At 38.0% G+C, this 267,003-nt stretch overlaps 2 protein-coding genes across 5 annotated transcripts; both read right to left on the reverse strand.

Moving 5' to 3' along the window:
- Nucleotides 1–8,324: 8,324 nt before the first annotated feature.
- On the reverse strand, nucleotides 8,325–181,477 carry LOC145984561 (putative protein FAM10A4). 4 transcript variants are annotated; one of them, XR_014441355.1, is made up of 10 exons: nucleotides 181,445–181,477; nucleotides 164,743–164,855; nucleotides 144,315–144,420; nucleotides 139,305–139,427; nucleotides 119,992–120,133; nucleotides 100,733–100,840; nucleotides 32,912–33,036; nucleotides 22,716–22,766; nucleotides 14,254–14,338; nucleotides 8,325–9,520 (listed from the first exon to the last, which is right to left on the reverse strand). XR_014441355.1 is itself a non-coding variant. In XM_083118212.1 (9 exons), exons 3-8 carry the CDS (start codon nucleotides 144,415–144,417, stop codon nucleotides 22,723–22,725), a joined length of 645 nt encoding a protein of 214 aa, XP_082974338.1. In that variant the 5' UTR covers nucleotides 144,418–144,420; nucleotides 164,743–164,855; nucleotides 181,445–181,477; the 3' UTR covers nucleotides 8,325–9,520; nucleotides 22,716–22,722. The 4 variants fall into 4 exon arrangements, 3 of the variants coding, with proteins under 3 accessions (XP_082974338.1, XP_082974340.1, XP_082974339.1); XM_083118212.1 differs by lacking the exon at nucleotides 14,254–14,338; XM_083118213.1 differs by lacking the exon at nucleotides 8,325–9,520 and having other exon boundaries at nucleotides 14,098–14,338.
- A 30,185-nt stretch (nucleotides 181,478–211,662) lies between these two features.
- Nucleotides 211,663–212,763, reverse strand: LOC145983746 (zinc finger MYM-type protein 1-like). Its single transcript, XM_083116795.1, has one exon. It carries the CDS (start codon nucleotides 212,761–212,763, stop codon nucleotides 211,663–211,665), a length of 1,101 nt encoding a protein of 366 aa, XP_082972921.1.
- Nucleotides 212,764–267,003: the final 54,240 nt, after the last annotated feature.

Consider the following 267,003-nt stretch of genomic DNA (forward strand, 5'->3'; position numbering starts at 1 on the left):
ACTCCCCCACGATTGGTTGATTTGGTGTTTTAAGTACACTTTATGCACAGAAACAAAACACACTTTTTTGTAGTTTCTTCAATAATATTCATTTGACTTTTTGAGTTCTGAGATACATTTTTCATTCCAAATTATTTCATTATTCACTGCAGAGTACAACACATAGGACAAATGCGCACTCATCACAGGTTCGAATCCTGGCCTGGATTTTTCATGAGGTCCCTTCATCAATTTCATCATGTCATCACTCATCCTCATTTTCGCGATAACCGAATGTGGTAGCAAAGCTAAGTAAAATAAACCAAACCAACAACAATATGAAGACTCGTTCTCTTGCCCAAATAAATGCATCCGTTTTTATGACTGTTAGAGGCCAAGAGTAGTATATTTAAATAAGACACTACTAAAATGAGAGTGAGAGAGAGCCCGAGCACATATTTGTAATTTAATTATTATATATTCCATACTTGAAAAAAAGAAAGAAAGCATACAGTGGCATCTCGTGGCCTCAAATTTGGCCGGGGCTTATTTTTTAAAGAATTTAAAATATAATGACAATTCACATGAGTTACAAAAAATAGGTATTTTTTTCTTCTAGACTACAAAACTGGACTTACCTTTTTGAAATAATTTAATATGTAATGACAAATTACATGAATTACAAAAAAAACGGGTATTTATCTTCTTCTAAACTACAAAACTGGACTTATTTTTTTAAAGAATTTAAAATATAATGACAATCCACATGATTACAAAAGAAACAGGTATTGTTGTGAAACATACCTTTCTACGAACGTTGACTCCTGTTCTTCTGCTCAGCAAATTTTGTTATTACGTTTTCGTTGAAGCCCTCTATGTTTGAAATGTATTCTATCTCTATTGTAAGCAAGTGCCAAGGCATTTGGTCTGTCTTGTCCCATTGCATTTCTTAAGCAGGTTTTAATATGCTTCAATGTGCTGAAACATCGTTCAGATTCAGCTGTTGCCACTGGAGTTATTAAAACTATGTTTGTCATTTTTACTGTTTCTGAAAAGGTATCCTCTAAATAATTTTAAATAATAATTGAATGCAATCTACTGATAGAGTTTATGTTTTTCAACTCTTCACTACAATAAAGAACACCAAGTTCCCTCTTTAGTTTTCCCTCTTCTATGAAGGGATAATAAATCTGGGAAGATGCCTCCGTTTAAAGATTGTTCTCTTTCATTATGTCCTTGTAGAGCAAGTTCATGTCGACCACAGAATTTTAAGCAATCGATAATTCTATTTAATATATGCCTATTTTTCCAGACAAATTCATTGTGTCTTGTAATTGACAGCCTATGTCCTTCATCAATTTGTGTTCGAACATCAACCCTGCCAAACTCACTCAAACATAGCGAATGAAGCCACCAAAACACTACAGAACAACACGCGAGATTGAACGCGACGCATCGGAACTAGCCCCGAATCAGCACTCAAATCCATTGCACTCTCCCCTCCTCTCTCTGCTAGCATGTGACCTTCACTGTAGCGTAGGTGGGTGTAGGCCACGCCTTCCTTTGCGACGTGCCTCGGAAAACGATAATTGACATCAATGCCGCTAGGAGCGCTGTCGTATCCATTGCAACAGACGATGAATTTAGGTGGGTAAAAATCGCCTTTTAAAAGACTGTGTGATAGTTATGCGTTATGGTGATTGATAATTACGTGAATACGTCCGTTTTTCTTTAGGGGCTAAGCCCCGGAAGCCCCAAGGAACGAGATGCCACTGAAAGCATAACATTATTGTCTGCACATAACACGTTCCCATTTCATAAATAATAAAACTACATCTTGTACAACGTGTAAAAGGTTGTGTAAATACAGAGAACATAAGTACTGCAGAAAATTTTACCCTGAGTTCTTTAGAGGATTTACAAAAAATCTATGAGAAAACAATCCCCTATCAGCCCTATAGGAGATAGACTGGGTGACCCGAAATCCTGGGCTTTCAACCATTGCAGCGGGGGGCGAGGGGTAAAGGGAGTTAGAAATAAAAATCTTCCTTTTCCTTCAGGCAGCTGTTTCTACTTGGAAACTGGTCAGGCGGAAGAAGAGCGAGCTAGGGACGAGAAGCGCGTGGAAAAGAAAGTGTTGCATATGAACTGTGGCATATTGTGATTTGAATATAATTCGAAATGTGAGATTGATTGATCTATCTCTGCTAGACTAGCTACTCCTCAGTGCACGTCACTGCTTGAAATGTCTTTCTAACATATATGTAGAATTGGCACTCATTAACATGTGAAAGTTTCAAAAGAAAACATTACTCGAAAAAACACAAATACACTATTTTCTTCTTTAATGCTTTCATCTTTTCATCAATTTCTTCAATTTCCTTTGCAGATCTCTTGAGGATTTTAGCTTTCTTTGTACTCAGTTCTTTCAGTTCTGCCATACTTCTTTTCCTCTCTTCTAAATGAGTCTTCTGAGTTTCTGTTGTATCATGCTTCCTTCTACTTTTCATTTGCATTCCTTGCTGCATGGATTAAAGATTTTGTTATAGGGACTTTTTCAACCCCTCCATAACTTACAATTGCATCATGTATACATCGTTGGGCAATAAGTGAGTCCTCACCAAGATTATCCACAATGCATTGCTTATTTACAGAGAAACCACGCTCAACAGAAGCATTTCCATGTGAAACATTAAAATCTTCTGGAAAAACAGTATAAAGGCACTGTTGTTAGTCTTCAAGAACTGTCATCCACATCTGATCCAGCCGATCAACAGCAATGTCAAAATTTTTCATTTTTACAATCACACTGTCAGTACTACATAAGTCAGTATAGAACAGTTTTATATAATCTGCAGCAGGACCAGAAAAATGGCACTTTTGAACTAGGACTTGTAATGCCACATTTACTTGGCATTCACCTACTTTTCCATCCAAAACAGATGCTGAAGAGAGACATGTTGCACCATATGTGAGCCTATATTTCAATGGTGATCTCATACATATCTTCTTACACAAACATTGTAATATTTTCAGACAATCTTCATGAAAATGTAACACCTGAACGTCAGATAGTTTCACAGATCTAAATGCTGCTCGGGTGTGCAAATCCAATGTAAACTTCTTTAGCAGAACACACACATTCTGGATCAGTTAGATTTAGTTTCAAAAGATCTTTAGAACTTACTTTCAAGCAGAATGGACTTCTTTATAAACCTGGACATAAGGGATTTCAGTAGCTTGAGCAAATGTTCATAAAAGAAAGGCATCATTGGTGAATCAGACTGAAACCTGACAAGAAAGGGTTCTATATCAGCTGCAATAGTCTGAAAGGAAGCTAGCCTGACTGGTAACAAGAGGATTGCTCACTTGTGACTTAATAGTTTTAAAGCTTTCACACCTTGGTTGTTCCTTGGTACCAGAAACTCTGTCAGCAAAGGTTTTCAGAAATGGTAAAAGGTACTGTGCTTTTTCCACCACACTTCCATTGTTTAACCACCGAATTGGACAAAACGTTTTTGGAAAAACTTTTAATCCTGTACTTCTTGTGAAATCTGCTCTCTGAGCTGGAACATTTTTAAATAAATTGTACACTGCTCTTAAGAGTACCACTATGTTCCAACCAGAACTCTGGAAATATGCTTTGAAAGCATCATGAAGAACATGAAGTCTGCAGCTTTCTATTTCCAGCAGTGTTGTACTTTCTGGCTCATTAATAGTTATGTTTTCCTTGAAAAAGGTAAGACATTTCCAGTTAACTGCTGGTCCATCCATGGATATTTGCACCATGTTTTTCAAATTGATACCTTTTACACCTTCTTGAAATGGCAGGAGCAAGTCACTACCTTTGGTATGCCCAGAAACAAAAATACACATTTTTTCAGAAAAATAGTAAATTTCCCTGACTTTTCCAGAAAAATAAAATTCCCTGACTTTTCCAGGTTTTCCAGACTGGTAGACACCCTAACAGGGAAACAAAAAATGTGTTTGAGAATTGTGCGATAAGTGAGACCTCACCTTTTATTTCATCCTAATGACTGAAGTGATGCAAAACCATTAGGAAATATGTATATGTCTAGCATTTAAAAAGGGTGACTTAGATCAAAATTCAATATTTGGAGAATATGTGGTAGTCGATTTGACATAATAATGAAACATTCTTACGGAAAAATATTAATTTGAGAAGTTATAAATCTAACAGTTATACAACCTCAGGGCCCCTGCGACTAACAAATTAAAATGTCTCCATGCATAGTGAAATTTAATTGCAGTTGACACCCCTGAGTGTGGTGCTCGCGTATTACGTGACTCCTAGAACCTGGGTAAAGAGAAAAACCTGGCAGGTCTCGAGGCCTGTGGAATCTTGCTCAGGCAAGCTTGCTTACGCAATCGTCCAACATCTGGCCAGACGTGCATGTTGCATATTATTTTAGGCATGCCTCCTTGTGGATGGGTTTCCTCTGGGTGAGCGCCAGAACAGCTTTATGTGGGAACAAGGCTGGAAAAATTCCGACCTTAGATAGCAAACTGAAATGCCTCACTTGATATCTGTTCCAAGGAAAAATGTGTGGAGTAATAAAGCATAAAACAATGAAGAAATGTGCCATGGAAGAGGGAACAGGCTGTTCCCTCCTACTCTTCGGCCCTTTTAGCTATTTAAATTATCTATATTAACATAATAAGAACATTTCTTTCTCCCAAAATCAACGTTTCCAAAAGTAACTTTGAAGAAAATCTTCACCGTGGCTGGACCTTTGTTTACTTGACCTACCCTCTACTGCCTGACGCCGAGTACTAGGTCATTGAAATATGACCGGAACTGATTATTTTTAACAAATCCTTTATTGTCAAATATTTATTTCCACATGTCACCCTTCAAAGTACTCCCCTCCAGAGTCCATACATTTTTCCAATGTTCTGGAAGCATCTTAATGCCCTTTTCATAAAAGATTTTCGGTTGGCTGCGTATCCACTAGCGAACACTGCCGATGACGGTGTCGTTATCTACAAACCACATGCCTTCCAAGTCTGATTTAAGCCTTCCAAACAGATAGAAATCACTTGGGGCCAAATCAGGACTGTATGGCAGGTGTGGCAGAAGGTCCTGTTTCAATTTGCTGAGAGTTTCATAGTTGTTTTGGCTGTATGAGGCCGTGCATTGTCTTGAAGGAAGGTTACCTGCTTTCCACCTCTTTTCTGCTTGGATCGAATCTTTTCCTTCACTTATGTTGTCAGGAGTTCTGAGTAATAAGCTGCAGTGACTGTTCTGGCATCTGTAAGAAAGTCTACATGGATAACCCCCTGGCAGTCCTAATAAAAATTTTCCATCACTTTTCCTACCGAACGGGTCCTCTGTGTTTTCTTGGGTCTGGGTGATGGATGTTCACGGCGGACGATCATGCGGTTCATTCTCCACGTGCTCTCTTCCCTCTCTGAAGTACTTACACCACTCAAACACATGGGTTCATGAGAGACAATCTTCCTCATACTGTTGTTTGAGAGTCTGCAAAATTTCAGATGGCTGGATGTTTTCTCCAATGAGAAATTTGAGCAGAATGCGTTATTCCATGCCGCAGCATCTTCCGTTCACTCATCACTCTAGCAACACTCAGACATGACTGAGCAGGTTCTAACCTGTGTGGGAGGGAGAGTGGGGGTTGTGGCTCTATTCTCCAAAGGATGCACAACTGCTGTACATGGCAGGTTGTTTGAAAAAAAAAAAAAATCAGTCCTGGTCATATTTGAATGACCTAGTATTTCTGACCACGTGTGAAGGCAAATGATCCCCAAAGGTCCCACAGAAGCTGAACGTCCAATTTCAATTTTGAGTGGGTCCACAGTCTTGTCAATCAAATTATCCAGGTCCCAAAATTTTTGTTCCTTGTTGATTGCGTGCTTAACGTAGCTTTTCCACTTATCAGATGTCACTAGCTGTAATCCCTCATGAAATAACGACTCCACTTCATTCAACTTGAAATGTTTGTTGTTGGAAGCAACGTAACGCTTTACCTCACTCCACACTAATTCAATGGGATTGAATTTGAAGTGATATGGAGGCAACCTAAGAACCGAATGTCCTGCTTCTCTAGCTGCTCGGTCCATTCTTATATTCAAGGTACATTCCTCTCTCACTATCCACAACATGAAGGAGTTCAGCTTTAATCATGCAATCTGTCCATGCAAACTTGTGTTGGTTTTGCTCGGTTTGCTCGCGAGACTTCTGCAAAAGCCACTGCTGGATATCACCTTTCGCCATGCATTGGTCGGCACATTCTCGAGGCGAACAGAATGGTAGGGAGCATTATCCATAACAATGATGATGTTTGACTAATTTCGGTAAAATACTCGCGAACCACTCCTCGAAACGTTGTCCATCCATTTCCTGGTGACAGTCGCAGACACCTTTCTTGGCACAAAACAACAAACAACCGCCATCCACAAAACCTTCGTCGCTTCCGATGTGAACGACAATGAGCCTCCCCCCTTTCCCTGATGGCTGCTTTGATCCAACACTGAGTCCATGAAGGAAAGCCTGTTGGTGAGAAACCACTGTTGTGTCTTCCCAAGTTTTGTTTACAGTATGTTCAGCATTAACCCACATTTCGTCCAAATAATAAATGGCTCTGTTTTCTTGGTGGTATTGCTTTATTGAATGCATATATTGGTGTCGCCAGACAACAATGTCATCTTGTTCAATCAGAGCTGAAAATCGCTTTCTTTTTGTAAACATGAAACCCAGGTCATTTTAAAAATAGCACTCTCGCAAACACCTGTTATACACGAAGTTTTTTCAACACTTGCACACACAGACTCACCCGGACAAGCATGCCACAAATATGAATAAACATTTAAAACAATTTGCTTTGCCTGACTATTCAAAAGGTTTCCCTTTCCGGTGCGCTTTGAAATAAGCTGGTGAAACAACCGAACTGCTAGCAGAGGATGCCATGTTTCTCTACTCAGCACTGAAGCAGACAAATATACAAACGCGGCTAGGCTGGGCTCGTTGCCAACACCTCAGTATTAACAGGTTCGATTTTTTAATAAATTAAATTTAAAACCCTAATATACTTCTTGAATCTCAACAAATATTGATATCAGAAATAATATTTCTCTCACAAAAACACACTTCTGGAATGTCCTAACCTAATGAAACTCTTCTCTAACGACTGACTTTCTCCGAAGGCATGCAGTGACAAACAAAAGTTGCAGGGTTGCAATGCTGATAATATGTCACTGTAAAGTAAGCATGACAAGGAGTTTAGTTCATTGAACTTTTGAGAAAAGACAGCAAACCAACACCTAATATAACTGAATTAAAAACTAAAACAAAATCCTACACAAGGTATTTTGAAATGAGTTACAACTCTGTAAAATGAATTTTCCTGATCTACTGTATTATATTTAGAGTTCAGACACCCATGGGGGGTTGGGGGGGGGGGGAGGATGTTCAGGTGACCTGTTCCCCTGCCTGATTTATTACCACACACCACTGAAATGTGCTAATGTTCCATACAGAAAGAAGTATGTTGAAGAGGTCTCAAAATGGCATACGAATCTCCACTAAACACCCAGGAAAATGTTTAACATAAACACACAAAATTCTTATATGTTCACATAACCACAGTTGCTAATTATTAAAGATCTTACAAATCTTACTTACATGTGGCTTACAAGGTCCATGTTAAAGCCAATGTTTTGAATCCGTCGCCAGATCCTTCTTCAGGGCTTTCCAATAAAATCACATTAAAAAGTAAAAAGGTTAAAAAAAAAGGATGTGCTGCCAATCCACAATGTTCCAATTTAACCTTTTTACCTTTCTCTCCATTTGATGCATCATTTACAGAAATCACAGAAAATTTGGTGTTTAAAGTCCACTTTATGCACAGTAAGGCTAATCGGGACTGGACCTACAGTTTAAAGTGGGATCCAAACCACTATGTGCCTCCACCGGGTATCGAACCCGGGACCCCTTGATTACAAGGTGATGAAGAAACCACTGCGCTATCGGGGAGGCTCCAGAAATCGCAGAAAAGATATACATTTCATATTTCATAACTACCTTGATGTAAGAAATGCACATTCATTTTTCTCAGTTTGATTTTCAATATCTACCGTCTTTCACTCACAACCAAATATTTCATTTATCAAGAGTGCATTTATTGCCTTAGCACAGCAGGTTGTATAACTAGACAATGAATTGTATCATTTTGACTGCTTACATACCATACATTCATATGTTGAAACATCTTGTTTCTGGAAATGTTAATAGGGTATTGGAGTAAATAAGGAATTAAATATATTATAACAATTAAAATTTACTTCACTTTAATAAAAATGCAAACACTCTGTATAAAAGTACAACATTTTTCATGACTATAAAAAGTGAAATGTAATATCAAAAACTTTAAACTTTATAAACTTTAAAAATTAAGCATAATCTGCAATTTTCCCCAATGAAAAATGCCATTATAATACAAATAATTAATACAAAAAGAATGACAACTGTATAGTTTGTACTCATGGGCCCCACTTGAGATTCGCCATTTTTGGCTTTCTTGTCAAACTATTCTGGAATGATTTGAAATGAATTCTCCATGATAATAATTTGGATATGAAATTGTGCAGGAACTTTACAAATACAATCATCAATAGGTCTGTCTCCTCCCAGACTTTCTGACAAAATTTTACTGTCCACGAGAATTTTCTTCACTTAAAAAAAAAATGCAAACACTTGGTATAAAAGTACAACATTTTTCATGACTATAAAATGTGAAATGTAATATCAAAAACTTTAAACTTTATAAAATAATTACTTTAAAAATTAAGCATAATCTGCTATTTTCCCCAATGAAAAAATGCCATTATAATACAAATAATTAATACAAAAAGCATGACAACTGTACAGTTTGTACTTATGGCTCCACTTGAGATGAATTAGCTGCCATGATGATAATTCGAATATGAAATTGTGCAGGAACTTTACAAATACAATCATCAAAACTCCTGTCTCCTCACAGACTTTCTGACAAAATTTTACTGTCCGTGAGAATTTACTTCACTTTTAAAAAAAATGCAAGCACTTGTTATAAAATTACATTTTCCATGACTATAAAATGTAAAAATGTAGTATCAAAAACTTTAAAACTTTATAAAATAATTATCACTATGTTTAAAAATTAAGCATAATCTGCTTTTTTCCCCCAATGAAAAAATGCCATTATAATACAAATAATTAATACAAAAAGCATTACAACTGTACAGTTTGTACTCATGGCCCCACTTGAGATGAATTAGCTGCCATGATGATAATTCGAATATGAAATTGTGCAGGAACATTACAAATACAATCGAAAGGTCTGTCTCCTCACAGATTTTCTGACAACATTTTACTGTCAATGAGATTAAACACATTAAAAATAATAATAATTATTATTATCACTGACTATATCACAATTGTTAAATTACTGTTTCATCATCCCTTTCATTGTGTGGGTTCAAAAATCGAACTCTGGGACCAACCTACAGCATTCTTGTAGCCCTAAAAAGAAATAAGCAAATAACAAGCTTTAATGAACTTTCAATAAGTGTTCTAGCCACTACATCCCTTAAAACCTTCCACAAAACAGGCAAGAAGCAAACATCCCCTACACACATATATATATATACACAGGTGGTGGACATTGAAACGGAAACACCAGTGATTATGGAACACACCGCTGAAGGGCTCACCTGAGCCACCTGTTGGTCATGCACAGCATAGCAGGCATGCAATCATGTAGGCATGTGCCTGCCAGTCACATCGTCACAGTAGTAGCTCGACTGCATGTCCAATATTCGGTTTCGGAGACATATCAGAGCTCCAAAGAGGGCATATTGTTGGTGCTCCTCTGACTGATGGATCAGTATATTTGTAGGGTATCAAGAGCCACAGTATCAAGGGCCATGACAGCATACCAGAATTAAGAATGAACCACATCCAGGAGTAAGTATCGAGGGAAGCAGAAGCTGTCTGACAGGGATGCCAGGGTATTGAAGAGGATTGTGTCCAAGATGCATTACACCACTGCTGCAAAAGTCATCGCAGAATTGAATACACACTGTTTCTACCAAAAGCATCAGTTGAGAACTTCATAGGCCTAACATTCTTGGCAGGGTTGTAATATACCAAAACCTTTGGTCATTAGCACAAATGCCAAAAACTGTTTGACTGGTGCCAGCATGCAAATCATGGATGTTAGATGACCTGAAACATGTCATGTTCTCAGATGAGTCCACCTTCACTGTTGTTCCGACATCTGGAAGAGTTTACATGTGAAAAAGTCCATCCAAAGCATACCAACCAGACTGTTTGGTGCCCAGAGTCAAACATGGGGGTGGATCTATGAAGGTGAGGGGTGCAATATCATGGCAGTCTTTGGGACCACTGATCATTCTAGAGGGACATGTCACTGCCAAGGACTGTAGGGTCATTCTGGAGGACCATCTGCACCCTATGGTGCAAATATTGTTCCTGGATGGTGGTGCAGTATTCCAGAATGATAATGAATCGATACACACTGCTAAACAGATCATAGAGTGGTTTGATGAGCATGAACATGAGGTTAAACATCTGCCATCGCCTGCCCAATTTTCAAACATGAACATTGAGTCCTTATGGGGTCTCTTGGATGACTGTGTGTGGCGACGTTTCCCTCCACCAACATGTCGTGAACTCATTGGTGTGCTTCAGGAGGAATTGCTGAAAATCCCTCTCACCACTGTACAGGTTGGTCCTTTCACGTGTTGCTGCTGTAACACCATACTAGTAAAGATTAAGTGTTCAGTGTTAGCATTCCAGGTGTTGCAGTTTCAAAGTCCAATGTCCAAAGGAGGGCCAAAAGGGCTAAATAATAAGCAAACAAGGAAACCCTCACCACCCGCTTCAGTTTCCACCTTTTCTTCTTAAACTGATGATGCAGCCTATGTCTGCGAAAATTTTGACATTCTATACTGTCTGGTGTGTATATATATTCTGTGCTTCTACTCTACAGTGAACATGTGGTAAAGCCACGCAATATCGAAACATCTTATTTGTGATAAGTGCTTACTGTCTCCTACCTAATATATATTTGCCCTTCTTGCAATTTTTCTTATTCTATGGTCCTCAACCCAAAACTCTGACCTCACTTTTGGCACTCACACCAACAGCCACAACACCACCTTTAACAACTGTTTCCATGCAGCTATAATCCAACTATTAACCCAATGCACTGGCACCTCCTGCTGCAGGTGGTGGGAAAGGACCTACATATCAGGCATGCTCACCATTAAAGTAGTTTTCACATTCAGAAGACACAACGGAGAAACCGCACAGTGTTGCCAATACAGCGAGCGCTAGCTTATGTCACCAGGAAATGATGAGCTTCCTTCACAATGAAGGTGTTACATATTTTGTATATATAATGATAATTATATGTAATTATTAATATTAAACTGTGAACATTACAGTTACCCTTTTCCCTACGATACATTGCGATCACTACACATGCGAGTGTAATGCACGAAATAAAGACACATTGTCTATAACAATGACACTTCAGAAATCACTTAAAAAAGTAAAAATCACCGAGTGCTCACACAACTGAAAACATTTTTTCCAGAGAGGAAAGAAGTCGAAACAGACCAAAGCAGATCTCTCACTCAAGTAAGGGGAACCTGGCACATGGGTTAGATTCAAGTTGCAACCCAAACAAATAAATGAGTTATGGCACACTTGAACTGATAAGACATCAATGACTCAAGCAAGGCATGTCATATTTCTAACTTGAAGCCCCATATTTTGTCACGTGTTGGAAAGCCTTTCAAAGGTTAATATGGTGTCTATGAATTTATGTGTACGTTGGAAACTGAAAGGTGATCTTCATTTCAGTATTAATGTCGACAGTAATGTAAACAAAAACAACGTTTATTTGCGACAGCACTAATGTTGCTCACAACAGCAGCATTGGAAATAATTGTCAATTATTAAATTTAAGTAATTGCAATTATATTATAACAAACTGCATGAAGTTAATATTTTACTGAATGGAAATAAAATAACTCGAAAACTTGGTGGTGATTAGCCAGAATGCTGCAGTGAGTCAGCTCAAGATGGCCAGACAGCATCTCCTTAGTTCACGCGCAGTTCGGGTTAAAAAGAAACTCCAAATGCATGGAAGTAATATTTCTTGGAACCTTTGAATGGTTAAAAAATATAATTTCATTATTTTCTCCACAACTTTGTCACTGGAAGTTTTTACTTGGAATTACAGAACAAAAAATGGCCAGCGACGACATTTTCTACTGCACGAATATAAAAAATCTCCACATACTTTATTTGAATATTTTTTAATGCGAATATGCTTTGAAGTATTGATAAATTCTGAACGCCACCATCACCTATGACAATTAAAAAACAGTGTCAATTTTTTTCATAATGAATGCTTTTTACGGCATGTTTCAACGTTAGGAATAAAAACAATGTAAAAATTTTGTTTTCACAGAAAATTTGCGTTTTTAATTTATCTAAAAATATGTAAGCAAGTTACCAGTTTTTTGTGTTCACCATCGTATTCTCTACAAAATTTCCTGCAAAACTGCAGGCAACGATTTTACTTAAGCTAAATTTGTAAATCCAGAAATTTCACAACAGCGCGCTCATATTTTCCCATAAGAAAAGCATTGTCCATAAGAGCCCATTGTGTTTTCTGAACGTGAAAACGTATATAGACACACAATAATCATTTTTCCCTTCCTTTCTGAACTTCACCCACCCATCATCAACCATGCAGTTAACACTGGTAAAACTACCTTCTCATCAACACCTGTGATCTATCACACCTTTTTCCCGGCTACACTGCACCAACACCATCTTCAGTATTCTGTGCTTCTACTCTATGGTAAACATGCAGTAAAGCTGTGTAACTTCTCATTTGTGGTAAGTCTTTACTGTCTCCTACCTCATATATTTTTGTCTGCATAATATATACACACACGATAATGCAAGGCCACATACGGCAGCTTGTGTATTGGACCTACTGCGCAGCATGCTGTGGATAATGCGGGAGATTATTTTGAAGGTTTGTCATAATCAGACAAGTTTTTGTAACTTGTACATTAATACATGTGTATGTCACAGGGTTGCTTGGGTTTTCTTTTATGATTCCTACCAACAAAATATCCATAATGGATACTCTTTCAGTTGTATATAACAAATTTTTAATACATCCTTCGGTTGTCAAATTATTACTGGGTTGCCATGACTTACTCCCCAACCCTCATATATACACAAAACCTTTTTTGCACTGCAGTTGCCTGGATACAAACATTTATTAAGGAGGTTCTCAAAGACATTTGGAATTTCATATTGGATCAGTAGAAAATCAGTTATCGGCCCATAGAGATGCTATAAATAGTATTTTTTCCAAATACATTGAGATATATAGGGGTCTTTCTGTATTTAATATTTGTGATACCAAGGAAGAAGCGAAAAGCAGCTTGTTATGTCATTTGCTATACAATGGATAGGTTTTACAATGCTGAGGATTATAATATCAAGTTATTTGATACTTGTTCAAAGATTAATCAAAAGAAGCCAATGTTATGTTACATCTTGTAACAACATGAGAAGGAAAAATATACCTATCTATTCAACTTAAGGGAGATTTCACACTGAAGGTATAAGTGACGTGCAACATGTGTTGCTTGTTGCTTGCATATTGCTTGGACTGGGCCGTTTCCTCAATACCATGCATCGTGTCACCTGTTGGTTGTTTGTGCATGCACAGTGAATGCTTCACCCCAAAGAGCTGTATTTAAATTCTAGAAGATAGCCCAACACAGTGGTCTTGCATTTTTGATTTGTGTAAATGATTTTAATCAAAATTTTCCCGCTTTTGTTTGTGATTTGATGAATAATTTTTCATGTTTTTATTTGAAAATTTTAAAGGCCCCTACTCATAGTTAGATATCTTAAAAATAGAATATGAAACAAAGATGAAGAAATAAGAAGAAAAACTGAAAAGCTAATTTGATGAAAATATTAATTTTAGAAAATAAAATAATATAAGGTAAAAAGCAACAGAAACTGTCCCTTCACCCACAATGTATTAGATGAAAATAGTCACCAAATTCAAGATTTAAAAAAAACAACAACTTTGAGATCTCAACTAGTAACTTGTGCAGGTAATAGAAATAGCTTAAGCAGGCAACAAAAGAAAATGAAAATTCAATTTGCAGATTCACTGCTCCTACCACAAACTGACAACATTTATCATAATGTCTCAGTTACAAACAGATTAAAAAACTTCTGTCCTCATTTCCATCTTGAAGACAGAATCTGAAAGAGACAAAAGAAAGAAGAAAAATTCAAGACAGGTCTCACCCAGTAATATATAAAATGAAGGGCTCGAGAGTACATGGTAAGTAACATTTTGGCCATTATTGAATTACAAAGGAAAGAGAGCCATTCTTAAATTTTCACGTGTTATTACCATGTCATACAATTTGCATTGGACTAATTGAAACCTTCTGAAATTGGTAAACACAACTTAAAAACAATTTATCTACAGTACAGCTTCTGACAACCTTTCTGCTTAAGAAACTCAATAATGATCAAAATGTCACTTCCATGTTTTATTCCCAAGCCCTTCAAATATGACTATGGGGAAATCCCATCTCATGTCATACACATACCCTTTTGCCTTTTCCTTTTATGGATAGGCACATACGTGAGTATTTGTAAACTTGTAAGTTTCAATCATTCCTGCCAATTTCCTCCGGAGATGAAATAAAGGGATAAATGGAATACCTCAATGTTTTCAAGTTGTCTGCAGTTTCTGTTTAAAATGTTGGGAGTCTACGTAGTACCCCTTTCCCTCTAATTTGTCTGAAGGTTCCTTGTTTGTAGGGTATCATGCCTCAGGTAGGAGTCAAACCCAGGACCCCGGGCATCATAAATTAATAAGCTAATCATGTCATAAAAGGGATCCGCTGAAGCGTTGGAAAAGAGCTTCTTAAAAGCAAATCATGCCAGCGACCGCCGCCAGTAGAGTTGTAAAACTTCGCTGACACTGCACTAGACCGGACAAATATGAAATATAGTAAATCAGCATTATCCACAGAAATCACGGTTGGTGAGGGACACACTCGAGTCAACAGATTTAACGACTGAATGTTCAAATTCCAAATAAATAGCTTGAGATAATATTTCTTGCCCAGTTGTTATTCGAAATCTATTGCGAGAACAGTTCTTGTCTTCCCCAGTTATGGGCTGAGTAAAATTGTTACGTAAAGTGTTACCACAGGGAGCGGATGCTGACGAAGTTTTATTTCAGGACAGTGTCATGTCATCACTCGTAATAACAGGATCTACAGATTCTATGAGATCTTCAAGCTACAGGAAATCAGAGGTAACAAACATTCCTTTATTCCCCCATTCATACATTCTCATAACCCTGCCAGACCAGTTAACCATCGAAGTTTTAAACTAAAGTTTAAGTGTTGTTCTTATTTTGCAGGGGCAAGCCCCCCTTTACTTGGTTACATGTTTACGTTGTTTCTTTATGTGTACCTCTCGCTGCTAATCCCCCTAGCCCCAGGCTCTCACATAGCCTGAGGTTTGATCCCCTAAATCTCCTTAGAGAGATTAGACAGTAGTAATGAGAGTACAGTTAATTTATCTTTACCACCAAAGATAGTTTTGCTTCAATAATAAACAAACCAAAAGAATTGTCAATGATTATTTTGAAAGGAAATGTGTTACTTAAATCTTCAGAAGGATTTGTCTACTTATTTACAATTAACAATTTTCCTTTAAATTTTCCACCCTCTAGTTATCTCTAGTTGATTTTAATTTAGGTCCTTCTACAGGGTGGCTACAGAGAAGCAGAAATGATATTCCTTGACTTTTCCAGGTTTTCCAGGACAAAATCTAAATTTTTCCCTGACAATTATAAACTAAACTCACGTTCTTGCAAATAGAAATAAGAATGTTATACAGATCCAGGTATATTAAGTACCTATATTAGCTTCCACGAAATTAACTTCATTTCTCTATGATTTGCATTCAAACTGCAAAATAGTGAATTTTGAAATTTATTACTATCCACAAACGAGAGAGGAATTATGGGATTTTTCATATGCAGCCAGTTTTTCAAAAAAATATTTGATTATTTTTAAAGTTACGACTAAATGAGATTAGAGTGAAGTGAATGATACAAAAATAAATTTTGTAATTTTCAATCTCTTTAGCCTTTCTTGTTATTATATGTTGATATTTCCACTGAGGTTTGGAACCCTCTGCTTGCAAGAACCATGAGTGCAGACTCATTTTTCAATGCACAAACCTACTTCTCTTTTCTATGTAAAGCAAACAACTTAACCCTTGCACACAAGTGAAACAACTGAATCATACAAAACAAACAAACTCCTCCAGTACAAACATTCACAGTATATCCAAGTGAAATACCGTGAAACTGCCAACATGCACTTATACCATTATTACTGGTGAAAAGGGTATATATGTTTTAAACGCAAACAATTTATGGAAGGGGAATCTACTGCATTGTAAAGGTACCTAATTTTGCTAATCAAATATTAAAAGAGGAACATGATGTTGATAACAGCTTCAGAAAGTTTATGTACGAGGGGTATCCAGGAGAAAAGTTCCAATGGCACCTGTACACGGCGCTAGTGGTCGGAGTGCAACACCCATATGAAGGCAGGAAGAAGTGTCATGTGGCTGTATTCTGGTGCAGTAAAACACAGCCATTTTAGGACAGTTCTAGGTTAAAGGTGGCAGTTCTCATACAATCTCCCACTTACTGTGAGGTACGTGTGGTAATCAGATTTTTGCACACTCAGAATCTGGCATAGAGCCACCAGATATCATGAGCGATAGTATGATCAGACGATGAAGGGCAATCCAATGTGCATGACCCCATACAGCTGAGTACATGCAGGCTCTCTTACATTATTTCAAGTGAGAGATCTTGGACCACTCCCTGTACAGCCCTGGCCTTGCATGTACCCACTTTAATCTTTTTGTTCAGCTGAAGAGATTTCTGGCAGGACAAGGTTTTGACAGCTACACTGCAGTACAGATAGTTCCAGTCTTCCCTATCAGACACATATGCCATGAGCACACAAAATTTATTGTCATGCTACGACCAATGCCAGAACAACAGTGGTGATTATGCCGAAAATTAGATTGGGAGTAACTAACTAATGCTTTTAATTATTACTGATATTCTTGTTTTATTTATGCCTAATCGGTAGGGACCTTGATCTTTTGTTATTTTTCTTCCAAATTGGTGTTGTGTTATTCTTTTCTTATTTTATTTATTTTTACTATTCAGTGTTATTTTCCCCAAAATTCACATTTTCATTTTAGCGCATTTTGTGGCAAATATACCTAAAATTATACCTTCATGGTGTTTTTATACTACTGCTTTATATTGTAGGTCACAATATACGCCTGTTGAGAGTTTGCTACATTGAAGTTATTTTCCATACAAAAAAAAGGTAAAGTGCTCCCCTGTGCATAGCACCATGCCATGAAGGCATATAGGAGGTGTGGGGGTAACGCCCCACACTTTCTTGATCCGGTCGTGATTGGGGGTGATGTGATCAGCATCATGCCCCTGACCACCTTTACCCCCTAGGGTTTCCCCCAGGTAGAGCTCGCGCATTCGAAAGTTCTCTGGCATATGGATGAAAGCTGGTCAACGAGCTTCAGCAAAGGTTCGAGCTGGCGCGAGGTAGGGGAGGGGAGAGGGGAAAAGCATGAGTCAGAATATTGTTGTCGTGGGCGGCCAGGCAGAAACAAGTTGGAAATCTGTTGTTTGTCTTCACGCGGGTGCTGTTAATTTCACATTCGTTTGTTTGTTCGTTTCAAGGGAAACATGCCTCCCATTCATTCTAAGGTTTTCCGCAGGACGATTCGTGGGCAAACATGGGAAGTTGTGGCAAACGTGCTGCAATTCATTCAAAGGGAAACTGATGAAAATGGATGTACCATTCCACTAAAGAAAGTATATGAACGTGTTTCTGCTGCTACTGGTGTGTCTTTGAAAATTATAAAATATGTAAAAAAAGAAATGGAAAAGGTGGAAGAAGGCACATCAATCAGTTATGATACACCGTGCAGAAATCAGAACCGACCGCGACGGTGCACAAATTTGGATGAATTTGATCTCTGTGTAGTGCGAAGAACAATTAATGAATTTTATATTCAGGAAAAGAGAATTCCTACCTTGAAATCCGTGTTGCTGAAATTGCGCCAAGATATTGGATATGAAGGTCAATCATCTAGCTTAAGAAAAATATTTAAAAAACTGGGGGTTTCGCTGGAAATATGTTCAAAGCAACAGACGGATGCTCATTGAAAGAAGTGACATACGCAATACACGTATAGCTTACTTGAGAGCCATTACCAGATTTCGTCGGGAAGGGCGACCGATAATATACAGTGATGAAACGTACATACATAGTTCGCACGCAAATCCCAAAGCATGGTGCGATGATAGTGTAAAAGGTATGAAAGTGCCTATTTCAAACGGACAGCGTCTCATTATCGTACATGCCGGCAGTGAAAAAGGTTTCATTCCCAACGCGTTGTTGATTTTTAAATTGAATCAAGCAACCGGAGATTACCACAGAGAAATGAATTCTGAGAATTACATTCGCTGGGTTAAAGAAATGCTCCTACCCACTTTGCCACCTACCTCTGTTTTAGTAATATATAATGCTTCTTACCACAATGTTCAGTACGAGAAATGCCCATCCTCAAATAGTAGGAAGCAAGACATGCAAAACTGGTTGTTACAAAACAATATTCCCTTCAGTGATGGTATGTATAAAACTGAACTCTACGAACTCAAAGTTGCATAAGTTGCAAAGCCAAAAAGTTCATTTTAGATCAAATTCTAGCTGAATATGGTCACACGGTCCTACGTTTACCACCTTATCATCCAGATTTGAACAGCATTGAGAAGATATGGGGCAACGTAAAACAGTGGGTTGGACAACACAATGTCACTTTCAAATTAATTGATGTGTGGGAGCTGTGTAATAGAAGATTTTCGGAGATTGGGGAGAAAGAATGGAGTGATGTCTGCTGTCATGTGCAAGATGTTGAACAATACTATATCAAAACTGAAGGTTTGTTGGAGCCTGAAATAAAGCACCTCACTATCAGGGTTAACAGCAACAGCAGCAGTAGTGACAGTGAAATATGTAGTGATAGTTCCAGTGACTCGAAAGCAGAAGATTCCTCCATAAGCGACATCGAAAGATTGGATTAAAGAGCCGCAATGTCGCCATCACACATCTGTTCCAGTTCCAGCACGTAAGTTTCCACCTTTTACTAATTACTTATTCTCGTTAGGATATTCATTTTCGCATATGTCTCATACTGGATTACAAATGATTTGTTATCTTTAAATGCACTGCTGTATTACTAGTATTCTACTTTGTCCCTCTCCAACTCTCGCTGTTACAAGCATTCTAGCAGAACAGCTGATGATCGTAGGCTCATGTGCCGAGGCACTTGGTGCTGATTGGCTCTGACATTTGCGCCCACTCACTTCCCCTCTCCCAGTAACCTCCATGCGGAGTGTTAGACTCGAAACGACGCTGCGCATTAGAAACGCCAGAGAACTTCCGAACTTGCGCGAGCTCTACCCATGTTATTGGATGCTGGATGGGCGCCGGGCTCACTTCCAATGTTAGAAAAGCTCCCAGATTTGAACCGGCCGGGGATCGAACCCGGGACCTTTAGCATGGTAGTCAGATGCGTTACCGACTGACACACCGCGGCGAATCGGTACAAATTATTAAATTTTCCATACCCCTTTCCTAATTTTAAAGTAAGTATTTTAGATAAGGGAATTTTCCCCATATATACTGATGGCTGCAAAATGGCCATAAGTGGCAACGCACCCAAAAATTGGCATTATCTTTTTTTGACTTTTTAATGTTATGTTTCCCAAAATTCAAGTTTTTATTTTAGAACATTTTTCTGCCAAATCTACCAAAACTCATATTTCCATTGTGCTTTTAAACTACTGTTTTAAATTGTAGGTCAAGTGGTGTAAGTATTTTCATAACAGTTTGATATGTTGGAACCGATTTTTGTGGAAGTTATTTTCCATTATTTTTTGCTCGACAAATGCCAATGTTATGACTCCCCTGTGGCGGTAGGTGAGCATTCGATCTCCACCAAAATTGCACTACTTAGCTTGGTGATCCAAAATACTTCTCGTGTAACAAATACTGATGTTGCGGCTTCTGTGGATTGTTCTGATAGAAGTTGAGAAAATGTTGGGAAATATTTGATTGAACGTGGCAGTCGGAATTATTCCACGTAACAACATGCATTATAGTTTTCTCTTGGATAAAATGTTGGAAAACTTGTGTGTTTTAGATACCAAATATGGCACATTTTGTTTCTTTAAGCCTAAAAAAGACAAGAATGTTGGATTTTGAGGCATTTTTCATTGTTGAAGCACATTTTTAAAATTCGTGAAAAATGCCAACAATTCACATTTTAGTATGCCAAATTCTTGTTATTTTAAATGGGTAAAAAATGTGTCCACACATCACTGCACGTTCATAAACACTACCTTGCAGCAACTGACATTTTTTTACTATTATTGTGTTTGTGAAAAATCAAGGTCCCTACTAATTGGAACTTACTTTCTGGATGCCCCTCATATAAATCAGTAGAAGAAAAGTGATAATTTAGCAGATCTGGTCGAGAAAAGTCAATTACTGAAGAAAGTGATATGTTTTTAGGATTGAATGATTCGAGTAATTACGATATTAAAATATTTACGTATTTATTTTTATAATTTTATTTCATAACATTGGACATTCCACAAGTTAAACAGGACCAAAACGAGTGTTGCAGAAAAGATGAGGTTGGGAGCATCATGCACTTGTCAAATTTATATGACGTTTACCAACGCAGATTTCCATTTTACTATTTTGTGATATTATTCAAAATCCCAATTTGTTGGATTCTTCTTAACATGGAATTGCAGTTCCATGTCATTGGAAACTAGCAGTTCCATGTCATTGGAAACTAATGTTAACCTGTGCGAAACCAGTATTACGCCTGGATGATGAAAGAAAACCTTCATATGCATTTCTAAATTGAACAAGATTAAGTGAGCCAGGAGAGTGAAAAAATCCAGCATCATATTTTCAGTGGTGCAGCAGACTAAGGCTCCATTTTTGTTGGATATTGGATCCGACAAACGTTGCAAACGACAAAAAATGTCATACTGGAACATCCAAGAAACATCGGATTCATGAGAATGCAATGCATGTGATTCTTGTCGGATATTGCAGAATGACAAGTATCAAACTGCTACGTTCAACAAAAATTGCATGCATATAAGGAGCCGAAAATTTTGTTCAATGAAATGTTGTACCACACCAGACAAACTCGGATGTACGGCTCTCCTACAAGGCTCTGTTTGTGCATGGAATTTTTGTCGCACGTTGTAGTGAACATTTTGTCGAAGTTAGCATTAGTCGGACGGCGATATCCAACAAAAATTGTATGCATCAATGGAGCATAAATGTTCATCTTACAAATGTTGTACCATGACATTCAACAAATTACAGGGTTGCATAGCACCCTTTTTGTTTTCATGTTCCTTCAGAATGTCCAACAAAATGCCATATTACGATGTCCAACACATATCAGACAGTGCCACAGTGGTAATGCCCCTCTCCCCCTCCCCTCCATCTGTTGGCTGTTCTGTCCCCTTACTACTTCCATACAGACAAGAAAAAATATAATTCAATGCATTTTCCACATAATATTTAGAGGCTTATAAAATTTTTCTGCCCTTCCGGAAATTACTCTCTCTCTGTCCCCACCTCCCATCACTGGCACTGGCACTGTGGTTGTGTTGTGCATAAAAGGGGCCTAAAAGTTGAGGCTGATATTTAGGAACAAGATTTCCTGTTCCCATGCAGCACTACATAACGCATCTTTCAAAGCAAATGCCTGGCACATTCACTCCATCGAATAAAATTTTTAAAAAACATCAATAAGGGCAAAATTCCCTGACTTTTTTTGACCTCTTAAATTGACTTTTCCAGGTTTGTCACCACCCTGTTCTATTAAAAAGAAATTAGGTGATAAGGAACAAAGACAGGTTAAAAAGACCATTTGATTGAATGTGGTATAAATGGTAAAGACTGCCCACACTTTAACACTATGGCATGCCTGCCTAGGCAACATTTGACCATCTTGGCTGTCTGGCAATTGTATATTATTTCTCAGGAATTTCTGACCCTTGGACCACATGCTGTCTTGCTGTAATATGTACAGATGTTTATTGGGAGACGAGGAAATTTACCAAGCCCCTGGACAAAACATTTTCCTCTATTATACCTTTCCCTACTACAAGGGAAGAAAAAGTCATTACTTTAAAATACCCCAAACCCACAGACCCATTTCAAAGGCTCTCTATCTCTTGTTAAAGTTTGATTTTGGTGGACAAGACAACACTCCATCATGGCTTGACTCTGTTCCTCCTGTGGAATACAATTTTACAAGCAGGTAAACAGAGGGAAATTTTACAACAATAAACACATGCTTAATATGAAAAAAAAAAATAATAATAAAAAAAATCTAAATGAAGTATCTACAATCCTAAAACCATCAAAACTTCAACACATTCTACATCATTACTTACATCTAAATCATTTGTCTTTCCTGGGAAACTCTCCAATAAATTGAACCTCGTCTGTAAAGAAGAGAGGATTAACTTGTGAGTAGTAGGGAACCATGGTGTACAGTACATGTTGAAAGTACAGAAAATATAACACCTATGATATTTATTTGAAACATTCATAGATCATACTGGTAAAATATTAAAAACTTGGGTCAAACCAAATACAGGTGCTATTATTGATCTAATTTTTTTCTCCATGTGAAATGAATCCAAAAATACTCTTGCTAAGATATACGCACTGGGTTATCTGGGAAGTTCTTAGGGTTTTTGACATGGGCATATGTAAGCACCCATCTGTGGAAACAAACAGTAGAAAAGAGAAATGAAATATTGGTGGCACTGAAAAGCAGACATTTGATTCCATCGGTAAGTGATGTTCAGTTGAGTGAAGCCGAAACTGTGCTTCTGTGTCATGTGTTAAACATGAATGGTCCAAAGTTGCATTTTAGACACAGTATGTTATTCCTTTACAAAAAGGGGTGAAAACGTTGCAGACATACATGCAGATTTTGTGACATACAGGGTGCTGAAATAGTTCAAGAGACTTCTCTTGAGCTCTTTTCCTCATATTATTTATGTGTTTTATTTTAATGTTCTGATCAATGTTTTCTTTAATTCCTTGTTTAGTTTTTTAGACTAGAAAGTGTGTTCACATTCAATTCCTCACCGATGAAAAAAAAAGGCAGTTGGAAAAAAGCACTTTCTTTGCTTCAGCTGGTTACTCGTGATGGTCTTCAAGAAGTTATTTTTACTGATGATATGATTTTCACAGTGGAGCATGTGCACAGATATCAAAACCACAGTCAATTACGGAAGAAAGGCCAGAAGAATTCAGTTGATGAAAAAGCTGTTGCTTGTCATCATTTGCCTTTGTCTGTGATGATTTGGGGCAGCATTCGTGTGATGGGAAAAATGCCCTTGGTGTTCATCAATCAGAATGTCAAAATTAATACTGCTAGCTATCAGCAAATCATTCTCTGTGATGTTTTGGAACTGTGGAGAGAAGAGCACTATGGTGAAGATGGATTCACACTTCAGCAAGACTGGGCTCCAGTGCATTCAGCTTGGTCAACAATTGCAATGTGTGAAGAGCTGTTTCATGTTTCTTGGGGAAAGTGTGTTTGGCCTTCAAATTCGGCAAATTTGAATGACATGGATTACTCCATGTGGCTGAATTTGGAGAAGATTTCTTGTGTTCCATACAAATCAGTGGATGCACCAAAAATAGCTTTACGATGTGCATGGGATGAATTTACTGCTGAAGAGTGTGCAAACTTCACAAATGTGTTTAGGTGAAAGGAAGCAACTTTGATCACTTATTGTAATTTTATTTTCTGTTGTTCTTATTACTAGTGCAATAAAAGTTTTTGAAAAGTTAGTGATTTAGACTTACACAGCAGCTTTATGCTGTTATAATATTTTCAAAGTAGTCTCTGAACTTCATTTGCTACCCTGTATATGGCGACAGTTTGAAGCAGGGACCTGTAACGTAACCCCTTGTAACGCTGCCAAGTTACGAATGGAACTATCGATATGCGTTGCATTGGCGTTCCACACAGTACCGGACAGATTGGACCTACCTACAACCTGGGTAAATTAGGCGTACCGTTACTCAATGACCCATTCACTTCAGGTACTGAGTGGAACAGGTCTCGGATGGAACGGGTACGAAATGGAACCACAAGTTGCTAACCGGTACTGAAGCACTATGACCAGCGCTTGTTATTAAAATACCGGTACGTGGATAGAAATGGATGAAGCGGGTAACATTTGTAACAGGAACTTACAGTACGTATCATAACAGTTTACTGTCAATCAAAATTCCACAGCAGCAAATGGAATACCGATAAATATACACTTCTTTGTTTAAAAATTATTATAATAACTTTAGAAAAAAGTAATTTGTGATCTTTCTGGATATTATTTAAGCGAAAAATATGTATAAATACTATCTAGTTTATCTTTCATTAATTTGTTAATAATGGTATCAGCTATGCAAAAATTTCGAAGACCGTCACTCTGGCAAACTATTAACAATAGAAAGAATTAGTTTTAACAAGCTCATGTATAATATACTAATTACAACGACCTGCGCAGAAGGTCGATATTCGTCATTCAGGCAACCTGTTACTAGGAGGCATGTGCAGTAGGCCCCATTACTTTTAAAATAGGTAGAGAAGTGAAATTGAGTTTGACGGTATGCTAATTAGAGCACGGCAAATCAACATGATTGTGGAAAACCGGAAGTTGATGGACGCCATATTGAAAAATGTTACATCTTAAGATAGAGAAGTGAAACTCGGTTCAACGGTAGCTCATGCTAATTAGAGTATAGCAAATTGACATGATTGTGGAAAACCGGAAGTTGATGGACGCCATATTGAAAAATGTTACTTTTTAAGATAGAGAAGTGAAATTCGATTTGGTGGTAGATCTTGCTAATTAGTGCATGTTAAATCAACATGATTGTGGAAACCTGAAGTTGATGGACGCCATATTGAAAAATGTTACTTCTTAAGAAAGAGACGTGAAATTCGGTTTGACGGTAGCATATGTGAATTCGTGTATGGCAAATCAACATGATTGTGGAAAACCGGAAGTTCATCGACGCCATATTGAAAAACGTTACTTCTTAAGATATACGAGTGAAATTCGGTTTGGTGGTAGATCTTGCTAATTAGTGCATGTTAAATCAACATGATTCTGGAAAACCGGAAGTTGATGGACGCCATATTGAAAAATGCTATTTCTTAAGATATACGAGTGAAATTCGGTTTAATGGTAACTTATTTTAATTAGGGCATGGCAAATAAACATGATTGTGGAGAACCGGAAGTTGGTGGACGCCATATTGAAAAATGTTATTTCTTAAGACAGAGGAGTGAAATTTGGTTTGATGGTAGCTTATGGCAATTAGAGCATGACAAATGAACATGATTCTGGAAAACCTGAGTTTGATGGAATTCATATTTAATTTGTAATAAATAAAAACTAAATTGACACAAAAAAGTATTTCTTTTTCAACATGGCGTCTATCAACTTCCAGTTTTACAGACAGCACATGCATTGTCCATGTTCGAATTAGCAAGCGCAATAATCTAATCGAATTTAACTTCTTCATCTTAATAAAATGCATTTTTAATTATGCTGTCCATCGACTTTCGGTTTTATAATATCATATAAATTGACCATGTTCTAATTAACATAAGCAACCACCTAAGGAAAGAGGAATATTAAAGTAAATTTTTCCGTTAACGTCCGGTTTTCCCTAATCATGTTGATTTCCAATGTAGTAATACCCATAATATCATAAAACTGAATTTCAGTCCTCTATCTCAAGAAATAACATTTTTAAATATGACATCCATCAACCTCAGGTTTTCCAGAATCATGTTGATTTGCCATGCTCTAATTCCCATAAGATACCATCAAGCCGAATTTAACTGTTCTATCTTAAGAATTAACGTATTTCAATATGGCGACCATCAACTCCCGTTTTTCAAGAATCATATTATTTGTCATGCTCTAAATCCCATAAGCTACCATCAAACCGAATTTCACTCCCTTATATTAAGGAATTACATTTTTTAATATGACGTCAATCTTCCGATTTTCCATAACCATGTTGATTTGTAATGCTCTAATTCCCATAAGCTACATTAAACCGATTAAACTGAATCTCACTGCTCCATCTAAAGAAGTAACATTTTTCAATATGGCGTTCATCAATTTCCGTTTTTCCAAAACCATATTGATTTGTTATGGTCTAATTCCCATAAGGTACATTAAACCGAATCTCGCTGCTCTATCTAAAGAAGTAACATTTTTCAATATGGCGTCCATCAACTTCCGGTTTTCCACAATCATGTTGATTTGCCATACACGAATTACCATATGCTACCGTCAAACCGAATTTCACGTCTCTTTCTTAAGAAGTAACATTTTTCAATATGGCGTCCATCAACTTCCGGTTTTCCACAATCATGTTGATTTAACATGCACTAATTAGCAAGATGTACCACCAAACCGAATTTCACTTCTCTATCTTAAGAAGTAACATTTTTCAATATGGCGTCCATCAACTTCCGGTTTTCCACAATCATGTTAGATTTAACATGCACTAATTAGCAAGATCTACCATCAAACCGAATTTCACTTCTCTTTCTTAAGAAGTAACATTTTTCAATATGGCGTCCATCAACTTCCGGTTTTCCACAATCATGTTGATTTAACATGCACTAATTAGCAAGATCTACCACCAAATCGAATTTCACTTCTCTATCTTAAGAAGTAACATTTTTCAATATGGCGTCCATCAACTTCCGGTTTTCCACAATCATGTCAATTTGCCATACTCTAATTAGCATGAGCTACCGTCAAACCGAATTTCACTTTTCTATCTTAAGAAGTAACATTTTTCAATATGGCGTCCATCAACTTCCGGTTTTCCACAATCATGTTGATTTAACATGCAATAATTAGCAAGATCTACCATCAAACCGAATTTCACTTCTCTACCTTAAGAAGTGACATTTTTCAATATGGCGTGTAATTTCCAGTTTTACCAAAATCATATTGATTGGCAAGCCAGGTCAACCCGAATTTAAGATCTGTAATGTAGATGGTAACATTTCTCAATATGGCGTACATTAACTTTCCCTTTTTTCCACATGTATTAGTTGGTAATATTCTAATTACATAAACTATCATCATGTCGAACTTTCAATATCTTGCTTGAAAAGATTTTTTTTAATATGTTCACCTTGCACCCTAACATTACGTGTATTGGTTATATAAAAGTAACATTATTAATAACAAATCTCACGATTCCATATTTATTTTTATGTATACAATTTATATTTTATTGCCTACAACCTCCATTAATATTAGTTCTTATCGATTTTTCAAGAATTCAACAATGAAAGTTCTAAAATGAAGAGTTACGTGACATATATTTTCTGATCCATTCAATACCCATTTGATTTGTTGAAAATAGGTTTTGTTACAATTGTACCCGATCCTAAAGTTTCAGGTATACCCATCATGAATTTGTACCGGTATGATTCTAAGGAGAGGTACGTACCGTAACGGAACCGGCATTTAGATAAGGAACAAGTTCCATGCTTTCTGGTATGGGTATTTTAACGTTCCACTCTGTGTACCCAAAGCTGTCGTCCCCGAAGCACTCTCGGGTATGAACGGAACGGTATAGCAGAAGCGTTACATTTCGCCTTACCAAGAGGTTCTGGTATTTTCCTTGGAACGGTCCACGGCACTTGGGCTGGTACGTGGTACCCGGTACGGAAATAACACGGAACGGTGACAAATACCAATGAATTGCGTTACGTTACAGGTCCCTGGTTTGAAGATGGTTTGCCCGATTCAAAGTAGAAAAATTCAACCTGTAAGATGAGGTTCATGTTGGGTGTCTGCCAACAGTGGACAGTGACCAAATTGAGTCTGACCCCAAGATCGTCAACCACAGAAATAGCAGAGGTGCTGAACACACCTAAAACCACAGTTTACGAACATTGGGTGAAACTTGGATAAACTTCTTGCTACAATATTTGGGTCCTGCACAAACTGTTGGGAGAAAAACTGGTTTTCTTCTTATTCCACTTGTGACATGTGTCTGAAATGGGAAAAAATTCCTTTTCTGAAATGAACGGTGACTGATGATGAAAACTGGATAGTGTATAACAATATTGTGCAAAGCAGGCGAACCACCAAACAAACCCCAAAGCCAAACATTCATTCACAGATCATGCTCTGTATCAGGTATTGAAGGGTATTCTGTGCTCTGAGATGCTTCCACAAAATAGGACAATCAATTCATATGTGTACTGCAGCCTTGGAGAAATTGCAAACCACCCAGCAGAAGAGTTCAGAGCCAAGGAAAACGAAGGGTGTTGTGTTCAACCAAGAGAGCACAAGACTGCATATGTCTTTGATCACATGTAGAAAATAGAACTTGTTAGGCTGGGACGTCTTGCCCCACCATATACACTGGACATGCATTTGTTCCAGTCATTACAGAACTTTTTGAATGGAAAATCATTGTTACTCCAAATGCTGTGAAACAGCATGTCGATGACTTCTTTGGGTGCAAGCCAGCTCAGTTCTATGCGGACAGTATTTTGATGTTGACAGAATGATGGACGAAGGTTATCCTTCTGGCACTCATATTTTCTCTCTCTATCTCTCTCTCACACACACACACACGCACACACGTGTATAATGTTGACAGTTGTTGACGGTGGTGTTATGGCTGTTGGTGTGGATGGCAACTGTGAAATCTGAGTTTTGGGTGGAGGAGTGATGGTTATTGATCCTAAGGTTCATGAGGGTGGAGGTTTCGCCAAGGTAGAAGTTGCCCAAGATTTGGCAGATGAGGGTGTAAATAAGGTTGGATGAGTGGCAGGTGCCCTTGGGGTGAAGAGTGAACTCACCTGCCGCAGTGGGAGAGGTGATAAGTATGGGGCAGGTCTTGCACCTGGGTTTATTGCACATGCAAGCTGGCAGGGGTGGTGTGGAAGGGACAGGAGTGTTTTGGACCAAGATGTTCTTCAGGTTAGGGGGGTGATGGAAGACGACCCTTAGTTTATCCCGAAAGATGTTCCTGGTGTCAGGATCAATGTGCAGGATGGGAAGGAGGGAGTGGTGGGTATGTCTGATTTTCGTAATATGGGGGTGGTATTGGGTGATCAGAGCTGGAGGGTTAGTTTTGTGGTTTTGGGTTGTTTGGTACGGTTGTGGGAGGCGGCTCCTGTGATTTGTTTGTTGATGAGGGTAGAGGGGTAGCCACGGTTGGCTAGGGCTTGGTGTAGGTGTAGGTTGTAGTTTTGGCAGGATGAGGGGGATGAGTTGAGGCGTTGGCCTCCAAGGGCCAAGCAGAATGGTATGGCTTTTTTTGGTATGGTGGGGGTGAGAGCTGGATTAGTGGAGATACTGGAGGTGGTTGGTCAGTTTGAAGTGTATGGATGTTTCCAAGTGGTCTCCAACGATGTGGATATCCACATCTAGGAAAGTCCCTTGGTCTTGGGAGTGGAACCAGGTGAATTTGAGGGTGGTGTAGTCGTTCAGTTGGTTTAGGAATGTGGTGAGGGAGTCCAGAGGAGGGAGATGTCATCAATAAATCTCAACCAGAGGAGTGGTTTCAGTTGTTGGGAGTCAAGGAATTCCTGTTCCAGGCTCCCCATGAACAGGTTGGCATAAGAGGGAGCCATATGGGTGACCATAGCTGTGCCACGTATCTGTAGGTAATCCTGGTCTCTGAAGCAGAAGTTGTTGCAGGTAAGTACCAGGTTGGCTAATTGTATCAGGAAGTAGGTGCTGGGGTTGTGGGGTTTGGGTTGGCTGTTGAGGAATGATTCCGTGGCACGGAGGGCATGGGGGATGTTGGTGTAGAGGGAGGTGAAATCAACTGTGGTGAGGACGGTGTTTGGTGGTAGAGGTGGTAAATTATGGATGATGTCCAGGAAGTGGTTGGTGTCGCAGAGGTAGGAGGGCAAGGCTTGAATGAAGGGTTGGACTGTGCTGTTGCCATTCACAACCTATCACAATATTCCCTTCAATGACTGCTTCCAGGTGGCGATCATCCACTTCTTGCCCAAATCCACGAACACCTCAGTACACAAAAGATGGGCGAAGGCCTACATATCAGCCATGAGTGCAACCACATTCCCTGGCCTGAACAAGGCCACCCAGTAATGTCCCCCCACACCCACCGCCAGCAACACCCTTTACCTCCCCCTACACCTTTCACCATTCACAGTTTTCGACAGCCTGGGAAAGGAAAAACATGCTTTCTTGTGTGCGAAGCTGTCTACTTTTTTCTTTCTGAACCTGGCAACACTGAAGGCCACGCTATCGCACTGCTATGTAGCTCACTTCACAAAAAACAAAAAACGCACGCACGGGCTATCGACCACGTGAGTTGTTCCTGAGAGAATCTTTTCATCATTCATCATTCGTCTTACATCACAATATGTATTTGTCTTCTTTTCTTCAACAAAAACCCTCAGAAGTTTCTAGACAATCCAATACCTGGTCAAACATTAAAATTAGCATGGGCACCATTGGCTAATTTCTACCACTAACTATTTGTCTGCTAGTTGAAAGGAAATATCAACTATTAATCAAACAAGAAAATATGTTGACTACCGTTTCAAGTAATGTTAGTTGTTTCAAGAGACATTCACTGTAATGTAAAATCATTGGTACGAGGGCGGATTGAAAAGTTCGTGGCCTGAGTAGGAAGAAAGCTTTTAATTTTAAGTTTCATACATTAGTTGCATAGCTATATCCTTTGGTACTCACTGTGTAAAATTTCATTTCATTTCATTGCTCTATTGTTTCAGGTGAAGACTTTTAGTGGGCAGAAGTGACGGAAATTTGTGACATAGAGAAAATAGAGCATCGCACTGTCATTAAGTACCTGCAAAAAAAGGGCTTAACACAACAGCAAATTCATACGGACATGGTAGAGACACTTGGAGACTCCGCGCCCTCGTATTCCATGGTGAAAAAGTGGGTGGCTGAATTTAAGCATGGAAGAAACAGCATTGAAGTTGACCCCCGCAATGGCAGGCCTGCAACGTCGACCACAACAGAAAATGTCAATAAAATTTGTGACCTGATTTTGAGTGACCGCAGAATCAAAATCCGTGAGATAGCTGAGACTGTGGGTATTTCCTATGAGTGAGCACAAAACATTATTGTGAACGATTTAGGGTTTTCTAAGATGTCTGCGAGATGGGTACCCAAGTTGCTTTCAGTTGAACACAAACACATTCGACTCACCCTTTCCCGTGATTGTTTGGAACTGTTTGAAAGTGATCCGGAGGAGTTTATTGGCAGAGCTGTGACTATGGACGAGACATGGGTGCACCATCATACACCGGAATCAAAACAACAATCAAAGCAATGGGAACGACAAGGATCTCCTACCCCAAAGAAAGCCAAACAGGTTTTGTCGGCAACAAGGTTATGGCATCAATATTCTGGGATGCTAGGGGCATTATCTTAATCGATTTCTTAGAAAAAGGAAAGACTATCAATTCTGAATACTACTGCACCCTGCTTCGACGTTTACGCGAGGAAATTAAAGTTAAGAGGCCAGGAATGCTGCAAAGAAAGGTGTTGTTTCACCAGGATAATGCGCGCGTTCACACGTCCCTTGCATCCATGGCAGAAATTCATTCCTGTGGGTTCGAACTGTTGCCGCACCCATCCTATTCGCCTGATCTGGCCCCCTCGGACTTTTACCTGTTTGGAAACCTGAAAAAGTTTTTGGGGGGGTCAGCGATTTTCTTTGGATGAAGAGGTGAAAAGTGCTGTACTGCGGTATTTTGCAGACCTTGAGGAATCATATTTTAAAATTGATATAGCAGCGTTACCGGAGAGGTGGCGTAAATGTATCTCCCTCGAGGGGGATTACGTGGAAAAATAAAACATAACTTATCCAAATATCTTCTCATTTTCTAGGTCAGGCCACAAACTTTTCAATCCACCCTCGTATTATCATTGTTCCACATTTTTTAAAACCACTTACTGGCTATAGTTGTGTGGTGGATCTTTCCAAGAAGATATTAGGATGACCTGGTATAGTGAATAATGAAGTAATAATAAATAAGAAGTAATGATGTGGAGATTGGGAGAGGGCCTACATATCTGTCATGAGTGCAACCACAGTCTACAGTGACCCAAAATTGTGAGCCATTGTGAGCCAATCAGGGATCTAATTGAAATGAAGTTTTGGTCTACAAAGTTGCATCACAATGGTGATGGGCTTCATGCAATGAGCTGTGTGTCTGAATGGAAAGCTGCTGGACAGGATTCGGTTCCCAGAGTTTCAGTTTATTTATGTCCACTTTATGCTTAGATAGGAATAGTGGGACTGGACCTACAGTTTAAAGTGGACTGTGAAATTCTACACCACCAGTGATCAAACTTGGGACCCCTTGAATACAAGGTGACTTTACCACTATTCCATCAGGGTGGCCTTTGGTCCCCAGTGGTCTATCACACCACAGAGTGTGGTTTAGTTTTAGTAAAGTAAATGTACAGCACAATTCAGTCAGAGAACATGTTTATTTATCAAGCAAGTGCTACGACAAATCAATGAAGGCTATATAGTTAGTTCTAAGTGTACAAACCTGACGAGTCATCATCCTCTTCTTTATCATCCACTTGGTATTCTGCTCCTGCCGTTTTTGCCTTGTCCTTCTTTTGCCCACTAACACCTGCTGCTCCCTCGGCTTTCTTCATTTGTTCAGATTTCCTGGAAGTAAAAGATGCATATGAAGTAATTAACACTAGGAGGATGGTGATTTCCAAGCTACCGATTAGGACTGACCTGTCAATTTGAAGGGTACATTTTCTGTTTAATATTCTCCACTGCTGTTGTTCTTGTCATAAAACAGCTTCTGCGTTTCATTATTTGTTAAATTTTTGCAGCATAATAACAATTTCTTACAAATTCTTCCTCATACAGTGGATAATAGAGGGGCACATAAGGAACAAATAGTCAGGTCAGAAGGATTACATAATTCATATTTACTTAAATCATAGATTACAATCACTAAGCTTTAATTAATAAAAACTACCACAAGAATTAAAGCATCGAACACAAGTATGGTATGACTGTCCAGTACAAGGTCCACATACATATTGCCTGCAGTTCATGCAGGTCTCAGTGCTTGTTCTTCCCTTTACAGCCTCCTATCTGGCAAGTCTTGAGGGTATCACTGCTCAGGAGTGCACTGATTGGTACGGAAGGGATCTGTTTTCTTTTCGCTACATAAGGTGCAGCAAATTATTCTGCCAATATGAAAATAAAATCTCAGAGAAATTTTCTAGGTCGTCACCTCTTTGAATAAGATAAGGGAGTTGATGACTGTGATATCCAGAATATTGAAAAACACGTACATCAGCCATCTTGTGCATCAAACAACTTCACTGTATAGAGGCACGCCATTTGGTCTGAACTAATATTCAATTTGATGGATTCATTAATTGAAGGGCTCGGATGTAAAACATGGTAAGTGACATTTTGGTCATTTCTGAGTTCATTATAATTGCAAAGATGAGGATGGGTGATGAAATTTATGAAGGGACACTTACAAATAACACCCAAGATTCAAACCTGGGACCCCTGGCATTGTAGCATGTTGTGCTAACCACTACGCCAAGGAGGCCAGCACATTAAATTTGAAAATATGTCTGTTAGACGAGCAACAATGAGCAATAATGAACAAATGTTCACTTGCACATTTAATACGCTATGGTTTACAGATGCGAGTCTAAAAAATTGTACCCGTCAAAATGACGGACGATAGTACTTACAGTAGTAACCCTTTGTAGTATCCTTTGGATGTGGAATAAAAGATTATTTTTTTCTAGAAGTGCAGAGTACAAATATTTAGCAAAACTTGCAGAACATGGAAGCTGTGGACTAAAATTAACATTGTCTATATTGTATTGTAAAAACGTCACCCGTCAAAATGACAGGATCTGTCCTACTAGTGTTAAGTGAGTAATCATATTGATATTAGGAATATGATTAGCAACAGAGAAACCCAGAATTTATAGTTTCCAGCATTATAAGTTTTTTTGCCACAGTTTTCTAGAAGAAATAAAAGTGAAGGTTCAGTGTAATGGACAGAGATTAATAATCAGCTTATAAGGGCATTCTGGTATAAAGTCAAATAGTGTATAACTTTATAAGAACAAACTGTTTATGTACCCTAGCCCTTCTCCTTTTTTATCACAAACTATATGCCACAATCAACTGTCTATTTACCCGCTTTGTGATGTCGGCTTAGAATTAACCTATAGTCACCGGATAGTCTTTCTATCAGCTGTAAACCAGTTGAGGATGGATGGGAAAATGCTTTCCTAGCACCATGTGGCAGCAATTAATGCACCATTTCTTAAAAAATACACATGATATTTCAGTTCTGTTATTTTGTGGTCATTTGTGTACACATGGAGGTATGACACTCAAACTACAAAACAATATATATGCATAGGATTGCAGCATGTCGGAGTATCACACGCAAACTCTCTTTGCGTGTTGGAACAAACTATTCTAAACATTTTTTTAAAGAAGAAAAACTTTCAATTTCACATTAAATTATAATGAAAAACAAGTACACAAATTGCATTTTTGAATGGCAGAAAATGAATGATAAATACATTCCAAATATTATTCATTTTGTACATATAACATGTATAACTTTCATGTAAAACAAATGTTTTACATATATTCAAAATTGAGTGATGTAAAATAAGAAGATACATGCACCAACACTAAATTGTGTACATATTCAAAGTTTCTTTAAAAAAAAACACACACACACACACACACACACACACACACACACACACACACACACACACACACACACACACACACACACACACACACACACACACACACACACACACACACACACACACACACACACACACACACACACACACACACACACACACACACACACACACACACACACACACACACACACACACACACACACACACACACACACACACACACACACACACACACACACACACACACACACACACACACACACACACACACACACACACACACACACACACACACACACACACACACACACACACACACACACACACACACACACACACACACACACACACACACACACACACACACACACCCCCCCCTGTTTTCCCACCCTCCATTAAGAGGAAGCTGGACTTTTCACGCCAAAGCGAGGAAGTTTTAAAAGTGCTCTGATTGGACTGAGATTTTTATACGTAATAGAGGTACTCCCGAGGATAGCGGGAATCTGGGTGTGGCTGCTATACACTCCATGGAAGTTGAGATATTGACAATGAATGGGCGGACAAGCACAGCACCCCCAAGAGAGGAAGGTGCAAACTTAAGAGTATTGCGAGGAATCGTTATTCTTTTGTTATTTCTTAGGTCACACACTGCGTTGACGAAACGTTATGTAAGAGGAAGCCACAAGCACCAAACCCCGAAGCGAGGAACCAACTAAACACAATAGTGTCCGTAAAACGTGAATAGAGAGGAACTACGTGTCACGTTATGATGAGTGACGGGTGATTCGAAGCGCGAGCTGGTGTTTGACGTTCCTAACTCGGCCCCCATTGGCTGCGCTACCTGTCAGCAATCTGCCGTCGATCACGCGGCAACCCAAGCACCGCCCTCCATACCAAATCATATGGGAATAAATGTTGCAACAATGTGCGAGAGCGTCTCCGCGCCAAAAGGGGTGGAACAAGCTGGTTTCGGATGGCTTAGTAACGGTGCAAGCGGTACGACAGGCGAGGAACGTACGTACGGTGGCCATTTTCTACCTCGCGCAATTAGTCGACGTAAGGTGAAAGGACATAAATGGGGAGATAGACTAAATTGTGGTAGAATGAAAAATTATTCTTATAAAAAGAATATATTTGAATTTTCATCACATGGAATTGTTACTTGTTTGGGTTAGTTCTTAACACCGCTTTATGCACAGAAAAGCTAATCGGGACTGGACCTACAGTTTAAAGTGGAAACCAAACCACCGTGCAATGTGCATCTACTACCACCATTGCATGGCATCAGATAATATTATTTCGATGGATATTGTGATGCGTTGGAGGCTGATCGCTGTTAGTATTGTCAGTTGGGATGTCTAGATAAAACTGTTTTTTCTTAACTTCCATTAGAACGCCGTTAAGTCATGTTGATATTTACTTATATTTATTTATTTAACATAAAATATGTGTACCATCACTTTTGAACTAGAAGATGGTCGGCCCCCGTTGCGGAGTGGTTAGCACATCGCGCTGCAACGCCAGGGGTCCCGGGTTCGAATCCTGGCTTGGGCATGAACGTTTGTGATGTCTATTCATCAATTTCATCATATCATCACTCATCCCCATCTTCGCAAATTAGCCAAAAGTGGCACAAGAAGCGAAGTAAAATAAATTTTGCTTTCTAGTGTCCTTTCGGGAGGCACTCGCTTCACTTTCACCGGCAAATGTTCCACACGTAGGACGCTGCTCCTCAATCCTCGATACTCAGTGGTGGCGATTGGGTTCCAAAACTAGGGGTCAAGGTACCAAATCTGGGTGGGGGGGGGGGCAAAGACAGTATATTTCCCTTTGTAGATAAGATTTAGCATAGTGTGAGGGCAAAAGTGGCGAGAAGTGGAGGCAAATGCCCCCCCTCGCCTCCTTCCTAATCGTAACCAAATAGCCCTTTCACAAAACAACATCGAAAACTAAATCAACCGCAAACGTACGGTCGCGGACACTTGTCGGTTGTAATGATTTAATTGAAAGTCAATGGTATTGTTATAATCCAGAAGTGTCCCTGACTGTACAACGTTCAAAGTGTCAACTTAACAGCTTAGAACAAGCGAGGCAACCCTAGAGGGCCAGGGGTGTGGAGGAGGCAAGGGGAAACTCCGAAAGCGAGTGACCTTGACTGGAGTATACTTGGCGTCAGTATTGCCAATAACTTGAACGTAAAAGTCGTGAAAAGTCCTTAGAAAATCCGCTAGAATGTCGCTAAATGAAATGTACTTCTAAAAAATAGCAAAAAGGTGGAAAAAATCGAGTACTTGCCTATAAAAGCAACATTTCCTCGTTACTTTCCTCTTCTTCTGAACACTGCACTTCACACTGATTACCGATGTCAGATACTAAATCATCGAGAAAATGCACTGCAAGAACGTTGTTTATTATTTCTGTGCACTTGGTTTTATGCAGGCGAATGCATGGTGCACTGCAGCTGTCAGTCACCAAACCTTTTCATACATAATTAGGACAAGTGATTCACGGTTAGCAAAGAACAGTGTTCGGCAATGAATAAAGCTAAAATAGCTTCAGCACTAGAAGTATTTAAATTTTCCGGTTTGAACTGTTTTTCTTGTGTTTTGCAGAACAGAAATAACCAGATCTGACTTTATGTTTCTGTGTTTCGAAAGTTTTTTTTTCAGATCGGTAGTTTGGGCATACAGATAGTTCTACTTTGCAGTACTTACAATACGCTTTCGCCGTGTCACTATCGACAGGGGTTAACCATTTGTAGTTTTCCCACTCCTTCCGATAATGTTTCTTGTATTGCGGTTTTCCCCACACTGGACACTGCCCTGCCCTGGGCTGACCTGCGCACAAACACGCACGAACTTTATAATTTACACTAGCACTTCCTTTGTCACCACACACTACCCAAAAAACTCCAATCTGAACCCACGCACGACGCGACCGCGAAGTCAAACGTTCTGTTTTACAATAAGGCAGCCGCAATGGCGCCAGGAGGAGTGTCTGATAACAATGAGCTGTGAACAGTGATGTTTACAAACATCACAAACCATACTGGAAAAGGGGGTACGCTTTGCTTCAGTTTCTCTTTGTGCATCAGAAGTGAATTACGAGGGTATTTCCTTATTTAATAACTATAAAACGGACATTTTTAAGCATTTAGACGTACCTACTTACGCAGATATTTTGTGAATTCTCCAAATTAGTCGCTAAAGAGCACACGAAGTAGCCAGAAAAGTCGCTCGTCACTTTTTCACGTCTTTTGTCGCCAGCTAGCCAGATCCGCCAGATTTAGCGACTTCTCGCTAGAGTTGAAAACACTGCTTGGCGTCAGCTTTAGTAAAGTGTAATATCATTAATTTAGAATTCATGAATACCTTAAAAAATTAATTGTTCAAAGAATGATGAAGTAACTTTCTTTGTAAACAAGAATTACACTTGCAGGCTGTATTATCGATGTATATAAATGTCTGAATTATTGACAATCCATTTGTATTTTGCATGAAAAGTGTTCACAATTTAGATCCCCTGCTGTCAAAAACTCTTCGCCATAAATCGGCACGACAAAAATGTTAATTAAATGAATTTCACTGTTTTAATGCGACGTAATATCCAGAAAAGAATATTCCCTCTTGTTTCTCTGCACTTGATTTTTATTTCACTAGCTTTGTTGCTGCTTAGGCTATATCAGAGAAGAAGCCTCATGATTTTTTTTTTTTTTTTCAGAATAATACACGAGCTTAATAAATTCCGTGGCGTAACAGTTCTGCACATGGTCTACAAAGATGTCAACGGAAAGTTTAAAGGAAGCGTCAAGAATGATAAATAGAAAAAAAATCGACTTTGGTAGTTTTTGTTCCTTTTGTGCGGTCCTGGAAGACAATATGTGTAGTCATAGTTAAAGCCCGCTTATTCCTCTTTCGGTGGAGCCCTATTTCAAATCCGTGGGTTTAGCTGCTTGCACGTAACATTCATTCCAGTGATAACTTGCACTTCTCCAGCATTCAAAGTTTACCACCGCCTGGAATTTCAGGATGCGGAAAGGGCTATTGATATGTTGTTTTGACATCAAATAGAACAGATGTGCAAATTTTCAGATTCACACAATTTTTGCAAGATTAAAACCTAAATTGACGGTCTGTAAGTTTAAATGGAAAGTTAGTCTCTTTGGCTGCCCCAGTCGTTACAAAGCTATCAAGGCGCGAAAGAAGAATCCCTTTTAATTTTATTTTTTATTTTGTGCGAGACATGAGAGTGTATAGTTGTGTTTGTCCCATTGTACACTCGTAAATGCATTCTCATCGTCACCGCAAGAGATAAAAAACAACGAAAATAACTGAAGAAAAAGAGAGTGAGTGTCGAGAAGTTTCGACCTATACAATCGTTGAGGACGCGGTGCAACCTAAAAAGACCAATACTGTTAATTGTGTGCATTACCTTGTTTTTGCTGATCGCTGATTAAATTGTTTTTTTGCATACTTGTAAAATATGCATTGCACATTGAAAACACTTGTTTTGTAAATATAAAACCAATCCAACGCAGGCTTAGGGTTGTCCGACCTGTCATGATATGCTGGAACTGCTGTTGTCGTCGTGAAGAGATTCCTTCCTAGAGTTTTCTCACTAGCCACTGGATTAACTGTGATCCTATATATTTTATACCCTGAGTCCCTTACCGTTGGAAAGAAGTATGCACACAAAAATTACAAAGCAATTCGAACTTTCAGGATTCGTGATATTGTTTATTTCCCTTCGCTCTTGTGCCACTTTTGGCTAATCGCGAAGATGAGGATGAGTGGCGATACAATGAAATTGATGAAGGAACACTCCTCACACACCCATGACGAGGCCGCGGGATTCGAACGCCGAGACCCCTGGCGACGTAGCGTGCTGTGCTAACCATCCACCACGAAGGCCAGCCTTTCAGGATTCGTCCATTACAGTGCGGCGAGGGGGTTTAAGCTTTCACGTTTAAACGTACGTTCCTGTCGCCAGGAAAGAGATGAGCAGGCAAGCAATGTTCGTTTTTTTTCACCCATCCTACTGGTATAAATCATGGTTGCAGTTTAGTGTTGCTATGCGAAGGTAAACTTCCCTCAGGGCAGGAGAATTGAGACAAAATTTTAGGCGAAAAGCAGTGGCGGCGCCAGGGGTGCGTGAGTGAGTGCTTGCGCGCCCTTTAATTTTCTTCCGCATCCCTTCAGCACACCCTACGTTCAACTGAAAACATTAATATGTAATATTATGTCATGTCATATTGAGGGCCGAATGATAGGTTATTATTGTATGCAACAGGCAAGCACTGAAAGAGGTACCAATACTTTTCTGTACTTGCGGCAGCCTCTGTAAAGATCAGCGGCCGTTTTTCTTCTTTCGTCAGCATTGTCGTTATCAATTTTTTCTTCTTTTGTTTCTTCAAGTGGTCTGTTCGTGGTTTTTGATAATTGGCTATAGATTACTGTGAGTTATGTTTTTTTCTTTCTTGCATTGTTCATAAACGATTTGTTTTCCGTCTACTTGTTCTTCCTTACACTGGAGCAAAAAATTCAGGTACTTTTAAGACATCACCTCATCAGGTCGTGCTCTGGAAATTATTTAATGCGAGTTGTAACATGAAGGTTACTGTTCTTCTTAATACGTTCTATATATTTGTTCCACGTTTAATGTCCAGTAAACGTACCATTTCAAACTTTTTCCAAGACTGTTAGGAAGATGCCCAATGTTCACGAAGAAATTTTACAGTTCGTTGTTGGGGATAGTGCGGCAGAAGGGATTTTAAAGATGACACAGTTCCTGTACTCTTCGCGTTTTGTCTTGTGGCAGACGGTGCCTTCATTGGTTACATTGAGAAGGTTCAAAAATTGTCTTTTTAAGGGCAGGATGGTTTTATTTTGTATTTCACTACATAGTTCAATAAGACTGCAACGTGTATCTGAATGTTTACACTGCATGGAATGACCACTTTCTTGTAATACATATCGCACCCCCTAACTTCCTTTCCGCAACCCCTCAGCACCCGTAGATGAATAATTCTGGCGCCGCTGTTGGTGAAAAGAGATCGAAACTGCAGAGATATTTGAAGATACAGTCGTTGCATATTAAAATCAAGCTGGATGGAGGCATGAATTATCCGTTTTTCATAATTACATATTTCAAACTTCTTACTTGGTAAAACCGTATTTTCTTGATAAAGTTTTGTGATCGTGTTTTAGTTTTTCCTTGGATTAATGGAAATTTTTCATAATGCAAAGGAAAAATTATACTTTCCACTTTTTGCAACAGTTGTTTGTTTTCTAAGTAACAATTTACGGAGTTCCGTGATTAATAATGGAACAATGAAATCTGAGTGCTCGTGTTCCCATTATCGCGGTTGTCAGCTGAAAATGAGTTTGAGTTTTTGTTTTGAGTCCACTTTATGCACAGAAAGTCTAATCAGGTCTAGTCTTACAGTTTAAAGTGGTATCCGAAACACCATGTATCGAACTCAGAACCCCTTGATTACAAGGCGATGACATTACCACTGCGCCATCGGGGAGAGGTCTTGGCTTAAAAATCGAAAGATTCCTTGGAAAAGAAAACATTCTCTCTTTCAAGTTTTCATGTTCATGCCTATGTGCGAAATTTAACTGTAAGTACAGAGAAGTTCCCAATGTTTCCTTTTCTCTCTCCAAGCTACTCGTGAAGAAAAATATAAAAACCATTAACGTAAATAGTCATTTACAATTTTGAGCAAGCCTTTACATGACAAATTGCATGATATGCTTACAAAATTTCGAGGTTGTTTAAATCAGTTTGATTTAAATTGTGTGATTGACAAAAATCAGTGTTCTTTTAAAATAAAATAAATATACAATAATGCACATAAGTAATTTGTGAATATCAGAATAACTTTTGGTGAAGATACATCAATTTCTTGATAATTCAATAGTTTTTACTTGGCTTCGGTGTATAAAGTGGGCTTAAAATCAAACTTAAACAAAGAAACAATATCGAAGGAAAATTAAGTGAACAAATTATATGTACTCATGGAGTGAAACTCGTAAGAGTTATGAATGCAGCAGTAGCCCCCCCCCTTCCCAACAGATGAATAAAATCAGCTTAAATGTGAACTCCTTGGCGTCGCAAGGCCTTTTTACGTGACACGTCCTCTCGTTAATTAATTAACCGCCATATTAATGCTAAACTTCGTCACACCTTTTGCACTACTCAAATACTCTGGATTTTGAGATATTGAATGAAATGAAAGACGCAAACATATGCACCGCACTACAGTGACAATGATTTATGGATTACTGACAAAGTATATCGGCAGGCTTCCTTTGTAACTAAATTTCTCGGAGACATTAGCTGCCACACAACAATCGTAACATAACCTCCCACCTTTAGTGTTATTGGAGAGTTTGGCTGGTTGTTTCCATCGCGGCTTCTCACCTTTCATCAAAACCTTGCCGCCTGAAAGTCTCCCTCCCTTCTTTTATCTGCTCAAGCTACAGCCAGGGCATTTGAAGCGGTGTTTGTTTTTCGTTACGAGTACTTCGTCTGTGGGCTGCATAGAAGTGCGCAGACACTCTGATTAGGGGGAGGGGGCAAAAGCCTTGATGAAAATCCAGTCGGGAAATTAAAACCTCATTCCATATCAAAGGCGCATACCCAGATTTTTTTAGGGCGGGGGAGATCCTAAAATGTGGAACAAAGAGAAGGGCCGAAAATGCAGTTGGATTAGTTGAGTTAAATTACTTTACGTCACTTTTCTGTCACTTTTGGCTAATCGTGACGATGCGGATGAGTGATGATATGATGAAATTGATGAAAAACACTTACAAAGAACACCCATGTCCAGACCGAGATTCCAACCTGGCGTCAGAGCGTGATACGCTAGCCACTCTGCCACGGTTGTAGGCGAAATGCTGTTGGAGTATTAGATGTCACCATCAATGCTATGGTGGTATTGCAAGGAGATATATAATTGTAGAGTTGAAATTATGGTCCAAAGTAACGAGAAAAATAAACAATAAACCTGGCAATAAACAGCACAGTCGCTCACATACAAAGTCTGTCACACAGCGTACAACTGAGTGATTATTTTTGCACTCAATTCTCAGAAGTATTCTAATAGTACTTTCCTCCGCAAATTGTGTTTTCAATTTTCCATTAATTTTCTTACACCAGCACCATTGAACAACCATGATAATTCTAGGTTTAGATAATAATATATTTATAAATTAAATGATGCGCATTAGCAATGATTCTTCTAGTAAAAAAATGTCTATTTCTGAGTTAACCAATAGAACATTTTTGCATTTTCGCAGCACCATTGCAGTTAAAATGAAAGTCGGGACACTGATGGAGACGACTGGCAGAATCTGAACAAAATTCCCGACCCTTCTTTAACTAAACCTTTCACTACGCACACGTTTGCAAATTAAAGGCTCATATTTTTACATATATATTTACAAATATTGGATAACGTAAACACTGATCGTCCAAGATTAGAATGAACTTTTGCCGTCTTAGGAGAATATCTTATACTACAACGTTAGTCTTCTTACAGTTGGTAGAAGTTTCAAACGCCTCCAATGTCACTGACACAATCCTGTGCGACAAAATGTTGCTTAACATAAGGCAACAACAGATAATTTAAGCTGTTTAAACGGGTATCTGATATTGCACCATCTTAGAGAACACCCATTCACACGAACAACTTTGTCACAGGAAAAACAAAGTATCTTCAGCAGTGGCGGTCATGGACGTCCGCAGGGAGGAGCAAGGTAATTTTTCCAGCGGGGGGGGGGGCAAAGGAGGCATATATTTCCCCAAAATAGTGATACCCCTCAAAAACACTGCTTCAGTCTGAAACATAGGCGCCGACTCCATGGGGCTTGGGGGGGCTCGAGCCCCCCAATGTTAAAGATGTGGGGCAGAGCCCTCCAAATAATTTTGCTTAAGAGGATCTAATGTATTATTTTGCTTCTCTTGTAAAGTTTACTCTGAATTGTGCCACATGAACTGAACTTTAAATACACATTTGAAATGTTATAGACCATCAACTTGGGGGGGGGGGCTGAGACCGCAAAATCATCAACTTTGAGGGGGCTATGACCAGAGACAGCAAAACACATGACTTATTACTATATACTAAGTATGTAATTATGAGTATTGTTAATTTTTTTTACTAAAAAGAGTTTCAAAAGACGATATGCATGAACTAGGGTAGTTCGGGCTACAAATGGCTCTCACATGACATTCAGAACGAGATCATTGATATATTAGAGAGATCTGTTTTGCGCTCCGTGGTAGCAGATATTAAAAGTCGGGAATATTTTGCTATTATGGTTGACGAAACTTGTGCCATATACATCCGTGGACAATTAATATTCTGCATTCGAACTGTGAATAAAAATTTTGACATTTATTAGAAATTCATGGGCTTTTATGAGATTCCGAACAATGAAGCCAAAACTTAAAAAAGGGAGAGCGAGTCATTCATTAATTTATTTCAGTGATCAGAGCCCCCTCCAATAAGTTTGACAAGTCGGCGCCCCTGGTCTGAAATTATCATGTTCCTTCAATGCCCTAATAATAATTAACAAAAATTAGTGTGTCTGAATGAAATTGTGTGAAATACATATAATTTAAGGTGGACAGAATTTTAGAAAAAAATGTACATGTCGCATTTGACGTAGTATCAGAATCATTCAACCACCTAAGTATGAGGGAGTGCTAAAAACAAGAAATTTTCTGGAATGTTAATGACAATAAATTTGTTAGAGTATAAAGTGGGAAAGTCCAATTACATAGTAAATAATGTATCCCCTACGTAATTGCTTGGAACTCTCATTGACATGAAGATATTTCATTTTTCTTTAGTGGTATAATATTGTCGATAATATTCCTCTACACTAAATTTCTAATCGGCAGTATTAAGGGACAACTGCCCCCTTGCCCACGCCTATGGTGGGCTGTACTCTTGAGATTTGTTTTACAAATTTATACAACACGTAACTACGGCCAGGGCCTTTATTGTTATAACATATTTTTCATTTGGCATCGAATCGAATACTTATCTACACTTAACTGATGAAAATCAGCCGAAATAGACAAACTTGACATGGCATATTTTAACATATTTTACCAATTTCGTTTCTATACAACGTATTTCTTCAATGTTCTCATAATAAGACATATTTTTGTATAATTTCGTAATTGTCTTGCACATAATCGGTTATTTTATAATAGTGATGGGTCATGGCAGTTCCATTTCGGGAAGCAGTTCACCGGAGCTCGCTCACCGAAAGGAAGCGTTCACCGGAAGTCATTCAAAGGAACTACGAAGCCACGGAGCATGCTCTCGGACGAGGCAGTTCCTTTTAGATAGGCAGTTCACTGGAACTTGCTCGTTGAAGGAGTCGTTCACAGCCATACCAACACAGCTCGAAGTTGATTTCGTTGGCGGAGGAGGGGATGTGGGAGACTGCTTCTGGAGTGGGTGAAAAGAATTAGAGGGGAGGAATCCGTCTTCGTGCACATATTAAACAGCTATAGGAAACAATGTATCGACTGACCGACCGAGGTTCGGGAGCTGCTTTCAGGGTGGGGGTGAATGAAAATACATTTTAATGGATAATTGAACTTTAGCAGACAAAAAGTCCTCATCGGAAAGGAAAAGTTGGACAAGTTCTCTTCCTTTCCAAAAATGAATTCCTACCCCTTGTTGTCGCAGTGCATTACAGCGCCTGGTGATAGATTAGGAAAAATAATTGTAAATATTTTAAACATGGACGTCCGCTGTATTTTCTCCAGGGAAGGGCAAACAATGTATTTTTCCAAGGTGTCAAACGAGGCATATTTTCTTCCAAAATAGTATAATCTCCTAAAAAAAGAGTTCAGTTTGAAGTTAGCATGAACCTGTAACGCCCTTCTAATAATTAACAAATTGAGATTGAAATGAAATTATACGTATGTGTAAAATGTACAAATTGTAGGTTGAAATTTATTTTCTAGGGTGGCCGTCGCCCCTCCCCACCATTTCAGACTTTCATGCAATTAAATGAATACACGGTCAAACAAACACCCGTAAGAGAATGGAAGAGAGGACGCTAAATCTTTGACTACGAAGAATGCATTCGTATTTTTCAAGCTCTCTCCGCCTCCCGGCCCCACTTTTACTTTGAGAAAATGGAAGAGCACGGAAACGGAACATTTGATATGATGATCTTATATCTATCAAGTTCCTTGCAATGCGACTTGCGAAAACATGCCACAAAAAGGATTAAAGGTGAATTAGTTGCCCATCCCTCCCTCATTGTTGAGCTTCTGCAGCATTACTGTAAACAGAGTTGAAACGCATAGCTACGCGGAAAACCGCCACTATCAACAATCAGCAACAAAAGAATGGACCTCGCTCTCTCTCTCTCTCTCTCAGGTTCGTAGGAGTGAGTCATCCAATAGGAGCGTTGGCAACATACAAGCAAAGCTCACGACTTCTGAGGAACTACCACGGGTCATGGCAGTTCCTTTTCGGGAAGCACTTCACCGGAGCTCGCTCACTCAAGCAGCCATTCAAAGGAACGAAGGACCAACTCCTCCCGATGTTGGTTTCGTGCAGCTGAAGTGAAGGGGGTGGGGAAGGACTTTCTGGAGTTAGCTTGAGTGAAAAGGATTAGGGGAGAGGGAACTGCGCTTACTACTACTCGACTTCCCACAAGAAAACCAGAGAACATACACGCAAAGCTCACGACTCCTGGAACAAGGAACGGTTCGTTCACGAACGACCCATCACTATTTTATAATTTATTCTTCGTACCTTTAACGCAACGGATAGTTTATATTATCGATGGCAGTATAATTAAATTAAGGACAAAGAAATTAAAAGAAGATGCCGTCTTTTCTTACCAACTAATGCAGAACAATAATATCCCCCCCGATTTTTTTTATCCCGCAACAGTTGATAGCTGTGCGAACATTATTGAGGAAAGAATGTACTCTGTCATTGTTGTGCATGCACAAGACTCACAGTAAACAAGTGTCAACTGTTCTCGTTTGTTTACCTTTTTCGCTTCTCACAATAATCAGTCAAAAGCAAAAATAGCATTCTGTACATTACAGCCCCTACTCTATCGGCAATCGAGTACAGGATAGGGTTACCAGACGTCCGGTTTTTCCCGGACATGTCCTACATTCTAGCCTTATGTCCGGCGTCCGGGAGGAATTTGAAAAATATCATAAATGTACTACATTTTGAGCATCACATAATATTAATTAGGAATATACGTAAGAGTAAAATTAAACAAGTTACAAGTCTATGGACTGCGCTTTCCTACTCAATAGTGGGGGCCTCCCCGATGGCGCAGTGGTACCGTCGTTGCCTTGTAATCAAGGGGTCCCGGGTTCGATACCCGGTGGAGGCACATAGTGGTTCGGATCCCACTTTAAACTGTAGGTCCAGTCCCGATTATCCTTACTGTGCACAAAGTGGACTTAAAACACCAAATCAAATCCTTACTCAATAGTGAAATTTATTTTGATTCAGTCATTGCCCAAAAAGAAAAAAAGTTTGTCCTGCTATTAAACAAACGGGAAAACGGAAACAATTAATGAATAAAGTTTTGGGACCACTTTCTGATAACGTCACTGTTCATTGCCTGAGCAGAATTTCTTGCCTTAGGGTTTATACTGATGGAACAAGGTGTTGCCCATTCTTATTCAATATTCAATATAATTTGATTGTAAAGCAGGGGTATAGAGAACAAAGTTATTCAGGGTGTCTGCCAAAGTCATGGAAGTCAAGAAATAGTAAAGAAATCAACAAGCAGGTCAAGAAGTCAATAAAAAGGCAATAAATTATTCTTGTGGTCAAGAATTCTTGCTATTATGACTGATTGATTGATTTGGTTTATTTTACTTCACTTTTTTCTGTCCCTTTGACTAATCGCGAAGATGAAGATGAATGATGGTAAGATGAAGGGAGAGTCACACACATATAGGGAAAACCGACACAAGCCCCACATGAGATTATACTGGCTGAGAGGGTGAGAGTCCAGATGCCAAAGCCTCGCTTGTCTGCCAAACACAGTTCAGGATGCATTAATACGAGAAAGCAGATCTAATTCTCTTCTTAAATTCAACTTCAGATTTTATCTTAACTTGCCCTTTAGTAGGGGTTTTCATTAAATAAATAGTTATTTTCTTAATTACTAATTTCCAACTTTACCTAAGTAGGGGTCGAATAAATAAATGTTAAGAAAACGGTAAAAAGGTCTAGAAAAGTCCAGAAGAATTCTGGATGTGCTATTTTGGTAAACTACCCAAGATTAAACTTCTGGAACTATTTTAAATTAAGGTAATTGCTGAATATTTCTTTGCCATTACAGGTTATAATTCAAATGTTGAGGGAGTACTTTCATTACCATCAGCATAACAGACTCACGAGAGAAATTATTTTTCATAAAGTCTGGAAAATGTATGTCATAATTTCAAAGAATTTGACTGTCCACTCTAACATAAATATAGTTTGACTATACCTGAAATTTTGATAAAAATTGTCTTCTCTGAGAAGTACCACTTAAATCATGTAGTAACAGGTGCATTAATTAGTATGATTGCAAGGTTTGAAATTTTGCACTTAAAAATTCATGAAGAATTCATTTCTTTAAAACTGAAAAGTGTCATTTTTCAACTACTTTCTGACGTATAGAAATATATATATTATTTATTGAGAATGTTTTGTGTCCTACATTTTGACTTAATGTCCTACATTTTGGGACAGCATGTCCTACATTTCCCTTACAGCGATCTGGTAACCCTAGTACAGGAGTTTCAAGATATCTTGTCGTTCGAGCCAGTGTGTATACTCTGTCCCTCCTTAGAATAATTGCAGTGAACCTCACGACATTTCCTATATTTTCCCACCACATTCTTCGGTTAAAGGAATTCTGTCTATTTAATACCCCACCTTAATCCATCTTCCCCGAATAATGAGAAATTTGAAAGTACTGTTGTGCATATATTTAGTTTTACAGGGAATATTTCTGCATTTTCTGACATTTTACATTTTTTATGACATATTTCTAATTTCGTGTGACATATTTTTCAACTTTTATGACATAATAACACACATATTTTACAGTTTTATAGGACATAAAGTCCTGGGCCCTACACATAATACATGCCCTAAGCTCTTGTTCTCCCTTATTTGCATGATGACGATATGACCACGAACAGTGTTAATAATATAGAACATTGACAAGTATCAAACTGAAAATCTAACGGATGATTATGAGCAGTAATTAAGTTGTGAGAATTCTTTAAGGGTATGCTGTAATTATGAAAATTTTTGTTTTGTTAAATGCTGGGACTTTATTTCTAAAATATAATAACAATAAGAGACAAATTGCTGAATGGTCTTCAGCTCCACAGTTGGCGCCACTGAGATAAATCGTACCTGGGCAATTCCGTTGAAGATTTTTCACCTATTTCATGTTCTTATGTACGTGGAACACTCCAGTACAAAACGAATTTTCATACACGTACGTTCAAAGGAAATAAAATCAGCTACTCAAAATTCATGGTAATGTAGTAAAAAGTCCTGGAAAATATAAAAACTTTTTTTTTCATCTATCATTTCATATCATATTTAACGGGTAGTTACTTCAAAGACACTGGGGTCACCTATCCAGAGGTAGCTTCTCTCACAGACCCCTTACAAAAGCACTGCACGGATCAATGCTCTTCATCTTCTCATTTACATATTATTTCCAATCCCATCTACAAGAAAGCATGCTTTTAATCTTCTAGTGTCAGTAGAGTGCCAAAGCAGGTGTTGGTTGGGCCATACCCCTCATCCCTTTGCCACAGCATTCCTTTAAAGTGAAGGCATCAGAATCCCTTATGAAAATCCTTGACATACCACTGTATGGGGTACAGAAAAATTTGGACAAGCAAACCCGTGAATTGCTTTAAAGAAAATTGGGGGGGGGGGGGGGGGTTATCGAGATACATGTACATCCGATTCCAAAGTGAAGTTATTTATATTCAGACAGAAACACGTATATTGCTGGGTGGTTTATGGTTGATTGTTGTAATTTGTATTCTTCTGAGTTGCTATTTTCCCTTTTTTAGTTTAATAGCGATGATTGGATGGAATTTATGATGAGGCATGCCGGAATTAGTACTAGACTCCTGTGTAATAGGTCGTGAGTTGATTACTGAAAATACTTCTCCACCAGAAGCGGTAAATCTACTATTGGAAAAGTTGACGTGTCTTCATAAAAATAAATTCGCAGTACCATTTATATGCGATTTGCATGTTATGAAACGAGTGAATTATGGAAAAATAATGATTGCGTATTTAAATCATAGCTTAATCTTATGTACCCGTGGTGGATCTATCGGGAGTGTGTTACGCTGCCACGCGGCGAACACGGATTTGATTTGCAAGGTGGGCGATCTCCACGTCAATATTTGAGTCCGCTATATGCTCAAATAGGTTATTCGAGATGGGGTTACAGTTTAAAGTGCTATCCCAATCACTGTGTGCCTCTATGGAGAATCGAGACGTATTTGTTCTGCTTGCAAGTTGTTTTCTTGCAATTGTTAACCCGGCAGGACGCACGCTGTGTAATTTTAATTGTTTTAAAGCTTGTACTTAGTAATAACTTTATTGATTAATTTAATTTTATTAATTTCGAACATTTGAATGGAATCACACAATTGACAAAAACGAGAAAAAAATAACATGTTGAAACACCAAACTGAAACGTGTGAGCACGCGTTGGGTTAAATTTGTCCAGGCAGTTTCTAAGATCCTGCTAACTAACGAACTAAATCAATGGGCCATATTATCGGTTACGTCACTGGCAGACTGCTGAACTTCGCACACTTTTTCTCCTTATGATATACGATTTGAGCTAGATCGCAAGGCAGGGCCGGCTTTAGGGCGATGCAAACGGTGCCACCGCATCAAGGCGCTGTAGCTGTGGTGGCGCGTCAGTTAAGATTAATTTGATTGTTGTGTTGCCTCTGCACTAAAACCACCCTTTCTGATATATTTCGCGATATGACGGAATACTTCCTAATTTCGCATGTCATATTTGTAAGAGACAGATGCAAGGGGCTGATGGGATTACAGCATCCCCAAATCCATGAACGAAAAATAAAAATGTGTGAAATGTTTGAGAGATCATTTTTTTTTTCTTTTTGCTCACTACACTCGCAATACAAATGTTTTGAAAAGGGTCATACCAAGTTTATACTTAGGCCTATTACTTTAAAAATATTGGTGCAAGTAGTATCGGAACGCGCCAAGGCCTGTTTTCTCCATGGGTGGTCTTTTATTTGCACGTACTTATAACTAATTTGCACGTACTTAGAACTAATTTGCGCGTACTTAGAATTCATTTGCAAGTACTTAGAATACTTTACATTTATTTATTTGCATGTTTATAACTTTTTATGAATATATAATTATTTATTTTATGAAAAATATGTATATAGAAGGTAATTAGAGGTACTAAACGCTATGCATATGTTTTTATATTCATTACTGCAAAGTATGTAATGTATAAAATGTTAATATTAATGTTTATAGTATTGAAAATAAGTTTTCTATGGTTTATGAACCGCTATGAACGGTGGTAATGGCTGTAGGTACAGGTCCAATTACGATTGGGGACGGTCCCGGTACTCGAACCCGCGATATGTAATATTATTAATTAGTACTATGTAATAATGTATGTTATTATGAAACACGGTGGTGCAACACGCTAGACAGAAGACGGTGAACTCCGCGCTCCGCGCTGAGGGTAGACGAGAAAGGAATCTCGACTCCGCTCTGATGCCAGACAGAGAGAATGAATTAATATTCCACGCAGGTAGACGAGAAAGGAATTTGGGGGAAGAGCGGTCAAGGTCAAATGACGTCAGAACGCTAGGACAAAGGAAGAACTTGATTGACCAATCAGAGAACGCGTCGGTAGATTTTCAGAACCGGTTTTTTTTCCCAAGGTTAACTAGTACGCAAGAACAGGGGAAAGCTATGCAATACTATAGGGCAGGGGAGGGATTGAACCAGACAACAAAGGATGTCTGGAAATAAGCAGCAAGGGTCAAATCTCTGAAGCTATGCGGTTTCCGCCGCCAATTAATATTCCGCTCAGGTTTGCCTCCAAGGCACAGGACGCTTTAGCGCAGGTTTTTTTTTATCTGTACTATGAAGAAGGGAGAGCTATTAGGGACGGGGCCTACAGTTTTCACCATTTGCTTTTATCACGGGTAACGAACCTAGGACCCTTTGATTATTGATTTAGGTAGTAAATGTATGTTACTGTGTGCTATTTAACTTAATTTTGAGTTTATTTTTTACCAAACTTTGACTTTATGTCAAACATTTTCACAGCTTATCCTTATTTTTACCAAAATAACACTATTTGTACTATTCAGGCAACACTTTTATTAAATTTTGGACTCACAAAGACATTTTTTTCTACGTTTAACTTATTATTTTACAACTTTATATTAATTTTTTACCAAAATAACACTATTTGTACTAATCAGCAACATTTTTTATTAAATTTTGGACTCACAAAGACATTTTTTCAACTTTTAACTTATTATTTTACAACTTTAAGTTAATTTTTTACCAAAATAACACTATTTGTACTATTCAAGCAACATTTTTTATTAAATTTTGGACTCACAAAGACATTTTTTTCTACGTTTAACTTATTATTTTACAACTTTATATTAATTTTTTACCAAAATAACACTATTTGTACTATTCAAGCAACATTTTTTATTAAATTTTGGACTCACAAAGACATTTTTTCTACGTTTAACTTATTATTTTACAACTTTATATTAATTTTTTACCAAAATAACACTATTTGTACTAATCAGGCAACATTTTTTATTAAATTTTGGACTCACAAAGAGATTTTTTCAACTTTTAATTCATTATTTACAAGTTTATGCCTATTTTTTACTCAAATAACACAATTCTATCTGTTCAGGAAAGACTTTTAGTTACATTTTCGACACACAAAGTGTGTGTTCTCAACTTCTATCTGTTTATTTCACAAGTTTAGGCTTATTATTACCAAAATAACACAATTCAATCTGTTCAGGAAAGACTTTTAGTTATATTTTCGACACACATAGTGTGTGATCTCAATTTCTATCTGTTTATTTCACAAGTTTAGGCTTATTATTACCAAAATAATACAATTCAATCTGTTCAGGAAAGACTTTTAGTCGCATTTTCGACACACAGAGTGTGTGATCTCAACTTCTATCTGTTTATTTCACAAGTTTAGGCTTATTATTACCAAAATAATACAATTCAATCTGTTCAGGAAAGACTTTTAGTCGCATTTTCGACACAGAGTGTGTGTTCTCAACTTCTATCTGTTTATTTCACAAGTTTAGGCTTATTATTACTCAAATAACACTATTTACACTATTCAGGAAAGACTTTTAGTTACATTTTCGGCACACAAAGTGTGTGTTCTCAACTTTTATTTGTTTATTTCTCAAGTTTAGCCTAATATTTACTCAAATAGCACGATTTGATCGTGTCTTTTATTACATTTTGGACTCTCAAAGACACACACACACACAGAGAGAGAGAGAGAGAGAGAGAGAGAGAGATTTTTTCCAAGTTTACAGGATTATTCTCTAGTTTACTCAAATAACACAATTTAGATGTGTTTTGAATTATATTTTGGATGCAAAAGTATGTTTTGACAAGTTCTACCCTCTTATTTTACAAGTTTAGGCTTATTATTACTCAAATAACAAAATTTAATCCAGTCAGGAAGGATTTGTTATTATATTTTGGATGCACAAAGAGAGGTTTTCAACTTTTTATTGATTTTTTGCAGGGTATGTATTAATTTTTATTTATTTTGTTTTGTATCATATATACATTTACAAATTTTTAACTTAGAGTTTAGTATTTATTTATTTTTTTCAAAAACACTAAAAAAGTACTTTTAGCTAAAATGTAAGCCACAGAATATATTATTATTATTATTATTATTATTATTATTAGGGTTTACTGATTTCCACTATGCTATTTTTGGTTCTGTATTTCTATATGTATTTATTTAGGGCAGGTTACGCCTGCCACGTAGGAAAGTTTGTTTATTTTAGAGTTTGCTGAGTATTTTGTTACTGCTATACTAGGTAAAAGTTTTCTAAATATACCAGATAGAGCTCTATATACTTTTGTTTTTGCTATTTTGGAGATGATGCGATCAGCACCACTCTCCATCTGCTTTTTATTTTATGTACCCAATATTATTTTGAGGCTTAGTGAATTCTAGAGCCTATTTATGCAGGAGAGAGGACTTGAAAATTTTGATCTCAGACAACCCACAACTATTTGTCAGAGTATTTTAAAGGATATTTTATACTTATTATGTGCCACTAGAATATCAAAGCTTGCTTAATTTTTATGTCTGTAACGCATTTATTGTATTTCTAACTAAGGCTTACTGGATAAAGTACACGAAATGTTTAACATTTCAACTATTTGCTTTTATACGAGGGCAATTTTTTAGTGTAACGAAAATTATGATGTGTCTATGAGGTCTGAAACCCCTTTACCGAGGGTCCATATTTGGACGCTTACTAATATTGTTTTTTTCCCCTTACATATAACAATTTAACAATATAATTACAATACGAAGTTAACAGACGGCTTAGGGGCCTAGGTCCACTTTCCAAACTTTTTTCTATGCTAGAAGAATAATTTAGCCTTATAACCTTTTTCAAGGTATTTTTTAAGTATTACTGGATTTTTTGGGTGCATCAACATTTGGGTTATTTTCATTTGGCTTATTATACGAGGCTACAATCACTATTTGAACACTGAAATTCTCTGATTGAAACTAAAAGCTTAGGCTGTAACTAGGGACTTAGTATGTATATCGACAATTTATAGGAAACACGAACCTTACAAAGGATTGTAGGTGACGTAGGACCATACGCCAGAGCTTTGTTAATCTGCAAGAAGCACTTGCAGCTAATATTACAAGGAAATGAGGTTGATTTTTACTGTTTCACGAGAATGCTATCTTTTATACACCCAATATTTGCTTTTTCAAGTAACTACATGTACCAGAAGCACTTACAGGCCAACTCTAACTAGACTTCGACTTATTCTATATCAGGTGCTAAATTTATAAAGAACTATGATTGTGTATATTTCTGAGGAAGTAGGCAAAAGCAGATTACCAGATTAAAGTATCTGAAAAACAGATTTTTCTGTGTAAGTATATTTTTATTGACTGGATTATTTAACAGATCAAACAGGAAGACTGCAAAATTCATTAAATGTAGTTCTATCGTATAGGTGGTTTCAGAGATATAAAAAGAACAAATATAAGATTTCGCTTTTTTTTGCTTCTGAGGCTAATCGCGACGCTAAGGGTAAATGGCGAGGAAATGTAACGGAGGAGAAACACTCCCAAAAGTTATGGGCTGCATGTAAGTTAATACCACAGAGATATTACAGTAGGTGTAGGTTCTACCACCAGAACTTTTCTATTATAATAATACTGGTTATGCTGTACTGTTAGCTAAAGATGCTGATATTTGAGAAACTTAAAAGCTTATTTGCAAAATTTTAGATAAATGATAATCTGTTAGACCGTAAACATATTTTATATCTATTCTGCAAAAGATCCGATGACAAAATTTAAAAATTGTAATCGCCCAGACAGGGACTCGAACCCTGGACAGATAGGTTAAAAGCCTAACGCTATACCAACTAAGCTACCTGCATTTTTAAAAAGTTAGTTATGTTAAGAAATATATTGAAACACCTGAGAACACTTTTGGTCTGGTTCGACAGAGAAGGAGACAACATTTCCAAATTTTTACAGACTAGGTGTATTTTTCCACTATAGAGGCCTTCACTATATGTAATTCGAAACGCTAAAGTTCAGCTAGCTTCCAAAATCCAAAATTGAGGTAAAAATTGTGTTTGACGAGATTAACAAGTTACAATTATATCCAGTTACGGACAAATAAAGCTAAAACTCTCAGATTTACTGTACTAGCCAAGTTTTAGTAACATTTTCTTCACTTTAGTACTAATACCAAAGAAATAGGTATATTTTATTTATAATTTGACAAAATGTACTAGTATTTAATTCACAAAGTTAGGTAAAAAAACAGTATTTTAAAAAAATATTGTTACTGCCTTCAAATTTTATGTTATTTAGCCACTAACAACTGGTTTACACTGTTTGACATCCTTTAAATAGGAAAAGAAGGAATTATTTGTTTATTATTTTTACTACTTTATATTTATTTAAGAAAACAATACTACGGTTTAACTTAATTTTAACAAATTGTTACTAATTTACATATCAAAGTTATGTTATTTAGAGTGTATCAAGGCGTATAAAGTTAATATTTGTACTTATCAGTTCAACTAACAATTATATTTTACACACAAAAGATGATGTTTACAGTTAAATTACTTGAATCAGAGAATAATATTTTACAGTAATTGATTCATTCAGCACTAGTCAGTACTTTTATGCTTCAGAAAGTTTTTTTAATTTTCTATTACGCATGCTATTTTGTGCTATTCTTAAAATGTATTTCTAAGGCAAACTGGTTTAATTTTCTGCTTATAATGCAAAGTTGACATAGTTTTCGCACAATGCATTGTACATTTGTTATATTCTCTACTTACAATTCAAATATTATGCTTATTTAATGTATAACTAACTAACTCTCTAGCCTTCTTAAACCCGAAGGTTCATGGCTGCAGCAACACATACCTTTCATCTGTCCCTGTTCTGAGCAAGATCTATATACTCCTTTCCTTCCCTACCAATTTCCTTTTGGTCCATCTCTACATTATCCCTCCATCTTTGTTTTGGTCTTTCTATTGGTCTTTTACCATCAGGTTTCCCAACAAGAATCCTGTATACTCTTTTTTACTCTCCCATTTGTACCACAGGATGTACACACCTAAGTCTTCTTGATTTAATCATTCTAATAATATCTGGACATGAATACAAATTATGTACTTCCAAATTATGTAACCTTCTCCACTCATCTGTCTCCTCATCTGTTTTAGGTCCAAATATTTTCCTAAGGATTTTATTTTCAAATAGTCTCATGTTATGTTCCTTTTTCAATCTAAGGGACCAAGTTTATTTACTGTATTTAACTTTTATTTTTTGTAATTAACAAAAATTAAAAGCTTATACTGTAGTTATTATATCTTTTTCTATCAGCTTATTTTGAAATTAATATTATTAGGTATAGTCTTTGATTTATAACTATATTGCTTTTTTTATCAATTTATCTAAGAGTACACGCAGACAAACACATGTGTACACACTTTTATGTAAATAGATATGCCTTTTTTCAATATTTTAGTATGAAGATTGCACTTTAGCTATTTAAGCAAGGGTAGGAAAGGTAGGATTTCTGAGAATTTGTTGCAGGATTTTGTTGTCCAAGTATAGATGAGAACTGAGCTGGGAGACTGTTTCGAACCTTTTCATGAGAGTTTGCATGTGAACTGTATGCAAATTGAGCACTATTGACTGTGCATGCTTCTAAGTTTTGCTGTTATTTTACATCAAGTCTGTGAGACTGTAGTCAGTTTTCCCATTTCAAGTAGTTTTTATTGATTGTATTTGTATATGTTTTGGGGACTTAGCAGTCTTATGTTATGAGGCAGTTTGTTGTAGAATATTTTTACATGATTGTTTTGAGATATTGAGTGTCTGCTGTTTTACTTGTAATTATTTTTCTTCTTGTGTTGTGTATTAGACTATATTTTGTCCAAGTTCGTAGTATTTAGAATAATTGTTATTGACTTGTAGATGTAGGGAGTAATAATCCTTTGCAAGATGCCCTATACTTTAGTCTGAACATTATTCTTAGTGTTCACTTTTGAAGCCTTAGTATTCTGGTAGTATTATTAATGTAGAGGTAAATTAGGCTGAAATGTAGGCATTTTTCTGATAAATTATACTCACTTAGTTGTTTCAGCAGGTAGAAGTTGCATGATGGTTTACTGCTGATGATGTTAATTTGCTCTTCTTATGTACTACGTATGATGTAGCTTACTTGAGTAATTGGAATTTTCTACTGAAAAAGGATTGCTTGTCTATTTTATTCCTATGTTGTTGAGTTTGTCCATAAGCAAGCCATGTTTTTACTCTATCCTATGCCTTGGAAGAATCTAGATATATTGTGTTTGCAGTTTTATGTTTCTCTAGCTTTCAGCTATGTAGTTTTTTAAACTGTGCTATGGGTGTGACTACTGATTTCTTTTTCTGGATGCCATGTTGGTTTCTGTGTATTCCTCTTGCTGCTTGAATTTGACTTAGGTTGTTTGTTTTTTTCTTAGATCTTTATTTGTTTATTTGTTCAGTATTTTTTATTTTTTAATATTCTTTTACATAAAAAATTCAAAGTACATTGTTAAAGTCAAAATGTGTTAAAATTCAATTTTTCAAAGTTGAAGTTTTAAAAATACAATTTTCTAAAATTAAAAGTTATAATAGTATATTTTTGTTAGTAGAAGTTTTTATACTAGGGCGAATTATTTTGTTGTTAATGTAAAATTTGTTAGTTAATGTAAAATTAAAGTAATTAAAATCAATTTTTCAAATTTAAAGTTTTAAAAATACAATTTTCTAAAATTAAAAGTTATAATAGTACATTTTTGTTAGTAGACGTTTTTATACTAGAGTAAATTCTTTTGTTGTTAAAGTAAAATATATTAGTTAATGTAAAATTAAAGTAATTAAAATTCAAAAAAATAAAAAATACTGAACAAATAAACAAATAAAGATCTAAGAAAAAAACATACAACTTAAGTCAAATTCAAGCAGCAAGAGGAATACACAGAAACCAACATGGCATCCAGAAAAAGAAATCAGTAGTCACACCCATAGCACAGTTTAAAAAACTACATAGCTGAAAGCTTAGAGAAACATAAAACTGCAAACACAATATATCTAGATTCTTCCAAGGCATAGGATAGAGTAAAAACATGGCTTGCTTATGGACAAACTCAACAACATAGGAATAAAATAGACAAGCAATCCTTTTTCAGTAGAAAATTCCAATTACTCAAGTAAGCTACATCATACGTAGTACATAAGAAGAGCAAATTAACATCATCAGCAGTAAACCATCATGCAACTTCTACCTGCTGAAACAACTAAGTGAGTATAATTTATCAGAAAAATGCCTACATTTCAGCCTAATTTACCTCTACATTAATAATACTACCAGAATACTAAGGCTTCAAAAGTGAACACTAAGAATAATGTTCAGACTAAAGTATAGGGCATCTTGCAAAGGATTATTACTCCCTACATCTACAAGTCAATAACAATTATTCTAAATACTACGAACTTGGACAAAATATAGTCTAATACACAACACAAGAAGAAAAATAATTACAAGTAAAACAGCAGACACTCAATATCTCAAAACAATCATGTAAAAATATTCTACAACAAACTGCCTCATAACATAAGACTGCTAAGTCCCCAAAACATATACAAATACAATCAATAAAAACTACTTGAAATGGGAAAACTGACTACAGTCTCACAGACTTGATGTAAAATAACAGCAAAACTTAGAAGCATGCACAGTCAATAGTGCTCAATTTGCATACAGTTCACATGCAAACTCTCATGAAAAGGTTCGAAACAGTCTCCCAGCTCAGTTCTCATCTATACTTGGACAACAAAATCCTGCAACAAATTCTCAGAAATCCTACCTTTCCTACCCTTGCTTAAATAGCTAAAGTGCAATCTTCATACTAAAATATTGAAAAAAGGCATATCTATTTACATAAAAGTGTGTACACATGTGTTTGTCTGCGTGTACTCTTAGATAAATTGATAAAAAAAGCAATATAGTTATAAATCAAAGACTATACCTAATAATATTAATTTCAAAATAAGCTGATAGAAAAAGATATAATAACTACAGTATAAGCTTTTAATTTTTGTTAATTACAAAAAATAAAAGTTAAATACAGTAAATAAACTTGGTCCCTTAGATTGAAAAAGGAACATAACATGAGACTATTTGAAAATAAAATCCTTAGGAAAATATTTGGACCTAAAACAGATGAGGAGACAGATGAGTGGAGAAGGTTACATAATTTGGAAGTACATAATTTGTATTCATGTCCAGATATTATTAGAATGATTAAATCAAGAAGACTTAGGTGTGTACATCCTGTGGTACAAATGGGAGAGTAAAAAAGAGTATACAGGATTCTTGTTGGGAAACCTGATGGTAAAAGACCAATAGAAAGACCAAAACAAAGATGGAGGGATAATGTAGAGATGGACCAAAAGGAAATTGGTAGGGAAGGAAAGGAGTATATAGATCTTGCTCAGAACAGGGACAGATGAAAGGTATGTGTTGCTGCAGCCATGAACCTTCGGGTTTAAGAAGGCTAGAGAGTTAGTTAGTTATACATTAAATAAGCATAATATTTGAATTGTAAGTAGAGAATATAACAAATGTACAATGCATTGTGCGAAAACTATGTCAACTTTGCATTATAAGCAGAAAATTAAACCAGTTTGCCTTAGAAATACATTTTAAGAATAGCACAAAATAGCATGCGTAATAGAAAATTAAAAAAACTTTCTGAAGCATAAAAGTACTGACTAGTGCTGAATGAATCAATTACTGTAAAATATTATTCTCTGATTCAAGTAATTTAACTGTAAACATCATCTTTTGTGTGTAAAATATAATTGTTAGTTGAACTGATAAGAACAAATATTAACTTTATACGCCTTGATACACTCTAAATAACATAACTTTGATATGTAAATTAGTAACAATTTGTTAAAATTAAGTTAAACCGTAGTATTGTTTTCTTAAATAAATATAAAGTAGTAAAAATAATAAACAAATAATTCCTTCTTTTCCTATTTAAAGGATGTCAAACAGTGTAAACCAGTTGTTAGTGGCTAAATAACATAAAATTTGAAGGCAGTAACAATATTTTTTTAAAATACTGTTTTTTTACCTAACTTTGTGAATTAAATACTAGTACATTTTGTCAAATTATAAATAAAATATACCTATTTCTTTGGTATTAGTACTAAAGTGAAGAAAATGTTACTAAAACTTGGCTAGTACAGTAAATCTGAGAGTTTTAGCTTTATTTGTCCGTAACTGGATATAATTGTAACTTGTTAATCTCGTCAAACACAATTTTTACCTCAATTTTGGATTTTGGAAGCTAGCTGAACTTTAGCGTTTCGAATTACATATAGTGAAGGCCTCTATAGTGGAAAAATACACCTAGTCTGTAAAAATTTGGAAATGTTGTCTCCTTCTCTGTCGAACCAGACCAAAAGTGTTCTCAGGTGTTTCAATATATTTCTTAACATAACTAACTTTTTAAAAATGCAGGTAGCTTAGTTGGTATAGCGTTAGGCTTTTAACCTATCTGTCCAGGGTTCGAGTCCCTGTCTGGGCGATTACAATTTTTAAATTTTGTCATCGGATCTTTTGCAGAATAGATATAAAATATGTTTACAGTCTAACAGATTATCATTTATCTAAAATTTTGCAAATAAGCTTTTAAGTTTCTCAAATATCAGCATCTTTAGCTAACAGTACAGCATAACCAGTATTATTATAATAGAAAAGTTCTGGTGGTAGAACCTACACCTACTGTAATATCTCTGTGGTATTAACTTACATGCAGCCCATAACTTTTGGGAGTGTTTCTCCTCCGTTACATTTCCTCGCCATTTACCCTTAGCGTCGCGATTAGCCTCAGAAGCAAAAAAAGCGAAATCTTATATTTGTTCTTTTTATATCTCTGAAACCACCTATACGATAGAACTACATTTAATGAATTTTGCAGTCTTCCTGTTTGATCTGTTAAATAATCCAGTCAATAAAAATATACTTACACAGAAAAATCTGTTTTTCAGATACTTTAATCTGGTAATCTGCTTTTGCCTACTTCCTCAGAAATATACACAATCATAGTTCTTTATAAATTTAGCACCTGATATAGAATAAGTCGAAGTCTAGTTAGAGTTGGCCTGTAAGTGCTTCTGGTACATGTAGTTACTTGAAAAAGCAAATATTGGGTGTATAAAAGATAGCATTCTCGTGAAACAGTAAAAATCAACCTCATTTCCTTGTAATATTAGCTGCAAGTGCTTCTTGCAGATTAACAAAGCTCTGGCGTATGGTCCTACGTCACCTACAATCCTTTGTAAGGTTCGTGTTTCCTATAAATTGTCGATATACATACTAAGTCCCTAGTTACAGCCTAAGCTTTTAGTTTCAATCAGAGAATTTCAGTGTTCAAATAGTGATTGTAGCCTCGTATAATAAGCCAAATGAAAATAACCCAAATGTTGATGCACCCAAAAAATCCAGTAATACTTAAAAAATACCTTGAAAAAGGTTATAAGGCTAAATTATTCTTCTAGCATAGAAAAAAGTTTGGAAAGTGGACCTAGGCCCCTAAGCCGTCTGTTAACTTCGTATTGTAATTATATTGTTAAATTGTTATATGTAAGGGGAAAAAAACAATATTAGTAAGCGTCCAAATATGGACCCTCGGTAAAGGGGTTTCAGACCTCATAGACACATCATAATTTTCGTTACACTAAAAAATTGCCCTCGTATAAAAGCAAATAGTTGAAATGTTAAACATTTCGTGTACTTTATCCAGTAAGCCTTAGTTAGAAATACAATAAATGCGTTACAGACATAAAAATTAAGCAAGCTTTGATATTCTAGTGGCACATAATAAGTATAAAATATCCTCTAAAATACTCTGACAAATAGTTGTGGGTTGTCTGAGATCAAAATTTTCAAGTCCTCTCTCCTGCATAAATAGGCTCTAGAATTCACTAAGCCTCAAAATAATATTGGGTACATAAAATAAAAAGCAGATGGAGAGTGGTGCTGATCGCATCATCTCCAAAATAGCAAAAACAAAAGTATATAGAGCTCTATCTGGTATATTTAGAAAACTTTTACCTAGTATAGCAGTAACAAAATACTCAGCAAACTCTAAAATAAACAAACTTTCCTACGTGGCAGGCGTAACCTGCCCTAAATAAATACATATAGAAATACAGAACCAAAAATAGCATAGTGGAAATCAGTAAACCCTAATAATAATAATAATAATAATAATAATATATTCTGTGGCTTACATTTTAGCTAAAAGTACTTTTTTAGTGTTTTTGAAAAAAATAAATAAATACTAAACTCTAAGTTAAAAATTTGTAAATGTATATATGATACAAAACAAAATAAATAAAAATTAATACATACCCTGCAAAAAATCAATAAAAAGTTGAAAACCTCTCTTTGTGCATCCAAAATATAATAACAAATCCTTCCTGACTGGATTAAATTTTGTTATTTGAGTAATAATAAGCCTAAACTTGTAAAATAAGAGGGTAGAACTTGTCAAAACATACTTTTGCATCCAAAATATAATTCAAAACACATCTAAATTGTGTTATTTGAGTAAACTAGAGAATAATCCTGTAAACTTGGAAAAAATCTCTCTCTCTCTCTCTCTCTCTCTGTGTGTGTGTGTGTCTTTGAGAGTCCAAAATGTAATAAAAGACACGATCAAATCGTGCTATTTGAGTAAATATTAGGCTAAACTTGAGAAATAAACAAATAAAAGTTGAGAACACACACTTTGTGTGCCGAAAATGTAACTAAAAGTCTTTCCTGAATAGTATAAATAGTGTTATTTGAGTAATAATAAGCCTAAACTTGTGAAATAAACAGATAGAAGTTGAGAACACACACTCTGTGTCGAAAATGCGACTAAAAGTCTTTCCTGAACAGATTGAATTGTATTATTTTGGTAATAATAAGCCTAAACTTGTGAAATAAACAGATAGAAGTTGAGATCACACACTCTGTGTGTCGAAAATGCGACTAAAAGTCTTTCCTGAACAGATTGAATTGTATTATTTTGGTAATAATAAGCCTAAACTTGTGAAATAAACAGATAGAAATTGAGATCACACACTATGTGTGTCGAAAATATAACTAAAAGTCTTTCCTGAACAGATTGAATTGTGTTATTTTGGTAATAATAAGCCTAAACTTGTGAAATAAACAGATAGAAGTTGAGAACACACACTTTGTGTGTCGAAAATGTAACTAAAAGTCTTTCCTGAACAGATAGAATTGTGTTATTTGAGTAAAAAATAGGCATAAACTTGTAAATAATGAATTAAAAGTTGAAAAAATCTCTTTGTGAGTCCAAAATTTAATAAAAAATGTTGCCTGATTAGTACAAATAGTGTTATTTTGGTAAAAAATTAATATAAAGTTGTAAAATAATAAGTTAAACGTAGAAAAAATGTCTTTGTGAGTCCAAAATTTAATAAAAAATGTTGCTTGAATAGTACAAATAGTGTTATTTTGGTAAAAAATTAATATAAAGTTGTAAAATAATAAGTTAAACGTAGAAAAAAAGTCTTTGTGAGTCCAAAATTTAATAAAAAATGTTGCTTGAATAGTACAAATAGTGTTATTTTGGTAAAAAATTAACTTAAAGTTGTAAAATAATAAGTTAAAAGTTGAAAAAATGTCTTTGTGAGTCCAAAATTTAATAAAAAATGTTGCTGATTAGTACAAATAGTGTTATTTTGGTAAAAAATTAATATAAAGTTGTAAAATAATAAGTTAAACGTAGAAAAAAATGTCTTTGTGAGTCCAAAATTTAATAAAAGTGTTGCCTGAATAGTACAAATAGTGTTATTTTGGTAAAAATAAGGATAAGCTGTGAAAATGTTTGACATAAAGTCAAAGTTTGGTAAAAAATAAACTCAAAATTAAGTTAAATAGCACACAGTAACATACATTTACTACCTAAATCAATAATCAAAGGGTCCTAGGTTCGTTACCCGTGATAAAAGCAAATGGTGAAAACTGTAGGCCCCGTCCCTAATAGCTCTCCCTTCTTCATAGTACAGATAAAAAAAACCCTGCGCTAAAGCGTCCTGTGCCTTGGAGGCAAACCTGAGCGGAATATTAATTGGCGGCGGAAACCGCATAGCTTCAGAGATTTGACCCTTGCTGCTTATTTCCAGACATCCTTTGTTGTCTGGTTCAATCCCTCCCCTGCCCTATAGTATTGCATAGCTTTCCCCTGTTCTTGCGTACTAGTTAACCTTGGGAAAAAAAACCGGTTCTGAAAATCTACCGACGCGTTCTCTGATTGGTCAATCAAGTTCTTCCTTTGTCCTAGCGTTCTGACGTCATTTGACCTTGACCGCTCTTCCCCCAAATTCCTTTCTCGTCTACCTGCGTGGAATATTAATTCATTCTCTCTGTCTGGCATCAGAGCGGAGTCGAGATTCCTTTCTCGTCTACCCTCAGCGCGGAGCGCGGAGTTCACCGTCTTCTGTCTAGCGTGTTGCACCACCGTGTTTCATAATAACATACATTATTACATAGTACTAATTAATAATATTACATATCGCGGGTTCGAATACCGGGACCGTCCCCAATCGTAATTGGACCTGTACCTACAGCCATTACCACCGTTCATAGCGGTTCATAAACCATAGAAAACTTATTTTCAATACTATAAACATTAATATTAACATTTTATACATTACATACTTTGCAGTAATGAATATAAAAACATATGCATAGCGTTTAGTACCTCTAATTACCTTCTATATACATATTTTTCATAAAATAAATAATTATATATTCATAAAAAGTTATAAACATGCAAATAAATAAATGTAAAGTATTCTAAGTACTTGCAAATGAATTCTAAGTACGCGCAAATTAGTTCTAAGTACGTGCAAATTAGTTATAAGTACGTGCAAATAAAAGACCACCCATGGAGAAAACAGGCCTTGGCGCGTTCCGATACTACTGGTGCATTATCAAACTAATGTTGTTTTTGGTTTGCAAATAAACATATTTGCCAAAAAAAACCTTGCTCGCACTCTAAAACATTTTAGGCATCATCAAATGTTTCTGCCTTGGGTCTCGTGTTTGATACGCGGTGGAGGCGCAAAATGGCCCGAATCCCACTTTAAGCTGTAGGTCCAGTACCGATTAGCCATATTGGCATAAAGTGGACTTAAAACACCAACTCATTAAATCAATGAAATGTTTCTTCTCTTAAAACTAATTCCGACAGAACTAAAAGATTTTTCTTCCTAAAATTGATGTGTGGCGCCGAATTCTTTTCTTGATCGGGACCCAGGAGTGCTCACAAGGGGGATTCATGGCGTGCCTGAGTCATGGGAATATTTAGGGGGGACAACAGTTTATAGTTTAGCTACCAATTATACATATCTTCACACAAAAATGTGGGGATCGTTTCGTTTGATTCACTTGTTATTGATTTTTAGTTATGATTGTTATTATGTACAGTTTATCTACCTACCTGTGGTTGATCACGGCGATGGGATAGAAATGAAACACCCCCTCTCATGCCTTTAGAATCGGTTTGGATGGGTGGGGGACATGCTGTTCTCATTAATACAAGGTTAGTCAAGCAAACAAACTGATAATAATAAGGTTCAGTACACTAACAATGGCAGTGAGACTCAGCAGTTTTGTACGTTTTATGTTAGCAAACATGAAAGTGAGCCGTGCCTTTTCTATCTTGTGTCTTTTAATTTCAACTGCAATGAAAGGTTTCGAATGCCATGCGCCTTTCGATTGCTGGCATCTCGACCAGTGGCAAACATTGTCTCTATGCACAACTCCTTAAAAGAGAGTGAAAGTTCAGTTCAGGCACAGGCGACATGAAGGGTTCTGAAGATTATGTACGATCAGCAGAAATGCATTAACCCTTAAGAATCGCTTTTTTAGACCATACGTTGTTGTTGTCCAGTTTTCGACCTTTCCAAATGTGCAGGTATTGTATAAAATTCTGATCACCATACCAGTGACAAGTTGCTCTGCAAAATGCACAAGGAGTGTCATAAGAATCATTAAAAGCAGACTACGTTCGTGAATTGCTGATGAGTGGTTAAAGTCTACCATAATTCCATCCTGTGTGTCCGATATTTCAAAGTGGTACAAAATGAGGAAATTATCGATAGTTTTGCTGCAACAACTTTGTAACGTCAGAAGTTATTATAATTTATCTAATTGTTATTTCACTCAACGTCAAATAGATTGATTGATTTGCTTTATCTTACTTCGCATTTTGTGCCACTTTTGGCTAATTTGTGAAGATGGGATCATGATGAAATTGATGAATGAACACTAACAAACATCCATTCCCAGGCCAGGATTCGAACCCGGGACCCCCAATCAATGTCAAAGTAACATATAATAAACATATAAATGTATATATTGAAAACAATACCTAAAGTAAACATGTAGTGCTTACATTTGTTTATATTGTATTGTTCCGCAATTTTTTTGTGACCAAAATAATTTCAGTAAGTAATTCGGCATAAAGATGGGGGTGGGGGAAATATTATATCTTTATGGGGGAAGGAGTGCGTCAAAGGCCTTGGGGAATGGGCATCCCTGCCGGGATGTAGATATATTTAGCTAAGACTTTCCTTCAAGTTTAGGTTTCCTCAAAAAGGAATGAATATTCCTACAAAATGAACTTACATGTTTTTGAAATGAGACATGCATTTTTCTTTATATTCTCAAGACACAAAAACAGATTTCGTGACATTGAATCAGAGGAATGAATTTAGCGAAAATGTACTCCCATGTAATTCACAAGATAATCCTTGAAAATGAAGAGGTGGGCGCCAGCTTGTTTCCTCGAACAGGGCGCAGCCAACCCTGAGGCCGGATCTATCGCAAGGAAAGGAACTAGCATTTGGGATGGCTAGATCTGGAACTCGGGTGATACTGGATCCTGATATCCGATTCTGATTTTCGGTTCCGGATACCCGATTTTTATTTTCATACAAGATCCGAATCTACAGTTCTAGATTCAGATGTAGATAATTAAGCATGTCACAATTTTTGTTGTATTATCTTTATACTACATTACTACTTACGATACTCGTACGTCATGCTTCTAAATTGAGCATAGAAATGAAAAGGTACTGACTGTATCGTATTTTCGTCGATATCTGGTTACTCCAGATTCCCGGAGACACAAGCAATCATAAAGAGAGTTGTCATGTTTTCTCTTTCGTCCTATTGTTCGCAAAGTTAGCATATAATTACCGGGAAAGTAACTTTAGAAGTAACAAAAAAAAACTGTTACATTTACCTAAAAAGTAACAGAGTTGCAGTTATTCCCTTTGGAAGGTAACTGCGTTACAGTTAGGTACTCGATGAATTTAAGTATTAGTTGCAAACGGCGGCATTATAAGTAACGAATTACTTCGAAGCACTGACCCATCTCCACTATTTACTTAAGTACATAGTCTAATCTTGACCTTCCCGTTGCAAATTTCAAACACTTCTGCCTTATAGTGTAAAAATTATAATAAAATGAACAGTTAAATTGTAAGCAAGAAATGCCATCTTTCCAAACGTGAGATCACACATTCCAGTTTGGTACCTTTCTTGAGGTTACTTTTTGGAAATTGGAAATAAGCGAATATTACACAAGAATGAATCCACCACGACAACTAGCGCCCCCCTCCATCTTATGACCCTTTGCCTCACAGAGGGTGGTATTGATTATTTTGGGCATCACTCCTCGAGCAATATGGTTTACCATTCAATCTGATCCCAACAGATACATGATGCTACTATTGACGGGAGTTGAAAAACACAATGGCTATGCAGTTGAATCTGAGTTATACGTATGTCAAGGTGAAGAGAAAATAATACGTATAACTGAGAATTACTTAGAAATCAGATTTACTTAACACGCCATTATTAAAATAACTGCATCTATTTTGAGTTACAACATACAGTATAATACAGGTCATTTCTGTAATAAAGTGCTAAATTAACGAATTTACAAGTTAAAAGTTTAATTCTTAAGTGCATTACATTTGTCACTTGAATAGTTTTATGTGGATTAGCGTTGACTTCCCGTATACAATTTACTTTCTGACCAAGCAGGTAACTTTTCCTCTCTCATGAATTTAAACTCATATTCATTGTTGCAATTAGCCAAAATTGACAATAAGACGTGTTAAATAACAAAAATCAAATAAAATCAAGAGGAAAATAGATTAAAGAGAATTATGTAATGTTTCAGGAAACACATAAGCAGCATGACTTTTTCTTTGCCAAAGGGGGGGGCGGGGTGTACTGGACCCTGTGCTCTTTTAGTTATAGCTACAACCCCCCCCCCCTGTTAGCATCCATGAATGTCCTAATTTTCTGTTAAGAAAAAGTGGCCAACCTAGTGTACGTACAAAAAAAAATCGTATCTTGTTCTCAACAACTGCGTCAAATCTCCTCTGATTTCATGCCGCGTGCCGCCTCTGTTTGTTGTCTTCTCTGTGACACCGCCGCGCCGCACTACCCTTTCTCGCAATTCCAGACCGACCGCCGCCATATCCACCTATCCTGTTGCGTATTTGTGTTTTTGTGTGACATTGTTGTAGCTTGGTTACGTACAAATCAACTGTATTTTATGATATAGGTTGATTGATTGATTGATTTGTTGTTTAAAGTCCACTTTATGCACAGTAAGGCTAACCGGGACTGGACCTACAGTTTAAAGTGGATGTTATAGGTATAACACAGAATTACCTATAAATGCATTACGTACAAGTAAAGGTTAATTAACACGTTTTAAAATTACATTTTCCCGAGACCTACAGTAATTTACGTATAAAACCGAATTACGCAGAACTGAGTTACGTAGATCGTGACAGCTACGTTCAGATTGGGTTCGATTGTTGGGCCGAGTAAAACAGGCAAACAGACAGGCTGATCTAGAATAGGCATATCATATTGTATCAACATGATAATTCACAGTTAATTCAAATCACCAAATTTCGTACTTGTAACTAATAGTTGCAAAAATATCGCAACATCAAATATATCATGTGATATCGGTTTGGTGTTCTTTGATTTCTTTTTTTACTTAAACCTATCCAATCATTAATTTTACCTTTACACCATGCACCATTAAAGTGTTTATCGAACCTATTGGCAAACAACTAATAAACACAAGAAACCAACCAACACAATAAACAGCGTCTAAAATAGAGGAGTAGCATAACCAAAATCTCTCTTTTCTGTCCGGTTTAATTCATTGATTTGGTGTGTTAAGTCCACTTTATGCACAGTAAGGCTAATCGGGACTGGACCTACAGTTTAAAGTGGGATCCGAACCACTATGTGCCTCCACCGGGTATCGAACCCGGAACCCCTTGATTACAAGGCGACGACGTTTCTGTCCGGTTTAAGTACTAGGGTATAATAATCGGAGGTTGAAATATACAGCTAATGAAGGGTTTTCTTCTAATCTGGTAATTTGCTTTCTACTTTTCTAGTGATTAACATTTTATGTTTGCAGTTGCAGGTGCATAAAAATACATGTTTGGTTGAAAATATATTTTAACGCCAAAAAGAAAACTTGTGAACTATCAGTCATTCGTAATGCGCCCCCAGGGCCTCCCCGATGGCGCAGTGGTAGCGTCGTCGCCTTGTAATCAAGGGGTTCGAGGTTCGATACCCGGTGGAGGCACATAGTGGTTCGGATTCCACTTTAAACTGTAGGTCCAGTCCCGATTAGCCTTACTGTGCATAAAGTGGACTTAAAAAAACTCCAAATCAACAAAAATTAATGCACCCCCGAAGCTCGGCCCCTTCCCCCGCACGATGGGGTTGCGGGGGTGTTATTTGAGCCACTGGTTATGGCTTATTCTTCTTAGCACACAGTCTAAAATTTTGCCATCTTCTCATTTATTCGACTTCTATTTTGTTTTAACCTGGATCAAATACGGGGCCATAACTCCCATCAACTACATGGGTACGGCAGTGCGAGCTTGGCACAATCAATACTTATCAAAGCTCTCAAACCGTTGAACTATCACAAAAGCCATTGTAGAGCCAGTAATTCAGACGTATGGAAACTGTGAGGCTATTCTTTCACTAAAAACATTTAAATGACTATTATCAGATTTTACGATAATGATACCTTTAAAAAGACACAAACCTCCTCCACAAACCATACCCAGACACTTTCAATTCACTATTCTGTTTATGACAGTATTAAAACACGATTTGTGAAAGTTTTTGATGAATTTACTTACTTTTATAACTCGTAATGCAAGATAGTACAGTTGTTCAAAATTTTCTTGTGAAGTAATACATTTCAAGCCCGATGAGACGCGGCAAGAAATTTCATAAAATTCCAGATTTTTTCTTGCAGACAACAGGAGCCTACTAGGCGTATGTCCACAATTTTGATGCGAAGAAAATCGTAAATTTCAAGAAGTTTTTACTTGCATTTTGCTATTTATGGTCAAAATTATATGTATCCAGGTTAATTGCGGCATGAGGATGAACTATTAAATATGTGATAAATGAAACACAATCTAAAGGCAGCCACACCCTGCCTGACCAGGATGAATATCATGACTCATTGAATTTGCTGTCAGAATTAGTAGGTCACTCCACTAGACACTAAATAACAAAAGGGGAAGCGAGTTACATTTTCCTTCAAAATTCGATTACTTTAAACAAGAAGAGTAAAGTTATATACACCTGTTTCTTCAATCTATTAATATTTCCAATATCAATTTTCAGCATTTTATGGAGTTGATTGTATCAATATATATTTCAATGCATAATAATTAGGATTATTAAAGTATAATGAAAGCATTCATTATAATTGAATTGAATTGTTGTTTTAAGTCGACTTTATGCACAGAAAGACTAATCGGGACTGGAACTACATTTTAAAGTGGAATCCGAACAACTATGTGTTTTCACAGGGTATCGAACCATGGACCCCCGATTACAAGGTGACGACGCTGCCACTGAGCCATCAGGGAGGCCCACACAGACCTATTATAAGTCTCGAAGTAAAAATCATATGTTGCAACAAAAGGAAAGAAATTAATGACGAACTAAGCATGCAAAAACAATAGTAATTTCTCATACACACATTCTTCGTTTGGCAACTTCGCTCATTGCTATACCATTTCTTCCTTCTAATTTCTTCAACGCTGTCACTTACATTGTACTTAATTCCTAGCTATACAAGCGATTTCAGGATTATTGTGTTTCTGCACAGCAAAAAAAGAGAAGAGGGCCTTGGGGAATACTGCACACACTCAAAAAGCCAAAACATAGATATCAACTGAGCAGACGGTCCCACGAATCACAACTGTTGCCACTTTCAGGTGAATGTGGAGGAGGGGATACAAATTATATACGTATACGTACGTATATAAACACAACTGTTTATTATTATTATTTTATTTATTTGCTTACATAAACGTCCTCGTTGTCCCCAACGGAGAGAAAACCACAACCGTAAATCTTGGTGCGTTGCCAGAATTAATTATATACAGAGCATTCCCTTACATTCGCTACGAGACTCGGCGGCAAGCGACCCGGTAGCAGCGCTCGTCTTTCCCTGTGAACGGGGTCCGCGACAGTCGCTAGAATCGGCTATTAAAATTACAGTTTTCATATTGTGTACTAACCTTGAGTACAGAAGGTGTTGAAAATGATGTCCCTCTGCTGCAACACATTCCTGGCATCTCCGAAGGTAATTGGCATTTACACGTGCAAGTTCGTCTACTGTAATTGTCCCGATTTCTCATACAATACTCTCTTTTAACTCACTGATGGTGTGCGGATTGTCTTTGTATACTTTATTTTTTAGATTTCCCCATTTTTCTTTCCACTTTTATTCAGAACTGACCCTGTTACTCTAAACTTTTTTACGAGGTTTAATATAGTGGTTCTATGTGGAACGGGAACACCAGGAAATTTCGTTGCAAAACGTCGTCGCACTTCTCCACAATTCCTCTTTCCGAAGTAATACTCGACAACGTAAATTCTTTGTTGCAATGTAAACTTTTGTTGTGCCATATTAAGCCACAATCTTCAACACACGGACACGACACAACACAACTTCCGAGGGAGGATTATACTGGCGTCAGTTTGCAACGTCAACAGAAAGGGAAAGAGAGCGAAGGCAGGGAGAGCGAAAAAAAACAGACTAGCGTGCGACTGTCGCGGACCCGTTCACTGGGAAAGACAAGCGCTGACGCCGGGCCGCTAGCCGCCGAGTATCGTAGCGAATGTCGGGGAATGAATGCTCTGTAGAAGTGCTGAGAGGGTGTGGAATGAAATTTAAGGGGCGCGGTGTTGAAAATAAAGAAAACATGAAACATGCATGCATGTTTTAGCCACTAATTGAAATTCCAATAATATGCCAATGAAAGTGGATAAAACTAGCGAAAGGTGTCCCGGGTTCGATACCCAATGGAGGCACACAGTGGTTCGGATCCCACTTTAAACTATAGGTCCAGACTTACTGTGCATAATGTGGATTTTAAAACTCCAACTGCTTCACTCTTGCTCGGTTTTAGTACAAGACATGTTTAGAAATTTGATTGATTGATTGATTGAGTTGGTGTTTAAATACACTTTGTGCACAGTGAGGCTAATCGGGACTGAATCTACAGTTTAAAGTGGGATTCAAACCACTATATGCCTCCACCGGGAATCGAACCCGGAACCCCTTCATTACAAGGCGACGATGCTACCACTGCGCCATCGGAGAGGCCAAAAATTTGAAAAGAACAGCTTGTTGAAGGGAGGCCAATGACATACATGAAAAATTGGAAGATTTTTTCCAAGGAAATGCAAGCAAGGTATTTTCCCACGGGATGGGAGGGAATATGTTTCAGAAAATTGATAAGACACATTTGACTTTTTACCCAATAAAAAAAATTGAAAATTAAGAATTCTATTTACAACCTTTCTACCTGCATATTTAAATTCGATCACGATCGGACGATTTTTTAAATTTTTTTGGATTTCTTGTTTGGAAAACGCAAAAAACGGCACTTTTTTTTATTCTCAAGACGACTAAAAATCGAATCATACTCGAAAAAGAATTGGTTACTATAGCTTAATACAGAATTGAAACAGTCAAATTTTGATGTAACTCGTTTTTATGTAGGTCAACTGATTAATTTTTAATTGGAGTCCAAAACTCGAGTATACATAATTTTTGATCCGACAGTAGGCAGACAACAAAAACGGTGTATCAACAACGCAAAGGATAACACAAAGCACCTGACACTGAGCTATAGGCACTTATCGACAAACACAGACTACGTGAAACATAAGAAGAAACAATTCTTAACAACAATGCTGACAAAAGAAAGAAAATGGCGGCTTGCCTTTATAAACTGCCGACAGTACAGGAAAGAAATCGGCGATCGGTGTTTACCTGTTGTAAACAATAACAGCGGTCTCACTTTAGAACGTAACATTCGGCGGTGAATATGACATGAGATAGCATGGCACTCTAAGAGTTGTTCTTGTTGAGTTGGTATTTTAAGTCCACTTTATGCACAGTAACGCTAATCGGGACTGGAGCTACAGTTTAAAGTGTGCCTCCACCGGAGATGGCACTCTTAAGAGTTGGTGTTATTGGTTGAAAAATGTGTGCGGAAGAAAATTAAAAGGTGCGCAAACACTTCTTCGCACCCCCATCCCCGGCACTGACAAAGAAAGGGTAGTTCAGAGTTGCCAAGCGTCTGGTCTGAAGGTCTGACCACTCTCTCCCCTTAAACAGGACAGGGAGGGGGAGGCGGGCGGCGTTTTCGTTTGGTTCGTTTTTTTTTCAAGGGTAGCAAATAACTCATTGCAGTTCATTCCATCAATACTTGCGTCAGTAACATCTCTATAAGCAAAGGACAATTTGATCAGATCTCAATGTTTTCGTACTTCATTACGTACTCTATTAATTAAAGTAATTATTGTTAATATTATTAATATTAATATACATATTCAAACTTGCAAGCAAAAATGTTATTTCAATCAAGTTCAATGTAAGATTGTTTTTAAGTACACTTTATGCCTAGAAAGGGTAATCGGGATTGAACCTACAGTTTAAAGTGGGATCGGAACCACAATTGCCCATGGGCGTCCGGAAGGGGGGGGCAAGGGGGGGCCGTGGCCCCCCCCTGGAAAATGAAAGTCAACTAAAAATATGTATTTCACACATATAATTTCATTTTAGCCGCAATAATATGTGTTAATTATTGTATGAACACCATAAATTCAAATTAAAGCAATGTTTTTTAGGGAACAACACAATTTTTGGGGAAAATTTGCCTTCGTTTGCCCCCCCTGGAAAAAAATACCTTCCTTGCCCTTCCCTGGAAAAAATCCTGCGGACGTCCATGCAATTGCCTCAACCGGGTAACGAACTCTGGACCCCTTGATTACACTACTTCCTGGAGAGAGAGATTCCAAAATGGCAAACCTAGGTTTCTGAATGGGTTAACACTTGTATTGTAACTGTGAATAGTACAGGGTATAGAGAATATGAGAATCGCCTTGTAAACTGGCGATATGCAGTGGAGGTGCACTATACACTGGTTTGGTTTGATTTGGTGTTTTAAGTCCACTTTATGCACAGTAAGGCTAATCGGGACTGGACCTACAGTTTAAAGTGGGATCCGAACCACTATGTGCCTCCACCGGGTATCGAACCCGGGACCCCTTGATTACAAGGCAACGACTGCGCCATCGGGGAGGCCCTATACACTGGTTCGAATATTATATTATATAATATGTAATATATAATATATTACATCTTGTATATTATATTAATAACTTACTTTCTGTCCTCCAAAATCTGGGGGAGAGGTTAGTTCAGTGTAATACGACGCCAGGGTTTCCGGGTTTGAATCCCGGCCTGGGCATGACGTGTCCCTTCCTAAATTTCTTCTAAACACCACACATCCGCACCGTTGCGGTTAAATAAAATGGCAGAAAAGCGCTTCCTAATAAAATTATTGAACACTGTGAAAAAGTAATTCACGGACTGTAACTTCTTTCTTAAAATGTGTCAGTCATATTTCTGTCTAATTTCGTTGATTTTAAAAACAATTTTAAAAATATATATTTTTTAAAATTTATCAAGTGTTTATTTTTATTACAAAGCGAAATGAAATAGAATGTGTATGGATGAATGAGAAAAGAATCTGATTCCAATATTTCAACTGATTTCACAGTCGAATAATCATTACTGACTGAGGGAGCGTAGGGCGGCAGTTGCCCCCCCCCCACTTTTAGCCACTTTTGATCCGATACTATGCTAAAGCTTATCTATAAAGGAAAAGTAAAGTTCCTTTGCCCAACCCAGTTTTGGAACCCAATCGCCGCCACTGTCGACAGCACGCCTTGCAACACACACCACGATCCTGAGCCGAAAGGAAATTTCCCCTCCTGGCCACCTTTAGTTTTCTTTGTTAGGCTGTGAAGTCAAAATGGAGACTTGCTACTCCTTGCCACAGGCCTGTCTTTCATCCCTCACTCATGTATATGCCAGTGGGCGATGCACTGACCATACGTAGGGGACGATTCGTTGCTGCCACTCGAGAAGAGGGAAAACATGTGCCATATACTAAGTTAAATACAATTGAGTCGCTGTAGTTTTCTGGTTTTCGATATCATAGTCTGCTCCAATTGTTCTCACGGTGCCACTGGCGTAAGCAGGATTTTTGTTCTGGAGGGGCTGAAATTGTAAAGGTGTATAGTATATAGCTTTGTTCTAGAATTGTGGGATACCGAATAAAATATATAGGCTATCGTACATTTTGAACTTTTCACTCTTAAAATTGTACTCGAAGACAGAAATGGTTATCGGGTGTCATTTTAACTTTAAGGGAGGTTTGCGTTTACATCTTTCCTTTCTTTGAGTTCTTAACAAATTTTCATCTAAAAATTTGGATTTTCTTAAAATTTCTGGAGGGCAGTAGCCCCATCAGCTCCCCCTGCGTACGCCAGTGCAAGGTGCTATGCCCCACAGGAAATCGAAACCTTTATTGCTCGCACAAAATCATGTGTGTCGTGTCGTTTCAGTGTGAAATTCCCCTGTAACGTGCTTCTTGAAAACAAAAATTTTGAACTGAAGCGACACAAGCTGCATTTGTAGCTTGGACTGGACTATGTTCTCAATACGGTGCATCGTGTCACCTGTTTCTGTTGTTCCCGCATACGCAATGAATCTTTTGCATTAGATTGAAGGGTCTCGTGTCGCTTGTCGCTTGGGTGTGAAATCACCATGTCGCTCGGGCCGTGCATCAAATTGACTTGGTCTGTTCACTTGTGCGCGGTGTATGTGTTGCTTTAGTGAGCTTTTACATGTCTCTCGAACTGGGCTCTTCTCTCATTGAGAGATTTCACATTGAAGAGACATGTGGTGCTTGAGAATCTCACCAGTCGAACTCAGTGTTCTGGGGCTACCGCTAAGGTGTGAAACGTTGATATTGATTGACTAGTTCCGAAGCGACATGTGTTGTGTGTCGCTTTGGTCTGAAAGCTGCTTGGCATCTCCGTGTTGTTTGTCGCCTGTAACTTTCAGACCGAAACGTCAAGCAACACGTGGATTTCACTCCAAACAGCAAGTGCAAATGACATATGTCGATTGGAAACGCGTCAATCCACAGCAACGTTTCATAACGTAGCGGCAGGCATAATAGGGCTCAGAAACTTGCGTTGGATTGGTGAAATCCTCAAGCAACACGTGTCGCCTGTAAGTTCGGTGTGAATTCTACCTTAGTTTAGAGACATGTATTACGAAAAATATTGAAATGTTAGTGAAGAACCTATTGTTATTATTGATTGATTGATTGATTTAGTTTATTTTACTTCGCGTTTTGTGCCTCTTGGCTAATTTGCGAAGATGGGGATGAGTGATGAAATGATGAAATGGATGAAAATGGACATTCACAAACAACCATACCCGACCGGGATTCGAACCCGGGACCCTTGGCGTCGCAGCGCGATGTGCTAACCACTCGGCCACAGGGTCGGGCTCTATTCTTATTAATGTTTAACTACGTATTTTGCCATTTTTGAACATATGCATCTGCATTCTAGTGACGAAAGAAACATTTTAAGGGTGGAAGGTATTTCGGGAAGGAGATTAAAGTCGTACTCTTAAATACGCCACTGTCACCACAGAGGAGGAGCAAATTTTTAACGAGTGGAGTAGACGGAGAAAACGAATAGTTAGACCATAATTAAGAACGTAAAAATGTATGTTGTTTTTGTACTATATTGTCCTGTATCTGGCTTTTGTGTTTTAGTCAGATTAATCATTTCCAGTATTCTAGCATAGGAACTCTGGTTGAATATTTTGTTAATTAATACAAGAAGAAATCCTACTAGTTTGCTTTCTTGATGAGGAAATACACAAGCATTTCCTACAATATTCTTTGCTCGCTCACACGCGCCCTCCGGCAGATTGCTACAATTCTTCGTTGATATATATATTTTCCGAGAAATACGAGACATAATTGCCCAAGCTCAAACCGATATATTAAATACGGCTACTATCACACAACGAACCCTCTCGGAACGCAATCGTGAAGCGCCGTTAACATTTCCCATGTAGGCAATGATGTAGCAACGCTGCATTCTCCAGCGTTGCAACTTATGCAGCACTGCGAACAATGCAACGTTCACAGCCGTCAGTGAAAAATGCTGAGTCATGTAAGTTGAGGGGGAGATCCGACAACGCTGTTCTCTGCAACCGCAGGCCCCACCCCCTACGATCTTCCTCGCTCCGCCTTGACGTCACCGCTGATGTAGTTCCGCAATTTTTCACACACTGCAGATGTCTCTGGCGTCGCACAAACGACACACACGTTGTGTGTAGGTGATAAGCACAGAGCCCCGTTGAGAGGAACCGATAAACACCTGATACACACGTACAGGCACAATGCCCCGAAAAGAGGAACCAGAAAAATGCACTGTTTTGTAGCATAACTCCGAGTACAATTGTCGGACATTGTTCTATCTTTTATCAAAATATAGATCTTGGTCCCCTTCGTCGATTAACTCCACGACATTAAATTTTCCTTTGCCCGTTCGGCCATAATATTAAATAATGTGCTCTCTCGTTCCGAGGAACCACCAAAATTACCTCGCAATGAAAAAGTCCCTCTTAATGCTGGTAATTTTTCTGATCTTGTTCCTCCTAATGACGGGTATACCAACGCACACACACACACACACACACACACACACACACACACACACACACACAGATATATATGTCTATTATTTATAATAATTAGATAATCAACTCATCCACCTCATAACAAACCGACAGAAAAAATTATATAAATTGTCTCTCAAATGTGCATGCTCCTTTTCCTCCCAACAATTGTTCATGCATTTAAGACAAAATCCATTAAGGGAAGTCTTATTTCTCCCTCTGGTAATTTACAGTATTACAGAAAACAAGCATATTGCGAGTGAAGCAAACAAGAAAATTTTTAATCCATTTTTTTGCAAACTGAAAACAATATTGATTTAATACGGTGCAAATAATTTCACGAGGCACCATGGCATTCTCTCTTTTACAACTTTTAGTTTGGCAGCCAGAGCTGACTCCCGCCACCTCCTAGCTACCGCTCTGAATTTGATGAGACTAAGAAAAGCAGGCACTGCGAGCGAAGTGAAAGAGAAAATTTTATGAAATGTATTTTTATTTGCATAATATTTGAAATCGTGGGGGATAATTGCCCCTCTGTGCCCTCTGCAGGTGCCCTTGGCCATCAATGTTTGCCACCTTTCCCTCCTTAGAATTGATTTCCATTCAAGGTTGGGGGGGGGGGCAATGTCCCCTTCCCCACTGTGGTTCCGCTACTGATATGCACACACAAATATAATAACAATACGGAGTGTCTGTGTAATTCCAATGTATCCAAAAATTCTAATTTAATTAAATTAAATGGTATATTTAAAACATTTAATTTGAGGTCCTTCATTTACATTTGCCATTTCACATACTCAAGACTTGAAATACATCTGCAAACACAAGTCACACAAACGTAATTATATATTCTAACCGGCAAAAAATTGTTAATTGTGTAAGAATTTCAAACTCAAATCTACCTAATCATCTTCAATAAATCTTATCTTGCAATAATCTTCTGTCTGTCAGATTGCTCTACAATTGTGACAGATTTACCGTCGTCATTATTATTATTATTATTCTTACTATTAGCCCTAAAAAAATGTGTTTAATCAAGGTGTTGAGTGTCTTTATTTGTATGAATATATATATATATATTTGATTTGCCAAGCCGACAGGAGAATGAAAGGAAGTCGTGAGCCTGACGGGCGGGCACCTGAAAGGTCACGTTATGCGTCTAAAGCTTAGGAAATTCGACCTTAACGACAACCATTTGAATATCTTGGGTTCCGGAGGCTCTTCGCATCGCATTGGAATTTTTACCAGCGCAGCAACATGTTTGCAAGGACGGATGTGTGGAGTTTCGTCGCGATCAAGCAAGAATTACGGATGCCAGATCGAATTGGTTGTAATCGATCAGTTTATGGGCACAGATTGCAGGTGAGCTCTGGGCGCCAGAGAGACGGAAGCTTAATCCATAGGAACCAAACCTCTAACATGAACCTGTCCAGCCTAGGAGACAATGGAGCGAAGTGGAATGACCTCCCCGGAAGCGTCTCTTCAACGACCGCCGCGCGTCCTTTTTCGAAATCGGGATAAAACGAAGGACATGCTTTTTCGACACACAGTTTTACCGCGATTCTTGAACATCGAAAATCATGGCGGGCTAAGAGAAGAAGAGAGAAGAGGGGGTTATCCTCGATTTGCCCGATGCCAGACGAGACACCGACCATTGCCTACAACATGCCAAGAAACGACGAGCTACGCCGCCTGATGCCTACCAGCCGCCGCCAGCCCCCCCCACCCACACACACACACACAGAGAGAGAGAGAGAGAGAGAGAGAGAGAGAGAGAGAGAGAGAGAGAGAGAGAGAGAGAGAGAGAGAGAGAGAGAGAGAGAGAGGAGAGAGAGAGAGAGAGAGAGAGAGAGAGAGAGAGAGAGAGAGAGAGAGAGAGAGAGAGAGAGAGAGAGAGAGAGAGAGAGAGAGAGAGAGAGAGATATGCCGAACGCTGCACTGTTGACGTCCCAACGCATGAGATCGTCCGACGGTGATGGAGAAAATGCCGACGAGTCAAGATTGACCGCCCACCGCCCAGATGCGACATCCGCATCGCGCCAGACCACGGAGATGTTCACCGATCCCGAGAGGGAGAGAAGCTGAGGAACCAGATGTATGAACGCTCTTCGCATCTTCGTCGTCACGACCGAGGAAGAACAGGAAAACCTTTCGTGTGAATACTATGTAATTTCAATTGCCCATGAAGATGCCAGGAAGCACCTTGGAACCTGAGAGGTGGTAATGTATTCATCTGTAATAATGTCAACACGTGACGGCTCAATTGATATTTAGAGAATGCCCTTGAAATTCGTCAACATTTTGAAAATGCCCACACAACTCGAAACTTCATACCAAACTCCCGTCGCGCTTATCATTTGTAATTTATTTGTCTCAGGTCAATTTTTCTTATTTCTTGTGATTTTTTTTAATGATGTTAAATTCGCTGTTGCTTGTGCTCCTTTTGTATTTGTTTAAAGTGCGTACTACTAGAGTAAAGTGCCGCCCCCTTAATTGTTTAATCTATTCGAGGTTTGTTCATTTTTATGTGTCAGCGCTGTGTCGCTGCTAGCTCCGTCAGGTCGCGTATGTGATTATTTGTTAAAGTATTTGCCTGGTAATATGAATTGGTCGTCGTGGCGAAGTGTTGAAGTCCCGCCTGCTAGAGAGTATATGTTGCATCACTCATTCGGAGGTTATTGTTATGTTTGGAACCACGTGAGGTCATGTAAAAGGAAAACGTCCGCCCACGTGAGCGTAATTGCTGTTGAGACGCCTTTGTTTATGCTGGACAAATAATGTATTGTCACCGCACCAACCTAGTTTTTTTTTAAAGGTGAACTTAAGTAAGGGCTGGCTAGGATTTGAGTAGCACTGGAGCAAAAAGCACAAATGACCTGATTAGACCAAAGTCAAGGTAAAATTAAATGTGAATGCAATTAGGGCTCGTCGTCATAAAAACCTGTACATTTCATGTATCATTTTGTGTTGATGACCCCGTAAGGATTGATTCTGTGAGTGAATGAGTGAGAATTTTTGGGCTATATCATTTCGTACGCATGTTGCTACCCGTGATTTTCAGGTGTGCAGCTAGCCGCTTCCCGGCTACAGGTAAAGAGGTGGTAATTGAAAGTATATGTTTTTTTTCTGTTTGTTCGAAATGGCTAATCGCTATGCACTGTTGGTCACCGGTTCCTATACACGAACTCAACCTGGACCGTAACGCTATTTCACTTGTCGAGGGAGATTTTGCCGCCTCTATCTAGGTAGTGGTAGCATTTGTTTTCCCGGGCAAGGGAGGGCGTTTCACACAATGTACAGTAACAAAGTAAACAGATCGAGAGAATTCTGTTTCTGCAGTTGTCTATGAATCTAAACATCCAAGCAGTAACATGTATTAATCTCAAGAATGATGAGAATCTTTGCAGTAACTCTTTACAGTCAGAAGTTGTAGCTATCAACACAAGAATCCTTGTTTCTCTTTCGTCCTTTTTCACTTCTTCACCTTCCACTACAGATGATTCATGCATAGGCAAATCAGGCGAGTAAAGAAATGATGGACCATTCCACCATAAATGAGCTTCACACAACTGTGTAGGGAAAGCACCAAAGGAACCAATATCTGCAGGATTATTTCTCGAACAGTCTAACTTGTCGCGGTTGACCTCAAAGGGTGACCGTACGGTGTTCTGACCATCATCCGTACGATAATGTGTCTCTAAGAACTGTTGATCATGCAGTTGCTCTTTTTGACTCTGTACTCTTGTCTTAGGAATCTCAGTCACATTCAGGTCATTTTCTTTCACAACAATGTGAAAAGAAGAAATAAATTATTGAGGTCTCTGTTGAGGAGTTTTGCCACAAACAACCCATCCCAAGCATGTTTAACCCATCTGCTTACCTAGTCATCAAATCGATGGCCTGAACTGATGTACGCTTGCCTTACCTAGTCATCGTTCCGATGGGTTGTGAAGTTCGTGCTTGTAATTAGTGTTTTCCCCAACAGATGGCACCAGTTTGCAGTCCGATTGTGTCTTAAGTTTTGGAAAATGTTGTGCTAAATTTTTCATACTGCTGCATGCGGTTGAGGCAAATTATTTTTTCATACAAACAAACAGTGTTTTGTCTTCACTGCAATCACAGGGTGGCTACAAACAAGCAGAAATGAAATTCCCTGACTTTTCCAGGTTTTCCAGGACAAAATTTACATTTTTCCCTGACAATTACAAACTAAACTAAATTGATGATTTTGCAAATGGAAATAATAAACTCATACAGATCCAGGCATGGATTTGTTAAGTACCAATATTATCTTCTATGAAATTGACTTAATTTCTCTATTCTCCACGATTTGAATTCAAACAGCAAAATAGTGAATTTGGAAATTATTACAATTCACAAGCTAGGGAAGGATTACGGAATTTTATCATATGCAGTAAGTTTAAAATAAAATACTTTATTATTTTTAAAAATACAACTAAATAAGATAAGTGTGATTGATTTAGAAATACAATTTGCAATTTATCAGTCCCCTTATACGTACATTCTCGATAGTATATGTTGATATTTCCACTGAGGTTTGGAACCCTCTGCTGGCAAGAACCATGAGAGCGGACTCATTTTTCGATGCATAAAGCTACTTCTCTCTTCTCTGTAAAGCAAACAACTTAACTCTTGCATATAATTGAAACAACTGAATTGTACAAAAGAAAGTGGCATATTTCCTTACATTATCAATGGGATTTCTGATTCAGTACAGTATATCCAAGTGAAGTACTGTGAAATTGACAACATGTAGTTATACCATTATTGCTGACGAAAAGGGTACCTGATTTAGCTAACCAAACATTAAAACAGGAACACACTCTTCATAACAGCTTCTGAAAGTTCATATACGAGGGGCGTCCTGAAAAAGCTCCAATAGTGCCCATACGCTGCACTAGTGGTCGGAGAGCAACACACACATATGCAGGCAGGAAGAAGTGGCATGTAACTCTAATCTGGAACAGTTTTAATGCAGCCACTTTAGGACAGTTCTAGGTTAAAGATTAAGCTCTCATACAGTCTCCCACCGACTGTGATGTATCATACTTGCAGTAATCAGATTTTTGCACGCTCAGAATTTGGCACAGAGCCACCAGCAATTGTGTGAAGTGTGCAGACCAGACGTCGTGAGTGATAGTATGGTCAGACGGTGCAGACAATTCACAGAAGGCCAATTGAATGTGCACAACCCCATACAGCTGAGTAAACACGGGCCCTTTGCATCACTTCAGGTGAGAGATCTTGGACCACTCTCTGTACAGCCCTGGCCTTGCATGTACCAACTTTCATCTCTTTTGTTTAACTGAAGAGGTTTCTGGCAGGACAAGGATTTGACAACTACACTGCGGTAGAGTTAGTTCCAGTGATTGTTGTCAATGGGGATACAAACTGTAGTGTCATGCTACGAAAAATGCCAGAACAATGGTGGTGATTATGCCAAAAATTAGGTTAGGACTCACTGTTACTAATGCAATAAAATTACAACTAAAATTCTTGTTTTACTTATGCCTAATTGGTAGGGACCTTGATTTTTTTATTATTTTTTTCAAATTTGTGTATCTCTTATTTTTTACTATTCGGTGTTATTTTTCCCAAAATTCACATTTTCATTTTAGTGCATTTTCTGGCAAATATCTGAAATAATACCTTCATGGTGCTTTTAAACTAATATTTCAAATTGTAAGTCACATGGCCTATGCCTCTTTGTGAGATTTTGATATCTTGAAAGTTATCTTGGAAAAGTTATTTTCTATACCCCCTTTTTAATTTTAAGGTAAGTGTTTTAGATAATGGAAAAAATTTAAATGAATCAATCTCATGTGACAGATACTGATATATTATGACATAAAAAATTGGCATTATCTTTTTTTGACTTCTTAGTGTTACATTTCCTGAAATTCACATTTTTGTTTTAGAACATTTCTCTGCCAAATATACCGAAACTTAATACTCCATTATGCTTTTAAACAATTATTTTAAATTGTTGGTCACATGGTCTACATATTTCTGTGACAGTTTGATATGTTGGAACAGATTTTTCAGGAAGTAAAAGTGCTCCCCTGCACATTGCCATGAAGGTGTATCGGGGTGTGGAGTTAGGGCCCCACACTTACTTGATCACGGCTGAAGGTGGGGGTGATGTGATGAGCACCTGGCTTACTTTATCCCTCAAAGTTTCCTCCAGGTACCTGCTTGATAGGATGATGCTGGGTGGGTGCCGGAGCAGTTTGAATAGGTGGAAAAGATCCCGGTCCCCACCCCCCTGCAGGGGATCAACCCCAGGTTTCTCGCATGGTAGTCAGGTGCCCTAACGACTGAGCTCCATTATTTCTTGCTCGACAAATGCCGATGGTGCACACATAGATTGATAATTCAAAACACATCTCGCATGACAAATACTGAAGATGTGGCTCCCATGTGACGGTAGATACACACTCGATCTCCTGTTAGAACCCTGCCACTTTGCTCTGTGATGCAAATGGTTCTGATAGAAGTTGAAAAGATTGTGGGAAATACATGATTTAATGTGGCTTGTCGGAATTATTCCATGTATAACAAGCATTATAGTTTACTCTTGAATAAAATGTTGGAAAACTTGCACGTTCTATGTACAGAAACAAGGTCTAGAAAAGACAAGAATGTTGGATTTCATGGAATTTTTCATTGTTTTAGGACATTTTTTAAAAAAATTGCTAAAAACTCCAACAATTCACATTATTTCGATGTTTTGAACAGGCAAAAAATGTGTCCAGACATCACTGCACATTCATAAACACAACTTTACAGCAATTACCATTTTTCATGGTTGTCGCGATTGTGAAAATTCAATGTCCCTACTAATTAGAAATTACTTTCTGGCCATCCCTTGTATAAATCAGTAGATGGAAAGGGAAAATTTAGCAGGGCTGGCAGAGAAAAGTCAATTCTTGAAGAAAGTGATTTGCTTGTATAATTGAATGATGTAGTGAGATACTTTGTCAGGTGGCGATATTAGACAAGAATCGTATGCATCAATGGAGCCTATTTGTTTCCACATTCCTTCAGTTTGTTCAACAAAATGCCTTACTACAACGTCTGACAACTATCGGATGGCGCCACCCGCTCCCATCCCCTCCATCTGTTGACAGTTCTGTCCCTTTACTACTCCTATACGGACAAGAAAAAATGATAATTCAATACATTTTCCATGTAATATTTAGAGGCTTGACACATTTTCTGCCCCTCCGGAAATTTCCTTCTCTCCCTCCTCCTGTCATCACTGGTTTCTGATGCCGTGGTTGTGTTGTGCATAAAAGGGGCCTAAAAGTTAAGACTGAAACTTAGCAACAAGATTTCCTCTTCCCGTGCAGAATTCCATAACGATATATTAAAGAAAAGGAAAAAAAAGTCAATCAAGACAAAATTCCCTGACTTTTTTTGACACCTCAAATTCCCTGACTTTTCCCGGTTTTCCAGGTCTGTCACCACCCTGAAACATGGCTAATAAGAGACTTGTGCATGATGCGGCTATTGAAAACTTGCTTTTTGACAGTGATGAAGAGGAAAATATGGATTTATTTGGTGGTGAGGATGAGAGTGGTTCACAGTATTCCAGTTTCAGTGAAAGTGGAGAGTGTGAAAGTGATGGGGAGTGTGGTGAAAGTGGGGAAAGTGATGGCTGTGTGACACCTCTTGTGAAGAAACAGATAGAAGACGAATAGAAATGGTCAGAAACTTGTACACCGAATGATGCAGCAAGGAAAATATCATTTAAAGGAACGCCTGGTATGAATAGTGTTGTTTTGCGATCGTTAGGGGCTTCTCCGTCAGCATATGAGGTTCTAAAAAAATTCCTCATAGATGATTTTTGGGAAAGTGTTTGCTCTTAGACAAACTCTTATGCCAACAACAATATACATTTTGATGAAAACGGTGATGCTCAATCAAATAGTATTGATGCAAAATGGTTTCCAACAACTCCCAATGAGATAAAGGCATTTTTTTGTTTGTGTATTTTTCAGTCGCCGGTAATTAAAGAAGATTTACAAAGATACTGGAGCACCATTTTTTTCCAGTGTAATGCCTTACAAAAGGTATTTGTTGATTATGCGCTTTTTACATTTTGTAAATAATGATTATATTAGCCCTGGAGATAAATTAGGAAACATTAGGCAACCCATGGAGTACCTAAATAATACATTCAAGCAAATGTACACTCCAGAACAAGACATTGCTATCGATGAGAGTCTGGTCAAATGCAGAGGTAGGCTTTCATTTGTGCAATATAATCCCAGCAAGAGAGTTACATTTGGCATACAATATTATAAATTATGGGAGTCTTCCAGTGGTTACTGCTGCCAGTTTCAAATATATACAGGTAAAAAGTCTACCACAAAAAATTACCTGAGCATGAAACAATTGTACTTCAATTGATGGAACATTTGCTTCACAAAGGTTACACATTGTACATAGATGACTGGTACAACTCCCCAACACTTTGTAATAAATTGTTAGCTGCAGATACAAATGTTCTGGATACAGTTCGGTTCAACAGAAAAAAAAATCCCAAAGAATTGAAAACTCTGCAACTAAAGAAAGGTGAAGCAACTGCAATATACAGCCACAAGATGATTGTCATAAAGTGGATGGACCGTAGAGCAGTATCAATGTTGTCTACAATGCATGATGATATTTACATGACTAACACACGCAAAGTAGACAAAAAAACAAAACAGCCTATAAAAAGCCAAAAGCTGTATTGAGTACAACAAAGGTATGACAAGATGGACCAGCAACTAGCCTCATTCCCAATGATTCATTGTAATTCAAATCGGTTATTGTTATAGACTGTAACAAAAACGTAGGTTCACCACGGATGCTCAATTTCAAATACTGCCGTTCCTGAGCAGGAGAAAGTGACACGTTGTTGTGCACGGATGCTACGAACAAGTCTCTAAAAGAGTTGAGTTGAGTTGGTGTTTTAAGACCACTTTATGCACAGTAAGGCTAATTGGGACTGGACCTACAGTTTAAAGTAGGATCCGAACCACTATGTGACTCCACCAGGTATCAAACCCAGGAGTCTCTAAAAGAGAGCCACTGCTGTAGGTTACCTGTAGAAGTAGACAAATCTAACCTAGGTAGACGCACATCACTTACTGTCTTTGTCTCGGTCACTGTCACGGTAGTTTGCTGCTTTTTCGCGATGTATAACTTGGCCAATGCTTCGTCGAGCTTGTCTTGCACTGCACCAATTTTCTCATCATATTGATCAAACTGTTCGTTGGTGCACTTTTCTGAGATTTCATGGATCAGCTTTTGAGTGTCTTCTGTCAATTGTAATGCTTTATATATGTTCACTAAAACACTACCCTTGGTGAGATCATCTGCCACCACTTTCTTCTCCAAATGTGTGAATCACATTTGAGAAGACATTTCTTTGAAAGTATTTGCTCCATATTTTAGTCTCAAAACACGTAAATTACATACACGAAAATCACAACCACACCCGCCAAGGAATACAGTGCACTGAATTGCTGGTAAACACTGTTTCTCGAAGCTCAAACACAAAGCCATTAAAATAAAATAAATTACTGCCTTGGTCAGCATATTTATTTTTTCATAATCATGGAAACAAGGCTTAATGGTGTTACATTGATTATATATATTTCTGAAGAAAATGCCCTTTCCACCTCCATCCCTTCCTCCACACCTTACTCCTCCCACCTCCCTTTTGCCGAACTAGAAAGCACTTTGCAACCTCCTGCTACCGACCAGCAAACGTTTCCCATATCGAGGTTCAGCTGCATTATTATAGTGGTACAAAAATGCCGGCCTTTGTTTGTCGCAATGCTTTTTCATTTTCAGAGGAAGTTGCCAAAAAGAAAGCCCTCATTTTCCCATCTTTTTATGGAAGAACAAGACGTGAAAGAGTCCTTATGGTGCAATATATGTGTATTAACAATAATATAAAAGAAGAAAATTGCAATTCCAGCAAAAAATAGCGACGTTATGATGTAAAAACTATGAACATGACAAGGTATCTTTTAAAAGAAAGGTGGTCCCCCGGGGGTTACAGGAAGCTATCTTTTAAAAGATATGTTGTAAACAAGTTAAAAATATATATTTCACTTTTACATGTACTAATGAGAACAAACGAACACTGTAACAACATGTGACAATTAGGGTCCAGGGGCAAAGGTCCAAATTTCAAGATTTCATGAAAATTAGGACTTTTAAAAATGTTGCATAATTTCAATGTTAAAATTTCCAATCTTTTTTTTAAAATTTCGGAGACAGGCATTACATATCCTCCAAGAATTGTCTTTTGTCATGCATCTCTCCAAATTTGGTTCATCCAACGTCCATAGGCCGATGCTAGAAGTGAAATTCGGGAAATTGTTTCCGTAAGCTGGCAACACCACCACTCACATACACTGTTACTACATTTCCCCCAAAAGTATCAGAATATTTTCAGTGCAACTTTGCGGGAATGCTACACACTACATGTTGGTCTATTGTGGTGGCCACAGTGGTGTGTCGAATACCATTTTTCTTTAAAATATTTTATATTATCCTTCATACTTTCATTATTAGAAGGTCATGTAATGAGCACAGAAAAAATGTTCTTGTACCAGGCAGAACAATACATGTCTTCAAACTTTTCTCTGCATTCTCAATAATTGTTTTGACAAGAATATTTTTCCCCAGTGAGTAAAATATCGCCCATCTGCACATAGAAAAGAAGACAAAATCACTTCCCATGAAAAGAAAAAATTGCAGTTCTTATCCACTATCGGAGGTTGGCAACCCTCAATTTTTTTCCCATTGCAAACATGGCAGACAAGAGGAAAGGAAAAGTTTTCAAAAACAAGTCCACCCCCTTTCGTCCTCATCAACTAACGAGGATTCCCTAAATGCACGGTAAAGAAGGGAATGTTGATTGAGTCCTGTTCTAAATTTTCCACTCACTTTCTTGTGGAGGGGGAAGGGCAAACAAAGACACCCCAGGCACACACTTACATTGTGTCATAAGCCTTGTAATCAAGGGATCCCGGGTTCGATACCCAGTGGAGGCACATAGTGGTTCGAATTTCACTTTAACCACTTGCCTGACACATTATTTTCCCAAAAGTGGTCCATATTTTACACATTTTTTTTATTGCGTGTTTGTAATGTACCGATATCGGCAATTAAGGAACAGTAATGAAATTTTCATTTTTGGGGTCAAAAAAGGTTACCAAACTATTCAAAAAACCTCCATAATTATTAACCCGAGTTAACTCGTACATACATGGAAAGTACTACAAATGTTTCAAAATAGCATATAAACTGTGGAAAATAAAATGTCTTCACATTTTAATGTTGAATTCCAGAGACAGATCCAACAGATGAAAGAAAATCTTTGTATAGTACTTTTTGCCACTCTTCGTTGGTGTGGCGTACGAAGCAAGATGCTGATCAACACCACCCATTTTGCATTGTAATCGACCACCACTCGTGGTTTAAGTTTTGCTTTCTGACGTTGTGTTACAGTCATCATTTTAACAGAATGGATGGTTGACAACAATGTCACATCCTTTATATCTTTCCATTTCATGAGTCACTTTGCCACATTGCAACCCTACTTCTTCATCTTACTTCAATTTGGCTGTTCTTAGAGCCTGTGGTACATCTTTCCTACTGCGTTTTAGTGTTCCAAATACATCAGTCTTTTTTTAAATGAACAGATCTGCAAGTTGTGGTGAGTTATAAAAATTGTCCATTGTCAAACAGTACCCCTTTCCCAACAAATGATATACCAAAGTAAAGATTTTGGAAGGCGACTGTACACCACCACAACTATCTGTATCTGTCTCTTCAGTACACACACTGTCCACTGTTGTATCACTTCCACTCAGGTCCATTTCCTCCTCCTCCTCCTCTTTACTGTTTGTAAGCTTGTCGTCTCTCATCTTGTCATTCTTCACATGATGGAAAACACTAAAACATGAACAGAATGTATTCACACTCACTCACTACACTCACACAACGACCACAAGTACCACTGGAAAGGTGACAAATACGTAGTGTCATAGGGAATCCGGTAGATGGCAGCAAGCTATCTACACCTTCCATCTAGTGGCCAAAATGAGAATTAACACCTTTTAAAGCTCAAACGAGTCTGTTCGGGTAAGCAGAAAAGTGCACTGCAGTTGCACGATTTTAACGAGATAACTCGGGTAAATAATATGTAAAGCAAAAAGAAATTCCGAGTTAACTCGGGTTAATCAGGCAAGTGGTTAAACTGTAGGTCCAGTCCTGGTTAGCCTTACTGTGCATAAAGTGGACTTAAAAAACACTAAATCAACCAACCAACCAACATTGTGTCGTAACTCTATAGAGTAGAGAGTGTGGCATTTAGTGAAAATCAGTTTGGCAACAGTATGCTTGTTCTCTAATCCTGAGGCAGAAGGATCGGCCGAATTCATCTTCAGGGGAACGCAAGAAGTATCTTTTCCCCTTCCTGTCTCTCAAGAGATGCGTGACAAATACAACTTGTGTGCTGCCTCTCCCTAGCATGAAAAGCTTAACCTCTGGAAGATCAAGGTCGCCTGGTGAATGAACCAGTGTGAAAGCAAGGGAAAGTAGAGAGAGGTAACGTGGTAAACAGAACAGCTTTTTGGCAAATTTTATGACATTGTCGAGGCTTGGAAAACATATAAAGCAGGAAACAGGAGTTAGGATAAACATAAGATCGAGGTGATCATCCTAATATTTAACATAGCCTTTTGCCGCGGCCTGCATGGCTGAACGTATTAAGCGGGAAAATGCATAATGCAGGAACCTAAAATCTGGGTTTCACTGTACATATTTTATTAAGCTTCGGGAACTTTCTTCCAATACTCATATGCATTTTGACAATTTTATAAATGTACACTATGCAAAACCTTTATCTTCTATTTGTTCGGGAATTCTGTGTAACTCACAGGATAAACTACACTCTAGTAAGGTTTTGGGTCTGTGAATAAACTCTAATTTAGTGTCAAAAGGTTGCTACACATTGTGGATTTAATGTCTCATAGATGACACTGATTAGTGATGAGGAAACCTGCATATTTATCAACACAAAAATAGATTGCACAATACACAGCTAACATGGTAGTACTTAAACATCCTTGAAGAATGCGATCCAATAATATCAAGTTCGCAGTCATACAGCAGGGTATGGATCCCTTTATATTTCACATTTACTCTTTATCCAAGAAAAAAGTTACTAAAAATACCAGTGGCCATTATTTTTGATAAATTTATTTAACTTATTGCTATACTATTTATGAATTCATAAGCATCCATAGCATGTAGAGCCAACTCTTTCATAATTCTACATGACTGACAAGATGGTAAATCACTGGTATTTAGCATAATTATGGATAGGACAACTTAATAAAATGCACGAAATAAAAGTTTGAAAGAAACTAGCAAAATTTCATGCAATTTTGAAAAGCATTTAACTTGCAAAACCAAACACATGGTATTATTCTTACATGAAGTTCAATGTCTTATTATGTCATCTTCTTGTTTATCTAAACCCATCCCAATTATTATGAATAAGCACTGTGTCTCAATAACAAATATTATATTCAATGGCAAATAGGTTTCAAGATGGCCAGTGAAATCTCTCTCTCATATTGAGCAAGCTATTTATAACTAGGGAATGGATTTCTAGGTCCATACCTATTTCCTTTCCTACATCCTAGATGTATACTATTTACAGATCTTTGAGTTTCATGTACACAGCACCCTTCTACTGAAATTCTATAGGATTATAAAATCCTATAAATGGCTAAAAGCCCTATTTTGACCTGAAAAACACCTTTTAAAACTTTCAAATAACTTTCATTAAGAACGACCCTTAATTTCCACCACAAAGGTTTGACACCTTTGAACCTTGAACAAATCTGAGCAGCAAAAGAAGCAATGCAACAGCAAGGGGTGTCAACTTCTGTGCAAAAAAATTCTGCCATCTTCCAGCCTGCATCATGAAATTGGAAAAAAGTGAAGCAAACTTGACTGGATGAGGCATTCTCCATTGTTAAATGCTGTACTTCCCAGGTAATTCGAGGGACCGAAGGTGTAGCATAGCAAAGAAAGATGCTGGCTGTCTTGGGACGGAATCCTAGCTACAAAATCATCCAGTTGTTAAAACAGGGCTGGCATTATTCCCAGCCTCCAACAGTGAAAGAGCACATGAAGATTCCAAGAATCTGATTGGCTTGTTTCGAGGTCCTGCTGTAATGAGTAGGAAAAGCAACCCTGCAAGTGACCAATCACATCACATATTTCCCCCATTGACACAACAGTTAGTTGAAAGGAGTGCACTGGAAACTAAAACTGCCCTAGTATAGAGGCTGTTCAAGGAGAGAAAACCACTGCAAACCTGCCTGCGGTTTGAGTTTTGAGGTCGAGGTTTGTTAGCACATTTTGTGCACAGATAAATTAATAGGGACTTGACCTACAGTTTAAAGTGTGATCTGAACCACTATGTGCCTCCAACTATTGAACCTATGACCTCTTCGTTACAAGGCAATGATGTTACCACTACACCTCCGGGAGCCACAAACCTGCCTTGGGAATCAGCAGCAGTTGCATTTATGAAATTGCACCAATAACTTCCTGTTGAGTGGAGAGAAGGATCTCCATGGAGGCTTCTGGGTTGCAATGATCACATTGAAAGTTACAACCCAGAAGTGTCCATGACTGTAAAAGTGCCCACTCACGGACCACTGGAAGAACTTCATCACAAAACTATGAAAAGCATATGGTGTTGCAGTACTTCAAAATATGATAAAGATTTTGTATTGGACACATTGTATCTTTTCAATACAATCAAAGAATAGAATTCATTGCACTGAAAATAGTGCCCTTTTGTATAGAAATTGCATCTAGAACTAGTTATTTCATAATATTATTATTGGCCTCCCCAATGGCATAGTGGTAATGTAGTAGCTTTGTAATTCAGAGGTACTGGGTTCGATACCCGGTGGAAGCATATGGCACAGTGGTTCGGATCCCACTTCAAATTGTAGGTCCAGTCCCAATTAGCCTTTCTGTGCATAAAGTGGACTTAAAAACAACAACAATTCAATAAAGTTATTATTAATTAATAATTGCAGCTACTAATTTATTATAAGTACATAAAAGTCCTAAAATGGAATTTATAACATCCTAAAGCCTTCTTTTTTTTTTAGCACCTAAAAATCCGTTCCCTATTTATTACATTACCAAGATTAGTAACGGAAAAGAACACATTTGTACAAGATACCAATCAGCTATGATGCTCCTTATGAAAACTGAAACCTGCTTTATGCCATCTATCAAGCACACACAGTCATATTCGGAGAACTCAGTCGTCATTAATTCACAGTCCAATAACTTGTATGCAAACTCACACTAGTACAAGCACAAAACAAAGAGCGGAGCTACAAATTTCACGAAACCTGCACTCGGCGCCATCCGTGTTATCAGCACGTTTCAGAAATTGATTTTCACAAAGTGTTAGCAGCTGGATGTTCCCTGTATCAATCCTGTGCTTAGGTTAATCCTTTTGATGGACAAATGATGGTGTTGCTGTCAAATGTTCAGTATAAATGGATATAATTAACAAACTCTTTTATCCCCTTGAAAGGGGCCTCCCTGATGGCATAGTGGTAATGTTGTTGCCTTGTAACCAAGGGGCTTTGATACCCAGTGGAGGCACATTACACAGTAGTTCGGATCCCACTTGAAACTGTAGGGCCAATCCTGATTAGCCTATCTGTGCACAAAGTGGATTTAAAATCCAAACAAATACCTTGAAAAGAAATGAGATAAGCCCAACACATATATTTCTGCCGTGCGATGTGCGTCACAACTCAAGAAGCAGTGTTGCTAATGGAGCAGACAAAAATCGCTGTAGTGCGCCGATGCACAGCTGTTACGTATAACAAGAAAATTAGAGAATTCAGGTCTATCTAATGTTGAGTTTTAAACGTCATGCATTATACTAGGACTAGGATTAATATGTACTAACAAGTGGCTTTGTATGTAGCTACATACATATGGACTAAAAATTCGCAAAATATGGACTAACAAACATAAAATTATCAAAAATGCTGCAAAGAAGACTTCTTCATAGTGATTGCTTATTTGAGTGATTTCAAACAAAATAAACACATTATTATTTTCCATTGCATTAATGCACGGGTGGCATTCTAACTGTTCACTTCCCAAACCAGTGTACACTGGTACGGAACTCAGGCCCGTAGCCTGGAATTCTTTGTAGGGGGGGGGGGGTGAAGTCAATCCTAGAGGAGGCAAATTTTTAATATACTGTGTCGCATAGGCAGATATAGCAGGGTACACAGAGGCACTTTTTCCCCTCCCCCAAAAGATATAAGTATCAGAACAAAAAAAAACAAAAAAAAAAACAACCTTCCAGCAACATCAAATAGCAATATTTCGATGATGACTTTTCCAGATTGCTAAACAATATAAAGTTTAACATAAATACGCTACTACAGACTGTATCTACTTGATATTTACAGGTTGATAATGTTAATAGGTGAATTAATATGTACTACTAACAGCTTTGGGCTTCTCTGTAACTGATTAAGGGAACACTTTATAAATCATGCTTGATAATGTTTCCCTCTAGTTTCCAGTATGCAAGATTTTTTACGCACAAAGGAATCTAACGAGAATCCAACACACCATTGTGTTGTGTTATGCAAGAAAAATCAAATTAATTAAAAAATAATGGTTCCATATTATCTACACTTTGATGAATTGTGTAAAAATTTGTAGTACTTTTTATGTACTTGCTAAAACATTAAAACATGGGTCCTTAGTCCACCAGGGACTCTATTTCCTTCAAAGGAGAGACTCTTGCATCACTACAGACAATGTTTGCCTACTGGTTACGTTAACCATTTTGCAAAATAGTGTGTAAGTTGTATTATATTATAGTTGAAATACATGTTTTGACACGTGACAAACAAATAGGAATCTCTTGGTTGATCAATGACTTCTTGGATTAAAGTTTCATCATTAATATTTCATATTAAGTTTCATAGAAAGAAATTGTTTTAATAGGGCTCAATAATTTACAGAGCGCCATGGTATTCTGTTTAACATTTTTTCATATAGATCGTTTGGCTCCCAGGGTCTACTCCCGCCGCTCCACAGCTTTGGCTCTGAACTTGGACTATAAGAATAGCAGAAATTGGGAGCGAAGCGAGCAAGAAAATTTTACGAAATGTATATTTATTTGTATAAATTTTGAAATCGATAGGAGGCAATTGACCCTCTGTGCCCCTTGCAAATGCCCTTCACCATCTGGAAGAAAAATGCAGGGAACACGTAAAAACTAATTCCATCATGGGTATCCAATTGTCCTGCTATTCTTAGATTATCCTAGTCTTGTTTTTTTTACTTCAATGTTTGCTTCCCCTAGAATGAACTTCCATCCAAGATCACGGGGGGACAATGCCATCTGCACACCTGTGGTTCCAGCACTGTTTATGAGTGTCTCTTTATCAATTTCACGTCATTACTCATTGTTGTGATTAGCTAGAAGTGGCAGAAAAGCAACGCTAAGTAACAGAAATCAAATATCCACTCCCTCTCTCTACCACATGAGTCACTATTACCCAGTGGCGTGCGGTGACATTTAGACTAGGGTACGCAAGACAAATACGTAAGTGAAATCCTTAGTGGATAATTTACCAAACTTTGAAAACAATACTAGTGGCTGTATCAAATGCATTCATATGCACATAAAAAGAAAATAAAGATTTCTGCACATTTTTTGGTATGTTAAAGGAAGCAGAATTTAAGCTTCCTTTATGCACACTAAAGCTGATTGAAGTTAGTTGAATTGAAATGGGATCTAATTCAGGACATTTTTATATAAAGATATAACATTAAAACGCTACCGGAGAGATTCAGATGTAACACAATAAAACATTTGTATGATATTTTATATACTTGCTTCGCAAATATATTTTCAAAAAACGTGCAGACCAACAATTCAACCTTGATTAGTTTCTTCATGCAGCGCAATGTACATTGAACGGGAACGAAAGGACATACAAATGTTTAAATAAGTAATATCTTAATTAAGGGTTGAGGAAGAAACACACACATAAGTAAGTTTTTTCCTGAAAATGCCTAACATACTGCTTACCATTCTTCGTAACTCCTGCCTGAGACAAGTCCTCCAATTCAGGAACAGGCCTCTCATTTCGGATTATTTCCACTTTCTTTTCATAACTATATGACGAAAAACCCCTCTCCAGAACGTCATCAGCAACTCCCGATTTCATATCATTTCTATTTCACCTCTTCACCGCACTGATAAAACAATAACAATAAGAACGAAACACTACAAATTTCACACGCAAGACGGAAGAAACAAAAAACGTCAATCTCTCGCGGTAACAAGTGTCTCCTTCCTCGAAATAGCCACTCACATTTGTAGATGAATGGATCAGCGTTGTCAGTCGACGAGATACTTTGTAGAATGAAGAAATTAAGGAGACTCGTAGAAAATGCATCAGAATAGAATGGTATTAATCCCAACACACTTCAAAAGCTCAAATAAACGTTGGGCAGGGTTCGAAGTCCTGAGGGGGAAGGGAGGGATTTCCCCCCACCAATAATCTTGGCCTCAAAAATCCCCACACCAAAATATCCCGGGGGGGGGGGGAGAGTTTTTGTTATAACAATGAGAGATGAAGGATAATATTGAAAACATACACTACCTCTTCCAGAGATCTTTAACAGATCTACACCAATAGCAAAATATGCACAATAGAAGTAAAACAAGAATGCAAGGCAAATATAAATATGATGTTAATAGAAAAACTATTGCACAATAAAACGATTCCAACTATTTTTGTAATTTATTGACATCTTTAACCCATTAGTAAATGAATTAGTTTGCTACTTTATAAATATCTCATGTATATAAAAGTAACAAATTGATTTCTTTCTATGTATTTATTAATAATGCATTTTTAGATATTTAGAAATTCATTATTTTTTTATATTGAATGACATTATAAATATGTACATCATAATTATATTATGTGTATATGTAATATATGCGCGCGTGTGTGTATAGATTGAAATATCCCCCCCCACCACCAATATGATTTTGCACCCTTATGTTGGGCACAGTGTAATGTCCATTTACATAACTTTGCAACGTAAGGGAGCGGGAGTACATTCGAATCCCATAGTAAGCAATGTGTTTATGTTTTTTCTTTCGTTCATTTATATCGTCGGGTCAACAGTCAACACCCATCCTTATCATAAGCTGAAATGAAAAGTGACACGAATACAATTTTGATCTCTAGAATGAGAAAGACAGGTACTGAGAATGGGGTGAAACATGCAAATTGTCCATATAATTTCCCTCTGACACATTGACATGACAACGCCGAAAAAGGTTTCAGGTAAAACGCAATGCTCAGTCGATCACTCCATTTCCCTCACCTCCCGATAAACATTTTCTTGCCTTCCGCTCCGATTTCTATGTCAGTAATAAATTTTTATAACGCATTTTTATTGCAACCAAAGCACAGGGATTAATTTATCTAAGCATGTCTGTCCAATGTTAGTAAACTAAACATTAGAGAAAAAATATATGTTGACTACTACCAACACTGCAGACGCTGCCAAAATCTTAGGTACCCTGGCTTCTTAGAACCATGTGCTTTGAACAGGAAAATGCACCGTGGGATGAGCGCGGGAAGATCCAAACATATGGTGGGGGTTGATCGGAGCCAATGGGGATTGCCCTCCGAATATCTAGGGTACCCAACAGAGGCAGCAGCTTTTGCTCGTGGAAATCGGCAGAAGCCACGGTGGATGGGGTGGGTGCGGGCAACGCCGAAGGCACAATCGGGATCATTCGGGCAGATGTTCGGGACGGCCTGGAGGGCCAGGCTACTCGGGCAAGGCAGCAGCATTCTCGTACGGAAGATAGAATTTCTGGCAGTGGAAGGGGGTTTTGGAGAGACGATAGTTGAATTTTCATGCTCCGAGAAGGTGAGGAAAATTATTATTTTTTCTTACGGTGTTGTGGGTACGCAGTGCGTACCTTGCGTATCCAGAATGCACGCCGCTGCTATTACCAAAAGGTAGACTTGGGAAACAAAACTTTAAGCAGTTCCAAGTTCATAGCAACACATCCAAGAAAAACATCAAAACACATTAGGCACCTTTAATACAAAAATACTCAAAATGCCACAACTGTTCTAGATACCGAAAATTGCGAAATCATTTACCGAAGTCTGAATCTGGAAGGGAATCCCCCCTGCCCCCCTCTAGCTACGGGCCTGACGGAACTGCAACGGCAGATAATACACGACCGACACTACCACTGCTTTAAGAACTAATAACATGCGAACGTGTTAAACCGTGACAATTGGACCACAACACTCCTCGTCTAGCAGTATTATTGCCTCTCTGTGATCGGCGACAGTCGGTTGCCTTTGTTGTACATTTACAAACGATGCGGGCTTCCACAATAATAACAAGTACATATACTGCCACTAGACAATAAGCTGTGCGGCTTTCTTTTGCTATGGACTTGTCACCCATCAAAGCATGGCAATTATAACACAGAAAACAACATGCATCGCATTAAGCAGCAAAAATGACAGCCTCTTCTATGCAATTTCTACAAGAATACGTGCCGGAGCCAAGAGTTGAAATACTCATAGAGCCACATAATTTATTTCTTTTGAACAGTTCCAAAATTATTAAATATGAACAATTTGTGAATTTCCCGAGCTTGGCTGTGCAAGGTTTTTGATTTCAACTTGGACAGAACTGGAGGCATTATGGAATTTAACGTTCATTAACAAACACACACTTTCACATACACACGCAATACACGCACACGTCAAACCAGTCAAATATTTAGTATAAAATAAAGATATGGTGCTTCCAATCCAACAAAACTCACCGTTACTTTAACTGCCTTTCTCCTTCCATGAGAGAAATAGTGCTTCATTATTACAGTTGGCAACACTAGTTACTAGCTAGCCAATGAACATGCACTGCATAAAAGAAGCAACCACTATGTCATGCAATTTTGCCACATTGTGAACAGCGAGCTGGAGCGCTATTCAATTGTTTTCAATGATGTTTGCGCGATTGTGTCCAGGAATGGAATGACAATATGGCAACAATGGCGAGCAGTGTAGAACACGTGATGCTAAGAGAGAGGGAGACGAAACAAAAAGTGGTATGTGCGCAACGGCAAAAATATGTGTGATGAACTCTAAAACATGTGCTGGTTGACCCACCCCAAACATGAACAAAGCTGTAGTGTTTCAATGAAGGGGTTTTAGGTTCAATTTCTAGTGTGCACATGTCATGTCATCACAATTAGTCAAAGTCAGAGTGTGATAGTAGTCATCAAAAGTAAAATGTGTGAAAGAAAACCAATGCTACCTACCACAATTTCAAGTCCACTTCCTGTAGCCATTCAAGAAGCACATTTTCAGGATTGAACTGGTATGCCTTTAGCAGATCTTCCCTGGCCGCTTGGAACTTGCCCATCATCCTGGAGATGGAAACAATAAAACATTTTGAAAAATTGTAATAATCTAATTACAGCAGAAATTGATTGATTGATTGATCTGCTTTATTTTACTTAGCTTTTTGTGCCATTTTTTGGATTTGATTTGTACCAGGGTGTACATACTGCTATGGTTGGCTAAGGTTTCATGCAGGTAAAGGTTATAGTTTTGCTGCAATGCATGGAAAGTGTCGAGACATTTTCTTCTGGGAGCTAGGGTTTTTGGAATGTTAGTGGTGTTAACTCCATTTACCTTTATGTTTAAACTCTGAAATGTAACTCTTGAGTTTTGAATTGTTTAATTGTGCGCATTGCAATTGTTATTGTGACCGATTCATGCAATAATGCCACAAAATTGTTCATTGTAATTGGATTGTGAATGCCCCCAGGTACCCATTTATATGAGGCTGGGTGGATCTCAGAGCTGTGAAGAAACAGGAAAATGGACTGGAAAATTTCCTGGTCCATATCATCTGCCTGGGTTCTTGGCTGTCTCAATTTCACCATCAAAGCTTGAGCTTGTATTTTCTATTGTTGAAAAGCATGTTAACAGATGCAGTCTCTATTGTCAAGATTTAAATAAATTAGAGAGTATAAAACAAACAAATACAGAATCTCTGGTGTTTAACACAGTAAGGGAAAAACATAGAAATAAACGAATAAAGAATGTATGTTGGGAAATGCTTGAAAATAAGGAAATTTATAAAAATAATTAAAATATGTAGAATAGGTGCTAAAAGCTAATATATGTAAAAATATGGAAAACAGCATATTTCAAACTTACATACACCATCATTTGCAAAGATGATGAAAAATAACATTGAATTCAGCATCACATGAAGATATGTACAGCTGGCAGCCGACGAGAAGAGCGCTGGCAGAAGAGGTGTGACGTACTGCCAGGCGACTCCACTCTTTCGCGTGGGGGAGGTGCTCTTCCGCCAGAACTCTTCTTGTCAGCTTGACAATGACCCGCCAAGAAGAAAACAAGACTTCCTTCTCCCCAACCACCCCCAAACACCCCTAAATTCTGCAAATGAAACTGACCCTCCCTTTCCCTCTGTGCCCCGTTTCCCTTCATTCAGCGATCTTCTCGTCGGCTGCCGGCTGTATTTACACAGAGCCCATTCCCTGCTAACTTTATTGCTGGCGTAGCCATGTGACAAAATAGAAGATGGGGGAGCCCAAACTTTTAAACGTACAGCTATTTACCTGGGTTTTAACTATGCAGTTGTTCTTATACATATTCAGAAGTTTTGCAAGTGGAAAGACATTACGTTATGGATGAGAATTATTTTAAGCATGTATCAGCTAATATTTCCCATGTGGTGTTACTGGTCTTCTATTGGGTGCCTCCCCAGGTGGCAGATAGGGAAATGCCCACTAGATATAGTGGGTACTGGGCAATCAAAATACCCAGGGTGGACCAAAACCCTCAAAACAAATCACATGGTCTTCCATGTTGGGGGTTGGGCATGTGGCCAACTACCAGACCCCATAAAGGAACCTGCAGTTACAGAAAAAAAAATGTGACAGCCTAAGATGAAGGTTGGAAACAACAGGAGATGACCCCGCCAAAGAAAAAAAGGATAATGATGTTACTATAGCAACATGCAACATGGGAACCATGAAGATAGCAGGAGATAAGGTGGCATGGAAGAGGAAGGATTGATAAACCCAAATACACAATGTTATACAGTGGAACATGGGACAAAGTAGGGTTATACATAACTGGATTCATAATTACCAAACAAATAAGGAGAAACATCTTGCAGTTTGAACCAATAAATAAATGTACTGTATATGTAAACTGAGACTTAAGGGTGGTATGTTCAAAAACATTACCATGATATCGGTGCATGTCCCAACGAACGAGAAAGAAAATAATGAGAAAGATCAATTTTATGATCTATTAGAAGAAACTAGATAGAGTACCAAAATATGATATGTTAGTAGTGATGAGAGACTTTAATGCTTAAGTAGGAAAAGACAATTTAATGAAGGGAATAGCAGGAAAGCACAATCTACATGAAGAAGCCAACGAGAAAGAGATACTCCTCAGTCAGTTCGCTACAAGAAACAAAATGATGATAAAAAGTACATTCCATCCACATAAGAACACACACTTACGTACATGGAAGTCACCTGACAATACAGGGTGGCTCAAAAAGTCACTTAACACCCCCGGTACAAGGCCACTGCAGTGTGCAACATGGAAAGGTTTATGACCAATCGTTGCCAGGCCCAGGGGGAATCACATTGACGCTACCCACATGGTCGGCAACCATCTTGAATTCAACTTTAGAATTTTAAATGGGAAGGGGGTAATATGATATATCAAATTAGGCTAGAATTTCACGAGAAATGCAATGGTAAAGGTTTTTTTTTATGTATCTTTAACCAGTAAAAAGTTATGACTGAATTCTTGTACCAATTTGCTCCTTTTCAAGGTGTTAGAAAAATGCCTTAAAATTTGTTTAGCGCATTGGTAATGCATCGAGATCAAAGTGATGTCTAGGGAGAGAAGTTCACATGCTATTGCACACAATTTTAATCGGATACATCCATGAAGAGCTGTGCATTATGAATGGTTGTCGCGAACAATTACAGTGTGATGCTTCCATTAAATGAAGAGTCCTTCGCAGTGACAAGGCTAATGTTTATGTTCATAAACAGAATATTCAATGCTTTTTATCTGATAACCCATTTTCGACAGATCAAAGCTGAATGGTTAGTGCTGGTAAGTTAATGGTGTGGTGGGCTGTGTGGAACACAATTGGTTAGTCAATTTTCCATCAACGGAACCTTAAATGCTTAGGGCTACTTGGATTTGTTAAACAGGTTTTTTCATCCTTGCTTATGGAAGAAGGTACTTTTTACAGGTTTTTTTTTCAATAGGGAGGAACACCAGAACACTATGGGAACGTTGTGAAGCAGTTTCTGTCCAAAGTTAGTTATCAGATGATAAGGGTCGCATATTCTGTTTATGAACTTTCTTATGAACATAAACATTAGCCTTGTCACTGTAAAGGACTTTTAATTCAATGGAAGCATCACACTGTAAATTGTTCGTGACAACCATTCATAATGCGCAGCTCTTCGTGGATGTATCCAATTAAAGTTGTGTGAAATGACATGCGAACTTCTCTCCCTAGACATCACTTTGATCATGATGCATTACCGATGCGCTAAACAAATTTTAAGGCACTTTTCTGACACCTCGAAAAGGAGCAAATTGGTACAAGAATTCAGTCATAACTTTTTACTGGTTAAAGATACATCGAAAAAACCTTCACCATTGCATTTCTCGTGCAATTCTAGCCTGATTTGATATATCATATCACCCCCTTCCCATTTAAAATTCTGAAGTTGAATTCAAGATGGTGGACATCAACATGGTTGCCAACTGCATGGGTGGCATCAATGTGGTTCCCCCTTGGCCTGATAACAATTGGTCATCACCATTTCTACGTTGCACGCTGCAGTGGCCTTGTACTGGTGGTGTTAAGTGACTTTTTTAGCCACCCTGTACAGTTAACCAAATTGACCATGTTTTGATAAATGCAAGGCACTTTTCATCAATATTAGATGTCAGAAGCTGTAGAGGTCCAAACTGTGACTCAGATAATTTTCTTGTAAAAGGAAAAATTACAGAAGTTAAATAAAATGTACGAGAGGAAAGGAGATGTAAGGAAGAAATGGAACTCAGATAAATTTAAAGATAAAGAGATTAAAATAAAGTATCAAGAAAGTATTGAGAAGAAGTTACTAGAAAGAAGAGAAACGATACAAGGAGAAGAATCAATTGAAGATAAATGGGAAAGAGTAAAAGTTATATTAACCGAAACAACCCTAGAAGTAGTAGGAGAGCAAACGACCAGAAGAAATGAAGAGTGGTTTGATGAAGAGTGCAGAAATGCAATAAAGGAGAAAAATTCAGCAAGAGAAAAAATGTTACAAAGGGAAACCAGGAATTACTATGAAAAATACAGATTTGAGAAGACAAGCAAATAAAATATGCAACAGGAAGAAGAAACAGATGATACAGAGTAAGATAGTAGAAATTGAACACTTGAATTAACAGAATGAAACCAGAAAACTCTATGCTGGCATTAACAAAATGATGAAAAGAATACCAGATGAATATCAGTGTGGATTTAGATCAAATAGAAGTACAACAGACCAACTATTCATAACAAGACAGATAATAGAAAAGCACTATGAATAAGATATAACCGTCTACATGCTTTTTGTAGATTTCAAACAGGCCTTTGACAGTGCAAGAAGAAAATAATAATTGCAGATCATGAGACAATTAAATTAAACTAGGCAGATAAAAGTTGGAAATGAGATAAGAACTCCTTTTGACATCAACAGCAGAGTAAAACAGGGAGATGGGCTGTCAACTATCCTGTTCACCATTCCACTTCACAGAGCCATTAGTACAATTAACAAACGGCAGACTATATTTACCAAGACTAGTCAAATCTGCACCTATGCAGATGATATAACAATCATAGGAAGGATAGAAAATTCAATGAAACAAGTATTTCAAGAACTACAGGTAAACACCAAAAAGACAAAATGTATGATTGTATCACCTAAAAGCAGATATAGACAAATACACAGCATACAAATACAGGATGCAGAAATACAAACAGTTCAAAGCTTTAAATACCTGGGAATGGTAATAAATAACAACAATCAAATGAGCAAAACAATTTTGGACAGAATACAAGCAGGTAACAAAGCATACTACACAAATCTACAGTTATTAAAGAGAAAGCTAATCGACAGAACTAAAATGAAAGCATATAAAACATTAGTGAGACCAGTACATACAGCTCTGAAGTGTGGACTCTCTAGAAGGAAGATGAAAACCACTAGAGAGTCAGAGTTCTTGAAAGAAGAATAATCAGGAAAATCTATGAACCCATAAGGACGAATGATGAATGGAGAATCAGAAATAATGATGAAATAGATGGAATATTCCCCAGGGCAGGCTGCAGGTGGTAGATAAAGAACCACTATCAGATATGGTGGTTAGCTGCGAATAAGGCAATGCCAAATAAGCAGTCCCGGACCGAGGCAGCAGTGTACAAATAAGAAACCAGCTGACAGAAGAATTTGAAACCAAACAAGGATTGCGTCAAGGGATACCTTGTTATGCATGCTATTCAATGTTGCACTGGAAAAGGCTGTCAGGGAAGCAGGCATAGTGGAACCATAATAAACAAATCAGTGCAAATTATGGCATATGCAGATGATATAGTAATAATAGCCAGAACAAGAGCATTACGTGAACCTGTAGCTAACCTTCTCACCGCAGCACAAAAAATGGGACTCTCAGTAAATGCAGCTAAAACAAGTTATATATATATATATATATATATATATATATATATATATATATATATATATATATATATATATACAGGGTGTTGCAAAATACCTGTTACAACGCTTGGGAGGTGGTTCGACAAGTAAAAACGAGGAAAAAATGTCGAAATCGGCACCATTTGCGAGTGACAGGCGTGCGAAAATCGCCTCACACCATGCGTAAAGTACAATAACTCAAGAAGGAAGAAAGATATCAATGTCGGAATAAAAGAATACAAACAAAATCGTGCCTGACGAATACAATGGTGCAGCAATTGAGGCCCAGTGTAAATTGCGCAAGGTGACTCTCAAAGAAAGTGGGGAATCCCGATGGAAAATATAGGAAATTTACTACTATTTTCTACATAATGTTGAGATCGGAATGTAGGCAGAAAAAAATGACGACGTATGTCCACATGTCCCACTACTGCTGGGACACCGTCCCACACTCGGGAAATAGGAAATTCACTCGAAAATGACGCTATGCCGTCAAATTACGCTCAGATTGATTTCAGCTAATTGGTACAGAAAGCTCCACTAGAGGCGCTGTGAGTGTAGGTCACCTGTTACGTATTAGTGTTGGTGGATACTACGTAGAGACTGTAGTCGACCGTTGTTTTTCCTGTCTTGTTCTGCGTCTCGCAGCGTGGAGTTTAGTCTGGCGTGTGTGTATGGTTGAATTGCGCTAAGGAATACTGTACGTAGAGTACGTATTCCCGTGTTCTTTCTCGGTTTGCAACAACTGCGTGGACACCTGTGTGACATTACGTGGGTGCTAATCACGGTAGTTGTGATCCGTCACTCGGAGGGAAAGTGCCCCTGTTTCTGGGCAGTTCTCGAACAAGACAATGGTGGAGTACTCTACCCACGAGCTTGCTGATATGCATCTCGTTTATGGAGAGGCAAACCGAAACAGCCGTGAAGCACGTCGTTTGTATCACGAACGTTTTCCCAATAGGCGATTACCAGCACATGCACTCTTTCAAAGACTTGATGCTCGACTGCGTGAAACTGGATCTCTACTACCCCGTAGGTGGGATTGTGGAAGACCCCGCACTGTGCGCACTGTGCAATTTGAAGAGGACGTGTTGGACGCGATACGAGACCATCCTGACACCAGCACACGTGTCATTGCTCGTACTCAACAAACCCACCATAGCAATGTGTTCCGCGTTCTTCGAGAGGAGGGATTGCACCCATACAAATTGCATAAGGTGCACCACATACTGCCCACGGACTTTCCCCTACGCATGGATTTCTGCCAATGGTACGTGCAACAAACTCTTTCCATTCCAGAGTTCCCAACAATAGTTTTGTGGACCGATGAGGCAATGTTCACCAGGGACGGCATGTTCAATAGCCACAACAGCCACGTCTGGGATATGGACAATCCGCATGCAATCATTGTGCGCCATCATCAACATAGGTTCGCAGTGAATGTGTGGTGTGGCGTAGTAGGTGACCACTTGATAGGCCCGTACATTTTGCCATCTACTTTGTGTGGTGGGAATTATCGGGTGTTTATACATGACGTATTACCTGAACTTTTGGAAAACGTGCCACTGGCAGGTAGACAACGTATCTGGTTTCAACACGACGGCGCCCCCGCACATTTCGACCGGGGAGCCAGAGCCTTACTCAACGATATTTTCGGCGATCGTTGGATTGGCAGGGGTGGACCTTTACCGTGGCCACCTCGTTCCCCCGACCTCACACCACTGGATTTCTTTGTGTGGGGAGAAATGAAAAGGCTCGTGTATGAAACCCCTGTGGAAAGTGCTGAGGATCTCGTTGCTCGTGTTAGTGCCGCTGCTGGGACAATTGGTGACATGCCAGAGGTATTTGCACGTACCAGACAATCAGTGCTTCGCCGATGCCATCTTTGTCTTGAAGTCAATGGCGGACATTTTCAACGTCGTCTCTGAGTATACCGGTGTTTGTGTGAGCCCCTATCAGCACCACATAGTGTCCTTTAGTGAAAGGTACGAGTGAAGATGCTGGATATCGCTGTACTTCATACCGTCGATCTGCATGTGCGGAGGTTGTGCGCTTCTCAGTGGAATCCCTTCCAGATGTGCTGTGCCTGGAAATGTTACATGCCATTGTGTGCGTTTTCTCGCCATTCTCCGTCTTCATTCCTTCGAGGATTACCCACTTTCTTTGGGGAGCTCTCTTGTAGTATATGTACAGCCTAACAACATGTGGCCATTGTTTAACTTTTGTTTTTCGTACTGCAAAGTAGTGTGTCAACATTAACCCAGATAAGCCTCTTGTCCTATATAAAGGACACCGTGCCTTTTCTTACGTAGACACCTGTGGAAACAGTTTCCGCCTTTACGGATAGATGGCATTATAGTTACCTTTTCACGAAGGTCTCTTCTTTGTGTTTGCACGTTATTTGCGTCATTCTTTGTTGTTGTGTGGAGTCCTGGCATTATTGAAGTCACGTGTAAGTTGAGCGGTGATGGAAGACAGCAGTTTTGGATTTGAAAGGTAATAATTTCAAGGAATTTTTATATTTTAAGTACTTTTAAGTGTGTTATTGTACCGAGGAAGGTACAAACCTATGAAAAATGACACATTGCATGTTGCAGTGCTTTGTTGCCACTTTCTTAGTACGTTAGTACAGCAGTGTCCTACATGTAGGTCACCAGGCCTATAGGGAAGCCCCGTGTCATGCTTAATAGTATTGTACGGTTCAATATTTTCAGGGGTCTCTCCCTAAACGAAGTTCTGGAGTTGCTGAATGACGATGAGGACAGTTTTGCCAAAGGACCATCTTTTGATATTACACTATTTCCTCCAGATAATGCATGTGATGACGTAACAGATGAAGACTCCGGAGAGGAAGAATCACCTGTAATTGACAATATGCCAGGGAGTCAGTTGCGTGCAGAAGGCAAAAGCGTTGTCTTGCTGTATGCAGATGTGCTTCACAAATTTGGAAATTTTCCCTTTCAGCTCTTTTTCGACAATTATTTTACATCCATTGAGTTGCTTGAAGAACTGCAAGCAAGAGGTATTAGGGCTACAGGGACTCTTAGGAATGATCGAATACGTGACGCCCCGTTGCAATCAGCAAAGGAGTTCAAGAAAACTGCCAGAGGTACTGTTGACTTCGTAAAACTTGAAGACGAAGGAATACTGATTGCAAGGTGGAATGATAATAATGTGGTAACAATGGCTTCAAATTATTCCTCTGTACATCCGCTGCACAATGTAAGTCGCTATTCTCAGAAAGAAAAGAAGCGTGTGATTGTAAAGCAACCACACCTTATCCACACATACAATAAGTACATGGGAGGTGTGGATCGCGCGGACCAAAATATTGCTCTTTATAGAACCTCAGTAAGAGGGAAGAAATGGTATTTCAGCCTTCTTTCACATTTCCTTGACATGTCAGTACAAAATGTATGGCAATTGCATAGACATGATAACGGAAAACTGGACCACCTCACTTTCCGGAGAAGAATTGCCTGCTATATGTTGCAAAGAACTGAACGTACAGCAAAATCACAGGGAAGGCCATCACAGAGATTAAATATAGATACACGGTATGACCGTCTTGATCACTGGGTTGTTCAACAGGATAAGCAAACCAGATGCAGACAGTGTCATGCCAAAACTACTACCCGATGCATGAAATGTGATATAGGACTGCACGTGAAATGCTTTGTGCTCTACCATACAAAATAAGTCCTATGAAACAAACTACAGTGAAAATTTTATTCCCCATGTAGCAATAAACCTAAATTCAAAACCACAAATGTCTGTATATTTACTAATTTGTAGAACGAGATGTATCAATCATAGTGTATCAATACAAATGTGCATATCTTACTACATTTTTCACTTATATTCCAAACAGTGATTGTAATATGTCTACTGTAGTAAATAAGTATTGTGCAACCTATAGTGCCTGGTGACCATTACTGCCATGATTAACTTTAATAGAAACATTCACCTCCTTTGAGCCTGACGTTCTATATATAGGACATAGGATATAGCAACATTCACCTCCTTTTAAACCTGACGTCCTATATATAGGACATAGCACAACTTGTAGCATAATATATGTATTGCAGCATAATTCATAAAAATGTGTTCAATGACATCCAAACGTTACAATGTAATCTAATTTTGAGCAAAAACTCATTTTTTTTTTCACCGGCTTAACTGGGTTAAGGGATTGAAAACTTTTTTTTATGATTTTCCAGTATTTTTTTCCATTTGGGATGGTGTCCCAGCAGTAGTGAGACATGCGACAAATTGGTTTCTTTTCTTCGAACCGCAATGTGAACCGTGTACAACAGGAGATTTGCAGTTATTTTCCTATTTCCCGGGTGTGGGACGGTGTCCCAGCAGTAGTGGGACATGTGGACATACGTCGCCATTTTTTACTGGCTACATTCCGATCTCAACATTATGTAGAAGATAGTAGTAAATTTCTTGTATTTTCCATCAGGGGATTCCCCACTTTCTTTGAGAGTCCCCTTGCGCAATTTACACTGGGCCTCAATTGATGCACCATTGTATTCACCAGGTACGATTTTGTTTGTATTATTTTATTCCGACATTGATATATTTCTTCCTTCTTGAGTTATTGTACTTTACACATGGTGTGAGGCGATTTTCGCATGCCTGTCACTCGAAAACGGTGCCGATTTCGACATTTTTTCACATGACATTTTTTCCTTGTTTTTACTTGTAGAATCACCTCCCAAGCGTTGTAACAGGTATTTTGCAACACCCTGTGTATATATATATATATATATATATATATATATATATATATGGAAATAAATAAAGTGTCTACTACTACAGCAACTTTTGAAGTTACGGGCTCTCTTTTGAGAGAGTTTGGGAATTTAAATACCTTGGCACATATATAACTGAGAAGGGAGATTTTCTGACAGATTAAACACAGGATAAGTATGGCAAATAGAAGCTATTTTGGACTCGGGGAAAATATATTAAGTATCAGTTTCAGTTTATCAGAAGGAAAACAAAAGTTAAACTACACAAAACATTAATAAGACCTATTTTAGTGTATGGATGTGAATCATGGATAATAACCAAGAAGGTTGAGTCAATGATCGGAAGCTTTGAAAGGAAGATTCTGAGGAGGATCTATGGGCTGATATATGAAAATGGATTATGGAGAAGAAGACATAATATGGAACTATATCAGCTTTATCAGGATATAGAAATTGTGAAGGAAATTAAACTATCACGGCTAAGGTGGTTGGGGCAGATATACATGGTGTGTATGAAGATTACATTTACGAATACAAATGGGCAAAGAAAAGTAGGAAGACCACCTTTAAGGTGAGTTGATTCGGTGGAAGAGGACCTGAGTGTGCTGGGAATTAGGAGTTGGAGAAGGAAGGTTGTGAATAGAGATGGATGGAGGAAGATTCTGAAGAAGGCCAGGATCTGTGATGAACTGTAGTGCCAGGAAAGAAAAGAAGAAGAAAGATGGAATATTTACAATATATAGTTCGATTCATAAAATCACAAGGAACCAGATGGAAGGGGCATATGAAAAGAATGGGAGGGGAAAGATTGCCAAAGATAATAATGAAAGAAATAATGTATTCAAGGGAAGAAGTCATCCACAACCTAAAGAAGATGGAAATAAGAGAATGGGAGAGAAAAATACAAAATAGAGAAAAATTGAGGCACGTGTGGAAGATGCCAAGGCCAACACCCAGCAGGGGCTGTAGAGCTGGATGGTAAGTTAAGGTAAGGTAAGGTAAGTAGCTAATATTTAGACACTGCTTGCAACCCTCAAATGCATGCATGATCTAGAGGGGAGGCAAAATTCATATTTTGTGGATCCACACACAAAGGAATAGGATGAGGAAAAGTGCCAAAAGGGTGAATAAACTAAGATATGTGAGGTAGGAGACAGAAAACACTTACCACCAATAAGAAATTGTTCCTTATTCTGCGGTATGGCCACATGTTCACGAAGTACGAACACAGACACAGACATGTCGGATGTACCAATGCCTTCAACTGTGAGTGGTGGGATGAGGTTGGGGCCAAGACTACTAGAAGGAAAGGCTGGGGTCAGACACGCCTCTTTTCGTGACTGCCGCGGGTGTGACGTCATTGGGCGGACAAAACCCAGCTGAGTCTTTACCCCATACGGAAAGAAACGTGGAAAGGCTGATCTGTTTTGTTATTTTCGCTCCTTTTTTCTTGTATTTCTCGATTGTTGGGTTCAGGGTGCGAAATACTGGAGGGGACGAGGGCGATTTCCCCCCACCAACAATCTTGGCCACAAAAAAAAAAACCACCAATAATTTCCCGGGGGAAAGAGTTTTTGTTGTAACAATGAAAAGATAAGCAATTACTTTAAATTTCAAATATACTTTACTAAGAATAATATTGAAAACACACACAAATTAGTGTAGTTGTGAGTGTTGAATGCTTTCTGTCTCAAGAGATCATTAACAAATCTACATCAATACGCACAGTAAAAGTAAAACAAGAATGCAAAACAATAATAACTATGAAATCTAATTGATTTATATTAACATAGTGCACAAACTAAACAAAAACTTACACATAATAAAACAACTTCAACTGCCATAATTTATTAACATCTTTAACTGGTTAGTAAAGGAATTAGTTAGCTGCTTTACACTATCTGATATGTATGAAAGTAACAAATTAATTTCTAATTAATAATCACAATAATTATTTTAATTGAGTAATTTATTTTTACTTTTAATAACATTACAAATATGTACATCGTATAATTCACACATATGTTTGTGGGGAGGGGGGTTGTAGGTTACGAACTTTCTCCCCCTCACCAGTTTTCAATGATTTCGCACCCTGGTGGGTTGTGAGGTGTTGCAGTTCACAATGCCTTCAGTGAGGTGTTGCGACGTGTCGTGATCTCCGATGAAAAAATAAAAACAGCGGGCGACAATATATAACTGAACACATCGCATCTAACGAGACTTGTTAGTGGATTGCAATACCAGTAGTCTCATTACACAACATCAGGCTACCATACACTTCAAAATACACAACTTGCTATTTATATACGAGTGATGCTTAAATGACAACGTAGTTCAACTTCCGTCCTCCATTGTTCTATTATTTATTCAATCAAATTTTCATCACAATCCCCCCACCCCCAAGTTAAGTGGACTCAACCAGCTTTCACATACCCGCCTGTAGGCACCCCTGTTCGACATTCCACTGATTATATATACGTTTTAAAGTGACCCTCGACTTTCTTCAGTTCTATGTCTCAAGTTTTCGTTCAGTGAAAAGTTTTTTAAAGTGTGTGTTACATAATACACATGGAACTTCCTCACATTCCTCCCTGTGTAGTTCAAAGATTCATAAGACTCAGAATTGTAATCTGAATAAGGAAAATTAATTAAGAAATAAATACCAATAGTCGAAGCAAAGTTACCAAATTTGAAGAAGTTAAGTGAAAACAGCTCCTCTCTCACTCCTAAAAGAGAGCAATAGACGAGATTGTTTTCTTTTACATATTCAACTTATCCATAATTTTGGCTTTCTGCCTTTCTTTATTTAACAAAATTATTTTACGCATTCAACATATATATTTTTCTTTCTGCCCTAACAAAATGCATTACTAGGTGTATTAACCGCAATTTTACATGAAACTAATGTTTCACAGAGGAATGTGACGACTTATAAACTACCGATAAAATGTGTGCGTAAATGGCTGTGTAATCCAACTGTAAGGACATACGTTATGTCGGATCCTAAGTAAGTCTGTATTCACTCCCAATTAGCTTCTGGGCATAATTACAGCTCTTTTTTGTTCATAATTACTGCTTTGATTCGGCTGCGAAACCGGAGCGTAGAGCGATCTGTCCGCGCGTGACGTCACGCCTGACGTCAAGGACCACATGATCAGGTATGGCCCCAGCCTTCTACTCTACTAGTCTTGGGTTGGGGCAGGGGTGGTGAGATGGGTCTGGGTGGGGAAGTTACTGGGTGGCTTTGTTCAGGCCAGGTGGTTTGGTTGCACCCATGGCTGATAAGTAGGCTTTCTTCCATCTTTTGCAAAGTGAGGTGTTGGCTGATTGGGGTAAGAGATGCATGAACGCTACCAGGAAGCAGTTGTTGAAAGGAACATTGTGGTGGTTGGTATGGATGGCGACAGTGAAGTCCAGGTTGTGGGTGGAGGAGCGGTGGTTATTGATTCTGAGGATTGAGGGCTGTTGATGTTTCCCCCAGGTAAAAGTCACCCCATATGTTGCAGATGAGGAAGTGTGGCAGGTTCCTTTGGGGTGGAGGGTGAATTTGCCAGTGGCCCTGTGCACCTAGAGGGTGTGAGATGTGATGAGAATGGGGCAGGTTTTGCACCTAGGATGGTTGCATTTGTGGGCTGGAGGAATTGGTTGTGTGGTGAAGGGGTTTTGTGGACCAGGATGTTTTGGTGGTTGGGGGCATTTGAAATCCACTCTGGGCTTGTTGGGAAAGATTTTTCTGGTTTCAGGATCACTATGGAAGAAGTGAAGAGAGAAGAAGAAGAGAGCGTAGTGTGTTCTTGATTTTACTGAGGTGGGGGTGATATTGGGTGATGAGTGCAGGCACGTTGGTGGCAGGTTTCTTGGTGGTGGTGTGTGAGGCAGCTTGGGATATTTGTTTGGTGACCAGGGTGGAGGGTGTGATATATCCACAGTTGACCAGGGCTTGGTGTAGGCAGAGGTTGTAATTCTGATGGGAGGTGGGTGACCACTGCTCCACCCACAACCTGGACTTCACTATCGCCATCCATACCAACCACCACAATATCCCTTTCAACGACTGCTTCCAGGTAGCGATCATCCATCTCTTAACCAAATCAGCCAACACCTCAGTTTGCAAAAGATGGGAGGGGGTCTACATATAAGCCATGAGTGCAAGCACACCACCTGGCCTGAACAAGGCCACCCAGTAACTTCCCCACCACATCCCGATCCCCACCCCCAACCCATCTTCCCCCTGCCCCACCTCATCCCACCACTCACAGTTTTCGACAAGCCTCGTGACATAACAGTGTTTTTTACGTACTTCTACTTCTTCGATCAAGACCTGGCAACTCTGCAGGTCTCTAACTTCCAGTTCCATCTTTTCTTCAACTGATGATTCAGTTCATGTCTGCAAAAACTTGACTATATCTACTGTCTGGTGAGAGTTTCCTTTCTCCTTCTTTGCTTTTTATTTAGCCCTTTTGGCCCTCCTTTCTTTTATCCATTTTTTTTCACTTTTGGTATGAATCCTTTCATGTATAACTCTCATCAACTGAACCGCCTGCGATCCCTCATTGTTTCCTACACCAAAAGCTACATGTTTCCTGCACTCCTGCTTGATATTAGGCCTAACACCCAAATGCCTTCTTCCACCATACCCCCAAGTATAAAACCCACAATTTTCCCACTAGCGAGGAATTTCACTATTGAACTGACCCACGCTATGTACCAAACCCAGCTAAATCACACCCGACAACTGTCCATTTCCATCAAATCCCTTACCAAAATCCTGTTGTTGACCCCAGGTAACCACCACCACAAAATAGACTCCTCCTGGCACACCACCCATTCCATCGCCAGTGACCTTAACACTAAACACCTCTATAAACACTGTCTGCACTCTTCCCCTTCCACTCCCACTGAAATTCAGTACCAAACAAACATGCCCACTATTACCGAACCACCCCTCCCCCCAAAAATCTGATTTGCACCTGCACACATCACACATTGGGAAATAACCAGTACACAGACAACACCACCCCCACCAGATCCATAACCACCAACAATCCCAAACCACTCTACTAAACTTGCCACTGACGAAATAGCTGTTTTATACCAAGGCCTTACCTTCTCCCCCCCCCCCTACCAAAAACTCCACAATCAATTCTGCCTGCTTTTTGACATACACACCTTAGCTGCAACTTCCGATGGCAACATTTCTGGGCTAAAAATCCTTCGCTCCAAACTAAACAAAGGAAACCCACCCTAGCCTGATCCAATTTGGCTCTCCCTCCTCCCTAGATCCTTCCCTCCCCCAGCCTACCAGCCATTCCCTGGAAAGGTACATCAGTACCATCACTTCACCACCTCTGACACTTCATTCCTAAATGATCTCCACAACCAACAATTTTTTTAAAAAAATATTATACCTTACTCAAAAATTGAGTTGAAAGTGCTAAATTCTTTGTATGAGAGTTCAGAATATAGCAGAAAATATTTTGGTACCATTTCCAACCCTAAAGTAGTTGTGTTACCTACTGTGGGGTGGAGGCAAGGTCCACTGTTAATTAAAAAAAAAAAAAATGTTTTCTCCCATCTTTATTTTTCTTCTAATTATAGTATAAATACAGTGAAATCGCAGTTATACATCTTACAATATTATATTTTTCTCATTGACCTTTTTTCTCCTGGCAGTCTTTGCAAATTCCCCTAAGGTTGTGTACTATTATAGTTCAGTTATACGATTTTCAGATGCACGATTTTTCCAGTTATATGTTTAACAAATGTTCAGACCCAACAAGACAAACACTTCAGTTACATGATTTTCACAACTGCTTGTTCAAAAGAATTCTGCTCTTGGAAAGTACGATTTTTGTGAAGATGACATGTGCCACCTATTCCCACACAGGTTTTCTTATGGCCTCCCCAATGGTGCAGTGGTTGTGTCCTCACCTTGTAATCAAGGGGTTCCAGGTTCGATACCAGGTGGAGGCACATAGTGGTTCAGATCCCACTTTAAACTGTAGGTCCAGTCCCGATTAAAGTGGACTTAAAACACCAAATCAATCCAATCCAATTATCAGCTACAACTACAGGATACGACTTTCGATTTGGAATTCTATTTTTGGTGCTTATGTCGAAGGGTAGGGGTGCAGCAATGCACTTTTAAACCAGATTGGTCAATGGTAAATTATCCTGTTTTTGTTCCTTGCATTAGGTTGGGCAAGTCATATCGGCCTGAAGCAGATCAGAAATCGGTATCTCTCAAGCTGGCTGGTGCCACACCTCCCAGCCTGTCATAGACAATACAAGGCAGAAGGCTACGTGGGTTCATTCTTGGTGGGGACGTAAGAAGTGCTCTTTTCGCTTTCTGTCCATCAGGGAGGTGCGGTGATTGCAATGTGTGACCCTCCCCCTTCAATATGACTGCTGCAAAAGCAAGGAAGAAGAAAAGGGGAGGGAAGGGAGAGGTTGCCTTGTTACCAAACTGTCTTCTGGCAAATATTGGGCTCGTTCCTAAAGTTGTAACGAAATGCACGAGTTGCATGAAAACACTTGGTCTCATGAACCTGGTGAAACTAGTTATTGTACAGACTTAAGGAACACTCTAAGAGAAAACATCAGTCACAGAAATTTTCAGTGTGGTGTCCAAAGGAAGATAACATATCTGGTAGAAATAAACTCTACTACATTCAAATTAATCATCTTTAAGGCACACTAATGTTACATATGTTGCTTCATATCACTCTCCGTTCAAATTATAGCATATTTTCCGAACTAGTGCAGTTTGAAGTCATCAAGCACACACAGTAGTGTGTTGCATGGACAGGATTTCACTAGAGTGAAAATTAGTTTCCACGAACGATGCTAGATAGCATACAAAATTGAGAGGTTCTTTGCTCAAGTGAAAAATGCTTGAACAGACCAAACGAGCAGTATACATTTGGAACCCAGTAGTACACGTACAACTGTAATTTGTCTGTAGTAGTGTAGTAATATGGATCATGAAGTGAAAGATGCAGTATGCTGTCTTGAAGTCGTTGAAAACATGGTGAAGGTGCAGAATAGTAATGTCTACTGTTCAGTTTTTGGCTGTAAATAGTTTTATATGTGAGAACATGTGAAAAGTTTTCATGTGATTACATTCCGAGGAATCGACAAAATGAAATTTGCTTATAAATCAGGGAAAGCAAAACTGATTGGCAGAAGACAGGAATGGGAAATGATACTGAAAGGCAGCAAGAAAATTATGAATAATATAAGAGTCTACCCACATCATTTTCCGAAAAAAGATTACATATTACCATACAAGTAAAGTTTGAAATTGTACTTTGTAAATAAGACATGTATCTTATTTTGAAAAGTAATGAAGCATCTTGCCCAGTGCATCCAGATAAATAATGTATTACATATGAAATTTAAAGCCAATGCAAGTCGATTAAGTGTGAAGATGAAAATGTTTCAAGAATGAAATAATGTCTTACATGTACCAGAAAAAGAAAGTAAGCATATTGACATTGCTATTTTATTCACTATGATGTCTTTCTTTTAGTGCAGATAGCCAGTCATGAAACTGTGAATATTATTATTAAACCAGCCTGCCTCTTTGGGGAAAGAACTGCAATGATATGTATGCATTTTTTGCGTGCCCAAGCTTTCCAAGTACAGGAGAATGGCTTTAATTTCAAATCATTTTTCAGAGTCCCAGTTACAACATGAGGTGCAGATGACACAGCACTGCTTTGAAGGACCAGTGCATAAATATTAGTCTCGTTTGTCAACAAGTTTGTCAATGTTTGCAGGAAATGTCATAAACAACTTTGTTAAAATTTGCTTCCACGGTGTTTTTTCACCTTCTATCAGAACATATTGTGGTGCCATTTTGCTGGCGATTCAGTGTGACAATTATGTTACATGGGAGCCAAATCATCAGTATTTGTCTCCCTAGAAATAATGTAAAGTAACATCATCAAAAATTGTGTCCAGGTTAGAAACTATAACAAACATGCTAGTAATTCATGAACATATGTGTACAACACATATATATCAACAGACATAAATACATATTATGTCCATGAGTTTGTTACTGTTTGCAGGAAAATATCATAAACAACTTCATTGAAAATATCATAAACAACTTCATTAAAAATTGCATCTGTGTTGTTTTCTCGCCTTCTATCAGAACATTTTGAATCATCAAAGCAATTCTGGTGGTGATCAAGTGTGCACCTCCCATCACAAGAGAATCAAACCCTTGGTATTTTTTGCTTGTTTTCACAAATGGTTGATGGCAACTACAATTTTTTTTTCTTTCACTAGATATAATGCACAATAACTTCCATGAGTGCTGCAAATGGTCATCCTCTTACATTTGCCTCACCACCCTCGAATTTTCATTTCCTGTTGCCGTTCTCTTGAGCAGACAAAAGAACCTGCAATTTGAAAGCAGCAGTTTAACTCACCCTCTTTCCCACGCTGAGCCAGTTTTCTTCTAATACAGATTAAACAAAATGTTACAAAAGTGAAAAGTTTGGAACAATAAACATAGTTAAAGGGCAGGGGTGCTCTTTCTTTATGTGAATTGGTGACTCGTTGCAAAGGCATGCATTTCATACTTGATGGACATCGCAACAGCTTTATAAGCTACAAGTAAGGAAGACTTACCACAAACCTGAATCATGCTCTATGTTACCTTATGTTTGAGATATAATTTCTTGTCGCCTTTCTCCACCAAAACACACATTATACATATGTAAATATAGCACACAGTACTCTTTTCCTTTGTGTGTACCCAATTTTACCACTTTAATTATCTTTCAATGATACACTTTTCTCAGTTATGCTTTTTTCCCCTTCTGTACTCCATAATATATGTAATTGAGATTTCACTGCATAACATAGCCCTATAGAAGTAGATAATTACAATTTCACTGAAAACAGTCCAGGTTTTGAGGCTAGTACTCAAGGAACAGAATTGGCATCAGTACAAGTAATAATATGAATACAAAGAATGTTTCTTACCTGTATGACTTTCCACGATACTTATATCCTGGGCCAAATTCGGGATTCAGAGCCAGGGCTTTAGAAAAAAATAACACAGCCGGTCCATATTTTCTATTCTTCAGACAATAATCGCCACACTTTGCATACGACAATGACAAATCTAAGAAAGAAGAACATTATGTATTCATAAAATCATAATATGAAGGGCTTCAAAAAACACACAAAAGAAAATAAAATCCTGAATACTGGAAAATCAACACTGTTCTGTGTTCCACTTTACAGGAAAATGTAACTTCAATCTTTTTTAAGAGTCTGCTCAAAAGATACAGAAAGAACACTGCTGTACTGATAGCATTTTATGTGAACACACAACCAGGCCATGAAATATCAACCTTTCTTTTCTGTGTGTGGTCTCTTACTTTAAATATTTTTGTTTATTCACCTTTCTGGCTCTTTTCCTCATTTTAACCCCATAACAGCTGATACCAATGTAGCATTGATTAATCGTCCCATCCATATTAAATATATAAATAAATTACAAAATAGTTCAAATGTTTTAATTATTACATTTTTATTTAATTATTGCTTTCTATTAATAATGATCAATAAGATTTCACACTTATATTACTTTTACATTCATGTTTTACTTTTATTGTGTGTGTGTTCCTATTTGTGCAGATCTGTTAATGATCTCTCAGAAGGAAATATTTCCTTATCAGAGCTGCAGCTAGAGATTTCAGTACCAAAAGTAAAAAAAAAAGTAAAGTGCTCCCATGTGCATTGCATCATGCCATGAAGGAATATATATAGGGGGTGTGGGGTGCCCCACACTTTCTTTGATTGAATTTTTGTCTTAAGTCCACTTTATGCACAGAAAGGCTAATTGGGACTAAACCTACAGTTTAAATGTGGGATCCGAACCACTATGTGCCTTCGCCAGGTATCGACCTTAGACCCCTTGATTACAAAGAAATGACGCTACCACTGTGCCATCGGGGAGTGTCATCCCACACTTTCTTGAACACAGCTTAAGGTGGGGGTGATGTGATCAACACCATGCCCCTGGTCGCCTCTATCCCCCAAGAGTTTCCTCCATGTACCCAGTATATAAGATGCTGGGTGGGTGCTGGAGCTGCTTGAACAGGCGGAAAAAATCCTGGTTCTCCACCACTGGAGATCTAACCCAGGTCTCTCACATGGTAGTCAGTCTCTACTATTTCTGCACCAAGGACAAGAATACATTGCCAGTGTTACTAGTTCAATAGCTCTTTTTGTGCATGACTTTGGGGTTTCTTTATAATGTAAATATACTAAGTGTTTCTAAATTAGATGCAAATGTTATCATCATATTTAAGGCCTAGGTTAGAACCACAAGGCAATAGATTAGTTTATTGACCTGTAGCATATACAATGTTTCATACCCACAAAGACCTATTCCCCAAAATGAAATCACAAATATGCCAATGAGTGGGCATCCCCTCCAAGCAAGAAGTTTAATTTGCACTCTGCCTACATATTTCACAACTAGGTATCCCCGATGGCACAATGGTAGAGTCGTCGCCTTGTAGTCAAGGGGTCCCAGGTTTGATACCCCAGTGGAAACACATAGTGGTTCGGATCCCACTTTAAACTGTAAGTCCAGTCCCAATTAGCCTTACTGTGCATAAAGTGGACTTAAAACACCAACCAACTAACTAACATATTTCACAACTGGAAACTCCTTCATACAATAACAGGCAAGTGACTCCAAAGAAACAGATAACATATTTAAGCACCAAACAAGCCTAGAAAGTCAGCATTCAACCATGGCAGATGGGACTTCAGCAACAGTGAGATTGACGTGTCTTGTGTCTGAGAGACACTTAGGCCCGCTTTAGACGAAAGCATTTTCCCTAGCACTTTTTCTAATATTTATGCCATGACCAGTGGTGTAGCAACATATTGCGAGGCCCTAGACGAGGTTAAAATGAGAATTACGATGATCATTTCAACTTTTATGGGGGGGGGGGAGGCTTAGGCTAAGGGTCCATCTATCTGTTTGTTATGCCTGTGATTTGACATATTTATTCAAATTTTAAATAGAATTTAAAACCAGATAAAACAGAATGTTGTACTTTTATTGCCCACAAAAAATAGCCTTTTCCATATTTTCTTCACTTCTATTTATTACATTTTTCTTTTCAACCCCATGGGATGTGAGGCCCCTTTAGGCATGAAACCCTGGGCAGTCACCCACTTCACCCACCCCTTGCTACAACACTGGCCATGACCAAAATACTAGCATGTAAAGTGAACAATCTTATGGCTTTCCAGATGCCATGGCATATTTCATGGCATTTCTCAAGGATAGAACCCATCCTACTTCTGTAGCATAACCAATCAGAAGCGACCTCTACGTCACGAGTCAAGATGTAATGACAGCCACGTGAGATGTTAACAATGTATCACTTCACATTTTTAAAAGCTGATAAATATTGAACCATGAGGAATAACGTTTCATTATGAGGAATAACCATTATTAGGTATAAAACAATGGCGCTGCTTAAAAACAAACTTTACAATGTTTACTGCACAAGTATGGAAGAATATTTTAGTTCTTTCAATTGTAAACACCGTGCACTCAGAATAGATGGTGTAACTCAATGTGCTTTTCATGCTGTAATCACAAAAGCTAACCAAAAAGTTACATGAAATGCTTCCGTGTAAAGTACTACCTGCTATGAGATTTTTGGATGCATTGACACAGCATTTATGCTAGCATAAATGTTAAAGGAAAGGCTTTCATCTAAAGCCGGCATTAACCTATGGTGATTCCGTATGAAGATCAGATGCACTTCACCAATCTACTAAATCGGATGAGTAAATCTTGAGTATTCTTGAACATATTACTTCAAATCAAAACATTGAAAATTAAGAAAACAATATCACAAATAGTCCCTACAATCTAGGATTCAGGTAGCTAGGTTTTGAATTTTATTATATACACATATTTTTCAAGAAACCCTTTCAATGGTTGCATTTACAGAAGTTTTCTACTTAATCACAAAGCAATGTTCAATGTGTTTCTTCAAGTTTTAACTTCCTAACTACTAAGTGATCAAATATTTACTAGGTCCTTATGTTTGTATTTTTGAAGTGTCTCATTCTCTCAATTGCATTTTAGTTACTAAAAACATGGGTTATGTTTCCATGCAAAAAGTTGATTTTAAACATGTGTTTGTTTGAATTGGTAATTGCTAAAGGCTAGTTTATTCTATTCTATGTTTCATTTCTTTATCACGGGTTCAAAAACTTAATTTCTCTGTCATTTATTCTCTCTTGAAGTGATGCTCTTTTTAAGGTTGGTTGAATTTACAAAAAAAAAAAAATTCTATCACACACTAACTAGATATTAGTTTCCAAGCTCTGGTACAGCACATAACTACAAAGCCATTACCTTAAATGGGTAAAAATGAAACAATCACCAAAAAGTTAGCTTTTACATTTCAAATAAATAAATAAATTTTACTATGTTCAAAGATATATTCCCATTTCTATAAGGTCTAGTTATCAGTTATTACAAACTGCAAGAAATTATCAGCTTGAAGAGTGAGATATGAAATAGAAAAAACCCTGGGGTCATTCCATGTCAATTTGCCCAATGAAGAACTGAAATGTCACCCACTGACATGAATTTCAATGAAATTTTGTATACCTGTAGCTTTGACCTAGGTAGGAAACCATATTAATTCTATCTTCTCTGGGCCTTATACTTTCACAATTACATGAGGTCAAAGTTTTCAGAATTTGCTTACATATGTTGCTCCTGGCTCTTTGTTACAGGAGAGTAGTACATTAATAACATAATTATATTTCAGCATGCAACCTTCATAGCTCCATGATTTCTTTCTGTAAACCAATCAAAGTGAGCAGATTCAAATATATAATGCCCGAAGACATCTGTTTTTCCCAATGTTGCAAAAATTGATTTTACATAAACAAAACAAAAACATGTATCTAGCTGCAAAAAGCATCGCATTGCATAAATTGGGTGAATTGGCATGGAATGACACCCTGTTATTTTCCCAATTTACATGAAAAATATTTACCAGTAAATATGGCCAACACTACAAGCAACCCACACAATAGAATGAGGTGTGATGTTTCTGCAGTTGCATACATAGTCTGAAGGTGTGCAAGCTCTCCATTGCTTATTCCAGCCTAACTTTCTGGACAGAAAATATCATTTTGTCCGAAATAGTGACTAATAAATATGAAGGGACTGATACCAGTAGAAGAGGAGGAACCATGTCCATAATTGGCAATTCACTTAACAGACCAGTTCAATGTGCAATTTCGATCTTAAATGTGCATAGCTCATTGTAAGTTTCATTATGTACTATCATTTGTACAGTTGTCCACACCAAGAAGAATTAAAAATGTACTTAGGGAGTTCTCCACTTAATGGATGCCAATGTTTTGATTATAAATTAATTACCATATCTTTGCTCCTTTGAAGAAGCATCTCAGAGGATGCCGGTTTCACTCTGTTAATGTTGTGAAGCATGAAATAAGGGTTGGGGTCAAACAACAGGACCCTGAGTTCTACATGAATCTCATGAAGCACTGGTATAAATGCCTCAATAGGGGAGAACATGTTGAGAAGTAGTGAATGACGTATCATTTCATGCAAATCTGTTTGTATTAGTCTAATAAATACCTACTGGAATTTACAGGCTTTGTATTCTTTTTTCCAATCATCCCTCATACCTCAGAAAATACAAACCAGACATTCTTCTTCATGCTGGTCATGGTACTGAAGAAGTATCTGTCTTTCATTAGATGCCTTATTTCAGGACCATTGGAAGCACTACCTTGTTAGGGTCAAGAAGGGGCTCATGCTGGGTATTCATATTTTAACCTGAAATGGCAGGTTTTTGTTTTCTTTTGCAGTCATCAGTATTTGCACAGCTGTCTTTTTTGTGGGGACACAAGAATAATCATTGTCACTTGAACTTGAAAAAGTTGTGAAAGTTTGGATAAAGATTTCATGGCAAAGAATGATCCTCAAAGCTGAGGGAAGGTTAGGATACTGCAGGAAAAGTGTAGACTTAAAACCTGTTACAATTACAATACAGAAATAGCAGTCATTGATATGGTTCCCATGGTCTTGCTACACCACTGAAAAAAAACAGGCAGGCAGGCAGGCAGACAGACAGACAGACAGACAGTCAGTCAGTCTCTCTCTCTCTCTCTCCTTTCATCCATTGTCCGAGATTTTCAACACATGTTTTGCACACTTTGTATGTCCTGGTCACCCAGTTCAATCCAAATACATGTGACCATTAAACGATTGCTGCTTAGAACCAATTGGAGTGTGAAATTGAAATTTTGTGGTGAAGTGAAGATAAGCAACATAGCAGGTTTAGGGGCAACTGCGGCAGGTAGTATAATAGGTTCATGGTGACCAATTGGTTTGGGAGATAATGTAGACAAAAGAAACTTTTTTGCATTAAGCTACAAAAAACAAGATTATTTGAATGAAAGCATCTTGCATCTATCAAATTATATGAAGAGGGTTAAAAAGGTACAATTGGATCAAAAGGTGTAGGGTGTATCATAACGCCTTCCAAAACCCTTCATACCCCATTCCTGTGACACTGATGATAAGCATTTCTTTGCTGTCCACAATGCTTCACAGCTGCATGACACTGACATTCAAAATGTAAATGCACCATGAAGAAATATTTTCTCTAAGTTATAAATTGGGGATGGATTATTCCCTTGCATCAGTTAATGTCCAGTGCCTTTCAGTGTTCTAAATAGAGATAAGTGAAAATGAGTAATTAATGAATACTCTAATTTCTGTGTGCCAATAACCATGAGTGCTCATGCCCCCAAAGATCCTGGACATGGTTCCCCTCCTAAATTCGTTCAACATAATCCCCCAATATTATTTTTATAAATATATAGTAATTGATATTAATTTGAATGCAACAACCTGTCAAGTGGTTCTATCTTAAAATGTAAATTTTCGACATGTAGAAATTTTGATGTTACTGCAGAGCATCTCTTGTAGAGGAAATATGTTCAATTTCTCTTCCTTTTTAACTCTTGTGGCATTGTTGTTGTATTGAGGTACGATGTACAGCCCTTTTGAAAATCAAAAGTATTCTCAGCAGGTGGTGCCATTAGCATGAACTGGAACATAGGTGTCAGTTCTTCAAAGGTGTTCCAGGCCACCCATGCTGAATGCTCTTCCTTCTCTGCGAAGCTTAGTGTTGGTCACTAGACGAGATAAGTTTACTATTTTCGGGACTAGACAGCATTTTCACGAGACAAAAGGAGATGACAAAGACAAAAGTCCCATCTCGTGGGCAATGCTAGCTCAAAGTGGAGTTGCACCCACTTATGGCATGGAGAGCTGAGGTCTTGCTGCACTTTGTCTTACACCTAGGTTTGTCCATTTTTGTGGCATCCAGATATCCAAAATGTTTGCTACCATCAAATGTTCGCATCCAAGCTTCTAAGCAAAACTGATGGCAAGGACGATCACGACTGTGTCCATATTTCGATGTGCTGTCAGTGAGAGCATGATAAGAGCCTGTGTTTGTGTCCACAGTGGCCTTAATGTGCGCAGGTTGATACAATGATTCAAGGAGATTGACGCTTAAGAGGCAGTTTAGAGAAAATTTCTTTCTTTTCCTCATCCACACGAAGGAACTGAAGCAAATTTTGGAGAACATTCCTTTGCTTGCCTACACCCCTTCAAATCCTTTCCATTTTTGCTGTCGTGAGGATCATGGTGCGATACACGTCAGATGAAAACAAAGTAACTGCCTCATCATCTATGGCAAGCATAACTACTCGTATTTAAGGATGGTAAGTAAATTTCTTCTAGCAATTCCTCTAGACATGGCAACAAATCGGACTTATTTCCCAACCTGCATCCATTTACCAACAAAGGAGGCCATTTGTCACTTTGCAAACAATTACATAATCGAGATCAAGTATCTTTCATGTTTTATGGAGATGAGCTTTTCGCGTGATTTTGTTCTCCCAGGAGGATGACTGAAGAGGAGAAGATTGTTTTCTTAAGTAAACTATTGAACAGCTCTGTTCAATGTATCAGATACTGTTGGGAAGAAATTACTGCATTTATTCCATCCAAGTTCCTGGATGTTTCTTGCAGACTGAACAACAGCTGCATCTGCGACTATTCATGTGTTGGTTTTCCAAGTCCTCTCGTAGGCGACACAGGATTTGACAAGCTTCATAAAATATGCTTGTTTGCTGGATTAATGTTCGTGGTGCAGGTTCTTCTTGGTCTCTTCATTTCAGGTACTTTGATTACAGCAGGAAAGAATTCTTTGATGACCGATGCTATTTCTGGGCCAGCAATCATCCACCTGTACTATGTCTAAGGAGTCTGGGGAGCAACGCCGCACATAATGAGAAGAAAGCTAGTGGGTGGGAGCTAAGTAGTGCTTGTTGCTGCTGCAAACCGCTCCTAGCTGCAGCCATGTTGTCCCCTCTCTGTCATCTCTTCCCCTCTCATGAGTTTGTCAGACAAACCCTCTCAAGTCACTACTTGTGCAGAGGACTAGTTTCCGTTCTCTTGCTCCACAGACTCTTGAGCCAGAGTAGAAGTAGTTGCGCTGGGTTCTCCGTCAATCCTATCATTCCTCCAGTCCACTGATTTGCTTGTGAGCCTCATCAAGAAAAGCTTCTAGGTTTCTTGTACTGCAAATTTCCCTTCATAAAGCAAACCACAAAAAAGAACCTTGTGCCAGAAGCCTTCATGCAACCTACCCTCCATCCCTTCAGCTCAGCCTATGGGGAAACCTGCTTCACTCAGCCCCTTCACTACACAAATAAGTATGATGCACATGACACACGGTTCAGCGCAGGTTCTTTTGCTTCTGATCCCACTATAAGAAATTCATCACATAGTGTTAGATTCTGTTCTTTTAAGCTCATCTATCTCACACATGTACTGCGACAGCATGGATTAATTATGGTGATCGAGGTCAAAAAATATAAAAAAATTAACCAAATACTACACATAGAGAGGAAAGATTTTGCAAGTATTTGATTGTGCTTCACTTTTGCTGTTCTGCTCCTGGAGTGTGTCACGCCACTTTTCTGTAAGGTACTGTATCTTATGCCGTACTTGTTTGTTTGTCGAACTACGAAGTCTGTGGGTGGATTAGTTCGACAGAAAACCAGGAAAATGGAAAAAATATATATATAAGAAGTCTGTAAAGTATATATTGTACAGTCTTGGACACAGCTGGGTTGTAACGACCCTATTGAAGAAGCACTGAAGCAATCCCTCGATGTCTGACCACCAAGCGCCTTGTGACTAGACAACCCAACCAACATTGCAATTCTGCGGCTTGTATACCAATCATGGGTATACATCTCTGTAAATTGAGCAGTGATGCCAAAGAGAAATACGACAGGAAGATTGTTGGAAGTAATGTCTCGTGTTCTCATCATGGAATAATAATCGGTCAACGTTGCATTCCTTTATTTAATGTTGTTTGGGAACGAACCTGACGGACTGGGTTTATATTTTCACTCCTTGCATTACATTAAGTTCTATATTTTACAATCATGTTAATGCTTTGAATGAAAATTAAACCTAGAACAACATCCAACACTCTTTCACACCACTCTTGTCACACACATGCACGTGAAAACACACACGCAAAGCTTAGTTTTAACTTCCAAATGAATGTCCAAATAACAGTAAATGGAGAAGCATGATATGCGAAATATGGGACATTTCACAGAAAGAATGTGTCTATTTTTGACATACGTGGTTTCTATCAATAGACAATTAAACAATTATCAGTGAAATTAAGATGCATTTGCTTTTTCAGGTGTTGAGGAAGGAAACAGACTAACTGGAGAAAAGAGAATGTAGTGCTATTGATAGTGTGTTGGTTAGCGTGAAGAGCTTTCACCATCGAGGCCTGGGTTTGATCCCTAAAATGTGCAAAATTTTTAATTCTTTTCCAGCAGTGAACAAGTATATTATATTGTTTTCTATGCATTGTGACAAAAGAATACACATCAAATTTAATATTTTAATCTGTCTTTTCATTCTTCTAATAGATTCTCTATCACAAGGGATATAGAGATTCACTATCTTGGCGAAGGATATCTTCTCAATAGTTCCGTAGCTATGATTCTCCAGTCCCTTCCACCCACTAGTCTTATTTATTTACTGTCTTCATATCTACACATGAAATACCATGAATCTAACGAAAACACACAGATATAGTTAGAACAAGAAACACATCTCGCATCTAAGGTTCCAGGCTCGGGTTTTGGATTTTTTGCGAGGGTGATTATTCCTGTGTGTCTATTTATCATTTTCGTCTAAAAAACATTCCTGACTATTCCCGTGATTAACTTAGGGAGAGACCAAATCTACTCAAGTAACAAAAGTACAGAAAACACAAGACACACCTGGCTACGCATGTTATCCCTTGGGAACAAGCAATCAGAAAATAAACTTTCGTTTTAGTGGACTACTTGCAAAATCCTTTCGTGTTGTCTCATTTGGAGTGTTGGTTAGCGTGTCGGACTAGCATGCAGGCAACCTGAGTTCGAGCCCAGCGAAAGGTAACTTTTTTTTGTCTAATTTCATCCAACCTTATTTATAAAACTGAGGTTTCTTCAAAACCTTTTGAATTACATGCCACTTCATATGTCGGTAATCTGAAAGCAGCAAAGATGAAAAGTAATATGATTTTTTTATTCCAAGCAAATGACAATGAAACCATTAATAACAATTTTTGCAATGTGATATTGATATCATATATTGAAAGATTAAAAATGGAGAATTTCTATTAAACCAACTTATAAATATTACTGATGTGAAGCATAAGATGCATGATCAGAAAGCCTGAATGTTGCATTGAAAACTGCAGAGAACAATGACTGACTTCTGAACAGCGAAAAGTCTTTTCTATGCTTCAATGGGCTTTTAGATATTACTATAAATAAACAAGGGAGAATAACACAGGTTGGTTTGATGAACTAAATTGTAAACAAAAAGTTGTAATGAAAGAAACAAAACACGTTCACGATTTAATATGGCATTCAATTTCAGGCACATTCCACCAACTGAAAGAGTATTTTCAAAATTAATAATATTTGGATAACCGACAAATCCAAACCTGATGTTGAGCCCGTAAAGCACTTGATAATTACAGAAATGTATGTAATTTTACTTGAGCATGCCCCTAACTTTGTGTCTTGATTGTGGAAATAATGTGTTGCAACGAGCAGTAGTATGTTTTAGAGAGTGTTTATAATATCTTGTGTACTGCATGAGAATACTGGTCTAGTTTGCAAATCAAATAAAAATTGTTCATTGTAAACTTTAAGAAGGAAAGCCTTTGTTTCTTTGCAGCTGTTCATGATAGAAATTCAACTGAAAAACAAGTTACCAAATTAACAAATATTTCTCTTACATATTTGTGCAATGTGCTCGTATGCTTTATACAGGATGAGGAAAAAAGCAGATATAAAAGGTAGAAAATTACTTTTCTTGGGTAGCCTGTCCTGCTTTTGTCAAGAAACCTGATCAGCATACTGAACCTAGCCATCACATCAGATACAACTTCAATGATAAGATAAGTTTCTGTGGCCAAATAACTACAAAATAAATAAATAAATAAATAAATAAAATTGTCAGTGTGAGGAGATGGAGAAATAATTGCCTCCTATCTTACATTACACTCTGTATGTCTAGTGTGGTTTGCCTGTCCCTAAAGAGTAAGCTGAAGACAAACCTCTGTCGATTGTAATGCATGGAACGTTTTGTTCCAGCTTGCAAATCACATTAAATGCCTTCGCTCGCTTCAGTGTGCTGCACAAGGTCATGTTCGACTGATAAGAAGATACCACGTGACTCCGCGGCCAACCGACAGCACCCCGGAGAACCTTCTGTAACTTTGCGAGGTTCCTTCACATCCCTGATAAAGTGCATGCATGTAGTCCTGTCACATTTTGCATAACTGGGTAACTAGCAGTGAGTTTGGACCCTGGATATTTTTTGAACTCTGAGAAAAGTAATGATGTACAGAAAAAAACATTTTTTCTGTATGCTTCGATTGTGTGCTCATATGTTGCAGTATACATATCTCCGTGACACACAACAACAATTACATCATTCAGTCACTCCCGAGAAAAAGCTCTTCAATGTTTAGGAACTTAGAAAGCATTACTCACGAGACGAATATATTGTCCGTCTGTCAGAAGGCCCGGTGGTGCAGTGGTAGCGTGTTAGTTTGACATGTAGAAGGTACTTGGTTCGATTCCATTTGATTGCCTCCAATTTTTTTCTTAACTCAAGCAACTATTTATTTCATTTTATTTATTGCACACATTCTTATTTTTTCCTCGGATTTTTTCTTCTTTAAGTCCACTTTATGCACAGTAAGAAAGCTTATACCAGACTGGACTCACAGTTTAAAGTGGGATCCCAACCACTCGCGTCTAAACCGGATATCAAACTTTTCCTCGGAAATTGCTGGCTAACGTGCAATATTATCAATACTCGTTTCGAGCATGGATGTTTGTGTTTGTCCAAATGAGAATAAAGAGAACATAGAGAAAATTGACATGTGTGACAACTGAGAAAAATGTGAAAAACTGGGGATACTGATGAGTAGGTGTATTCCTTTAATTCATTAATAAAAAAAACTACAGGGTACCGTACCACTATACAAAGTCCCATCTCAAACCGTAGCCTCTCCTTAGATGAAATCAACAGATATTCGCAGTGTGTGACTTGTGTGCTTTTTCCTGAGAACCTTAGATATTTTATTTTAGTTTACAATTGTAGTTCATCATTAGTTCTTCTCTCTTGTTTATTTATAATAATAACTAAATTCCTATTTTAGTACGAAAATACATTTCACTGTTCATAAGTCATGCATTGTAAACTGTTAAAAAATAATGCATTGTTCTCTGCAGTTTAGTGTCGTAAGTGCAGTTTATGTAATTACATTAAACGTAACAGATCAACTACAGATCAAATTTTTCACATCAGATAGACACTTGAGAAAAAGTGGGATTATAATTAAATGTCCATCAGCTATTCATTGATTTCAAAAAAGCATATGATTCGGTCAAAAGAGATAAATTATATAATATATTAGTAGAGTTTGGAATACCTAAGAAGCTTGTTAGTATGATAAAAGTATGCACCAGTGAAACAGAAAGTAAAATTCGTGTGGGTATTAATGTGTCTGACAAATTTACAATTCATGATGGGTTAAACAAGGAGATGCATTATCTCCATTGCTCTTTAATTTTGCCTTAGAATATGTAGTTAGGAAGGTAAGAGAAACTAACGAAGGACTAAAATTAAATGATGTGACTCAGTTAGCATACACAGATTATGTAGACTTATTAGGGGATGATATAAATACAATTAAGAATAATGCTAATATAATTTTCAAAACTGCTAAAGAGGTAGGTTTGGAAGTTAGCAACGATAAAACTAAATATATGCTTACAGGCCGAAACCAAGGGTTAGGTAATAATCCAGATCTAATTATTGATAACAACTCGTTTGAACCAGTTTCCAAATTCAAATACTTAGGAAATGCATGCTACTTTTCTATTCACAAACTTTTCAATCCTTAGGAAAATATTTGGACTTAAAAGGATGAGGAGACAGGTGAGTGGAGAAGGTTACATAATTTGTATTCATGTACAGATATTATTACAATAATAAAATCAAGAAGACTTGGGTGGGCAGGCCATGTGGCACGAATGGGAGAGAAAAGAGGAGTTTGCAGGATTCTTGTTGGGCAACCTGATGGTAAGAGCCCTGTAGGAAGGGCAAGAGAAAGATGAAGGGGCAACGTTGAGTTGGACCTAAAGGAAATCGGTAGAGATGGAAAAGAGTATATAGATTTTGCTCAAGATAGGGACAGATGGAAGGCCTGTGTTGCTGCAGCCATGAACCTTCAGGTTTAAGAAGGCTAGAGGGTTAGTTAGTTAATTAGTTCTCTGCAATTTTCAATGCAACATTCAGGCTTTCTGGTCGTGCATCTTACATCAGGATATAATCATTTATACGTTGGTTTAAGAGAAATTCTCCATTTTTAATCTTTCAATATATGATATCAATATCACACTGCAAAAATGGTTTCATTGTCATTTGCTTGGAATAAAAAAAATCGTATTACTTTTCATCTTTGCTGCTTTCAGATTACCGACATACGAAGTGGCATTTAATTCAAAAGGTTTTGAAGAAACCTCAGTTTTATAAATAAGGTTGGATGAAATTAGACAAAAAAAAGTTACCTTTCGCTGGGATCAAACTCAGGTTGCCTGCATGCTAGTCCGACACGCTAACCAACACTCCAAATGAGACAACACGAAAGGATTTTGCAAGTAGTCCACTAAAACGAAAGTTTATTTTCAGATTGCTTGTTCCCAAGGGATAACATGCGTAGCCAGGTGTGTCTTGTGTTTTCTGTACTTTTGTTATTTGAGTAGCTTTGGTCTCTCCCTAAGTTAATCACGGGAATAGTCAGGAATGTTTTTTAGACGAAAATGATAAATAGACACACAGGAATAATCACCCTCGCAAAAAATCCAAAACCCGAGCCTGGAACCTTTGATGCGAGGTGTGTTTCTTGTTCTAACTATATCTGTGTGTTTTCGTTAAGATTCATGGTATTTCGTGTGTAGATATGAAGACAGTAAATAAATAAGACAAGTGGGTGGAAGGGACTGGAGAATCGTAGCTACGGAACTATTGAGAAGATATCCTTCGCCAAGATAGAGAATCTCTATATCCCTTGTGATAGAGAATCTATTAGAAGAATGAAAAGACAGATTAAAATATTAAATTTGATGTGTATTCTTTTGTCACAATGCATAGAAAACAATATAATATACTTGTTCACTGCTGGAAAAGAATTAAAAATTTTGCACATTTTAGGGATCAAACCCAGGCCTCGATGATGAAAGCTCTTCACGCTAACCAACACACTATCAATAGCACTACATTCTCTTTTCTCCAGTTAGTCTGTTTCCTTCCTCAACACCTGAAAAAGCAAATGCATCTTAATTTCACTGATAATTGTTTAATTGTCTATTGATAGAAACCACGTATGTCAAAAATAGACACATTCTTTCTGTGAAATGTCCCATATTTCGCATATCATGCTTCTCCATTTACTGTTATTTGGACATTCATTTGGAAGTTAAAACTAAGCTTTGCGTGTGTGTTTTCACGTGCATGTGTGTGACAAGAGTGGTGCGAAAGAGTGTTGGATGTTGTTCTAGGTATAATTTTCATTCAAAGCATTAACATAATTGTAAAATATAGAACTTAATGTAATGCAAGGAGTGAAAATATAAACCCAGTCCGTCAGGTTCGTTCCCAAACAACATTAAATAAAGGAATGCAACGTTGACCGATTATTATTCCATGATGAGAACACGAGACATTACTTCCAACAATCTTCCTGTCGTATTTCTCTTTGGCATCACTGCTCAATTTACAGAGATGTATACCCATGATTGGTATACAAGCTGCAGAATTGCAATGTTGGTTGGGTTGTCTAGTCACAAGGCGCTTGGTGGTCAGACATCGAGGGATTGCTTCAGTGCTTCTTCAATAGGGTCGTTACAACCCAGCTGTGTCCAAGACTGTACAATATATACTTTACAGACTTCTTATATATATATTTTTTCCATTTTCCTGGTTTTCTGTCGAACTAATCCACCCACAGACTTCGTAGTTCGACAAACAAACAAGTACGGCATAAGATACAGTACCTTACAGAAAAGTGGCGTGACACACTCCAGGAGCAGAACAGCAAAAGTGAAGCACAATCAAATACTTGCAAAATCTTTCCTCTCTATGTGTAGTATTTGGTTAATTTTTTTATATTTTTTGACCTCGATCACCATAATTAATCCATGCTGTCGCAGTACATGTGTGAGATAGATGAGCTTAAAAGAACAGAATCTAACACTATGTGATGAATTTCTTATAGTGGGATCAGAAGCAAAAGAACCTGCGCTGAACCGTGTGTCATGTGCATCATACTTATTTGTGTAGTGAAGGGGCTGAGTGAAGCAGGTTTCCCCATAGGCTGAGCTGAAGGGATGGAGGGTAGGTTGCATGAAGGCTTCTGGCACAAGGTTCTTTTTTGTGGTTTGCTTTATGAAGGGAAATTTGCAGTACAAGAAACCTAGAAGCTTTTCTTGATGAGGCTCACAAGCAAATCAGTGGACTGGAGGAATGATAGGATTGACGGAGAACCCAGCGCAACTACTTCTACTCTGGCTCAAGAGTCTGTGGAGCAAGAGAACGGAAACTAGTCCTCTGCACAAGTAGTGACTTGAGAGGGTTTGTCTGACAAACTCATGAGAGGGGAAGAGATGACAGAGAGGGGACAACATGGCTGCAGCTAGGAGCGGTTTGCAGCAGCAACAAGCACTACTTAGCTCCCACCCACTAGCTTTCTTCTCATTATGTGCGGCGTTGCTCCCCAGACTCCTTAGACATAGTACAGGTGGATGATTGCTGGCCCAGAAATAACATCGGTCATCAAAGAATTCTTTCCTGTGGGTGTGGGTGGGTTCTGTCGAAGTTTGTAGTCATTTCTTCTTTGATAGTTACAATAATAAAACATTAGACAAATATAATAACTTCAATTTCAACATGATTTAAAGCACATGTATTAATTAATTATAATTGATGCTAATACTACAGAGCCCACCAGGCATTAGGTTTGGTGATGCGATCTATTACTCTCATTGTGATACTATAAAGGCATTATTAGTTATCAATGACATCAAGACAAGAACCTTTAGGTTTTATATTGCTGCTTGATTATAACTTTATTATTTTTCTATAGTGTGCTTCACTGAAGTAACTTCAATGGAAGCGGTGTAAAAGAACCTTTTATTTATTGTTAAAATTTCAACTATGCATATATAACTATTGTATGACGCAGGCAAATCATAGGGTATCAATACTCAAGAATTGCCCCTGCAATTTAGGCAATCAGCATTTACTTGTTATCAGGCGTCTTTCCTATAATGCAATAATTACTTTTATAGTCTCTCCTGCACTATTTTCCATGACAATAGTACCAAAATGTAGCCCATAAGATGTATTGAGGATCCCTATGATGGCCATTTTGAAAATGGCCCTCGCCCCCTCTTATAGGGTATTTTCAGTGCCACCTACCATCAAAACGTTTCATATGATATTACTAACTTAATGAGCAATTTTCATGTGTCTATCACAAAAATGCACAATTCAGCAAATATCTGCACATATTGGCCCGACTATAAATGGTTTATTCCTTGTTTGTATTTTTGCCCCTGAAATTTATACAACCCATATATCCACATCTGTGAAATGTGATAATTTGTAACTAAAATGATAATTAACGATTAAAATTAAAATTTCAAAACTGAAGCAGTTTGAACAGCAACATGCTATTATATACCATCTTCAAAAACGTGCTACTTAAACATAGGCAATCAAGGTATCTTTTGTCATTAATATGCATTTAGAATGTTTTTGTAGTCCTGTAGTCCTTGTTAGAAAATTTTCCTTTCCCTTGACCAATAACAGAGATAAATTTTTCAAATAGGATCAATAAAAATTCATTTACACCACTTGTGCCAAAAGATATACTAATAAATCGGTTGCCATTTTGAAAATGTCTGCCATTGCTGACCAACAGGGTATCTTAAATGCCTCCAATCTTTAAAATTACATTAAGACTGATATTAGACCACATTCTAATTTCCATGCTTTTATCACTAAAATGCACAATTTTACACATATCTGCCATACTAATAATGAATATATGTTGACCAACATAAGAAAAGTAAACAATAATTTACAATTTTTTTCTTAAAAAAAAAATTAACTGAGTTTTTCAGAAAAAAAAAACATACACAGGGAAAACAGGACTGTGCCCACCCAGGCTAACCATAATCAAAAGTAAATATCTACGCCTGAACCTTTGTAGTACATCTAGATCTTTGTACTAGCACATCTAATACATCTTTGTACAAGGTAACCAAAAAAGTTCTTGCCGTTTTTTGACGTCCCATTAATCATGCACTCACAGAGAGGAAATGAAATGACGCATGTGCCTGCCAAGTGATTGGGAGTTAGTCTGATCATTGACTGTCAGTAATACAGGCATGTTGCGCACACACAGCAGTCATAGCTCCTCCAGTGTTAAAGAGAAATGGAGGTATCGAAACAGCTTGTTTGCGTGTGTTTGATGTATGACTTTAAATTGGGCCTGTCAGCTGCCGCATCAAGTCGCCACATTTGCCAGGCATTTGGGGAGAATGCCGTGAACAAACACACTGCCAGGCATTGGTTCCAGAAATTCCGTTCGGGAGATGTGAGCCTTTCAGATGAATCTCGCAGTGGACGACCACATGTGTTGGATGATGAGGCCCTGAAAGCAGCCATCGAGGAGGACAGTGGTCTAATGTAATGTGTGATGAACTTGCAGAAAGGATCCATATTTCCGCTGAAACAGTCAGACTGAACCTGCATGGGATAGGGAAGTCATACAAGAAGTTAAGCAAGTGGGTACCCCACACATTGTCGGCAGCCAACAAGGAACAACGAGTGACAACCTGTTTGTCCTTGCTCACTCGGCACCTCTATGACACTCCCAAGCATACCAGACATTGGTTGTCACCATGTGACCCTGTTCCTCACTCCTCGAGACTACCTCTGCACCCACGAATGGTTATGCTCTCTGTATGGTGGAATTGTTCTTCACTCCTCAAGACTACCTCTGCACACATGAAAGGTTATGCTCTCTGTATGGTGGAATTGTCGGCAAGTGGTGCATTACCAGCTCCTTCCACCTGGTCAGACCATCACTGCCGACTTCTACTCTCAGCTGTTGCAAAGGGTGCACCGTGCATTGTGGCAGAAGGAGCTGGCATTGGTGAATCACAAGGGTGTGGTGTTCCTGCATGACAATGCCAAGCCACATGTGGCAAAGAGGATCCGGGAGACCCTTCAGCAACTTGGCTGGGAGACACTGTGCCATCCACCATATTCACCAGACTTTGCACCAACAGATTACCACCTGTTTAATTCCCTCGACAACCACCTCCATGGGAGATCCTTCGCAAATGAAGGAGACCTGTGGAACATACTCACGGACTTCTTTGCATCCAAGCCTGCAGAGTTTTATCACCAGAGTATTGTGCAGCTGCAGGAACTTTGGCAAAAGGTGTTGGATGCTTATGGAGATTACTTCGAAACCTAAAGGTATGTACCGTCCACTGTATTGCTCTTTGTTTATCACCGCTTTAGAACGGCAAGAACTTATTTGGTTACCTTGTAGTAGTAGGTAACCAAACAACATATAGTGTGCCTTGAAGAAGAAAATGTGTAGTATTGAAATGTTGGTGACTATTAAGTGGAGAGCTACAGGCAGCAAGTACATTTTTAATTCTTCTTGGTGTATCTACATTGGAAACAATGTGCACATTTGGCAGTTCATATACCATAATACAGTTGTCCATTATTTCATGGTTATACACTCATATCACATCACTTAACACATTCTCTACCATGTTGTTCATAATGACTGAAACTGGTGTACACAATCACTCCATGTTAGTCATTATGACCAAAACATGTGGCTTGAATTTGTTGTTCTTAGCATGCTGTTGCTCATGAGTATATAAATGATGCCAGACAAAGCATGGGGAGTCAAGTACACATAAAAGTGTTCTATTTATTACAGGGGAAAAAGCAAAATTTGCCAAATAAAGTCCAATAACCGCTTTGGCACAGGACGAAAGAATTGGTGAAACCACTCTGGCAGAGAATGTGTTAAATGCTTTAATCTCAAGAAACAAGCTCAATATTTGATCTTCCAAACAAATATATTCATCTTGAATGAAATTGAAGAACGAGGAGATAAATCGATGATTGGGATGAAGATGAAAGAAATCTGATGGCCTGAAAGGTACAAGTGAAAAACATACAACAGCACAAGTTGAAGTTTGAACACATCACATGACTATGTCTACAACAGCAAGAAAATTTCACAGCACATTCTGTTGTGCAGGTTCCTGATGAGCCTTAGGAATCTCAAGTTAAAAATGAAGATAGGAATGAGGTAATGGAATCAGTACTTTTTAAAGTGAGGGAGCAAAAGATATGCTTTGAACACCACAAATTACTGAAAGCAGACCAAAGTGCCATTTCATTGTACTTACTGATCAATGTAAAGACATGTCACACCAAAATCTTCACTACAATACTGTAATTGAAATAAATTTACATAGGCTACCTGGGTTAAGCTCAGTGGCAGATTCAAAAAATTCAGCTGCTCTCTCAAAGTCACCACCAGACAATACTTTCGCTGCCTCACCAAGCAATTTGTACATAAGTTGACATTCTTCCAAACCAAGCTCTGCAAGAAAAACTTGTTACATGCATAACTCCTAACTAGAGACATCAATGCAAAAAAAAAAAAAAGCCTCTAAAAACTCCAAATCAAAAGCTAAAAACACCTTCTGATTAGGCTGGTCAAGTCTGAATATCTCATACCCGAAATATCTGGATATGTGTGAAAGTGTCCTTTATCTGAATAATTTTATAGTTTATCCAATTTATGGTCTCTCCATTTATTCACCAGGTCTGTATTTCTACCATATGGATTCTTAACAAATTCATCATCCAATCCAATGCAGTGGAAAACTGGGGTGTGATCATAAATGCATCTGAATGTTGAGCAATATTTTAGATACTATATGAGTTTTTCAAGATAGAGCTTCATTTGTCTTGTTTTAGTTAGACTATTAGAGTTAGATTTGATACTGTTTAACTCTTCATTTTTGATATATTAGGCACGTTTGACTTGATGCTGTTTGTATTTACATGTGTGCATTCATTTTTTTTAAAGTGGAAGTATTCAAGGATATTATGTATTTCTCATATGTGAGTACCATATGAACCAAAGATCTTGGTTATTTGTGGATGTACGTATATAAAACAACAAATCTTACTGATTAAAAAATAAATAAAGTGACATTTTTGTGGGGGTACAGTCAGTAACCAGCCACATTTTTAATTTCAAGGAAGATTCAACAAGACAGCTTCTCTAATGACAAGAAAAAATTGAAACATAATTCAAGGTTTTCCACATTGAATGTCTTTTGAGATTGGGGTTGGTAAATCAGAATTTGCCAGTTGAATTCAATACAGAGTGTACATAAGTCCGGTAACACTTTCAAAACTTTATTGTAAAGAAACTATTAGCATTGCCACATGACACAGAACATTAGTGGAATGAGTAAATTCGTAAGTTCTTTTTTTTCTGTATGGCAGTTGTTCCCTGTAGTTTCATTTCTCACTGCTATATTGTGGCAAATTCAAGATGCTGCTTTCTGGGGCTGTAAATGAAACTGTGTGTGCTATATTTTGATAAATCAAAGAGTGCTACAGAAATGTCCAATGGAAATTTAGGAGCATATTTAGGAGCATATACAAGAAGAACGCACCACGGAGGAAGGCATCGACAATTGTTATTGGAAATTTGTTACAATCGGGTGCTTGCATGCAAAGAAAAGAAGTGCTCCACTAGGCGTGAGTGAAAGAGTGAGGGAAGTGCTCGCTCACAAGGAGCCCTGGGAAATATACATGTAGAGCTTCATGCAAGTTGGATATGCCACCTATGACTGTGAGGAGTTTTTTGTGTAAAAAAATGTGTTTGGAACCATACAGACTGCACTTAGTGTGAAAGGTATATTTCCAAGACAAAGAGCCTCCCCGATGGCATAGAGGTAACGTCGCCGCCTTGTAATCAAGGCGATACCCGGTGGAGACACATGGCACAGTGGTTCGGATCTCACTTTAAACTGTAGGTCCAGTCCAGATTAGCCTTACTGTGCATAAAGTGGACTTAAAACAACAAATCAATCAATCAACCAAGACAAAGAAAGCAGCAACAGTGTGGCTCTGAATTCCAGCAGAGAGAAGATGAATTTATAGATTTGTTATAATTCTGAGATGAAGCAAAATTAGATTGCTTTCCTGCTCAGTGCATCTTTCCTGTATTTGTTCCTAAATTTCAGTTGGGCATCTGTAGCAATCTTTGTTTTATCAAAATGTAGAAGACAAGCAAATTTTCAGTTCATGAAAGTACAATCTTGAATTTGCCAACATCCAGCAGTGAGTAATGGAACTACAGGGAACTCCACAATACAGAAAAAAACTTATGACTTTACTCAGACAACTAATGTGTTGTGTCGCTTGGTAATGCTAATAGTATCATTACAATACATTTTTGAAAGTGTTCCCAGACTTTGTGTACACCCTGTACATTTCCTATTTAGCTATTTTTGAAAATCATCATTGCACAAATATCGGATTTTTTACTGACTTGTAAAATCTGTGGGTACATCAACACATTGGCGGAAAGCACCTTAACCATAAACAAAATTGAGGCCTCTGCCTTCAATAACAAAATACAATATATTCTCATTCACCCATTTTCTAAAACCAATACTAAGACAAATACTACAACTAGGTTTGTCTGAGGACTAAAATCTCCACATCCTACTTAAAAGCTGAGGCTGTAAAGGGGCACTCAGTGCACATAAGGACAAACACAGGACAGCACAGATGCATATACCAGCTGTGGGCCCAGCCACCAGTGTCTCATTAGCCTGAAAAATGCCGTTACCAGGGTATACTACTTCACTTTCCCATGTTAGGATTACATTTTAACTGCAGATTCTTTAATTTTACAAAAATTCACAGCATATTTCAATGTACTGTTACATATATTTTACCTAAACTATTCTTAATTATGTCTCTCTTTGTTCAGGTTTGACAGTGATTCCCTTCCGGTACACCACTACCAAGCACATTATTTCCAAACTCAGCAATGCTGTCAGCTTGTAATCAAGGGGACACGAGTTCAATGCCCAGTAGACGCGCATTGCACAGGGGTTTGGATCCCATTTTAAACAACAGGCCCAGTCCTGGTTGGCCTATATTTGCATAAAGTGGACTTAAAACAAAAACTCGACTCAACAAAAAATTGCCAACACTTCTCTGCTTACATTTTCAACAAGCAAAATTGTAAATATTCTCAAACATTATTCCTCATATTGGTTTTACATTTTGTTCTCTATTAATATGTTGAATGAATATAGTTTTGGGCTTCATGTGATAAGCAAGAATGTAAATCTTACACCGCCATGTCTCTTGTCTACAGACTTGTTCACGGCAGTTCGGTACATACCAGAATTAACTCCTACTTCCTTCTTGGTACGGAGATGTTGCCATGTTTAAACTGTAACAAATGAAAAACAGCAAGCTCTTACGCTTTCGCTACGCACTTCGTTCTCATGGTCACTCCATCAGACGCCAAGAGATATATATATATTTTTTTTTTTCAGTGCTGAAGGGATGTGAGGTGTATGCAAAATTACATGCAATAATTAGGTGTATTTTTTAGGATTTCAAATGTAAATCCTCTCATTTCATGCATTAAATGGGCTGGAATGCAAAGGTAGCAATAATGTCTTGTCAATTTAAACAAACATGAATGGACATTGGAACCAGGCCCGTATCCAGCTTTGGGTCGGAAAATGACAATTGAAACAAACAAAACAGTCGGTTACTGACAAAGCCCACCGCATGGCCTACAGATTCACACTCATTGCTTAAGTTTCAATTCTCAGTAGTATTCGAATATTCTATTCTGCAAATTAACAATGTTTTCGCTTTCTTTTTATTTCGTCACATCTGTACTACTGAATGATCATGATAATTCTATGTTTAGAAAGTAATATATGCTTTTGGTAAATGCACAATTTCAGATTATTTAAATGATACATATTAGCAATGTTATTTAAAATGAAAAAAAAAAAACATTGCTTAATGTGAGTTAACCAAAGAATCAGGCCATTTTTGGATCACAGCTGCTATTCGAAGGAAACTCGGTAAAAAATTAAAAGAAAAAAGGTAGTTATTAACCATGTTGTCTTGTAATCAAGTAGAGTGTTTGATTCCCCGTGGAGTCATGTGGACAATGGTTTGGATTCCATTTTATAGTCTAGTCTCGATTAGCTTATCAGAGAATAAAGTGAACTTTAAACAAACTTGTTCAATTAAATCCAGAACAAGGAACAAATGGGTTTTTTTTCGCCGGTCCTTCATCTAATTAATGAAAAGTAGCAATTAAAATTTTACATATTTTAAAAATTTGTACAGGAACCTTTAAAGTTATTTTTAAAATGTAACAACATATTTTTATGTTGTTACGTTTATGCCGTAAAGTTGAGAGTAACATTTTAGGAAAATCATGTTTGTCTTTGATGATTTTATGAAGTCGGTAGCTCATTTTCCCTATATATAACATGCACTGTCCTCCTAATAGCAGCCTGGGTAAAACTATCATATTTTTCAAGACGAACCGCCCCTTATCATTCTTTTTACTTGGTGTAGAAAGTTTCCCTCTTTGTTTACATTAAAGTCTTTCTTAATTTTAATAATAGTCGACCTCTGACATAGCTATTACCATTGCTTCAGATGTCATTCTAGTGGCAGTTTTCATTGTGTTGATGCCGCCAATAATTTCTTTGCCTGGAAATAGGTATACATGTTCAACACTGTTTGGCCGAGGAGGAAACATTTGCCTTTTTTATGCTTGTTCTTGTAGCATTCTGGAGAAAAACATGCCATTGTTCTCCTTGCTCACTTCATGCACTCCGCACTCAAACACAACAATAAATAATAATTAACAAAATAGAAACAACAATACAACACGAATAAATCAAGAAACTAACAAAAACACAGAAGAACACTGCAATAACAAACACAAGCTGGCAGATTTCAGAGCATGCTTTTCACCCTCGGAACGTTAACATCCACAGAACGGAAAATGCATTGCAAGTGGTTGCAACACCGCACCCTGTGTTGAGACCTCTACCATCCAACAGACGACAGAGAATCAGAGCTTTAGCTCAGCAAGAACGTAAGCGGGCCGGCAGAGAGAAAATCTGAGATATCTGATATCGTTGCTCTCTGCCCCCACCTCACCCCCACGCTTGACTAGAAACTGATGTGAAGTGCTTCCAGTATGTACCGAACTGGGCTGAACAGGACCTTAGTAGAGTTTCCTACTCTCTGCTGGAACTCAAGAGCTACATTGCCACATTAATGATTTCTGAACTTAGAAATATTTGAGGGTGGTCAGATAACTTTTGAGGAAATGTACATGCAGTCTGTAAAAGAAATGATTTGTCAGAACGACGACAACAAAACAGTTACTATGAAAAGTACTTACCATTTTCAATTGGTTGGGCTTTCACTACCATTACTACTTCAATATCACTGTCATCATCAGAGCTGGATGCTCCCTCTTCTGCCTGCGCACGAGCCTCAGACATTCCCTGTTAATTCAGTGATAATTTTAATCCTTAGCTATCTAAAGTTTGAATCTAGTACTGTCTTACTTCCATTTTTTTAAAAATAAACAACCAAAAGTTGGTTCAATCTATGTACTGTGGTAGGAGCTCTAAGTCATAGAAGACATACATCAGGCACCTTCCATAAACAAATGTAAATACAAATATACATATATTTACACTTTGTAAACTAAAATAATTTAAAGCACACAACAAAATGTACCATTGCAGTCTCTGGCATATAATGGCATTGCTCTGCTAAATGAGCTACTGAGCCACTGATGGTGGAAAGTGTTCCAGTCAGTGAGGCTGCAATGAAGTATGTGAAAAATCAGACAAAACCAGGACAAGCTCAGTAGCTCAGTTAATAGAGAAATGCGTGGCTTGCCCAAGACCTGGTTCAGGTCCTTATCAAGCTTGCAGTTTTCACTTAAAATTCCTAAGTGGTACATCCCCTCCATGTGCCAAAACCTAAGGTTCAATTAAGTTTGTTAATTACATTATTTTGTTGATTTGTGATGCCATGGATGTTGAGTACAGCATTGGGGTCATTGCATTTGACCCCAATCAGAAAGTAACAAGAGGAAGAGAATAAGAGACTAGAAGAAGCCAGGAAAATCATGAATTTTAACATGATAGACATCAATAAGGAAACAGACGACAAGTACCAATACACGAAACGGTGTATACATTTGCCGACATGTTTGCATGGGGGCCAAAACAAATTGGAAAATGCGAATTCTATGAACATCACTAGAGCCCGGAAGTTCAGGCATTTATTTTCGTTAAAATAGGCAGGCAAAAAGGCATTTATAATGTGGAAAATAGGCACAAAAAATGAAAAAATGGCAAAATAAACCAAAAAAGGCACATTTGGAAAGCGCTTACTTTTATCTATAATTGCTGGCAAAATGTTAAAATCTAAATTGGGAAGAGCATTTCAATTTTCTCCATCTTCATTGCACATAACTACAAGGTGTTGTTTTAAGTTCTCAACATTCATTGATAGTCGTCTGTCAGAGAGAATGTTTTTCATAATAGAAAATTATTTTTCAACTTCGACAGAAGTTATTGGAGCATACATAAAACAAGCTAATGTAGCTGGACTCGTTTCGGTAACAGCATTTTCACCTTTAAGAATATCACAAATTGTTTTCAATTGTTTCAAGTCCTCATTTGCACTCACTACCCATTTGCACTTTTTCGCAATAGCTGACCCCTTTTCTCCTGGCACTTCCATCATATGCTGCATAGATTCCTCGTAGATTTTCATGGATGCTATAATTGTAATTGTCTCTGGCAATGCACCATAATGTGCAAAAATAAACTTGAATAGCACAGGAGTTTTTTCACTTCACGAATTGAAGCCGCTTCATTTTCTGGAAGAGCATCTATCACCTCACTGATTTTTTCAAGGTTGTTAGCATAATATATAGCTGCTGATAAAACTAAGCTCAGATGCAACTTCCTTAAATTTTCGGGTTCGAGAGGGAGATTTCAGAAATATCTTCTTTATGTTCGAAATCAACCTGTCCACTTCAGCAGTCAATCATGCACAAGGATATGTTAACCGAAAGGCAATATCCTATCTGAGCATGAAATACATTTTTCTCACACTTTTCTCCTTCAGCAATGTTGAAACATGCATGAATTCAATATTACTTAAATAAGGTGAAAATTATTCACATAATAAACGGAAGAAAAATAAATGCCAACAACCTTTTTTTGGAGAAAAATTTTTATATACACATTTTTTTTAAAAAAATGGCCAAATTTCACTGAAAAAGGCAAAAATAGGCATTATAATTAAAAATAGGCAGTGGTGTCCCAAATAGGCAAAATGAAAAGGCTTCTAAAACATTCGAAACAACATGAGAAACGTATATCCGGAAAAATTTTATCAATATATGCAGTAGATAAAAAGAGGCATTTTGCCAAACTTCCGGGCTCTAAACATCACATTTATATAAAGGACAAAAATCCAATATTTAAGAGACAATACCGCCTGCCAATAGCAGCACAACCTCAGATTTGCCAACAAGTTCAAGACCTATTAGACGAGGGAGTAATATCAAAAATAGAATACTCTCAGTGGAATAGTCCTATCCTCCTAGCCAGAAAAATATTAGGCAAATTACATTTTTTAATCGATCTTCGAGCGGTGAACCTTCAAACCAAAAACGATTATTTCCCAATGAAAACGATAGATACAATTCTCACAAGAGCAGCAGGCCACAAGTACTATTGTACAATGGACATCCAATCAGCAGTCTTCAGTGTGAAACTAGATGCAGAAAGCAGGGACAAAACAGCCTTCATGAACCCAAATATGGGGACATAAGACTCAATTTTGTTCCAATGGGCACGAAGACTTTGCTGTTCGCACTTGCAGGGTGACACACTTGACATTGGGGAATATACCCCCCCCCCCAACAACTAAGCTGTTATGTTGATGACCTCATTCTGTTTGGAAATAAACTAGAACAAGTTCTCGACATGCTGGATCTAGTCCTAGGGAGAATAAAAGACAGTGGGTTACTAATTTCCCCATCCAAGTCTAAATTTCTTTACTCCGAAGTGATATGTTTGGGTCACAAATTGACACCATACGGTTACTTAACCTCACCAAAGGTTCTGGAAGCCATCCACAACTATCAGAGACCAAAATCGAAGAAAGAAATAAAATCATTTATGGGAGTAGCCTTGTACTGCAGAAAATTCTTAAAACACTTTGCAGAAATAGCATATCCTCTCACAAAACTATTAAGAAAAACTGAAGACTTTGTTTGGGAAACTGAACAGGAAGAGGAGATGTATCTATAAAACTAACCACATTTATTATTTCTTTATAAAATATTTCTATATTTGTATATAGCTTCAATTGTTTATTTGTGTATATCAAATGCCTTAAGAAACCTGCACTCGCATTGGTTAATTCATTCTGAGCGTGGTGTCTTCTTACCGCCATATCTTTGCAATCTGCAGTTTCAGTGTTCGTGGACAAGCCACTTGGGCAACAGCCGGAAACCATCACCGACAATTATGGATACCATAAGCCTAACTTGGCTATGTTTCATAAGTGGTGTTATTGTAACACCAGCTGCAAACCTCATGTAAACAGTTTCCTTAAGCAAGAGTGCAGGGAAGTGTAATTAAGTGTTATGTGTATATACATTATAATACATAGTTATAGTTATCAGTGTGTGTGCCTGTATTTTCTTGCAACTCCCAAAAAGATCACGGTGAACTTAGCCCTATAGTTATATAATCCATTACAGAGAGATGTAAGTGGTAACCTACAAATATGCTTACATTTAAATCCTACCAGTCCAGATCATCATTAATTTTTGGTCCTCTACAGACCCGATTCATCGTTCAGGCATTCAACAACATAAAACAAATGCTAATCACAAACCCCGTCCTTAGAAAATATGACACCAAAGATGAAGTTCACATCTTCACCAATGCCTCTAAATTTGCTGTAGGTGGAATTCTGACACAAACAATGGCAGAAAAACCTAATGAGTACCAACCCGCATGCTACACATCACAAATTTTTATGTTCATACAGACTCAGGTGCACTGATGCAGTTGAGAACCAGTCTCTTACGGGGAAGCTCTACCAATGGCAGAATACAATTTCAACATAATTCACATCAAGCAACAATACAACGGCAGATACGATTAGCAGATTTTCCAATGTACAGGGTGACCAACAACTGGACACACCAGAAGAAGCTTTTGTAGGAGCCACACAGAGTATGGAATTCAACCTACAAAAAGAAAAAACAAGGACCCATTCTTCAAACAAATAATTTTAAATCTCAACGAGGACCCACAAGCGTATCCAAATTTCCTCAGAACATCGTATAATTTTGAGATCATAAATGGAATTCTGTATAGGAAAATAAAGGCAGCGAATGCAACAAAGAAACTTCTTTGCATCCCATCAAGCATGCAAATGGATTGGTTTCAGAAATTACACACTTCCAATACAGGATTAGGGCACTTGGTCTTTACAAAGACCTACAGATAAGTCCTTAACAAGTATTATTTACTGGACATGAAATGCTTTCTTCAAAAGGCATGACAATCATGTGAGGAATGTTTAGCAACTAAGAAACCAAGGACCGCAAAGCCAGTGAGAACTGTTCACACATGTGCACTCAAAACCAATGGATACGCTAATTTTTTACATATCTGGACCTCACACCATGACACAGACTCGCAACAGTAGTGGACAAGTGGACCTGCTACATCATCACAGACGCCATTCAAGACCAGACAGCGGAGGCAATTACATCGTTTTTGCAGAAAGTTTTTCACCACAATGCACTATGGTCTCCGAAAATGTATAATGCTTGACCGACATCTACGCCACAAGTCAGAATTGCTCAATCAATTGGCTAAGAAATTAAAAATCAAACTTACGTTTGTAAATGCATATGCACACAACCAAATTGGACAAGTTGAATGATCCCACATAACCATACAATCCATTCTACAACCCTTCATAAATTCCAAACAAAACAATTGGGACAAGTATTTGCATAGAGCCATATTAGCGATTAACATAACAGCGATGAGAGTCTCTTCTTTCAAACTTCTTCACGGATATACCCCCAGGGTGGCTACTAACAAGCAGAAATAAAATTCCCTGACTTTTCCAGGACCAAATTTACATTTTTTCCTGACAATATATACCAAATCCATGTTCAAATGGAAATAAGAAAGTTATACAGATCCAGATATGTGTTGTATTAAGTACCCATATTAGCTTCCAAGAAATTTACTTCATTTCCCTATGCAACTGCAAATTATGAATTTTGAAAATTATTACAATTAACAAACTAGGAAGGGATTACGGGATTTTTTGATATGCAGCCAATTTTCAATAAAATATTTGATTATTTTTAAAATTACGACTAAATGAGATTAGAGTGAAGTGTGATTGATGAAAAAAGAAATTTTGTAATTTATAAATCTCCTTAGCTTTTCTCGTTATTATATGTTAATATTTCCACTGAAGTTTGGAACCCTCTGCTTGCAAGACCCATGAGTGCAGACATATTTTTTGATGCATAAACCTACTTCTCTTTTATCTATGAAGCAAACAACTTAACTAAGTGAAACAATTGATTCGTACAAAACAAAGTGTCATATTTCCTTCATTATCAATGGGATGTCTCCTTCAGTACAAACATGCACAGTATATCCAAGTGAAATACTGTGAAACTGACTACATGCAGTTATACCATTATTGCTGGCGAAAAGGGCATATAGGGATGTATTAAAATTTAATGCAAGCAATTTATAGAAGGAGAATCTATTTCATTGTACAGGTGCCAGATTTACCTAATCAAATATTAAAACAGGAACATGCTATTGATAAGAGCTTCGAGGGGCATCCAGAAAAAGTTCCAATGGCGTCTGTACGTGTCGCTAGTGGTTGGAGAGCGAGACTCATCTGTAGGCAGGAAAAAGTGGCTGTAATCTGGTGGAGTCGCAGCGCAACAGTTTTAGGTTAAAGATGACAACTCTTATACAGTCTCCCACCAAATGCAAGGTACGTGTGGTAATCAGAATCCGGCATATAGCCACCAGCAATTATGTGAGATGTACAGGCCAGACATCATAAGCGATAGTATGGTCAGACAATTAATTCATGCAAGGCCAATCCATTGTGCACGACACCATACAGCTGAGAAGATTTGGGCTCTTTTGCATCAAATCATGAGAAATCTTGGACTACAGTCCCGGCATTGCATGTACAGACTTTCATCTTTTTGTTCAGCTGAAGAGGTTTCTGGCAGGACAAGGTTTTGACAGTTACACTGTAGTACAATTAGTTCCAGTCTTTGCTGTGAGACACATATGCCATGGCATACAAAAGTTAGTGCCATGCTACAACAACTGCCAGAACAAAGGTAGTGATTATGCCAAAAATTAGGTTTGGAGTCACTCTAAGTAATGCAATAAATTACTACTGATATTCTTCTTTATTTATGCCTAATCGGTAGGGACATTGATTTCTCATTATCTTTGGTGTTATTCTTTTTTATTTTTCTTACTATTCGATGTTATTTTTCCAAAAATTCACATTTTCATTTTAGTGCATTTGATGGAAAATATACCTAAAATTTTATTTTTATTTTATATTCGTAAACTATTTGAATTTGAATTTAAAATTGTGGGAGTGTCAGCACTTAGGCTATTTTGCTCCCGTCACATTATATGGGGGCCAGCCCCTTACCATTACAAATAACAACTCTAACGTTGCATAATTAAAAATCTTAAAATCTTCTGACTTCTGTTAAAAGCTGAGGCTGTAAACGGGCACTCAGCACACACAAGGACAAAAAACAGGACAATACACACAAAATTATACTGGCCATAGTGCCAGTCGCCAGAGCCTCCTCGTTAGTCTTTAGTCCAGGGTGCACTATGTGGAAGTGAGCTTGACTTTTGGGCGCCTATGTGGAAGGTACCCCTTACACCCCATTTGTTAACTATTGTTTTCAGTGTAGGTCACATGGCGTATGCATGTTCATGAGAGTTTGATACCTTGGAAGTTATTTTTCATACCATATTTTTAATTTTAAGGTAAGGGGATTTTTCCCCATATGTACTAAAGGGTGCAAAATGGCGATGCACCCAAAAGTTTTAAATCAATCTCACGTGACAGATACCGATACATTATCGCACCAAAAACTGGCATTATTTTCTTTGACTTCTTTATTGATAAGTTTCTCAAAATTCGCATTTTTATTTTAGAACATTTTTCTGCCAAATATACCACCATTGTGCTTTTTAAACTATTATCTTAAATTGTAGGTCACATCGTCTATGAATTTTCGTGATAGTTTAATATGTTGGAACCTATTTTGAGGAAGTAATTTTCCATTATTTCCTAGCTCGATAAATGCTGATGTTATGACTCTCGTGCAGCAGTAGGTGAGCACTCTATCTCCGCTAAAAATGCACCACTTCTCGTGACAAATACTGATGATGCAGCTCCGTGTTACCGTAGATACACACCCGATCTCCTGTCAGAACCACGCCACTTTGCTCTATGATGCAAATTGTTTGAAAAAATCATGGGAAATATGTGATTTAATCTGGCTGTCAAAATTATTCCATGTATAACCTGCATTATACTTTCCTCTTGGATAAAATGTTGGAAAACTTGCACGTAGATTTCGCAATATTTTTCGTTGTTAAAGCACATTATATTAAATTTGTGAGAAGTGCCAACAATACACATTTTATGCCATATTTGCATTATTTTGCAATTTTGAATGGGTGAGAAATGTGTTTGGACATCACTGCACATTCATAAACACTACTTTGCAGCAATTAACATTTTTCACTCTTATCGCGTTTGAGAAAAATCTAGGTTCCTACTAATTGGAACTTATTTCTCAATGCCCCTCATGTAATAAATCAGTAGATTAAAAGTGAAAATTTAGCAGGGCCGGCAGAGAAATAATTCGAGTAATTATATTAAATATTTATTGGTTGGTTTATTTGGTGTTTTAAGTCCACTTTATGCACAGTAAAGCTAATCGGGACTGGACCTACAGTTTAAAGTGGGATCCTAACCACTATGTGCCTCCACCGGGTATGAAAACTGGGACCCCTTGACTACAAGGCAACGACGCTATAAAATATTTATTATTTGTATTTTATTTCATATCATTCAACATTAACTTCACTCAGTGACAAACCATCTCTCAGGAGTTTAAACAGACAGGACAGAGGGGTCATGAATTGCAATTTGAGTGTTGAGGTTGGGAGTATGCACTTGTTAAATTTGTATAACATTACCAATACAGGTTACTGTTTAACTTTTTCTTGATATTATTCAACATATATGTCCTGATTTGCTGGTTTCTTCTTGATATTGATATCTTGTGCAAAATCAGTATTACACCTGGATAATGAAAGAAAATATTTGTATGCATTGCTACATTAAATAAGGTTAAATGAGCCAGAAGAGTAATAAAATTCCAGCAGCATATTTGCAGTGGTGCAGCAGACTAATGAAGCTCAGTTTATGCATGCACATTTTGTTGGATGTTCCATCCGACAAACATCGTTAACGACAAAGAATGTCATACTGGGACATCCAAGAAAAATCTGATTTACAAATGAGCAATGCATGCCATTTTTGTTGGATATCGCAGTGACAAATATCGAACTGCTAAGTTCGACAAAAATCGCATGCACAAACAAACCCAAAAAGTTTGTTCAATGAAATGTGGTACCACACCAGACAAATTCGGATATACAAGGTTCTGTTGATGCATGCGATTTTTGTCAGATGTTGCACTCTGAAGACATCCAACAAAAATCAATTCCACAAGTGATTTTTGCTGAATGTTGTAGTGAGACATTTTGTCAAAGTTCAACATTAAATGGAATGCGATATCAAACAAAAATCTTATGCATCAAAAAAGGTAAAGTGCTCCCCTGTGCTTAGCACTACGCCATGAAGGTATATAGGGGGTGTGGGGGTAACGCCCCACACTTTCTTGATCCGGTCGTGAGTGGGGGTGATGTAATCAGCATCACGCCCCTGACTGCCTTTACCCCCCAGGGTTTCCCCCAGGTACCCATGTTATTCGACGCTGGGTGGGTGCCGGAGCCGCTTCCAACGTGAGAAAAGTTCCCGGATTTGAACCGGCCGGGGATCGAACCCGGGACCTTGAGCATGGTAGTCAGACGCGTTACCGACTGAGCCACCGCGGCCACTTATGCATCAATGGAGCCTAAAATATTCATGCTGGATGAAGACATTCTACAAATTACAGGGTTGCATAGTGTCCTTATTTGTTTCCATGTTCCTTCAGAATGTCTGACAAAATGCCATGCTATGACAACTATCGGATGGTGCCCCCCCCCCTCCCCCCATCCAATCCACTCCATCTGTTGACTGTTCTGTCCCTTTACTACTCTCATGCAGACAAGAACAAATGATAAATCAATGCATTTTTCATGTAATATTTAGAGACTTATCAATTCTTTCTGCCCTTCTGGAAATTTTTCTCTCCACCTCTCCTCCTGCCATCACTGGTTTCTGGCACCATGGTTGTGTTGTGCATAAAAGGGGCCTAAAAGTTGAGGCCAAGATTTAGCAACAAGATGTCCTGTTCCCATGCAGCGATTCATAACACATCTTTCAAAGCAAACGCCTGGCACATTCATTCCATTGCATAAAAAAAAATAATTAAAAACTTCAATCAAGACAAAATTCCCCGAATTTTTTTGGCCTCTCAAATTCACTGACATTTGCCAGTTTTCCAGGTTTTCCAGGTCTGTCGCCACCCTGCACCCCATCCCTAGAAGTTGATAATGAGATGCACACGAAAGATCTGGAAACATCCAATCAGGGTTGTCAAAAAAAAGTAACGTGCAAAAGTTGTAGTTAAAATAAGCAACCAACAAACAAAACCACAATCAATAGAGGAAAATACTTTCACAACAAATGAAACTGCCTCTCCAAAACTCCAAACAGAGCAAAGAACACATCATAATACATGAAATCTAGAAAACATGACAGTGGATGTGATCATAGTTCCAAAAGATGAACTTCTGTCAAATCAAGGCACTCTCGCAAAATCGGTTGCAGAAACAGCACACCTGGGTTACAGCCAAACTTGCCAAATAGTGGCACCATTACTGCATGGAGAGGTCATTCATCTCTCTTCATCCGATCTACCATTCAATGGCATCATACATCTATCAATACCAGAAGAACAAGATCTAGATAAACTACAGGAAAGATATAACAATGCATTACAATTGGTCTCCGAACTCAAAGTACACATAGTCTATAGCGTTACCATCATTAGACACACAAGTATTTCACTATGCAAGTGACTACACTGCAAATGTTCAAATTAAATCTGTTAGAAAATATCTACAACAAAATCCTAACCCAGACATGACAATCAATTTTGTTACAAACAATAAAAAAGACACTGAACTTTATAATGACCTTCTAACAATCTATTTTCCCAAACTAATGAACTAACAGCCAAAACAGGAGTGAAAAGAAACATTTTACTTGAGCAAATTCTCCTTTGAAATATTTGGAAAATAAACCTGAAAACAAAATTAAACGCAATCACACACTTCAAATTATCTTCACCAACTCCAAAACAAAAAAAAAGTCACTTCGTTAGAACTGCAGCCACAAGCTTTCAGAGAGAGAGAAAAAGAAAAACTTTTGGCACTAATATTACGTAACCATACATATTATATTACAGTTAACACACTGTCAGGGGAAAATAAAAATCACTTGACAGAGCAAAATTCACCACTCACTTAGCCACTATCAGTAAGTCAACTATCAAAAAAACAAAAAAAAAATAATAATAATGCACACAAAACAAATCTGCATTTTCAGATGTTGACACACTACTGTATCATGCAAGGCCCACTCTGAAAGGAGGTAAATGACTTGCACAGAAACATATTGCAGAGTATTTTATGTAACCTTGAAGTAAAAATATGGAAAACTACATTAGCACTTAATTGCTTCTTTCCCTTTGCTTCAACAGGGTGGCTACAAACAAGCAGAAATGAAATTCCCTGACTTTTCCAGGTTTTCCAGGACAAAATTTACATTTTTCCCTGACAATTACAAACTAAACTAAATCGATGTTTTTGCAAATGGAAATAATAAACTCATACAGGTCCACGTATGGTTTTGCTAAGTACCAATATTATCTTCTATTAAATTGTCTTAATTTATCTATTCTCTATGATTTGAATTCAACTGCAAAATAGTGAATTTGGAAAATTATTACAATTTACAAGCTAAGGAAGGATTATGGGATTTTGTCATACGCAGTAAGTTTAAAATAAAATACTTGATTATTTTTAAAGTTACGACTAAATGAGATAAGAGTGATTGATTAAGAAATACATTTTGTAATTTATCAGTCTCCTTATACATTCTCGGTATTATATGTTGATATTTCCACTGAGGCTTGGAACCCTCTGCTTGCAAGAACCATGAGTGCGGACTCATTTTTCAATGCATAAAGCTACTTCTCTCTTCTCTGTAAAGAAAACAACTTAACTCTTGAATATAAGTGAAACAATTGAATTGTACAAAAGAGTCATATTTCCTTACATTATCAATGGGATTTCTGCTTCAGTACAGTATATCCAAGTGAAGTACTGTGAAACTGACAACATGCAGTTATACCATTAATCCTGACGAAAAGGGTATGTAAGTATTAGAAATTTAACGCAAGGAATTTATAGAATTGCATTGTATAGGAACCTGATTTAGCAAACCAACACATTAAAACAGGAACACTCTAATAATAAAAGCTTCTGAAAGTTCATATACGAGGGGCAGCCTGAAAAAGCTCCAATGGTGCCTATACGCAGCACTAGTGGTCGGAGAGCGACACACACACATGCAGGCAGGAAGAAGTGGCATGTAGCTGTAATCTGGTACAGTTCCAATGAAGCCGGTTTAGGACAGTTCAAGGTTAAAGATTGCAGCTCTCATAAAGTCTCCTCCCGACTGTGAGGTAGCCTACATTGCACGCTCAGAATTTGGCACAGAGCCACCAGCAATCGTGTGAGTTGTGCAGACTGGACGTCGTGAGTGATAGCAGTGACGTGCACTGAGGAGTAGCTAGTCTAGCAGAGATAGATCAATCAATCTCAAATCTCTAATTATTTTCAAATCACAATATTTATTGTATTGTTGAAGCCACAGTTCATATACAACACTTTTTTTCCACGGGCTTCTCGTCCCTCGGTACGTTCAGGGGGCAAAGCTGGCCTAGCTCGCTCTTCTCCGCCTCAGAGTTCCAGGTAGAAACGGGTTTCCAAAGGGAAAGGGAAGACTTCTTCCTCTACCTCCCTTGCCCCCTCGCCCCCGCTCCAGTGGTTGAAAGCCCATGCTTTCAGTCTATCTCAGATAGGACAGATAGGGGATTGGATTCATTTCGCTTCCTTTGTAAATCCTCTAATGAACTAAGGGGAAATTTTTCTGCAGTACTTATGTTCTCTGTATTTACACTACTTTTACACGTTGTACAATATGTATGTATAATATGGGATGTACTTTTATTTATGCAATTGGAACGTCTTATGTGCAAACAAACATTTTATGCTTTTTACAGTGGTGTAAGTCACTTTAAAAAAAAAGAGACTTAGACACAGAAACCAGATCGAGATAAGTCAATCTGTTAACAGAAAACGTGAAGTAAGTCAGAGATTTATTCAACTATCAACAGACGACAGTTTAAGGTCTAGTGATAAAGGAAACAGCTGTTTCAGCAAAGTGCTGTGAGTCAGACTCTTTTCTTAAAAACAAAAAGTGACTTACACCACTGTACCTTTAACCCGTTCATATAATGATTAAATAACAAATATTTGCTCACGCTCTCTCTTGCTCTCGTTTTAGTAGTGTTTTATTTAAATATACTAACAATCATAAATACGGATGTACTTATTTGGGCAAGAGAACGCGCGTTCTAATTCTTGTTGATGGTTTGGTTTATTTTACTTCGCTTTTCTGCCACATTTGGTTATCGCGAAAATGAGGATGAGTGATGATATGATGAAACTGATGAAGGGACCTCACAAAGAACAATTCAGGCCGGAATTCGTGACGAGCGTGCATTCTTACTATGTGTTGTACTCTGACTGCAGTGAGTAATGAAAAAATAGAAATGAAAAATGTATCCCAGAACTCATAGAGCCAAATGAATATCATTCAAGAAAGTAGAGAAAGGTGTGTTTTGTTACCTGTTTATCCCCCATCCGTTTTTCTAGCTGTATACTCGTAGATTTAATCGCAATAAGTAGCTAAGAGCTTATGAAAGCCGTGAGGGACAATCATAAACAGAGAATTCTAGGCTCCTGATTTCACAGTGCCCTTCAAATGCACTGGTGGAAATTATTTGTATTTTCTTCTCTCTTCCATCGCTTTACCTAATTTCTGCCATGACGATGAACGTTGATTAAATTAAACGGGTGAAGAGTGGTTGGAAAGAAACACTCATGCAAAGGCCAGGGCTCGAGCCCGGATCCTTCAGTAACTAGATCGTGAGATGGAGAAATTAGGAAAATCAAGCAATGCAATTTTTTTGAAAAAACGTTAATCATATATAAAGATGGTTATTCAAAAATTCAATTGAAAATTACTACTCAGGAAAAATGCAGTTTGCTTTCCCGATACCCGCGTATCCGAATGTTTAGCGCCTCCTCTCAACTTTGTTGTCGGTCGACCTCCGTGAGGGAGTGCAAGTGGTCCCGGTACCCGGTGGAGGCATATGGTGGTTCGGACCCCACATTAAACTATAGGTCTAGTCCCGATTAGCCTTTCTGTGTATAAAGTGGACTTAAAACACCAAATCAACCAACCGCGAGGGAGTGGATACCACAGTGCGCTACGACACCAGGAGTTCCGGGTTCGAACCCCTACCTTGACATGGGTGTTCTTTGTGTTTGTCCCTTCATTAATTTTGTCGTATTATCTTCGCGATTAACCAAATGTGTAAAAAGAGCGAATCAAATCAAATCATTCATTGATTGTTTGTTTGATTTGGTTTATTTTATTTCGCTTTCCGCCATTTTTGGCTAATCGCGAAGACGATACGATAAAATTGATGAAGGGACACACAAAGAGCACCCCTTGCCAAGCCTAGATTCGTACCCAGCATCTCTGGCTCAGTAGTCAAATCAAATCGTTTTTGATATTCCAAGGTGCGTGGGAGTTACGTGTACAATTTTTTATAGTCATTCCTAACTTTGCAATTTTTCCTGTCCTTGACGTTTTTCTTTTAGAAATAGTGGGCCCTAAAAGGGAGGGGGATTTATGACCCACACCAACCCGTTGGTCACGCCACTCATTGCTACCCCAAATGTCGACGTCACCGCACGTCACTGAGTGATAGTATGGTCAGACGATGGTGCAGACAATTCACGGAAGGCCAATCGAATGTGCACAACCCCATACAGCTGAGTACACACAGGCCCTTTGCATCACTTCAGGTGAGGGATCTTAGACCACTCCCTGTACAGCCCTGGCCTTGAATGTACCGACTTTCATCTCTTTGTTTAACTGAAGAGGTTTCTGGCAGGGCAAGGATTTGACAGCTACACTGCAGTAGAGATAGATCCAGTCTTTGCTGTCAGACACATATACCATGGGCATACAAAATTTAGTACCATGCTACGACACATGGCAGAACAACGGTGTTGATTATGCCGAAAATTAGGTTAGGACTCACTGTTACTAATGCAATAAATTACAACTGATATTCTTGTTTTATTTATTCCTAATCGGTAGGGACCTTGATATTTTGATTTTTTTTTTTCAAATTGGTGTATTTTTTTTATTTTTTACTATACGGTGTTATTTTTCCCAAAATTCACATTTTCATTTTAGCGCATTTTGTGGCAAATATCTGAAATTATACCTTCATGTGTTCTTAAACTACTGTTTCAAATTGTAAGTCACATGGCTTACGCCTTATCTTGAAATATATTTTGGGAAAGTTATTTTCCATACTCCTTTATTAATTTTAAGGTAAGGATTTTAGATAATGGAATTTTGGTGTGGAGTTAGGGCCCCACACTTTCTTGATCACGGCTAAAGGTGGGGGTGATGTGATCAGCACCACACTCCTGGCTACCTTTATCCCTCAAAGTTTCCTCAAGGTACCAGCTTCATATGATGCTGGGTGGGCGCCGGAGCAGTTTGAATAGGTGGAAAACATCCCGGTTCTCCCCCGCAGGGGATCGACCCCGGGTCTTTCGCATAGTAGTCAGATGCCCTAACGACTGAGCTCCATTATTACTCGCTCGACAAATGCCAATAGTTGGCACTTAGCTTGGTAATTCAAAACATATCTCGTGCGACAAATACGAAGATTTGGCTCCCGTGTGACGGTAGATACGCACTCGATCTCCTGTTAGAACCCTGCCACTTTGCTCTGTGATGCAAATGCTTTTGATAGAAGTTTAAAAAATCGTGGGAAATAAATGATTTAATGTGGCTGTCGGAATTATTCCATGTACGTATAACTCTATAGTTTACTCTTGAGTAAAATGTTGGAAAACTTGCAGGTTCTACGTACACAAACATGGCCTAGAAAAGACAAGGATGTTGGATTTCATGGAATATTTCGTTGTTTTAGGACATTTCTTTAAAAAAAATCGCTAAAAATGCCAACAATTCGCATTTTTTGCCAAATTCGCATTATTTCGATATTTCGAACAGTCGAAAAATGTGTCCAGACATTACTGCACATCCCTAAACATAATGGAAATTACTTTCTGGCCACCCCTAGTATAAATCAGTATGTGGAAAGTGAAAATTTATCAGGGCTGGCAGAGAAAAGTCAATTCTTGAAGGAAGTGATTTGCTGTTATGATTGAATGATTCGAGTAAATATGATATTAAAATATTTACGTATTTATTATTAGTATTTTATTTCATAATATTGGACATTAACTTCACTCAGTGATAGAGTAATGACCATCTCCCACAAGATTAAACAGACAGGACAGAGAGTGGCGTTAATTTCATTGCAATACTAGTGTTGCAGTAAATTTGAGGTTGGGAGCATGCACTTGCCAATTTTTATAACGTTCACCAATGCAGATTTATGTTTCACTTTTTCGTGATAGTATTCAATATATATCCCATTTGGTTGGATTCTTCTTGATATCTAAGAATATTGCAATGTCATTGTAAACGTATGTTAACTTGTGCGAAACCAGCAATACGTCAGGATGATAAAAGAAAGCCTTCGTAAGCACTGCTACATTCATTAAGATGAAGTGAGCCAGAAGAGTAATAAAATTCCGGCAACATATTTGCAGTCTAAAGCTCTTCTTGTTTATGCATGCGATTTTTGTTGGATTTTGCAGTCCATGCAATTTGTTTCGCATGTTGTAGTGAGATACTTTGTCGGGTGGCGATATTCGATAAAAATCGTATGTATCAATGGAACATATTTGTTTCCATGTTCCTTCAGTTTGCCCAACAAAATGCCTTACTATGACGTCCGACAACTATCGGACGGCGCCACCCGCTCTTATCCCCTCCATCTGTTGACAAGTCCCCTTACTACTCCCATACGGACAAGAAAAAATGATAATTCAATGCATTTTCCACGTAATATTTAGAGGCTTAACCTTTACTCCTCCGATGATACCATATGGTTGGTATCATCAGAGTCAGGTCGTACTGGCCCGATGATACCATATGGTATCATGGTGCTGATTAAGAAATGAATGTGCTTTTTGGACCTTCATACTCTTATGTTTGGGTGGAAACTCTGACACAGGTCTGGAGCAAGCCTGGGAAATTCATATTGATGGCCAACCTCCCCCCTCTCCGCAACATATCCATGCCACATTTCCGAACAGAGTTTCACATTTTGGCTCAATATTCATGAAACATGTTTCAATCTCTTTGGAAACGTCCATTCTTTGAAGAGAATACTAAGGTTTGCGCCGTCTCCCCAAAATAGCGGGAGAAGAGGGGGTAAACTCCAGATTTTTATGTTGTTTTTTTTTCATTGAAATTCGGTGGTTGCGCCCCCAAACCCCCCTTCCTCGGTTAGGTGTTCTGAGTTGTACACGGTTGCATGCTATGATGTTTTAGCTGCAAAACAAAACTTGTCCGAAGTAGATTGCTCCCATAGTACCCGAGTTATAACAATTTTCCTCCAAACATGCAAATTTCCTATTTTTCGTAAAAAAAAATATTAAAAAATCACATTTTGGCATATTATTCAACTTGTATGGCACCAAAGAACATGAAACATGTTTCATTCTCTTGAGAAATGTCAATTCTTAGAGAAGAATACTAAAGTTCGCACTTTCTTCCCAAATTGCTGGAGAAGAGGGGGTAAACTCCAGATTTTAGTTTTTTTTATTGAAATTAGGTACTCGCCCCCCCCCAAACCCCCTTTCCTCAGTTTGGCGTTCTGAATTGCACACGGTTGCATGCTCTGATGTTTTAGCTACAAACAAAAACTTGATCCGAAGTAGATTGCTCCCATAGTGCCCAAGTTATAACAATTTTCCTCCAAAAATGCAAATTACTTATTTTTCGTAAAAAAACAGTTTCACATTTTGGCTTATTATTCAACTTGTATGGCACCCAAGAACATAAAACATGTTTCATTCTCTTGAGAAATGTCCATTATTTGAAAAGAATGTAGCAAACTCCAGATTTTTGTTTTTTCCATTGAAATTATGAGGTCGCACGCCCCCCCCCCCCCAAACCCCCCTTCCTCGGTTCGGCGTTCCGAATTGTACACGGTTGCATGCTATGATGTTTTATCTTCAAAACAAAACAAATCCGAAGTAGATAGCTGCCTTAGTGCCCGAGTTATAACAATTTTCCTCCAAAAATGCAAATTACCTATTTTTCATAAAAAAAAATCATATTTTGGCTTATTATTCAACTTGTATGGCACCCACGAACATAAAACATGTTTCATTCTCTTGAGAAATGTCCATTCTTTGAAAAGAATACTAAAGTTCGCGCATTCTCCCCAAAATAGTGGGAGAAGAGGGAGCAAACTCCAGATTTTTGTTTTTTCCATTGAAATTCGGGGGACGTGCCCCCAAGCCCCCCTTCCTCGGTCCGGTGTTCTAAATTGTACACCGTTGCATGCGCTGATGTTTTAGCTGCAAAACAAAAGTTATCCGAAGTAGATTGCTCCCATAGTGCCCGAGTTATAACAATTTTCGTCAAAAGAGTGTTCGAAGTTAAGGAAGACGAAATTCCCTGACATTTCCCTGACTTTTTTTGACACCTCAAATTCCCTGACTTTTCCCGGTTTTCCAGGTTTTCCAGGTCTGTCGCCACCCTGTTCAATAGTTTAAACCACCAAAGAGATATTGTCCAAATTATTCAACTAGTCTCTTGTAATTTTTGAAAAATAAAGCTTTCATTTTAAGGGTGGAAATTATTTTATAATTTTAAGGGTGGAAATTATTTTATGTCATTTTTTGAAATTGTTAGATTTTTTAATAATTTTAAGGTTTTTGACATTCTTTAGGTCATTAACTTCAGTGTCCTAATTATTAGATTTAAATGTGTTAGAATTTCCATAATTTTTTCATTACACAGGTCCATACAACTATATTTTGTTAACAAAAAGTGGTGAAAGTGCTGCTCTGGGACATAACAAACTGGGTGGATGTTGCTCACATGAATACTGGCACGTTTATAAATATCCTTTTCTCCGTGCAACTATGTACCGGAATGACCATTTTCAAATTGTATATGTGTATAGTTCTTGACAATGTTTTTTTCCTTTAAATGGTATTAGGAGTAATATATTTTATAGTGTTAGTAATTTTTCATTGTAAGGTAATACACTGTTAGAATGTCCGCACGTTCTTTTCTTTTGTATCTATACAGGAAGTTCAGAAATTCCCCTTAGAAACTCCTAGGGCTAGTAGAGGGGACTGAGTAGACAATATTTGGAATAGGAACCTATGTCCGGAAATGTACCGTTTCCGTGCTACAACCATGATAATGTGTCGGATGTGCAGGTGTTGTTATGCAACCGGGTAGGCAGTACATGACATCTGAAGATCACCTGATGGCATGATGTCTACTCTGCTGCGGTATCCTGCCTGGAGGCCAATTCACGTGCCTATGCAGTACAGCCTCTTCCAATTCAGGTGTGCGGCATCTCTTTGGAGCACCACAGTCCTTCCTGTCGGCGGTGAAGGTACCTCATTCTCGGGGCCATTGCGTAATGCTGGCAAAAAGAGTATGCGACGGAGTTGCACGTTGTGGATAATGCTCTTGATACAGCCGACGAGCTGCTTTTCCATTCCCTTCCGCTGGGCCATACACAAGGATCATGTCCGTGTATTCTGAAAACGTGTACTCAACCATGTTCATCGGAGATGCACAGGCACGTGAATGGGGCTCCAGGCAGGATACCACTGCAGGGTAGACATCACGTGCCATCAGGTGATCTTCTGACGTCATGTACTGCCTACCCGGTTGCATAGTAACACAGGACATCCCACACATTGTCATGGTTGTAGCACGGAAACGGTACGTTGCGGGACATGGGTTCCTATTCCAAATATTGTCTACTCAGTCCCCTCTACTAGCCCTAGGAGTTTGTAAGGGGAATTTCAGAGCACCCTGTATGTGTGTGTTTGATTTGATTTCTGCTATTTAGTGTTGCTTTACTGCCTAATTATGACAATGAGGATCAGAGATGAAAGGATGCTCAGAAAGAACACACTACGTAGCACACTGCGATACCTACTATGCCACTCACATTGGCTATGTGGGTGTGTGTGCATAATTTTCTTGGATAAAAAAAGGTGAAACTGCTCCAGGACATGAGAACTTCGATGAACGCTGGTCACTTTGAGGATCTATTTCTAGTTTATTTGAGGTTTATGCATGTTGAAATAAATTTTATGTTGTGTTATGTTAAGCACTGAAATCTGTTAATTAAATAACAAAAGTTGAAATTTTTGAGAGGTGCAGTCACTTACTGGCTACCTAACAATTGAAGGGCTCAGGTGTAAAACATGGTAAGTGATATTTTGGTCATTTCTGAGTTCATTAATAAAAAAGGTTATTAGAAGCTATACTGTAGATACATTGTTTTCATGTTGTGTTTACCAATTTCAGAAGGTTTCACTGAGTACAATGAAAATTGTATGACACGGCAATTTCACTCGAAAATTCAAGGATGACACATTTACTTACTTTGTAACTAAAAAATGATCACAATGTCACTTACCATGTTTTATACCAGATCCCTTCAATTAATAAAGTAATAACTAGAACAGGAAAAAAAAGCATATTCACCCACATTAACACCTACATCCCATGTTGAGAATCATGAAACAATTATGATGTTAAGTTTATGAATACCCCAAATGCTCTTTCCTAGTTCTTTCATCCCACAGTCTCATGCACTAAATAAATGCTTTTTTAGTTATACAGTTCATGTGAACACCAACCACAGAGTGTTGTGTCTTTATCATGTTGTGGTCCATCCAACACTGAAAAGGGAAAGGGAACTCATGCTGCACACACCCATGAATAACACAGAACCATAGAAGATTGGTATGAAATCACACATAAGCAAGGAATATTGTTTAATTCTATTTTTTGAGCGCATCTCATGTAATAGGGTCAATGTTACAGGTGGATCATTAATTTCTCACTCACCAGTATGGAGAAACCCTCAGATTGCAACTGCTTAACAGAAAAACTAAAGGTACAACTACATGAATTAAAACAAGTTAGGATGAAACACTTACTGATGTACAACAAACCGTCAGGTGAACCAATAATGTGGTTTGTTCAAGATTTTCAATGTAGCCTAGTTATTATTCAATGGACCACTGTGGTAACCACACCGTAGACACTGAACCTAAAAAGCAATGGAAGAATTACGTAATATAAACATACAACATATAAACATGTAAACATACATATAAATTGATTATGAAATCACTGCTTAGAATTGTTGAGACCCCATAGTTACCACTATGCCATCAGTGAGGTCCAGGGATGGACGATATCAGAAGTTTCATATCGTGATATTTCGTCACAGACAACACGATACAATATATTTTTCCGTATCGTGCTATCGGCGATATATAGTCTCTACAATATATATTGCCAAATATCATGACAATATTTTTCTGCCACGATATATATTGCCAAAATATTGTGGTGATATATCGCCAACACAATATACAGGGGTTAGACAAAATAATATGAACACCCACCTAATATGGTGTGGGACCGCTTTTGGCTTTGAGAACAGCCTCCTGGGAATGGATGCATACAAATCCTGGATGGTAGTCAGTGGGATGCTATACCAACAAGAAACTGATCCAATTCCTTGAGATTGGCTGGCGGAGGGAAACAGGCCCCTACTCTGGTTTCCAATACTGACCACAATGACTCAATAATATATGCAAATCTGGTGATTGTGCAGGCCAGGGAAGATGTGTAAGTGCTTCATCGTGCTTATCAAACCAATCTTGGACAGTGCCAGCGGTATGAATGGGGGCATTATCATCCTGGAAGATGGCATCCCCTGCTCGGAACAATGCCTGCACATTGGATGGACATGGTTACCTAAAATGGCTTCATACACCTTGGCAGCTACCGTTCCTTTCAGTGTGATAATAGTACCCAGGGAATGCCATGAAATGACTGCCCACACAATTACACTACCGCCACCATACTTCACTGTTGGCACCAGACAGTCTGGATTGTATGCTTTGGCCAGTGTTCGCCATACGTAAATACGTCCACTGGTGGGGAATAGTGTTAAGGGTTCATTCATCGGACCATGTTACATGTTTCCATTGGTCAGTAGTCCAGGCTTTGTGCTACTGACGACTCCGTGTATTGAGTTGGTGTTTTAAGTCCACTTTATGCACAGTAAGGCTAATGGGGACTGGACCTACAGTTTAAAGTGGGATCCGAACCACTTGTGCCGCCACCGGGTATCGAACCTGGGACCCCTTGATTACAAGGCAATGACGTACTGACGACTCCGTTTGACATTGTCCTGCATTACAAGAGGTTTGGCAATAGCATCTCTGCCATGGATATTCTGTTTATGCAGTTCTCGGTGCACTACTTTCATTGACACTGCATTCTCGACATGCATATTCAGCTCAGCAGTCAGTTTGGTTGAAGTGGTCTTCCTCTGAGAGCCAACAATCCTCCTTAATGCCCTCCTTAATTGATTGATTGAGTTGGTGTTTTAAGTCCACTTTATGCACAGTAAGGCTAATTGGGACTGGACCTACAGTTTAAAGTGGGATCCGAACCACTATGTGCCTCCACTGGGTATCGAACCCGGGACCCCTTAATTACAAGGTGATGTTGCTACCACTGCACCATCGGGGAGGCACTTAATGCCCTCCTATCTGTCTCTGTCAGTTTCGTCCTTCTGCCAATATTCTGTTTCGCAGACATAGTTTTCTCCTGCACTTTGTATGCTGTCATGACGGTAGATACAGTAGGTCACGATACCCCTACTAACTTTGCGACCATTGTTACGGATGCACCAACTAATTGGGCACCAACAATTTGCCCTTGTTGGAAGTCTGTAAGGTCAGACATAATGGTAGTGCAACACAGCACAAAGCATCTAAATGGGGCCTTGTATACCCGTATTTGCTCTGTCGATGGCAACAGTATCTGAATCCTGAATTGGAAAAATCATTGCCCACAATATGCAGGAAGTAATGTGTAGGAACATTCAATGCATACATAAAAAAGTTTGTCGAAATTTCTTTTAAGTGCACTTTATGCTGATAGGCTAATCAGGACTGGACTTCCGATTTAAAGTGGGATCCAAACCAATGTTAAATGTGACCCACTAGGAATTGAACTTGAGACCCCATAGTTACAAGGTGGCACTCTTAACACTATGCCATCGGTGAGGTCCCATCTGTTTAACTCTTTGCGGCGCAGTGGTTACCAATGGTAACCACCTCAAGATTGTCCTTTTCGGCTCGGTGGTTAGTGTCACTGACCACCACTTGAAATGCAAATTTTCGTTTTGTGTGGTATTTTAACTCGAATGTTTCGCTTTGAGGTGTATCGCCTTTTGTCTGAAATGAGATTTTGGGGATTGTTGTTTCTTATGTTTACTCCAGTCTCCTTTCTGGTGCCGCTTTTGTTGAATGTTGTTGTAAACAGTGATTGTTAATGACTAATTGTTGTAATGGTAGTTCTTTTTCGTTTTCTGCCGAATCCACTGGCTTTTATATTTCCCCATTACTGTGGCTACGTCTGTGCCAAGAAGTGGAGGTTTTTGTGCGGTCGTTCACAAATGAACTCTTCATATGTAGGTGGTTAGTGTTGCTGACCACCGCGCAGATTTGGTTGCTTTCGGAACTCTGTGTAAAGTTTACATATTTCCTAGAATCATGGAGAGGCTGACTGATCAGGATATTCGAGACTTTTTTAATGCTGAGGACATACCCTCAGGCTCCGATTTGGACTTCAGTAGTGATGATTCAGATGCAGATCCCACTTTTCACCCAGAAATAAGTGCAGAAGGAATGTGCATTGCAGAAACGTCCTCTGAAGATGAATTTCTTGGGTGCAATATTCCTACTAACGAAGGACCTTCGACATCAACACAAAGTGCCACAGGTTAAGTTAGTGCATCAATGAGCGTCAGACAACAGGATGGTTCCAATGAGGTCACAGTGAGTACTCCAATTGTGCCATTGGTTCATGTAACAAGGTCACCAATCTGGGATCAGACATCTCATCAAACAACTCCAGTGCCACATTTCTCAAGTAGGGTGGGACCGACTGATGCTGTGAAGAAACTGCAAGATAAGAGCCCTCTTGCAATTTTTTCACTCTTTTTCAATGATGAGCTGCTCAATCATATTGTGTTTCACACGAACTTATATGCTACACAACAAGGTAAGCCCTTCCAACCGACAGACATGGATGAAATTCGAGTATTTATAGGAATGAACATTTTTATGGGTCTCAAACGAATGTCAAGTTACAGAGATTATTGGTCATCAAAACCAGACTGGCATGACTATTATATTTCAAAACTAATGAGTGTAAAAAGGTTTGGTTGGCTGTTGGGTCACATACATTTCAACAACAATGCTGTTCAACCAGAGCGTCGTGATCCACAATTTGATAGATTATATAAACTCCGACCATTTCTGAACAATCTGGCACACTCTTTCGCGCAAAACTACAAAGCTTATCAGAAACTTGTCGTCGATGAATCGATGGTAAAATTCAAAGGAAGATCTAGTATGAAACAATTCATGAGGGATAAGCCAATCAAAAGAGGTTTCAAGATATGGATGCTCTGTGACTCGTCTGGATATAACCACAGGTTCGAAATCTATACTGGGAAAACAAGCGAGCAAGGTGAGAAAGGGTTGGCTTCCCGAGTTGTTCTCAGTCTCTGTCATGATTTTATTGATAAAAACCATGTTCTATTTGTAGACAACTACTTCAATAGCTATGAGCTCCTGCTAACTCTAAAAGCCAAAAATATTTTTGCATGTGGGACAGTGAATCCTGCACGGAAGTTCCTACCTAGTCTCAAAGGGGAGAAGGAACTAAAGAGAGGAGAATATGATTGGCAACAGTCCGATGATGACATAACAATGATAAGATGGAAGGATAAACGAGCAGTGAACTTTTTGTCTAATTTCCACAATCCCAATGATACAATAACCATCAGTAGGAAGGCAAAAGATGGTACTATTTCAGATGTGCCCTGCCCAAAGATTGTGAAGGAGTACAATGAAAATATGAATTTTGTCGATAATTTTGATCGACTGAAGAATGATTACCAGATTGACCGCAAAAGTAAGAAATGGTACTTGAGATTATTTTTTCACTTTCTTGATGCAGCTCTAACAAATGCTTTTATTATTCACAATCAAATTGAAGGTGAGAAGTTCACTAACAAGGAATTTAGGAGGGATGTATATATAGGTTTGCTCTCCAAAAGAATAGCAACTCCACACACTCCCATAAACAGAAGTGTAGAAATAAAGCGCCACAAACCTAGTGTCATGCCGAGTATTAGGAACCAGAGTGCAAGCCATCAACCTAAGAGGTCCACATCAAGAAGATGTGCTAAGTGTAGCACGAAGAGCAATCCAGTCCGCACAATATGGATGTGCAGTGTTTGTAATGTGCCCCTTTGTTTGCGGAAGGATAAAGACTGTTTCCAAACCTTTCACCGAAATTGAAGTTGAATTTAGGTAAAGAAAACCTTTGTATTTCACAATTTTCATTCACATATGTTGCATAAAAAAACATGTTACATTTGCGTGGTGGTTAGTGTTGATAACCACCAGTTTTTTTCAAATTAAAATTACAATTTCAATAGAATTTAAGAAATATTATGAAAATATGTATTCTTATGTCAAAATAAAAGATATTAAAAGTGTTAATGTAAAAAAAAAATTTCGAACCTTCTCCGCGCCGGAAGGGTCGGGAAATTTATCCGCCGGAAGGGTCGGGAAATTTATCCAACTCCTGAGCCGCAAAGAGTTAATATGTGCCTATAGACATGAATAGAAATTGAATTATGAAGAAAACTTGGAGAAGATATTTTCAAGAATTATTGGAAGCTACTGATGGACAGAAAAATACAGATGACAAAAAAGATTATAGAGAACAAACAGTAAATCAAGAAAATAAAAGGGATGAATAACAGGAAATCACTGGAGATGAACTTCAAAGAGCTATAAGAAAAATGAGACAATGAGGAAAACAATTATTACTGAAGATAACAAACATATTCATTTCTGCTGTCTGTATCTCTCTACGTGTCAATAACCACGATTCGCTCCCATATAGCATAGTTGGTAAATATGTTGATCTATATATTGCCATTTTTGTTTTCTGGCAAATATCTGAAATTATACCTTCATGGTGTTTTTAAACTACTGTTTCAAATTGTAGGTCACATGGTCTACGCCTCTTCGTGAGATTCTGAGATCTTGAAACTTATTTTCGGAAAGTTATTTTCCATACCCACCTTTTTAATTTTAAGGTAAGGGTTTTAGATAATGGAATTTTCCCCATATATACTGAACATTGAATAATGACCATAAATGGCGACTCACCCACAAAATTAAATCAATCAATCTCACGTGACAGATACCGATATATTATGACACCAAAAATTGGCATTATCTTTTTTTGGATTGTTAGTGTTATGTTTCACAAAATTCGCATTTTTGTTTTAGAACATTTTTCTGCCAAATATACCAAAACTTAATACTCCATTGTGCATTTAAACTATTATTTTAAATTGTAGGTCAGTTATATGGTCTACGTATTTTCGTGACAGTTTTATATGTTGGGACAGATTTTTGAGGAAGTAAAAGTAAAGTGCTCCCCTGCACTTTGCCATGAAGGTGTATAGGGGTGTGAAGTTAAGGACCCACACTTTCTTGATCACGGCTGAAGGTGGGGGTGATGTGATTAGCACCATGCTCCTGGTTACCTTTATCCCTCAAAGTTTTCTCCAGGTACACATTTGATATGATGCTGGGTGGGTGCCGGAGCAGATTGAATAGGTGGAAAAGATCCCAGTTCTCCCCCGCAGGCATCGCAGCACAATGTGCTAACCACTCAGCCACGGGGTCCGGCAAATGGTTTTGATAGAAGTTGAAAAAATCGTGGGAAATACATCATTTAATGTGGCTGTCGGATTTATTCCATAGTTTACTCTGGAAAACTTGCACGTTGTATGTACACAAACATGGCCTAGAAAAGACAAGAATGTTGAATTTCATGGAATTTTTAGTTTGCCATTTTTTAAAAAAAAATCGCTAAAAACGTCAACAATTCGCATTTTATGCCAAATTAGCATTATTTCGATATTTCGAACAGGCAAAAAACGTGTCCAGACATCACTGCACATTTTTAAATACATCTTTGCAGCAATTACCATTTTTTACTGTTTTCGCATTTGCAAAAAATATATTTATTTATTTTCAATAATGAACTCAACAGGCTGGCGCCCAGTTAGAGAGTTCAGAGATACAGGTTTTCATACATGCTTCAGTGACTGTTATTTGATATTGTTTTCATTACACAGTTTTTAAATTGTATATATGGCATAGAGAACAAATCAATATTTTTGTTACGCTTTTCTAAGGCATTGTAGAGAATACTCGTTCTCCAGATAGGAGATTTCTTGACAATGTTTGTTCGCGCTCTATTCACAAAGAAGGTTTGATGATTGGGTCGCGTCTTATTGTTAGGAACGCGTAATTTAAATTGTGAGATCCAAAGAGGAGAGTGAAGTTTTCCATTATATATTTTCCAGAGCAGCAGCAGGTCGCGAACTGTCCTTCGATCATCAAGCCTGTGCATTCGGAGTTCCTCTATTAGAGTACTGTATGAATCAAATTTCGGATGAGTACCTTCAAGTTTATACTTCATATAACATAACATTTTTGATTGTACTCGCTCTATTTTTGTAGTCTGTACTATACTGTCAGTGTTCCATACAACAGACCCAAATTCAAGTTTTGAATGCACTAATGAGTAATATAATACCTTAAGTGTTTGTTCGAAAGTCTCTGCCCATTCTAATAATGAACCCGATAAGTTTGTAAGCCTTGCCTATTACTTCGTTAATATGGTGAGTGAAAGTTAGCTTAGAGTCAAAATATATTCCTAGGTCCTTTGCTGTTTCAGATTTTTTTAGATTGGTATTATTAAGTTTATATTGGAAATTTAAGATCGTTCTTTGTTTGGAATATGTAACGGAATAGCATTTTGCTGCATTAAGAGAAAGACCGTTGCGCAAGCTCCACGCACTCAACCTATTTATGTCTTGTTGCAGACACACACAGTCTTCAATATTTTTTATTCTTTGAAAGAATTTCAAGTCGTCTGCAAATAACAGTTTTCTAGAATTAATCAAATGTTCTGGTAAGTCGTTGATTAATAGAAGAAAGACAAGAGGTCCTATGTTGGACCATTGAGGTACTCCGGAACGTACTAGAAATTCGCTGGATGTGTGGCCTTTATACGAAACATATTGTTTTCTATTCATTAAATATGATGCCATAAGTTTCGTGAGGGGAAGGGAAAAGCTAAAAGTGCCCAATTTACTTAGTAGTACATCATGATTTACAGTATCAAAGGCTTTGGAAAAATCAGTGTATATTACATCCACCTGCCCCCCCATCATCTAACACCGTGCTTAACACCCTCAACGTGCGACATCGTATGTGCTTTCAATTGGAGGGAGCGCCTGCACATTTTGATGGCACAGTGCGAACCCTTTTGCACCGTATCTACCCACAACGCTGGATCGGCAGAGACGGCCCCGTCCCCTGGCCCGCCCATTTGCCTGACCTCACACCAATGGATTTCTTCTTGTGGGGCCATGTGAAAACACTCGTCTACAAGACCCCGGTGCCTGACAAGGAAACATTGGTAGCGCGGATACTTGCAGCATCGGCAGAGGTGTGTACCATGCCAGGGATTTTTCATAGGGTTCGCCAGAATTTCCTGCGACACTGCAATGCCTGCATTGAATGTGGTGGTTGTCAATTTGAGCAACTTTTGTAACAACGTCAGTACGGGGTACGACTACGTACTATTCCTATCTGTAAGTGCACCTTTGCGTGGCAATAAACCTCCTGTGCCCGTAGTTGCTGTGTTTGTCCTGCTGGCGCACGACCTCTGTGTGACATCCCCTCGGTGCTGCTACGGGGAATCGTCCCTCGTCCCGCATTTGTTGTCTCCTTGACAGGTACCATTCCCCGTCCGGTCCTCTCTCTCTTTTGTTGAACCGTGCTTTGTTCTTGCTGCGGTGTCTCCTCACTGTGTTTGGGGACTCCCCACGTGCTGCATGTGTTTGGTTCCCGCTGTGCAATTGTTACTTCATGCTTCATTGCTTCTTTTGTCCCTACCGTTGTCGATCGCTACCCTTTCCCTTCACTTGTCTTGCGGGACACTCCTATTTCCTTTGTGGAACCCCATGCGCATGCGTTGCGCAGCTGCCGCCTAGTGTTTTTCGGATGGGCGACTTTGGTGTTCCTTTTGACTTCGTTTGTTCCGCCTTTCTATCTTCACTGGTACTGGCTGTACAGAGGTGTGAAGTTCATTTTCACACGTTTTCGGCGTTGTCTAGCTCCTCACGGAGGCATCTCTCAGCAAAGTGGAAGGGGAACTTTCGTCTCTATTTCATGGGAGGTATCTGTGGTTTTCGTTTGTACTATACCTTTAGAATCACCCTGTATATCCTGTTTTGTTGGATTCTTCTTGATATCTAAGAATAGTGCAATGTCATTGCAAATGTATGTTAGAGTCGACGAGCGATATGAAAGCGGCTGACCTTGACAAGTTCGTGCAGAGAGAGGGAGAGAGAGAGAGAGATATAGATACATTTCCGCTGTTGCCTCCTACTCACCGTTTGGGGTTCTCGCCAGGTCTTACAAAATAAAAAACAATGGCGTACATTCGAACAATTGTAAACTGCCGCTGCACAGCTATTATTGCAACAATCGATACCAATCCTGCACGAGTATTACCAGAAAGCTTTAGACAATCGTACTGTGCTGTAAATTAAACGTGTAGAATCTTGACAATAAGTGAAATATGTTATTGACCATTTTTGTATAGAGAAAAAGTTCTCTTGCGAGCCGATTTTTATTAAATTAGATTTGAAATAACTTCCAGTGAGAAAGTTACAAAGAAAACTCGAAATTTTAAGATCGTATAATATTTACAGTGATATGTTATTTGTTACTGAGAAAACGAGAGAAGAACTTGATTCATTCTTTCGCGGCGTGGCAAAAGCAACTTCGTTTCCCACAGATAGCATGCGCCAGTCTTGTGGCACTCGCAATAACAAAACAACTGTCTGGCATGCATAATATGAACTGAAAAGAAAAATTAAAATGCCATTTACTTACATAACGCTCATTCTGTACTAAACTTTCGTATGTTTTGAGTTCGTCATGCATGTACATGAGATACTTGTATGTAGTATGCTATACAACTGGTGGCCACAAAGACATGTCATATTTTAATAATCTGATCTGCAGTTGATCATTTGACAGATTCTAGATGTCCACCCCTTCGTAGTAGAACTTTAACAAATACCTTTTTTGACTATCGTCGCACAACTGAAGAAAACAAGAGCCCATTTCTTGTTTCATATGCCGGTGAATCTGCACTGGCAAGAACTGGGACTGGTGTAAACCAGAAGTTCCGGGGGGACCGGGCAAGACCTCACCAATGTTTATGTTTACATTTTTAACATGGTCTATATAGAACATTTCTAGGGGAGGGCGATAAACTACCCGTAAAGTATTGACATTTAATAGTAGTACATGAGTAAAAATTTAGGCAACAATTCCCCACTTCACTTTACAAACATGATCTTGAACGAAACCATTTAGCTTTTTAAACATCTTGTAATGAAAGGTTCCTGGGGTTCAATTGTCTCAGAGGATATTGTGAAGTGGTTCAAATTCCGCTCTAAACAGTCTGAGTAAAAAATTGACTCATAACAAAAGATTGGAAAAATAATTTTCAGTTACTGCAACTCATGAAGCAAGGAAAAGAATAGGTAATGAATGTGAAAAGTAATTAAAAAGAAGTACAGGGACTTTTATTATAGTGCATTAGAAAATTGACTGATATTACTACGCTTTAGTAACATGATTCATTCAAATTTATTTTCTTTGTCATTTTGTTACCTTTCCACGTGCTCATCCCCCAAGCGATGACCCTTTGTCAAATGTCAACCTGTCTTCCACGTAGTACAATTGCATGTAATAGACTAACGGGACTGTCGTCTGGAATCATAGCCAGTGTAATCCTCTGTGGGAATTGTGTGCTGCTCATATGTGTTTGTGATTGTCATCTCATCTTTTCATCATTCATCACCATCTTCGCAATTAGCCAAAAGTGACAAACACACGAAATAAATCAATTCATTCATTCATAAACAAAGCTTACATTATGTCAGGACTCTCTGTAGTGAGAATGTTAGTCAGTCTGCTACTCAGTGTGCAATGAGGTGGTTTACAATCATCATTAACAGTAAATAGGCTTAACATATTGCGATATTTAAAAAATGATAATGGAGAGATAATTAAAACCAAATACCTTCCCTCTATTTTGGCACGGTCTGTACATTAAACACAGAAGAGAACAATGAAAAAAATAAGATGGAAAAATGCATAGACATTTCTTCGACATTCTTCCTCACCTCCCCAGATAGCAGACCACCAGGACACAAAACTGAGAATGAGTGTGGTTATACACTACTTATTGTACACTGAAGACATTACAAGATTCATGTATTTTTGGGAAGGCAGAAATTCTTGTGTATTTATACTGAAGTGAGCAATGTCGAGACCTGTTTAAGGATTATAAAAAAAAATGGCACAGGGGCCACCCAGCCCCAAATGAAATGTTACCTGGGGGGGAAGGCATCTGGAGGGTGGTGCTGATCACACCACCTCCAAAATGGCTGAGATCGAGAATGTGTGGGGCATAAATGTGGCATGGTGCTATTTGCATGGAAAACTTTATATCTTTACCTTCATGTCCGCATGATATCATGCATCGCGATAATGGAACAGTGAAAAAGCAGTCAGCTGTGAGGATCTCTCCTTCCTTCCCTCCTTCCCAAAAAAGTTTGGGTCTTGCAATCTACAAATGTGCTCACTGGAAGGGAAGTACTCCAAAGTTAGTCAGCGATTTCTTTCTTTGGTATGGGAATAATTTTCAACAGTACCAACGATTGCTTACTTCATTACGAAAATTACCAACAGGATTTCGCCAGCTTTCCGATTGTGATGTGTTGCGAAGTCAGAAGTTCGAATATCGGTTAACAGGCCCGAAATACAACTACCAAGAGGTCAGTAGCAATATTCCTCAACAGCCCCACTCCCCCAAATCTTGTTTGCAATGGCCTTGTATTACAGTAAAGGCTAAATTAGGACATGTATTTTCTTTTAATTAAAAGTTGATACATGCACGGAATTCAAGAGAGTATTATTACAAACTTTGTTAAGAAAAAGTGTCAAATTTTTTCACTAAAGTTGAAAATACAGCCAATTTAACCTGAAACAATAAAATTTAAATATATTTTTAAATTCTTAAAACTATCAGGAAGAATAAAGTAAAATATCATCACAATTGTTTTTCCTTTTAGGCCTGAAGGCATTGTACTGTACAAATTAGCAGTGGCGTCTCGTGGCCTAAAATTTGGCCGGGGCTCATTTTTTTAAAGAATTTAAAATATAATGACAATTCACATGAATTACAAAAAATTGGTATTCTTTCTTCTAGACTACAAAACTGGACTTACTTTTTTGAAAGACTTTAAAATGTAATGACAAATTACATGAATTACAAAAAAAATGGGTATTTATCTTCTAAACTACAAAACTGGACTTATTTTTTAAAGAATTTAAAATATAGGGTAGGTGGGGGTAAAGGTCCGCAGTTTTTACATTTGATTTTTTGTCAATTTCTGGTCTTAAGTTTTTAATCTCAAAATGTCATAAATGGATACCTTATTTATACAGCTAAAATGAACACCAGTTTTAGAACCCGCAAAGTTAATGGTTTAAAGTAAGAATTTGATTTTATCGACATAAGCAAATTCGGACCTTTGCCCCATACCATGGGGCAAAAATCCCCAGGTGTACTATGTTGCAGATTCTTGCCGCACACAGCAAGAAGAAAATTATTACAATAACTTTTGCTATATTTACTGTATTAAACTGAATTATGATAACCATAGAACATAAAATATTCTCTCACTTTAAATTGACAAGTAGGTATCCCAAGATTTCAATAACTTTAAAAATTAAACTCAAATAACTTTAGAACAAAAACAAATCACTCAGATCAGTCTTAAAACCTATCATGTCTTTGAATCGAGTAGAACTGCTTTGAATCAGTGTGGACAATTTCCTCACAACATCGTCTTTATGAAAGAAGGATCGTTCATCAGTTTTCTTGAATCTCATAGTTTGCGGAGCCCTTTTGTAAAAGACACCAATGTAGCCATCAACGTCAAGTTCAATGATTTTAGCCACGTACAAACGGAATGATGATTTAGTTTTTCCATACACTTTCACCACGACGAAGTCACTGGGTAGAAGTTCAGCTGGAATGTTGTTACATTCTGATTGATCGCTGGTTACTACAAATGCAGAATCGTCGCTGCTTTCATGAAGGGGAAATTGGGATTCTGATTCAGACGACGACACAATTTCTTCATCAACTCTTTTCTTCGGGTTATCAGTACTTTGAAAGAGTCTCTTCTTTGATTTTTTTGATTCGTAGACGTTCTTCCCGTGATCTACCGTTCCCTGCCGTAGTGCTTCAAGTTGTTCCTTGTGTGGTGTTGAAGTGAGAAGAGTAGATTTTAGGCCTCTTCCCGTACGTTTTCTTCTAATATTTAATTTCTGGAGTGGAATAATATCATGGGGAGACACTGATGATTGACGAGAACTAGAAGTCCCAGGTGCAAGATTTTGCAGAGCAGCTCTGTTGCTTGTCCTATCAACGGAAGAGGAAGGGACAGGAGTAGGATTTCCTAGAGCAGCCACGTTGCTGGACTCATCATTCCTTGTTTCTACAAGAGCAGACTGAGAGTTTTCAGGCAGACTATCTTCAAAGCAAATTCTTCCACGCAGGTCAGGATCTTCAAGATCAACAGTATCAATTTCATGTTCTTGTTCTGTTACTGATGCTGGTAAAAAATCTTCATCATTAAAAATATTGATATCCAATGGATGAATTCCAGTCACTCGAAATCCTTGAGTAGCTTTTTCTACTGTGTCTGTTTTCTCGAATGCTCGATTAAATATACCTGCTACGTGGTACTCAGTTAATAGCTGACCAGGATTCGATGTGATCCAATTGTCGCATAAACCATCATAATAGGCTTTCAATGGCCTAAAGAAAGCACGATCCAAGGGTTGGGTTCGGTGGCTGCTATGAGGAGGAATACTAACCATGTGTATGTTGTGTTTCTTAGCTGAAGTAATAGCCTGGAGGGAAACATGTGATATGTGATTATCCAAAATAAGCAAAACTGGGACTTCTGCAGAGGGGTTAGTGTGTTTTCTAAAATGGTCTAGATAAACTAAAAATGTTTCCACATTCATATAACCAGAATCTGTCACAGCCATTGCAGAACCGATTGGCCCATCTTTCAGAAGAAGCGGATTGTTTCTTTTTCGTGAAAATATGAAAAATGGTGGGACGTGATGTCCTGTAGCACTCATCGCACAAGCAACTGTAATTGTTTTTCCTCTGTCAGCTGACACATTTTTTGACACTTCTCGTTTACCTTTTGGAGCAACATGTTTAGGTAATTTATTTGGAACGGTTTGGAAGCCACTTTCGTCCATGTTGTAGATGCGGTTTGGCGGAAAGTGGTATTTCTCCAGGATCTGTTTCAAATTTTGAAAATATTGGGTCAATTGTTGCCTGTTGAATCCCATTGTTCTAGCAACACTTGTCTTTCTCGGAGTTCTCAGAGAGAGATGATTCCTCTTCATAAACTCCCTTGTCCAGTCTCTGCCAGCTAACTTAGATTCCTTTGAAAAGGAATGCGTGATTCCATTTCTTTCTACATATTCATAGGCAAGGAAGCGTAGAGACTTCAATGTAAGTCCATAGAAACGGGTATCCAAGTCTTTAAGATGTGTCACTATTTCCTTTTCTTGCTCGGGCGTGAACATACGTTTGAAACGTCCTAGCGACCCAACTCCGTTGCCAGCTTTCAATCTTTTACGAACTGTTGATTCATCGAACCCAAGAACTCTACCGATTTCTCTTACAGACATGCCATCTGCTTTCATTTGTTGTGCTTGTTGAAAAAGAGCATCGGTCAGCGGTCTCACTTCTGCTTTCTTTCTTTTGTAGTTCCTGTAACGAGAAAATGAGGTTTGTATGAGGACTTCTAGCATTAGAAAGTATTCTTTATCAGAGATATTATGTACATTTGACAATAATTGAGTATATTCCCACAATTGAATTTTTCCTGTTGAATCAAAATTTTGCGATGTTGTTTGAGAAATACGCTAAGCTCTATTTTAGTGCTATAATTAATTCAGAAGCTATCAACACAAAATGTCTAATTTTGCTTCCACTTTCACATGATTCGACAAAGCTACAAAGAGAAAAATTTTCAACAATACCGGTACCTAAAAATTTCATGAAGTTTAATAGATAGCTATGCAATTATAAATTAACACAGAAAGAATTTTTAAAGCCAAAAATTATTTAGCAATTCAACATGAAACCTCAACCACAAGACAAAACTTGGCAATAATTTAGTTGGTCGGTCTATAGCCTTGAATTGTTAGCCATTTTTAGACATTGCTAATACAGTATAATCCCAACAATAATCTTACCAGGTTGTTAAACTATCAGCAGTTAAACAAAACAAGTAGACCTAAAAAATGAAGCCATGTAGAGAGAAAATAGCGCAGTTTCTGTTTTAGATACGCATTGTTACCACACAAACTCTACTTACAGAGAAAAATATGTTTTTACAACCATAATTATTTATAGGCCTATAGATAATTTATATAGATATTTACAATGTAAGGTAGAGCAAATTTTTATGAGGAATTGAATATACGATTTGAAAAATTATACGAATGGGGTAAAAGTCCGCAGCGGACGTTTGCCCCACTCTCTCAGCGGATTTTTACCCCATATCGCCATGTTATAAAATGCTGCCAATTCCCGCCTAATAACAGCATATTTTGGTGGACTTCCTCCATTAAATGATTAATAAAGCTTTATACATAAACACACAAACATAGTAATACATGAACCTATAACCACGCCAGTATCAGAGAAGTGGTTTGTTTATTCCAAATTACATCAAACTATACAAAAACGTAACTTACCTCATAGCTGTAAAGGTTTTTGTTCTAGGAACACCACACTTCGTACGTCCGATCTCCTTCACTACACCTCGTGATCTGAAGAACAGTGGTGCCAGTTCAATTCAAAGCCTTCGCAAAAAAGCCCTGCGGATCTTTGCCCTCCGCGGACCTTTACCCCCGACTACTAATGACAATTCACAAGATTACAAAAGAAACAGGTATTGTTGTGAAACATCCCTTTCTCGAACGTTGACTCCTGTTCTTCTGCTCAGTAAATTTTGTTATTACTTTTTCGTTGAAGCCCTCTATGTTTGAAATGTATTGTATCTCTATTGTAAGCAAGTGCCAAGGCAGTTGGTCTGTCTTGTCCCATTGCATTTCTTAAGCAGGTTTTAATACGCTTCAATGTGCTGTAACATCGTTCAGATTCAGCTGTTGCCACTGGAGTTATTAAAACTATGTTTGTCATTTTTACTGTTTTTGAAAAGGTACCCTCTAAATAATTTTAAATAAAAAATGAATGTAATCTACTGATAAGAGTTTATGTTTTTGAACTCTTCACTACAATACAGAACACGAAGTTACCTCTTCTATGAAGGGATAATAAATCTGGGAAGATGCCTCTGTTTAAAGATTGTTGATTGATTGATTTAGTTTATTTTACTTCGCGTTTTGTGCCTCTTGGCTAATTTGCGAAGATGGGGATGAGTGATGAAATGATGAAATTGATGAATGCGCATTCACAAACAACCAAGCCCGATAAAATAATGAGCACTGTTTGGATTTCGAAAAACAATTACTTATGTTGAATAAAACTTAAAATTACCTTACGTAAGCATGCACAATATATTTTCCGTTGACTAGTGACTATATCGTAGACTAGTGAGAATTAATGTTAAGTAAATCGGAACCTTAGTAGAATGCAATTAGGAACTTTATTTTCATGCAAAGAGAACCAACCCTGGCTTGCCTAACCTAACTACGAAAGCATATATAGAACAAAATCTTAAGTAATCGCTAAAACTCCCCAGTTTATGTTAACAGAAGTAAATCAAAATCGAACCATGTTAAAATTGCATTCGTAGCATGATGAAATCGCAATAAAACAAAAGGAACTTGGACCTAAATTCCCTTTGCATTCATTCCCACTAGTCTACGATACTGTCGGTTCCATCAACGGAGAATGCCTTGTCCATGAGGAGCGCTCATGCTTGCGTAAAGTAATTTTTCAAGGTTCTTTTTCCAACATAAATAACTTTTTTTGAAATCCAAATACTGCTCATTACTTTCAGGAAGAATCAAATTTCGTGTGGCAATGATTGCCAAAATTACGCGATAATTAGATTTTCTGTTAGAATTTGAAAAAATCATAAAACTATCTGAACGGTTACTTTTATGGAGAACATGTCACATTCTAAACGCGAAATCTGCATGAAACAGTACACAGCATTACGGTTTCCATTATCAGGCACAATATAATAACAAGGGTGTATTTATATTCATGTTCACCTCAAGCTCTTCTCTGTAAACCGATGTCATTTGAAAAATGTCAATAATTATAAGTGCGATAAATATAATTACAAACCTGACTACTACTCAACACACAAAGGGGAATTCCTGCTAAACCTGTCACAGTTTAGTTTACCGCGCGGTTATCACTTACCGCACACCTCATTGAGCAACTTCGTCCACTGACGTCAGGAAGGATTCTTGCTAGCTTAGGCATGCTAGTTTTAAGGATACTAGCATAAGTACACAATAAATATACTTCAATTTTTCAAGGCTTCACCAAAAGGTATTATTTTTTCTAAGAGATATAAACCTAACGTACCAAGAGAGTTCGTGACGTCAGAAGACGAAGATGGTCAATAGCGTGTGCAATAAGTGAGGCATAGAATCTACCGAAGCTGTGAAAATTTCTTGTTCTTCTTCTTTCTAGCCCACACCGCTTTCTTCAGTCTCCGGCCATAGTTTTCTAATAATGGGGTTGTTCATTGCAAAACTTTTCTGGTTGCGGCGCCACCCTTACTGTGTCCCTAAAGAATATTGTACGTCATTTCGTTGCCCTAAGCTTTACATTGGAGCATGATGGGATGGCTATTCAAACTTTATTTTCAACGAAGGTAGGAGGTAAGAACTTCTCGTGTAAGTCGATCATAAAAATGGAGTTAGGAAACCTTCAAGATTATGTAGCAAGACATTAGTTTCCGAGAATTACATTCTCCTAGACCTAATATACAACTTGCCCTACAGTTACGACTCGCTCACTCTTTAATTATTGATGGTAGTGTCTGCTGCCACGTTCTTTTTCTGCTGGAACCTCAAAAGAGATGCGCGTGGCAACAAACTCGGTCTTTGTTTTATCGTGATTTCATCATGCTATGGATGCAATTACGTCTTTAACACATACTGTGAAGTTGTAGCGATTACTTTCATATAAATGTTTTAAGATTAGGTTCCTTAGCATTCTTCTAATAATAAACCTAAATGCTCTCGTAATTAGGTTAGGTTCCGTTAGCATTAAAATAATATCGCTAAATGCTTTCTAAAGAAAAAGGTTCTAAATTACCTGTACATTCATTCCCACTAATCATAAACTTGCATTTTTCTCGTCTTCATCTGTTCTTAAGATTTGTAACATCCTTTTAGCAGACGAATTACGTGGCAGGAGCAAATTTGACGCTTATTCTTACTGCTGACACGTGCGTGGCAGCAGACTCGGCCTTAATTGATTCTCACGGACTCATTGAGTGTACTTTAAGCTCTATCACGAGCAGGCCGGTTAGCGTACAAGTTAACTGTATTTTCCTATCTTATTCTCCGTATTATGCTCCAACTACAACAAAAAAGGTCTGTCAGCGACCTTCACATATATTCAAGCACACAGTGACCTAAATAAATATCACGATCGAGTAGATGTAATGGTTAAAAAAGCGAGAACGAGAGAACACGTCACCCCGCTACGCCTGCCGTACACTGACCTCCTCCCAGGGGTAAAAATCAAGATAGAAAAACAATGGGACGATTGGTGCACCCAACAAATACGACATACCACCACCTAAGTGACATGCGCAAGTCGGAAACAAAAATTCCTTGGTTTCAAAACATGACTCTACCCAGAGCAGTATTGGTGTTTACCATGCGAATGCGTACCGGTCACGTCATAACACACCCCAGTTCATATTCTAACTCCTTGAGGCCTTAGAAAGATCGCCTCCCTTAGGGATGCGCGGGATACCGAAAAGTCGGGACTGGGATAGGGGAAAAAAATTCCCGTCCTTATCCCGACTTCGGGAAATGAATTCCCCTACCCGAGAAATTTTGTCCCTCTCACCCCTAGATTAAATTGTAGAATATGAAAATATAACCTGGGTTCCTGTATTCTTCACTCATTTTTTCGGTCTATTACATATTTTACATTGATTACTCTGTTCGAATACTAACCAAGGGAACTTTATTTCTTTATTAGCAATAAAAACAACAAACTTCCTGCTTTTTTGCAACTTGAAATGAACGATGTCGCCTGACCCGTTCGAAACCCCCTCCCGACGCCCATGGAGAGGGCGCTTATCAACAACCAAAAGACAAATGCGTTATAATACTGTTAAATTTATTCAACACATTTTCGTTAGCGTTAGACAATTATAATTAATTTCGAAACACGTAAAATATTTTAATTTGATCTGATGAAGTGCCTACTGCAGATCCTACTCCCGCGTGTTTGTGTCCAATCTTCTCGCTTTACTGCCTAAATCCACTGATTTTTCCGTATCGGGTCTGTCTGAAAACGATGCATAGATATCTGAGAACATTTATTTGTTCCCTATCTCACGTTGAAACAAAAAGCCACACAAATATTGTCGCCTTTTCCGAAGACAGTGCCTTTACGCCTTTGAAATCAATGTTATTCTCTTCAAAACCGGAAGTGTAGTTCCCGCCAGCGCCAAGGAAGCACAGAAATGTAAACATCCGGTGAATAGCGCCCATAGTAGAGGAAATATACGGTTTCACCCGAAAATAATTGCAGCACAAATGTGTTTGTGCCAGATTGTTCGGAAAGGTATAGTGAATGATATCCGCCATCCAAATGTATGGAGAAAATCCGCCATCTTGGTTTGATTGATTTGATTGATTGAGTTGGTGTTTTAAGTCCACTTTATGCACAGTAAGGGTAATTGGGACTGCACATACAGTTTAAAGTGGGCTCCGAACCACTATGTGCCTCCACTGAGTACCGAACCAGGGATATATTGATTACAAGGAGACGACGCTACCACTGGGCCATCGGGGAGGCTCCCTCCATCTTGGAAAATGGCGGCAAAAACTCAACTTAAATATTTAAAAATAATAATAATAATATCTCGAAAACGGTGTATTGAACACAAAACGTGAAGATAACCAAAATGAAAGAAATGAAAATTTGCTAAATTATGTTTTTTGTTTGATAGAGCTAAAATAAATCTTAATTGAATTAGAAAGATTCAGATATTTTCTTCAATTTTTAAAATTAGAGCAAAAGTTGGTTTCTCACACACACAAAAAAAACAGCAAATATATAAGAAACTATGTAATTTACGTCCTAAAGTCACTGAACCAAATTCATAGCTTATGATTTCCTCTAGAGATTGGATTTTGTTTCGTTCCTTTAGAGTCATAGGTTGAGGAGATATGGAGTATAATTCAGAGTCATGTGTTTCCCTAAATTTACGTGCTCCATTTCATATAATATTGGTTGATTGATTTGCTTTATTTTACTTCGCTTTTTGTGCCACTTTCGGCTAATTTCTGAAGATGGGAATGAGTGATGATATGATGAAATTGATGAATGGACACTCACAAATATCCATGCCCAGGCTTGGATTCGAATCAGTTACCCTTGACGTTGTAGCGCGATAATGATATTGGTGAGCAGGGACGTAGCTAGGTTGATCAGTTCGGGGGGGGGGGGGGGGCAAAACTTAAGATTTTTTTCTATCAAACCATTAAAAACTAACAAACTATTAATATAGCTACCATATAGGCCTACATAAGTATATGTACAGTATGTGTGTGTGTGTGTGTGTGTGTGTGTATATATATATATATATATATATATATATATATATATATATGTTGGAAGTTCTCTTGTTGGAAGAGAACATTATTTTCTCCTGTAGCCCCCCAAAATTTACGGATATAGACTCGCGAAATCCACGGCCATTATTCGGGAATCTAAATGCAGAATGAACTTATTAACTTAATGGCATCATGAGAGAAGACACATTCTCAGGCCGGGATTCGAACACGGGACATTCTGCTTCGTAGCGTAACCTGCTAACCACTCCACCACGGAGGTGTCGGCCCAAATAGAAATATAAATTAGAAAATGCCGTCTTGAATTTGCAGGAACCGAGTTCACCAGCAAGAGCAAAAGATTTTCGCTCCCACTAGGATAGGCAAATAACAGAAAATGCTTGATAAGTAATTTGGCTCTCCGTATTTCATTATATTATTATGTAAGTAACTATTATTCGCTATATAACTTTCCATTAATTTTACTTGCATGTCTAGTCAACTTTCCCGCCTAAGCAGCAGCCACAGCGTCTGCATTTGGGGGTGGAGGCCAGGGTTGTTAAAGGTCCAGGAATTTTAAATAAATTCAATTCCGGTCCAGGAGAGAAAATCAGCAAGCGTAAATGGGTTCTGCACCGTAATGAAACTTTTCATTTGTAAAGTTTTCAATTCGGTCCAGGAATATTCTTCCCAGATGAATTTCAATTCGGTCCAGGAACCTTATTTCTTGATGAATTTAAATACGGTCAACGAACATTTTTTTCCGGATCAGTTTAAATAGGGTCAAAGTTCCGTGCTGAAATGAAACAATTCGCAACTTAGTACGAATATATATTGTGCGAGAGAAAAGGTTCCGGTCCCATAACGGAGTTCTATAGAACAAATTAGGATGTATGCGTTCCCTAATCTTTAACAATCGCAGGGTTGTTAATGGTCCAGGTATTGTAAATAAATTCATTTCACATCCGGGAGAGAAAATCAGGAAGTGTAAATGGGTTCTAGGCCTCAATTTGGTACAGGAACCTTTTTTCCGTATGAATTTAAATACGGTGCAGGAACTCTTTTTTCGGTAAAATTTAAATACGGTCCAGGAACCTTGTTTTGCGGCTGAATTTAAACATTGTCCAAGAACCTTTTTTCCAGGATCAATTAAAATTCGGTGCAGGAATATTTTCCGGATCAATTTAAATACGATCCAGTAACCTTTATTTAATGGAACAATACATTACTAGGACGAATTTAAATTGTGCGAGAAGAAAGGTTCCGGTCCTGCAACGGAACCCAATAAAACCCATAGAAGTTATGGGTAGATGGACCTTTGACAACCCTGGTGGAGGCTAAATGAAGAAAAATCACAAAATATGCAGAATTTTTAAACGTATAATTTCTAGAGCATGCACACTACTATAAAATGTTGAGTACATACCTCGTTTCCTTCCTTAATTGAAATGTGACTTATTCTTCATCACATGTGAGATCAACCGCCCTGGGAGTCAAACCCGGTCTCCTGTGTGGTAGTTGGACACAAAATTAGAAAGTCAATGTGTTGGACATTTGGTCGATCAGTCGATCCTACTTCAAGATTTTCGAGAGGAAAACAAGCTGGCAGCTTCACACTCGAAATTTCACTTCGCCTACCCCCGTGGCGGAGTGGTTAGCACATCGTGCTACGATGCCAGGTGTGGCGGGTTCGAATTCCGGACTGAGCATGGGTGTTTGTTGTGTTCATTGATTAATTTAATGATATCATCACTCATCCCCATCTTCGCAATTAGCCAAATGTGCCAGAAGAGCAAAGTAAAATGAACCAAATCAATCGAAATTTCACTCGCAATGCATGAAAATGAGATCTCAAGCACTCCGTGATCCTACCGGAATCTCACGTTTACAGAAGCTAACTATGAAACCACTTCTCGGATCAGTCTTTTTCCGAATTAGCTGACAGTCATCAATTGTCAACCAATCAACACAGTAGGGCAAAAAGAAGCAGATGTTTCTTCAGAATGAGTGGAAAGTTACCAAGGAAGGATATAAAGTTGGTACATTACAAAGGCTTATTATGGCCTTTCCCTTTATTGCAGGTTATGAGCACAAGTGTTGAGTGTGGGAACCTGAAGGAACCGCGACATCTTTGTCATTCATCTCCCGCCAGAAAAGGGACAAACGGTAGAATTTTGTTTCTTGCAATTTGAAAAGGCTATGTCCATGCTGAACCATAAAGTAATTAACCCAGAAAGTCCTAGCTACCTGCAGTGCGTTTCGGCGCGGCCGATAACCAGAGCCAGATGAAGATAAGATTTTGTGGGAAGGGGTGACCTGGCTTAGGCCCCCTGGTGTGCATGAAGGGAAAGTGTGTTTTCAAAAGGTCCTCGACTTCCCAGAAAGGGACGGCCCATAAAATCAGTGCATTTCCTACCAATGCATCCGTTTGTGTTCAACCAAAGTGTATGTCACCGTAGGATCCGAGCGCTTCGAGTTCTGTTGGTTGCGGGACTTCTTGAGTCTTTTGTCAACATGGTGCCAATCAGAGTTTCTTTCTGCCAAGGTCGTTGCACCTATGAATCGGCTCTTCAGCTTGAGTGGCAAAAGACATGTTGTACTGAGGAAAGTTGCACCGGAAAAATTACCTTCTTAAATACAATGAAACCTGTAAAACATCCACAGATATTTATTCGGGGGTGGTCAATTTGACAAAACATCAATATTCTCAAAATTCTTCGAACGGACTGTGTAAAACATTGCAATACTCCAAAAACTAAACCTGCTCTGCAACACAAGGAAAATGCCTCATTTAGCAATCAATGTGCCTTTGTTAAGTTGGTAAGTTCAGTATGGCACTACATTTTTAATAAATCTGATGGAATAAATCAATAAAGTTTGTTAAATGACAACGACTCCTTACCACAAGAATGTAATTATTCATTACGGATATCCCCTATAACGGTTGAGGGTTCGACGTTCTGACCCCACGTCACCCCATTACTGGTTAAAGATCTCCACACCTCTAAAATTTTAGGTAGCATTGTGGGAGGGATTGGCAGTCGGGAGATAGACTAAGGCCCTTCCAGGGCTGTCGAACCACGGGTTATTATATATTTATAAATGCTTAAATATATGTGCAACCTCACATGTCTTTCCAGTGTCTTATTGCAAGGGTTTGTTATTGTACTTGACTCAACAAAATAAGCTTACTGTGTGAGGCAGATTCATACGAACCAAAAATACCCAAAATAATAACAACAATAATAATAATTTACTTCAAAATTACAAAAATGTATTTACTTGTTCTTGTTTAAATTTTCGATTCTTCGAAAAGTTTGTTAAGGAGTTGAGTTGAGTTGGTGTTTTTAAGTCCACTTTATGCACAGTAATGCTAATCGGGACTGGGCCTACAGTTTAAAGTAAGATTCGGACCACTGTGTACCTCCACCCATGTATCGAACCCGGGACCCTTCGATTTTAAGGCAACAACGCTATCACTGCGCAATCGGGGAGGCATCGTTTGTTAAGAAGGATTTTCAAAATCGATCTTCACGATATCGAGAAAAATATGCGACTCGAGAAATCATACAGTTTGTGAAGATAATTACTTTTAACACGTTGCGTGTTTTAGACTGTTTCAATAGTAGAATAGATATTTGGTGCGAATAATACTAGTGCGTCCATTTCGATCTTCAGCCGAGAGATCGGGAGAAGCGTGGCGGGCGGTGCTGGCGGAGATGCCGACATTTGCGGCCTGTAATGCCCTCTTATGTTTATGGACATATGCAGACAATGATATAAATATTGCAAAACGAGCACTAACCTGTGTTATAATTTATCATCTGTAATTCATCCAAGTTCTGCCCTTATATACACAAAAAAATACGCTTTAGAAACGATGTTAAGAGCCACAGATAATAAAACATTTTAATCATAGTTTTGACCAGTAACGTCCTGCTTAAGTTTATATCCTTGAAAGAGTTTTGTGCCGATGGGGATCGTTTGGAGGTTTCGAATGTGCAACACTGTATCAAGATTACGCTGTAGACGAAACCGTTAAAAGTCAATGGTGTTCGTGAGCTTCCTTGCAATCCGAAATCTCCGAGATCGAGTTTTTTGTTCCTTCGCGACAGAGCTGTGAATACGTATAGTGGCGAGCAGATGTAAACCAAGAGCGTGTTAATTTCGTACCGTGCACAAGAGTGTTATTATTGGTTACTTGCCGTTACTTGTTTGTGTTATTGCAGTGTGTATGTGTGTCGTGTCAGTGAGAGGATTGGAATACCAGCCGCAAGGTGCACGTTACGAGGGGGGCTGATAAGTTATCGGCCCGACCCAGAACGACTTTAGCTACAGGCACGAAAGTTTCAGCTATTCAACGTATTCTCCCCAAAAGTCTACACACTTGGCACTTGGTGGATATCAGTTTGAACAACTCTTATAACACAGGTTAGTGCTCGTTTTGCAATATTTATATAAATGTCTGCATATGTCCATAAAAATAAGCGGGCATTACAGGCGGCAAATGTCGGCATCACCGTCAGCGCCGCCAGCTACGCTTCTCCCGATCTCTCGGCTGAAGATCGAAATGGACGCACGTTACGTACCCGGAGATATGAGACATCCTGCCACCATTATACTTATTTAGCGTGTATTGCGCTCTGATTCGGGACCAGTAGTAACTGTTTGCATATATGTGGTTTACCGCTGCACAAGCGGTCGTTCTTCAATCTACTCAAGCTCAAAACATTGTTTGGACGCAACGGCAACACTCAACGCCCAACCCTTCCTGTTGTTGACCTGCGACTGCTAGGGGTGGAAAGACCGCTCCCTCAAAATCTCGAGAAACAACGAAGTTCTAGGTTCCTACACTGACATCCACTATAGCTAGAACGAGGAAAACTAGAAAGAAATGTGGCTTTTGGTTCGTGCCACTCAAAATAAGAACAGTGTTTCTAACTGAAAGAAAATATTACTGAAAAACTATTTTGCAGTATTTGTCATGAAAGTAAAATTTTCTGCAAATGTAGAACAGTTTGCCGGGGCCACGTAAACGTTTCGGGGGCCAGTGCCCCCCGTGCCCCCCCTAACGACGTCCCTGTTGGTGAGAACGTAATAGGCTGCAGTGTTTCGTTCACGTGGTGTTTGTTACTCATATGTTGTTTTTGTTGTTCAAAACTGTATGCACACAGTAGCGGAGATTAGGTGTCTTAACTGAGCAGGGGGGAGGAGGGGCAAGGATAGTTTACATTCTACTAACTGCAATTAGAAAGAATCGTATTGAAAATGGAATTCGGGCAGATGATTTTGGCTCGAATCTACTGGTAGACAAGGCTTAGAATTAAGAGACCATAGTGCGGCTAGAAAAAGTGTATATGGGGGGGGGGGGCTGTCCCCATGCCGCCCATCCCTAATCGCCGTCACAGTCACACTAATATGATACGGTAAAATACAGTTCTAAACAGGCCACTTTGCCTTAGACTCCATTGCAGAATTTTTCGTAGTTACTTGGTGCTAACATGTTAAATTTCATCATTTCCTCTACATACAGGCATGCACTTGTAGTACAGGTGTTGAATCTGATGCAGATTAAGGAGAATATTTGCGTAACTGATTGAAGATGTAAACCCCACTTCCCAATACGCTCGGCTTTAATGAAATTCCGACGAATATCGAGCATTCTAATGTATTGCAGCCACGTAGCAGCAGTATCCTGTTATCTTTGAGAGGTAAACCCAGTGATGTGCACTGAGGAGTAGCTAGTCTAGCAGAGATAGATTAATCAATCTCACATCTCTAATTATTTTCAAATCACAATATTTATTGTCTTGTTAAAGCCACAGTTCATATGCAACGCTTTCTTTTTCATGTGCTTCTCGTGCCTCGGTGTGATCCGCGGACAAAACTGGCCTAGCTCGCTCTTCTTCTAGCAGTTCCAGGTAGTAACGGGTTTCCGAAGGAAAAGGGAAGATTTCTGCCTCTACCTCCCTTGCCCCCTCGCCCCCGCTGCAATGGTTGAAAGCCCGTGCTTTCAGGTCCCTCAGTCTATCTCCAATAGGACAGATAGGGGATTGTTTTCCATTCGATTCCTTTGTAAATCCTCTAAAGAACTCAAGGGAAAATTTTCTGCAGTACTTATGTTCTCTGTATTTACACAACATTTTACACGTTGTACAATATGTATGTATGATATGGGATGTAGTTTTATTATTTATGAAATTGGAACGTGTTATGTGCAGACAATAATGTTATGCTTTCTTTATTTTTTATTTTATTTTATTTTTTTCAAATATGGAATATATAATGATTAAATTACAAATATTTGCTTAGGCTCTCTCTCGCTCTCGTTTTAATAGTTTTTTTTAAAATATACTAATCTCTTTGCCTCAAACGGATGTATTTATTTGGGCAAGAGAACGCACATTCATATTGTTGTTGGTTTGGTTTATTTTACTTCACTTTTGTGCCACATTTGGTTATCGCGAAAATGAGGATGATGTGATGAAATTAATGAAAGGACCTCGAACAATCCAGGCCGGGATTCGAACCCGTACATTCTTATTCCTGTTTTGTACTCTGCAGTGAATAATGGAATAATTTGAAATGAAAAATGTATCTCAGAACTCAAGAAGCCAAATGAATATTATTGAAGAAACTACAAAAAAGTGTGTTTTGTTACCTGTTTTGTTTCTGTGCATAAAGTGGACTTAAACACCAAATCAACCAACCGTGGGGGAGTGGTTATCACAGCGCGCTAGGACACCAGGAGTTTCGGGTTCGAACTCCGACCTGGACATGGGTGTTCTTTGAGTTTCTCCCTTCATTAATTTATCGTATCATCTTCGCAATTAACGAAATGTGAGAAAAAAGCGACGCTAAGTAACAAAAATCAAGTCAAATCATTGATTGATTGCTTGATTTGGTTTATTTTACTTCGCTTTTCCGCCACTTTTGGCTAATCGCGAAGATAATACAATATAATTGATGAAGGGACACACTCAAAGAATACCCATGGCCAAGCCGACATTCGAACCCAGGATCTCTCGCTTAGTAGTCAAATCAATTTTTTTTATTTTCAAATGGGGGTGGGGGTTACGTGTACTTTTTTAGTACTCATTCATCATTTTGCAATCTTTTCCTGTTATTGACATTCTATTTTTAGGAATACTGGGCCCTAAAGGCAGGAGGGGTATGAGCCACACCCCCCCCCTGAGTACGCCATTGATTGCTACCCCAAGTGTCGACGTCACCGCACGTCACTGGGTAAACCAAATGTAGATAAAAAATTTTAAGCACCTCAGAGCTTGAACTTACATTAGCATCTACTTCTGAATTGAGCAGGCCAACGATTTATTGAACGTATCTCAGAAATATGTTAATTTGCAATGCACTTTGCTTCTTCAAGTAGAGTGAAGAGTGCTGCATGTACTATGAAATGACCCCTTGTGCCTCTGGCTATGAATTTTTCGGATTGATTTGATTTGTTTCAGTTTATATTACGTCGTTTTTCTGCCACTTTTTGGCTAATTGCGAAGATGAGTACTGATGATAATATGGTGATATGAATGAAGGGACAATATCGACGACAACACGAGCCGCACAGAGGATTATACTGAATCCAGACGCCAGAGCCTCGGTAGTCTTCAAAATGCAGTCCAGGTGTACTGCTTGGAATTGAGGCGCTTTTCCGGTAATCATAGGTTATCATAGGTTTAACAGTATTATCTCCGTAAAATATCTCAAGGATTTGTTGAAGACCTGAATCTGTCATTAGATAAACAACACATCTCGGGAAACTCATCTTGACATAAAGACCAGCCAGCCTTAGTATGGGCTGCTTCAGAGGACTATCTGAGTTCTCATTGGCTACGATACAGTGTGCTTTCAGAAATATGGTTGATCAAATGAGGCGGTCTATGGAAATGGGGCATATAGGTACTATATGCCCTTTTTTCCGGAGAACAGTTTATTTGATGTTCAGAAGTGTAAAGAATAAATGCTGAAAATTTGAACACGATACGGCAAACACAGAGGTTGGTACACCTGTTTGTTTGCAGGCTTGCGGAGTTGATTTTCGGTTAGAGAAGCTCGTTACTTGGGTTGCTGGAATTTGTTAGACCACTTGGACGTTAACAACATCATGGAGTGTGGAAGCGGTGGTGAAAATAGTGAATTTGCTGGTAAGAAAACATATATTTAGCGGAAAAATAAGAAAAGGGAAGCAATTAAGCAGAAGAAAGTGCGTGGTGAGGAATATGTAAATTCAAGTGGTAAAATTGTCAGCAGGAAGAAATTCAGTTACTGTACCAGTTGTTTGATAACGAATGTCATAGTCTAATAGAAATAAGAAATCAGGCTAGACTTAGGTTGTTAAAAAACTCTGATACATATCGGCGTAGCGCGATGTGCTAACCACTCCGCCACAGGGGCCGGCTTACCAAGAAAATATACCTATATATTCCTTTACAAGAGACCAAATTTATTTGTCAATTAATTGTTTCCTTCTTCTCGTACTATGCTTCAGTCTCTTTCAGTTCAACAATGAAAACTTTCTCGGCGATTTTCTGAAAATGCCATTTTCTCGTATATGCCCTTTTTCCATAGACCGCCTCAAATGTCATGATGTTTGTGTGATTGCCTCTTTCATTGCCCACAAATACAGTGCAATGTGGATTGAATGTATATCTGGAAGTAAGGAAATCGCTGGTTTCTCTGAATGATCACCTTTTTCGTTTATTTTATCCCCTCCTCCAAATAAAGGTGCTCAACGCATGTAAGAGAGAAAGCGCTCATATTAGATGAAAAGAAACAAAGCTCAATGGCAAATAGCAGCGATTTGCTGCTAAATCACGTGTGTCAGTGTTGGGGACAAAGATAACGTGCATTCATAGTAATGGATTAACATACATATTTCGTGTGTGTGTGTGTTAGCTCAGTCAATGAAGTCAAAAAATGTCGAATGTCGAGAATAATTCCGTAAAAGCTGAATTTTGGTCAGTTGTTAGAACACTACTAGTAGTGAAAAAAGTATCCTCTCCCCCCAAAAATAAATAATGTTTTCTATTCCAAGGTTGAAGATCTCCACGCATCTAGGATTGTGAGAGGGAGATTGGCAGTCCGGAGATAGGCTAAGGCCCTTCAAGGTCTGTCGAGCCACGGGTTATTATTATTATTATGAGTAACAACAATTAGGATAATTCAATTTTCATAAACTTCTGAAATATCAAACATTCACATGTGCACTGAAACAAAGATAGCTGTCACTTTCAGGTATAAATGCCAAGGTGGAAGCCCAGATTTGATTCCCGGGTTTAATGATTTCATGTGGGGATTTCTTCCAATGCCCCTCTATGAAGTGGCTCCGGAGCCAACCCAACATCTAACGGGTACCTGGGGGATTAAAGCAGCCAGAGGAGCATGGTACTGATCACATCACCTCAACTATAGCCAGTGTTTCTTTCAGAAAATTTGCTCCGGGGGGGGGGGGGGCAGTCCAACGAACCGGGAGGGCGTTGTGAATCTCATCTGCGAAATACAACATATGTGCGTTAACATTGAGAATTACCCGTGGTCGTTCGTGGTTCGTCAATGAACTTGACGCTGAGCGTTACAGGTGGGAAATGACGTACAGTAACAAAAATTAAGTAGGATGCGGTGACCTAAGTATACTTAATAGTTGAATGCGGAAAGACATAGATTTTTCTTTTTATTTGTATTTGTTTCTTTTTATTAGTCTGTTGTCTAACATTTACAAATATTATCTTGTGCAATTAGCATTACAATAGTAAATTACAAAACATCACCTACTTTTACATTTTATCATCCAGAACAAATTCCACAATGGTGAACCAGGAAAAATATTACAATTATTAAACTCAATAGAACACATCATGCAAAGCTTAAGATGGCATGAAGAATTTACAGCAATCTTATCCTGCGAGCTTTCTTCGTGGCATATAAATCTACTGTTTTCTCCAGAAAATCATCAGTTGGAATCGTAGGTCCCTCGATGCTTATTATCGTGCAATGCATTAATGTTCCTGGTAGCATTCTACTTCTTGTCCTAGTTAGTATTCTATTCATAGCACTGAGAGACCTTTCTACGCCGGCTGTCGTTACGGGAATGGTTAGAAGGACTTCACAGAGTTTTTTCAACTCGCAATATCCCACGTCAGCTTCTAAGATTTTCATCAATGGATTGTCAGCTTGCTTCTGTATATATTCCATTATCAAGCATCGACTTGACAAGAAATTTGTAGGACTTGAGGTCAGCAAGAACGCTTCCCACCTTAAGCATGTGGAAATTAGCACAAAACCTTTTGACTTCGGTGTCTTGCAAGTCTACTACTGACTGAAAGGTTTCAAATTGACTTGCGAATATCACGGTACCAATAGATTGATCGTTGAACCTGTTTCCCATTTCTTCAATTACACTTTCCGCGTATTCCTTCATCCCACAAAAAATTTTCCCAGCATCTTCATCACCAACCAGGTGGGCTTCACATCCGGTATTCTTTAGTTCCATTCGAATACTTTCTTGCAGATCACTGTTGATGTTTTAACACTGATTTGCAATATCCTGCAAAGGCAAATTACAAATAAATACCGCGTCGGCTTTGATGAGAACTAGTCGGCGCTTTTGGTGTGGAAAGCACTACTGCACATTCGAGATGGGAGAGAGTAGATAAGGCTAGTGCGGTTGCCAGTTTTATTCTGCTTCTTCTGTAAGATGGGACATTCTGTAGATTCTATTCTGTAGGCCAATCCCCTGCACAACCAGCAGTGCGCCTTTTCGGCTGGCACAACGAGAGAGCTCTCTCATTGTGTTGACATAGTTGCAAACTTCACAGAGAAGTGACTAATCCTGACCGATTTGTAATACTCGTTGGAGAAGTAATTCGCGAGAAAGATACTCTCCTGCATACTTTGTAAGAACGAACGTAATATCTTCCCCAAATTTATATAACCATTTAGATAGATTCGTCTAAAGAGCCACCCAGACTTTTTTGTTATCGATTTCTTCCTTAAGAAAAGATATACTACTGGTCAACGGCTCCAAAGGCGGAAGAAGATGGATGGTCATCTCAACGGCTGAGGAGGCGGAGGAACCTAGAGGAGTAATACCTCTATAAAAAAACCTTGGTCCATCTGGCTCCGGATGGTAGCACCTTGTAAGGGCCTTGCCAGGGTTACGGTGAAGACCTCAACGACATCTGTGGGAGAGAAGGAGACTTTCGGAACGGTAGAGTTGGCGGAAGAGGCAACCCACCCTCTTGGGAGAAGAGGGAAACCACTGCCTTGTGGAGAAGGGGAACTTCAAAAGCTAAGGGAGTAAACCCCGAAAGAAAATCCTGGTCCTCCAAGTTTGGGGGTTGGAGTGAGAGACATTAACTCTACACGTAAAACATAGAGCAGAACAGCTAAGCTATGCTCACTGCAAGCCCAGAGGCAGAAAGGAGGCAGCCCCTCCACTGGGCTAAAATGCTGTAGGCCAATCCCCTGCACATTTGAACCTACAATGATTAAAAGAAGAACAAGAGAGCAAGCCAGACAGATCACGATGACGACGAATTGGTGAGGATATGGCTGAGTGAATTTTGGAACACGGAATGTAAGGGGTCTAAATGGGAAACAATGTGAATTTGTAAGAGAGATAAAGGAAACAAAAGTGAAATACCTTGCAGTTACAGAAACAAAGAAGAAAGGTAATGGAATTGAAGAACTTGATGAAAACTTTCCTCTATTCTACAGTGGAGTACCAACACAAGAAAGAGCAAGATTAGGAGTGGCATGTATGCTACATAAAGATAAAAAGGAAAATATCAAGGGATGGAAATTTGTAAATCAGAGAATAATGACAGTAGACATTTTAGAGCAGAAAGAATTAACTCTAGTGATTGTATATGCCCCTAACGAGAATGGAACTTCAAACAACAAAGATCAGTTTTATGAAATACTACAAAGAACTATTGAAGACATAGATAAAGAAGTTATTATCCTAGGAGATATGAATGCCAGAGTGGGAGATAAAACTGATCGATGGGGAAAAGTAATAGGAAAATATGGAGAAGTGATAAATAACAATGGAGAGAGACTATTGGAACTCTGCATAATAAATGATCTGATTATGACCAACACTATGTATATACATAAAGACATATGCGAATATACTAGAGAAGAACCAAGTAGAAATGAAAAATCTTTAATATATTACATGATTGTGCAGAGAGAGATGAAAAGTTCATAAGAGATGCAAGAGTTAAAAGAGGGCCAGAAGTAAACACTGACATAAACTTCTCATATTAGATATGACCATAGGGGTTAAAAGTAAGACATCAAGGATGAATAGAAGGAAGAAAACGATAAAGTACAACATAAGAGAGAAGATAAACGTACACAAGTTGAAAGATAAAAATGTTCAAGAAGAATTTAGAAAGAAAGTGAAAGAAGAACTAGCAAATGAGCAAGTAGAAGAAAGAGAAGAGGACTTAGAAAAACTCTGGAGTAAATGGAAAGGGGCAATAATATCTGCAGCTGAACAAGTGTGTGGAACATCTAGAGTAGGAAGCAAGAAGAAGATAACAAATTGGCGGAATCCAGAAATAGAAGCAGAGTTAAAAGAAAAGAAAGAAAAATGGAAGAAATACCTGTCAGTGAAAATGAAAGAAGAGACGTACCAAATGAAGAGGAGGAGGGGAGAAGGCCTGAAGAACCAGATATCCTAGCTTTAGAACAACAAGTAATTACACGCGAAGTGTTAAAGAAAGCTATTAGTAGAATGAAACTAGGAAAGACAGCTGGTCATAATGGCATTGCACCAGAAATGATCAAGTATATGGGAAAGGAAGGAGAAGATCTGTTGCTCAGAATAATAAATGTGGCATGGAAGGAAAAGAAGATAGTGAAGGATTGGGAAATATCAATACTAATACCAATATATAAGAAAGGAGATAACAGGGAATGCGGAAATCACAGAGATATTTCACTACTCAGTGTGCCTGGCAAAGTCTATTCAAGAATTTTGGAAACTAGACTAAGACAATAAATAGGGGATAAATTAGAGGAGACACAAAGTGGATTCAGACCAGGTAGAGGTGTCCAAGATCACATATTTACAATAAGGCAAATAATAGAGAAAGTTATAGAATACAATAGACAATTATACGTATGCTTTATAGACTTGGAAAAGGCTTTCGATAGGGTGCCATGGCAAGAGCTATGGAAAACCCTAAAGAAAAACAATGTAAACAAAAAAAATAGTAGAAGCAATACAGAGTTTCTACAAAACAAATAGATGCTATATCAGAACTGGCAATAACAGATCAGAGGAATTCATAACAACAACAGCAGTAAGACAAGGTGATATTTTATCCCCATACTTGTTTATCATTCTGATGGATGATGTTCTGAAAGAAATAAAACCAAAGATGAGAAAATTCAAAGTAGGATATTTGAAACTGAAAACTGTAACTGTATCTGAACTTTTATATGCAGATGATATTGTATTGTTTGCAAATTCACAAGCAAACCTACAAAGAAATTTAGAAATAATAAATGGTAATATGTCAAAGAAATATATGAAAATAAACAAAGATACAACAACTGTGTTAAGGATGGGGAGAATAGAAAAACCCTGCATAATGAGCCTTAAAGATTCAGAGCTAAAACAAGTACAAAGTTTTAAGTATCTAGGTGTTACAATCAATAGTAATGGAAAAATAGATGAAGAATTAAACACTCGAATAAAGAATACAAACAGATTATATTATACCATAAACAAAGGATTTTTAAGGAAAAAGGAAATAAGCCAAAAAACAAAAATGATTGTGTACAAATCAACTTATGTACCAACATTGATGTATGGAAGTGAATCCTGGATAATTAATGAAAAACAAAAAACTTACAAACAGTAGAAATGAAATATTTGAGGAGAACAGTGAGAAAGACCAGAAGGGACAAGATCAGAAATCAAACAATCAGAATAACATTAAACACAAAACCAATATATCAGGATGTTGAGCAAGCACAACTCAGATGGTTTGGACACCTCAGCAGAATGCTTGAACATCGAATACCTAAATAACCTATGGGAAGCAAGAATGGGAGGATTGGATGCAAAGAGATAGAAAGGAAGACCACCTAGGACATGGAATGAGGGATTGAAGGATATCCTGAGCAGGAGGAGCATCTCGTGGAGTAAAGGAAGAAAGTTGACAGAAGATCGTGACAGATGGCGAGCTCTCTGCAAAACCTCGACACCAATCGGTAGGAGAGGATCGGAACAAGAAAAAAGAAAAGATATATATTCCTTGCTCTCAAGCACACAGACACTCATGTGTTGCAACTGACGTTGACAACATTGAAGATTTTTTCTGTACAAAAGAATTGCCTAAATATCAAAGGAAATTCGCATCACCAAGGAATTTTTTACTTTAATATTTGTAAAAAATCACACGGAAAATCTATCAGTATAAGAATTTCACTTGGGGATATAATTCAATTTCTTGCATTGAACTCTAAAAATTGTAGATCTACAGTTCATTTAGCAGATAACATATTTCAGTTGTTAGTAACACCGACCGTCTGCCGTGCTGGGGTTGCAAATTATAAATAAAGGAAGGCGAGAATACCGTGATCGACTCGGTGTCTCTAATTGTTCAGTGCTTCAAGATTGCGGGTTCGAATCTTGGCCTGGGCATCGGTGTTCTTTGTGAGTGTTCACTCATCCTTATCTTCGCGATTAGCCAAAAGTAGTACAAATGCGAAGTAAAATAAACCAATCTTAGGAACTCTGAATTTTTGTATGCAATTTTAGTAAACAAAGTTCCATTAAAATTACCTCTTTCATTAGATTTCTATGACATATGCTAGCGAAAATTTTTCGATTTCTTGATCACGTTGGCACTAACCATCATATTAGCTGCCAGCTGCCACTGGCTCCATCTAGGAGAAAGTAAATGAATCACTTGAGTTTCAAAAACAAGCGCATAAGCATTTCCCACAAACTTCTGCAGGCGCGCTATCTCTTAGCAAAGTAAAGAAATACAAGAACCACGAGACAACTTTGGCAGCAAATTTCTGATTGGTGCAAAAGCTGTAAAGCTATCCTAGTGTCCCTGGATGTATGACTTGACGTCATATACAAGTACTCGCGATCCATTCTCCTTATGGAGAGATGAATATTACCTACAATATGGCGACGTCTACCAACAGCTGATTCTAGTAGTGTTAAAAATAATTCTGTAAGTTCATTTATTTAAGAGTTAGGATAATAATTATCACCGCAAATTTAAAAGGATTATTTCCTCATCGATTATACGCAAATTTTTTAGTTTCTATGTAATAAAAAATTCAATTACATGTTAGTGCAAAATATGTTTGTGATAAACAGCGGGGAGTACGACATTTAAGAATTTGTGAGCCTAATAGATTGTTAAGGTTGATTACACGAGTGTCGAACTTGTAATTACTAATTTTCATTTATTTAGCACGAAAGAATATTGACTGTGATTTGTGCGTCCGTATTATTGTATATACTTTGTCGAAAATTGAATAGTTCGAAGTGTAAAGGACAGTATTTACTTTCTAGTCACAGTACAGGACATTCAGTAACTCTTTCAATATTATATTATGTTCCAGTTTAAACGCATTATGTGCACGATGATAAACATGAAGTGAAATAAATATATTGTCCATCAATGGAATGTTCAACTTCATTCTATGTTTATGGACTCTTTCACAATTATATTGTGGATAATTTTATACCTTTGCACTCAGTGTGAACAATGAAAGTTATATTCTTTCTTTCTAAACTATTTCTGTCAAAACAGCAAGATCTTTATGATTATTGCAATGGAATTGATGAACTACATAAAAACGTGTACCTGTATCAAATTTAACGTGTCTGTAAATGTAAAAGAATCTTTAAGCAAATTCATAAAGTGGACATTTGCTACTTAAATACATTGTACCATTGCACAGTCAGTTAATGTGATTTTCATGTAACCTATTTGCTTTATTTTCAACTATGGAAGAACAGGAGAGTGAGATACTATCTCAACTTGTTCTAAATGGAACAAGTACAATATGAGAATATGATTATTAAAACTTGCATGTCTTTGAACATAAAGTTATAATATATGCTCAACAACTATCAAATTTAATGGATTACTATACTATCACATTCCTAATCTGGCTCAATCTTCTGATTATGAACACACACTTATTTTACATGAAAGATTTCATACATGTCCATGTACAGTTAGAAGTAATTTTAATATTACTATCTTTTATTTTTTGGATTATGTATGTTATTCCTATTAATAATAATAATATATTTGTTGATGAAATCATCTCTAATTATTCCCGTAGTTAATATTATTGCTATAATGGCTACTGTCGTTTATAAGGATTAATGAAACCTACGTTGATATTCCTAATACTTACGCTCTATTTTGAAAAACAACTTGCATCATGTAGTGCCCTTAGATTTTTACCATTACCTGACTTGTCTACCGAAAATAAATATAAATTATAGAGACTTTAGAAGAAAAAATTCTAGTAGCCACTAACAATGGCAATATTCTCCTCATAGTACATAAGGCCTACTGTGTCATTTTGCTTTTTGCTTCGGGTTTCCCCAAATATTCTCAATGAGTTTCCTTTTCTGTGTGATAGTAAATCTCTTTGAATAGGTGAATTAGTGGGTTAGGTCAATTAAGTCTAGTGCTCTTAGCATCTAAGTGTTTCGAGTAGGTTAGGCTAGTTATGCTTGTTGCATTAGCATTTGTACACTTTCACTCTTTGCCTGCACGTGTTTGTGTGTGCACGAAATTTTTTTAATACGAAAAACGTTTTTAAAGAAAGTAACATACGATCACAGTAACTTTTGCAGCCAAATATTTAGAAGATTTCTCGAAAATTAGAAATTAATGTAAATTACGCACGGGAAATAGTTTCCCAAAGTTTAAAAGCTTATTTGATACGAACTTCCAGACGAAAACTTTCCTCATCCTTCTGTACGTTCTTTTATATATAAAATTATCTTGCATACGGAACTCGGACTCGTAAGTTGTTATTACGCTGTATTTAAATAGCATTTATATATGAACGCTGATAATCATTACGAATCCAGAGTATGTTTTAAATGTAACTCGAAAAATAAATGTAGATTATGCAAAACGTTAAAGATTGTATTCAAGTTTTATCAATATTATTTATGTATTTTCTAATGTTACGTAAAATTTGAAATGTTCTTGGAGGTGAAAGCACATTCTGAAAAAAACAAAAACGATTAAGTTAGGAAACTAAATATTAAGCTTTTATAATCCGTTGTGTTAATTATTGTAAATGGATAACACAGGACTCTAATCCAGTGATGTCACAGAAGCTAGTGAGACATACACACGCGCTACCGCCGTGGACATGTAATTAAGAGGTCTCCGGTTCGATACCCGGTGGTGGCACATAGTGATTCGAATTCCACTTTAAACTGTAGGTCCAGTCCCGATAAGCCAATTGGTGCATGAAGTCGACTTATACCTAAAGTTCATACATGCATACACACACACGTGCGCGCGCACGCACACAAACAGACAGACAGGTACAGAACATTAGTCCCAGTGGCGGCGATTCGGTTCCAAAACTAGGAGGCAAGGACAGTTAATTTTCTCTTGGTAGATAAGACAATACTGGTTGAAGATCTCCACGCTTAGAGGTGACGAAGGAAAGCATGGGAGGGAGACCGGCAGCCGGTAGGTAAGCCTAGGCCCTTCAGGGCTGTTGCGCAACGGATTATTATTATTATATAGATAAGACAGGGTTGTTAAAGGTCCAGGGACCCATAAATTCTAATGGATTCTATTGGGTTCCGCTGTAGGACTGGAACCTTTGTTCTCGCACAATTTAAATTCGGTAAAAAAAGGTCAAGTGCTCCTCTGTGCTTAGCACCACGCCATGAACGCGTATAGGGGGTACCGCCCCACACTTTCTTGATCCGGTCGTGAGTAGGGGTGATGTGATCAGCCCCTGATCGCCTTTACACCCCAGGCAGGCACGTATTCAAGAGGGGGGCTTAGGGGGCTTGAGTCCACCCGAAAGATTTCGGTTTACACTAGATAAAATGAGATTTTTTGTTTCTTGTGGTGTCAAATAAAATAATGTGACGTTAATTTAATGAGAGAAGTAATTACCGAGGCAAGACGGAGAATATTCTATAACCCTGTTATTGTTAATAGCTCGTATCTAAGGAGGGAATCAGGGAGCTCGAGCAGCCTTCAGAAAATTTTCAGATTTTTGGCTTATTGAATAATGTGATGATAATTTGAGAGAGATAGTTATCGAGGCAAGACCGAGAATGTTCTATAACCCTATTATTGTTAATAGCACGTATCCAAGATGGGAATCAGGAGCTCGAGCCCCTCCCCTTCAGGAAATTGTTTTGTTTACACTAGATAAAATTACGTAGGTTTTTGGTTTCTTGAAAAATGTGATGATAATTTGAGATAAATAATTATAGAGACAAGACGGAGAATGTTCTATAACCCTGGTATTAATAATAGCGCGTATCCAAGATGGGCATCAGGTGGCTCGAGCCTCTCCCCCAAGAATTGTTTTCAGTTTACACTGATAAGATTAGTTTTTTTGTCTTCTTGAATAATGTGACGATAATTTAAGGAGATAAATAATTATCGAGGCAAGACGGAGAATGTTCTATAACCCTGTTATTGTTAATAGCGTGTATCCAATGTGGGGATCGGGCCTCCCCGATGGCGCAGTGGTAGCGTCGTCGCCTTGTAATCAATGGGTCCCGGGTTCGATACTCGGTGAATGCACATAGTGGTTCGCATCTCACTTTAAACTGTAGGTCCAGTCTCGATTAGCCTTACTGTGCATGAAGTTGACTTAAAAATACCAAATAAATGAATCAATCAAAATCAAGGTGGGTATCAGGTGGCTCGAGCCCCCCCCCCCCCATCCCCACCAGGAAAATTTCGGTTTACATTACATAAAATTAGGCTTTCGTCTTCTTGAATAATGTGACGATAATTTAAGGAGAGAAATACTTATCAAGCTAAGACGGAGAATATTCTATAACCCTGTTGTTGATAATATTGCACGTAAGCTTTTCTTGCGCTTTCGGTGTTGTCGCAGCGAACTTGAGCACTATGTAGAGACTTGTCAGAATTTGGAAGCTGCACAACAAACAAAGGTAGCGCAACACGTAGGGCGATTCGTTGTAATTTATATTCCCTGGAAAAGGCTAGAGCGAGAAGGAAAATTCTTGAATAAGAGAAGGAGTCGAACTACTGGCAATATTTACGAATAGTTTAATCTGAGGAACGTTTTAGAATATAATGAGGATATAAATACGCGGATTCAATTTCCCGGTTGATCTGTATAACAGAATCTGTTGAGACTTCAGAGGTTAGTGTGACAATTCATACAGTCGATTAGTGATCAGTCAGTGCCCATTGGTTGCTTTATAAGATCTAGTGATTCGAAAATGAAAAGGACTAAATACCGTAAAGTAAAGAAGTCTACTATTAGTTCCAGTTCGGGTCCCAAGCTGAAGACATTAACGACAGCGGAATTTCCGGAGCCTCAGTGTAGTGCTACAAGTAGTTCGGGTCGAGGGCCGAAGAGATCTCTAAAGTGAATATTTCGGCACTACCGGGTATTGGAGCGGTTTATTAAAAAAGAATTGAGCTGCACAGATCAACTGAAAATCAAAGTTTTGAGTGATTATTTAGTTATGCCAGAACCAAATTTCGTGTATTCAGTCCGAGAATTTCATGGCATAAAAAAATACTTTTGTTTAAGCCTACTGTGTTCGACACACACTCAACAGACAATTTTGAACACTTGCGAGTGCTTAGGCCTGAATATGAACAATTCGGTGGGTTTCGGCTTTTGTAAGAGCTGCTAACATGAAAGGACAAGACACATTAGTGGTGTTCAGGCTCGAATCAGAGAGAAATATTCGTGAACTATCTGCGTCCAGTTCCCAGCACACAGTTCGAATCTCGCGTTGTGCATCCCCCGTGCATGTGTAACAGCTGCGTAAAAACACTTCTGGTATAGTAGATGCTTTGATGCCTGATGAGAAGAAATGGACAAACACACATACTGAGATGGTTCCGGCACACAATGTTAATGCATGGAAACAGAGGAGTTGAGTGGTAGAAAATGTCCCGATTTCACGTTCTGATTAAAATGACAGCCTTAAACAGTGGCGATTTAGGGGATAGTTGCTCCCCATTTTTTGCCTCCACACTATCACACTATGGCCTCTTAATGCTAAGCCTTGTCTACCAAGAGAAAGTAAACTTTCCTTGCACCCCCCCCCCAATTTTGGTGCCACCACTGGCCTTAAACATACAAATGATAAGGTTCTATCTATATCCCTTTAAAAAATTGTGTTCACCCCCCCCCCCCCCGAAAGGAATTCCTGGATACGTGCCTGCTCCCAGGGTTTCCCCCAGGTACCCATGTTCTTCGATGCTGGGTGGGTGCCGGGGCCGCTTCCAACGGTAGAAAAGTTCCCGTATTTGAACCGGCCGGGGATCGAGCCCGGAACCTTTAGCATGGTAGGTAGATGCCTCACTGACTGAGGCACCGCAGCCACATTTAAATTCGGTAAGAGTTGCGTATTATTTAATTGAAAAAAGGTTACTGGACCTATTTTAATTTATCCAGAAAAAGGTTCCTGGTCCACAAATTTAAGTTCAGACGGAAAGAGGTTTCTGGACAGAATTTAAATTCAGACGCAAAAAAGGTCCCTGGACCGTAAATTTCAATTCAGCCGGAAAAAAGTTCCTGGACCGAATTTAAATTCAGACGGAAAAAGTTCCTGGCAAAAAGTGGGGGGCAACTGGCCCCCATAATCGCCGCCACTGATTACGCCTATGCTTTATTATCCTATGTGTGAAACATCGAATTTCCAGGTTTCCGTACATGTAATTACGTGTAATGTGTATCAGAGAGCGAGTAACTCCTTGTCTCACTTTACACATTTTTAACTAAAAAATTTGTAGGCATAATTTTTTAAATATTTACATATTTATTAAGTTCGTTTCTTCATCTTTGAAATAATACCTGAAATCTGGGCATTGCATTCAAGACAATTTAAGAAAATAAAGTTTCGTGATGCTCTGCGTTCCATAAGAACCAATGCTATTTGAAGCGCCAACCGAGGATTTTCACCTACAAAATTGCGGTCTCGCGAGTACTCATATAAGACGTCAAGTCATACATCCAGGGACTCTAAGCTATCCCGTCCATGTGCACCATTTGAAAAGAAGTATGGCCTTTCGCTGAAGGGAATCACATGCACGAAGGACAGTTATTATATACGTATGTGAAACATAGTTTGTATCAGTCTTGCCCCAAGATGCGAAAAATTATTTATTTTATATATGTGGAAATGGCGATTTATCACATCGTCACTGAATAAAAAAAAAAATGCTGATAGATAAATTTCCACTGTTGCTCTCTCTTGCCAATTAACAATGAACTTGACAAATTCTCTGCAAATTTGGGGCGGGTGCACGAAGTTAATAATATAGGAGAGAGAGCTCTGGGGAACTTTCCTTGTGCCTCCGGAAAAATTCCCCCAAAATCCAGCAAAAAAGGGGGGAAAATGAAAATATTCCCTGGTATAATTTTGAGTTAATTCGGAAAGTTCCCTAAATAGTGGAATTTTTTTATAAGCAGTGTACGAAATGTGTGCGAATTAGTTTCCATCAAGAGTGTTTCAGGCGCCAGCATTAATTTAATGTGTAAAACCTGCCAGAAACATGTTATGAAATTCCAACGTATTTATTCGGACCCGTAGATGGTCAGCGAACAAGGACGTACTCGTAGCTCCCCAATTTCCTCACGATGGTGGGTTGCCACCGGTCCTATACACAGGCCGAGAACCCAGAGACTGAACCCAGGCAGACTCGAACCAAGCCGTCCCCCAGTCGGAGTTCAAAGCACAGCGCCTTAGACCGCACGGCCACGAAGGAGGACTTAACTGTAATTATTTTTAATTAATTTAATTTAATAAAATATTATTATTATTATTTATTATTATTATTTTGAGATACTTGGTTCGCCCCCAACGTTCCCCCCGAAATATATTTCTAGATACGCCATGTCAGGGCGAAATGGCAAAACAGTAGTGGTTCCCGATTTTGGAAAGTAATAGAATCTCATCAGGATAAATTCGTAAGAGGATAAAGTGTATGCTTGCACGATGAAGCAAAATGTTGGGAATTGGTCAAGGTTCAGTTTCGCAGCTCTGAGTTGGGGCTGTGTGTGTTGCATTGATAACCGGAGTCAGTTTATGGCAACAGTGGCCCCATTCTCGCCCGCACTTGCGGGGTCGTCATAAACCAGCCAGGCTGGATCCTCAACGGTATCTCAAGGAACACTCACTGTCCCGTATCCTCACTACTAAGGTGATTCCTATCCACAATTCCATGCCTCCAAGCAGTTGGATCAAGGGAACTCGCCACAGCCCCCGACACTCGAAGGTGGTTAAGAACGGCCTTAAGAGTACCCGCGAGTCCCAAGTCGAGAAGAGAGGGGACAGTTTTTCAAACTTTTTCAAGCAAGCCACTCGAATTCATTCCTTTTCCTAGTTAATTTCAGGATTTGAAAAACTTATTTAGGTGGGTGGGGTGCTGTTTTATTTATGTGGCATTTGTCGCCATGCCATGCCATGTCTTTGGACATGCATGGTTGAGTTGTCAACAGTGTTACATCTGTCCGAGTGCAAAATTTTCCTCTTTCACCAAATATTTCCCTTCACCCCGAAAGTTTGAGTTTTTAATTCCACTGTATGCACAGTTAGGCTAATCGCAACTGAACCTACAGTTGGAATCCGTATCACTGTGCAGTTTGCCCTCGAGAATCGAGGAATAATAATACTCCAGGAGGATCTCAACACTACGTCAGGAGGATCTCAACACTAGGCAAGTTCAGCCACCTGGAAACTCGTGAGAATGAGAAAGGAGTTTGAAATTAATCTTCATTCTTCCCCAAAATAGGTAAAAAAAAAAGTTGATGGAATTAAATCGTATTTGTTGCTCCATGCTATTTTTTATGTAATGCTCAATTTTTCTGCAGCTGATGGTCGAAAGTCGCACATGTCTCCGAGCGACTTCACCATTCTTTTCCAAATACCAGTGCGAACGTGGAATTGTTCTAAGAAGGATCTGCTAATCGCAAGTTTCAATTGAAATACAGTATGTAAGACGCGTTCCTTTTTTACATTACTTATTGCGTGGAGCACAACACATCGGGTCCCGGGTTCGAATCCCGCCTTTGGCTTGGGTGCCATTTGTGTGTTTCTTCACCAATTTCATCATGTCATCACATCCTCATCTTCGCAATCGGCCAAAATTGGCAGAAAAGGGAAGTAAAATAAACCAAATCAATCAATTATTGCGTGGACTCCAGGGGCTACGCAGTAGGGACACCAGAATAAATTTAGATTGGGGCGGGGCAGAGTGACAGACACAAATCCACAGAAGTTGGAAAGTTAATGCAGGCTAATGCCGTAAATGTTGAGTCTACTTTTGTGTGTGTAGGGCTGGCAGGGACTTGCTGGTGGTAACGTGGCTACTATCCCACCCCAACCCTTAGCGTTGTCACTGCAGAGACGGCGCTAGATTTTTTTACTGGGTAGGCAGGAGCTTATTGATATAAGTCTAGTTTAACAAGTACACTTGAAAGATACAAGTTTCAGGAAGTTCTCTCTCTAATTTCTCATTTCAATTCTTTTGAGAAAGGTGAAGTATTTGAAATATAAAAATATATGGAAAACGACATAACATGGCCTTGAAAGTTTTAACTGGAATTGCAATGTTATTAGCACCGTTCCTCCACATATACAAATCTGAGCCTGCTCTTTAACCCGTTATGTCTTCCTGTTTCTCTTTTTGTTTGTTAATAATAAATAACTATAATAACCCCTGGCTCTACAGCCCGTAAGGGCCTTTGTCCTAGGACCTCTACCGGTCCTATACACAGGCCGAAAACCCAGAGACTGAACCCAGGCGGACTCGAACTCATGCCGCCCCGCAGTCGGAAAGTTAATTAGTATGCCGCCAAAATAATGAAAGTAAAAATGCATTAGATGAAAAATTTGGTCGGAAAGTGCACGAACCACATCAGAAATTCATGTTTTCATATCCAACCACTGAATCCAAATACTGATTGGATCCATGAGTTTTCAAAATTCCAAAAATAAGTTTTAGGTGCATGAGGTTACAAAACGAAGCTAAAGTTTGACTAAAATTTCCTCTCTAGTTTCAAAGATTATTCTTAAACAAAGTGTGTGAAAGTTAATAACAACATAAAATAACTAAGCATTTCAGCATGTGTAAGATAGCTATATAAAAATAGAGGAAAAACTGTATTGTTAGATTGCTATTCGTTTATTGAATAGAGTTGAAGCTCACCCAAGGTTGTCGTTGTTATTGTTATTATTATAAATTGGCAATAAACAATACTGAATTTGTGATTGTCCATTCATCTATCCCTATCTTCGTGATTAGCCAAAAGTGACAGAAAAACGATCTAATATAAACAAAAACAAATCAAATCAATCCGAAAAAGTCATAGCCAGAAGCACAAGGTATAATCACGAAGATAAGGATGGATGAATGTGCAATCACAAACATCTATGGATGACACACGAGTCCGTCTGTGGCAGGTTCTGCAGCAATTAATTGAAAAAGGTGATCATCCAGGGAAACCAGCGATCTGGAAGATTATGAATTCAATCCGCATTGCACTGTATTTGTGGGCAATCAAAGAGGTAAATCGCACAAACATCGTCACATTTGATCAACCAATATTTCTGAAATCACTCCGTATCGTAGCCAATAACAACTCAGATAGTCCTCCCAAGCAGCCGATATTAAGGCTGAGGACGGGCACGTATCCAGGAATTCCTTTCGGGGGGGGGGGGCGAGCTGAACACCATCTGTTTAAGAATTGTATCAGAATTGTATGTTTAATGCCAGTGGCGGCGATTGGGTTCCAAAACGGAAAGGGGGGGGGGGGTAGTGCAAGGAAAGTTTACTTTCTCTTCTTGGTATACAAGGGTTGGCATTAAGAGGCCATAGTGTGGAGGCAAAATAATGGTGAGCAACTATACCCTAAATTGTCGCCACTGTTCAAGGCTGCCATTTTAAGCAGAACGTGAAATTGGAACGTCTTTTACCACTCGACTCCTCTGTTTCCACGCATTAACATCGTGTGCTGGAACCATCTGCGTATGCGTGCGTGTTTGTCCATTTCTTCTCATCAGGCATCACAACATCTATGGTGTCTTTGAGTGTTCTTACAAAGCTGTTACACATGCACGGGATGGACAATCCATTCGACAACGCGAAATTTAAACTGTGGGCTGCGAACTGGACACAGACAGTTCTCGAATATTTCTCTCTGATTCGAGCCTGAACACCACTAATGTGTCTTGTCCTCCCATGTTTGAAGCTCTTATAAAAGCCGAAACCCACCAAATTGTTCATATTTAGGCCTAAGCACTCGCAAGTGTTCAAAATTGTCTGTCACAGCTTCCGCAGTCTTGTCATATATCGGCACGAAAGAAAGGAAGTCTTCTCGAATACAGCTGGATCGCGAAACAATTAATGCACAGTGATAACCCTTCCGTTCCCAACACATCTCATGTTTCGTCTCCCAATATGTTCAAATTCTTACTCATTTATATCCAGTGACGTGCCCATTGGAGGGTTGGTGGGGTCATAACCCCATTTTACCCAGTATTCCTTAAAAAGAAGAAGGTCGAAGACAAGAAAAGTTTTTATCATTTCGTATTGGAGACTTAAGTAAGATGCGTTCTTTCTGAAGGTTTGGATATTATCCTTTTTAGGGTGCTGCCTTCGCACATAACCTTAACAAGGCACTAATTTTCCAAGCTTGTGACTTGGATCTTCAAGACTTAGGAAGATTTGAGACCGAAGGGACACGCGATACGTGTCGTTTGGAATACGCCCAGTGGCGCAGGAACGTTTCTGATTTGGGGGGGGTACAAAGTCCACCTCTTCGTCTGTCCGTGTATGTCTGGTTCTTCATATGTACACACACACACACACACACACACACACACACACACACACATATATATATATATATATATATATATATAAAATGTGGACGTATATATATATATATATATATATATATATATATATATATATATATATATATATATAATGATGTCCACAGATTTCTTTCTGGTACATATAACCTAACACATATGGGGGGTGTACATATACTAGCTTAGAAGCATTATTTATCTGCTTTCAGATTGAAAGTTTAAATGACAATGATGAACCTAAATGTTGCAAATCTCTCAAACCTCATGCATACGTAGTAACATTTATGAATATGTAAGCGAGAATAAAACAACTATTTAAAAGTAAAATGTCATGCTTTAGGTACTGTGATGACTATATCATTGATTAAAAGTTGAATTTGCTACAGAATTTCAATGATATAATCGTTAAAATAATGCAACAATAATAAGTCTCAAATAAGCTATACTTTTTCAGTAGTATTACTGCAAAAAACATGGGAAAATGTACTTCAAGATAACCTGGCAATACTGTACATCCACTGCATACACATAAATGGAATGCAAATTTTATGTTGTAATTACACTTCATGAACCTAAACATATTTCAATATTTCAACTCATTTCAATATTTAAGAAAGCAACATGAAAACTAAAGTGTTATTTCCCTGCCTTTATACTTTTCCAAATACACTTTTTCTGTACTCATTGTTAACAAATTCCTTCATCAATACTGCCAGGTCCAAGTTGTCTAAATGGTGTTGATAAGCATGAAGCACACAAAGGTGATTCAATCGTTCTTGGGACATTGTGCTCCTTAGGTAAGTCTTAATCCTCTTCAATGTGGAGAAGCTTCTCTCAGCAGTTGCTGATGTTGCTGGAATTACAAGAAGTTCCTTCAATAATGCCTCAATCAAGGGAAAAAGGTTTCTAGTTTCCTTGTGTAAACTTCTGAATTTTGCTACAACTTGATGGATTCCTCTTATCTCCGAAAGTCTTGAAAACATCTCCATCTCCAATTTCAGTTTTGTTGCTGGAATTCCCCTCTTTTCAGCTTCAGTTATCATAGACTGCTTCCAATTTTCAGGTGACAAAAGTACTAGATTTTCCAGTTCGCAGTAGGTTTTGAAATCAGGCTGATCAAATCTATACGATATTTCTCCGCAAATATTATCTAGTGCTTCAAAAAATACTGTTTTGTACATATCTTCAACAGAGGACCACCTATGAGGTTCAGCTGGTTTCTCAGAATGCTCTAAACGTTTGGGTGGACACCGTACTCTAGGTAGCAGCGGTGGAAGTAAATCATAGTCCTCTATTAATTGGTGGACATTATTCCAAATTTTCTGAAATGTTTCATCATTTCGCTTTCCTTTCAGATGATTCAATACTACATCAACAGCTTCTCTGCTACCGATGACTGTTTGGGAAGACTTCTGAAGATAGATACTTAGTTTTTCAGTAGGCGCAAAAATTAACTGACAAAGTAAGATTCCAAAGACTGTAGATCCTTTCATTAGGTTGTCAAGAAGACCACGGGCCTTGCTTGAAGAATCACTAGGAGCACTAGAAATGTTCTCGAAGAACGCTATTAATGCAGAATAATTTTCAACTATCGCATGTAAAGCTGACGTAGGAACTGACCGTCTTGTTGGGCACAGAGGGCGAGGTGAGGTAAACTCCGACACTCCTTCAGCAGCTTTGATGTCTTTGAACTGTGATATTCTTTTTGGAGAATCCTTTAGAAATACACCAATATCATTTATCAAGTTCATTGTGTCTCTCAAAAGAGGGATGGTTCTTGTGGTATCTTGAAGAGCCAAGTTTAAATTGTGGTTATTACAGTGTACAAATAATGCTAAAGGCTGTTTCTGTTTGATTAATGCTTGAACTCCTTTTCTTACACCAGACATGTTAGCGCCCCCATCATAACATTGTCCTCTAAGATGTTCTAAGGGCAAGTTAAATCGCTGCAAAGCATCGATAATAATGTCATGCAGAGCACTTCCTGTTGTGTTAGATGTTTCGTATAGACCCAAAAAAACATTCACGTACCTCTAAGTCATTTACTGTTCGCACACTGATTGAAACTTGCTCTTTACAGCTAATGTCACAAGTCTCATCGACAATTAGGCTAAATAACTTGTTCTCTCTTACTTCAGAAATTATGTCTCGTAAAACACAGTGAGCCATAATTTGTAGTATTTCATTTTGAATAACATCAGAACTGAAGTCCTTTTTTCTTTTCAAAAACTGTTCAAGTTGTGGTGTTTCATCTTTTCTGAGTTGATTGAGCTGGTATACATTTCCACTTTCCTTGTAATGTCCTCGCAAAGGAATTCCCTGCCTAGCCAAGAAACGCAAAGAATTAATCATTACACGCAAAGTCACTCTTGCACATTTCTGCTGTTCGTTATTTGCAGAAGAAAGCACACTGCAAATTGGAACGGATTCAAGACCACCGAGTTTTGTTACAGCGTCCTTATGAAGTGGACTGCATTCATGTGAAGTCAGTTTCTCATTTGCTTTATTCCATTTACGGAATCCACGACCATTCACGAGATCGGACACTTTCACTACTTCATCATACTTTTGTCGAAAGAGTCCTTTCTTCAGTGCCTTGCAACAATAATAACAAGAAAATCCTTCTATGGATGAATTGTAATGAAGCCAAGGATACTCACGATAGAGCTTCGTTTGAAAGTAGAACTTACGCCCATTAATTATCTGTGGTGAAACATTGAAGGGGTGATATGGTCTGTTGTCAAACATATTGGAACTTCCACTTCCAGGACAAGATGTTTCTTCAGAAGAATCTTTAAGAGATTTTTTTAAAGAGCTTACAACATCACTCATTTCAGCACGCACATCTGGAATGGAAAATTCAGGAAATAATAAGTACTTATCCCTGTGTTTAAATAAGTGCAATTAAAAATCCTTTAAATATAGTTAATGCAAATACTATAAGAACTTATTCGCCATATCATTAGTATATGTCAGTATTCTCAGGATTCCCTTAAAATCAATTTTTAAAGTATTAATTTTCAAAGTTGAAATATTCTTATGTGATTCTTCGTTGATTTAAACCTTCAAAATACGGTACTAACTTTGTACAAGACAAATTAATAAAATTATACAATTTCGTGGTTTGGAAGCACAAGAGCTAGCCCTGATGTATCTTACTTCTGTTTTTCCACCTGTGTAACAAACATATGGGATTTACCCAACTTAAACGCTATTACAGCTTTAAAAGAAAGAACACCATGAAAATATGCCAGAGAGCAATACTAACTTTAGAAAGAATTATGTAATGTTTTGATTTTTATAGCTTTAACTTAAATATCAGCGTTGCCAATGTGTGTAATGGAAACGTGTGTGGATTGTGTGTGTATTCTGATAAAAATGCTCCAATATCTCAAATTTTGTTGACACTATTTTTTCTGTCGTTCGCAGATCATGTATTTCTTATATCAAGAAATGAACAAAACAAATAGATTCTCATTTGCTGCTTCGGTCTTCCTTAGAGAGATCCACTGTAACAGTTTAAAATATTACCTCTCCCTGCTACATTCACAAAGGAACGGAAGGAACAGGAAACTTGAGAAGGGCAGGGGTTGGAGGAAGGGAGGTCCTTGGAGGTACTGGCCGTGGTGGACAGTGCTGACGACAACCGTTGGAAAACTGGGGGCGGAGGGGGTTTAATTTCTCTCGTTCTACTGCCACTAAATCAAAGCAGCTAATTGAAAATGTCAAGAAATATATACGTAGACAATAATAACACAATTTTTGGGACACGCTTTTAAAATTTATAGTGCATATTATGCTACTTTTAATGCATGTTTTGGCCTTATTAAGTGCACATAAACGCAGACAAATAATAATTGAATATTCTCTGATATAAATCCACCCCCTAACGACGATATAATAATGAAGTTAATTGATTGAATGATTTGGTTTATTATACTCAGTTTTCAGCCACTTTTGGCTAATCGCGAAGATGAGGATGAGTGCTGATACGATGAAATTGATTAAAGAACAATCACAGTAGAGAGCGTTCATAACCAGTCCGGGATTCAAACCCGGCATCGTAGCGCGCTGTGCGTGATGAAATTGATGAAGGGACACTGACAAAAACAACCACGCCCATGCAGGGATTCGAACAAGAGACGCCGAGTGTCGTAGAGCACTGCTCTGCCATAGATGTCGACACTCGAATTATTAAAATGCCACAATGATCACGCCCATTAGAAAATAGGAACATCTTAACTTTTATGAAATTATTAGGACAAACAAATAATCACTATAATAATGGATTTTTTAAGAATATTTTGTTAGTCAAAGCTCAATAAATTTATTACAATACGTCACAAACCGATGAATTGTGATACACTAGCCAGTCGTGTATGCTACATATACAGGTTGCTTTGTAAATTTTTGTTAAAGACTTACTGAACGATCCTATGGTGACTTTGTCCCGTTCTGCTCCCCGCCCCGCCCCAACTTTGCTTATAAAAATGTGCGAGATTTTTTCAAAGCGACGCATTTTTCAAGAGGAGAAGAAAGGCATTTTCCTCCAAATCACTGTCTTCCAGAAAAAAATCGATCCAGTCCATAGGGTACAGTGGAATCCATGAGTATTACCGTGTAAATTGTCCATCACCATGTTCGTGCACTTTATTTGATCCAATACGAGCTTCAAGAATTAAAAGAAAACTCTAAACACTCTGTTGACAACTTCTGTACCAGCATACATAAAAATCCATCGTTTAAAAACACATACGATGTAAGAGAAAAATGAATGAAAATAGCCATTGACAATTTGCACGGTAATACTCATGGATCCCACTGTACACCGCCTCACGCTCAATCCTCCCGACACCCTTACTTATGAGGAATTTAAAAAAGCAATCAAATAAAGCAAAAATAATGTTTCTAACCTCTTTAGTTTCTTTTCTTTTTTAAGATTGGAAATTACCTGCTTGCGCTTGAACCCCCCCCCCCCCTTTCGGCATATGTAAGAAATATAGGTGCAATTTCAAAATCAGTGTGTGTGTAATTTCACAGCAGCTTTCGTGGATTCTGTGCGTATGCGTCTGGCAACGGTGCTTAAATTACAAACTTTCTGATTTAAATTGGCAACTTCAACAATATTTCAGTCAGGAGTGTTCACCAAATTTATAATTAAGGACCATTTTCAATCCAATAACACGCTAACTCGCTACGAATAGTTTCAGGTTCAAGTGTAGGATTCAAAATGAATGTCCTTTTCATCAATTTCACATAGCAAAGCGACGTAAAAATTACCAAGACTATCAACACAATCAACCATTAGCTACATATTTCGTGGTCAGAAAGCACACTCCGTAAATAGGAGTATATTTTCTACAAAATTAAATAAGACAAACCAGAGAGTTAGGAATGCCCCTTTATTATAGACCCAGTGGGGAAAATTACCTTAATTTTTTCATATTAGAGTAAATAGTTAACTAATTACGAAACACGATATCAGAAATATCTTTATTATTTGCGTATCAATAATTCTTGATTGATTGATTTATTTTACTTTGCTTTTGTGCCACAGTAGAATGACAGCATTTTGTTCCTACGCGTCAGCAAAAATTTGATGCGCCTGGTGTTACGTTACATCCGGTTGTAGCGGGCCACGAGTGATTTTATTGTTGAGTCAGCAGAACGTGTCTGATCACCTTGAAGACATCGGAAGCGGTGGGGGGAGGGGGGTCAATGGGTTTGTCACGTTGTTTCTTGATGTATGCTAAACTAACACGTGCGTATGTTTGTGTGTGTGTGGAGGAAATGCGCGCGCAACCATTGCGTATGATTCAAAGACATGAAGAAATGATTTAAAGATGGCGCCGAAGGTGCTTTACCCCCGAAAGTTTAGCGGCTAAGGTTATTGCTCTGTAAAACAAGAGGCGTCGAGGGTTCGATTCCTGGTAGAGTCAATATTGATTGGTTGATAGATTGAGTTAGTTTTTTAAAGTCTGTTTTATGCACGGCAAAACTAATCAGGATTGGAGCTACAGTTGAAAAGTGGTGATTCGGACCACTATGTGCCTCCACCGAGTATCGAACCTGGGACCCGTTGATTACAAGGCGACGATGTCAATATTGAATGGTCTCGATTAGCCTGTGTGTAAATAAAGGCAACAAAATGGTTGAGTTCGAAAATCGAGTTGGGTTAGTGGTTAATGTTGTCACCTGGCAATGAAGAGGTCGCGGGTTCGATTCTCTAGGTAGTTAAATTAGGCCAATTGTTTTGCCCCGCCATTATAGGTCCCGATTAGTCCATCTGTGCATAAATAGTATTTGAATAAAATCAAAATGGCGGCCGCGTTTTGTGTTTAGCGGCGGCGGCGACCGGGGCGCGGCGCGGGGGGTGTTTTTTATTCCGCGAGATGTTTTAACCAAGTGGTTGAGGGTTCGATTCCCAATGTTGGTGAAAATTGGATATTCAATTGTATTTGTTTAAAAGTTCCGATTAGCTTTTTGTGCACAAAGAGAAAATGAACTAATTGGAAATAGGATGTTTATGCTGTAATGAAAAGGTCCCCGGGTTCGATTCACAATGTCAAATTGGCAGATAATGATGTTGTTTAAAAAAAAAGAAGTGTGTTGAGTCCCCATTAGTATTTAGGCAGGAACAGATATTAAAAATCAAAACAAAATGCCTTTTGATTACAACGCAAAGACTTTACCGCTAATGTATAAAGATAAATTAGAATCTGTTGTTTTGCCGTGTGGGGCCCCAGTACCGATTAGCTTAAATGCATAAAGAGTAGGTAAAATAACCAAGATGGCCGTCACTATTGTTTTGTGATCAAAGAGGAGTCACAGGTTCGATTCAATCAAAGGAGGCAAGATTCTATGTTTCAATTCCATGTAAAAGTCTAAAGTTATGTTTCGATTAACCTCAATGCATAAAGAGGAATTAAACAAAAACAAGCAAAATGGCGACAGATGTGATAAAAGAAAAATTGAATTAGTTTTTTATAGTGACAAGAAAAAATAGCGAATCATTGTTAGAAATAGAATGAAAATAAAGATACTTGCCTTTGCGTGTCCAGCGCTGTGCAGAAAAGCTCTCATGCTTTATCTCCGACAAGTCCACAATACACATTTTTTTTATTGTATAGTTAATTATTAATGTTGTTATTAACACAGATTCTTACCAGTGTGAAGAAAAGCTCTCATGCTTTATCTCCGACAAATCCACAATACACACTTTTTCATTATATAGTTAATTATTAATGTTGTTATTAACACCGAGTTTTACCAGTGTGAAGAAAAGCTCTCATACTTTATCTTCGACAAGTCCACAATACACACTTTTTCATTATATAGTTAATTATTAATGTTGTTATTAACGATTGTTACCAGTAAAAATATAAACCATGAGGATTTTTAAAGGGGGTGCTAAGTGAAAAAAAAGCCAAGACATATATTTTATCCCTGTTTATTACCAATATTTACAAAATTCAAAAGAGCCGCACACACACACACACACACATACATATGTAAAATGTTTATATTGTGTCACCAGTTTATCAGCATGTTATTTAACAAGTTTTTATTCTTCAAGTTTGTTCACTCACCCACATAAGGAATTGTGTCACTATCATATCCATTTTCTGCTGCAACCACTGAATTAAAATGTTTCACTATTTTTTCCACAAGCATGTTCTCGCAAAAAAACAAACACTTCTTTGGAAAGTCTTTTTCCGTCGATGTTTTGTATAGACAAAGGCTCAGGTTTTGTACATCCATGTAGATGGGAAAGCACAAACTTCTCCTTATGACATGCATGGACAGGGGAAATATCTGTGCAACCGAAACATTGTTCGCGAAGGTCGAGAATGCAAGATTCCACACAGTTTCCAAAATATGATTTCAGATACGGCGACACTGTTTCACACATAACTTTCGCATGCTCGATGCACACAAATATCTTCATAAAGTTCCGCCACGAACTTTCTGCGATGAACACTATCTCCAGGGAACCGTAAGCTGGTTTCTTCCTTATAATGATCTGACGGCGATTGTACAGTGTGGTTATCAGCAATTCATGTTGCTCACTTAGTGGGTAGGAAACACGAGGCTGCTCACCTGGAATAGCGATGTAATTGTCGATTACTGGAAACAATTCCTGAAGAGCGTGCCACTCCTGCAACTGTAGTTCAACACCGGCCGCCCCGCTTCTGTGTAGCCTGACCACAGGTTGGAAATCCAGATGAGAGGAAAGTCCGATTGAGATAACTTTTGTTTTCGAAGCATTCAAATAGTAGACGTGATCAAATAATAGCGACTGGCGTATAAGACTAGTTACTTGTTTTTGTTCTTCAGGTAAATGCTGATCGCTCTCTTTCTGAAGAACCCCCTTGAAATTAGTGTACGGTTGAAATCTTTTTTTCAGCGGCATCGAAATAGAGGATTCCATGACTAAGAACTGCGAGATACTGCATGTCGCAGCGTGCAGGTATACATTTGAAGAAATGCGTGGGTGTGTTTTTGAGACGCATGCGCGCGTAGCAAACCAAGCATGTGCTGGACAAAAAAGGTGGAGGGGGCGGGGCATTACAAAGATCAATGGTGAGAGAAAAATCAGCAGAATATCATAAACGTCATATTGAGAAAATATTGGATAACAAATATTAATTAATTTAATTAAAACATCAACCGCATTGTCGATCTGAAATTAGGTTTATAGACAGGGGGCAAAATGGAAAATATCGACGATGTTCTAGTATTGGATTGTTTCTGTATTTCCATCGGTATAATCCTCCACCACATTTGAAGCATACTGTTTTATCCTCTTTTTGAATGTAAAATAATCCTGCTTCGGACAGAGCTTCTACAAACGGGAATTCTTTTGATTGCCAGTTTCTGAAAGAGGACAATCTAGCATTGAAATATCCCATCTCTGGATATTGCGTCATTGTTCTGTAAACACTCAATGTAATAGCAAGAAAATAGAAATAATTCAGAAGAAATTTGTGCGTTACTTATATTACAAAAAACACAAAAGATCATCTTTTCAGGATCAGGTATCATATAAACAATTACTCAGAGAATTCAATGTTACACCTCTGTACGAAAGGAGAGTAATATCTCATCAATTATTTTTATATAAGTTAGTCAACGGGCTGGTTGACAGTCCAAGTCTCCTCCAAACATTAAAATTTAATGCTAAGAAGGACATGTTGCGGTTCAGGCAGCCTTTTTATTACAGTAAATCCAATTCAACAGAACACCAGAATTCCCCCATTCTAAGACTATGTATTAAACATAATGAAATAGTCAGAAACGGTGGAGACTTGGATTTTGCTATGCCATTCATGCAATTCCTGTCTGTCCTTCGAAGAAAGTCATGAATCATGAATAAATAATAAATAATTATAGATGTTTTCTGTGTATATGGGTATGTTTATAAATACAATTTGCTTGTATGTGTGTATATTTGTTTATATATGAGTATTTGCATGTGCATAGTTATAAATGCCTCAGTCTGTATATAGATATGTACCTTGTTCTACCTCAGTGAATATCACTTTTGGATTTATGTTCTCTAGAATACCTATGCTGGTGTCTTTTTTATGAAACCATTATTGTAGTTTTGCTCTCCTTTTTCTTCTATTGTTATTGTATTGTATTGTATTGTTGGAATTATAATTTTTTAATTGTTTAAAATATGTATATATGCAAGCCTATTGTAATTGGAGCGAAAGCTCTGTTATAGGTGTAATAAATAATAATAATAATAATAAATAATAATAATAATAATAATAATAATAAAGACACAAAACAAGATAAATATTATAAGTAAGCTGTTGTAAACTGTAACGCTACAAAATTATTAATATACTATTAGGACTATATGTAACTTGTATAAAATTTCAAACATTATTTACTGTCAATATTTTCTAGTATACGTACCGAGTATTATAAATTTAATTTACGAGTCAGCAAATAAGTTGATATAATATTGTCGTTTTTTATCGGTACTGGGAATAAAATTTGAAATTTATGCATGGGTTTACCAGAGGCTCTATGGAATAAATACAGAAAACAGTAATGCCCACAGTACACAGACCCGTAACTTTGTATCTGATGAGTGTTGTACGTATAGAATTTAGAGTTATTTTCCAAAAATCGCAAATGGTTATGCACATGTGGAGGTTTTCCGTAACTATCAAAAAATTCCCCCCGGGAGTTACTGTCTATGTAAATTGCTACCCAGTGCTTCCCGGGGCTATCTTTGGGATCTGTATTTACAATCAACGCTGCTGGTAGTTCCACATGTACAGGTAATTCATTAGCTGCGAAAACACCAACATGATGATTGTCAAAGGCTCTATTTGATATTAACCCGTGAAGCAAATTTAAAGTCGACAGCATTGCTGGACACTAAATAGTAATATTGTGCAACTCACCTTGTTATACAATTAATCCAGATGAATATCTCTTTGATTATTAATTTCCATGAGAGCGTCAAATTCAGAGTAGATAACACAAGTCACAGTAGATTCCAAAGCCGATTTGAAGTGGACTTCCAAGCTAACAGCCCCTTGCCGTTGAAGACTGCAGTGGGATATGGCACTTGCAGCTGCGTCTGGTGTTATATCGAAAACAAGTAATGCGTATCCCTGGGGGTATTCCTCACGCGATATATTGTTTCCTTCATCCATATAGTGTATCCCTGTTCCAGAGAATAATGTGTGATATGCTGTTATGTACTTGTTGTTTTCAAAGTCTGGTTGAAGTGGTTTGCCGGGAATTTGGACTCCATCAACATATAAAGTAAAGAAGTTGTAATTGAAATGTTGAAAATTGAATGGGTTTGTAGACAGAGTGCCGTTGAATGCATCGTTGGTAACAAACCCCACAACTAATCGTTTCGGAAGACGTCCAAGTATCACATTGTCAATTGTTTTTGAAACAATATCTTTTGGAATAGTTACAGCTTTAAGTTGTACTCTTGTTAGAGGGTATTTTGCTGTATGTTTTTGCAATATGCGATTGTGACTAAGTTTGATGGATGAACTGACCGATACTTTTCTCACATATAGTGTAGCATCCAGAATTTCCACTTTGCCTTCACTGTCATCTAATCCCATCAAGCAGAAAGTGTTTTTCGAAGGAATCAGTTTTATTCGCATTTCCACTCCATTGATCAAAAATTTCTCTTGATTGAAAATATCAGAATGCAAGTAACCAAACATATCAAATGTTTTACTTTGTTTTGTTAGTTGGTTACGTTTTGTAAAGCCTTTGTTGTCTTCCGAAACGTTATCAAAAGCGCCTGCTGTATCTTTGTACCACAATGCACTTTGGAGATGAGATGATTTTGCAGATATGTCATAGTTCAGTGCTTTTTTAAAATAAGACCTGCATGGGTGCATGTGAGATGGAAACGAGATGAGTTTGTTATTTAAGTAGATTTGTACTTCGCTGAACATTGCATTGAGAAAATCATTGACAGGTCCAATTGTTTTATCTGTGGGTAGCAATAACTGACCATTCGCTTTTACAATTCTGGCATCTATATTCAACATTGTGTGTGCTAAATCCATATAATCATCACCATGTCCAGGTATTACAAACTCGGTGGGGGCATTATCTGCCAGAGAACTAACAGGTTTGTATCCGATGGTGTGGTGTTCTAAGATGCTTGTCTGAGTAGGTTTTACCGAGAAAATATCCAATTCACTTTTAAAACACTCACATGATTTCTCCCTAATTAGCGCCATATCTAATCAAAAATATCTGATGTTATTTGAATTTTTTTACGGTTGCGCTTGGTTGTTTTCTTGGTGTTTGTATTGGCACTGGATCTCTTCTTTCTCTGAGCGATCCTTCCAGTTCGCTGTCCCGAAGCAGAGTGATTCCTTTTGAAATGTTTATGCCCCTGATAACCTGAACCAATCATTTCCTTTAGCTTTGTTTCAGCTTTTCTTTTAAGATTTGATCTGGCATCCGAAATTCTGGATTGTAGTGACTGTTTTAGGGGTGTTTTGTCTACAACATCACCTAACACATTTACCCCTGTTTTTAACATTTCTTTCCCTACAGCTTTCGCTCCTTTTTTGATAAGAGGCAAAGCTGACCGAAAAAGTCCTCCAAGAAAACTTCCAATGCCATGTCCTTTTTGATAGGCAGCACCGTAATATATGTTACCCACACCAGATCCAGCTTGTTGATGGTAGTATTGAAAATATGGGTCATTCATAATCAGAGCTTTTCACCACAACGTCTAAAATGAAGTTTCAAACACACTAGTCCGAAGGAGAATGGGATGTGTGCACCAGTGCTATCCCTTAAGTCAATTTCTATTTGTTCGAAATTATGTTTCTGCACTGGGATGTAATGTGGTGAATCGAAAATTTGCACACCATCACTTCCAAAAGTATGTTCCATAGGATTAATGTTTATAATACGTAATAGAGGGGCGACAGCATCTCCCACCATATGTGATTCCGCAATATCTGTGTAAATATACATCTGGGAAGGAATTTCTCTCACAACATTTGGAGGCGAGCGTCCAATTTTTACTTCTGATAGATCATCGGTCGGTTTAAAACCTAATATCCGAGCCAGTTGAGGTGACAATCGTACATTTATGTTTCTCTGCTTGGTAGATATATCAACAGTCACATGTTTGTACGCAGGATGATTTCGGAGACTAAAATTTAATGTTTCAGAATATTTATTGATTTCTGCAACAATGCTGTTTATAGATGCGTAATAGCCTTCGGATATTCGAAGTTCGTTCCATTTGACATCATCCATAGATTTATATTGAATATAGTTGTTAAATCTTGTAATGTTTAGTATTGAATAAGGATAATGCACTTCTACCAATGCCATCTCCCATTTGTTGGTGTCCAACTCCACACGGTTCTGAAGCTTTGTGGTGTAATTAGTTAGAGTATTACTTGGGAAATATTTCATGGAACTGTTACTAGGCAAAGTAAGGTAGAAAGCGTTTGCTTTTCTCATGATGTGTTATGAAGGTTATTTGTACCACTGATGAGAATACCTACAAAAAATTATGCCTCTCTCTCTCTTTTTTTGACTCCAAAAACGATGCGCTAATCCAACTGTCAAATAATCTGGAGTAACCTTTCCAATGAACTAACAACTTTTTACTGGCTCCTTTACCTTTGGTCGCAAGGATTTTATCAATTTCATGCATATCCGGTAAGCGGACCAATTGCAACTCTTCCGTATAAAATGTTCCATCGATTTTATGTCCTTGTAGATCTTTTAATTCATACACTTGAGGATTTCTTTTCAAAATACGCTCCACCACAAATATTTCTCTTGTCCAATTTTCCATGTAACCTTTGTCAAAGCGTTTTTTGGTTTTTGTTATTCTCACTGTATCTCCTATTTTGAATGGCATCTTCAATGACAATAGTGGAGATGAATCAGATTTGAGTTTTTTGTCATACATATTGTGCCATACTTTCAAAACCTTCTCAGGAGTAACATCTGCTGGTGCCATTTTAATACTCGAGTGAATTTTATGATTATAAGCTTTCAAAAGCTTTGGGAGTACATTAACATAACAGCTGGTTCTTTGCTTAGTAAAATACTTCCACATGCGTTCCTTTAAACTTCTGTTGAATCTTTCAACAATACTAGCTTTAATATCAGGATTCTTTGTTGTAAAATAAATTACGTTTTGTTTTTTGAGATATTCCTGCACAATACTGTTGGTAAACTCACGGCCTTTGTCAGTTTGTAATTGCAAAGGTTTTCTTTTGCTTTGTTTGAAAATTTGCTGGAAAGCCTTTTTTATACATACACCAGTTTTATTTTTTACAGGGACAGCCCAAGCATGCCTGCTAAAAATATCGATAACTGTGAGTATATATCTGTACCTTTTGTTGTGATTCCGCAAACTCTGCATGTCATTCAAGTCAGCCTGCCATTGGTCATCGATATTATGCACAAAATAAAAGTTTCTCGGAAATCGACGCTTTACAGGTCTATGCAAAGTGTATGCAGTTTGCTTTGTCAACCAATGTTTGATTGTTGACAATGGTATGGATTTTTTTACAGCTTTCCATAGTGTTGAAGCTGTAGAATAGGATGCTGGATGAGGTGGATTGTACCAGATATTCTCTAATATTTTTTCGCTCATGGTTTGTATCTTGACCAAACTGGAACAGTACGTTTACGTTTGTGCCCTGGAAATGATGATACAAAAGAAATTGGTTCCTTTTCTTCTTCTTCTTCTTCTGCTTCTGTTAATTCTTGTGCCTCTTCTTGGTTAGCTCCGGACAGCGGAACATGGCGTCCGGGGTTGCCAAAAACAATCTGTTGAATAAACTCCTGTCTCCGGGGGTTTCCAATATATTCTTGAGGGATATTAGATAACGCCAGAGCTCTATTGAATAGTTGCCACCCAACAGGATTGCTTGTTTTTCGTGGTCGAATTATATCCGATACTAGATCGACAATATTTGAGCCTTCAATTTTATTATTGTTAATAAAAACTGCCCCATATTTATCCCAATCAATATTACTATTATGTAAAAGACGTTCATACAACAGTTCGGCTTTTCTACGATACATGCTAGGTGTAGCAGCTAGAATTTCTTCTTTCATATCAGTCAACTTCTCAGTAGATTCTGTAATCGGTAGCGACACAGGTTCTCTTTGTTTTCGAGTAATAGACAGAAATTTTTGGAGCACAATACTGTAACGATTCCATTTTTCATCATCCGAAAGACCTTTGAGATTCAAAATTACTTGCATATCCTGATCCAATTGCGATAAGGATGTAGACGGTGCAGACATAACAGGATGTCTCATGTTATCCATAAATTCTTGAGGTATTATAACCATTTTTTTGGCATGCTCCATGTTCAGATTTTTTTTTCACTTAAATAAACTTGATAACACACCTCCTATTAAAGGGGCTAATGACGCAGGTAGAAATCCTCCGTTTTGCACTAGTATCTGTTTCTTCTGCTTTGTAGAGTGTCCTTTGGCAGAGAGATTACGTATCACCTTCTTGTACCGGCTCAATCTTGTTTTCTGAGGTGTTGAAAGAGGAACATTCCCTTTTAGAACATTGTAACAACACTCACAGATTGAATTAACTAAGGAAGAATCAGCAGCTTGTAATATAGCTGTGCGAAGAGCTGGTTTAGCATCCGACAAAACTTGGAGCACTTTAGCGTGTTTCACTCTTGGAGCCATGATGACAGAATAAACGACTAGTGATTATGCTTGCTTTTTTTGTAGGAATATATACATAATTGATATCATCGTCGGGAAATATCCGCGACCGAAAACGTACTTCTTCCGGAGTGTTCTGCTTCAGATCAAACAGCAAATATCCATGGGGTTCAGCGGTGGCATTGTAATATGCATCTTTTATAAAATTTGGATTCTCCGGGTATACTTGTCTAGATAAATAATTAATTTGGGCTCTGTCTCTTGGATTTTTGAAGCATACAATATAATGACTATTTAAAGATATATCCCTATTCCCTTTTCCCTGATGGAATAGATTTTGAGTGATAAAGAAAAGACTAATATCACGATGATGACACCCTTTTGTAAATAAATCTGTGACTCTTTGATCGCATTCCCTCATCTGATCATCGATAATAATAAGATGAGGTCCAGAATTTGGCACAAATTGGTCAATATTAGGCATTCCTTCCCGAAATTGTACAAAACCAGGGAAATCATTGTATGCAGATTGCCATTCCCCGTAGCACACCAAAATATTGTTGAATTTTACATTTACCATTTGGGGTAAACACTGGAGAAAATGCTTCACAAAATATGTCTTTCCACATCCTGATGGACCAGCCAATATTGCAGAGAACGGGTGTTTCCACAAGCACTCCATTTCTCAAACTGTGAAGAATGTTTTAAATTACATATAATATAAAAGTCGAATGTTATGAATATTTTGCTAGTTGTTAGATTTTACTGATATGTTGTATCTTCAAATTACATATATATATTATATTGTATTATATATATATATATATATATATATATATATATACACACTTCATCAATAAATAAATATGCGTGTGTGTCTGTATATATATATATATATATATATATATATATACACACACACACATACAGACAATTTTCTTATAGTACAAAATTCATTTTACAACAGCACATCAAATGCCAGATAGCATTGTACGCATGCGCGTTTGTAAACCCCGCCTACATATTCCGAGCATCTGCATTGTGTTAGATAGCTCTCCATTGTTTCAACAACGATAAACAGCTTGGTGACCCAGATCAAATTGGTTCTGGAATCTACTGTGACGTGTACCGTCTACTTTGAAGTATAAAAAGGTGAGTTGCACAATATTACTATTTAGTGTCCAGCAATGCTGTCGACTTTAAATTTGCTTCACGGGTTAATATCAAATAGAGCCTTTGACAATCATCATGTTGGTGTTTTCGCAGCTAATGAATTACCTGTACATGTGGAACTACCAGCAGCGTTGATTGTAAATACAGATCCCAAAGATAGCCCCGGGAAGCACTGGGTAGCAATTTACATAGACAGTAACTCCCGGGGGGAATTTTTTGATAGTTACGGAAAACCTCCACATGTGCATAACCATTTGCGATTTTTGGAAAATAACTCTAAATTCTATACGTACAACACTCATCAGATACAAAGTTACGGGTCTGTGTACTGTGGGCATTACTGTTTTCTGTATTTATTCCATAGAGCCTCTGGTAAACCCATGCATAAATTTCAAATTTTATTCCCAGTACCGATAAAAAACGACAATATTATATCAACTTATTTGCTGACTCGTAAATTAAATTTATAATACTCGGTACGTATACTAGAAAATATTGACAGTAAATAATGTTTGAAATTTTATACAAGTTACATATAGTCCTAATAGTATATTAATAATTTTGTAGCGTTACAGTTTACAACAGCTTACTTATAATATTTATCTTGTTTTGTGTCATTACAGAACAATGACGCAATATCCAGAGATGGGATCTTTCAATGCTAGATTGTCCTCTTTCAGAAACTGGCAATCAAAAGAATTCCCGTTTGTAGAAGCTCTGTCCGAAGCAGGATTATTTTACATTCAAAAAGAGGATAAAACAGTATGCTTCAAATGTGGTGGAGGATTATACCGATGGAAATACAGAAACAATCCAATACTAGAACATCGTCGATATTTTCCATTTTGCCCCCTGTCTATAAACCTAATTTCAGATCGACAATGCGGTTGATGTTTTAATTAAATTAATTAATATTTGTTATCCAATATTTTCTCAATATGACGTTTATGATATTCTGCTGATTTTTCTCTCACCATTGATCTTTGTAATGCCCCGCCCCCTCCACCTTTTTTGTCCAGCACATGCTTGGTTTGCTACGCGCGCATGCGTCTCAAAAACACACCCACGCATTTCTTCAAATGTATACCTGCACGCTGCGACATGCAGTATCTCGCAGTTCTTAGTCATGGAATCCTCTATTTCGATGCCGCTGAAAAAAAGATTTCAACCGTACACTAATTTCAAGGGGGTTCTTCAGAAAGAGAGCGATCAGCATTTACCTGAAGAACAAAAACAAGTAACTAGTCTTATACGCCAGTCGCTATTATTTGATCACGTCTACTATTTGAATGCTTCGAAAACAAAAGTTATCTCAATCGGACTTTCCTCTCATCTGGATTTCCAACCTGTGGTCAGGCTACACAGAAGCGGGGCGGCCGGTGTTGAACTACAGTTGCAGGAGTGGCACGCTCTTCAGGAATTGTTTCCAGTAATCGACAATTACATCGCTATTCCAGGTGAGCAGCCTCGTGTTTCCTACCCACTAAGTGAGCAACATGAATTGCTGATAACCACACTGTACAATCGCCGTCAGATCATTATAAGGAAGAAACCAGCTTACGGTTCCCTGGAGATAGTGTTCATCGCAGAAAGTTCGTGGCGGAACTTTATGAAGATATTTGTGTGCATCGAGCATGCGAAAGTTATGTGTGAAACAGTGTCGCCGTATCTGAAATCATATTTTGGAAACTGTGTGGAATCTTGCATTCTCGACCTTCGCGAACAATGTTTCGGTTGCACAGATATTTCCCCTGTCCATGCATGTCATAAGGAGAAGTTTGTGCTTTCCCATCTACATGGATGTACAAAACCTGAGCCTTTGTCTATACAAAACATCGACGGAAAAAGACTTTCCAAAGAAGTGTTTGTTTTTTGCGAGAACATGCTTGTGGAAAAAATAGTGAAACATTTTAATTCAGTGGTTGCAGCAGAAAATGGATATGATAGTGACACAATTCCTTATGTGGGTGAGTGAACAAACTTGAAGAATAAAAACTTGTTAAATAACATGCTGATAAACTGGTGACACAATATAAACATTTTACATATGTATGTGTGTGTGTGTGTGTGTGCGGCTCTTTTGAATTTTGTAAATATTGGTAATAAACAGGGATAAAATATATGTCTTGGCTTTTTTTTTCACTTAGCACCCCCTTTAAAAATCCTCATGGTTTATATTTTTACTGGTAACAATCGTTAATAACAACATTAATAATTAACTATATAATGAAAAAGTGTGTATTGTGGACTTGTCGAAGATAAAGCATGAGAGCTTTTCTTCACACTGGTAAAACTCGGTGTTAATAACAACATTAATAATTAACTATATAATGAAAAAGTGTGTATTGTGGATTTGTCGGAGATAAAGCATGAGAGCTTTTCTTCACACTGGTAAGAATCTGTGTTAATAACAACATTAATAATTAACTATACAATAAAAAAAATGTGTATTGTGGACTTGTCGGAGATAAAGCATGAGAGCTTTTCTGCACAGCGCTGGACACGCAAAGGCAAGTATCTTTATTTTCATTCTATTTCTAACAATGATTCGCTATTTTTTCTTGTCACTATAAAAAACTAATTCAATTTTTCTTTTATCACATCTGTCGCCATTTTGCTTGTTTTTGTTTAATTCCTCTTTATGCATTGAGGTTAATCGAAACATAACTTTAGACTTTTACATGGAATTGAAACATAGAATCTTGCCTCCTTTGATTGAATCGAACCTGTGACTCCTCTTTGATCACAAAACAATAGTGACGGCCATCTTGGTTATTTTACCTACTCTTTATGCATTTAAGCTAATCGGTACTGGGGCCCCACACGGCAAAACAACAGATTCTAATTTATCTTTATACATTAGCGGTAAAGTCTTTGCGTTGTAATCAAAAGGCATTTTGTTTTGATTTTTAATATCTGTTCCTGCCTAAATACTAATGGGGACTCAACACACTTCTTTTTTTTTAAACAACATCATTATCTGCCAATTTGACATTGTGAATCGAACCCGGGGACCTTTTCATTACAGCATAAACATCCTATTTCCAATTAGTTCATTTTCTCTTTGTGCACAAAAAGCTAATCGGAACTTTTAAACAAATACAATTGAATATCCAATTTTCACCAACATTGGGAATCGAACCCTCAACCACTTGGTTAAAACATCTCGCGGAATAAAAAACACCCCCCGCGCCGCGCCCCGGTCGCCGCCGCCGCTAAACACAAAACGCGGCCGCCATTTTGATTTTATTCAAATACTATTTATGCACAGATGGACTAATCGGGACCTATAATGGCGGGGCAAAACAATTGGCCTAATTTAACTACCTAGAGAATCGAACCCGCGACCTCTTCATTGCCAGGTGACAACATTAACCACTAACCCAACTCGATTTTCGAACTCAACCATTTTGTTGCCTTTATTTACACACAGGCTAATCGAGACCATTCAATATTGACATCGTCGCCTTGTAATCAACGGGTCCCAGGTTCGATACTCGGTGGAGGCACATAGTGGTCCGAATCACCACTTTTCAACTGTAGCTCCAATCCTGATTAGTTTTGCCGTGCATAAAACAGACTTTAAAAAACTAACTCAATCTATCAACCAATCAATATTGACTCTACCAGGAATCGAACCCTCGACGCCTCTTGTTTTACAGAGCAATAACCTTAGCCGCTAAACTTTCGGGGGTAAAGCACCTTCGGCGCCATCTTTAAATCATTTCTTCATGTCTTTGAATCATACGCAATGGTTGCGCGCGCATTTCCTCCACACACACACAAACATACGCACGTGTTAGTTTAGCATACATCAAGAAACAACGTGACAAACCCATTGACCCCCCTCCCCCCACCGCTTCCGATGTCTTCAAGGTGATCAGACACGTTCTGCTGACTCAACAATAAAATCACTCGTGGCCCGCTACAACCGGATGTAACCAGAGGCGAAGATATAGTACAAGCAATGCAAGCACTGCTTGCATTATTCGAATATCATTTAATATACTTAATGTTTTAGCCTTATTTCGTTTCCATCGCACTCGATTTAGCGAAAAATTACGGCCGCAAACTCCCTCAGCAGCTCTGTAGCAAGCACGAGCCTCAATGCTTGCGGCTGCTCTGCGGGAAAATAACGCACCCGAAGGAGTCACATGGCGAAGCGTGAAATTCGAGTGGAACCCGTCCACAACGCTTATACCAAAAGCTCTGCTTGCTGAGCTTGCGTTATTCCCGAAAATAGCCGAGCTCAACCGAAAGCAGAAGGATATGGTATTGCCACCAAAAACTAGGAGTAAAGAATATTTGTCTTCATGAACACGTAAATAAGATCGCGAATATAAAAATATTTCTTAGTCATAAAATAACTAAAATAAGTTATTATAATTGTTCTAAATTCCATATATATATATCATTTTATATTACAATTTATTTTAGATTTCGCGAATTGTAAAACTCGTAAAAAAATGGATATTGGGAGTTCGGGCGAGATGGTAAAGGGCGGGGGTTTGTGTTTCCAGGAAGTGAGATGTCTGCACCCCAGAGTTTCCCCAGGGAGGGAGGGAAGATTCGACGAACCTTGGTCTGCAGCCTGTGTCCAGCTCGGTCCAGCTCAAATTACGTCAAAAGTGTTGACCGCACCAGTGTTTGCAACTGCCAAATTATTTACACAGTAATTCAAGTGAGCTGTTTCACAAATTTTACAACCACATTCAATAAATTGACTGCTTTTGAATAAAACTTGGGGTGAAAATAAAGCTATCTAAAAAGAACTCTCTACTGATATTTACACAGCACAATTAAATCGTATACATTGTACACATTATGAACACAAGAACATGTTTTAAGTTTAATTATTATGACACAAGTGGTGCTCCCAGGATTTTTTTGTAGTAGTGTCCTCATTTTGTCATCTTTTCCTGCCTTTGACTTTCCTTTTCTTAGGAATACTGGGCCAAAGGGGGGCCAACCCTCCCCCGGCCCCAGCCCCGCCTCTGTATGACACTTTATTATTTAAATATTATGTATATACTCTTTCTGCTGTAATGATTCTGATTCCACCGCTTAATTTCTATCTCCATACTGATATATCTTTCCTTCCCATGAGGGATAAAATGAAGGAAATAGGTTGGTATCACTTTCGGTCGTTTCAGAGATTTCCAAAGTGATCTTGCGTGGATGCTTTCCAGTTGTGGAAAGAGCATGGGAGTGTCTTCACGTTTTGAGAACCTTGAAGCCCTAAGATTTGTTGAATTGTTCGATAGCGGGAAATTTCCTATATATGCAAAGGAGTTTGGAATTCTTTGTGGTGAGTACATCGTCTATGCATGTGTTTCTTTTGTTTGAAATGGAATTTTTAAAGTTTGTGTTTAACTTTTTATTTTAATGTTTGACTCCGAATACGATTTTTAGGGTGCCCACAAATCCTAAATTACAATCACGCAGTGTAAATTAAATAAATGAGTTATTTTACCTAAATCCGTTTGGTCACCGTTTGTCCACATTAAAAAATTATGAACAAATAAAAGTACTAATATATAAATAAGAAAATACGTACCCCTTTAGTCGTATGCGGAAAGTTCGCATATGTAAGACGTTTACTACCATACGAATAACGTTACCTGGAATTTCGAAAGTAAATGTGACGTTTGAGGATCATATGGTTTATTTTTAGAACCGTCACTTTATTATGATATTTTGACAAATCCAGCGACCGGGCCAATGAGGCTATAAACCTTTAATCCCCCTCTTGGCGTGGCATTGTACTACATGTTTTGTTGTACTGAAACATTGCTTGCCTCCTTCGTAAGACTACGCTTCGCTACTGGATGTAACGTAACACCAGGCGCATCAAATTTTTGCTGACGCGTAGGAACAAAATGCTGTCATTCTACTGCCACTTTTGGCTAATTGCGAAGATGGGGATGATTGATGATATGATGAAATTGATGAATGGATAGTCACAAATATCCAAGCCCAAGCCGGGATTCGAACCCGGAATCCCTGGTGTCTGACAGTGATGTGCTAACCACTCCGCTACGAGGGCTGGCTATCAATAATTCTTGTTAATTCAAAAAGACTATAGCTTAACTAAAACTAAGAGTGCGCTACTAGATTTTATGGAGGTGTGAGCTCCCAAGATTTCGATGTTAACCCAATATCGTGAGGACAATTGCAGAGCTACTTGAAAGCAATAATAGCGGATTAAGGTCTTCAAAGGCAGAAAACAGCAGCGATAGGATTCAGTGCTCTATAATCATGCATCAGACAATGAAAAAGCGCTCGGCAGATCCTGGACCCTAAAAGACTATTGCGCCACGGAGTCGAGTTTATTTTTTATTTACTTTATTTATTTTCATAAATATATTAAAATAATTTCTCGAATTGCATTTTTCTTATTTTGTTCCCTGGCTTCTCTTCCACATTTGGCTAATCGTGGCAATGAGGATGAATGGTGAATTGATGTAGTATGTAAATAGACAGCTCCTTACTAAGAATTATAACCTAAAATCTCTGGCGTTCTAGCACCTTTTGCTAACACCACTCTGCCACACAGACTTCCACTGATCTAACCTTACGTAACTAGTACATTGAAAATATTGCTCTCTTAAAAAAATGTATGTTTATGAATTATTACATGAAACGCATTTCGTTTATATCTAGCGCTAATCTAAACGTACTAGCCCTGATTTCCGACCTCCACGTTTCGTTACGTCTATCTTATAAGCATAGCCGTGTGTATATATTCATACACATTGATTAAGAAAGGAAAGTTCAATTTTTCCCGGCCAATTTTAATAAAATTTAGTAGTAGAAGCAATTTATTAACATTTTTGTATTAACACAGCGAAGAAACACCTTACCGATTTCACCTTAGAAGTACAGTAAAACCTCGTTAATCCGGACCCTGATAAGCCGGACTCCGCTTAATCCGGACAGGCAAAAGGAAAAGAAAAAAGGGGAAAAAGCAGAATGCTTTCGGAAGAAGCCGCATTGATACAGGAATACCCTCGTACTGCATTATATGTACCCAGTAGTGCTATACATTTTATTGTACTGTATAGTGTATTTAGGCCTATGCCCTTTAAATACACCATAATAAACGTGTTTTGTTGCTATAAACGGGAGTTTTAATGCAATTTCAAATGTTCTTTTAGGTTATTTAAGTTAATCCGGACTTTTGTTAAACCAGTCAAATATCCCCCCCATTAGTCTGGATTAACGAGGTTTTACTGTAATTCTTACCGCTAAAACAGGAATAAACTATGACCACATTCAACTTGGCATGAACTACAAAACCACAAAGAGAATTATGAATTGTCCGTATTAAAAAAAAAACAAACATATTTCACCGTTTGAATTTGAAGTCCACTTTACGCATAGCTAGGCTAATCGGGACTGGACCTACAGATTAAAGTGGGATCTGAACCACTATGTGCTTCCAGCGAGCATCGAACCCTGGACCCCTTTGTTACACGGCGACGACGTTACCACCATTGAGAAGTCTACATGTTGCAGCGTAATAGTAATTTACTAACTAACACAAGCAGTGGAAAGGATTTTATCTGTTAAACTTCCCTTCAAATACAGCCATGTTTGAAAGCTGTTAATTAAGTATTGGAGAAAAAAGATATAATCACATACCTTCTTTTATCGATTTATCTTCTTCTCGACATTCAGCATTTGTTTCGCTCGTTTCCACTTTCCTTTCTTTGGCAAGATTTGGAACAAAAAAGTTTTTTATAGTTCTCTTCGCCATTGTTTAAACTACACCCACTACCTCTTCCATACACGTTCTGATAGAAAATGAAGTTCGAAGAAAACGTGTATGCAGGCCACTGAATCATTGACAGTTGCTCACTGCACACCAGTGTCGCACCAAACTACACTACCAATTCACTCGAACAGAAAAGAACGTGAGAACTGACAAACCAAAGTTACGTTGACTGGTGCCGGCTGGACCCACACCCACCCTCAAGTCCGGCGTGGGTATCATATTACCGTGCATGTCCAGCGAAGACTGCGACTTTTCGGTGTTGACTGAAATGTGTTTTTTTTTCTCCTTCTGGTCAGTAGCAGAGGGAAGGAAACCAAAATGTCACTTCAACAGCGAAGGGGAAGCAAGAGGAGAAAACAAATTACTATCCACTTTAGTTTGCGACTTTGCCACGGTTCAACTCAATTCTACTCAAGTTGTTTGAAGAACTTAAATTAATTTTTAATCTGTGAAGTTGAATCTTCCGAGTCACACATTCCTTCTTTCCTTGTCAAATGAACTGTAGGGGGGTAGGGGGTACAATGGGATTTAAGCCTTTAGGGGGGTACTGTACCCCCCTTTAAAATTTTGGGGGGTACAATGTACCCCTGTACCCCCCCGTTCCTGCGCCACTGAATACGCCAATCAACAGCAACATGTCACAACGTAGCGACACAAAAGGCCGCACAAACCTACGTTCGACTTGTGAAATCTTCAGGTGACACGGTGTGAAATCTCCAGGCTACTCGTCACCTCGAAGCGGCAGCGCGTGCTGACTACAGAAGTAAAATGTCTTCTCAACTGGTGGGAATGCCCTCAGTTTCAGTGGCGTGCCCAGGTGGGGGGGGGGGGTTGGTGGGGGTTAAAACCCCCCCATTGGTTTCGTAATTTAAAAAAAATCAAAACAGAAATACATTTTATTTCATAAATCGCCAATATTGTAAAATGTTTACATTTGGCAATGAGAAATTATTTGCTTCTTCAATTACTTTTGATAATATTGGAGTTGAGTTACAGCAATGCACAAGCATTCATTCATTCCTTAGTCACTGAAAAGAAAGGAGAATTTCCTTCTCAGTATGGTCAAGAAAAGAGCCGTAACCCTTGGAATGCGAACTGAAGGAATCCCTCCTCCCCTTTCTTTCACCCACGATGGCCCTCTTAGGAGAATGATCCTCCCTTTCCTGTTAAGACAGTGCTGCTAACTTTCCTTTCCTTTTTTTCCCCTTGTTATACCATTTATGCCAGCAGAGCAAAGTTCTGTGAGATTTGAATCACTACAATTAGTAGGCAAAGTAAGTCGAAATCTTATTTCGCACCTGGATGCATATTTATTTCAAAATATCAATAATTATAATAATAATAATAATAATTGTTGCAGGCAGTAGCAAAGCATGGTTTTACGAAGGAGGCAAGCGATGTTTTGTACAATAGCATGCCGGGAGGAAGGGAGGGGTGAAGGATGCAACAATAGCCCAACTGGCCCAGTCAGTTCATAAACAAAATAAAAGCAATTAATATGCCAAAATATTATACGTTTTACTCTTGTAAAAAGGTAAAGGTAAAGTGTTCCCCTGTGCTTAGCACCACGCCATGAAGGCGTATAGGGGGTGTGGGGGTAACTCTTGTGCTCTTTACAAATTAGATATTTTTTTCTCAACCAATTTCCAGCCTTCAGTTTATTGAATTTTCTTGTAACATGTGTGAAAGATCTCACTTGAATTTGTGCGTAAATAATTTAGCAGTTGCCAACACTACTGACACTGACACTACTGGTTGCTGTCAACACTGGTGACGTAATTTGAGCTGGACCAAGCTGGATGCATGGTTCAGACATTCGACCGCCCGGTATCTTTGTCCCAAGTCCTGGTGTTCACTGGGGTTGTAGCGAGTTGCAGTCTGCAAGGTAGCAAGTCGAAGTGGTCGTGTTGTGTGTTACGTTTCTGCGTGTGTAATAGATTTTTGACGTGGAACTAAAGATGGATAGAGAAAAGAGGAGAAATACGTATTAGATTATTTCCAAAAGAAACAAAAAATGGAAGTTGAAGCTTCACCTTCCACAAATAGAACGTCAGAAATGGTCGATTTAAGTTCAGAGGAATTCCATCCGAATTGCGAGAGTGAAACGTGCGAACTTTCAGACTCTTGATATTCAACAAGAAGGCATAACAAAAGATATTGCAAACCTTGTTGCAAAATTATGTCAAGGAACTGTCGAGGTAAGTGACGTTCATTATTTGATAGCAGATATATCCATAGGCGGATTTAGAATTGTTTTTCTGGGAGGCCACAGCATGTGCTGTAAGCATACAATCGTGTGTGTGCAGGGAGGGGGGGGGGTGCCCGCGTGTGTATGTCTGGAAGACGTGTGTAGGATGTCACCAATAAACTTTCGCAGGGCGAGATAACATGAAGATGAACAAGTTCCCTCAATGATTTCAGGGGCCTCACCGATGGTGGTGTAATCAAAGAGGTCCTGGGTTTGATCCCCTGTGAAGGTGCATTGCACAGTGGTACGTATCCCGATTTAAACTTTAAGTCCAGTCCCGATTAACGTATCTGAATATAAAATGGACTTTACAATCATTTACTTTTTGTTTTGTTCACGAACCCTCGAAAAACGATATTACCTATCTTATAGATCCACCAAGGCATTTGAAACCCTGGCGTCGGAGCAGTGGCACGTATTTTCCGAGGTCCCAGAAAGCTTGGTGCTACTATACAGTGTATATGTATGCAACCACATTATAAAATCACGGTTGCCATGGAGAGTTTTATTATTTTGTAGGAAAGGGATAACATTTGTATTACGACACGGGATAGACTAGATAGGCATCCTATTAACTGTAAATATTCCTTACAAATCTTCTGAATATTTCTCTTGTACAAACGCAACAAATACAATAAGTAATATGTGTGTGCAGTAATAAATTCATTTTCTGAAAGCATCTTTTCTGGCATCAGTGGTCGAAGTAGGGGATGCTGCCTCCAGTTAAGAAAGTTTCACAAATCATACCCCCAATTAGAATAATTTGCATATTGAGCATCCTCCACCTACTGTATTGTCTCCATGTTGATCCATACAAAGATGTACCCCCTCGTATCTCCAAAATCGATCAAATATCCCCTCCCTTTTCGGCTACGAATTTCTATTTCGAGCACTGTGTGGCAAGATTTTGTCGGGCTCAGTGACAGATCCTGTGGTGCGGTACTGGGCTTCGGAGGGGAAGGGGGGAGTGGCCCCTTCAACGGTTGGTTTCGCAGTTTCATAACGTTAACATTATACAAAATTCCTCTCCATAGACCTAATATGAAAATGAATATGACACATTAATGACACTGTAGTAGAAAATGTTAATTACTGAAGGGGTTCGTATTTGTTTGTCGACTGTCAAACAAATGTTTTGACCAATAATATAATAATACAATGCCAAAAATGTACACAATATTTAGCAAAATCATCTCCACAACAAGTACAATGTTCATTAAATTGATGTTTTAAATCCACTTTATGCACAGTGAGGCTAATCGGGACTGAACCTAAAGTTTAAAGTGAGATCCGAACCACTATGTGCCTCCACCGGGTATCGAACCCGGGACACCTTGATTACAAGGCGACGACGCTCCCACTGAAATGAGACTGTGGTATCGTCATCTTGCAGCAATGCAAACACGTCCAGTAAATGCTCTTGAAGCAATTGATATGTGCAGTGAAGCAATATTTCCCTGGGTAAACACGTTTGCGCATATTATGTACAATCCCGGTAACAACAACATCAAATGATAAATCATTCTCAACTTTGAGGCGGTTGAAGACCTATCTTCGACATACCATTTGCGAAGAAAGATTAAATGGGTTAGCTGCTCTGAACATTCACCGGGATATAAAAGTTACTTGTGACGACATATTGTCAGAACTCGCACAGAAATCTCGGTGCCTAAATTTCAGAATTTATATTGTTGAACTGTGGTACCTTATTTATTACTGTCTTTAAGACATCAAGTAGTCTTAATCTCTTTAATGTTGTTACAATGTTGAGTGTACATAGTTTTTGTTTAAAAATTATATTTGAGCAATTAAATATAAAATATTAATAATTTGGAAATATTCAAGCAGGTGCTTTTATATGATGCAATAAAAACATGAAGCATCCATAGCAAATACATTGATTGCGTTCATTGGGGTAAAATCCAAGTATATTAATTATCTAATTTATTACAAGAAATTTGAAATGTGAACTGGAAAATGTATTGGATTCATAACCCCCCCCTTACGAAAATCCTGGGCACGCGCCTGCTCAGTTTTCTTCTATCTCCTTTATTTTCTGTGCTTGTTCATTACACAGGCAACATCTTATGATTTGACATACACAGGACATGTACTATGTAGACATTTTAGCGAAAAAACATTCGAAGTGAACGGTGGCTTAGTTGGTAGAGCAATGACACGGTATGCCAGAGCCCTGATTCGGGACCTGGTAGAGCGTGCAATTTCTGCTAAAATGTCTACATACGCAACATGTTCTTGCTTTCTCTTCTCGACATTCATAAAATTTTCGGCTGTCCCTTCTTGGTCGTTAAGTGTTTGAGTGTGTGTAGAACCCAGTAGGCTTAAGCAAAAGTATTTTTTTATGCCACGAAATTCTCTGGCTGCATACACGAAATTTTGTTCGGGCTCAACTAAATCATCACTCAAAACTTTGATTTTCAGTTAATCTGTGCAGTTTATTTCTTTTTTAATAAACCTCTCCAATACCCGGTACTGCTGAAATATTTTCCCTTTAGAGAGAGAGACATTCGATCTCTTCGACTCTCGACCCGAACTAGCGCTATTTATTTATTAAACACTGCAGGCAAATGCCCAGTTACAGTGCTTTCAGAAACATTACCATGATATCGGTGGATGCCCAAACAAACGAGAAAGAAAATAATGAGAAAGATTAATTTTATGATCTATTAGAAGAAACGGTAGATAGAGAACCAAAATATATAATGTTAGTAGTGATGGGAGACTTTAATGCTAAAGTAGGGAAAGATAATTTCATGAAGGGAATAGCTGGAAAGCACTATTGTATTTTATTTGTATTTGAACATGAAAATGTAACATAATTAATCCCACTGTACTTATTTGGAATGAAAGTTGTAGTAGTGTTTTTTCTTGATACAATAGGTCATAGTGTGTATTTTATGCACACATCAAGAGAGAAGAGATACAAATGCAAAGTCCGGTATGGGACTTGGACGTGGGAAGTGTAATAAATATGGCACTTCTCTGTTCAAGTCTCGTATCAGCTGGCAAGAAGATCATCATGGCGAGGGGAAACACTGTTTTATGTAAGAAAATTGTATATATTATTTTTTATAACATTTGTAAGTGATGTTAATGTTTTATTTGTATTTTCAAAGTAGATATATTAATTTTCAAAATTAGGGTTTTTCATTCTTTCAATTGCTATAAATGCTGAAACAAGTCTTAGAACAACAATTTAGTACCTATTGCAAAAGCATATATGTATGTATAGTAGATGCTGCTGCGCAGGTTACAAAAAAAAATGCTTTTCGAGGAAATTTTATATTTCCGCTCAAAGTAATGGTGCAATTTCAGGAAGTTTGGGTAATGGAACGTTTTACATATAATTTTCGTATAATTTTATTCGGGTTAGAAATCAATTTTAATGCGAGAAGTTTGTGATTAAACAAAAGCATTACTTATAATCAATTTCCTCCACTTCTAACTACGTTCAGTCAATTGCGCGCATAATTTATTATACGCGAAAATTGCCTGAACGTAGCTAAATCAGTGCTGCGTTGTCAGCAGTGATGTGCCGTAGACTATAAATTTACGTCTACATGCGTTGTCTACACGTAATCTACGCGTAGATTACATTGGGTTGTAGTTTACATAGACTACGTAGACAATCTAAAGTGCATTAAAATTAATTTTCAAGTGTTTCATGAAAGGAAAGTGACATTTTCAACTATATTGATTCCTAACGAAATGAAAAGAACCCTATTTTTAACAAAATTTCTCGTCTCTTCTATTATCAACTATGGAAGAAGATAAATAATATGCAAAAAACAACAACAGATGGCAGTCGTGAGCCAAGAGTGGTCTTTTTTCCCATAACACACCAGAATGTTGCCTATATTAAGTTTCATCCTAGGTGAGAAATTGTTCGAATTTGGAAGAAAGAGTATGAAAAGTTCTCCTCACACTTTCGCCACGTTGTTTACATAGATTACGGCGTCTACGTGTATAAAATAGTCTACGTGTAGAATATAGACTATCGTTGTTTACGCGTAGACGCACATCACTGGTTGTCAGTAGTCGGTTTGAGGCGTGTTGTGAAGTGCTGCAGAATGCCTTTGTCAATCGAACAAAGCGTGTTCATTGTTGAAACGTACTTCGGATGTAAATCGTTTAAAACTGTAAATGAAAGGTTCACGATAAAATATCCAGAGACAGCTGCTCCTGCGAAAAGTGTTGTGCAGAAATTGATCACGAAATTTAGAACAACAGGTTCAGTCGCTAACGCCAAACGTAATCGTGTAAATACAGTTTGTTCGCCGGACAATACTGAACGTGTTCACGAGGCTATGGTAAGGAGTCCACGGAAATCAACTAGACGTCTCTCCTTCCAACTAAACATCAAACGAACGTCATGCCAGAACATGTTGCATCAGTTACATATGCGACCATACAAAGTAAGAGTGATGCAAGCATTAAAACCTACGGATTACGGACAACGACAACAGAACACTATGAATGGTTACTCACGAATGTTGCTGATGGTTATCTGGATCCTCATCTTTACTTCCACTCAGACGAAGCATGGTTTCACCTTAGCGGGTACGTGAACTCTCAAAACACACGCTATTGGTCAACAGACAATCCCAGGGAACGCTTTGAAGTGCCTCTGCATGATTTGAAAGTAGGCGTTTGGTGTGCTGTTTCAGGCCAACGGATTGTAGGCCCCATTTTCTTTCACAACACTGTGAACTCGCAAGTGTATGTAACGGAATTGTTGCACCATTCATAGCGCAGCTAACGGATGAAGAACGAGAGTATGCGTTTTTCCAGCAAGATGGCGCTACGGCGCATACTTCACGGTTTTCAATGTCATACGTCCATGAAGCTTTCGGAGAAGAACGTACAGTTTCCGCAGGTTTATGGCCTCCCAGATCGCCCGATCTGTAGACCTGTGATTATTATTTGTGGGGTAATTTAAAGGGTAAAGTCTACAGTAACAACCCGCATACAATTGAAGAGTTGAAAACAAACATTCGCAATGCGATTGCGGAAATCACACCAAATGAATTGCCAAAAGTTTCCAGAAACATGTTGAGACGTGCTGAGTTGTGTATCAAGGTTCATGGTGAACATTTTCAGCACCTCCTGTGAACTATTGACCTATTGAATGTTCAGTACGTGGTTTTTCATAATAATACTTTCCTACTCTGTATTCTGTATATGCAATAAATGAGTGAATTGTCTGCATGTTGTTTATAAGACATGGGGCCTCTTTTAGATTGACCACCCGGTAGTATGTCCATAGTATGTCTATGGCTCAGACCTTGGCCGGGGTAGGAGATCGTCTTAAGTTCACATACATGTTGACAAAACAAAAGTAATAAAGAATTGGAAAGATAAAACAAAGACAATGAGAAAAGAAACTAAGAAAGGGACAGAATGATCGTTACATAACAACAATACATAATACAAGGGTGGCATATCATAAAGTATACAACTTACTTTGTTACAATGCTTTCATACAGGGTTCACATATTATGATTGCTTTTAGGTCTAAATAAATCAATGTCAGGAGTATTATTAGAGACTGTATTGTACAACACGTACATCCTCCTCATAGGATCCGTTTCAGCCATCCTAGTTCTATAGTATGAAATTTGGAAGAGATAATTTCTGGGCCTTAATTTTGAGTATGGAACATAAAAGTTTATTTTTGCGAGAAGTGCGGAGGAGTCTGTTTTTCCACTGACAAGTTTGGAAAGGAAGGTTAACTGGTGCAATTGTCTTCTTTTTTCAAGGGACGGGACACTCAGCATGTTGCGTAAGATGTGACCCGAAGTAAATTTTGGATAAATGGCATCTAATTTATATACTACATATCTTAAGAATTTATTTAGGAGGTTTCTCTATTTTTTCGATTTCCTTTTTAAATAACGGGTCCCAAACGACTGAGGCATATTCAAGTTTTGATCTGACAAACGTATAGTAAAGTAGTAAAAAGGTTTCTTTTTCTTAAACTGGCTACCAATTCTCATCACAAATCCTAGGTTCCTGTGTGCTTCACTGATGATGCTCGCAGTGTGTGTCTGGAAATTTAAAGCTTTGTCAAATGTGACTCCTAGATCAGTTACAGTATTCTCTCTTAGGATTTCTACGTCGGAAATCCTATATGAGTATTGGATGGAATGTTTGTTACGTGTGAATGATACTTACTTTGCATTTCTTGAGATTGAGATTAACCTTGTTGTTCTTGCACCAATCAAGTACTTCGTTAAGTTCGTCTTGTAGTTTCGTACAGTTTTGATCGCTTTTAATGTGTTTGAAAATTTTGACATCGTCAGCAAAGATGAATTTTTCGGAGTTTTTAAGTGCGTCGGGTAAATCATTAATGAAAATCAAGTACAGCAGGGGACCTACGTTCGAACCTTGTGGAACACCAGAGCTGGCTATGTAATAGGAGGACCTTAGTCCTTGGTGCATGACATATTGTCGTCTATTCTGTAAATATGATGCAAGTAGTTTTATAAGTTGCGGGGAGAGGCAGATGTAGGCTAGTTTCTGAATTAAAGTATCGTGGTGTACCGTGTCGAAGGCCTTTGAGAAGTCCGTGTATATTACATCGACTTGTCCTTTATTGTCTATAGTTGACGCAACGTAATTTGTTAATTCGACGAGATTAGTCACAGTTGAACGGTTTTGTACAAATCCATGCTGGTGTGGTTTGACATGCGAGTAAATACGATTATAAATTATTTGCTCAAAGAGTTTAGCTGGAGCTGACAGTTTCGCGATTGGTCTGTAGTTAGTTATGTCTGTCTTATCTGCTGCTTTGGGGATTGGACAAATCTCCGTCGTTTTCCAACTTGCGGGGAATTTTTCTGTTTTCAAGATTAAATTAAAGAGGGTGTGGAGAGGGAACTTGAGCGCCTCTGAGCAACCTTTAATAACGTAGGGGGGATTAGGTCCGGTCCAGCTGCTCTTTTCGGTTTGAGTTTTTTGATGGCTCGTTCGATTTCTTTTAGGGAGATTTCCGGGATGCTTAAGAGACTAAGTTGGGATTTATGGAGCGCTTTCGTATGTGTGGTTTCATAAGAGGATGGTTCAGCGAAAAAGACAGATTCGAAATATATAGCATAAAGATTCTGGATATTATTGTTACTAATAGGTTCACCATTGAGTTTGGTTGGTTGGGCTGGTGGATTCTTACTTTGATTCTTAACTACAGACCAAAATAGATTTGGGTCGCGAGTCAGATTAGCTTCGCAGCTGTTAAGGTAGTTTTGGTAAGCTTTGTTTATTTCCGCTTTTAATTTCGTTCTTAAGGCTTTAAAGTTAGCTTCATGATACCCTACATTCCCTTGTTTCTGTTTCCACTTTTTATGATGGTGTGACTTGATCAGTACCCATGTTGGTGTGAACCAACATGGGTACTAATTAGAATAAGTTGAGCAGCGGGAGTATGGAAGGCATTCATCAAATATACACTTAATTATTTCGTAAAATTTATCCACTGCAAGATCGATATCGTTGTATTTATGTAATTGTTCCCAGTTAGCTGATTTAAATTTGTGAAACATACTAACGAAATCAGCTTTCTTAAAATTGTATCGCTTAATACTAGACTTTGAAGTTTTACGATTAGGCTTGGTATATTTATTCCTAAGGATGGGTGGTGAGTGTCTTCCGGCACAAGTGCTTCCTGCCGGAGTATCGTTACGTTCTCTATATTTGTTAGGACTAAATCTAGCGTTTTACCGTTGGCATTTTGTATAGTATTCAAGCTTTTTAGATCATTGAAACCAATAAAGTACTTCAATTCACGACAGTGGGAACCTAACGTGAGGAGGTCGTTAGTAGGATAAGTTATGTCAGGGATGTTAAAGTCACCAGCGATGAGCAATGGGGTCCCTCGAGGACAATGTGCGGTTATGTGGGAGAACAAAGGTTCATATACCGGTAGGGATGATGATGGCTGGGTGTATACTACAGATATATAGATGGTATGTGCGTGTTCCGGTTTTCATTTTATAATTAAACAGTCTATGGTTTGTTCAGTTAACGGTACATCCACCAATTCAGGGCAATGTTCTTTCTTTACACCAATAAGAACACCACCGCCTATGGTTTTCCCACTTTCTCGTGGGTTGCGGTCCGATCTAAAAACACTGTATTGATCTGAAATTATTTCCGAGTTGGATATTGAGGTGTTGAGCCAAGTTTCAGCGCACAAGACCACATCATAGTTATTCGTCAAAATGTTGAGAAGAAACTGATTCGTTTTCGTGCGTATACCTCTTAGGTTTTGATAAATAATGCTCATGGGGACTCGATTTGTTTGATTCTCATGAACTGTTTTGACTGAATGAACATTCTCTGGTGAGTTGTCAGAAACGAAGTGTGCACTAGTTACATTTGTACTAGTTCCGCTGGGTTCAAGATTGTCAGCTGTTTTCACTAATACACCAGTGAGTCCTGAGGGAATGTCCTTCTTACCTGTTAGGTTGTGATGGGCGTGGCTCAAGAAGCCAAAATCCTAATTGTATCTACTGTAAACAGAAAAAAATTCTGAAGGTGTGTGTGTGTGGGGAAGGGCTCGAGTCCCCTGATTCCCACCTTGGATACGCGCTATTAACAATAACAGGGTTATAGAACATTCTAGGTCTTGCCTCGATAATTATTTCTCCTTAAATTATCGTCGCATTATTCAAGAAGACAAAAACCTAATTTTATCTAGTGCAAACTCAAAAATTTCCTTGGGGGGGGGGTTGCCTCTAGAAACCTGATCCCCACCTTGGACACGCGCTAGTAACAATACCAGGGTTATAGAACATTCTCCGTCCTTTCTTGATCATTTCTCTCAAATTATCATCATATTATTCAAAAAGCCAAAATCCTAATTTTATCTAATGTAAACAGAAAAATTCCTGAAGATGGGGGTGCGAGGGCTCGAACACCTTGATTCCCACCTTGGATACGAGCTATTAACAATGACAGGGTTATAGAACACTCTCCATCTTGCCTCGATAATTATTTCTCCTTAAATTATCGTCACATTATTCAAGAAGACAATAACCTAATTTTATCTAGTGTAAACTCAAAACCTTCCTGGTGGGGGTGCTCGAGCCACCTGATCCCTACCTTGGTTACGCGCTAGTAACAATAACAGGGATTCAGAACATTATCCGTCTTTTCTCGATAATTATTTCTCTCAAATTATCATCACATTATTCAAGAAGCCAAAATCCTCATTATATCTAATGTAAACAGAACAAAATCCTGAAGGTGAGGGCTATATCCCCCTGATTCTGACCTTAGATACGCGCTATTAATAATAACAGAGTTATAGAACATTCTCCGTCTTGCCTCGATAATTATTTCTCCTTAAATTATCGTCACATTATTCAAGAAGCCAAAATCCTAATTTTATCTAGTATAAACAGAAACATTTCCTGAAAGGGGGGCTCGAGCCCCTTGATTCCAACCTTGGATACGCACTATTAACAATAACAGGGATACAGAACATTCTCCGTATTGCCTTGATAATTATTTCTCTCCTTAAATTATCGACACATTATCTTATTTCACACCACAAGAAATCAAGAACCTAATTTTATCTAGCGTAAACCGAAAACTTTCGGGGGGCTCGAGCCCCCCCCCCCCCCCCTTGGATACATGCGTGACTGTTATGAACTGTCACACTTACCTCTGAAATCTCATTAACCGATTCTGTTGCAGATCAACCAGGAAATTGAAGCCGCGCATTCATATCCTCATTGTATTCTAGAACATTCCGCAGATAAAACCAGGGATGTCGGAACTTATTTTGGAGTGGGAGGGCAGGTTTTCAAATCCATATATATATATATGGGGGGAAGAGATTGTAAAAACTGGTTATATATATATATATATATATATATATGTGTGTGTGTGTGTGTGTGTGTGTGTGTGTGTGTGTATAGGGTGATTGGTAATTCGACCTATTCCTGGAAAGGGGTAATACTAGAGCACATTTGCAACAAATTTGACCCTATGCACCGGGGGTCGGAAATCAATGGGTTTCGAGTTATTGCAGTTTGTAGATTTTATTGACATATTCCGACTTGCGACCAAAAAACTACTAATTGTGAAAAAACTACTACACACTGGACACTTAATCGACACGTTGCTAACAGCTGACGAATGAGTGACTACTGGGGAAAAACTTCATGCCAAAAATTCCCATACCCACAGAAAGAAACAGTCATTGGTTCACACGTCATGAAGAAATTTGGAAATTATCGTTTAACTCGAAGAGGATCACTCAAAAAATTGGTAACACACTTAGCGTAAAAATTACGGAAAAACTTCCTCGTTTCATAAGACCTCCAAAAAGATACAAATGTTGTCAACTGGCACACGGGTTGGGGGAAAAATATGAATAAAAAGCGGAGAAGGCGCGTTGTAGACCTCTTTCTAAAGTGAAAAGAAGTTGTCGGTTGTGAGAAATAAAGGAACGAAAATGAGTGAAATAATAATGTTATTTACCATTCTCATGATTCCAGGTTGTCAGAATTAACTGTTACGAAAACTACAAATCCTGTTCAAATTGCCTCCCCCGGTTACGTATGCAAGCACGCAGCCTGCGGCGTACTTCAGACACAGTCACTCGCGTGGACACTCTGTCTCTTATGTATTGGACTGCTGCCACAATTCTTTCTCTCAACTCTTCTTGGGAATCCACTGGAGTACTGTAGACTAACTGTTTCATGTGACACCAAATGTAAAAGTCGCATGCTATTGAGGAGGGAGATCCCGTCAGAAGGATGGATTTTTGTCGATTTTTACTACATACCGACACTGAAGACCCCCATCACCTGACAAGAATTCTGTGGACGGACGAATCCAAATTCGACCGCGATGGTATTACGAATTTTCATAATGCGCATTTTTGGGCCGCTAAGGGTCATAATCCAGGAATATGTAAAGAAAATGCTCACCAGAGAAAATTCTCACTAAATGTGTGGATGGGAATCATCCACAATCATGTGATCGGGCCATTCTTTCTGCCACAAAACCTTAATGGCATTACCTACGAAAACTTCCTAAGGGAAGAATTGACGACGCTGCTGGAGGATGTGCCGCTCGCCACAAGATGGGGTATGATTTACCAACATGATGGCTGCCCAGCCCACTATTTCCGGAGTGTGCGACAGTGGCTGGACGACAATTATCGCATGCAATGGATTGGTCGAGGCGGCCCGAAACCCTGGCCGGCGAGTAGTCCGGATTTGACGCCATGCGACTTTTGCATTGGGGGTCACATGAAAGAGTTAGTCTATACACCAGTGGATTCCCAAGAAGAGTTGAGAGAGAGAATTGTGACAGCCGCCCAATACATAAGAGACTGAGTGTCAACGCGAGTGACTGCGTCTGAAGTACGCCGGAGGCTGCGTGCTTGCATACGTAACCGGGGGAGGCAATTTGAACAGGATTTGTAGTTTTCGTAACAGTTAATTCTGACAAGCTGGAATCATGAGAATGGTAAATAACATTATTATTTCACTCATTTTCGTTCCTTTATTTCTCACAACCGACAACTTCTTTTCACTTTAGAAAGAGGTCTACAACGCGCCTTCTCCGCTTTTTATTCAGATTTTTCCCCCAACCCGTGTGCCAGTTGACAACATTTGTATCTTTTTGGAGGTCTTATGAAACGAGGAAGTTTTTCCGTAATTTTTACGCTAAGTGTGTTACCAATTTTTTGAGTGATCCTCTTCGAGTTAAACGATAATTTCCAAATTTCTTCATGACGTGTGAACCAATGACTGTTTCTTTCTGTGGGTATGGGAATTTTTGGCATGAAGTTTTTCCCCAGTAGTCACTCATTCGTCAGCTGTTAGCAACGTGTCGATTAAGTGTCCAGTGTGTAGTAGTTTTTTCACAATTAGTAGTTTTTTGGTCGCAAGTCGGAATATGTCAATAAAATCTACAAACTGCAATAACTCGAAACCCATTGATTTCCGACCCCCGGTGCATAGGGTCAAATTTGTTGCAAATGTGCTCTAGTATTACCCCTTTCCAGGAATAGGTCGAATTACCAATCACCCTGTATATATATATAATTAAATATCTCATTATATTTTATTGTTATAATTATATAGTTATTGAATATATGAATGTCCACAGTGACAAAGCCTCATATAAGAGATAAGAGGAAGCCCAGAGGGCTCTATTACAAATTATTTTGTTACTTATGTAATTCCATTAAACGGCGCTACTGCATGAAAACTGAAACTTTAGGTCTTACGATAATTACAGCAAATTTCCATTCCTGCATGGCACCCGATTTTCGCATGCAGCAAGGCATTCCTTTAATGATTAGTAACATAACTGAAAACACATAACTTTTAAAAGGGAGCGAAGTACACCTGCAATCGTATTGAGAAAATCCATGTTTCTGAAACTTTCTCTTTGATGTGTTGCAAAGAAAGTTGCCCGTGTTCTCATATCATTTTATAAATCGTAGTAGAATTTTAACAAAAACGCCGCATACTAAAAGAAGAATTACATGAATGAAAGAGTTAAAAATTAATAATTTAATGAGAGATTTAGTTTATTTTACTTCACTTTTCTGCCATTTTTGGCTAATCGCGAAGGCAGACGATAAGATCGAGGCAATATGGTATATTTTATTATGTAGGCGCTATATTTTTCATAATTTAACATATAAAATATTTCTGCTTCTAAAATGGTGTACAAAAACGATTCTTTCATCTTTACTGATATTTTCAAATCTCAGACTTCAATTCAGAGATTCAAATTAAGAAATGAAACTATCAGTAATTTTAGACCATTTGCCTGTCTAATGTTTTGCAACGAAGACTTTAAAATATAGTACATGGTTGGAGAGGGCCTAGGTGTCAAATATGACGCAAGTCGCCACGCTACGTCAACAGTTTTAAAATTAGATATTTTGATTTGTAATTATCTTAGCAGTTAGGTACCTGGTATTGCATCTGAATGACATCAGTCTGAACTTTACATTTCTTTTCAGATCAATGAGCCTTCTCAGATGTTTCAAATTTGAGAGAAGAACCTAAGACTGAAGGTGAGAGGGCGATCGTCCCCAGCCCTCGATTAGTCTAAAATATCGATCATACCTCGACCTTGCCATCTAAAACTAAACAATTACTTCTCACAACGTAAAAATGAATCACCCGTGAACATAAGAATAAATGTTACCTCTCTCTGAGGTCAAGAACTACGCCATCAGCCGCGAACATGACGTTTAAAACAAAGAGTAAACATTTAATAAATATAAATGGCCAAACAATAAAAGGTTCTTCCCTTTCCACGAGAGGAGGTGGTTTATACATTCCAAGGTTTGCAGCGTTAAAGCCAGAAAGGGCAGAGAATTGATTGTATATCGCGACGATACTTGTCTGTCTCTAGTCTCGGATTTTTCTGTCTTTTCACTCAGAAAATATAAATTAGTAAAGAAAACGTAAGGAGAGAAGTAAAACTTACCACCCTCCTTTCATCGGAGTACGCTGGGTTTATTGTTTCACACCGACCGTACCTATACATACAATACCTAGAAGATTCAAAGGAAAACTGGGAACGGAAGCAACGAATTCTTACGGAAGTAATTGCACGTTACTCTTTATTTGCTGAGACGTGGCTGCAATTCTTGTCTGCACATGTATCTTCCTGTCACTTACTTCTTGCTGGTAGCGAAAACTTGAGTCCATGTTCATTTATCTAGTGCAAGAATATTTTTCAATCTTTTTTTCAAAACAAAACATAAGTTGTTAAAAATATAGTCTCATTTTTAGCACTCGACCGGGGGCAAAAATACTATCTTGCCACCCCTTGTTGATAAAACGATTCGTTAATATTGGCAGTAGTTCGCCTCCTTCTCTAATTCAAGAACGTTCCTTCTCCCGCTTTCCAGAGTTTAAAAATTAACAACTAACCGTCCTGCTTCTGACGCTACCTATGTTGTGCAACTTCCAAATGCTAACAAGTCTTTACATAAATCTCAAGTTCGCTGCGACAACACCGAAAGCACAACAAACGTTTACGTGCAATATTATCAACAACATTCTCCGTCTTGTCTCGGTAATTAATTCTCTCAAATCATCATCACATTATTCAAGAAGCCAAACACCTAATTTTATCTAGCGTAAACAAAAACATTTCTTGGGGGGGGGGGGCTTCAGCCACCTGATCCCCACCTTGGATAAGTAGTATAAAATACAATACAACCAGCACCACTTACAAGTGTACAAATGATGAGCTCATATAATTAAACAGCCCGATTTGCCCACACTTAAAATTATGCATAGATGCCCTTATTCCCCAATTCTTCAAGTGTAATATGCTCTTTATTCTAAGAATTTTGAATCCTAGTGTACAAATGATGAGCCCCCTCAGATTGATTTGCCTACACTTACAAAAGGCACTTCTGTGAGATTGTTGTCCATAAATTTGTTAAAAATATGCCCCTCTTGATATTTTTTTTGCCCACACCTAAAACTAAGCTAAGATACACCCACACCCACACCCACACCCACACCCATATTTACTTCTGGTTTAAGTTCAATTGGATACCAGGTTCAATTTGTTTATCTAATATTAAAACAATGTAATTCTTCTAGAATTGTTCTGTGACTCTCTCATTTCTTACATCATAAACATATGATTTTTCACCTATGAGAATAACACTACATATGGTGTCATCGGGGAGTGTATCGTGGAATTCACAGATAATTTTAATGTTTGTCCTGTCATTAACCACAACTTGTTTCCTTTTTGAAGTGTTGATGACAAACATGGGTCTCTGTGCTTTGAATTCATCTGGTGTGTAATACATGTCAGTATTGCCAGTAGTGACCCTTTTGTATGCTGTAAATGCCTCCTATAATTTGAGGAAATCATCCTTGGACATGTCTAAATTATAATTTTCTCTAGGAAATACCTCATTTCTGCCATTTTTAAGATATATGTTCTTGATGTTGCAGCTATCAAATTTACTTGAATTTTTTTCCTGATTATTGTGTCTTCCAGTCTGAAACAATACCACCACAAAATCCGGCATGTCGTATTGTATACTGGAGAATGAATTTGTAGCATCAAACTCATAATAAGTACCAGCGGCAGGCTTCTGTACACATTGATATGTATAAAATTGTAAAGGAATCTGTGGATTTTTTATTATATCTGCTTTGTATTTAAGAGCATAACTGGCTTCATATTCAACAACTGGGATTCTTAGCTCCATAGTCTGAATAATGCATTTGCCTTCATCAGGTAGGGTATTGGGCAGAGCTTCCCCTGTAGAGTTTATTGCACTGTACCTCATCAAAGCATTATTATCATTGGCAGCTCTTCTAAATGTGATTCTTAAACCACCCTTCCACATAATATCTTTGTAATCTGAGAAGAATCCTGGCAACAGGCGCATAGGGAACAGCACTGTGTGGCTCTTGGATATAATTTTATCACCAGCCTCAAATCCACCTATTTTGTAGTAAGAAGCCTCGGTTTTGGATAATTTTAGTGTGGCCAAAGCTGTGGAGGTAATGCCGGGATAATCCACTCTGTTTATAACAACACCATGCTTTCTGATCTCAATTTCAGAGAACAGATGCGGCACAAAATTGTCCACCAATCTTATATTTGAATTTGCCGGATAATCTGTTCCATCGAGCTTTACAACATCAAATTTGATGTATAGATCTGCTCTGTGGGGGTGTATAAAGCCATCCCCTACATCAAGATCAACCTCAATTTCTGTGTTGGGTTGATTTAAATTTGCAAATGTCCTCCTGTTTGGGGGGAATGATTGTAGCTCATAACTCTCAATATTTTCCATTTTTTTTGTATGTATTTTTATTTAAATATTAATCTCTATGATTGCAGTTGTTGTGGCTCCAGCAAAATCAACTAATTCTTCTTTTTCATTAGTGACCATCAACTCAATGTAATCTATTCTATTATGGCACACAGGAAAATATAATGTTGGGGATGGAGTGTAGATGATTGGCTCCATAAATTCAGAGTTAGGTTTGAATGTTGCAATGATGCCAGTTTGTTTGTGAGTGCCTATGCCATTTGATTTGGGGATCATACCCTCAGCCACATTACAGTGAATATTTAGAGTCTCTATGGCTAAGAATTTAGGTATATTAATAGCAGTGTGTTTGATGGCCGCTTCAAGTTTTGTGTTGTTCTCAAAACCTAACAGCTCTCCTATAGTACCCAGATCCACTGTTTCTGTAGCAGATACAATCTCTACTCTGTGAGTGACAGAATTTTGACTTAACACTATACCTCTGGGTAATTGAGCATTTAGAGTGGACAGATTATACTGCCCTGGAGTGATGACAATTTTTTGATCCCCTACTGCAATTGTGTTGTTGTGGTGTGTAATATTAGGGATCAAGTACATGCCATAAAATGCTCTGAGAGCTATTGTTTTGGGATATACTATATCATCATGTAATTTGAGTTTCAATATTGAATTTTGGCTGGTGAGATGGAATACCCCCATGATGTTTCAGATACCACAAGGCCTTTTGAAAATTTTCAATTGATGGTTTATTTATTTGAGACATATATCTGAGAACAGATAAACACAAATGTCCACAATTAACATCTTTGAAGTTTTGAACACGGGCATTATTGTAATAAAGATTAGCTGATTTTAGATATTTTACTAAATTTTCAGGTGGAACACCTCCAAATGAATCAAACACAAATGCCTCATTGTTTAAATATTTAAGATAACAGATCCAGTGAGTGCCCTGATTTTTGTACTTATCCAAATTAACAATGCCACACTCTTTGTTGAGTGGTTGTTCTGGTAAAGAATCAGACATGTACACACCTCTAAAATTTTTGATGCCCAGTGGCTTGATTAAAGCTTCAATATCTTGGTTTGTAAGCGGCTCTTGTTTTTTTTAAACTTATTCATGGCTCTCTTAACACCTTTGCCTTGTTTCTCAATGGCCAGGTTATGGCGCTTCAATTCATCTAATTCTGCCTTATTCTTTTTGGCATCTATTACTGTTTTTGCTATGGCGGCTGATCCCCCAGCCAAGCTCCCAACAGCCCCGAGAGCAGCTAAGATGGCCGGGATAGTAAATATGAAACCCCCCACATGTGATTTTTTTCTGGATTGTTGTAATTTTTTTAATTGGGGGGTACTAAGCAACAATTTCATACCATGGCCCTTTGCAAGACAAGAATTTTTTTTCTTGCGCTGCTTTTTGGTTAAAAGACTATCAATAGTTTTAAGAGATTTAAGACCTGCATAAGGTATTTGATACATAACACCCTTGGCCTTCATTCTAGGTTTATTATATACATATTCACAACCCCCACCCCAGTTTTTGTTTGGTGTTCATAGCTATGGTGGTTCCCAATGCTGCTATTCTCTCACTTAAAGAAGCATCTTTGCTTACAAATCTACCAAATGCAGCCTCTTCTAATTTCTTGTCTGCAACATGTCTCTTGTCAAGATCAGAATGTGTGTTGTATGCTATGTCATGGTCTCTACAAGCAGCATCTAGGGGATTAACACCAGGATCCCCTCTGTTTAATCTATGGTCCAATTTTGTGCCTGGACCACAATACTGATAGCCTGGAATGTGTAGTTCAAATGGCAGCTTGTTTATAATGTCATTAACCAACCCCCGACCCTCAGAAATATTCCAAAATTTAGGTGGTAGAGTATTAATAATTTTTATAAGATATCCAATCCCCTTAGTGTCATTCACTATAAAATTAGACAATTTGGTGCTTATCATGTCCATAATTCCAACCTTTTCATTGTAAAAATTGTGGTTGCCAGCATTTTCCTCCCCAGCTATCACCAATAACCTATCTACAAGTTTCCTGACATCATCAACCCAGACAAATTCTTTAGGCAGGGTGTTGTATTGTTTGATTCCACTGCCTGTCTTAATTTGTGACCATATGGGCTTGATTAAATTATTGTATTTTGCTCCACTGCTAGACTTGACTCTTTTTTGTGTGGGATCATTGTTCTGGTATAGAGCATCTGATTTTATTAATATTTCTTTGTAATGTTCATAATCTTGATCTGTATAGCTGCCAGGCCTTTTCCTAGTCATCAGTTCCCACAATCCAGGTGTGCCGGGATATTTAACAAAACCTCCTTTTTCTCCAAGATGAGATTCTGAATATACAATTATATCATCTCCCATAAATATTACTCTGAAATTGCCAATTCTATGTATGATGCTACCATCACGCTCTGTGTCAGCATATAAGCCAAAAACCTCATCTTTGTTGTCTTTAGGTGTGCTTAAATATTTTTGAGCAAGAAGACCCAATTCAATAGGATCCTGAGTAGCTTCAATTCTTCGAGGAGCAACAGGACTAGGTGTATGAATACTGGAAAGTGGGGTGATTGGATAATCTAATATGTTCCTTGCAGCTACAGGTACAAGCTCTGTGATCAAATTTTGATTTTGCTCTGTAACAGTTTTGATATTTTTACCTAATTCACTAATAGCATCAATTATAGGCTGTTCTGTTTGTTTGTGTTGTTCATAAATTACTCGGTTCTGTGATTTCCATCCCTTAAATCTTTTTACAAGATAATCTCTTAATTTAAGATCATCAATGATTGGCCTTTTCATGGTTATTTATATATGTTTCAATGTCTAGAAAATTGTTGATTTTATTTTTGTATTTGCCACTATTGGGTTTTCTTGTCATATCAATTGTGACAAACCCATAACTGTCCTGGTTCCAGCACCTACTGCAAAACTTGGAAAAATCATTGTAGCTCAAGTCCCCTCCTACATATTCATCATGTATGTGTTTGAGGTTGGTATGATCTTGATGAAACACACATAAAACATTGCTGTTGTCTCGGATCAGCTGCTTCGGTATTTTTGAAAAAGTCTGTGCCAGGTAGAAGCAATCAATGTTTTTGTGTCGGCCCTGTGTAAAGAAATTTCTAACCTTGTTTTGATTATCCAGTATAATGTCATCAAACACAACAACAGAATTATCGAGACATTCATGGAGTGGCTTAACATCTGGTTCAAAAGTGGCTATATCCAATCCATCATATAGCTTCATCAGCTGCTGATATTTTAATTGTTCCAAGCTCTTAGAGAAAACATACAAGTGCCTGTTTTTCCAGTCTAACCAGTTGGGTGCCAATAAAAAATTATCAACCATTAGTGTAGTTTTACCACAAGCTGATGGCCCAACAATAAGACATCTAATATTTTCAGGCAGCAACTTGCCATTTCTCTTAATCTGCTGTTCAGGTTCTGGCAGCCTTTTTATAACATCCCAGGTGCTCATATTATCACTTTGTCTGCATCGATCCAGCTGTGTTCTGGAAGTCCTAGCCATTTGACAAATAACTTGTTGCCTTTTCTGTGGATGATTTTCTCTATGAGATATGTGTCAGGCTGTTTAGTTTTGCTGAGTTCTTCTTCATAGAATCTGCCTTTGAGAATTTCTCCTCGGTGGTCTTTTATTATATATGTGTTAAGGGTCCCAGGTTTAACTTGAACCACTGTAAATAATTCAGTGCTCCAGTTTCTTGTAAAGCCTCTTTTGAATAAGTGCTTATATTTGCTGATTCTTACTTGATCACCCACCCTGTATTTGGCTTTTCTTGTTGTTGGCTGGTATCTAGGATAATAAACAGTCCTGATCAATTTTTGCTCATCAGATGAAGTTACTTCAGAGGGTTTCATGTTGATTGTGGAATGGACTGAGTTGTTATATTTATGTAGAAGTTCTGGAAGAATATTAAGCCATTTATAATTACCTTGAAGTGTAAATTGTTTATACATAAGATTTTTTAGGGTTTTGTTGAATCTCTCTACAATTGAGACTTTGAGATCACTGTAACTCGAGTAATGTTTTATTGACTGGCTTTTAATAAATTGTTGGAACACAGAATTATAAAATTCCTTGCCATTATCTGTTTGCAAATAGCGCGGTGATCTTCCACTCTGATTGATGATTGTCCTGATGGCTTCTGTAACACATTTTCCAGTCTTGGATTTGAGTGGCACAGCCCAGGCAAATTTTGAAAATGTGTCTATGACAGTGAGTAGATACTTGTAGCCCTTGTTGATTTTGTCTAAGTTTTTCAGCTGTCCACTTGCCATTTCAATCAAGTCGCTCTGCCATAAATCATCTATGCCTTTTGTGACTACTGGCAGTCTCTTATAATTATGTCTGGCTTGTCTGTGTAATTCATCAACAATAATTTGTCTAGACATAATATGAAAACAAGAATATTGCAACTATGGGGTGTTCAGCAGCTGATACTACAGGATTTTCTAAATATAATTTGTCCCCTATTTGTATTTTAAATTCCAGAGAGCCATCATCTTCAACATAGGCTGTTTCTAATGTATTGGGATCTGTAAAATCCTCTAACTCTACACTGGTGATTTTTGCTTTGTTGTCAGCATTTGTTATTGATAAGGTGGGGTAGTGGTGTGCCTGTGGTTGAAGCCAATATTTGATCTTGATTGGTCTCAGTGTGCCCCAACAAAAAACTGGTAATAAAATTGTGCAGGGGACAGCATATATATTTTGCCACCTGGTGTAAATGGTGAATCATATTCTTTGTTGGGGATGCTGTACAATTCAAGAATTACTGTATGTTTTGGATTCTCAATTATGCCGGTTATTTCTTTTTCTGCTGTAAGCAATCTGCTTGTTACAGATTCAAGATGCTCATTGATGGTCCTAACAACATCATCATGGCCTGGCTTGATTTTTATGTCCACAACAAGTTTCTTGTATTGTTGCACAATCTCTTGAAGCTGGGTGGCAAAAACAGACAGAGCATTTGCTTGATTGGATTCCATGGTCCCTAGCTGTTGCTTGATATTAGCTACAATTTGTTGCAAATTTTCAATAACTGCCAATTTTGAATTTTGAGCAGTAAGATCATGGACCTGTCTTCTGATATCCTCAAACAGGGCATGCAGTTCATTAATATGTTGATTAGTTGGTAGAGTGGCCACTGTTTGAGTGAGTTGTTTGATCTCTGTCTGGATATTCTTGATATCTTCTGATTTCAATATGCGATTCACTGCCCTCTTAATATTTTTAAGTTCCTGTGATGTAGGCAGATTTGACACAGTATTTTGCAAAGATTCAAGTGCCAATTTCACATTGTTTAATTCAGAAGCATCAGCCACATTTTGCATAGCATTTTGGAGCAGGGCTATATCTGCCTGAGAGGGTGTTGATTGTTGTAAAATTTCAAGCTTTGTTTGGATATCATCAATCAAGTGATGAAAATGAGATAGCTCAGATTCAGTGTTGAGGTTTTCAAGCTTTGTGATCTGTTCCTGGACACTTACAAGAGTGTCTACAATACCGGGCAGGTGGGATTCTTGTACATTTGTCAAATCACTTTGCACTGCTGCTATTGTACCCTCAAGATGGGTTATGGTACTTTGAATTTTTCCAAAATCTTCATATGTTTCAAGTTGCAGCTTAATATTGGCAACACTCCGAGTTATTGCACTCAAAGCATCAGAAGATGGCAAATTGTTCATAAAATTTTCAAGTGTCTCAATTTTTTCTTTAACCTCGGCTATGGCATTGTTCAGAGGGTCCAGATTAGGTATCTGTAATGATTGAATCTGTTCCTTTAGAGTGGAAATCACTAGATCAAAATCTTCTTGTGATTTTATGCTTTTGACAATTGTTTGGAGCTGTGCCTGGACATTATTAATCTGTTCTTCTAATTGTTGTTTCAATTGCTCAGAGTTGTTAGCCTGGGTTTTAAATTTGGCTTGAAGAGCTGCTACAGCTTCTTCTAAACTTTGAAAATTATCCAATGTGGCCAAGTCAGTATATTTCTGAAGCAGCAATTTGAGTTCAGAATCAATTTTAAGAAGAGGGTCCATGCATTGTGATTGTAAATTTGTAATTTCTAATTGAAGACTGGCATTGAGTGTGGTTTGTAAAGCTTGTAAATCACTTCTTAATTTCTTGACTCTGACATCAAGCATAAGAATCTCATCACTGTGATCTTCATGCCTTGTATGGCCAAATATATCATTAGGCATTTTTGTTTTAGTGGTTATTTATTATTGAATATCTGATTCTTAATTCTATAAAAAAAGGTATAAGCTTGTCATATGACCCAGGGACCTCAATATATAAGCAGTCACCAGCAGAAACAGTATATACAGTGCCAGAAATCATGTTTGAGTGCTTAATTCTATAAATATTTCTCCCCACTGAAATTTTGACATCACCCTCAGGGGTTGTAATAAATTGCAATTGACCACCTACAGGTAATTGGTAATGATTTAAATTATTGTTAAATATGTACAATGTTTTACCTGTTTCATCATCAACATCTGTAAGTATGCTGTTCAGATGAATAATTAACAAAGCACTTAGTTTAGATATCATATCAGAAGAGGGTTGTGGTGTTGGCAGATCCATAATAGCCTGTTTTTTGAACCCAAATAAGTTCATAGGCATGTTTATTTATTTCAAATCATGCTCTGTAATTGGGCATTGATTGCCACTTTTCAAATCACAATGCCCCCATGGTAGGGTATGTATGCCACATGACAAAATGCATCTCTTATCATCATGTGGGTCCAGAGCCACTTTTCTTACAATATTGCTAGTCAACAAGTGATCCACACTCTGAATTCTATTTTCTGATGTTCTGATTGTGCTACATGATTTGAGACAATTTTTGTAATCCTCAAATTCAAGCTCTTTGTCCACAGTCACTCTGCCAATGCCCTTGGCCTTTTTGGCAACAACACCACTACATGTTTCAAAACTGTACATCTTGGCCCTTAACCCAGCAAATGCCACAATAACATCACCAAGTGTCTCATCTTTTAACTTGCCAGGCATCTTTTTGTTGTGGGGTTTAATTTTTGAATGTTCAGTGGTATCAAAATATTCAAACAATTCAGGCTGTGACATATCTTTATAAACATCTTCTGTTTGAATATCAAGAACAAAACTATCTGTGTCCATGTACATCAATTTTACACAATCACCATAAAAAGGTTTCAACACATCATAATACAATTTTAACATGTGTAATTTGGCCAATTCCAATATCACAGCCCCCACATAAATAGGCTTATCAAATTTGATCTTTGTTTTTTTCATGTTGAAAAGTGCCATATTTTCATCATAAATTCTTCTGTAATTGAAATTAGGCTTTGCAATCAATTTTTTGCTCCGGCTGGGGTCAGTAATTATTTTAACATCAATATGTTTTCTGACATTTTCAATTGTTTTGCCATACACTGAATTTACCATCAATTTAAACAAGGTCTTATCAAATTGGCTCATTGCAGATGTTCGAAGCTCTGTGTTTGTATCAATATATGGCTTCAACCATCTTGAGTGCCTGAACCTCAAAACTTTTCCAACTTTGGTCACTTGAACACCATGATTCATCAGGAACTGGAGGTTTTTGTAATATATGACATAATTCTGTTTTGGCTCTAGAGTCATCATCAATTTCTTCTGTTTAGAGCCAGGTGAACACTTAACCTCAGGAATTGGGGGCAGATCAGAAAATGTGTTGTGTAAATCATCAGAAATTGTCAGATCAACCTCTAAGAACAGGCCATAGTTACTGTCATCAAAGTCCTTAAGATCTTCAATATTGAATTTTTCAACCCACTCAAGACCTGCATATGGCAGTTTATCCATCATAGCATAACCATACAGGCTGTTTGCATCTACATACAGTATATAATTTGATGGCAGTGCTGGATCATAATCAGGAATATATTTGTTATTTGCTCTGGCATATCTCTGAGAACATTGCACCATGCCTCCTCTTATACATTGTTCCATAAACAGATACATATCTTGATCCTGGATCAGATCCAATTGCATTTTAGTGTTTAAAAACATTGCAGACCATGCTAGGCCCGGAGCACTGTAAAAATACATTGGATCCAGCTTATAATTTTGCATGGAAGATTTTCTGAATGCCTGCAATATATCAGCTAAGAGAGTCACATCAAGTTTTAAATATGCCTTGTGATAATCACCAAATGTCTTGCATTTTAAATTGTTCCACATCAATTGGGCATGGTGATAATCATCATCAGTGATTCCAGATGCTCTGATTTTGCTGTAAAACTCTTGTTGTGGTGGCAGAGAATACTCATCAAATTTAGAAAAATCTGTAACATAATCATATGGATATACACCCTTCCGCCTAATTAATTTCAGGTCCTGATTTGGAAACAAAGCACATGTGATTTTGAATTGATCATCAGATAATTGAGTGGCCAGTGTAGCCAGGCTAGCCGATAAAATTCTGTAGGAATCAAGAAATCTTAAGTGAATAGAAACACCATTAACTTTAATTATTTTGTTAATGGCAATATATTTCTCATCATTTTCAGCTAAAATATTTAAATTCTGCTTGTTAAACCCCTCGTACCTGATCAAATGATGAAAATCATAATTGGATGCACCATGGCAAAATATGGGGACAAATTTTGGTCTCTGGATCTGAATATTGCAGCTATTACACAGGGCCATTAAGAATTTACCATCTGTATGGGAATGGTGATGAACCTTGATATTTGCATCTGAAAATTCAGAATCACATACTGGGCTTTTTTCTGCATTGTTGAAATCTTCAATCTGTTTCTCTGTTAAAGGCAACATGGGTTTTGATTTTAATAAAATATTAGATGCTATGTCATGGCACTCATTTTCTATTCTTTGTGCAAATTCTTTGATGGCATCTGCTCCTATGTATAAATATTCTTTACTAACCACACCACCCTGTACAACCACATAATAAAAGCTGGAAGGTTCATGTAATTGATATGATGTAATTGAAGATTCCTCAGGGTCTGGGCTGCAGAATGCAAGGGGTTTGAGATTTGATTCAAAATCACAGACTATATATGCTGGGTGTTCCAACAAGGCCTCAAACTTTTTGAATTTTGCATTTTCACTTGGCATTGGCATCACCATATGAACAGGTTTATAATTGCCACAGTATTTCAGATGCTCAATTAACTTGTTTTTAGCAATTTCTGCATTCACTTCCCGAACCCCATTTATTATTTTTTGACCATCAAATACAGACAAACATCTTCTGCACAACTTAAATATTTTATGAGCTTTGTCTAGTTGTGTTCTGACTAAAGCTTCAAGACTGTGTATCAGAGTGTAATGATATGTGCCATCCTTTTCAATTAAGAGCAGATCAATCGGAATAGCAGATTCATCATCAAGTGTACTGATTCTGAGAGGATCTATCAAGCAATTGTCACGGCCAGTAGAACAAGTAAATACATTAATAGATAATTGTTTGCCATTGATATGCCTGGCCTTTTTTTCAAATTTATCAATATTCTGAACAGGCATTGGGTATTCTAAACCCTCCATTGCCTCGTCAAAATCATGTTCATGTTCCTTATAATAAGTTATTCTCTGAGGGTTCCTTGAAACTGGATACAAAGCAGCTAAAATACACCACAAAAAGCATTTCTGGTCATTATTTTTTATATTAACCACGGCTGTTTTGTTTTTGATATTGGCAGGTAATGGCAGATATGTAGATCCTTGTAATGGGCTGAATTCAGAAATATTAACATAGAGCTTGTGTGGAGATCCGCATAGGCTCCATCCAGACTCTTTTGCTGCAAATTCAGAGTGTTTAATATTCAATTGATCTATCAAACTGCTTATTATTTTGTCTAAATTTGCATTTGAATATACAGGTACAGTTTCTGTTATGTGGGGCTGTGTAAATTTTGTGCCATTTGGCTTCTTATATTGTGTAAACAATTTGAGGGACAGCTTATAAGAGCCATTTTGTGCATTTAGAATTGCCTGCACATCAGGATTTATACTGTTCAAAAAATTCTTAATGTCACATCTTGGCTCTGATTTAAAACAGTGATCTCTTAATTGGCCGTTAAAACTGCTATGGATGGGTTCATAGCGTGGCTGCTTTGCCGGTCCAGCATTAAGAGGTGTTTCATGCTTCCTTTTCAGACCAGATGTAGATGGTTGAGGGGGCAATGTTGATGACTGTACAGAACAAGAACCCACATGTCTATTGAAATATGCCTTGCTAAATATTTTATTGCATTTAGAACATATTTTAGTGGGAGTTCTGAATTTGCCTGGGTTACAATTCTTTTGGTGTCTGGCCCAATTGGGGCTGGATATATTTTTATTACACTGATTGCAATATTTTTGATTTGGCATTTTTGTTGTTGGTTTATTATATAAGATTTCCTGGGGTTCAATTCAAAATTTTGTACTTAATATATATATATATATTGTTCAGCTGTGTGCTTTGTTTATTTCTTGTGTATATTTAATATGTTAATATTATTAATTTTTATCCTCGGTTTATTATATAAATTTTTTTGGGTTTTAAACCAAAACTCTATGCTTATTATGACAGGTTGTAAAGCCAATGGCCTACAAGTGGAGAAAGAGAATAAATATTGATCTACACTGACCTTCCGCAAATGCCTGCACAGACATGCATGTCCTAGAAAGGCAATGACCTAGCACTGTGTTATGTATTGATTTTTGTACAACAGGCTGGGACAAATATAAGCCTGACTCTAAATATGAGTGGATTACAACAAAACAAGCTGGATGCAACAAATATCAGATTTTTTATACAAAATATAAGCCCTTTTTGTTCAATATACCAGAAATATATTTAATATAAATTATATATTAAACCAAACAGGCCTGTAAGTATGAGAAGCACTGTAACAACACATCTGTTCTCCTCAGCCACTCTCACAATAGTGGCTGATATGCAATGCAAAATCTCTTTATATACCCTAAGCATGGATTAAAACATCTGAAACAATAAGCCAATCAGAATATAACACATCAACACATTATGTCATAACCAACCAATCAGAAAACAACACATGCATAATATTAGATAATAATTTGTTGCACAGCATGATGCAATAGAAATAAACCAGAAGTAAGCATGTATGTGTGTGTGTGTGTGTGTGGGTGGGTGTGGGTGTATCTTAGCTTAGTTTTAGGTGTGGGCAAAAAAAATATCAAGAGGGGCATATTTTTAACAAATTTATGGACAACAATCTCACAGAAGTGCCTTTTGTAAGTGTAGGCAAATCAATCTGAGGGGGCTCATCATTTGTACACTAGGATTCAAAATTCTTAGAATAAAGAGCATATTACACTTGAAGAATTGGGGAATAAGGGCATCTATGCATAATTTTAAGTGTGGGCAAATCGGGCTGTTTAATTATATGAGCTCATCATTTGTACACTTGTAAGTGGTGCTGGTTGTATTGTATTTTATACTACTTGGATACGTGCTATTAACAATAACAGGGTTATAGAACATTCTCCGTCTTGCCTTGATAATGATTTATCTCCTCAAATTATCGTCACAATATTCAAGAAGACAAGAACCTAATTTTATGTAGTGTGAACGGAAAAATTTCCGGGGGGGGGGGAGCTCCAGCCTTCTGATCCTCACCTTGGATATGGGCTATTAACAATAACAGGGTTATAGAACATTTTCCGTTTTATGTCGATAATTATTTCTCTCAAATTATCATCACATTATTCAAGAAGCCAAAAACCCAACTTTCTCTAGTGTAAACATGTCTTTTAAAAAAAAAAACTGAAAAAAATCCTGGCTGGGGAGGGGTTGAGCCCCCTGATCCCCACCTTGGATACGTGCTGTTATCTATAACATGGTTACAGAATATTCTCCATCTTGCCTCGATAATTATTTCTCTCCTTAAATTATCGTCACATTATTTTATTTCACAACAGGTGAACCAAAAACCTAATTTTATCTACTGTAAACCGAAAACTTTCGGTGGGGGGGGGGGCTCGAGCCCCCTAAGCCTGGCTGGCTTCATATCAAGATGAGTTTCCTGAGATGTGTTGGTTATCTAATGGAAGATTTAGACCTTCAACAAAATCATTGAGATCATTAACGTTGGTAATACTGTTAAACCTATGATAACCTATGATCACCAGAAAAGCCCCTCACACCGTGGACTGCATTTTGAAGACTAGCGAGGCTCTGGCGTCTGAACTCACAGTCAGTATAATCCTCTGTGGGGCTCGTGTTGTCGTTAATATTCTCCCTTCATCATCTGTTTTATTTTTTTTTCGTGCCAGAAACCAACTTTTACGCCAATTCTAAAAATGAAAGAAAATGTTTGAAACTTTCTAATTCAATTAAGATTTATGGTAGCTCTATCAAACAAAAACCATAATTTAGAAAATTTTCTGCTCTTTCATTTTGATATGTTCACTTTTTGTGTACAATGAACCGTTTTCGAGATATTATATATTTTTTTTTAATTTTAAAGGTGAATTTTTGCCGCCATTTTCGAAGATGGCGGATTTTCCCCAAACATTTGGATGGCGGATTTTTAATATATAATTCACTAGGCTATACCTTTCCGCACAATCTGGCAAAAAGAAAAAAAAAAGCATTTGTGTTGCAATTACTTCCGGGTTAGGTCATTTTTTTCCAGTTCGTTTCCTCTACTGTGACTTCCACAATGATGTCAGTCTCTGTTTGCATTCACTTCACCTACTATAATTTATGAGAGAGGACTATTTTGATGGGCATCTTGATATTAATTTACATTGAAGAACGAGGTCAGATTCTGCGTATTCACGAGACTCCATCTTTAAAATAAAGTCAGGCCTCCCTGATGGAGCAGGGGTAGCGTTGTTGTTCCGAGTTCGATACCCGGTGGAGGCACATAGTGGTTCGGATTCCACTTTAAACTGTAGGCCCAGTCCCGATTAGCCTTACTGTGCACAAAGTGGACTTAAAACACCAACTCAATCAAAAAAAAAAAAACATGAAATAGAGCCAAACCAGAATTGGAGGATATTTATTCATTCTCATGTGTAGCTGTACGCACTACATGTATGTATATTTCGTACAGTCAGTGGCATGCCCAGGATTTTCGAAAGGGAGGGGTTAAGTACACTACATTTTGCCATCTTTTCCTACCTTTGATGTTCTTTTTTTTAGGAATACTGGACCAAAAAGGGGGGGTTATAACCCCCACCAACCCCCCCTTGGGCACGCCACTGTGTACAGTTACACTGGCGTACACAGAGGGGAACTGAAGGAGCTACAGCCCCCACCCCGAGATTTTTAGAAAATAAAATAATTGAAACGAATGCAGTAACGAAGTCGGAAAATAAACTTAAAATGACACCGGAAAACCAGGTTTGTGTTTGAATAACTTTTAAAACGAAGTTTTAAAATGACAATTAGAGCTCATATCATATCATGAAAACACCAACAATGGGGCAGGCACGTATTCAGGAATTCCTTTTGGGGGGTGTGTGGGGCGGGGGCTGAACACCATTTTTTAAAGGGGTATCACAATTGTATGTATAAGGCCAGTGGTGGAAATTGGGTTCCAAAAGGGGGGGACAAGGGGACAAGCATTAAGAGGCCATAGAGTGATAGTGTGGAGGCAAAAGAATGGGGAGCAACTATCTCCTAAATCGTCGCCACTGTTTAAAGCTGTCATTTTAATCAGAACGTGAAATCGGGACATTTTCTACCACTCAACTCATCTGTTTCCATGCATTAACACTGTGTGC

The sequence above is a fragment of the Lepisma saccharinum genome, chromosome 2, assembly GCF_977018435.1.
Source record: "Lepisma saccharinum chromosome 2, izLepSacc3.1, whole genome shotgun sequence".
In the NCBI taxonomy this organism is placed as follows: Eukaryota; Metazoa; Arthropoda; class Insecta; order Zygentoma; family Lepismatidae; genus Lepisma; species Lepisma saccharinum.

What these genes read in the sequence shown, in the direction of transcription:
- LOC145984561 (XM_083118212.1), bottom strand. Translation starts at nt 144,417, where the DNA reads ATGTCTGAGGCTCGTGCGCAGGCAGAAGAGGGAGCATCCAGCTCTGAT. An exon ending in TGCCACTGAGCTTAACCCAG is followed by an intron (nt 120,134 to 139,304) that starts GTAGCCTATGTA and finishes CTTCTTTCTTAG; the next exon opens with ATTTGTCATTGTCGTATGCA. An exon ending in TATCGTGGAAAGTCATACAG is followed by an intron (nt 100,841 to 119,991) that starts GTAAGAAACATT and finishes TTCCATCTCCAG; the next exon opens with GATGATGGGCAAGTTCCAAG.
- LOC145983746 (XM_083116795.1), bottom strand. Translation starts at nt 212,763, where the DNA reads ATGAACTTGATAAATGATATTGGTGTATTTCTAAAGGATTCTCCAAAA.